A 287,502-nucleotide genomic window follows, 5' to 3' on the forward strand; every position below is an offset into this window, starting at 1 on the left:
TAATATCTTTGAGAATTTCCCTTAGTGAGAGAGAAAGTATACTAATGGTAAACTCTCTGTTTTCCTTTACTTGAAAATATTTTTATTTTATACTTTTATTGAAAGAGAACCTCACTGAGTAGAAATTCCAGGTTGGCAGGCTTTTCCCCCAGCACTGAGGATACTCTGTCCCTGTCTTCTGACATCCACTGAAGCTATTGAGAAGTCAGCTGTCAATCAAATACTTCTTTCTGTAGATGATCTGTCTTTGGGGCTTCCTTTCAAAAACCAAAAACCAACAACCCAAGTTTAATCATGAGAAAAACATCAGACAAATCCCTATGGAGAGACATTCTACAAAATAGCTGACCAGTTCTCAAAACTGTGAAGGTCATCAAAAATAAGGAAAGTCTAAGAAACTGTCAAGAGGCAGGGATCAAGAGGATCCCCAAGGAAAAGAAATGCAAAAAGGCAAAATGGTTGTCTGAGGAAGACTTACAAATAGCTGTGAGTAGAAGAGAAGTGAAAGACAGAGGAGAAAAGAAAAGATATACCCATTTGAATGCAGAGTTTCAAAGAATAGCAAGGAGAGATAAGAAAGCCTTCTTAATAAGTGATCAGTGCAAAGAAATAGAGGAAAATGACAGAATGGGAAACTCTAGAGATCTCTTCAAGAAAATTAGAGATACCAAGGGAATGTTTCATGCACAGATGAGCACAATAAAGGACAGAAATGGTATGGACCTGACAGAAGCAGACGATATTAAGAAGAGATGGCAAGAATGCAAAGAAGAACTATACAAAAAAGATCTTCACGACCCAGATAATCATGATGGGGTGATCACCAGCCTAGAGCCAGACATCTTGGAATGTGAAGTCAAGTGGGCCTTAGGAAGCATCACTATGAACAAACCTAATGAGGGTGATGGAATTCTGGTTGAGCTATTTCAAATCCTAAAAGATGATGCTGTGAAAGTGCTGCACTCAATATGCCAGCAAATTTAGAAAACTCAGCAGTGGCCACAGGACTGGAATAGGTCAGTTTTCATTCCAATCCCAAAGAAAGGCAATGCCAAAGAATGCTCAAACTACTGCACAATTGCACTCATCTCACACGCTAGTAAAGTAATGCTCAAAATTCTCCAAGCCAGGCAGTTCAACAGTTCAACAGTAGTAAACCATGAACTTTAAGATGTTCAAGCTGGATTTAGAAAAGGCAGAGGAACCAGAGATCAAATTTCCAACATCTGTTGGATTATAGAAAAACCAAGAGAGTTCCAGAAAAGCATCTACTTCTACTTTATTGACTATGCCAAAGCCTTTGATTGGGTGGATCACAACAAACTGTGGAAAATTCTTCAAGAGATGGGAATACCAGACCACCTGACCCACCTCTTGAGAAACCTATATCCAGGTCAGGAAGAAACAGTTAGAACTGGACATGCAACAACAGATTGGTTACAAATCGGGAAAGGAATACATCAAGGCTGGATATTGTCACCCTGCTTATTTAATTTATATGCAGAGTACATCATGAGAAATGCCGGGCTTGATGAAGCACAAGCTGGACTCAAGATTGCCGGGAGAAATATCAATAACCTCAGATATGCAGATGACACCACTCTTATAACAGACAGCCAAGAGGAACTAAAGAGCCTCTTGATGAAAGTGAAAGAGGAGAGTGAAAAAGTTGGCTTAAAACTCAACATTCAGAAACCTAAGATCATGGCATCTGGTCCCATCACTTCATGGCAAATAGATGGGGAAACAGTGGAAACAGTGACAGACTTTATTTTTTGGGGCTCCAAAATCACTGCAGATGGTGACTGCAGCCATGAAATTAAAAGATGCTTGCTCCTTGGAAGAAAAGTTATTACCAACCTAGACAGAATATTAAAAAGCAGAGACATTACTTTGCAACAAAAGTCCGTCTGGTCAAGGCTATGGTTTTTCCAGTAGTCATGTATGGATGTGAGAGTTGGACTATAAAGAAAGCTGAGAGCTGAAGAATTGATGCTTTTGAACAATGGTGTTGGAGAAGACTCTTGAGAGTCCCTTGGACTTCAAGGAGATCCAATCAGTCCATCCTAAAGGAAATCAGTCCTGAATATTCATTGGAAGGACTGATGCTAAAGCTGAAACTCCAATACTTTGGTCACCTGATGGGAAGAATTGACTCATTTGAAAAGACTCTGATGCTGGGAAAGATTAAAGGCAGGAGGAGAAGGGGATAACAGACGATGAGATGGTTGGATGGCATCACTGACTCAATGGACATGAGTTTGGGTAAACTCCGGGAGTTGGCGATGGACAGGGAGGCCTGGTGTGCTGCAGTCCATGGGGTCACAAAGAGTCGGACACAACTGAGTGACTGATCTGAACTGAACTGAGAAACTGTCAGAGCTAAGAGGAGCCTAAGGAGATAAGACATCTAAAGGGAAATGTGGCATCCTGGATGGGATCCTGGAACAGAAAAAGGACATTCGGCAATAAAAACAAAAAATTTTTTAATTAAAAAAAAAAACACATTTCCCTGGTGGTCCAGTGGTTAAGACTATGCTCCCAATGTAGGGGGCACAGGTTCAATCCCTGTTCAGGGAACTAAGATTCATGCCATGAGGCAGGGTTGGGAAAGAAAACAAATAGAAACAAGGGAACTTCCCTGGTGGCTCAGTGTTAAAGAATCCACCTCCCAATGCAGGAGACACGGGCTCGATCCCTGATCCAGATCCCACACACCTCAGAGCAACTAAGCCCATGTGCCACAACTATGGAGCCTGTGTGCTCTAGAGCCCAGGAGCCACAAGTACTGAGTCACCACACTGAAACTCCTGAAGCCCGCGGGCCCTAGAGACGGTACTCTGAAACAAGAGAAGCCACTACGATTGAAAAGCCCACACACTGTAACTAGAACCGCCCCTGCTTGCCTCAACTAAAGAAAGCCCAGGCACAGCAAAGATGACTCAGCACAGCCAAAAACAAGCAGATAAAATTATTAAAAAATAAAAATCAAGAAAACCTCTAGCCTATGTCAACATCAAACAAAACAGTCAAGGTATCCAACAAATAAATATGTGTGCAGGTCTACTCTTACTTGGTCAAGGAACTGCACCCTCAGATCACAAGACAGAAAAAGGTAAAACATATATTTTTTAAAAAATTAAGAGGTTGTTTAAGCAATAAATGCTGGAGAGGGTGTGGATAAAAGGGAACCCTCTTACACTGTTGGTGGGAATGCAAATTAGTACAGCCACTATGGAGAACAGAGTGGAGATTCCTTAAAAAACTGGAAATAGAACTGCCATATGACCTAGCAATCCCACTCCTGGGCATACACACCAAGTAAACTAGATCTGAAAGAGACACGTGCACCCCAATGTTCATCGCAGCACTGTTTACAATTGCCAGGACATGGAAGCAACCTAGATGTCCATCAGCAGACGAATGGATAAGGAAGCTATGGTACATATACACAATGGAATATTACTCAGCCATTAAAAAGAATTCATTTGAATCAGGTCTAATGAGATGGATGAAACTGGAGCCCATTATACAGAGTGAAGTAAGCCAGAAAGATAAAGACCAATACAATATACTAACGCATATATATGGAATTCAAAAAGATGGTAACAATAACCCTATATGCAAAACAGAAAAAGAGACACAGATGTACTGAACAGACTTTTAGACTCTGTGGGAGAAGGCAAGAGTGGGATGTTCTGAGAAAATAGCATTGAAAGAAGCATACTATCAAGGGTGAAACAGATCACCAGCCCAGGTTGGATGCATGAGACAAGTGCTCAGGGCTGGTGCACTGGGAAGACCCAGAGGGATGGGATGGGGAGGGAGGCGGGGGGTGGGGATCGGGATGGGGAACACATGCAAATCCATGGCTGATTCATGTCAATGTATGGCAAAAACCACTACAATATTGTAGAATAATTAGCCTCCAACTACTAAAAATAAATGAAAAAAAAAATTTACACCCATCATGACAGCATGGAGAAATAAAATCGGTAATTTTAAAATTAAAAAAAAAAAGAGGTTGTTTAACAAATTTCAGTGGTTAAGAGTATGCCTGCCAACGCAGGGAATGTGGGTTCGATCCCTCCAGAAAGATCCCACATGCCAAGAGGCAACTAAACCCGTGCACCATAACTACCACACGCTGCAACTACTGAAGCCCATGCAGCCGAGAGTCCATACTCTGCAACCAGAAAAGCCACTGCAGTGAGAAGCCCCCACACCACAGCTGGAGAGTGGTCCTTGCTCGCTGCAAAGAGAGAAAGCCCACTGGCAGCAACGAAGACCCAGTGCAGCCAAAAGTAAATTAAATAAATAAATATAAAAAAAGAATAACAATTTCAGTTTTAGAGTTAGGCAGTTCCTTAAATGTTATAAAGCATAGTTATCATAAGATCCAGCAATGCTGTTCTTAGGTATATGCCTGAGAGACATGAAACCAACTGATGAGTGGATAAACACTGTGATATATTCATATGGTAGATTGCTATCAAGCAATTAAAAAAAGAAGCACGAGGTGCTGATGCAGGCTACAACAAGAAAGAACCTCAAAAACATTGTACTAAGTGAAAGTCTCTCAGTTGTGTCCGACTCTTTGCGACCCCATGGACTATACAGTCCATGGAATTCTCCAGGCCAGAATACTGGAGTGGGTAGCCTTCCCCTTCTCCAGGGGATCTTCCCAACCCAGGGATCGAACCCAGGTTTCCCATATTGCAGGTGGTTTCTTTACAAGCTGCGTCATAAGGGAAGCCCAAGAATACTGGAGTGGATAGCCTTTCCCTTCTCCGGGGGATCTTTCTGACCCAGGAATCAAATCAAAGACCCTGTATTGCAAGGTCTCCTGCAATGCAGGTAAATTCTTTACCAACTGAGCTACCAGGGAAACCCAAGTGAAAGAAGCCAGTCACAAAAGACCACATACTGAATGATTCCATTTATGTGGAAGGAATAGGCAAATCTATATCACTAGGCAAATTTTTAGAGACTGAAAAATAGATGGGCAGCTGCTTAGGCTCGGATGGGGAGGATGAGGAGAGTCTATCAAGGGGTGAAAGGTTTCTTTCTCTCTTTAATTGGAGTACAGTTGCTTTGCAATGTTGTGTTAGACTCCGCTGTGCAATGAGGTGAATCAGCTATATGTACACATACAACCCCTCCCTCTTGGACCTCTCCCCCTCCCCACCCCTGCCCAATCCCACCCATCTAGCTCACCACTCAGCACTGAACTGAGCTCCCTGTGATATACAGCAGCTTCCCACTAGCTATTTTACACACGTCAGTGCACACACATCAATCAAATCCCCCAGTTCATCCCACCCACTCCCCATCCTTGTGTCCGTGTCTGTCCTCCAGTCTCTATTCCTGCTCTGCAAATTGGGTCATCTGTACTACATCAGTAGATTCCACGTATAATGTGTTAATATACGGTATCTGTTTTTCTCTTTCTGACTTACCTCACTTGGTATGACAGACTCTAGGTCCAACCAGGTCTCTACAAATCATCCAGCTTCATTCCTTTTTATAGCTAAGTAACACTGTAGGTGATAAAAATGTAATGAAAATCCATTTAGAGTATGGTGCTAGTCACACAACTCTGTAAATATAATAAAAATGATTGAGTTATACATGAGTGAACTTTATGGTAGATGAATTGTATCTTGGGCTTCCCAGGTGGTGCTAGTGGTAAAGAACCCACCTGTCAACACAGGAGATGTAAGAGACATAGATTTGATCCCTGAGTCGGGAAGATCCCCTGGAGAAGGGCATGGCAATCCACTCCTGTATTCTTGCCTGGAGAATCTCATGGACAGAGGAGCCTGGCGGGCTACAGTCCATGGGGTGCCAAAGAGTTGGACATGACTGAAGTGACTTAGCATGCATGCAAATTGCGCCTCAGTCAAACTATGTATCTATATAGTTTCAGTTTAAATACAATTAAAAATTTACAATTTTCAGAACCAAAGATTCCACTGTCATACTTGACTCATGTTCTCCAATATGATAGAAAAGGTCTAAAATGGATGATACAATAACTCTTTCTAAAAATGTTTGAGATTTACATGTAACAATCCTTCATGAGTTGATTTTCATGAGTTGATTTATTTTCATAAGTTGTATGACTCAGATGTTGCAGAAATACTTGTGTATGAAAATAGTTTTTGCTCTACCCCTTTCATTCTTAGCTGCTCATTGTGTATTTTTAGGTTTTACCCAGCACTTTTAGATTTTTTCTGAGCAAAAGAGTTGTTCAGAAAAAAAAAATAGAGTTGTTCAGAGTTATCTAATCCACTAAATTGCTGACTGATTTATGCTTTAAAAATAACTCTCTGGCCACCAAATAGAATATGGACAATATGGTGGGGGTGGATTCGAAACAAAAAGAGTATTTCAGGAGGGAAGCCCTAGAGAGCCTCACTAGCCCTGTTTCCAGAGCCCAGCATGGGTCACTCACAAAGAATTCTGTCAATAGACAGGAGACAGGCTGATGCTGGGGGTCTCACGGATTCCACAGCCTCGTGCCACATCCGTCAGGTGCCAGCAGAGAGCAGCAGAGAGCCAGCGCCGCAGAGTCCTGGGCAGGCTGGCCATCCAGCTCTGGCACCAGAAAGACAGAAATCTAGAAGAGGGTGGGAAGCAGGCATCCTTGAGATTGCCACTTCTGAAGCATTTTCTTCTCTTCCACAGATCAGAATTACAAATTCACTTCACAGATGGTGACAATTATTATTGTAACCATATTATATACCAGTCACCATTTGTTGAACCTAAACCATCTGCACACTCTCAACCCCCAGTCACAGACCCACCCCCACCCCCCCCAGTGGAAAGAGAACCCATTTGGGTGTCAGACTGACTTGGCCTCAACCCTGGCTCTTCCATTAACATCGAATGTGCATGCTAAGTCGCTTCAGTCATGTTCCACTCTTTGCGACCCTATGGACTGTAGGCTTCTCTGCCCATGGGATTCTCCAGGCAAGAATACTGGAGTGGGTTGCCATGCCCTCCTCCAGGGGATCTAACAGACCCAGGGATCAAACTTGCATCTCTTAACGTCTCCTGCATTGGCAGTCGAGTTCTTTACCACTGGTGCCAACTGGGAAGCCCCCACTAACATCATATGACCTCTAATAGCTTTCTCTTTGAGTCTACTTTCCTGTCTATAAAATGGAGATAATAAAACAAAAGGTTGGAGGGCTCTGAGAGAATTAAATGGGCCCTGTGTAAGGTGCCTAGCACACAGGAGGAACTCCATAAGTTTCAATCCCTTCTTCTGACTTCTATAGATTGTTTTATTTAGATGAATGTTATTGATGTCACTCAGTGGACATTCACTTGGTGCATACTCTGTGCCTAGATCTATCCTAGGTGCCTGGGGACACATGGGTGGGTCTCCCAGATTGGCAGAAGCCAGGAAAGCACCCACAAAGACTATCTGGATTAAAAGTCAGGGTTCCAAATACCTGTTGCCTTGCATTAAATTTATGTTGCACCCCTCAGTTTATGACCTTGGGCAGGTGATCCTGTCGCTCTGAGCCTCAGTTGTATCATCTATAAAATGAGGATAGTTGCAATACCTAGAGGATCAAGGTGATAATTAACTGTACAATGTACAGCAAATGCACAAAGTAAGTGTTCAGTAAATTTAAAAACAAAACAGTGTCAGGAATTCCCTGGTGATCCAGTGGTCAGGACTCAGTACCTTCACTTCTGGTGGCCTGGGTTTGATCTTTGGTTGGGGAACTAAGATCCCTCAAGCTGTGGGGAAAGAAGCAAAAACATAAGTTAAAAATCAGAGTTAGCCTCCCTTAAAGTTACCTCTCCTTTTACTGCTCACTTTAGCCACCAAACACCTCCTCAGATTTACCAAAGCAAGATGGCATATGAGAGGAAACAAAAACCCAGCCTCTGAAGATGCATTCTATCACATACCCACTGTGTGAACTTGCACATTCATTCAGCCTCTCTGTTCTTCAGTTTCCTATCCAAAAAATTGGGTTTATAATAGTAGATACCTGTTAGGGTTTTTGTGAGGGTTGAATGAAGATAACACTTAGAAATTGTTAACAGTGTCAGACAGGGTAAGTGCACAATACATGTTCAGTTGCTAGTATTATCAATGTTATTATTGTTACTACTACTATACTACCATACTATCTTCCACATCCACTCTGGCATCAATTCCTATGATTCAGCTTCCTCAAAGCCTCTCAAAGCAGTCTCCATCCTCAATTCCTAAGCCTAGCCCTGTCCATCATTTCAGGCCTCTATTAGGGGCTTGTTAAAACACCGATTGCTGAGCCCCATTCAGTCATTAATAAACCCAGAGTTTTGATTCAGTGGGTCTGCCATAGACTCATTTGCATTTTTAGCAAGTTCCCAGATGACAATGATGCTGTGGTCCAAGAATTATCCTTTGACAACTTTGACTTCTGAGCTCTTCTCAGCTTCTCTGATTCAGGAGTCTCCCACCTAACACTTCTCTGGCCGGTGGACCCAGAACTGGGGTGACTTGGGGGTGGAGATCATTCAGTGAGAGTCAGAGGTTACAGATGGGTATGAAAAGGGGATTGGCCTCTGGTTCCCCCGTTTGTTCTTTACCCAGCCCCCTCCCCAGCACACACACACACAGCTCTTCTCTGCCCCTCCTGAGAACATGTATACATACAGCTCTTCCTCACCCACTCCAGGAAGAGCCCCAAGCTGTGGAGGGAGCCCCGGCGGGCTCAGAGCTCACCCATCCTCGTGCTGTGTCCAGAATAACCCTTCCTTCCTCTCCTCACAGATGTTTCATTCACCCTCCTCTCTGGTCTGAAATTCCCTCAAAAGCACTCACTAGTAATTTTTCCAAATCACAGTAATTACCTCATTACTTTGATATTAATAGACTTCACTTGGCATCCAGGAGCCAGTTGAAACATGCCCAGACCCTGTGCGGGGAGATGGATTCCTGGAGGCAGGACTGCAGGAGGGCCGGCCTGACTGCAGCCCCGTGGCTCAGCTCTGCTCACCTCCCTCCCCACCGCCTTCTGCCTTCATGCTCTTGCCCACATCAGAGACTATTCTGGAACCACAGACTCCTGAGAAACAGCAGAGGCCAAACCATCCACTCCCCAGAGGCCTAGAGTCCAGCAAAATAGTGGTGCATCCAGAGGAAACCCAGGGCTCTTGACCATCCAGGGCAGCCTTGTTCCCTTCCTTCCCTCCAGCTACACCCAAGATCTGACTTGGAGACCCTCTGAAACCCAGCCTTGGTGAGGAGGTAGGGGTGGCTCCTAACCTCCTAGTAGTAATGAATACTTACTGAATATGGTTCATAAACCCTCCAGGTGATAGCTTATTTCATCCTCATAGCCTCCTAGGAGATAACAGTTCTCATTTAGCCCATTTTACAGAGAAAGAAACTGAGTCACAGCCAAGAAAAAGGTTGCACAATTATATTTGGGGGCATCCTTGGGGAGGACTCCAGGACTGAATCAATCACCTACAGATGCTCTGGCATCCTCCTCTCCCCACCCTGAGCCTTTCTTGTCTCTAGCAGCACCTTAAACCTCTTCCTTGTTTCCAGGGACAATAGTGAAATTTAGTTCATAAGTATTGAGGGCTAACCCTATACCAGATGCTTTCCTTGCCTTGTCTTCCCTCTCCCTCAGGACTATTCTCTATGATAAAGATTTAATTAGCCCCATTTCGGATGAGGAATGAGAGTTTAGGTAATCTGCCCAAGGACTCACTCTCAGTAATAGATCTGGATTAATTCAGGTGGGCCTGACTCCCAAGCTTAATCTTCTATCCATGAGACTCTCCTGCAAGCACCCTTCTCTGTAGGCTTCAGCTTCCCCATCTGCAGTATTCAGAGGGACCATCAGTGAGGGCTCCCTGAGGGCCAGGTGCTGGTTTGCCACAATCCCTACATGGCCCGTTGCACTTGATCTTCTTAGTGCATTTGAATTGGTGACCTGTTATAAAAACAGAGCCATATTCAGTCACATCTCCCCCCCCCCCCCCTCAGATGGATGGTAAGTGGGTTTCCAAGTTCAAGTCTCTCCAGGAACACTGCTTGGGAAACTTCCTCCACAAATAGCACAGGTGGAAGGGACAGTTTCAGCAGAAAAGCTATGCAGGGCAGGCAGGCCACGGCTGAGAATGACTGGGCAGCCAGAGACTAGACTAGCCAAGCTGGCCAGGGCAGGGGGGCTGGGGGGCAGTATAGAGGATCCTTTGTCAGACCAGAAGCTACAAGGCTGCCCCATCCCCACCATCTGGCTCCAGCTCCAACCCAGTGATGCATGATGGGGGAAATGGGGGTGGGGTGCTGGGGGCTGCCCACCTGCTCTGCCTCCTGGGATAAATCCAACCCAAGACCTCCCAGGCCCATCTGGCCAACATATCCCCGAGCCCTGACTACCCCTGGGGACTCCTTTCGACAGGCTGGAATTGGCCGGGAGTGTGGCCAGCCTGTCAGGGTCACAGGTCACTGTTAATCTGCTAGAACAAGGGAGGGCAGGCAGGCAGGTGGGCAGGCAGCCAGTGTGGGCAAAGCCCTGGCAGTTCTTGCCTTCTGTTCTGGTGGTCTCAGAGGGAGATTTTACTCTTCTGGAGTCAGGGAGGTGGGTTAGAAAGAACACAGACTCTAAAAAAGTTGCAAATGCTCATATCTGGCTACCTAGCAATTCCTCTTCTAGGTAAGGACTCCAGAGAAACTCTCACCCGTATGCTCAAGATGTCATTGCAACACCATATGTAATAGCTGAACACTGGCAATAACCCAAACACCCATCAATAGGTTCTGGTAAGTCCCCAACATATGAACCTTCAAGTTTCGAACTTTCAAAGATGCGAATGTGCATTCCATCAGCGTCAGGTGTGAGTGAAACTGCAGCTTGCCCTCTGTCTCCTACTGTTGATGACCCTTCAACCCTAACATCCCCATCTCCTCTCCATCCTCCAGTCACTCTTCTTGCCTGCTCAGTCAATGCCAGCCCCTATATGCCAGCTGTTGTTTTGTACTTCTGTACTTTTCAAGGTACTGTACTATAAGATTTAAAATGTTTATTTTTGTGTGTGTGTTGGGTTTGTTATGTATTGTTTGTGTAAAAAGTATTATAAACCTATTACAGAGTAGTACTGTATAACCAGTGGTGTTAGTTGGGTACCAGGCTAACTTTGTTGGACTAACAAATTGGACTCATGAATGTGCTTTCTTTTTTTTGAATGTGCTTTCTGAAAGGAACTTGTTCTTAGGTAGGAGACTTACTGTATAAGAACCTAGACCATTTCCTCGCTGTTACTCAGTTATTGGGTATGAGAACTGAGGTCCCCCTATGTCAACGGGACTTGACCATTTGTTCCAGGAAATTCTTGCCCAGAAAGATAAGACTGTAAACCAGTAAAAAACTGTTATTTGCCTCAGGAAATTCTTGCTAACCAGTTTGTCTGGGCAAACAGTTTGCTCACCTTGGCAAATACCTCTCTTATCAGACATCAGTTCATTTGTCAAAGTTTCAAGAACCTCTTCTCAGGTGTCCACCAACTCCAAACTGTTTTGTCCCAAACTTTGCGCAATCACAGTCAGTTTTCCGCTTTAAGAGACTTCTACTTGGGAATTCCCTGGTGGTCCAATGGTTAGGACTCCTTGCTGTCACTGCTGAGGACCAAGATTCAATCCCTGGTCAGGAAACTAAAATCCCACAAGCTATAAATAACCCTATAAGTATTCTTCCCTGATCACCCTTTTTTGAGGCACTGCTGAGACTCCCTGGAGATACTGCTCCCCCTTATTGTTGTTTAGTCACCAGGTCGTGTTCGGTTCTTTTGCAACCCCGTGGACTGTAGCCCGCCAGGCTCCTCTGTCCATGGGATTTTCCAGGCAAGAATACTGTGATGGGTTGCCATTTCCTTCTCCAGGAGATCTTCTGACCCAGGGATCGAACCTGAGTCTCCCGCGTTGGCAGGCATATTCTTTACTGCTGAGCCACAAGGGAAACCCACTGTTCGCCCTTGCTGCAACAGATTTCATTAACTCAGCTTTATCTAAGAGCAACAGATTTTCCTGGTGGTCTTTCTGGAGAAGTTGACAGTAGACAAATAAAATGTGGTCTGTTTACATGACAAAATTACAACAGGTAAAGAAAATGAACTAGAAATGGATGGATCTTGAAAAACGTAAGGTGAAAAATTCAGGTTGCAGCAAGATGTGGGGAACCATACGACAAATTATGTAACACTTTTAAAACACACAAATAATATTGTGTATGATTTTAGGACAACTCATAAAAAGAAGTACAAGTATAAACTATGCACAGTGCTCATGGGAACCCAAACTCAAGGCATTTATGAAAAGCAAACTCCCCTGTAGGGGACAGGAAGGGCAGTGGAATAGAGGCGTAGAGGAATGCAATGGAATGGAAGCTCTACTGTTTTATCACTTCTGTAAAAAACAAAAATAAAAAACAGTTTGAAAAAACTTTTTAAAAACGATAGTATTTGAGTATATGGGGAAATAGGTACCCATGTGATCTTTTCATTTCCAAAAACTGTTTCTTTTTTTTTTAACTGTCTACTGGTCAAAAACTTAGTCTTTTTTTTTTTTTTTCATTTATTTTTATTAGTTGGAGGCTAATTAGTTCACAACATTGCAGTGAGTTTTGTCATACATTGACATGAATCAGCCACGGAGTTACATGTATTCCCCATCCCGATCCCCTCTCCCACCTCCCTCTCTACCCAATTCCTGTGGGTCTTCCCACTGCACCAGGCCTGAGCACTTGTCTCATGCATCCAACCTGGGCTGGTGATCTCTTTCACTATAGATAATATACATGCTGTTCTCTAGAAACATCCCACCCTCGCCTTCTCCCACAGAGTCCAAAAGTCTGTTCTGTACATCTGAGTCTCTTTTTCTGTTTTGCATATAGGGTTATCATTGCCATCTTTCTAAATTCCATATATATGTGTTAGTATGCTGTAATGTTCTTTATCTTTCTGGCTTACTTCACTCTGTATAATGGGCTCCAGTTTCATCCATCTCATTAGAACTGATTCAAATGAATTCTTTTTAATGGCTGAGTAATATTCCATGGTGCATATGTACCACAGCTTCCTTATCCATTCATCTGCTGATGGACATCTAGGTTGCTTCCATGTCCTGGCTATTATAAACAGTGCTGCGATGAACATTGGGGTGCACGTGTCTCTTTCAGATCTGGTTTCCTCAGTGTGTATGCCCAGAAGTGGGATTGCTGGGTCATATGGCAGTTCTAGTTCCAGTTTTTTAAGAAATCTCCACACTGTTCTCCATAGTGGCTGTACTAGTCTGCATTCCCACCAACAGTGTAAGAGGGTTTCCTTTTCTCCACACCCTCTCCAGCATTTATTGCTTGTAGACTTTTGGATAGCAGCCATCCTGACTGGTGTGTAATGGTACCTCATTGTGGTTTTGATTTGCATTTCTCTGAGAATAAGTGATGTTGAGCATCTTTTCATGTGTTTGTTAGCCATCTGTATGTCTTCTTTGGAGAAATTTCTGTTTAGTTCTTTGGCCCATTTTTTGATTGGGTCATTTATTTTTCTGGAATTGAGCTTCAGGAGTTGCTTGTATATTTTTGAGATTAATCCTTTGTCTGTTGCTTCATTTAAAAAAAATTCTAGTAAAATATATAAAACATGACATTTACCAATTTAATCATTTTCAAGTGTAGAGGTGTGTGGCTTTTTTTTTCTTTTTTGAGAATAATTGCTTTACAATGTTGTGTTATTTTCTGCTGTACGATGAAGTGAATCCCTTGTATGTATACACATTTCCCTTCCCTCTTGGACCTTCCTCCCACTCCCCCCACCTCCCGTCCCACCCACCTACGTTATCACAGAGCACCAAGCTGAGCTTCCTGTGCTACACAGGGGCTTCCCACTAGTTACCTATTTTACGCATGGTGGTGTGTATGTGTCAGTCCTAATCTCTCAGTATGTCCCGGCCTCCCCTCCCCTGCTGTGTCCACAGGTCTGTACTGTAGGTCTGCTTCTCTATTCCAGTTCATTCACATTGTTATGCAATCAGCACCACTATCCATCTCCAGAACTTTTGCATCTTTCCAAACTGAAACTCCATACCTATTAAATAATAACTTCCCATTCTTCCCTCCCCCACCCCCTGGCAACCACCATTCCACTTTCCGTCTCTATGAATTTGACTACTCTAGGGACCTCACATAAGTGATATCATACCATATTCGTCCTTTTGTGGCTGGCTTATTTCACTTTGCATAATGTCTTCAAGATTCATCCATGCTGTGGCATGTGCTAGAATTTCCTTCCTTTCCAAGGCTGAATAATCAGTTCAGTTCAGTTGCTCAGTCGTGTCTGACTATTTATGACCCCATGGACTGCAGCATGCCAGGCTTCCCTGTCCATCACGTACTCCCGGAGCTTGTTCAAACTTATGTCCATTGAGTCAGTGATGCACTCCATTGTATGTATAGACCACATTGTGTTTATATATTCATCCATCAATGGACACTCAGCTTGCTTCCACTTTTTCACTATATTGAGTGACGCTGCTAAGAACATGGGTGTACAAATACTGTTTGAGATCTTGTTTTCAGTACTTTTAAGTATATACCCAGAAGTGAAATTGCTGTATCATTGGTAATTCTATGTTTGATTTTTCAAGAAATTACCATGCCATTTTCCATAGCAGCTGCACCATTTTCCATTCCCACAAGCAGTAAGTGCACAAAGGTTTGAGTTCCACATCCTCACCAGCCCTTGTTGTTTGCTGTTATTTAACAACAGCCATCTTAACGGGTATCCGGGGCTTCCCAGGTAGCTCAGTGAGTAAAGAATATGCCTGCAGTGCAGGAAACACAACAGACACAGATTCCATCCCTGGATCGAGAAGATCTCCTGGAGAAGAGTATGGCAGCTCACTCCAATATTCTTGCCTGGAGAATCCTGTGGACAGAGGCACCTGGTAGGCTGAGTCTATAGGGTTGCAAAGAGTTGAACACGACTGAAGCGACTGAGCACAGCACAATGGGTGTCTGAAGTGGGCTTTTTTTTTTTTTAAGTGCAAATCATTTTATATGTTTTTCTATATTGAAAAAAAGGAGGGTGGGAGGAAGGAAGTAAAAATGAAGTAAAAAAAAAAGAAAAAAAGAAAGAAAACATTTCCAAAGTTAAAGGAAGGAGGACAGGTTGGCTCAAATCCATAATTCAGTAGTTAGGTCTGTACATCAATGAACAAACACCACTTCACCTCTCTGAGCCCCAATTCTGTTACCCAGGCAAATGGAGGACTAGTAATCCCACTTCTAGAGTTAAGAAAGTAACAGTTGTGCAGATGTTCATGCAAAGAAAGGAATCTGGCCAGAGAACCAGTATATCTCCCTGCAAAAGTCAGGAACCAGGATTTGCGTGAAGGAAATGGAGCCTCACTAGCCTTTTACTGAGGGCCAGGCACTTCCAAACTTTAAAGTTATCCCCATTGTACAGAAAAGAAAGTGAAGGTGCAGAGGGTCCAGGGACCTGCCCATCGTCACATATGGCAGATCTGGGACCTGACCCCAGACTGAAACCCTCAGCCCCTGCTTTGTATGTGACCTGATCCTAATCCCAAGTGTTCACTGGAATAGGGCCCCATCGATCAGAAAGTTTGAGTACCTCCATAACAGTAACTAACATTTAAAGAGTACTAGTCCTGTGCTAGGGCTTCCTGGATAGCTCAGCTGGTAAAGAATCAGCTGGTAGCTGCAATGCAGGAGAGCCCGGTTCGATTCCTGGGTCAGGAAGATCCCCTGGAGAAGGGGTAGACAACCCATTCCAGTATTCTTGGTCTTTTTGGTGGCTCACATAGTAAATAAACTGCCTGCAAAGCAAGAGACCTGGGTTCGATCCCCTGAGAGGGGCATGGCAATCCACTCTAGTGTTCTTCCCTGGAGAATCCTCATGGACAGAGGAGCCTGGAGGGCTACAGTCCATGGGGTCACAAAGAGTCAGACACGACTGAGCAACTAAACACAGCACAGCACAGTCCAGTGCCAAGCACCACTCTAAGCTCTGAATCCTCACAATCACCTTGAGTAAGTATGCTTCCTGCTCACTTATTTGGAGATGAAGTTTCAGATAAGTCAGGAGATTTGCCCAAAGTCACACAGCTAATAAAAAATAGTGTCTGGTCTATACGGCTGTAAAGCCAACTGCCCCACTAGGTGGAAGACTCAGGATTCCAACTCAGAACACATCAGGACTCTAAGCCAGGGCACATTCTTGGTACCCTCTGTCTCCCACCCTTGTGGCCCACCCTTGCTCCCAGTCCTGGGTAGGATGCAGGGAGAGGCTTCTCCTTCAGCTTGGAGGCTGGACCTGCCGTAGGTGCTTGGGCATAACTCTCAGAGCCATAATTTCTAGGCCATCTCTGATCCTCAATGGCACCTTTCCAGGTTGCAGATACTTCTGTAGCTATGGAACCTTCGTCCTGGTCTTCTTGACCCCCAAAGCCTCTTCCCAGGCCCAGCGAGCCCTAAGCAAGGTAGGCTCCTGTTCAGCAACAGATACCCATCTGGGGCCCAGAAAGAGCCAGGACTGCCCCCCCACACACACACAGACACACAGGAAATGGCCCTGAGTCATTGCCACCTCCAGATTCCCAGCTTCTATGCCTGTCCCTTGCCCCCTTATCAGCTCCTCCTTCAGTAATCAGTTTAGACTGATTACTTAGTTTAGACTGGCCGTGGGGCCAGTTTATGTCTTAGACTTCGTGGCTCAGATGGTAAAGCAACACAAGTAGAGCTGAGTTCAATCACTGAGTCAGGAAGGTTCCCCTGGAGAAAGGAATGGTCACCCACTCCAGTATTCTTGCCTGGAGAATCCTCTGGCAGAGGAGCCTGCTGGACTACAGTCCATGATGTCACAAGGAGTTGAACACAACTGGGCAACTTTCACTTTTTAGGCCAGAAACCATTTTTTCTTTTATTGGCCACCCCATGTGACATGTGAGCTCTTACTCACAGAGATTGAACCCACCTCCTCTGCAGTGGGAGTGCAGAGTCTTAACCACCAGATCGCCAGGGAAGTCCCAAGAAACCATTCTTTGAAAGCAGGGGAAAGAGTGCTAGGCTAGAATAATTATGAATAACTATTAGTACAGTCTAAATAAGTAAATATTAAAATAGGGAGAATATAACAATAATAGCTGACCTTGAGAAGTTATCTATGTACTAAGCCCACGTTGTCTCACTTAATCATTTAATTCTCTCAAGAATGCTATTGAGAAAAGAAAAAAAAAAAGAATGCTATGAGGTAGGGTTGATCTGTTTCCATTTTGAAAAGTAAAAAGCAAGCTTAGAGAGGGTAGGCACCTTGCCTGAGATCACACAGATGTCAGGTGGTGAAGTCTAAAGAGGCCTGGTGACCTAAACCTTACCCTCCCTGATGCTTCTGGGGGACATTGGGAAAGTTAAACCCACTCAGAGCCTCAGTTTGCCCAGATGCAGAGAGGAAGGAAAGGCAGAGAGGACAGGACCAAAGAAGCATGGAGCCATGCAGTTGGTGGACTGGTGCAGAGGGAAGCAGTATGCTAAAGACTGTAAGTGGAATCTAATTAAGCCTAGAGATAGGAACTCTTCTTAGTCACATATTACAGATGAGGACTTAGAGGCACAGAGAGGTTAAATAAATGCCCAGTGCCAAAGCTGCTAGACATAGATTTGTCAGACTCAAAAGGCCTCACTTTGTGATTGCTGGACCAGAGGTCTGTCAGCAATTTCCTTATCTAAAACCGAAGGCCTTGAATGCTGTGTGAGGTTTGGACTTTTTCTCTCAAGATCTGCACTGTCCAGTACAGTAACCATTAGCTGCACATGAAAGTGAAAGTGCTTGTTGCTCAGTCGTGTCCAACTCTGTGCGACCCCATGGACTGTAGCCCACCAGGCTCCTTTGCCCATGGGATTTTCCAGGCACAAATATTGAAGTGCGTTGCTATTTCCTTCTCCAGGGGATCTTCCTGACCCAGGAATAGAATCCAGGTCTCCTGCTTTGTGGGTAGGCTCTTTACCATCTGAGCCACCAGGGAAGCCTGTATTAGCCACATGTACTTATTCATAATTAAATAAAACTAACAATTCAGTTTCAGGGTTGCATTAGCCATGTTTCAGGTGCACCATTGCCACATGTAGCTACTGACTATATAGACCATTCCTATCATCCCAGAGACCTCTGTCAGCAAGCCATGTTCTAGAAGTTCGGGAGGGAAGGCGTCAAATGGTAGCAGCAGGAATGTCACCAGAGCAGGTCTTTGTGCTGCAACCATCACGAAGGAGTCAGGGACGGAAACGGGTAGGTACCCAAGAGGTGACAGTGACCAGGTCATGGTGAAGAGCCTGAATCCAGATGGCAGCGGGGATAGAGAAGTGGAGACCAGGAGGGAGCAGGGAGATATTCCCAAGAGTTCAGCTCTCCTGGAATACCCTCCCTGCCACTGGCTGTGTGGCTTTGGGCACTGTGTGCCTGCCACTTCTCTGAGCCTCAGTTTCTTCAACTATAAAATGAAAATAATAAAAGTACAAACTGGGAATTCCCTGGCAATCCAGTGGTTAGGGGCTTCCCAGGTGGCTCAGTAGGAAAGAATCTGCCTGCCAATGCAAGAGACACATAAGACACAGGTTCAGTCCCTGGCTTGGGAAGATCCTCTGAAGGAGGAAATGGCAGCCCACTCCAGTATTCTTGCCTGGAGAATCCCATGGACAGAGGAGTCTGACAGGCTATAGTCCACGGGGTTGCAAAAGAGTCAGACATGACTGAAGGGCTGAGCACTCACGCACCAGTAGTTAGGATTCCACACATCCACTGCAGGGGGCACGGGTTTGATCCCTGTTCAGGAAACTAAGATCCCTATAAGGCATATGGCACAGCAAAAAAAAAAAAAAAAGTACCAGCTTCACAAGGGTTGTTGTGAGTTTTGAATGGCTAATATGAATAAAGCAGAGCTTTTCTTATCTGTGATAAGGGACCAGCTTTCTGTTTCCAATCCACCCGTGGACTGACATTTTATAAAATGCAATGAAAATGAATTATTTGAAAAATAATCACATGCTCAAATGTCAGAGCAATGTCAAATGCCATAAAATTTCTAAACATTCTTTTCTTACTCATTTTGCAGTAACAAACAGTTTAGGGACTTATAGTAGCAGTGATTATAGATCACTTGGTTTCAGGACTGGCACAGTTAATGGCAGCCAATGCTATTAATAATAATACTGATGGAGCAATGAATAATAAATGTGGGGATGGGGAGAAGAAGGGGTCTTGGAAGATACCCTATTGCGGCTAATACTCACAAGGGGGTGGGGCAGGACTGAAGCCCAAATACAAGTCACTCCAGAGTTCTCTCATCCAATGAAGTAGGGAGAAGGCTACAAAGGCCACAGGACTGATGGCAGGTGTTGTTGTCTTGTCATTCAGTCACTAAGTCATGTCTGACTCTTTGCAACCCCATGAACTGCAGCATGCCAGGCTTCCCTGTCCTTCACTATCTCCCGGAGTTTGCTCAAACTCATGTCCATTGAGTCGGTGATGCCATCCAACCATCTCATCCTCTGTCACCCCTTTCTCCTGCCCTCAATCTTTCCCAGTGTCAGTATCTTTTCTAATGGCTCTTCGTATCAGGTGACCAGAGTATCGGAGCTTCAGTTTCAGCATCAATCCTTATGGTGAATATTCAGGGTTGATTTCCTTTAAGATTGACTGGTCAGATCTCCTTGCTGTCCAAGGAACTCTTAAGAGTGTTCTCCAAAAAATTAAGAAAAAAAAAAGAGTCTTCTCCAGCACCACAGTTCAAAAGCATAAATTCTTTGGCGCTCAGCCTTCTTTATGGTCCAACTCTCACATCCATACATGACTCCTGGAAAAATCATAGCTTTGACTATAGGACTTTTGTTGGTAAAGTGATGTCCCTGCTTTTTAATACATTGTCTAGGTTTGTCAGAGCTATTCTTCCAAGGAGCAAGCATCTTTTAACTTCATGACTTCAGCCACTGTCTGCAGTGATTCTGGAGCCCAAGAAAATAAAGGTAGATGTGGAAATGGGGCCTGGCTCACCCAGAGGTGTACCTCTGGCCTTGTTATTTTTTACCAGCCTTGCTGCAGATAAAACTCAGGTGTTATGACTCAAAGGTGGAGAAATGGATCCTTTTGGAATAGAATGTCTTTTCAATTGAATGACTGGGTGAAGGGCAGGTTCCAGATCCCAGCTTTTCTACCTTCCTGGCACAGGACCTTGGTACATGCTGTGTGTCCCTCCCCCTGAGCATTCTTCCTCCCTTCACCTGGTTACTCCCACTGATCACTAAGGTTTTGCCATGCTCCCTCCGTAGCTGCTTTTGCAGGGAGGTTTTCCAATTGATAAGAATTTCACAGACTCAGAATTCTATGAGTTAGAATTTCACAACCAGAGAATTTTATTGACTGAAATTTTATGGCACCAGAAAAGTATTGATTAGCATTCCATGGTCCCAGAATTCTATTACTTAGAATTTCATGACTTGAGAATGCCATTGATTCAAATTTCATGCTTAGTGTTCCGGTAATGAATACTTCCCCCAGATACCGACACAGACTGCTCAGCCCTCTGCTCAAACTGTCACCTGTCACCTTCTCGGGAGGGGCCTTCCTTCACCTCCTTATTTCAGATTGTCTGTCTGCCACTTGCTCTGTTTTATTTTTCTGCATGGTGGTGATCACCACTTAACAGACCAAATTAATTACGTACTGCCCCCTGTAATAGAATGTGAGAAGATCCACTGGACAGGGATTTTGATCTGTCTGGTTCACTGCAGTATTCCCAGGGCCTAGAACAGTGCCTGATGCCCAGGAAATGCTCAATTAATATTTGTTGAAAGTTTATAAATGAATCAACTGCAGAATTAATAAACTATTTTAATTATTACACAGTTATCATACAATAATTTTTAAAAGAGTGACTGAAAAAAAAAAGAAAAAAAGAAAAGAGTGACTGCCCATTTCTCCACCTTCCTCCTCCAGCATGCTGCCTCTCACTCAATGCCTCAACTTACAATGGAGAGGAGAATGCCTCTCCTTTATCTGTGTCTCACTTCCTAAGACAAGGTTCTCATTTGAGTCAAGATCTATAGGCTTCAAGGAGAGGGTAAGGAATTGAAATGAAGGACAGACAGAGATGAGTCAAAAAGGAGATATCCTAACATCTGGAACCACTAATTCTTTAGGCCTCAAATGTTATCATCACCTCCTCCAGGAAGTTCTCTCTGATGGCCAGATTAACTGGGCTCACCTGTCAAATGCCCTTCAACTTTCATGCACCCTGTCCACAGCACTCTGTACTTTTGTATTTAGAGATGTGCTGGATGATTGATATCTGCAGATAAGGACCACATCTGTTTTGTACCTCATGTGAGGACCAGTGCATAGCACACAGAAGGTGCTTTGACCTACTTGTGAAATGAATGTATGAACACAGTATCACCCTCCTGCTGGCAGAATGGAAAGTGACATGCTAGGGTCAATAGCTGTCAAGGGTCAGGGGATGTCAGAGGAAGAAAAACCCTCAGGAGACACAACCTCCCTCCAGAGTTATCTCCAGGGTTAAGGGGAGGATAGGGTAAGCAAACTTTTTATGTCAGTGGACAGATAGTAAAAGGTAGCCTGCCTTCTGTTGCAGCAGTCAGCCATAAACAATATGTAAACAATAAGCATGGATGTGTTTCCAAAAACTTTACCTAGGGATGCTATTATATAATATACAATAGAATTTATAAACTTCATATAGTCTCGAGTGTCAAAGTAACATTCTGACTTTGGTCTGTTCAACAGTTAAAAGGTATAAACAGTATAATACAGCAAGCAGCTATAACCTGCAAAACTCCAAAAAAGTTTTAAGTGGAAAGGGTGGGAGATGGAAGTGAAGAAGGGGTGTTTTTGTTTACATTTGCAAGGTTGAGCAAGTCACTTAACCACTGGAAGTCTCCTGTTCCTCCTTTGGAAAAGGGTGATAATGAAGTCCTTGGTTCCCAATGCAGTTCTGAGGATTAACTGAGATAACGCCTTCAACCCAGCCAGGCGGGCTCAGCATGAGCCACTGGGCTGCTATTGTTAATAATAATCATTATTATTATTACCAGGGGGACTTTGGGAGAAGCCAACGGAAGGACATATGCAAATCCCACAGCACAAAGTCTGGCACCCAGGAGACCTCCATAGAAGATCCTAACCTCCCCTGGCCTCCACCCCTGCCTCCACCCAGCCTGGGTCACTGGATATAGACCTCCTCAGCATCCTCCATCAGCCTCCCAGGCTCTCCTGCTCCCCACAGGCCACTTTGGAGACAGAGAAGGTGCCCACAGCAGCTGGCAGGGTGCGGGGAGGAGGGTTCTGACTAGGCCCCCCGAGTATTGTCTGAGTCCGCCAGCCCGCCAGCCAGCTGATGTCCTGAGTCCCGACACCAGCTGGCCCGCCCCACCCCCATCCAGCACTCCTTCCTCCCAGGTCCCTTCTTATCACTCAGCCTCCATCCCCACCCACCCGCAGCCTAGAGTCAGGGTGTGACCAGAGGGTCTGAGCTTTTGTCCCCCAAACCATAGGCTAATTTGCATTCCTGTAGCAATTTGCACACCCCATTCATTTGTAGAGGCTAGACAACTGCAAAGCCAGCAGGGTCCTTGGGTTTATTTTATTTGTGAGGGGTTTTGAGATGTGACTTTGGGTGTTTCCTTTCAGCCTTTAACACTTTCTCATTCTGGGACCCTGGCCACTCAGATCCTTAGTTTCCTCATCTGTAAAATGGGTACAATAACGCCCTTCCTATAGATTGGTTGTGGGGAGTAAATAGGGGCTTACCAGGTGGCTCTGTGGTAAAGAATCCGCCTGCCATGCAGAAGAGGCAGGCTCAATCCCTGGGTCAGGAAGAGAAGGAAATGGCAGCACACCCCAGTATCCCATGACAGAGGAAACTGACAGGATATAGTCCATGGGGTTGCAAAAGAGTCAGACACAACAGAGCAACTAAACTGCAGAGGAGTAAATAAATAAGGGAACGCATGCAGTGTGCCTGGCATAAAGTACATGCTCAACAGATGACAGTTATTTTTTTTAATATTTATTTATTTGGCTGCATCGAGTTTTAGTTGCTGTGTGTTGTGTGTTATGGTTTTTCCAGTGGTCATGTTTGGATATGAGAGTTGGACTGTGAAGAAAGCTGAGTGCCGAAGAATTGATGCTTTTGAACTGTGGTGTTGGAGAACTCTTGAGAGTCCCTTGGACTTCAAGGAGATCCAACCAGTCCATCCTAAAGGAGATCAGTCCTGGGTGTTCATTGGAACGACTGATGCTGAAGCTGAAACTCCAATACTTTGGCCACCTCATGCGAAGAGTTGACTTAATGGAAAAGACCCTGATGCTGGGAGGGATTGGGGGCAGGAGGAGAAGGGGACAACAGAGGATGAGATGGCTGGATGGCATCACCGACTCGATGGATATGAGTCTGAGTAAACTCCGGGAGTTGGTGATGGACAGAGAGGCCTGGAGTGCTGCAATTCATGGGGTCGCAGAGTCGGACACAACTGAGCGACTGAACTGAACTGTGTTAGGATGGACACTCTAGTTGTGGCACATGGGATCCTGAGTGCACAGGCTCTGTGGCACATGGAATCTTAGTTCCCCAACCAGGGATCGAACCTACATCTCCTGCACTATAGGACAAGCGGTAAAGAATCTACCTGCAATGCAGGAGATGCTGGTTCAACTCCTGGGTCGGAAAGATCCCTTGGAGAAGGGAATGGCAACCCACTCCAGTACTCTTGCCTGGAGAATGCCATGGATAGAGGAGCCTGACGGGCTACAGTCCATGGGATCCCAAACAGTCAGACACGACTGAGCAACTAACACAATTAAATTACAATTACAGGTAAACTGAAGGCCAGAGGAGAAGGGAACAACAGAGGATGAGATGGTTGGAAGGCATCTCCGATTCAATGGCCATGACTTTGAACAAACTTTAGGAGATTGTAAAGGACAGGCAGGGAAGCCTGACATGCTGCAGTTCATGAGGTCGAAAGAGTTGGACACGACTGAGTGACTGAACAACAATCAAATTAAATTGGAACTTTAGTTCCTCAGTCTCAATAGCCTCGTGTTCTGGTGGCTGTCATCTTGAGCAGCACAGATATTAAACATCCTCACTAGCAAAGAAAGGTAGATTAGACTGTGCTGATTCAGGCCCTCTGGCTCCCCTGAGCGTTTCTCCCTTTCCCCAAGAGAGCTCTCTCTTCCGCAGTCTTTCTCCCTGCCCCCATCAAGGCAATGACCTTGGTGAGTGGGTGTTCTATTGTTCTCAGCACCTGGGATAGAGGGTGGAGAACAGGTGTGGAGCTGTGCCCTGGAGCACCGAGGGGGTGGGCGCAAATTGTCCTTGTGGTAAAGCAAACAGCTGCACCCAGCCCTGTGCCGGCCACCAGCAGGAGCCTCCACGAGCCCGGATGTCGATGAGGGAGGGGAGGTTCCGGGTCTCCATGCTCACCATCTCCCAGAGGTGGTTTAAGGTCACACAACAGATCAGAGCCTCGGATGAGCAGTTTCCAGCACAGCTGACACCTGAGGAAGGTGTGCCAGATGGGAGGCCTGGAGCGCAGGGGGAGGGGAAGATTTGCAACCTCTCCACGCACGGCTCAGCTGCACCTTACTGAAAGGCGTAAATAGGTCACATTCAGACTATTTCAAACTAGGCGCATCCGTTGTGGTCCCTGGGGTTTAACAGCCATAGTAAGAAATGTATTGGGTTGGCCCAAAAGTTCGTTCGGGTTTCCATCCCAGCTTACTGAAAAACCCGAACAAACTTCTGGGCCAGCCTGATAAATCTTGATGTGACTGTCAATTGTCATCTCCAAATCAACATCCCTAAAACTGAACTCACTTTTGTCTCCAGGACGTGTCTGCTCATTTTATAGCTGTCTCCAGCTTAGGCAATGGCTGCCCCATGCTTTCAGCTGTCCCAGCCCAAACCTTCAAATCAACCTTGATCTTTCTGCCACCCTACAAAGGAACCCTGGCTTCCCAGGTGGCGCAAGTGGTAAAGAATTGGCCTGTAATGCAGGAGACACCAGAGATGATCCCTGAGTTGGGAAAATCCCCTGAGAAGGAACTGGCAACCCACTCCAGTATTCTTGCCTGAGAAAACCTACGGACAGAGGAACCTAGCGGGCTACAGTCCATGGGGTTGCAAAACAGTTGAACACAATGACTGACTAATCACACCCACAAAGAAGCCATCAGCAAATACTGTTGGCTCTACCTTCAAAATATACCTTGAATCTGACTCCTTCTCACCTTCTCTGTCTTCTTCACTGCAGTAACCCCAGTGCTTAGGACAATGCTTGGCACCAAGTCAGTGTTCAGTGTATGAAAGAAGGAAATACACGCTCTGGGCTAGAAACCATGCTAATGCAGTGTGCATTTCTATAGGTATGATGCAGTTCCTAATAAAATGTCTAAAAAGAGACCAAAATAAATAAAGAAGTGATGAGAGGACTGTCCCGGTGGTCCAGTGGTTAAGAATCCACCCACCAGTGCAAGGAATGTGGGTTCAAGCCCTGGTCCAGGAAGATGCCATGTGCAGCAGGACAATTAAGCCCAGGCGGCACAACTGCTGAGCCCGACTGAGCTCTGGTGCCCCTAAGCCACAAGAGAAGCACAGCAATGAGAAGTCCATGCACAGCAATGAAGACCCAGCACAACCAAAAGTAAATAATAAAAACTTAAAGAAAAGAAAAGAAGTTTTCCACTGTCCACCCTGGACAGTGGAAGCAAGAATAAAGAGGAAGGCATGGACTCAGGGGCATTTACTGGTGATGTCAATGGAATGGGGATTGGTTGTGGACGTTGACAGCAGCAAGCCTTTCTCTCATTGCCTGCCGGGCAAGAGATGAACTGGTTTGGGGTAGCATCTACTTCTGTTGGGCACTTCTGAGTCTTAGAGATTTATTCACTCTTGGGAATGGATATTGGCCATTAGCAATCGACCACAGTTTCATCTACAAATTTGGAAATGCTGTAAAATTATTGTAATACCCATTGCTAGATGAGCATGTTCAAACCCTACTGGTGGAAAAAATGATTTGGTAAAATTGAAAATCCTGCTATTATTTTATCCAGTAATTCCACTCTGAAAAACCTACTTTAAGAATCAAAAAAGAGGAAAAGCTAATACACAGTGGTGTTCAATAGGCATAATTTGTTGTTGAAAAAATTAGATTCTACCACAAGAAGAATATTATGAGACCATCAAAGAATGTTGATGAGTAGTTTCTAGTGACATGAAAAAATGCTGATAGTGACATGAAAAAATACAAATAGAAAAAAAAAGATAATAGTGAAAAAAGGCTGGATGCAGAATGCATTAACAGCAGGTCTGAAAAGACTTACAGTGAAATGGTGAGAACAATTTAACTCTCAGTGTTGAGAATTGAGTGGTTTTCCTTTTCTTCCTAATCGTGTTATGTAGTATTCAAATTCCTCACCTTGAGTTTGCTCACTTCCTCCTCACTCATAAACAATAGTGAATTTTAATGATATAACTTGCCTTGTTCATCTCTCCCTCGGGGAGCTCTTAGGCTCTTCAGCCTCCAATGGAGAAAAAACTTTGCTTATTAGAAAACTCCCAGCCATGCTAGGTATTTCTGTGGTGTATAGATAGGCTTTCTAAAGCACCATGAGCATTTCAGACTCCTGTTTACCCAACAAGGATCATATACCTTTAAATTGCTTCCCCTCATTGACTGTCATCTGGCCAGGACTTGTGTTTATCCTGTGTTAGTGGAAGGGCATGGTCAGGGCAGATGGCAGGCAGCGAACACTTCTCTCTGCCACCCATCTTCATCTTCCTTGTCACCAATTAAAAAAGAATAATTCATTTGATTTGGACAAGAAACAGGGTCCCCAGCAATTCTTTGGGTCTACTGAGTCTATGATTCCCTTTGAAGGTTGTGAAAGTCAGAATTCAATTCTGTCACTTGAGACTTAGCTTCTGACTCAGGCAAATGTTATGGTAAGTCTCTTAACCTAAGTCTCAGTTCTCTTGACCGGAAAATGGAGCTCTTGCAAACTGAGCTGAAATTCAGTTTCTAAAGCACTTCTCTCAGCCTCTTAACACGTTAATGTTCTTGACCCTGTGTTAAATCACTTGAGTCGCGTCTAACGCTTTGTGACCCTTTGAACTGCAGCCCACCAGGCTCTCTGTCCATGGGATTCTCCAGGCAAGAATACTGGAGTGGGTTGCCATTCCATCCTCCTCCAGGGGATCTTCCCAACCCAAGGATTGAACCCCCATTTCTTACGTCCCTGTAGGCCTTAGGTAAGAGAAGGATGCCGATGTTTTGTGGCTCTGATCTGTTCAAAGAAGGCCTCTCTTCTCAACCTTCAACATACATACACACTAAACCCTGAACTAAGCAAGAATGATCTATAAAACCAAATAGACCTTAAGGAATCTATATGTTCAAAGCCAGAGCTGCCCAGGTCTTCAATAAGTTTTATTTTCAAAAATGGTAGATTGTAGTGTATCTCAAACAATGGAATAACTGGTTATAAAAAGGAAGGCAAATTACTGATAGATACAACACAGATGACTCTTATAATTATAATGTTGGGTGAAAGAAGCCAGACAGGAGAGTACATGCTGCTTGAGTCCATTCACATGCAATTCTAGAAAATGTAAACAAATGCATAGTGACAGAAAGCAGACAAATGGTTCCCTGGGCCTATGTGCAGATGGAAGGATGGATTGCAGAGAAACAGGAGGAACCATAGAGGGGTGATAAAAATGTTCTGTACCTTGATAGTACCAGTGATTTCACGGGTATGTACAACTGTCAAAATTCATTAAATTGGGCCCTTGAAATTGGTGTGGTTCATTGTACATAAATGAAAGGCAAAGGAGAAAAGGAAAGATATGCCTATCTGAATGCAGAGTTCCAAGGAACAGCAAGGAGAGATAAAAAAGCCTTCCTAATAAGTGATCAGTGCAAAGAAATAGAGGAAAACAATAGAATGGGAAAGACTAGAGATCTCTTCAAGAAAATTAGAGATACCAAGGGAATATTTCATGTAAAGATGAGCACAATAAAGGACAGAAATGGTATGGACCTAACAGAAACAGAAGATATAAAGGAGAGGTGGAAAGAATACAAAGAAAAACTATACAAAAAAGATCTTCATGACCCCCTTAACCACAATGGTGTGATCACTCACCTAGAGCCAGACATCCTGGAGTGCAAAGCAAGTGAGTTTTAGGAAACATCACTATGAACAAAGCTAGTGGAGGTGATGGAATTCCAGTAGAGCTATTTCAAATCCTAAAAGATGATGCTGTAAAAGTGCTGCACTCAACCTGCCAGCAAATTTAGAAAACTCAGCAGCGGCCACAGGACTGGAAAAGGTCAGTTTTCATTCCAATCCCAAAGAAAGGCAATGCCAAAGAATGTTCAAACTACCGCACAATTGCCCTGATCTCACATGCTAGCAAAGTAATGCTCAAAATTCTCCAAGCCAGGTTTCAATAGTACATGAACCGAGAACTTCCAGTTGTTCAAGCTAGATTTTGAAAAGGCAGAAGAACCAGAGATCGAATTACCAACATCCATTGGATTATAGAAAAAGCAAGAGAGTTCCAGAAAAACATCTACTTCTGCTTTATTGCCTATGCCAAAGCCTTTGACTGTGTGGATCACAATAAACTGGAAAACTCTTCAAAAGATGGAAATACCAGACCGCCTGACCTGCCTCCTGAGAAATCTGTAAGCAGGTCAAGAAGCAACAGTTAGAACTGGATATGGAACAACAGACTGGTTACAAATCAGGAAAGGAATACATCAAGGCAGTATATTTTCACCCTGCTTATTTAACTTATATGCAGAGTACATCATACAAAATGTACCAGTCTGGATGAAGCACAATCTGGAATCAAGATTTCTGGAAGAAATATCAATAACCTCAGATATGCAGATGATACCACCTTTATGGCCAAAAGCCAAGAGGAACTAAAGAGCTTCTAAATGAAAGTGAAAGAGGAGAGTGAAAAAGTTGGCTTAAAACTCAACATTCAGAAAACTAAGATCATGGCATCTGGTCCCATCACTTCATGGCAAATAGATGGGAAAAAAATGGAAACAGTGACAGACTTTATTTTCTTGGGTTCCAAAATCACTGCAGATGATGACTGCAGCCATGAAACTAAAAGATGCTTGCTTCTTGGAAGAAAACCTATGACCAACCTAGACAGAATATTAAAAAGCAGAGACATTACTTTTCCGGCGAAAGTCTGTCAAGTCAAAGTCATGGTTTTTTTCGGTAGTCATGTATGGATGTGAGAGTTGGACTATAAAGAAAGCTGAGCACCGAAGAATTGATGCTTTTGAACTGTGGTGTTGGAGAAGACTCTTGAGAGCCCCTTGGATTGCAAGGAGATTCAACCGCTCAGTTTTGTTCTCATGATCTTAGTTCCCTGGCCAGGGATTGGACTCCTGCACCCTAAAATGGAGGCAGAATCTTAACCACTGAACTGCCAGAGAAGTCCCAGAAAGTTGATTTTTTTTTTTTTTTAATTCATTTGGCTGTGGCAGGTCTTAGTTATGGGATCTTCATTTTCTTTTGTGTGATCTCTCCTTGATGCTCATGGGCTCTCTAGTTGCAGCTTGTGGGCTTAGTTGCTCAGCAGCATGTGGAATCTTAGCTCCTGATCAGTGATTGAACCTGTGTCCCCTGCATTGCAAGGCAGATTCTAGACACTGGACGACCAGGGAAGTCCCCCAGAAAGTTGATTTTTTAAAAGAGCAATCATAAGAGCTAGAGAGTGCAGGATGGGAAGTGATTGCTCTTAAGTATGGGGGCGTGTCTCTTTGAGGTGATGAAAACATTCAAAGCTAGGTTTTGATGATGGTAGTACAACTGTGAATATACTGAAACCATTGAATTATGCTCTTTAAATGGGTGACTGTATGGTATATGAATCATATCTCAATAAAGCTGTTAAAAAACAACCATATAGCTAAAGTGATAGAATAGTGATGACCTCTGGGTGGAGTATTCACTGAAAAGGGACATTACAGAGCCTTCTGCTACTGCTGCTGCTAAGTCACTTCAGTCGTGTCCGACTCTGTGCAACCCCGTAGACGGCAGCCCACCAGGCTCCACCGTCCCTGGGATTCTCCAGGCAAGAACACTGGAGTGGGTTGCCATTTCCTTCTCCAATGTGTGAAAGTGAAAAGTGAAAGTGAAGTCGCTCAGTCTTGTCCGACTCCTAGCAACCCCATGGACAGCAGCCCACCAGGCTCCTCTGTCCACAGGATTTTCCAGGCAAGAGTACTGGAGTGGGGTGCCATGGCCTTCTCCACAAAGCCTTCTAGGGTGGTAGAAATGAACTCTATCTTGATATAAGTGGTGGTTACAGGGTGTTAAGCCTGAAACAATTCATCAACGTGTATGCTTGAGATTTGTGCATTTTGCTGTGTATGTACCTTGCACTTCAATGGTTTCACTTTTATTTTTTAACATTTATTTATTTGGCTGTGCCAGGCCTTTGTTTCAGCACATGGAATCTCAGATCTTTGATCTTTTTTGCAGCATACAGGATCTAAGTTCCCCAACCAGGGATGGAATTCGAGACCCCTCCAAGCGGAAGCGTGGACCACCAGACCACCAGGGAAGTCCCTATACATTTTTTTAATATTCTTTTCCATTATGGTTTATCACAGAATATTGAATATAGTTCCCTGAACTATACAGTAGGACCTTGTTTATCCATTCTAAATATAACAGTTTGCATCTACTAACCCTGAACATTCAGTCCATCCCTCCACTACCCCCTCCCCTCATTCATGCTGTTGTGCCTACCAGAAATGTGTCCCTTTTTAATGCTGAATAATGTTTGCTTGAATGATGATTGTACCATAGTTTATCCATTCACTAGGTGAGGAACACTTAGATTTCCAGTTTTTAGTAATTTTTAATAGAGCTGCTATTGACAGCCATGCACAAGTTTTTGTGTAAACATAAGTTTTTAAATTAGCTTCGAATTTCCAGGATAATTCCAATTTGACCATGATATATTATCCTTTTTGTATATTGTAGAATAAAATTTGTTAATATTTTGTTGAGGATTTTTGCATCGTAAATACTTGCTAATTTTTCTGTGACTTCTTTGACCCACTGGTTATTCAGAAGTACTATATATTTTAGTTTTCAAGTGGTTGGGAATTTTCTAGATGTCTTCTCTTTTATAAATATTTATTTAGTGAATGCATTGATTCTCTCCTTTCCTGACAATGCTTTTATGACTCTCAAGGGCATGTGTTGGGGAAGGGTGTCAAGGAGGTTGATTAGAAAGACTCTTTGTACTCTCACAGATGCCTGTGCCTACCTCCACTTTAATATGTCCCTTATTTATTTAACAGGTATTTACAGAGGGCCATCTCTGTCCCAGACACTGGAGACATAGTGGTAAACAACAAAAAGGAAATTTTTATGGAGCTTGAGGTCTATAGAGGAAGATGGATAGTAATCCAAGAATGGGAAAAATAAATGCAAAATGACAAATGGATTCTGTGCTATGAAGAAGAGCTGCATAGTACTACAGGAGTGGACACTAGGAGGCCTGACAGGTCTGGAGAGTTTCTCTGAGGAAGTACAAGATGAGCTGATACCTAGCGGGTGTATAGGAGTAAAGTGGGGGTTGGTAGTGTGGAGGGAGGAAGGGGGCTCCCAGAGGTGAGGTGAGGCTGGAGACCTGGTATGCACTCACATTCTTTCTGACCAGCCTGAGAGCAATGGAGATGCTGTCATAGAAGTAAGCCAGACTTGACTTGGCAAGGACAGACAAGACTTTGGGAAGAAGTGAAAGTTGCTCAGTTGTGTTGTACAGTCCATGGAATTCTCCAGGCCAGAATACTGGAGTGGGTGACCTTTCCCTTCTTCAGGGGATCTTCTCAACCCAGGGATTGAACCCAGGTCTCCCGCATTGCAGGTGGATTCTTTACTGAGCTGAGCCACAAGGGAAGCCCAAGAATACTGGAGTGGGTGGCCTTGGAAAGAAGCAGAAGCCCCTTTCCTTTCCTTCTACCTCTGGAGGGGAGCTCTTGTGGTTCCAGACCTGGGGGCCTTCCTGATCAGCAGGGCCTATGAGTACGTGTTTCTAAATCAGTTTCTCATTTCCAAATGATTTTGACAGTAGCCTACCCTGAGAACCACTGAGTTATGGGCTAGTTTCTCACTACATGTTTAATAAATAAATTCATACTTCTCAGCTTGAATGTGATACTGTGGCAGAAAATTCTATATTTAGCCTCTTTGACCAGGCACCGGCTTCATAGTATGTGGTCTTAGGCAGGTTAATTATTGTCCCTACTTCGTTCCTTTTGCTGAATTTTTCTTTAATTCAGCAAAAATGTCTTAAATATCTACATCATAAAAATACTTCAAATGTTGCTCAATTATTATATTCCAAATAGCTAAGTGTCAAGAGAAGGCAAGGCAGTATATGGCAGGATTCAAATGGTAATAGAATGCATCAGCAAGACTTTTTTTGAGCACCTACTTTGTGTTAACAACTTCCAGGCATGAAGGGTAGAGGCTCGGTACTGGGAGGGAAAAGAGATTAACAACAACAACAAAAAAAGAAAAGTGCATACAATAATAAGTATAACATTTAAAAAATGTAACAGGCATTGTACTTTTCATGCAACCATCTTTCAAGCTAGGTACTATTGTGAACTACTTGCCTAGGCTTAGAAATGTAGGATGACTTGTCCAGGTCTGTATAGCTGGTAAGTATGGAGCTATAATTTATATCCACTTTGTCTGGCTCTGGCGTGTGGGCTTAGATTTAGCACAATTTTAGAGTGTACATAGTATGTAGGTGTTAAGAAAAATTATCCAATTATCCAAAACTTGGAAATAAAGCAAAAGAATAACTATATGGAACTTGAATTTGCTTTTTCAGTTAACAGGTATGTCTTGGCAACCTTTTATTACAAGTAGATCTACCTACTTTTTAAATGTTGCATGTTATTCTCCATAGTTTGTTTTACTAGTTTTCCACATTGGACATTTGAGTCAATTCCACTTTTTGCTGTCGTAAATAATTCTGGCATAACCTTCTTTCCTACACAACTTTTTGTGCACATGAGCTAGTATTTCTTTGGGATGGAGACCCACAGTGGAATTTATAATCTAATGCATGAAATATGGCAACTCATTGTTTGGTGTTGTCCTGATTATTAGAAAGACTGAGCATCTTTTAAAAATGTTTATTACTTTTTCAGATTTTCTTTTCTGTGCATTGTCTATTTATTCTTTGTCCATTTTTCTATTAAATTATCTTACTTTTCTTATTGGTTGTAAGGAGCTCTTTATTTTGAATATTGATTTTTTTGTTGAGTATGTTGCAACTATTTTATCTCAGTCTTTTGCTTGCAAAAGACAAGTATAGTTAAAAGAACTTTGCTTTTGGTATCTTTGTACATAGAGGAGTTTGGAAATTTTAATCTCTTGTTTTAATTTAGAGACTTTGGGAGGTAGAATACTTCAGAGTAGCTCAAAGTACTGAAATCACAAGTTCCTCGCTTCCAATCCCATCTCTGTTAACTGTACCTAGTGAGCAACCTGGTTGGTGGGTAAGCCATATCTGCATGTACAGAAAAGGGGAATAAATAATAATAGTTCTCTTGCTCATTGTAAGGATTAACGGGATGGAGTGTATAAAAATAGCTCGGTAACAGGTAACAGTTATTAACATTATGATCATGACATTTTAAATATTGGAACACTGTCGGAAGAAGTGAGTTGCCTAAAAACAGGCGCAAAGGCGAAAGGACCTTAACCTGGAGAACTCAGGTGAGGCACTGCGCCCTCCCCCCTAAGCTCCGCCCCCTAAGGCTCCGCCTCTGGGTTCTGGCAGTTGCCTTGGCCACAGCTGGAATCTCTAAGCCTGAAGAGTGGACCTTGCACGTGATGGGCGCGAGTGACGCAGGGGGGGCGGGACTGGGGAGCAGGGTGAGCCGGGATAGGGTAATAGTTCGCGCGGAAGGGGCGGAGCAGATTAGGAGGCGGGGTTTAGTGGGAGTCGGTCTAGGGGCCAGGCTTCCGCGTGCGTTGGTCTGGCGGGCGAGAACGCGCTGCGGGGGCGTGCCTGGCGGGCGGGGCGGGGCCAACTGGGGGGCGGGGCGGCGCGCGGCCTAACGGCGGCGGCGGCGGAGGCAGCAGCGACTCTGGGGTCGGCGAGCTTGGCGGCTACAGGTCCCTCAGCGGTGCCTGCGGGGGACCCGGGCCGCGAGTGGAGGCGAGGTGCGCGGCAGCGGCGCTGGGCGATGGTGGGCGTCCCTGGAGCGGCCCCCTTCCAGCGTAAGCGGGGCGGGAAAGCGGGCGGCTAAGGGGGGCGTGTGAAGGCCTGCGGCTCCACAGGCGCGAGCTCCCGGGAGGCCCCCGGCGCGAGGCCAGGCTGGTAAACTGAGGCCCCAAGAAGGGCGGCAGATCCAAGGTCACCCGGCGGGCCGGGCCTTCCCGGGATCCCAAGGCAGCCCAGGCGACTCCTGCACGGCTCGAGAGCTCGGAGCTCGTGGTGTGCGCGAGTCTCTGGGCACCGCGGCCTCGGAGCCCCGGCCGGGCCGGCGTCCATCTAACTTGCCGGCGGACAAGGATTGTTTTGTTCTCCTGGCGCCGGGGCCACTAAGTCCGGCCCTGGAGAAATATTACACACATCCAATTTCGAGGGGTGTGTGGCGGATGGTGGAAGAGGCGAGGATGGCCCCTCTGAGGGGCCTGTTGAGTGCAGGCTCGGGGGTCTGACTGCTGGGGTTCACATTGCGGCTTCTCCGCTTACAGGCGGTGACCTTGGGTCTCTGAACCTCAGTTCCCCCTTCTGCAAAATGAAGGCGAGAAGAACATCATCAGCTCTTCCCCACCCTGGTTCAGGGTTTTGTGAGGCCACATAGGAGGCTTGACATGGGCTCTGGCACACACAGGCGTGAAAACTGTCATTATTGTAATCGCTGTTAAACCTCATCAAGGGTGAACCTCACTCGGGAAAGCTCGAAATTCAGCTCTGATTGGTGTATTTATTTGAGATTTTAATTTTATTTTAGGTTAGTCCTACTTTATGATCCAGTTGTTTTTCTTAGCTCCATTTCTCCTTTTCAGCATTTATCTACTGTACCTCCTAGAAACGTGAGATCTTTCGAGGAGGTGTGGGTCTCTTAACAATAAAATTTTCATTGTTTCTTGTTAGCAGTAATAGCCGTAATAGCCAACATTTTTTGAGCAGCAGGCATTTTGCATTCTATTCATTTAGCATTTATTAAATCATTTATTAAATAAAAGATACCATTTTGGCCCTGGGAATATAGCAACAAACTAGATAAACCAAACTCAAGCTTTGAGTTTTAGTTGGGGGAAGGGAGAGAGACACGTTCAATGAGGAACAGATAAATCCATTTTGCATGTTTTCTCTCATTTAATCCTGGTAACATAGATAAGAGTTAAATGTTTGTGTATGCCCATTGTGCAGAGGATGAAGCTGAGGACCAGAGGAACCTTGTGGATTTAGCCTCAGAGGCTAGGTTCTTCCTCTCATAAAAGGGGGGCTTTACACAGCCTTTCTTCTTTGTTTGATTCCCATTAAATGTTGGATTGAAGAAATGCAGAGTAGGTAGGTGGACCCAGTTAATGCCTCTTCATAGTCAAGTCTGCAGTTGTTGCTTTGGAAAGTTTAATCTATTCCTCTTGGAGTTTAACTTGGGAGAAACCAACAGAGGTGACCTTTAGGTCTGGCAAAGTTACACTATCTCTGTATAGTGAAAGGACCTTTAATATAAACTTAGATTTTTTTTTTAATGCCCAGTTCTCTTTTATGCAGTTTTCTGTTTAAAATAAGCCCTAAAGTACAATTTTTTGGTTCTATTATGTAACTAAGGTTTGTTTTTTGTTTGTTTATAGTGTTCCTAGGAGAATTCTATATAACATTTTTAGGCAATGTGCTTAGTATGTTTTTTTTTTTAATCTGGAAGTATTTATAAGTTGCATTAAAATGTCGAGAGACTTTTTTTTTTTTTTCCTGAAGAGAATTTTTTAAAGTGAGGTTCTCGTGATGCAGTTAGGTTCAATATTGACCATCTGCTAAGCACCCGGTCCTTGTGCTGATGTAGGGCTTCCAAATATAAATAAGAGCAAACTCTTACCTCTCTGAAGTTCACCTATAGTCTTGATTGGCTAATGTTTTTTAACTGAAGTGCTAGGCAGAGAGAATGGGGAACTGAGTCCCTGGGGGAAATGGTCTAGAATAGTGGCCTCAAATGGTTTTAATGTTCTTTGTATCAGTAAATATGGTTGAGTATGCACACACATTATATGAATGTTTAAGTTACAATTACAGTGTTGACTGTACTGTCTATTATGTACATTTTATAACATGTGCAAAAATAGACATTTTACAAAAGGATGAAGTGAAATATAAGTAGAAGTGCCAGTATTTGGTTTTCCATACCCCAGTGTGAATAATAACTGTGCTCCCTGTGGTGGAGACCATTGATCTTGTAGTCCTACCTTCCCCTCAACCCATGATGTCTATTGAAATTCAGTTCTGAAGTTATGCCTAGATTGAAATCCTGGGGTCCAGTCCTTACTAGCTTTGAGACTTTCAGCACTACTTAACCTTTCTGTGCACTTAATTTTCCTCACTTGTAAAATTGTGAAGAGAGTTCCTGTCATCTTGTTTTCAGTTTTACTGTGATGACTTATTGTAATGTACATATTAGTAGAATGTAATGTTAATATATGTAGAATACTTACACTGGGCCTGACTTACTATTTTGAGTGCTGTTAATTAGTGGCTAAGGATACAGATGACTTGGAATCTCACAATCTAGTAGAAGTGAAGTGACGTGAAATTCGCTCAGTTGTGTCCAACTCTTTGTGACCCCATGGACTGTATAGTCCATGGAACTCTCCAGGCCAGAATACTGGAGTGGGTAGCCTTTCCCTTCTCCAGGGGATCTTCCCAACCCAGGGATTGAACCCAGGTCTCCCACATTGCAGGCGGATTCTTTACTCTCTGAGCCACCAGGGAAGCCCTAATCTAGTAGAGGTCCTGCACAAATACAAGGATAATGATAAAGTACTTTAAGTTCTTAAAGGCTTTTGGGAATGCAGAGTAGACACATTGTAATTGTTCTTTGAGGGTCCAAGTAAGGTTCAGGTAAGGAGGTGACATTTGGAAGGAGAGGGACTTTCCAGGAAGATGAGGCATGAACCTTATTGGCTGAGGGTATAGAGTGGAAACTGAGGGCTGTTGAGGGCTTGGTGAGTAGTTCTTCAGATCTGGACCTGTGGGAAACCTTGCTAATAGATAACAGTGAGTTCTGGCTGAAGTTATGCCTGCCAGGGGCTGGATGGCAAAGAAACCTGTCTTAGAACTTTTCACGGCCAACAGCTCTTTCCTCTCTGGTGGCACTCATTCTGTCTTCTGTCTTCTTAAGACATCTTAAGATGTGAGTGCAAACTCCTAAGTATTAAGTTTCTTGAGGGTTGTGATAGTATATGCATTATTGTGACTTAATTTGCCTAGTAGGTAAGCGCAAAATCCATACATGTGGAGAAAGATGGGTAAATTCTTGAATCTAAAAGATTTCTGAACAGTTACAAGTGGGATGATAAATGACCATACTCAATTAGTGAAAAACTCACCCATAAATATTTTATGGTGGATAAACATTACTCTTCAAAAGGGTGAGAACTGTCACATTCAGTAAATCTTTCCTTATCTGGCACTTAGCCATTACGATGGAAGAAGAGATGTGAAGGTTCAGCAGGAAGACTTCTCTGGGGGAATTAGGTCCCTTCTGTCGGCTCCTCTAGGTCCATGCGCCATCCTTTCCCACCCTGGGAAGCTGATGGACTTAGACTTCATCAGCTGGCTTTTTTCCCATCTGAGGATATGGAATTCAATTATCCTGCTCCCTTCCTATGAGTGTTGTCTCTGTCTAGCTGTGTCCCTTGTTACTCTTCTGAAGGTAATTCTCCCTACATGGATGACTCGCTCCTTCTGGTTTGGAAAGTTTGTATTTCCTTTGTTCTTCAGGCTTAGAGGTACTCTCACTAGTCTTAGGGTACTTATTTGAGCTCAGATCGTAGCAGATTTAAAAGCAGCAAACGCACTTGGAGAGGAGAGAGGCTACTACAGGTAAGGATACTGACAAGGAGAAACTGGGTCTCGTCTTTTCACCTGGTCATCACCTGCTGTGTGTTCAGTCAGTTTTCCTCCCAAACTATTAGGATGTGAAAAAGAAAAAATGGAATAAGATTAAAAACTCCCATAACCTGTGACCACACAATAAAGACTAGTTAAATTGCAGTTAGTAGCCTATTTAAAACGACAGGAATAGACATGAGATAGGGCTTCCCTGAGAGCTCAGTTGGTAAAGAATTCGCCTGCAATGCTGGAGACCCCGGTTCAATTCCTGGGTCAGGAAGATCCACTGGAGAAGGGATAGTCTACCCACTCCAGTATTCTGGGGCTTCCCTTGTGGCTCAGCTGGTAAAGAATCTGCCTGCAGTGTGGGAGACCTGGGTTCAATCCCTGGGTTGGGAAGATGCCCTAGAGAAGACTACCCAGTTCTCGGGCCTGGAGAATTCCATGGACTGTACAGGCCATAGAGTCCCAAAGAGTTGGACACAACTGAGAAACTTACACTTTCATACATGAGTTAGGTTGTTTGGCGTAATGGAAAAAGCAGAATTTGGAGGCAGATTTGGGTTTGAGGTTCCATTCTACTGGGAAGTTATTCCACCTCTGAGACTCAGTTGTTTGTTTATTTGATCTATAAATGAGGTTAACTCTTGCCTAATAATAATGATGACTAATATTGAATGTTTATTTTGGGCCACCTTTTGCCTTTTAATCCTTTACTTTTAGTTATATATCCTCTTTTATAAACTAGGAAATTGACTCAGATCTCATCTGTGCATGCTAAGTCTATTCAGTCATGCAGCTGTCCTATGCATAGGACTCTGTGCAGCCCTGTGAACTAGCCTACCAAGCTCCTCTGTCCATGGGATTCTCTAGGCAAGAATACTGGAGTGGGTTGCCCTTTCCTCCTAAAGGGGATCTTCCCTACCCAGAGATTGAACCCACGTCTCTTACATCTACCTGCATTGGCAGGTGGGTTCTTTACCACTAGTGCCACCTGGAAATACATAGAGCTAATAAATGAACAGTTTAAAATCTAAATCTTTTGTGACTACAGAGCCTGACTTCTTAACATTAAGGTAGCTGCTGAAAGCTTTTAGACCGGAAAGGTGGTTTAAATAAGAGTACAGTGGATGCATGTAGCACTTGGATAAAGATGAGTTAATTCCCTGAGTTCATACTTCCTCCAGGGTAAGGAAAACAGGAGGAAAGATGGGGAAGTAAGATTTCTTACCTGCTGGTTTTAGCCTCAATTCTTACTTTTAGAGTACTGTTTTGAACTTCATAGAAAGTGATCATTCAATTGTAAAGATTTACTTAAAATCCCTGAAAGTTTAAAGGCTGAGGGAGAATCTCTCCCCTAGTTATTGCTTCTGCTTTAGTAAAATTACAAAAGAGGAGAGGAGCCTTTCTGGTGCTGTATTGACTGGCCCCATGTGCAATATGAGCTAGTATATTTACATGTGACAGAGTCTGTCTCTGGGTTTTATTATGGCTGGTTAAGTAACTTTTGCCTCTGTCTCTGGTTTTTGTCTCAGGCCTCTCCAAGGCCTTGAGGCTATCTGAAATTATAGCAGTTGGGGTATCATAAATTAAACTTGTAAAATGAGTCTATAGCAGATATGTCAACTGAATCTGACTTTAAGTCCAGTTGAATTCTTTAAAAAAAAAAAAAGTCTTTGCTAGATTTTCTGCTGGGCACTTTTCATGTATGTTGTACTAAGTTGTGTCCAACTCTTTTTGAACCCATGGACGGTAGCCCACCAGACTCCTCTGTCCATGGAATTTTCTATGGCAAAAATACTAGAGCGGGTTGCCATTTCCTACTCCAAGTGATTTTCCCAACACAGGATCAAACCCAAGCCACCTAGGTCACCTGCATTGGCAGGCCAATCTTTACCACTACGCCACCTGGGAACCAACCCCCTTTCACATATGTTATCTCATGTAATTGCTAAAACATCCTTGAGAGAATGTTAATATCTCTGTACAGATGAGAAAATAAGTCTCAGAGAAGTTAGATAAATTCCCCTAGGTCACACAGTTAACCAGTAGCAGGCACACTATTCACACTTAGTTCAGTCCTGATACTGAATTCACTGAGATCTGAGTCCAAAACCCACATTTTTCACTCTCTACCATGTGGCTTCTTCTTTTCACTAGCTAAACTATAGGTTTTTTAGACATATGTTCCCAAGGATCCCAGTGTTCCCTGAAGATACTTGATTTCCCATCATTTTTCTTCAACACCTTTCTTTCCCTAACATCTTTTCTTATTTAAAAATATCCTGGGAATGGATATGGTTTAAAGAGTGCTGTATTAGATCTTGGTCTTGTTTAGAGGTATTCTGAATTGGCCTTAGCCATGAATTAAAAACAGAAAACAAAAAGGCAGCAGAAACTCTCAGCAGCCTTTACCAATTCATCCCATATGTTTCCTGATTTTAGCAGTGAAGCACATGATGGCAGTGAACATCAAAAGCCCAAGAAATGTCCATGCTAATTTTGCATGGCCCTGTGAGGAGCTGTCAAATATGGCTCGTCAAATATGGCTCATCAAATATAGTGTATAGCCTATGCAGTGAACCTTTACTTTGGAATGTGGCTCTTTAAAATATGGTTCTGCCCCTCTATTTTGTATTCCTGTAATTAAATGCAGAAATCAAAGTAAAACTCAGAGGTACTCGGAGCTAGGTATCCTTCTGTCTGAATTGATAGCTTTGGAGTTGGCTAGACCTTTCAATTAAATTAGTTGATGGCGACAAACATGTAATCTGACCTCTCCAGCAACTCAAGTGAAATGTTAATACCAGGCATAGCAGAGTTCCCTTGACACACTGCTTTGACCTTTTCCTCTCATACAGATGTTTCCCTTATTCCTTTGTTAACTTAGCCATCTCAATGCAGAGGTCCTGCCTGCTTTTAATTTTTGAAGCCACATGAGAACAGACATTCCAATAGCACAGATTTATTCATTGTTACCTTATATCCCTAGAGCTTCACCAATCAAAATCACCATTTCCTTTATTTCACATAGTTTTTAGCTGGTTTACTGTCTCTTTACCACTATCCTCTCCCTCTCCCATCCCCCATAGAAGTTAAAACACTAGTGATATTTTACTAGTGATTTTTTTTCCACCAAAAATATGGCAGTATTTCTTTGTCCTTAATATTGAGAAAGTGATTATGATTCATTTTGTTTCTCTCTTGAGAAGTCACAGCAACCTTACAGGGCAGAGGCTGGCAGAAAGCAAGTCTTAATGGCCTAAATTAAAAGTAGCAGTGGCTTAGAAGAGGCAGGTTCTGAGAGGTGGGGAAGAGATGATTGACTTAGCTCCTCTGGCCTTCATTCACTAGCTGCCTGGAGCCGCTAGGAGCTTAGGAGCTCAGGTTTTCACAAGCTCCTCCTTAAAGGGCGTCTCTTTAGTTGCGACCCATGGGCTCAGCAGCTGCGCCTTGGGGGCTTGGTGGCCCCAAAGCGTGCGGGATCTTAGTTCCCTTACCAAGCACTGAACCAGCATCCCTGTACTGGAAGGTGGGTTCTTAACCACTGGACCACCAGGGAGGTCCCTGTTTTTTTTTTTTTTTTTCAGTTCTACCACTTTATTGCTACCAACCCATCTCCCTCCACCCTCATGTACACATGCTTAGTCATGTAACTCCGTGGACTGCAGCCTGCCAGGCTCCTCTGTCCATGGACTTTTCCAGGCAAGAATCCTGGAGTGGGTTGCCATTTCCTTTTCCACCCTATATTCTTTTTATATATGCATATTAATTTTTGAAGCTAGAGTAAGTTACACATATGATACTTCTTTACCCTAAATATGATAATATGTATTTTCAGTAAACTAAGACATTCTCTTATGTAACCACAACAGTGTTCTTTCCAAAATCAGGAAATACAGATTGGTTATAATATTATTATCATCTAATATACTGACTTTATTCAAATTTTACCATTTGTTTCAGTGTTTTTTATAGGGAAAAACTTTTCTTATCTAGGATCCAATCCAGGATTTGCATAAAATATTTGTTTGATCTCCAGTTTGAAAGAACCCTTCAGCCTTATCTTTCATGATCCTGTCTTTTTTGAATGGTATAGGCCATTTATTTCATAGAGTGTCTCTCAATAATTTGAATTTGCCTTCCGTATGAATAGATTCAGGTTATGCATTTTGATGGGAATATTGCAGAGTAATGTTATATCCTTCTCATTGCATCATATCAGGAAGCATTTGATATCCATTTGTTCAGTACTGATGATGTTAACTTTGATCACTTATTTAAGATGATGTCTGTCAGGTTTTTCCACTATAGAGTTTAATGTTTTCCTTTTTAATTAGTAATACTATGGGAGATACTGACTCCGTGTAAATACCTTGTTTTCATCAAACTTTTATCCAGTAGTTGTAGCTTCTATTGATGATGTTTGCCTGAGTCAGTTATTACTATGATAGTTGTGCTTTCATATTACAGAACTGTGCTATCAGTTTTTATTTTTTGCTAATCAGTTTTATTATTTTCAGCTTATCAGTTTTATTCTTTGCTTATTGGTTAATATTCTGCTGGAGAGCATTTTCTTACCTTTATTTGTATGTATTAATATGGATTCTTATGCAGTAGGTCATAATCTGTTACTGTCATTATTTTTTGTGGTTTTCACATTGTCCCAGATTTGGCAGTGGGAACCCCTTCAAGCTAGCTTTTGCCAAGTTCCTCACATTCTTGAACCACTTCCTTTTTGGCACAAAAAAGATGTTCCAGGCTTATCTTCCTACCTGAACTTTGGAATCAGCTATTTCTCTAAGATGTTTCTCCTAATTTCTGTTAGTGGAGAAAATTATTTAGAAATCAAGATCTAGTTGCTATGTATGCTCAATGCTATGGGTTGTCATTGCTTTCAGATCCTTTCAATGGGCAGAGCTTAGAAATCTATGTGTATATACACATACATATATATACACACACATATATCTAAGTTTATTTCTGTTTTTATCTAAATATAATAAAAACTGAAACTGAACAAAGGGCTCCTGTGCCCACAGTACTGAAAGTGAAACTCTTGACAATGGGAGTTTGCAGCAAAGTAAGGATTTCAAACCCACCTGGTCTTTGAGTTAGGGTTATGTTTTACAGGAAGAAAAGAGGCTGGGACTTAATTGTCATGTGATGTTACTGTAACATTTCTTATTTGTAGTTTGGGAAGTCAGGATGTCTCTGGTTCACGATTCTGCATTCATAGTGGTCTATGGCTCTGGGACCACTCATCTTGTGCTGGAGAAGCAACCTGAGTTTGTATGTTAATGATCATGTCCTTAATAGCAATTTTAGTTGCTTAATGATGTTGTCAGCAATAGCAGTTTTAGTCATCTGACTCTTGTTGATTAGTGTTCAGTTAGCACAGGCTTGAGGCCAGAGTGTACAAGAGAGGGAATAAAGTTTTGGATAGAGAGATTGATCATAAACTTGATAAGGGAACTTGGTTTCAGAATTGTGTGTTCAGACTAACACCTCCAATACCACAGTTTATTTAGACTTTATCTTATTTTTTCCTGTATTTTTAAGCCCCTTCTCTTACCTAGGGATTGTAAACCCAACTCACATAATGCATAATATTATTTATTTGTCCAAACCTAGAATATACTGAAAATAGTTCCAAGATTGCTAACCCATGTTACTGTAAAATCAGTTTCAGTTCAGTTCAGTTTAGTCACTCAGTCGTGTCTGACTCTTTGTGACCGCATGAACCGCAGCATGCCAGGCCTCCCTGTCCATCACCAACTCCCGCAGTTACCCAAACCCATCTCCATTGAGTCGGTGATGCCATCCAACCATCTCATCCTCTGTCGTCCCCTTCTCCTCCTGCCCTCAATCTTTCCCAGCATCAGGGTCTTTTCAAATGAGTCAGGTGGCCATCAGGTGGCCAAAATATTGGAGTTTTATTTTCCACATCAATCCTTCCAATGAACACCCAGGACTGATCTCCTTTAGGATGGATTGGTTGGATCTCCTTGCAGTCCAAGGGACTCTCAAGAGTCTTCTCCAACACCATAGTTCAAAAGCATCAATTCTTCGGTGCTCAGCTTTCTTTTTTTTGTTTGTTTTAGTTCTACCACTTTATTGCTACCAACCCATATCCCTCCACTCTCGTGCACACATGCTCAGTCATGTAACCCCATGGACTGCAGGCCGCCAGGCTCCTCTGTTCATGGACTTTTCCAGGCAAGAATACTGGAGTGGGTTGCCATTTCCTTCTCCATCAGCTTTCTTTATAGTCCAACTCTCACATCCATACATGACCACTGAAAAAACCATAGCCTTGACTAGACGGACCTTTGTTGACAAAGTAATGTCTCTGCTTTTTAATATGCTGTCTAGGTTGGTCATAACTTTCCTTCTGAGGAGTCAGTGTCTTTTAATTTCATGGCTGCAATCACCATCTGCTGTGATACTGGAGCCCAGAAAAATAAAGTCAGCCACTGTTTCCACTGTTTCCCCATCTATTTGCCATGAAGTGATGGGACCGGATGCCATGATCTTAGTTTTCTGAATGTTGAGCTTCAAGCCAACTTTTTCCACTCTGCTCTTTCACTTTCATCAAGAGGCTCTTTAGTTCTTCTTCACTTTCTGCCATAAGGGTGGTGTCATCTGCATATCTGAGGTTATTGATATTTCTCCCAGCAATCTTGATTCCAGTTTGTGCTTCCTCCAGCCCAGTGTTTCTCATGATGTACTCTGCATATAAGTTAAACAAGCAGGGTGACAATATACAGCCTTGACATATTCCTTTTCCTAGTTGGAACCAGTCTGTTGTTCCATGTCCATTTCTAACTGTTGCTTCCTGACCTGCATACAGGTTTCTCAAGAGGCAGGTCAGGTAGTCTGGTATTCCCATCTCTTTCAGAATTTTCCAGTTTATTGTGATCCACACAGTCAAAGGCTTTGGCATAGTCAGTAAAGCAGAAATAGATGTTTTTCTGGAACTGTCTTGTTTTTTCAATGATCCAGCGGATGTTGGCAATTTGATCTCTGGTTCCTCTACCTTTTCTAAAACCAGCTTGAACATCTGGAAGTTCACGGTTCATGTATTGCTGAAGCCTGGCTTGGAGAATTTTGAGCATTACTTTACTAGCGTGTGAGATGAGTGCAATTGTGTGGTAGTTTGAGCATTCTTTGGGATTGCCTTTCTTTGGGATTGGAATGAAAACTGACCTTTTCCAGTCCTGTGGCCACTGCTGAGTTTTCCAAATTTGCTGGCATATTGAGTGCAGCACTTTCACAGCGTCATCTTTCAGGATTTGAAATAGCTCAACTGCTATTCCATCACCTCTACTAGCTTTGTTTGTAGTGATACTTCCTAAGGCCCACTTGACTTCACATTTGAGGATGTCTGGCTCTAGGTGAGTGATCACACCATCATGATTATCTGGGTCGTGAAGATCTTTTTTTGTACAGTTCTTCTGTGTATTCTTGCCACCTCTTTGTTTATAGTTTTTTTGTCTTTAGTCAGGGTTATGTGGCCAGTATATTGGACTCAAAAGTTACTTTGGGATAACTTCTCAGTGATTTAAGATGTAATTCAACTTACAGAAATTTGATGTATATGTGTGTGTATATATGTATATATGACTGGTTGGTTTTGAGACATAGTGAAATTTTAAATATTTTTTTCTTGTGAAAAAGGCAGAGTGATTTGCTACTGAGTGGTTTGCCTTTGAAATTCCAAATAAGGAATTTTAGTGTGCTCATTTTTCAGATATATTTGTAGGTGAGAACTGTAGGTTACCTTTCTTGGAGTTTTGGAATGGGGAGAGCATTGGAAGGAAGTAGGTGGTATTGAATGAAAGTCAAGTGGTAGTGACTACTGGAGTGAGCACTGTCAAAATAATTAAACTAATAATTAAAGAGAGAGAATGGTTTCTCTGAAAACAGGGTATACTTGTAAAACCTCCTCAGAGAGGTTTAACCCAGCCGATGTTAGGTGGTTTAGCTAAAATTTCTTAAGCAAATACTGAACCAAACTGAGCATAAATATTGTGATACTTAACTATTCCTTTTTCCCTCAGATGTGTAAATGGAGTAGTTTAGTTTTTCTTTCTCTTTTAGTCATGTTTTTTAGGTATAATTTACATATAGTAAACTTTATTCTTTTTTAAGGGTATAGTTCTGTGAGTTTTGACAAATATATGCAATTGTAATCATCACACCAATCAAAATATAGTTTATTTCCATCATCCCCAATAGTTACCTCATGCTCCTTTCTGTTCATTTAGCAGCCCCTGCTAAGTACCATACTAGTTTTTGCCCCTCTAGTGGTTTCTATCTTTCTTTCTAGTTTTTTGCCTTTTCCATGTCATATGAATGAGACTGTACCATATGTAGCCTTTGTATCTGATATCTTTCACTTACTATAATTGTTTTGAAAATCATCTGTGTTGTATATATCTGTAGTTCCCTTTTATTGCTGAGTAGCCTTCCACTGTATGGATGTACTATAATTTTTTAAATCAGTCTGTCTACCAGTTAATGGACATTTGGGTTGTTTCCTGTTTTGATGACATGAATGAAGCTCTAAACATTTATGTCTTTTGCGCATATATCTTCATTTCTCTTGGGTAAATAGTTAGGAGTGGGATCGCTGGGTTCTAGGTAATTTCATGTTTAACTTCTTAAGAAATGCCCAAAGTATTTTTTGAAGTGGCTACACTGTACCATTTTGCATTTTTACCAGTAATGTATGAGAGTTCCATTTGGTGTTTTACTTTGTTTTAGAATTAGTTGTTACTTTGTTTTAGAATTAGTTGTTAAGGAAACAGTGTATTTGGGTAAAATCAATTTTAGTTGTCTAGTTTCTACTTAAAGTCATATTCTTTTTTATAATATGGAGTGTCTTCTCTTGGAGTCAACACAGTCATTTCTTATTTACATGTTATTAACAGAAATAATAGCAACTACCACTGAAATGTCAGAACAGTTTTCACCCATCTGATTTTTACAGCAATCAGTGAGTAGTAGTATTCCCATCCTCTTATTTCATATAAAGTTCAGGAGTCAGGTGATTTGGTCACTATCACACAGGTAGAATGCAAGGGTGTAGGTTTTGGGAGTTGGATCTGTGAGGGGACATTCTTTTCTTTTTGGTTAGATGTGTAGTAAGTGAAAACATGGGTATCATCCTAGTGCTTCCTTTTACCTTCAGCTCACAAACAATGCAACCTTGGACAATTCATATTTGGATTTTGAGTGGCTTTTATCATCTGTAAAAAGGGGACAGCCATACCATCCCTATTTACCTGACAAGATGAGAATCAATTGAGGAATTGTAAAAGCATGTTCTAGATACTGTGTTATTACATCAGTGATTTTGTAATGTGTGAATATATTTTAGATATTTAAGTAGTACAGATAAAGTAAATCCCCTTTATAGTCTAAAGTGAAGATGTTCATTTAACAACTATATTGTGCAGCTGTTAGCTGAGGGGCTTCCTAGGTGCATAAAATTCAGTCTCTGTCCTCAAAGATCTTCCAGTTTGTCTTGCCCTCTATGTCCTAACATAGATTTTTGTTGATCGCTCTTGTAGTGAAAGCTTTGACAACTGGATTTTAATTAAGTTTGGACAGTGATTGTCCATCTCTTCCTCTTATAATTGGTGCTTTTGGGTAGAGTTGTATTGGGAAATAGTGAAGCAAAGATTCTGGCTCAGTTGATGGAGGTAGTGAACTTCTTGGGGAGAAGATGGGATGCCACACATGCCTCCAAGCCACTGAGCACATAACTGTAGTCGTGAATACCAACACTTGACTTGTTCTGAGCATCCTATAGGTCTCTAAATAGTCCATGCTAATTTTGTGACTATTGGACTGTGAGGAATGATTAGGTAAATAAGGAGAGTTTCCATTAAAGCCATGGTTTTTAAATAGTAATTTGAAATCCTAGAATCAATTGTTATCTTTTTCTTGAGTCTCTTTGTTCTCTTTGTTCTGCTAATTAAGTTCAATAAATCATTTATTTGAGAGGCCTAATATCTGTATTCTACTGTGACCCAAGCTAATTATACTAGAAGGTGAACTTTTTAAAAAAAGATACTTTGTTTATTTAGTGGTGGCATGTGGGATATAGTTCCCTGACCAGGGGAACATTTATTAAGCCCCTAGTACAGGATGCTGGCAGATATAAAGAGAATTCTAAGGTGAAGTTTAAAAGTTGTTCAATGGTGGAGGGAGGAACAGATTGATGTTTCATTATCAATGGTAAGCAGTATTAATAGCATGATAAGAACCACCACTGATGGGCATCTCACGTAACGTATGTGCATGTATGTATGGGTGTGTTTCAGAAAAGTCTTCTCCAACAACTGTTTAAAAAAATATCAGTTTTTGGACTGGTAGTATATTTACATAATTCAACAATTAAAAGGTACAAAGGTTATTTAGTGAACTGTCTCCCTCACCTCTGTACTCCAGCCAACACTTACCTTCCTTGGAGGCAGCCAGCATTACCAGTTTCTACTGTATTTTTGCAGTTATATTCCTGTAGGCCATATAATAACATAGATAAAAGAACTTCGTCATTCTGCATTGTATTTCATTGTATGGATGCATAATACTTTTTTTTTCTACAGTCCACTACTGATGAACATTTTACATGCCAATCTTTTGCTGTTAGAAATAGTGCTGCATAGCTTTGTAAAAAATGCCATTTCATAAATCTGCCAACTAGATTCCTAGAAGTAGAACTGCTTGGACAAAGGGTACAATTTGTATAATTTTGATAGATGTTGCCAAATTACTCTCCAGAGATGATGTATCAATTATTTTTTACTTCTAACAACAAAGTGTGTGACCCAAGTAAAGGAAGGGTAAGATGGGAAAGCTGAGTCTGGACCAGGTTTGGGGGGCAGGGATTGAAAGTAAATGTGTTAAAGTGTAATGTGCTGGGTGAGGAAGGGTAGGAGATGAGACTAGAGAACCAGGCAGGGAACGGGTTTATGCTTGGATTTTATTCCATAGCTAATGGAGAGCAACAGAAAGGATGAGGGAATGACATTGTTACGATTGTATTCTAATTAGAGCACCCTAGTGGCTCTGTGAAGATGGATTTGGAGGGCAAGACTGAAGCTGTAAAATAACTTTGGTTAATGCAATAGCTTTGTCAGGCCATGTGTTTCAGTTTTGGGTTTGGAAACTAGAAGGGATATAGTGTGCTAAGGGAGATAGAGGATATGGATTTAAAAGAGGAAGAATGTATCTCATTGAAAGTAGCAAGAAAGGCTTCACTGAATATTACTTAGTTGCATTTTGATGGGTGGGTCCATCTTGGATTGGTAAATACAGAGAGGGAGAAATCATGCCAGGGCCTGATACTGGAATAAGCCAGCAATAGGCAAACTTTCTCTGTAAAGAGCTTAATAATAGATATTTTATGCTTTATGGAACACATAATGGATTCTGTCACACATTCTTGTCCTCTTTTTTTTTTTAACAACTCTTTAAAAATATAGAAATTGCTAGCCATTCTATAGTAATGCCTATAGCCATTACTGAAATGGGCCGTGAGCAGGGTTTGTACAAGAGTGGGATGGGAAATGGCCATAGTTACCAACTCTTGGTCTGGAGGTACAGGATGCACTAGTAAAAGCAAGAGTCGAGGCAGGTTGAGGCAGAACTGTGGGACACTGGGTATCAGGCTAAAGAATTTGTTCCTAGGTTAGACTCACTGAGGAGTCATCTATCACATTGACTCTGAGATGGTGACATTTTGCCTAGTACTGTAAACTTACTGTATTATCAGCTATAAAAAGCCTGGCTTGGAGAACTGTCTTGTGTAGACATTTGTACTGCATGCATATACTGCTGATGGATTGCCCGATGTTAGCATGAAATCCTGGGTGAGGTCTTACCCACTCCCTGGGGCTTTCCTGGTGGCTCAGTGGCAAAGACTCTCTCTGCCAGTGAAGGAGACATGGGTTCAATTCCCGGGTCGGGAAGATCCCCCGAAGAAGGAAATGGTGACCCACTCTGGTCTTCTTGCCTGGGAAATCCCATGAACAGAGGACCCTGGTGGGCTACAGTCCATGGGGGTCACAAAGAGTTGGACATGACTCAGTGACTAAACAACAACTTCTCATTTTATGAAACTGCTTTTATCAGCACAAAGACCAAGAATAAGTACTCTGCTCTTTCTGCCTCTAAGTCCTTGAACTCATTTTGAGCACCTTATGTGTACACAAAGGGTGTGCAGGTTTTTGTTGAGGCAAAAGAATGCTCTAAATATAGAAAGTCAAAAGATAAAGGATCTCTGAGGTTCTTCTCATTCCACAATCTGCGTGTCCATGAATTAAAAGGCAATAAATCCTGAGGAAACCCTCAGGATAAAATCCTCAGACCATCCACCAGACATTGTATCTTACAACCTTTACCAACTGCTTCTTTATTCCTTTTGGTGGCCAAAGTGAATAGGATAACTATGCAGACTATTAGGACATGCAAAGTTTGGAGACGACAATTTATCAGTCATCTTTTTTTCCCCCTCTAGTTTCATTCACTTTATTTTTCTCATATAAAATTATGTGGTAGCTACAGCTGGAGCCTGGGTCCTCTGCACAGAGACTCTGATGTGGGTCTTTATAAGATGGTCAGTGAATTCTGATACAGAGACTTAGTGAATACTGTCTCTTTCCAGAGATCAGGGGTGAGATAACTGTGAGTCTTGGAAATGGTGTTGAAAATGGCCTTGGTGAAGTTAGTTGCCCAAGGTGACAGTGCAGCCCCTGGCAGAGGTGAAGCATCCTCAGGAGCTTCTTGGGCACTGGGGCTGAGATGATACCTGGGGGTAGGGGTGAGGTGCACCAGCAAAGAGCCACAGCGGCCATTCACCCTGCAAGGGACCGTGTGGGGCTCCATTCGCATTCCCCCAGTAGCCGTCTCATCACAAAGGGATGATGGAGAGCTTGGCCAGGATGATGGCCCCACGGATGTCAGTGGCTACCTCCGTAGATGTCCAAACTGACATGCCCCGTAGTAAGTCCCGATGGTGACAGATGCCTTGAACCTGGTCTGCTGGTCAACACAGGTCTGCTTAATTAAGGGATGCTCCCAGGAAAAAGTGAGTGATCTCAGATTCCTTGATAGCAGAGAGAAGAGATAGATCTCCTTGAGGGACTTGATTTTCATGTCTTTGACCAGGCAGCCCAGCTTGGTAATGGGGAGCCACTTGTCTTCTCGGTCTTGCCTCTTCGAGGTCCACGACCTCTGCCTTGGCCTCAACCCAGGCCCCAGATGCCACTGCCAAAGCCTCCGCAGAAGTACCATGGCCTCCCATTCCAGGGCCCCTGGGGGCCTCCTCTGGGCCCTCCCACAGCACCAGCATCATCTGCCATTTGGTGTTTTTACAGAGAAGTGCCATCTTTTCTAATTAAGGCTGTTATTTCCATTTTGAAGCAATTGAAATTTCCCAGTTTTTTAAAGCACATGTTGGTTGTGGCAGTGAAAGCTGTAAATGCAGTAATCAAAGCTTTTTTGATTGCAGCACATTTTCAGACACGCAGATTTGGAACTGAGTCTAACAGGATTAGCTGGATGGTTGATAAAGATTATAAACTTAGAGGGATCTATTAAGACTTCTTTCAGAAATAAGAAGTTGGGATCCCATTAGGGCTTAATTGGTTTCACTTCAGCTTTTTAGCTTGGAGGCTGCTGAAGAGTTAATTTATTGTGCAAGGGTTTGGCTGTGTGTGGAGCACAGATATATTTTAAGGAAAGGATCTCTTTGTATGTTTATGCATTTGTGAAATCAGTCCTGTTTACGTGTGAACCCGCTTCTCGATTATAGGGAAAACAGGCAGACAGTTGATGCCAGTTAAATATTAGAACATGACACTGATTTTGGTTCCACAGATGAAGGAAGAAAACAGGGCTAAAGGTTTTATTAAACTTACCCTGAATGCTGACATTGGAAAATAGAAACCACTGGGGAAAGGTCTGTCAGTAACAGATGAGTAAATTTTTCTCATTTGAATCGGTCCTTGTATCTAGTTAGATATTAACAGTATTGTGTAGTGAGAAAGGATCTTTAGGTTGATTTTCTTAACACTTGGATTCCAGTTTATAGGTGAATGAAGATGTGGCTTTAACTAATCACCTAATCTTGAGTTATGTTTTAAATGAAAATAAATTTGCTTTTGGCTATTAACAAAAAGATGTTTAAAAGATAAGTGGAGGGAATTCCCTGTAGGACTCTGTGCTTCCACTGCAGCAGACATGGGTTTGATCCCTGGTTGGGGAACTAAGATTCCCATAAGCCTCATGGTGCAACCAAACAAAGGAGGGGAAAAAAAAGATAAATGGAATAATTTTAACCATTTGGAAGATAGTTTAATAATGTTTCTTTTTTCCTGTAGCTTTCCCTTTTCTGGTAAACTTTTTATTAAAAAAAATTCACAAATCATAAATGTACAGCTCAATAAATTTTCATAAGGTGATCATACTTGTACTTTCCAGGTCAAAAAAATAGAATATTAAGAGCAGCTACTTCAGAAACCCACCTCTCACCTGCCAGATACTATCCCTCCGTCTCTCCCAGGGTAACCAGTATCCTGACCTCTTTCCATTCATCAGCTTTGTCTTCTTCTTCTTCTTTTTTTTTTTTTTTAAAAAAGGAACATTATATAAATAAGAGTCATATGTTGTATATTCTGTCTGGCTTCTTCTGTTCAACAGTAATGACCCATGTTCTTGTGTCAACAGTTTTTTCTTATTGCTGTATAGAATTCCACTATAAAAATATACTGCAATTTAACCACTCTGTTGTTGGTGGACATTTGATTATTTCCAGTTTTTGGCTATTAGGAATAATGCTCCAAAGAATATTCTTCTATGTCTTTGGGTATATGTGTGTATGACTTTTTGTTGGGTACATGCCTCGGAGTGGAATTGAAGGTCATTGAGTGTGAATACTGCCAAAAGGTTTTCCAGAGATGTTGCACCGTTTATACTCGTGTCAGCAATCTATGTGAATTTCTTTTTTTTTACATCCTCACCAGTCTTTAACATTTTGCTGAATCCTGCTTTGTACAGGTGTCAGGGATACAATAGTGAACAAAAGGAAGTCCTCTCAAAGAGTTTGATGAAAAATATATTTATACATGCGGGTAAAATTGTATATATTTAATTGGCCGTGCTAGGTCTTTTTTGCTACATGGGCTTCTCTCTGTTGTGGAGTGTGGGCTTCTCATTTCAGTGGCTTCTTCTGTTGCTGAGCACAAGCTCTTAGGGTGTGCAGGCTTCAGTAGTTGCTATTCCCGGACTCTAGAGCACAGGCTCAGTAGTTGGGGCACTCAGGCTTAGTTGCCCTGAGGCATGTGGGATCTTCCCGGACCAAGGATCAAACCTGTGTCTCCTGCATTGGCAGGTGGGTTCTTACCACTTGAGCCACCAGGTAAGCCCCAACACAATGCTTAATATATTCAGTTCAGTTCAGTTAAGTCGCTTAGTCATGTCTGACTCTTTGTGACCCCATAGACTGCAGCACTCCAGGCTTCCCTGTCCATCTCCCAACTCCTGGAGCTTACTCAAACTCGTGTCCATCGAGTCGGTAATGCCATCCAACCATCTCATCCTCTGTCATCCCCTTCTCCTCCTGCCTCTAATCTTTCCCAGCATCAGGGTCTTTTCAAATGAGTCATTCTTCGAATTAGGTGGCCAAAGTACTGGAGTTTCAGCTTCAACATCAGTCCTTCCAGTGAATATTCAGGACTGATTTCCTTTAGGATTGACTGGTTGAATCTCTTTGCAGTCCAAGGGACTCTCAAGAGTCATCTCCAACACTATAGTTAAAAAACATCAATTCTTCAGCACTCAGCTTTCCTCATAGTCCAACTTTCGCATCCGTACATGACTACTGGAAAAACCATAGATTTGACTAGACAGATCTTTGTTGGCAAGGTGTTGGCAAAGTAATGTCTCTGCTTTTTAATAGGCTGTCTAGGTTGATCACAGCTTTTCTTCCAAGGAGCAAGCATCTTTTAATTTCATGGCTGCAGCCATCCATCTACAGTGATTTTGGAGCCCCCCCGCCAAATAAAATCTGTCACCGTTTCCATTGTTTCCCCATCTGTTTGCCACAAAGGGATGGGACCAGATGCCATGATCTTAGTTTTCTGAATGTTGAGTTTTAAGCCAACTTTTTCACTCTGCTCTTTCACTTTCATCAAGAGGCTCTTTAGTTCTTCTTTGCTTTCTGCCATAGGGTGGTGTCTTCTGCATATCTGAGGTTATTGATATTTCTCCCAGCAATCTTGATTCCAGCTTGTGCTTCATCCAGCCTGGCATTTCTCATGATGTATTCTGCATAGAAGTTAAATAAGCAGGGTGACAGTATACAGCCTTGATGTACTCCTTTACTGATTTGGAACCAGATTGTTGTTCCATGTCCAATTCTAACTGTTGCTTCTTGACCCGCATACAGATTTCTCAGGAGGCAGGTCAGGTAGTCTGGTATTCCCATCTCTTGAAGAATTTTCCACAGTTTGTTGTGATCCACCCAATCAAAGGCTTTGGCATAGTCAATAAAACAGAAGTAGATGTTTTTCTGGAACTCTCTTGCTTTTTCTATAATACAACAGATGTTGGTAATTCGATCTCTGGTTCCTCTGCCTTTTCAAAATCCAGCTGGAACATCTGGAAGTTCACAGTTCATGTACTGTTGAAGCCTGGCTTGGAGAATTTTGAGCATTACTTTGCTAGCATGTGAGATGAGGGCAACTGTGTGGTAGTTTGAACATTCTCTGGCATTGCCTTTCTTGGGGATTGGAACAAAAATTGACTTTTTTCCTGTCCTGTGGCCACTGCTCAGTTTTCCAAATTTGCTGGCATATTGAGTGCAGCACTTTCACAGCATCATCTTTTAGGGTTTGAAATAGCTCAACTGGAATTCCATCACCTCTACTAGCTTTGTTTGTAGTGATGCTTCCTAAGGCCCACTTGACTTCGCATTCCAGAATGTCTGGCTCTAGGTGAGTGTTCACACCATAGTGGTTATCTGGGTCATGAAGATCTTTTTTGTATCGTTCTTCTGTGTATTCTTGCCACCTCTTCTTAATATCTTCTGCTTCTGTTAGGTCCATACCATTTCTGCCCTTTATTGTGCCCATCCTTGCATGAAATATTCCCTTAGTATCTCTAATTTTCTTGAAGAGATCTCTAGTCTTTCCCATTCTATTGTTTCCCTCTGTTTCTTTGCATTGATCACTGATTAATTGATTAATATATTCAGGTGGTGATAAAGTATTAACTAAGTGTGTTAGCTAGAGAGAGGAGGGTGGTGGGGAGTGCAGTTAGAAGCAATGGTTAGGAAAGACTTCTCTGATCAAATGCTATTTGAGCAAAGACCTGGAGAAAATAGGCTAGCCATGTGGATATCTGGAAGAGGAGCAGTCAGACAAAGGGAAGCAAGTGTCAAAGCTCTGAGGAGGGAGCATGGTCGATAAGTTCATGAAACAGCAAGGAGGCCAGTTTGCCCAACAAACCGAAAACGCAAGGGCAGTAGTGGTAGAATCTCAGAAGGTAAACAGGGACCAGAGTATGTGAGATCTTAAGAGTCAAAAGAAAGGGTTTTGGATTTTCTAAATGAGGTGAGACACTGTTGGAGGGTTTTGAGTAGGGGGAGACTTGATCCTTTATCTGTCTTTTAAAGAGTTCATTCTGCTCTTGGAGAAAATACTAATGGCAATGGTGGAAGCAGGAATGTAAATTCAGAAACTATTATAAATAAAAATAAGAACAAAAAAATTATTGCTATGGGCCACGAGAGGGAAGTTGATTTGGATCAGAATATTTATTAATGGGGGAGGTTAGGAGAAATAGTTGAATTCAGGATATTTTGAAGGTGCAGCTGATAGAATTTGCCCCAGTGGCTTGGCTAGAATTTGCCTCAGTGGGTGGTTGTGTGTCAAGGATGACTCCAAGATTATTGACTTAAACTGCATCTTTACTGATTTGAGAAAGACTGGGGAGATGGTAGAAGCCCCCAGGTAGGTTTAGGCTGGGATGGGGAGCCAAGAATTTGAAACGGGACATTATGTATACGGATAAGGCAATGGCAACCCACTCCAGTACTCTTGCCTGGAAAATCCCATGATGGAGGAGCCTGGTAGGCTGAAGTCCATGAAGTTGCTAAGAGTCGGACATGACTGAGCGACTTCACTTTCACTTTTCACTTTCATGCATTGGAGAAGGAAATGGCAACCCACTCCAATGTTCTTGCCTGGAGAATCCCAGGGACGGCAGAGCCTGGTGGACTGCTGTCTATGGGGTTGCACAGAGTTGGACACGACTGAAGCGACTTAGTAGCAGCAGCGGCAGCATTTTGTATATGAGGTCTCTTAAATATACAGCTGGAGATGTTGAGTAGATAGCAGGATATATGAATAAGATGGTGGGGAATTTCCTGGCAGTCTAGTGGATAGGACTCTGAGCTTTTACTGCCCAGGCCAGGTTCACTCCCTAGTTGGAGAACTAAGATCCTGCAAGCCACACAGCTCAGCTTGAAAAAAAAAAAAAAATGGTGAATGAAAAGAGAGACTGGACCTAACAAGACCTTTGTAGTGAACAGATGAATTCTCTTTATCATATGAATGCTTGTAAAGCTCATTATTTGGAATTTAGATTATGCAGACTTTTCTGGTGTTTTTGTGAGAGCTATTTGACAATGAAGTAATATATTAGGAATTTATTGAGAAAGTTTCTGGGTTCTTTGTGAAATATGTGGCCGAAATTTATTAGACTTTGTATAGATTTAATAGGCACTTCCCAGGTGGCATCAGTGGAAAAGAATCCATCTGCCAGTGCAGGAGACGCAAGAGATATGGGTTTGATCCCTAGGTCTGGAAGATCATCTGGAGGAGGAAATGGCAACCCATTCCAATATTCTTGCCTGGAAAATTCAATGGACAGAGGAGCCTGGCAGGCTACAGTTCATAGGATCACAAAGAGTTGGACACATCTGAGCATGGACTCATTGTAGATTTAATCTACTCTACCATAATTTATATTGTCTGTTATTCTGTGTAAAATGATCATAGTGACCTTAGAAGATATGTATGACTATTAAGTACATTGTGGATTATTTGAAGAAAGAAAGCTTGAACCAGTATTTTTTGTTTTATCACATATTTGTAATTTGTACCTACATTGAAAAATAGTGGTATACATGAGGATTTCATATAGATTATTTTATTCACTGCTCACAACAGGCTGTGATTTGTGCTATTGCCATATCCCACTTTACAGTTGAGAAAATAGAGGCCGCATGGATAATGAACTGACACTCAGGGCATGTCTGTCTGTTTAGGTAGTAGAGACAGGACCTGAGCTCCTCAGAATTATATAAACTAACTCTGTTAGCTACCATGTTCCATTTCTCTGCTATGCTGAATCTGTGATTATTTATTATAATAAATTATAATTTATTATAATTATATAATTTTTGAAAGATAGTTTACAAAGGTAACTTGACATTCTCTTAAAAATTTTATAGAAAATTGCAGTCAAAAGTAAAAATGCCGTTTCACCTCATCATTGAAAGTTTGTATTTCCAGACTTTTTAGAATACCTTTACAGACATCTGTAATGCATACTAATGTATAATTTTTTTTATAAATGGAATCATAATATTTTGCAGAGTCTTTCTAATTTCCAGTCAGATGAGCAGTTCACAAAACCATTCTGTCAGACCTTTGCTTTAAACAAGAGCAAAGACATTTATCTCTTCTGCTATCTTAAGTACCTTGGAACATATTTTTATGAACGACTGCAGCTTTCAGTATTGATTTGTTCAGTGTTAGTAGTGAGATGCCTTTAAAGTGATCACACCTTTCATCTTAGAGAACTTTCCAAATGCTCTGTAGAAAAGGCAAATATACGATCAATTGCTTCTTGAGGTTGCCAAGAACCATTCAGATCCTTTTCCCTTTCTTAGGAAGTTCAGGCTTGTCCATTTTGGAGCAGTTGGCTCTTGCAGATGCACCTGTTACCTGTAGTTGTAGGAGATGATGTCTCTGCATGTATCTGGTAGTAGAAAAAGGAATTAATGAACCTGTAACTAAATAGAACAGTGCTGGAAGTGAAAATAGGTCCTTTCTGCTATTGATGATGTAGAGAAGGAAAGCTTCAGGTGGATCAAACTCTCCAGGCCTGTCATAGGAATCTTGCCATTTTTAGCTCATTAATACCATAAAGGTATTTTGGTGATTATTTTCACCAGTGTAAACTAATACATATGACAGATTATGCATTTTGCTTTTTATTTATTTATTTATTTTTTAATTGAAATATAATTTATTTATAATGTTGTGTTAGTTTCTTACGTAAAGTGATTCAGCTATATATATGTTCTTTTTCATTATAATTTTTTACAAGATATTGAATATAGTTTCCTATGCTGACAGTAGGACCTTGTTGTTTATTTATTTTATATTTAGTTGTTTGTATCTGCTGATCCCAAACTCCTGATTTATCCTACTGCCACCCCCAACCCCTTTAAGGCTTCCCATGTGGAACTAATGGTGAAGAACGCAACTGCCAATACAGGAGACAAAAGAGACGGGGGTTCGATCCCTGGGTTGGGAAGATCCCCTAGAGGGAGGGCATAGCAACCCACTCCAGTATTCTTGCCTGGAGAATCCCATGGATAGAGGAGCCTGGCGGGCTACAATCCATAGGGCTGCAAAGAGTTGGACACGACTGAAACGACTTAGCACTCACATGTGAGATCTGAGTCAATTTCCTAGTTTGTAAAAGAGGCTATATATTTAACTTAAAAGGGAAGGATTAAAAGCAAAAGGTGGATATTAATTTTGGCAATAAGATGAACATGCTGACCTGGGCTTGCCTGATTGGTGACTAGGGTTGTTTTAGCAAGCTGCGTGGAACGGGTGTGCAGAACCAGGAGTTTCACTTTAGCTGCAGCTGTGCCGTCTGTGGGAGCAGGTGGACAGATTCTGTGTCATCAGGAAAACACAGCTGGTGAGACTTGTGAGAAGAGGTAATTGACTGCTTTTCCTCAGCTATAGCTCTCTCCAGTCACATACATTTAAGCACAACTTTTACCTGTGCACAGGTGTTACCTTTGGTCAGGAAGACAGCAACAACCAAAGTGAACAAAAAAGTGTACATTTGGCTGCTTGCATATTTTGGGGATTGGCACTGAGAAAGATAATGTAAGGTTTTATTTTTTTAGTTTTTATTTTTATTTTTACTTACTTGAGGATATTTCCAGTTCATCATATTAACTTTTCTGAGAGTGTCTTGTAAGGATAGTTAAATATAGTAATGTCTATATATAGTTTATGCAGGCTTCTTTCTCTGGAGAACTGGGAAGTAAGCAAAATAAAGCAAAATGTCATAGATCTCAAGCACTAAAGATTGGAAGGGAAATAAAAAACTCTGTAGAGTCATAGATTCTTAGAATAGACGTACAAGGTATTATTTCTGTTTCACAGATAACAGAACTATGATTTAGAGAAAATAATTCCTCAGTACCAGAGCCTGATTCCTTGGAGAACTGGATTAAAATTCAAAGTAACTTGTAATTTTGAAAAAGTGGATCAAATCCAGTGGTATTTTACAAAGAAATAGCAAAGTGAATGAACCAACTGAATATAGGGAGCAACTAGTTATATACATAATTTCAGTTCATCTGAGTCTAAAATGAGTCTAAAAATGAGCCTGTATTGGTGGTGTTTCAGGAAGAATCATGCCACTGGGTTGCATGAAGGGAGCCAGGAGTTTGCTCCTTCCTACCTGTGGTTTAACTTAATATTTATGTACCTCAGTTTAAGAGATCTATGTGAACAGTATTTAAGAGATTCAAAGAAGATCCCTAAATGTGATTAAGAAAAAGAAACTCCAATTGATGAAGAGCATGCATGGTGGATTGATAGGCCTTTTGGAAAAGCTGGCTGTTTGTATGCCCCTTCACTTTAGACAAGAGTGGTCAGGCAACATCAACTTTACCTTAGCCATAAGAAAAGTAAACACACATTGTCTGTGCTGAGGCTAGCAGCATCATTGTCACCTGGGAGCTTTTGAAAAATGTAGAATCTCAGGTTGTGTCGCAGATCTAGTGAATTTGCATTTTAATAAGATTTCCTCAGGTGATTCATATGTACTTAAATATTTGAGATGTACTGGGTTAAACCAGTGTGGAATCTAGGTAGACAAGGTGACTTTTAGATGACTTTTTAAAATGTTCTTTCTTTTGTTCTCCTTTTCATAATACTGTGACTTGTTGGAATTCAGAATCAGGGTTTGAACAGAGAAGTGAGTTACTCACTCTATTGCTTATGTTAACCGTCTACATGGATTGGCTTTGGAATATCTAAGAGGTTTTCAGACTGAATTCTTGAGTAATCGGTAACATTTGTCTCCCTTTGTTGTTTCTTTTGGAACTTGTTTTAGATGGATGTGCTACAAACATGCAAATATTCTCATTTTCAAATAAAAAACTTTTGTTGCAAACTCATTGTTAGGTTTTTTTTTTTTTCCCTCATCCACAGGCAATGGCCAAAAAAAAAAAAAAAGAAAAGAGAACAAACAAAAATACCCCAGGCTCTATCTTAATAGGGAAGAAGTGTGTGCTTAGAAAATGGCCCGTTTTAGGCTTGCTTTGCTAGAAGTGAACTGGTTAAGTTATACCCAAGTAACTATATGATAAGGCACAATTTTTCTTTTGGTATTAATTTGAAAAACAAGTCATAAGCATATTGCTATGCATAAGTCAGAAAATAATGTAGGAAATAGTGTTTTTTCATTAACAGCTTTATAATAGATATAATTCACATACTATTTTAAAGTGTACAATTTAATGAATTTTAGTATATATACAAGGTTGTGCAGCTGTTGCCATTGCATGCCGGGACATTTTCATAATCCCCAGAAGAAACTCCATACCCATTAACAATCACTCTGCATTTTCCCCCTTTCCCATCCCTTAATCTATTTTCTGTCTCTGGATTTGCCTGTGTGAACATTGTATATAAAGTGTTAGAAACATTCTTTGGCTTATGTTATAACTCTTTTCTGAATTACTTGTCAATATTTAAGATTGGGAAAAATACAGTATTTTGTGACTTTGTCAGTTTTTTGTGACTGACTTCTTTCACTTGGCATGATGTTTTTTGTTTTTCCATGTTGTAGTGCGTATTAGCACATCATTCCTTTTTATGGCTGAATAATATTCATTGTATGATACACAGTCCTCATCAATCACAGATTCTCTATGTGTGAAACTGTATACTTACTAAAATGTTTGTATCCAAAAGTCAATATAAGGTGGTCATTTTTGGACATAAACAGTGAAAATTTTTGAGTTGCCCAGCACTCACGTTTCCAGTTGAGCATGCATGATAACACTCTGCCTTCTTTCTTACTTTAGTTCTCATACTGCAAACAAGTGTTTTTTTTTTTTTCAAACGAGTTCTTTTTGTGGTCTGTTTAGTGCCACATTTTTCACATTTTTCTGCTGTTGGTAATTTTTCTGTTTAAAATGGCCCCCAAGTGTAGCACTGAAGTGCTGTCTAGTGTTCCTAAGGAAGAGAAGACTGTGATACGCCTTAAGGGAAATACATATATGTTAAATAAGCTTTGTTCAGGCATGAGTTATATTGCTCTTGGGAATGAGTTCAATGTTAGTGAATCAACAATGTATTAAATCAGATGGCTTTGAATGGAAACACATAAAACAAGGCTATATATTGATCTATTGATGGAAATGTTTTGACCAGAGGCTGGAAGGAACCTAACTCTGTGTTTATTTCCCCAGGAGCGGTGGTTTGGTATTTACTAATTCAGTGTTTGCAGTAGCTTTAAAGAACACAACTACTGTGAATAATGAGTATATGCTGTGCCTCATTTTTACTGAAATGTTTATCAGTTGATGGAATTTGGCTTGTTTCAACTTTCTGGCTAATAAGAATTGAGTTGCTATAAACATTTGTATATGAGTTTTTTATGTGGACACACATTCTCTGTTCTTTTGGGTATATACCTAGGAGTGAAATTACTGGGTTATATGGTAATTCTGTGTTTAACTTTTTGAGGAACTGCCAGGTCCCTTTGGAAGAGCAGCCAACTATTTTACATTCCCTTTAGCAGTATATTTGGATTCCAATTTCTCCACATCCTCCCCAATACTTGTTATTATCTGTCTTTTTCTTTATTATAGCCATCTAGTGGGTTGGAAGTGGTGTCACATTGTCATTTTGACTTGCATTTCCCTAATGGCTAACAATGTTGAGCATCCTTTCATGTGTTTATTGTCCATTCATATATCTTCTTTGATGAAATTTCTAGTCTTTGCCCCAAAGATAGCTTTTTTTGAGGGGGAGGAATATCCAGGATTCTTGCCTGGAGAATTCTATGGATAGAGAAGCCTGGCGGGCTACAGTTCATGGGGTTGTAAAGAGTTGGACACGACTAACACACACACAAAATATATTTATATATTTGGTTATGCCGACACAGCTTGCAGGATCTCAGTTCCCCAACCAGGGATCAGACCCAGGCCGTGGCAGTGACAGTGCTGAATCCTAACCACTAGGCTACCTGGGACTCCCAAAGATAGCTTTTTAATGAAATCAAAACATCTACTTGATGAATAAATTTATTTTACATCAAAACTGAAAGTTTTAAATTGTCAACAACCCAAATTCAGAGTTATACATTAGCTTCTTGGAGGATACTGATAGATTATTGATTAAAAATTTCAAATTGATTGTAATATAGGAAGTATACCTCTTAAAGCCATATTTCCATGTGAAAGAAGACTGTTTTCAGTACTGTTTTGAGAGGAATGTAGCCCAGTCTGCTGCTTTGTGGTTGGAAGACTTAGAAAGTTCTCCATTTTGCTCATCTAGCTTGCATTGCAGTATTTAGGGTTAGAGTTGGGCCACAGAGCCATATACTCAAGTGAGTACAGGTGTGCATTTATAGTACACAACTCCACACTTGAATAAGGCAGATTTCCACACTTGCCATTATCTGAGTGTGTGATCATCCCAGCGTTTCCTAATTTTATAGGATCAGTTGGTAGTAAGCTGCTTTCTTGTTCAAGTCTTCAGCTCTGTTATTATTACAAGACTTATGGGACCTTGTTGAGCCACTACCTCTTTGTATGTATATCTGGTAAAGTTTGCTAATCCGGGAGCCTTTTGAACATGTTCTCCTTTATCTCCTACCTACAGTTATTATAGATCATTTACTTTGTATATGTTTTATAAGTGTGTGTTTACTGGTTATTTAAATTTTATTCCTGAGTTGGGATATTTGTGATTTGTCCAGATTTTAAAAAGCAAGCAAAATATATTGAGCATAGTTTTCATGAAAGACAGAGAGCTAGGAGTTCTTCAGAAGACAAGTTTTTCAGGTCTTAAGAAACTTGATACCTTGTGAGAGGTATATGGCCTGTGCACTTAAAGTAAATAAGTGAGACAGGTTCAGATGAGGACACGTGAATGGAATAAAAGAGATAATCAGTAAAAGTTGCATGTGGAAGATGTCATCTGAATCAGGTCTTGAAGGATAGCTTTCAAAGAGCAGATCATGAGTGATCCAGGCTTTTAGATTGGCTTGATTTATTCAGTTGGCTGCTTTTCCTTCTGCTCTGAATCAGAGGATTCCCAGATGAGGCCTTTATCAACCTTTGACGCAAGTGTAAGTTTTATTTTTGCCCCCAACACTTGTGTGTAGAATTTGGACTTTATAACTTACAAGTTGCTTCTTAAGTGGTTTTTAACACCTTTTTGCCAGAATTTTGTATATAACTAAGTTCAGTCTTCCATAACATGTCCACTCTTGAGGAATTTGCTCAAGAATCAAACTTAATTAGCCTGTTCCATCCAATACCAAGGTATTATCCATATCTAGGCTCATGACGCCACCAGTTGACTGGTGTGAGGAAGTGTTTTAATCTTTCTCCCTCACCCCCCGCCTGCCCCCTCCCCCCCCCCACTGACTTGCACTGCCCACGGCCTAGTTATTTTCACATTATGACATTTCTCTCACTTTCATGTTCTTTTTAGTAATCTTCCATTCCTCTGGAAACTCTATAGTTTTATTACTGTAGGACATCTTCCCATCTCCCCTGTTTTCTTTGTCCTCGTTGTGAGTTAAGAAAAAGTAAAAGAAAAAAACTAGGCATAAGATTACTCCCACTATCTTTGTATCAAGAAAGAAGAAAGCAGTCATATTAAGGGAGAATGTTAGCAAAGGCTCAGAGGTGGGAAAGCACAAGATATGCATACAGAATGACAGAAGCTCTAATTTAGGCCAACATGTATCTCATATACTGCATATATTGTTATTGTATAGCCTCCTGATCTTGTGTCTGAGGATTTTGAAATGCATTTTTGTTGGATTATTGCCCCACTAGGAAAAAAATTTCAGTCTGTTGCAGTTCCACATTTGAACTGCTTCATTCTGGATTCCTCATCCTTGGACCTTTCTAATAATTTCTGTGGTCACACTGGATCTGATCTGTTCCTGTGCTAAGTGAAAGCACACAAACTGTGTAGGCATAAATGAGAGGCATATGGGAGTGGTGTAAAAGGAACTCTAGAAGTCTTCATATGCCTGGGTGGGCAGGCTAAACTAATAGCTCCCAGCAGTTCTTCTGAATCAGACATTGTGGAGCCAAGAGTCTAGCATTTGGAATTCCACTGCCTGTGCAAAGGGTCTGTCTTTTATCCTCCAAACCAACATTTGTTAAATGGCTAATGACCCAGTGGACCTGTTGACAACAGAGGAAGGAGGCTGGCAAAGATCATATTTAAAGGAAAAAAGAAAGGAAAGTTCAAAGGTAAGAAAGTAAGAACAAAAAAACATTTGATCCTATCTTCAGCTACTCTTTATTATTATTTTTTAACAATTTATTGTGCATAATTTTGAACATACATAGAGTGACAGAATAGTGTAATGAACCTCCATGTACATTTCCCCTCAGCCCCAGTAAGGTGCAATTACCACACTTAATGAAGGGAAACCAGAAAGAACTCTGCTGAGCCTTGGGTTTGGTTTTCAGGCCTTTTTAGGTCTTGTCACCTTTAGCCTTAAGCCATCAAACTCCTCTTTTCTCTGTTTTAGCACCTACTCTGTATAGAACACTGAGGAGTAGGGCAGTACTTAATCTCTAATAGCTCAAGGAATTAAATACTGTTGTTTAAGTAGAGTTATGAGGGCAGAAAAGTGTAATTAATTGTCAAGGGAGGACACTGTGGAGAGGGCTTAGAAAGGCTTTATTGAGAAGGTGGCATTTTGAATTTACTGTAGAAGGTTGGGGCATGGGAGTATGGACTGGATTCCTGATCCAGATAGCAGTGTAAGCAGTCTATTAGTTCTTTTCACTGGACTGTTTAGAACGTGACATTTTTGTTACATTTCTAACACAAGATATATTTTAGATGAGCTTTTCCTCCTGCTTTAAGCAATTTAGAAATATAAGTCAATTTCAGATATTTTTTGTTAAACTGTCTGTCTCCTTGAATGCATATTAAGATGAATTATTTAAGGTATGTTAGATTCTTTTGAGAAATACCATTCAAAGCAAGCTGAGCCAAGTTGATTGTCTGGACAGGACTTGTGAGAGGATGTGGGGTTTGTCGGGATCTCTTGTTTCAGTTGTATTTATCAGTGAAATAAGCCAGGAGAGCAGTCTGACTTTTGCATTTTGAAAAAGCTGACAGGCCAAGGGGAATGCACCGTAAATAGCGTGTTATAGATTAATGAGGTATTGAGCTAGCCCAGCACCTTCTAAGCCTTGTGCTCTGTCTTCTGTTGTTTCTCAAGGAATGATTCCTCTTTGTGTTTCATATCCATGTTTCTCTCTGCCTGTAGAAGATGTTTGGCTTGTTTCACTGCCTTCTCATATCCAGCTGTTTCTAACTGCATGGAATCCTCAGGGATCTACTCACTCCCTCCTGAACAAACAGCGCTTCTTCCTGACTCTTCTTAAAACTTTTTATCGCTTTTTTCCTTCAGTTCAGTCCAGTCACTCAGTCGTGTCCAACTCTTTGCGACACCATGGACTTTTTTTTCTTAAGTATACCTTGTTTTGTTCTTTTATTTTTTAAGAAGTGGAGGTATAATGGACATACAATCAACTATACATGTTTAAAGTGTACAGTTTGAGTTTTCTTATGGTTATACCTGTGAAACCATCACCACAGTCAAGATAGTGAACATATCAATCACTGTCAGAAGTTTTCTTGTGCCTCTTTGTAGAAGAGTACCTCTCCCTCCAGGCAAATCTGCTTATAGATTTTGCATTTTCTAGAATTTTACATATATATTTATATTTTATATAAGTGAAATAATACTGAGTTTATTCTCTCTCTCCCTCCTTTTCCTTTCTTTCTTCCTTGTCTGGCTTCATTCATTCAGCATAGCTATCTTAATATATTGTATGTATCAGTAATTTATTTCTTTTTATTGTTACAGTATTCACCTGTATGGATATATCATTTGTTTATTTATTCACCTCTTAATAGATGCTTGAATTGTTTCCAGTAAGGCTACCTTTATAAATACATAGGAGTGGCATGGCTGGATCATATGATAGTTGTGTTAACTATTCAAGAAATTGCCAAACTGTTTTTTCAAAATATTTTCATGTACGTTTACCATCCATATTTTTCCCATGGTGAGATGTCTGTTTAAATCTTTTACTCATTTTAACAAATTGAGCTGTTTATTTTCTTATTGAGTTTTGAGAGTTCTTATTTATGCTGGGTGTAAGTCCTTTATCAGATATGTGGTTTGCAGATACTTTCTCCCAGTCTGTAGCTTGTCTTTTTGGTGGTAGTATTTAGTTGCTAAGTAGTGGTCAACTCTTTGCAACCCCGTAGACTGTAGCCCTCCAGGCTTCTCTGTCCATGGGATTTCCCAGGGAAGATGACTGGAGTGGGTTGCCATTCCCTTCCCTAAATTTCTGGGGATCTTCCTGACCCAGGGATTGAACCCAAGTCTGTGCTTTGGCACACCAATTCTTTACCACTGAGCCATCAGGGAAGCCCTTTGTTTGCTTAGTGATTTTTTTTTTTTTTTTTTTTTTAAGAGTAGAAGCTTAGAAGTTTTTTTGAAGTGCAGTTTGTCCATTTTTTCTTTTATGGACTGGGCAGTGCTTTTGTTGTCATATTTAAGAAATATTTGCCTAACCCAAGATTGCAAAGATTTTCTTTTATGCTTTCTCCTAGCAGTTGTGTAGTTTTGGTTTTACATTTGGGTCTGTTAATCCTTTTTTAGCTCATTTTTCATGTGGTGTGAGGTATACATCACAGTTCAGTTTTTCGCAGTGAATGTGAAGTTTCAGCGGCAGTTTTGTGAACAGGCTGAACTTGCTCTGCTGGATTGCTCTTACACTTTTGTCAAAAATTAGTTGTCCGGGGACTTCCCTGGTGGTCCAGTGGCTAAGACTCCATGCTCCCAGTGTCAGTTGTCCATGCATGTGTGGGTCTGTTTATGGACTCTAGTCTATTTATTTATTTATGGCTGCCCTGAGTCTTTGTTGTGTGCATGGGCTTCTTCTGGTTGCAGAGTGCAGGACTTATTGTGGCGGCTTCTCTTGTTGCAGAGCACAGGCGATAGGGCACGTGGGCTTCAGTAGTTGAAGCTCTCGGGCTCTAGAGTGCTTGCGGTCCAGGGGTTTAGTTGCTCTGCAGCATGTGGAATCTTCCTGGACCAGGGATGGAACCCATGTCCCCCTGCTGTGTAGGCAAATTCTTAACCACTGGATCCTCCAAGGAAGTCCTCTGTTCTGTTCTATTGGTATGCTTGTCTTTATGCCTCTACCACGGGATTTGATTTACCATAATTTAAAATCAGGTAGTGTTAGTCCTCCAACTGAATTTTTCTTTTTCAAAATTGTTTTGGCTGTTCTAGGTCCTTTGCATTTACAAATAAGTTTTAGGACCAATGTGTCAATTTCTACCAAAAAAAAAAAAAGCATGCTGGGATTTTGCTTGGGACTACATTGAATTTTTGGGTGGGGAGGGAGGAGAATTGACATCTTAACAATATTGAATCTTCTCATCTGTGAACATAGTATTTAGGTTCTTTTATTTAGGTCTTTGTTAATTTTTCTTAGCAATGTTTTGAAAGTTTGAAGTATAGGTCTTACACATCTTTGTCATTTATTATTTTGCAATTTTTGAGACTATTTTTTTAATATCCACTTTTGATTGCTCATTGCTACCATGCAGAAATAATTGATTTTTGTATATTGATCTTACATCCTACAACTTAAATAAATTCACTTACTATAATAGCTTTTTTGTAGATTTCATTGGCTTGTCTATACCATCTGCAGCTAAAGAGTTTTGTCTCTAAGTATCATTTATATTGCTTATTACCAATATTTTCTGTTGTCACTGTCTCAGAGTCTGTTGTAAGCTCTCTTGTTACCTTTTTCCTTCTAGCCATTATCATACATTTTTTTTTTTAATCACTTCATAGCAGGTTGCTCTAACACCAGAAATTGATCTCTCAACATCTATCTTGCTTTTGGCTATGAAAACTTACCCTCAGGAAACACTGGTTTCATTCTGTTCAAGGCCATATGTATCACTTACATGAAGTCCTAAAACTTATCTCTCCACATTGAAATCGTTCCCTTACTGATAATAATTGACATCATTGTTCACCAGTCTGACTTATTCTAGTCCATTTCCCACCTAAAATAGTAGATGAGGGGAGTGAGCATCAGAGTTGAGACTGAGAGGTTTGGTTTGAATCCTTGTGTTGCCGCTTACTATCCATGTAATCTTGGGCATGTTTCCTTGTATACTGTGTGCTCATCTTGGAAGAGAATTAACACAAGAAGGCCCTAACTGTGTTATGAGGACTGAAAGAGCAGAGTAATCCTAACTGTGTGCCTGGAACGCAGTGTGGGTAGTCCATAAATATTAAGGCTGGCACTAATGTGAGCACAGGGCTTCCCTGGTGGCTCAGAGGTTAAAGTGTCTGCCTGCAATGCGGGAGACCTGGGTTCGATTCCTGGTTTGGGAAGATCCCCTAGAGAAGGAAATGGCAACCCACTCCAGTATTCTTGCCTGGAGAATCTCATGGACGGAGGAGCCTGGTGGGCTACAGTCCACGGGGTCACGAAGAGTCGGACACACTGAGCGACTTCACTTTCACTTTCAGCGCGAGCACGGCGTGAATGATTGCTTTACCGCTTGCTTTATTGTCCTATTCTGTACTGTTGTTAATGCTGTTCTCCCATGTCAGGGTACCCCTATGGGTTTTCAGGTCCTTTGAATCCTTCTTCATTTTTCAGAGGCAGTTAAGTGCTTTACTCATTTCCCTCTGTTCTTTATATCCCTGTTAAGTTGACTTCTTCCTGAACTTAAGGACTGGGACTCTTTTTGAACATCTTTGTATTCCTCAAAATGCCTTGCTCAGATGTATCATAGGTGCTAAAATAACTAGTTGATTATATGGTTAATTCAAGAGCAGTGCAACAAAATACTTTGTAAAGTTTGTTGATTTGGAAGGCAGGTATGAGGTTCAAGTTTCAGGGGGAAATAAATTGAATTTTATATGATATATTGGAAATGGTAGAAATACTTTTATCTCATTAAAGGTAGCTTTCAAAGAATAGTAATTGACTTTTTTCTTTTTAATTTTGACTTTGTCCATCAAATAGAGTCATTCCTGTAACAGAGTGGAAGTTTGGATAGCTAAACCATTTTTCTCTCTGTGCTTCTTTATAAATATTTTTAAAAATCACATTGATGAGCTGAAGTTAACTGTTTAGTACTTCTTCAAGGGTGGAGGGTGTGTGTGTGTGTATACAAATTAAAAATGATAATTGTTTAGTATGCATAGGGAAACTACCCTTATACACTATTTGAAAAATAGCTTAATACTTGAATATTTCATTTAGAAGTTCTGTGGTAAGATTATACTTATCAGAAAAAGATTTCTTGGGCTATTTAACATTTTAATTTTAAAATAAGGGGTTTCAAAACCAGGAGACACTATTTTTTCATGCTAAATATCCGCAGTAGTCATTCTAAGCCATTAGACCTTTCCTTAGTGCTTTGTGTGTTAATAAGTCTTGGTGTGCAGAGTACTTGTTGAAACATGTAACTGGAATATTGCCGGCCAGTAACTCCTGATCATTATTCATCTTGTATCCTGGAGTTGTGCTCTAGGGGGTGCTATTCACATGGAATATAATGTAAAAAGAAACCCCTTAGAGTTGTGCACATAGGAGGTATTATCTTAATGCCTTTGGCTCTATTAAGTGAATAAAGTGATTTGAACATTGCTGTGAGGTAGAGTTTAAGATGCACTGTGGGACACTGGAAAGAGTAATTTGCTGGCAGCCAGGAGATCTGGGCTCTGGACCTGGTCACCAATTGACACCTAGCCTTCCCTATGGTACCACAAAGAACTTTGATTAGGTATCTCTTTAGTGGCAAATATTTAGGATTTCGGTGATAGGTTGAACTCGGGAATGAGGTCTAGCACTGAGATTACTAAAGGTAGCAGAGACATGTGATTGTTGAGAAGTGATGAGAAACAGTTTAGGGCAAAGTTAGGCTCATGATTTTGGTGTAGAATGTGAATGGAAATCCATACATCTGCTCCAGGTTCATTGACTGGAGATAGGTCATCATCATTCTTACATTGTACTGCAGGTACATGAAAGGAAAAAAGAGAAGCAGGGCTCAGTTACCTTAGGTTTAGGCCTTCCTAAGACTGATGATGAGTTTCTGCTCCTGCCGTTGCTCAAGCAGTGATTTGACTGGTAGACAGTATGGCCTGTACATTCTAGTGTAGGCTTATGCCCAACCATTTTGATATTCACTGCATGAAACCCCTGGTTTTCCCTTTGCCTTAGTTTTTCCTGCTCCGCTTAGTAGGGATGCATTTCTCCCTACTCATCTGAACTTAGGACCCATTTTATATCTCCATGAAGCATTTCTTGTTTTCCGTTTAGTTGGAAACTTTTCTTGTCATTTTTGGTAATTTTTATTTTATATCTCAGATTATTATATTTGGTGCTATATGTATATTTATTCCCTACTATCTTACAGGGATAAGATAGGGACTTGGTCTTAACTATTTTTGCATCTCTTAGTGCCATAATTTTCTCAAATTTTAGTATATAGAAGAATCGTCTTGAGAACTTACTAAAGTTTGGATTGTTGACCTCTTCCCCATTCTGATTCATTGGATTTAATATGGGCCTGGGGACATGCATTTAATAATAATAATAATAATGTGGGCCTGGGAACATGGATTTAATGTGGGCCTGGGAATAGGCTCCTTGAGATAGTTTAGTTAGGCAGGTGGGTTAGGGTCCCATATGGTTTACAGCATCTTATCTAGCTCAGTACCCTGTCTTGTTCTTCAGAGCATATAATATGATCTGTTGATTGAGTAACTAAATCAGTGGTCAGTCAAAACCAATAATCTGCTCATTGGTATGTCTACTAGAAGTGATCTTAAAATTTGTCAAGATTTATTTTATTCCTGGCTACCTAATATTCTATAGATTTTTGTGAATCGTATGAACTCTTTGGACCCTCAGTTTAAAGTGCCCTTTGACTTATTTTTATAAAAATTTCTTATTAGTCACTCAATTATCCTATTCAGAAAGCTAATTGTAGACATATATGTATGTATATATATATATATACACACACATTTGAGTTTTGTTTTTAATCTTTGTCTTCTAAAAATAAGCTGTCTATAGCATAGCTTTCTTACAGAAAGCAATACTTTCAGACTTTGTAAGAACTAACAGAAGTCTTTCTAATTCTTGCCCAATTAAATAATTAATTTCATGTCTTTATCTATACTTATTCTCTTCATGAACTCATGGCTTTAAATACTACGCTGACAATTCCCAGATTTATATCTTGAACCCAGATCCCTTCCCAGAACTCTTGATTGGTTTGTCCACTTGTCTTCATGACATCTCTACTTGGATACCTTTATAGCTATCTCAAACTAAAAAATGTCTAAATCTGAACTTCTGACCTTCCTCCTCAAATCACATCTTCCTTCCATCTTCCCTGGCCTTTAATCAGAAACCTTGGAGTTATCCCTGACTTTTAGTGTATGTATTAAAATACATTTAACATAAAATTTATCATCTTAAACATTTTTTAAAATTGGAGTATCAAAGAAGGCTGGGCACTGAAGAATTGATGCTTTCGAATTGTGGTGCTGGAGAAAACTCTTGAGAGTCCCTTGGACAGCAAGGAGATCAAACCAGTCAATCCTAAAGGAAATCAGTCCCGTATGTTCATTGGAAGGACTGCTGCTGAAGCTGATGCTCCAATACTTTGCCCTCTTGATGTGAAGAGCTCACTCATTGGAAAAGACCCTGATGCTGGGAAAAGATTGAAGGCAAAAGAAGGGGGCAGTAGAGGATGATATGGTCATATACCATCACCAACTCAATGGGCATGAATTTGAGCCAACTCTGGAAGATAGTAGATGACAGAGGAGCCTGGCATTCTGCAGTCCATGGGGTTGCAGACTTAGTGACTAAACAGCAACATCAATTGTTTACAATGATGTGTTAGTTTCTGCTGTTTAACAACATGAATCAGCTATAAGTATACATATATCCCCTCCCTCCCCCTCATCCCACTATCTTAAGCATTTTTAAGTTCGATGTGTTAAACACATTCACATTGTTGGGCTGCAGTCACCACCATCCAGCCACATAACACTTTTCATCTTGGAAGCTGAAATTCTGTACCTTTTAAGCAGTAACTTCCCATTCTTTGCATCCCCTAACTCCTGGCAACTACAATTACACTTTTTGTCTCTAATGTTAACTACTGCTAAGTATTCCATATAAGTGAAATGCATAGTATTTGTCTTTTTGTGAGCTCCTTATTTCTCTTGGCGTGAAGTCCTTAAGGCTCTTCACGTTACAGCATATCACAGAATTTTCTTCCATTTAAAGGCTGAATGGTATTCTGTTGCATGGGTATACCACATTTTGCTTATCCATTCATTTGTTGATGGACATTTGGATTGCTTCTGTGTTTTTTAGCTATTGTGAATAATGCTATTATAAACATAGGATATACATATCTTTTTAAGACTCTGCCTTCAATTCTTTTGGGTATATACTCCAAAGTGGAATTAATTGTGGTATCAAATGATAATTCTCTTTAATTTTTTAGGAACCTTTACTGTTTCCACAGTACCATTTTACATTCCCATCAACAGTATATCCTCTTTGGAGAAATGTCAGTTCAAGTCCTTTGCCCATTTTTCAATTGGGTCATTTGTTTTGTTGTTGTTCAGTGTTAGGAGTCCTCTATATTAATCTGGATATTAATCTCTTTATCACATGTATAATTTGCATTCTCCCATGCTGTGGGTTGCCTTTTTACTCTGTAGATAGTGTATTATGTACAAAATTTTAAATTTTTTTATGAAGTCACTTTGTTTTTTATTTTGTCACCTAGCTTTTAAACAAAAACCGTTCTATTTCCTTTTTTTCTTTTTATGCCATAAGTTTATTTACAAACATATCTAGGATGCTGAATTCAAGGGTTTGATCCTTTTAAGAGATTGCACCTCTTAATATGTTCCTCTTCTTATCTGTCTCATGGATTACTTTTTAAGCAGTTGGTGTCTTACTATAAAGAACGGTGCAGCAAATCCTGACCCAAAGAACAAAGTCATCATAGCTAGTAACCTCCACTTGTTTTCCACTGAAAATGGTACATTCTTCCCTGGACTCTCCTCGTAGTGGCTCCGACGAACCACAGAGGTTGTAAACCTCTGGATGCTCTGTCCCAACATAGCGCTGTTGGAAGCGCTACAAAAGATCCAGAGACTGAAGGCGGAAGAAATGGCGGCTGCAAACTGTGCATTGCTTCCTCACGACCTTGTTCCCCTCAACCCAATTTTCTGTAACTTTTATTTTCGTTACCCACATTGACTCAGGAGATCATGTTTGATTCACCTTGAGAATATATGCAGAATTTAAACAACTTCAGTCCTTCCATTCTGGTCCAAACCACAAACACATCTGACTTGGCTTAGTAGAGTTGCATGCTAGTTGTTTTCCCTGCTTCCATTCTTGCCCCTCAATGTGTTTTGAACATGGCAGCCAGAGTGATTCAGTTTAGTCAGGTCTTATAAATTCTCTGCTTAGACCCCTGTTAATGACTCCCATTTACTCAAAATATAACACGAGTTTGAAAAAAGACTTTCAAGGACTTCCCTGGCGGTCCAGTGGTTACCACTCAGTGCATCTACTCCAGGGGACATGGGTTCAATCTGTGCTTGAGAAACTAAGATCCCACAGGCTGTGTGGTGTGGCCAGAAATAGAGACTTTCAAGTTTTCTGTGTTCTACGCCCATATGTTACTCCCCCTTAATCTCTGGACTCCTATCCTACTATTGATACTTTTCTAGCTCCAGCCACAGATCTTCTTGCAGTTCCTTGTGACTACTCTAGTCCTTGTCTTGTGTCAGGACCTTTACCTAGACTGCGTTTTGTTCACCTGTCCTGTGGTTCGTTTCTTCACTTCCATTCTCAATGAGGCCGACCAGGCTACCCTATTTTAAATGCCCTTCCCCATTGCCAGCTTATCATCTTCTAACATACTGTGTATTTTACTTATTTTGTTTATTGTCTGTTTCCCCTTTCTAGAATGTAAGTTCCAAAGGGGACAGGGATTTTTGTCTGTTTTATTTATTGAAGTATTTCCATTGCCTAGAACATTGTCAGGCACATGGTAGATGTTCAGTAAATATTTGTTGAATGAATAAATGGAAGAGGAAGCAAAGTAACCACGTGATCCTTGCTCTCATGCAGTTTTCAGTTTGTGGTTTGCTTTCTCTAAATGAGGTTGACTACATTTTCCTTATTTTTTTGTTTGGCTTAAGTATGTGTAATTCAGAATCTTTGTGAAATTATAGGCATTTAAGCTTTGGGAAGCAGTGTATGTTTAAAAAAAATGCTATCTTGAGTTATGTTTTGAATGAAAGGAAAACTATAAAATATTAAAGTCATGTGCATGCCTGTGCCAGGAAAGGTGATGATATGACCAGGTTTTGAAAAATACTGTTAGGTCACTTTGGGTCTTAATTCATTGCTATGGAACTCTTAATTACCTAATGTTTCATTTCCTTGCAATAAAAAGCAAATTCTTTGGCTTATAAAGTGGACTCACAAACCAAATTATTTTAGCTCTCGTTAAGATTATTTATCTTTTTGTAATCTACCATAAAAAATCTTAAATTTCATTGAAACCCAAAATTCTGTGGTAGAAATAACATATGGAAGACTTTTGAACAAATATCCAGTGTTGAAGCAAACGTAAATAGTAGATATCATATTGATGCCAACTGAGGAAATATGATTAGACTTAGTCAATAAATAAATCTGTTAACATAATCTGCCATGTGCCAAATGAAATAATGAAAGTATTACTGTGGGAGGATGTTTTGTTAAATGTCCTACAAAGGCCTGTGTCTTCTCTGCAAGCCTACCATGTGGTAAACACTTAATAATAATTAAGGAAATAGTAATAAGACCAAATTTTCTATCACTTAAATTGTTTATCTGAGGGAGGAGGTATTTACTTGTGCATAAAACTTTAATAAGACGGCTAATATATCTTGTCTGTTAGTGGCTGACACTTTTTCTTTTCCTTTTTCCTGAATATTTGCAGTGATTCCATAATAGGACATTTATACTTTGATGGTTTTTTTACTTAAAAATTTAGAAGCAGCAGCCATACGCTAAAGGGAAAGGAATTTTCAGTTGATATGAATTTTGCATTTCTGTTGGTTTACTCTAGAAAACTAGCTCATTGCTGTGTTTTCTTTGCAATTAAAAGTTTACCACTTGTAATAGCAGAGGAAAATAAGTTTACATTATCTCTCTTTAGTTTCATTTCAGAGCCAGAATGTGTTAAAGATATGAAATACCAGGCCTTATTAAGAGAGTTTTCAGGAAATGTGATAAAAGTAAAATTTTCTATGAAAATGCAAGAGAAAAATAGGATGAACTGGAGAATTTGTAAGGTTTTCCAGCAGGATGTATGAATTATATGTTTATCTGTAGATTCTGTAGTTACTTTATAAAAGTAGAAAGCTATCATTAACCTCAGTATTTTGTGTCTCCAACTGAAATATTGTGTGCTTGAAATATTGAATGATTTAAGTTTTCTTATGTTTCATGCTTCCTAAGTTATCAAAAGATAGAAAATAAAAAAGACTACCCGGCAGGAATTCAACTTATATATGTGAAAATCTGTTATGGTCACTCCCACATTTGAGTGAAAGAATTTGAACTGAACTAGTTGTAAAAACTTTCTCTGAAGTGAATATTTTCTGACTAACTTTTGAAATAAAACCAGAAACACTTTTCTGAAGAGTAAAAAGAAAAAATTCCAATGTATCAAGTGGGAAATCATAAGGAAAGTAGCATCTTTGTATTATTCCAGTTGTTGTATAAGTGCTAGGCCAGTTGTGAGTTTTAATCTTTACCTTATGTTCGCTTTTACCTGGAGAGCTGGGAATTTAGATCTCTTTAACTGCTTGTGTGGTTTTTGGACTTTAGTTTCCTCTAGGTAATAATAGGGGCTTCCCTGGTGATGGTAGTTGTAAAGAACCCATCTACCAGTGTAGGAGACATAGAGATACGGGTTCAATCCCTGGGTTGGAAGATCCCCTGGAGGAGGGCATGGCAACCCACTCCAGTATTCTTCCCTGGAGAATCCCAGGGACAGAGGAGCCTGACGGGCTATAGTCCATAGGGTTGCAAAGAGTCAGACATGACTAAAGCAGCTTATTACATGTACAGGTAATAATAGACAGGCTTCAGCAATAGGTACTTGTCTTAATACTAATAAAACTCATATTTTAGGCTTTTCAACCTCAAATTTGAGTACCTGAAGAATATATAGATGTATTTATTAAAATCTTTCTAAGTGAAGTGAAAATCACTCAGTCATGTCCAATCTTTGTGACCTCAGTGGACTCTACAATTACAAAGAGTGATTCCATGTACAGTCCATGAAATTCTCCAGGCCAGAATATTGGGGTGGGTAGCCTTTCCCTTCTCCAGGGGATCTTACCAACCCAGGACTTGAACCCAAGTCTCCCACATTAAACAAGACATCAAAATCAGGCAAACTTCTTATAAGAGCATAATCACCTCAAAATAATCAAGAGAAATTACCATTATATATTTTAAAAAACTTGTTTAGGGTGAAACTTCCTGAATGGTGGAGTAAGGGGCTTGGCAAATTCCTTCCTCTCAATTTTTTTGCAGTTAAAACTGGGCAGAATTGTTCAAAGCAACCGTTCTTGTACTGACTTGTTCCCAGCAGCGTTACTCAACAACCAAAAGCTGAAAATAGTCCAAATATCTGTCAGCTAGTAAGTATAAAGAATGTGGTACATCCACCAATAGAATACTACTCTGCAGAAAAAGGAATGAATATTGATACTTGGATGAACCTCAGAAGCATTGTACTTGAGTTACAGTAGTCAGATATGAAAGACAACATATTATGATTTCATTTATTTTTATGATTTCATTTATTTATTAATGAATGGTTAATTTATAGGAGCAGAGTAAACAGGTTAGTGGTTTCCTAGAACTGTGGATATAAATGGGATTTAATGTAAAGGACCATAAAGGATCTCTGGGGAGCAATTGAAATGTTCTAAAATGAGATTGTGGTGATGGTTATACAGCTCTATAAATTTACTAAAAATCATTGAATTATACATTTAAAACAGGTAAATTTTATGGTATGTATGCTAAGCCTTGGACTTGCAGGATGGTGCAGTGGTAAAGAATTCACCTGTCAGGCAGGAGACTTGGGTTTGATCCCTGGGTCGGGAAGATCCTCTGGAGAAAGAAATGGCAATCCACTCTAGTATTCTTGCTTAGGAAATCCCATGGACAAAGGAGCCTGGTGGGCTACAGTCCACGGGATAGCAGTGTCAGACTCAACTTAGCAACTCAGCAGCAGCAGCAGCATGCTATGCCTCAATAAAACTCTTATGTTGGGTTCCCCCCACCTCCACCGTTCTAAAGGAGTGGCCCAAGTAGAGTACATTTCTGCAGATGGGTTTACTTAAATGGCTTTTTTCAGCCTATTTAATTCAGGTATTCTGAGAGCTTGAGGCCAGCAGGAGATGGAACACTGGCTTTGTTTGATCTTAGGCATGTTAATGACACTAACCTTGTAAGTTTTTAAATTTATAAAATAGGATTCAATAAATACCCAACTTTAAAAAACCTGACAAGAATTTGGACGTTGAGTTTTGTCATTCACATAAAGTCTTCTGAAAGATAGTGAGAGCTGTAGATCATAGTAACTTGACAACTCTTCCACCTTCTTGCAAATAGGTATCCACCCCTGGGGTGAATGATACCTTATCTGGGACAAGGCAGGGGTAGCAAAAATGGTCAAAATGTTTGGGGAAACCAGTTCTAGGCTAGTAGTTTTTCATGGTTATTGGCAAAATAGTCTTGAAGTTATTAAAAGTTTTTGCCATTTCAAAACAGTAGCTTTCCCATAAAAATTCTTGGAGAGAACATAACTTGATTTGACCACAGCATATTTAATAGGAATTTAATCCAACTTCAGAACTTATCCTCTCCTTGCTCTATTTTTTAAAACTTTTTTTTAAAATTAATTTTTGGCTGTGCTGGTCTTCATTGCTACACGGGCTTTGTCTAGTTGCAGTAAGTGAGGCTACTCTTTGTTACAGTGGACAGGCTTCTCCTCTTGTTAGGGAGCACATGCTCTAAGCATGCAGGCTTCAGTAGTGTGGCACACAGGCTCAGTAGTTTTGGCTCTCGGGAACCCGTGTCCCCTCCGTTGACATGTGGTTTCTTATCCACTGCACCACCAGGGAGTCACCCTTGCTCTATTTTAGTTAAATGAACAAGTTGCATTTTTGTTTTGTTCTGCTGTTTCTTTTTGGCCACATCATGCAGCTTGTGGGATCTTAGTTCCCAGGATTGAACCTAGGCCCACAGCAGTGAAAGCACCACGTCCTTACCACCAGACCACGCAGGGACGCCCAAAGTGGGAGTTGGATTAGATTCTTTCGAAAGTTGATATTCTGTGGTTCAATCCTGTTAAATTATTTTTCAAGCAATTAGGAAATTTCAGTTTATCTAACAAGTAAACATTGAGTATGTTGATCAAAACATACCAGTTGTCCTCAGAGAATAGTAATAGATAGACTCAGGTCAACAAAAAACTGAAAATCTTAAGTACTAGTGTGGTATTATGTCAGGCTTCTTGGACAGCACTGTGAGGGGCCGATTGTCAACTCTGCTTGCTTTGAGAATCATCTCTCCTTAAGGGAAAGTCTCCAAGATAAGTCTTAAAAAGATGAATCCTTTCCCAGGTGTGTAGAGAAGAGCTTATTTGAAGTGCTCATAGTGAAGGAAAATGGTTGGTACTCTGATTTGAGTAGAATACCTGCATATCATCCCTCGTGCCTTAAAATATAGGGTAATGTGTTGGTTTATTCTAGCAAATGAAAATTCCTGTTTCATTTATTTTCTGTTCCTCTGACCCATCAACTTTAAAAAATCTGCTATCACAATCAAATTGAATTCTTGATTTTAAATAATGATCCACAGCTGTTGCAGTCTGACTTGGTCCCATAAGGGTCGATGACTCAAACATCAAGAGAATTGTTTCAGCTTTGTTTTCAAGATCACTTGTGAATTTGATTCCTTCTCTGCTTTTTCTTTTTGACACAAAATTCTTACAAGCTTTGTAATGGTAACTATGTAAAGCAAATAATCAGGAAATTATGAAGTTTTTAATAATAGTAAAACAGGAACCTATATGTAGTCACATAAACTGGAAAGTTAAAATATCTTGTTTCTGGAAAGCCTCCAAACATCTCTTTCATTTTCAGGCTATTTTCAGGTTACTAGACTACATGGAAGATAAATTTAAATAAGACATAGAAACAAAAAAGTTTAAGCAAGAAGCAAAGCTATAAGAGACTCCTAACACCTAGTTTGACATCCGATTTGACAGATGGAGAGGGTTAATGATTTAGATAATATACTTAGTAGCTGAATTGGCACAGGTACTCCAGGCTATTTTATAGAATTGTGAGAGAAAATTAGTATCTCTTAAAATGGTTGCTGTAAATAACCTAAAAAAGAGGACACTCCATAGTCAGATCAGCTGTATACTTTAGACTTTAAACATCTGTTGTCACGCCTCATGGAACTGAAGATGAGTGCGAGAGCTTTTGTCCACTGAGGTTTTTGCAAGATTGTTTGACATGGAGAAGCTGAGACAAACTGGCCTATGTTATTTTCTTACTACTCCCAATAAAGTTCTGTGTGGTCTAATCCCTTGCTTGTCACATAACTTCAGCCTCTTCCTGCAGGCTTAATGCTGTCTAGTCATGCCAACCTCCTTCCACTTCTTCAATCTAGCCATGCATCAGGTTCAGTTCAGTTGCTCAGTTGTGTCTGACTCTTTGCGACCCCATGGACTGCAACACACCAGGCTTCCCTGTCCATCACCAACTCCTGGAGCTTATTCAAACTCATGTCCATCGCGTCGGTAATGCCATCCAACCGTCTCATCCTCTGTCATCCCCTTCTTCTCCTTCCTTGAATCTTGCCCAGCATCAGGGTCTTTTCAAATGAGTCAGTTCTTCACATCAGGTGACCCAAGTATTGGAGTTTCAGCTTCAGCATCAGTTCCTTCCAATGAATATTCAGAGTTGATTTCCTTTAGGATTGACTGGTTTTATCTCCTTGCAGTCCAAGGGACTCTCAAGAGTCTTCTCCAAGACCACAGTTCAAAACCATCAATTCTTCAGTGCTCAGCTTTCTTTGTAGTCCAACTCTCACATCCATACATGACTACTGAAAAAACTATAGCTTTGACTAGATGGATCTTTGTTGGCAAAGTAATATCTCTGCTTTTTAAGATGCTTTCAAGGAGCAAGCATCTTTTAATTTCATGACTATAGTCACCATCTGCAGTGATTTTGGAGCCCCTCAAAATTAAGTCTGTCATTGTTTCCATTGTTTCCCCATCTATTTGCCACAAAGGGATGGGACCAGATGCCATGATCTTCATTTTCTGAATGTTGAGTTTTAAGCCACCTTTTTCACTCTCCTCTTTGACTTTCATCAAGAGGCTCTTTAGTTCTTTGCTTTCTGCCATAAGGGTGGTGTCATCTGCATACCTGAGGTTATTGATATTTCTTCCGGCAATCTTGATTCCACTTTGTGCTTCATCCAGCCTGGCATTTCACACGATGTACTCTGCATAAAAATTAAATAAGCTGGGTGACAGTATACAGCCTTGATGTACTCCTTTCCCAATTTGTTGTTCCATATCCAGTTCTAACTGTTGCTTCTTGACCTGCATACAGATTTCTCGGGAGGCAGGTCAGGTGGTCTGGTATTCCCATCTCTTGAGGAATTTTCCATGGTTTGTTGTGATCCACCCAGTCAAAGGCTTTGGTGTAGTCAATAAAGCAGAAGTAGATGCTTTTTTGGAACTCTGCTCTTTCATCCAACGGCTGTTGGCAATTTGATCTCTGGTTCCTCTGCCTTTTCTAAATCCAGCCTGAACATCTGGAAGTTCATGTACTGTTGAAGCCTGGCTTGGAGAATTTTGAGCATTACTTTGCTAGTGTGTGAGATGAGGGCAATTGTGTGGTAGTTTGAACATTCTTTGGCCTTGCCTTTCTTTGGGGTTGGAATGGAAACTGACCTTTCTTGGTCCTGGGGCCACTGCTGAGTTTTCCAAATTTGCTGGCATACTGAGTGCAGCACTTTCACCGCATCATCTTTTAGGATTTGAAATAGCTCAACTGGAATTCCATCACCTCCACTAGCTTTGTTCCTAGTGATGCTTCCTAAGGCCCATTTGACTTCACACTCCAGGATGCCTGGCTCTAGGTGAGTGATCACACCATTGTGATTATCTGGGTCGTGAAGATCTTTTTTGTACAGTTCTTCTGTGTATTCTTGCCACCTCTTCTTAATATCTTCTGCTTCTGTTAGTTCATACCATTTCTGTCCTTTATTGTGCTCATCTTTGCATGAAATGTTCCCTTGGTATCTCTTAATTTTCTCGAAGAGATCTCTAGTCTTTCCCATTCTGTTTTCCTCTATTTCTTTGCATTGATCATTGAGAAAGGCTTTCTTATCTCTCCTTGCTATTTGGAACTCTGCATTCAAATGGGTATATCTTTCCTTTTCTCCTTTGCCTTTCGCTTCTGTTCTTTTCTCAGCTGTTTGTAAGGTCTCCTCAGACAACCATTTTGCCTTTTTGCATTTCTTTTTCTTGGGAATGGTCTTGATCACTGCCTCCTGTACAGTGTCACGAACCTCTCTCTGTAGTTCTTGAGGCACTCTATCAGATCTAATCCCTTGAATCTATTTGTCATGCCATGCATGCCTCTTCGCATATATCCCGTCCCCTCTGCCTGCAATACTTGAAATACTCTTCATCTCCTTTTGAAAAAGAAGCCTAGTTCACTTCTTATCTTTTAATTATTCACTTTTTCAGAGAATTCTCACTTCCCTCACTAACTCTCACTTCACCCTCTGATGGGAGGTCCGTAGTTCTTCTAATCTTTTTCTAATTTTTTTTCCCTTTATTTTAATAACAGTGGTTCCCAACCTTTTTTTGCACCAGGGACGGGTTTTATGAAAAACAGTTTGTCCGTGAGTCAGAGTTGGGGGATGCTTTCAGGATGATTCAGGTATATTACATTTGCTGATCCACACTGCATCAGCTCCACCTCAGATCATCAGGCATTAGATTCTCGTAAGGACCATGGTATCTATATCCCAATGCCTCTGCTGATATGAGAGGAGGGGGAGCTCAGGCAGTAATGAGAGCAATGGCTGTAAAGACAGAAGCTTCCCTTGTTCACCGCTCATCTCCTGCTCTGTGGCCTGGTACCTATAGGCCATGGACTGGTCCTGATCCATGGCCCAGGGGTTGGGGACTCCTGCTTTATTTACTGTTTATTATATATTTATGCATATGATAATTATAATACTTTTCCCTCCAACAGACTGCAAGCTCTGTGTGGACAGAGACTATATTTTGTTCACTGTTGTATCTCCAACATATAGCATAATGCCTGGCCCAAGTAGGTGTATGAGTCTTTCTAAATCTATTCTGTTGCAATGAAACCATAGAAGCATAGTTTCATATATAGAGCCGGATAGTAAACATTTTTGGCTTTATGGGCTAATATAATCTCTGTTTCAACTCTGTCGTTGTCATGGAAAACCAGTTATAGATCGACAATATATGGACAAATGGGCTATATAAGTTTTAGTAAAACTTTATTTACCAAAAGAGTAAAGAATTTAGCAAAACTACAGCCTGCTGATCCCCGCTTTGAATAATCATCTCCTAAAAGGTCCATCTAGTCAAGCCTATGGTTTTTCCAGTAGTCATGTATGGATATGAGAGTCGGACGGTGAAGAAAGCTGAACACTGAAGAATTGATGCTTTTAAACTGTGGTGTTGGAGAAGACTCTTGAGAGTCCCTTGGACTGCAAGAAGATCCAGCCAGTCTATCCTAAAGGAGATCAGTCCTGGGTGTTCATTGGAAGGACTGATACTGAAGCTGAAACTCCAGTACTTTGGCCACCTCATGCAAAGAGTTGACTCATTGGAAAAGACCCTAATGCTGGGAAGGATAGGGGGCAGGAGGAGAAGGGGATGACAGAGGATGAGATGGCTGGATGGCATCACCGACTCGATGGACATGGGTTTGGGTAGACTCCGGGAGTTGGTGATGGACAGGGAGGCCTGGTATGTCGCAATTCATGGATCGCAAAGAGTTGGACGCAACTGAACTGAAATCATTTTTGTGGACCTGAAAGTTCTCTCATTATGCAGTCTTGCAAACTTTCCCTAAAGGTTTTTTAGATGATTTCATTTTTGTATAGTAGATGTTAAAGCATTAATTTTTTAAAAGACTGGTGTTAAAATATTTTTTCTTTCAAAATATGATCTTTAAGATTTTTATTTTCTTATTATTGTATTATATGTTTTTGCTTTCCCCAAGTTAGCAAGTATACTTGTACATTTAATTTTACATTTCTGTTTAAGGAAAACATTATTCTTTATATTAATTTAAAAATAAAACACTGAGGGACTGCCTTGACAATTCAGTGGTTAAGACTTTGTTCTTGTGCTTCAGGGGCACAGGTGTGAACCCTGGTCAGGAGCTAAGATCTCACATGCTGTGCAGCAAAGTAAAATAGAATGAAATATTTGGTTTTGGGGTAAAGCGTAGTTTTAAGTTTTATAATGTGTTAAATTTTAAAAAATATAATTCTGATGTTTGAGATGAAATATAATATTGTTTTTAAATGACAAGATTCCAAATATGCAAGTAAATATGATCCACAGTGGAGAATTCCCTGGCAGTCTAGTGGATAGGACTCTGTGCTCTCACTGCTAATCCCTGCTCAGGGAAGTAAAATCCCACAAACTTCATGGTGTGGCCCCGAAAAAAAGAAGACCATCCACAATGAAAATGTAGTTGACTGTAAGCATCAGTATTTATTGTTATTTTTTGACACCGTTGTTTGAGGATCTAGAGTCGTCTTTATGTGCTGGATGAGAGATAGTTTTAATCTAATGAATCCAACTCAAAGGTCTGGATTACAAGCATATTTGTAGTATTATTTTTAGGCTTCTCAATTTTATGTTATGTATTTTTTAAAAATAATTTTTAAAGTTGTTTATTTTTGCTGTGCTGGCTCTTCACTGTTGTGCGGGCTGTCTCTAGTTGTGGCCTGTTGACTGCTCATTGCAGTGGCTTCTCTTGTTGCAGAGCAGGGGCTCCAGAGCATGATTTCAGGAGTTGTCACAGGGACTTCATTGCCCCCCAGCACGCAGGACCCTCCCAGACTAGGGATTGAACCCATGTCCCCTGCATTAGCAGGCAGACTCCTAACCACTGGACCACTTGGGAAATCCCTACTTTGTCTTTCAGCAGTGGGCCATTATAGGTATGAAATGAACATTATTACTGATACATCAGTGAAAATAACAATTTAAAATAAGTTACTCTTCAGTACTGCCACCATGGCAGTAGTTGTGATCATTAGAGTAAGAAACCAAAGGAGAGACTGTCTTGAGCACCTTCATTAGAACCCCATGGACTGCTGCACACATTCACTTAATACCCCAGAGTTTTCAAACTGTTTTGTTGTGAGTGGGGACTTTTTTCCTTTTTGACAAGTGCTTATTTGATGTTATGGTAAGTTGCAAGAATCATAAAACAGACCCTTGTTCACCCCGTGTTAACATTTTGTCCCATTTGCTTTATCATCATTGTGTGTGTATTAGGTATATATAATTTTTAAACCACTCTGAGAATACGTGAAACAGTGTCCCTCTTGCCTCCAAATACTTAAATGAGACAATGTCTAGATAATCCTGTTTTTCTATTCACTCATCTATCATGGTGATTTTCTGCTTCCATCATCCTTTCTGTTTTTATAGGTTGACATCTGCTAGAAGGGATAGCTTGCTTTTCTTCCTTATAGACTGATAGATTTTTAAAATTCAATTTTTGTTTCACGTTATGCTTTAATCTATTATTACCATTTATTTTGATGCTCAGATTGTCTCACAGTTGACCACAGTAGCCTTTTCTAACTGGCATCAGTATCTTTTTGACATGCCCTCAACATTTCTGAATTTATTTTCAAAATATTCAAAATATTTTCAACATTTATTTTCTTATATAAGATGTTGTCTGCTTATTTTGCATTTTCCTGCCCTATCCTGGATCAGCCATTTCTCCAGGGAGCTCTGGTTTTACTAGAAAATGTGGTTTAGATATCAGGATCTGGATATAAGATGTGTTCACTGCTACAAGGTGTCATTGCTTCTAGACTCTGAGGAAACAGGTAGGAAGTATATGTATGAATGTGTTCGTGTGTGTATTCCTATGTCTATATGTTTTTATTATAAAAATTTATAATACAGTATCATGTATAATATTATAGCCATGTGTTCATACAGATACCTCCAATTCAAATCTAATATCCAGGGGCATATTCTAATTTTCCTATAGGAGGACATTAAAAAAAATGTTTGTTCCTCCCCAAGTTTTTGGCTGCCTGCGTGGCATTCAGGATCTTAGTTTCCACCACCCACCAGGGATTGAACCCATGTACCCAGCAGTGGAAGCACAGAGTGTTAACCACTGGACAGCCAGAGAAGTCTTGGGAGGACATTTAAAAACAAAAATCCCTTACAAATTTCACTGTAAAGCAACCAACTAGCACCTGTGTTCACTATTCCTGATAGATTGCACTGTCATCCTTTATTTTTAAAAGTTGATGATATATCAACTCATGATGTAGTCAGTGAAATAAATGAATATGTTGGCACGATGTTAAACCTCACGTCAGACTTCAATTTGTTTTGTCTGAATTGCTTTAAAAAACTGTCTCTAGACATGGATACCACGGGGGAAAGTCGGGGGAAAGTGGGATAGGATGAATTGGGAGATGGGGATTGGCATGCATACACTGTTGATACTAAGTATAAAATAGCTCACTCATGAGCACCTACTGTGTAGTACAGAGAACTCTACCCAGTGCTCTGTGGCGACCTAAATGGGAAGGAATTTTTAAAAAACGGGGATGTCTGTATACATATAGCTGACTCACTTTGCCATACAGTAGAAAGTAACACAACATTGTAAAGCAAGTATACTCCAGTATAACTGTTCAAATCAGCCTGCCAATTTCACCCATAATTTGGCACACTTAAAAAAAAATGCTGTCTTTATTTTTTACTTTGTGTTATGGAAAATACCAAACAGACCTAAAAATGGACCCTTATGTAAGTAAACACCATGCTGCAGTAGTCACCAACTCAGCTTCTCTTGAAGGAAATCTTGGATAGCATATAAGTTTATCAATAACAGTTTCTGTGTATCTCTTAAGAAATAAAGAGTTTTCTTAAAAATGTAAATATTAAAAATTTCAAAACAATTCCTTAATATAATTAAATGTCAAGTGAGTCTTAAAAATTTCCAAGTCATAGGTTATTTTTTATGGTTCGTTCAAGTCAGAATCCACATAAAGTCCACATACTGTGTTTAAAGTCTTTTATTTCTCTTTATAGGTTCTCCTCCAGTTCCCTTCCTCTATCTCCCTTTTTTCTATAAATCTAGGTTGTTTGCACTATAGGTTTCTTCACATTCTGGACTTTGCTAATTGGACTTCCATGCTATCACTAAGACATTCCTATATTTTCTCACTGTCCAGTAAATCTGATGTTAGATCCAAAGGCTTAATTGGATTCAGAGTTACTTTTTTTCTCTTGGCTGCACTGGGTCTTCGTTGATGGCATGCAAGCTTTCTTTAGTTGTGGCGAGTGGGGGCTGCTCTAGTTGTGGTGCGTTGTCTTCTCATTCCAGTGGCTTTTCTTGTTGTGGAGCACAGGCTCTAGGCTGGGTGGGCTTCAGTAGTTGTGATGCACAGGCTTCTTTGCTCCATGGCATGTGGAATCTTCTCAGACCATCTACCAATCAAATCCATGTCCCTGGCATTGGCAGGTGGGTTCTTAACCACTGAACCACTAGGGAAGTCCCCATATTTACTTTTTTATTTTAAATCATGACCGCTTCACAGGTGATGGTATTACTTCCTCTGGGAAGCTCATTAATGTCCGTATGTCTCTCATCTCATATAGTGGCAATTGATTTATTACCTAGATTAATTTTTTTCATCAGGCATTTGCAAAATGATTGTATTGTAAGTACATATTTACCTCAGAGATAATTTCGGGTTCAGTTCCAGACCACTGCCATAAAGTGAGTATCACAGTAAAGTGAGTCACATGAATTTTTTAGTTCCTCAGTGTATATTAATATTATGTTTACACTAAACAGTAGTGAGTAGCAGGCCTAAAAAATGTACATACCTTAATTAAAAAATACTTTATTGCTAAAAAATGTTAATCATCACCTGACAATGCAAGATTGCCAGTCATTCAGTTTGTTTAAAAAAAAAGAGAAAAAAGAAGAAAAAAAAAAAGAGTAGTATATGTAAAGTGCAATAAAATGAGTTATGCCTGTATATAATTTTTTCATTTTAGTTGGACTATTTCAGTAGGGATCTGTTTTCACCAAGTATTTGTTTTCCTAGAGGTACAGCTCATATAGGAAAGCAGGTAAAATGCTTGGTATATACTGGTTTCAGAATAATGAATTGGTTCCCTAGTATCCTTGAAAAGGTGAAAAATCAGTTAAGTTCCATTCTAAAGTCATGAATGTAAGTATTTTGTTGTGTTTCAATCCATTGCAGTTATTATTACTATTTTACTGATGCCCAAATTACCACATTTTAGTTAGTGGGAGTCTCTTCAGGTTGGCTTCTTTTTTTTTTCCATTTATTTTTATTCATTGGAGGCTAATTACAATATTGTAGTGGTTTTTGCCTTACATTGACATGAATCAGCCATGGATTTACATGTGTTCCCCATCCCTATCCCCCCTTCAGGTTGGCTTCTAAGTCCCTAGAACCTAACTCCAAAAGACTTGGATAGCTTAAAAAAAAAAAAAATTAAAAAAAGACTTGGATAGCTTAATTGATTTCTGATATGACAAGTTTTGTACATTTCCTGCCCTATACCTGGAGTCAACTGCAACTGTTTTTCTAAAGAGCTCTGCTTCATTTTAGTGGGAAATGGTATTTAGGAACTATAGTCTGGGTGCCAGAAGTGAAAGAACCATCTTTTTTTTCCTTTTTAAAATAATGCTAAAAAAATTAAAATAATACTAGATTTATTTATTCTCTCCTGCACTTCCTATAGGTTAAAATTCCAAGCTATTTTAATTGGGTGATTGTGGTTAGTTACGTGAACAAGTTAATGCTGTCACTGGCAAGAGATTTCAGTTCTTTACCATATAGACATCTTAGGGCTGCTGAAGTTTTTATGACATGGTGGCTGGCTTCTCCCAGAGCTAGTGATCCAGGACAACCAGTGGCATCTTTTGATTCATTTTTCTACTAGGCAATAGGCTATAGTTTTCTGGCTGTGAGTCCAGCTACTTAGTGCTGACACTCACTTTGTGGGTTAAATAGCCAAGTTATGTAACTCTTTGTGCCTCATTTTCCTTAGCTATAACTTTGCAATAATGATAATATTTAGAAACTTTATAATATAGGGTCTTTGTGAAGATTCAGACAATTAAAACTGTCTCTGGCATTTAATACGCATGGTAAGCACTCAGCCGGCTGCTGTTGCTTCTGTTACCGCCCCCACTGGGATGGAACTACAGACACGAAACCTAGTCAGTAAGTTGCCCTTGACAGAAATAGTCTTTCTTCTTATTTGCCCAAAATTGCCATGAATGAAAATTTGTTTACAGATTCCAGATATTCCAAGTATGATAGAAAAGGGTTAGAGAGTCGTAGCCACACCTGTTTTAATTATGTACATGGAGGATCTTTAATTCTTAATCTGTGTTCATGGAGACTTTGGTGCAGATATGTGTTGATGTAATGTGACCAGGAAGCAGCCAAACACTCCCCCTGGCAATTTTTTGTTTTATGTGTCAAGTACAATGACAGTTTTTGATGATCAATTTTCATTTAGCAAAAATTGACTGAGCAGCTGTTACATGCTAAGTATTTGGAGGTATAAGTGATTAAACTCTGACCTTGAGCAGCTCAGTTCTTGTCTTTGGGTTCTCATTGTTAATATTTCTAAATGTATATTTTGTCTCTTCATTGTTAAAGCTTGCATTAGCAGCTCCTTAATGTTAAGCATTATGTTATTTCTCACATTCATATTTGCCTTGTTTTAAAACAATTTTTTGAATTCTGTCTTCATCTTTCATTTATAATCTTTACAGCATCAGAACCATGTTGCCTGCATTGTCTTATTTTAATCACATGCCAGTTTTGCAGTGCTACCAAGTCTGGATCTGAGAGGTAGCTTGTGTGATTCATTTACATATATTTCTGTTAATATAGCTCCCCAAATTAATTTTCAACTTTGCATTTTTCATCCAATTACATGTTCATTTTTAATCATTCATTTTAAGAAGGAATTTTTCATATGTAGAATTTTGAAACTGATTCAAAGAGCAGAAGCTATTAAACAATAGCAGAAACCAGACAATATGTAGGACTTTAAATAGTAATTGTTACACATTTGAATGGTCCCCAAAATATGAGTCTCTGTGTCAGTGTGTGTTTCTACATGTTATTCCACTAGGGACTCGCACAGATAGGTTTTGCATAATATCCTTGCTGTTATTGTCAGCCATAAACAAATTACACGTATTTAACAAGTTAATGTCAGATTGGCCAGGAGCCACCGGGAGGTGTGTACTTAGTGACATCAGCTGGCGGAGAGCCCTGGTAACAGGGAGGGCTGGAAGGGTAGTGCAGGCAGAGGAGGCAGGAGGGAGGGGAAGAGGAGAGAGACAGAGAGACTGACTGTATCTGGGGATTCTGGCAAGGTGAAGAGCTGGTCTGTTTGGCAGGACCTTCCCATCTGGGATCCATCTGTGTTTCCCTGGAATGGGACAGGCAGCTCTAGTCAGTGAGAAATCGCAGATGTGAGAGAGCTGACACATGTCCAGCTAATGAAAGAAGGAAGAAGGCTGGTCTCACATTGGGCTTTCAAGATTAGGAGGAGAAAAAGAGGAGCTATTCTGTATCTATCTCAAATAAATTTGGTATATTTTAAGACTCTGGATTGTTGTAACCTGGGCATTTGGGGTAAGTACACTTTAGTTTGGGGCTAACATGGCAATTATTTATTTCAGATTATGATGATATGACTCTTTTGACATTTGATGAGAGTTTAGCCTTTAGCAGTGTTATTTTGATGCTTCATTTAGTTCATATTTTTACTGTATCATTTTTCATTTCCACCTTTATATTTGAATGCCATGCTTTTTTTTTTTTTTGCCATGCTTTCTTGAATGGAAACTTTAATCAGCTGTTACATATGAATTCTATGACTAGGAAAATAGTCCCACAAGTATTTCTTTAAGGTATTCTACGTTGAGTCTTTCTGGGATATTTTGAGGAATATTTTTTCTCCTTTAGTATGCATAATACGAATAGTGTTAAAAAAGATGACTCATAAAATACTCTTTCTTATTGTCACATTTTATTTCAACATATTTGGGTGAATTACAGCTAAAAGATAATTTTAATGTATTTAGCTCTTTTTTTTCTCTCTTATAATTTCTTCCTATCTTGTTTTCTTCTGCTTACTTCCTACATGCAAAATAAATAACATTGACAAACCTGATTTGAATTGTAAGTTTGGAGTAGTTTTGTGATGCAGTAAATTCAAGTGTAGTTAGCTACTGTGTTCTATAGTCCTTTTTAGTTTGTGATCCATAATTTAATTTTTTTTTGTTTTTTGGCTATTTCTGTACATTGTATTCATGTTTTTCCAGGCCCCCTAATTTGGACAACTATGAGAAGAGCATGGGTTTGGAAATTAGACATATACTGTACAGCTCTTCTTTGCTAGTTCTCTAATCTCAAGCAAGCTACTTATTCTCTTTGAGTCTCTGTTTTCTGAAATTACTGCCTTATGTCATTATTGGTGAAATTTGTCTGGCACATAGAAGGCATACAAGTTAATTTCAGAACTTTCTAGATGTTCATTATTTTGCTGTGTTTGTCTCCTAAATCTTCTGCATTTTTAACTTCAGACTCTTAGATTAAGAATGGATCTTATCTATGTAGTTTTCAAGGTACTTTCCTCTCACTGTACCTACCTCCCAGATCATTTGTTTCTGTTATAAATGTTGTATGTCATCTTTTTGTCTCACTGTGATTATAAATGATTTGGAAAGTATTCTAAATATTGTAATGCAAATGAACCTGTTTTATTATATCAGAACAGAACTTTAAATTGTATTTCTTTTCTTTCAAAATGCAAATAGGAACTTTAAAATGTACTTTATTCCTTAAAAATTCTTCAGTTTTCACTTAGGTCAGTTGGGTACTTATTTTAAGAAGATAGTATTATCATTATCATTTTCTTCTTTTCAGTTTTGCAGTCAGATTTCTTTAGCTGGGGGGAGACTTTGTAAATGAACTTTTAAAATGTATATTTATTCTCTTACACCCAGTTGATTAAATGATACAAATTTAGAGTTTATTTTTTTGATAGGTTCCAGTGCCCAGAATCTTTGGAGACTTGTTTGAATATTGGAGAGGGTATAGGATTTATATTGAATTTAATTGACTCTTTCAGTGAGCAAGCTCTTTTCATTGTACTCTAAATGACGTGCTCCTAGGTTGAGTAGAGAGAAAAAGACTTAATGCTGAAGTGTAGTACAGGTTAGAGTCTACTGTGAAGTCATTCTCATACTGCTGCATGTCCTTACCAGGAATACTTTTGATGCTAGAGTTTCAAGAAGCATATGAAATGATAAATAATATGCATTTTAATATGTGGAGTTACCCTGACTGCAAATAAAGGTGGCTTATTAAATGTCCTGCTAGGGCCAACACTGTTCAGGAGGATAGCTGCTTATTACTAAGTCAATAACCAATATTTTTGACTTGAATATTAGAGAAAATTGTAGTATTGGGTTGGCCAAAAACCTCATTTGGGTTTTTCAGTAACATCTTATGGAAGATGTTCATCTTTCTAAAGACTGTGAAAGCTTTCAAGAAACTTTCCTACTGTAAAAAGAGGAAACCTCCTAAATTGGCTTCCAGGAATGACCCAACCAAGGCTTATTTCATAACAAGGGACCATGTTGGGTTGAAGGTATTTACTACAATAATGTCAGTAAACTAGAGAAGAACATAATGACATTTAAATTGCATCTTTGGAACATAAAGGAAGAGTGCTTTTAAGTTTGAATGAACATACTTTATACATAACTGGAAAAATTCAAGTTGATCTGAAAGACTAGTTGGATCATGCATTGAAGGTTTTTTAAGGCCACTAGTGTTCATAAGTCCCCAGTGATAACCTATTGAAAATGTTAGGATTGAAAATGATCTTAAGGATAATCTAGTCAGTTGCATTATTTTATAGATAAAGTTGAGGAAGGGTGGTAGAGTGGTAAAAAGTCAGCCTGGCCCAGCATTTATTACCCTAGTTGGTAACTGAGCTTGGACTGGAATCATATCTTGAGTTTCCAGGACATTGATTTTATAGTTTTTCATTGCCCATTGTGTGTGATAAGATGGTAAGGGATAAAAAGTCTTCTAGAGGAAGTAAAATGAACTCAAATGTGTAAGTCTTGGAAATTACTGCCAACTCAGGCAATCAGGAGAATCTTCAAGAAGAGTTAGCATTTGATTAGAATTTAGAAGGACAGGAAGAATTTGGACTCTTCATTTTTTTTTTGGAAGAAGCACAGTGGATAGATGAAAAAGTTCACCTTTCATTAACTCCCAGTGCGTTAACTCAGACTTTGTCAGAAACATAACTACACAGTATTAATTTCTACTATGTTTTCAACTTGCCTAGCTGTTGTTGCTGCCTTTCCAAATCCAAGAGTAATTGTTTGTTTCTTATCTATATACATGATACCCCCTACCCCCTTTTTAAACTTACGATTTATACCAGGAACTCTATAATTTAAAAGGTTTCTACTTAGATGGACTGTGTGAGTTGTTTAATTTTCCCTCCAAGTTCAAGTCAATAAATACAGGAATTAGGAGTGGCTGTGTCTTGCAGAAAAACAACCCACTACAACTGGGTTTTTGTATTCTCACTGGTTGATGGACTTTCCAAACCGTGTTTAACTTTTAAGATCTATGTGGCGTCATATTTATGCTGGGAAACTTAAAATGCATATGGATTTACTTTTCTCAAGCATGCCAAAACTTGCAAAAGCCACTCTTTGTGCTTGTTTAAAGCAACGGCTAGCAGAAATCCTATTATCATTCAGTCCTGAGCAGCTTGTTAAAGATGCCTGGCAAGGTGGAGTGCAGTTCTGTATGGAATATATATGTGCATATGTCTGCAGTTGCTTCTTATGGCTGAAGTTCTGGAGTAATTAGGATATGTATTTTCATTTGGTTATGCTAGTTAGGACAGGTGGGGGAAAGTCAGTGAAAAGATTATATGTAGGCTTTGGCATTAGACTGTGTAACCATGAGCAAATTTAAGCATCACTACTAACCCCCAGTTTTTTCACCTGTAAAATGGGAATAAAGATAGCTATTATTGTGGGTTGTGAGAATTAAGTTAGAAAGTAGCAAGCATGATACTAGCAGCATAAATACTCAATAAGATTTACCTTACCGTGTGATTTTTCTCAGTCCCCCTGACATTGAAGTCACAGTTAAAATGTGTTTCTTGCATTTTTAATAAGCCTCGCTTCAAGCTGACAGGGAGCCAACCCTGCTTCCTTAACTAATTCTTAGTCATGGGAGAAGGGTGTGTAGAGAGAATGCATCAGCCTTAACTCAAACCTGTTGCTGTGTGGCAAGCTGTTAGTGTTTAGGGACCTTGGTTACTTGGCCTGCTGGAAGAGCTGGGGGATGGGCCTCTTTGAGGGTGACAGATGTGCCCTCTGCTGCCGGCGGGCGCGTGCCGGCTCTGTCCCTCTGCTCCCAGCACCAGGTGCAGCCATTGTTCTGGCTGGTCTCTCTTCATCCGGCCTCGTCTGTTACTCTGCTCTTTCTAGCTCATTGTTTCTGTAGGAAATTAGCATTAAAAACCCATCTGAAACCCCCATGTCCCTCAACTGCAGGTGACTGTTATTGGCCCCAGCTGCCACCCTTGCGCTTGATTACTTCCATATGGGTCTGTGCAAAGAAGTAGTAGCCATTTATTGATTTCCACCACAACCCCCACCTCTATTACTCAAAGTGTAATACCCTGAAATCTATTAGACCCCCAATAGGCTATATAGCTCAGTTGGCACTACAACTGTGATGAACGTTTTACAAGCAAAACTAATTATGCCCTCTTTCTCCCCCTTTACCTCCTCCTACCTAAATATTAAATGTAAAAAACCAGAGTGTCATAGTGGAATAGTAAATCTTTTAAATGTCTGGAGATGAGTCTTTCTGAGTAAGAAAGCTTTTAGATTTTGGATGGGCTTTTATGGAAAATTTTAGTCATTGCTTTAAATATTTCATACCACACCCATAACATTCAAGCAAACCATGGCCCAGTAGGCCCCTAGGGTGGGGGTGGGGGGACACAAACATTTTGGTCATCTGCTCTTTGGTTTATTAAATTTAGTCAGGGCAGGCAGAATGTTAGTAAAGGGACCTAGTTTTAAATGATAACATATTTTGTGGAAAACTGCACACATTTAGAACTAGCTGAGTCCTCTAATTTTGTATTATTTTGTTGTTTGCCCCACCATATTTGCACAAATGGTTATTCCAGTTTATTTATTCCAATAAATATCACAGAGGGGAGATTGGCTTCCTAGACTTTTCTTCCTTCATCAGTAAATTAAGTGTTCTATTTTGGTTATTGGACTAAATCGAGATTATAATGTATAACAAGTTACCAGACTTAAAACCCTAAATCAAAATTGTTATGTAGACAAAGTCACTACCCTTATCAGCAAAGAGAATCTGGTTCTGGTGGCCTTTACAAGTAGACAACTCAGAAAAATCAAGGTGGGGATAATTGACTAAGGTATTTTGACTGCTGATTATTTAGATGTGTCAACTCAGTCTTAAACTCTTGAGTTTATAATATTTCCAATTAAGTTATTTAATAATTCTGATACATAAAGTAACAATTTCAGTGTTTCAAATTTAGCTTTGTGGTGCTTATAACATAAATAATTACAGAACATAAGGCCATTTCTGTTGGAGAAGTGTCCTTTTGCATTTTTCCTTTTTTCCTTTTCCTTTCTCTTCGGAAATTTGGAGTTTGAAAAGTTCTAGAGGCCCTGGCAGCCAACATTTTACCAGATAGCTCCTTTGGAGGCAGGTCTCCAAGTAAAGCTGTATGATTATGTTTAGAATAGTTTACAATTAATTTGTCATTTTTGAAGAGTCTCTGGAGCGCTTTTAGATTTGTCCCTCAGTTAAGTAATGAAGCAATGGAAGGTAAGAGAGCTCAAGAAAGGAGAGAATTGAGATTTGAAACTGAATCTTCTGACTCCAAATTAAGTGTGGGGCTAGTAAAAATTAGGGCTGATTGTAAGCATGGCAGATGTTACTGTCTTGAAGTGTGTGCATGCATTCTTAGTTTTTCTTCCGGTTTTTTTTTTTTTTTTTTTTTAGTTTTTCTTCTTGATGCTTTGGAAGAACAGAATTTTTCTTTAGTGGCCTTTCTGAAGAGAGAAATATGATTCTTCTTTTACTCTGTCTTAGAGAAAGAAATTTGCAGCCATATGCCAACTGGAATTTGCTATATTGCTCAGGAAACTCAAACAGGAGCTCTGTATCAACCTAGAGGGGTGGGATGGGGAGGGAGATGGGTGGCAGGTTCAAAAGTGAAGGGCTATGTGTATACCTATGGCTGATTCATGTTGAGGTTTGACAGAAAACAACAAAATTCTGTAAAGCAATTATCATTCAATTAAAAATAAATTAAAAAAAAGATTTGCAATCTAGAATGAGGTAAATTTTCTGTTCATCCCTTTTAATGATGTAAATTGTCCTATACCATTCACGGGTCCAATGCCATGATTAAGCTGGCACTGGCTTTGTTTTTGAATGAAAACTGTGATTTCAAAAGCAGTGTTCTTGAGTTGCCCAAAGTAGAAAAGCATGGCAAATGACCATGTATGCTTTTGTTGCTCAGATCACATTTGTGATAGAGACTCTTCAACAGGACTGAGATTGGGGTAAGGCAACTGAGATGCCTAGGTGAAAAATAGGAGGCACTCTAAGGGAGGCACTCAGCTAAGGGAACAGTCTCTTAAACCTAATATTTAAAAAATGTATCAGGGACTTCCCTGGTGGTACAGTGGATAGGAATACACCTGCCAGTGCAGGAGGCATGGGTTCGATCCCTAGTCCAAGAAGATTCCACATGCCACGGAACAACTAGACCCATGTGCCACAACTCCTGAGCCCAAGTTCTGCAACTACTGAAGCCTGTGCTGCCTAGAGCCTGTGCTCTGCAACAAGAGAAGCCACTGCAATGAGAAGCCTGTGCACCAGAGTGAAGAGTAGCCCCTGCTTGCCACAGCTAAAGAAAGCCCAGCACACAGCAACGAAAATCAGTGCAACCAAAATCTTAAAAAAAAAAAAAAAAAAAAAGGTGTATCTGGAAGAGGGGCAAGAGAACCTGTGACTGGCCTTGGGGACTTTAGTTTGGGGAGTCTGTTTTCAATACTTTAGTACACATTTTTGAAAGTCGTTCAGCTTTCTTGGTTTGTTACTTTTTAATGTACCACTTAATTTTTTTCCCTCATATTTTGCACACAAAAATCAATATATACACTTAATAGATAACTGAAATTAGTGGGCAGTGTGAGGACACACATTAGAGAATATTCCACACTGCATATTTTTTGCCTTTTTAAGGGTGATTGTTTAATATCCTTTAACTACATCCTTCTATGTCATCTTCCTGTAGCTTTACTCATATCTATATGCTCATGACTCCTAAATTTATACTGTAAGTCATATTTGTTTTTTGAATTCCAGAATTATCTCATCTCACTGCCTAATGAATGTTTCCACATGTCAGACTTGTTGATTGTGTTGTTCAAGTATATTGCAGCTATAGTAATTTCCCAATTTTATTAGTTTTTAGAAAAGATGTGTTAAAACTTTCCACTGTGTTTTCAATTTCTCTTTGCAATTCTATCATTTTGTTTTTGAACCTGTGTTGTTGGGTACATACTTTGTCCAGGATTATTATATTTTCCTAAGGAATCATTTCTTTATCATTTAGATAATGATCTTTTTTGTCCCCAATAGTACTTTTTTTTAATTAAAACCTGTTTTCTCCAGTGTTAATATTGCTAATTCATTTGTCTTTTTTTTAATGATTTTTTCTTAATCTTTCAGTATTATTATGGTTTTAACATGACTCCTATGAATATCAAATATGCAGATTTTGTTTGAATTCAATCTTAAAATATTCTTTTACTTGGTAACATTGTTGTTGTTCAGTTGCTTAGTTGTGTCTGACTCTTTGGGACCCCATGGGCTGCAACACACCAGGCTTCCTTGTCCTTCACTATCTCCTGAAGTTTGCTCAAAGTGATGTCCATTGAATTGGTGATGTCATCCAACCATCTCATCTTCTGACATCCCCTTCTCCTCCTGCCTTCAATCTTTCCCAGCATTAGGGTGTTTTCCAGTGAGTTAACTCTTAGTGAATGAGTTTGATACTTTTCAAAGAGTAGAAAAGTGGCCAGTGTAGTTAAAATGGAGTAAATGATAAGAAGGGCTTCCCTAGATGGCTCAGCAATAAAGAATCTGCCTACAATGCAAGAGACACATGAGACATGGGTTCGGTTTCCGAATTGGGAAGATCCCCTGGAGAAGAAAATGGCAACCTACTCTGGCATTCTTGCCTGAAAAATCCCATGGACAGAGGAGCCCAGTGGGCTGTAGACCATAGGGCTGCAAAGAGTCAGACACAACTGAGCTACTTACTGAGCATGCACGCACAGATGAAGAGAAAAGGATAAAGAAGTTAGAGAAATGGGGAGACAGCTCTTGTAGAACTTTGTAAATGAGGGTAAGGAATTTGGATTTCGTTCTTAATAGTGAAAGGGCTATCAGTGGGGTTGTAATGTGATCTGATTTATACTTTATGAGGATTACTCTTCCTGTGATAAGGAGAAGGAGTTATATGGGGGAGATGACTGAAAGCAACAAGGCCAGAAGTAAAAAATAAGTTTGGATTATGTTCATGACTTGGGAGATAGACAGGAGATGATTTGATTATGATTTGGATGTAGATTGAGTTTTTTGAATTTGTCAATGGATTGAATATTGAGAGGAGTGCTTTCAAATAATTGTCACATTTGTTCTCATTGTTATTCATCCATTTATTTAAATATTTATTAAGTATCCATCGTGTGCCCAAGGACTCTTCTAGGCATTAAAGTTATATCAGTGAATAAAGCAAAGACCCTGCCCTTGTGGAGATTAAATTCTACTGGGAGAGACAAATGGTAAAGTTGCTTAATTAATATATGTGACCTCAATTATATATGTTGTATATATTTAAAATGTATGTTACAAAAATGGGAAGTGCTAAGGAATAAGGGAAAGAGTCCAAGAAGATCTAGGCTAAGTTGAGGCAAGTGTGTGTGCGTGCGTGCGTGCGTGCGTGCGTGTGTGTGTGTGTGTGTGTGTGTGTGTGTAGTTACGGAAGGTCCCTACTGAAAAGGTAACGGTTTTGAGACTGCAAAGGTAATAAATATAGAAGTTCAGCATTTTTTTTGCAGCACATTGTGCCTCTCACTTTTTGAGTACTTATTTTATGAAGATTGAAGATGATAGTTGTTTATGGGGTAGTCTTGACTCTGTGAAGTTGTGTTCATCTTTTTGAGCATAGACAAGGACTCACCAAATGAGAGCCTAAAGTATTTGGAGTGAAGCTTTATACACCAAGTATAGGTCTTGGTGTGTGTGAAACATTCATAAATAGTTGGGGAGTAATTTAATAACAAAAATGTACTCTTCTTTAGAAACAACTTGCAAGGTCTTTTTGCTTTGACATTCATGTGTGTCCAAACGGGGTTTGAGGTGGCATACAATAAAAGATTAAAAAGAAGGCAGATTAAGAGCCAAGGATTTTGGACAAGTATCCTAAGTGGAATTAAGTTCTTGCCACTCAGCCCTGCATTAAACTTTTAGCTAAAACTAAAAGGAAAACCACTAGGTGTTTACCTTGTTCTCATCATCTGGATAGAGGATACATACTTAGGAGAGCCTTTTATCCTAGCTTAGTGAATCTGGGAAGGTGTGTCTTGAAAAGATGATAGCCAGGTCAGTTCTTTTGGAAAAGGTGAAGAGTCCCAGTAAACTTTGAGGTCAGAAGTATAATAAGACTGATGTCTAGATTATACAACATAATCTGTAGAAAATAAGATTCAGTTCAGTTCAGTCGCTCAGTTGTGTCCGACTCTGCGACCCCATGAATCGCAGCACACCAGGCCTCCCGGTTCATCACCAACTCCCGGAGTTTACTCAAACTCAGGTCCATTGAGTCTGTGATGCTCTCCAGCCATCTCATCCTCTGTCGTCCCTTTCTCCTGCCCCCAATCCCTCCCAGCATCAGGGTCTTTTCTGATGAGTCAACTCTTCACACAAGGTGGCCAAAGTATTGGAGTTTCAGCTTCAGCATCAGTCCTTCCAATGAACACCCAGGACTGATCTCTTTTAGGATGGATTGGTTGGATCTCCTTGCAGTCCAAGGGACTCTCAAGAGTCTTCTCCAACACCACAGTTCAAAAGCATCAATTCTTCGGCACTCAGCTTTCTTCACAGTCCAACTCTCACATCCATACATGACCACTGGAAAAACCATAGCCTTGACTAGATGGACCTTTGTTGGCAAAGTAATGTCTCTGCTTTTTAATATGCTCCTTTAAAAAAATTTTAAAGCAGGAAAGTATAACTTGTTTGTCATTTTTGATGTCACTTTTGGGCAAAAGGTGAATTTCAAGAGGGTAGTCTTAGGGTTAAGAAGATCCTTTTGAGATGATGGGTGTAGTCTAGGCAAGAGATGATGAAGGTCTGTATTTTGTTGGTTGTAGATGAAGTAGAGAGGGCCAGAGGATTTGAACTTGGCAGGGAGTGGGTGGAGAATGCAAAGTAATGATTGGTTTTAAAATGTAAATGAAAAGACTGATCCGATCAGTTTTTGTTTTAAATGCAGCCTATGAAGGGTTTTGTGGAAAAGGGAGGTGAATAAAGCTTCAGTACTGTATGTATTTTGTTAGATATTTGGGGGTGGCAAAATAATTTCTAAATATTTCTAGCAACTTTATTTTCATTTTTTCCAGCAAGATGAAAAAGTAAATCCTAGGGTTCTTTTTGATTGAATTAGCACACCATATGGTGTTTACATAGACTGACTGCTACATGAGGTAGCTGTGTTATTTTTCTTTCAGAATATAATACTTCACCTGATGCCAGTGTTCTGAAACATTTATTTTCTAGTGAACAGTATGTGAAGCAGTTATTCTAGTTATTGTATTTTTTCTTGATGTCTCAGTTGATGTTACTCTTTATGTAGTGTTTAACCCTACTTGTTTATTTAATCTTTTTAAAAATTAAATCTTTAATACAGGTCTGTATAGTGCTTTCTAACCTTTTCACATCATAGCACCAGAGAAACTGATAAATTCTGATTGGCCATCCCAGGCTGAGTAAATCATATCTCAGTACACTCATAACCATTCACACCTCTCCAGTGTGTCTTGCCACACAGCTGGGGAAAGTCTGCCTTATAGAAAGATTCTTATACTGCTTTTCTTTCTTTCTTTCTTTTTTGGCTGCTCTGTGTGGCTTGCAGGATCTCAGCTCCCCAACCAGGCATTAAACCCAGGCCATGCCATGGCAGTGAAAACCCAGGATCCTAGGCACTAGCCCACCAGGGAATCTCCCTACGCTGCATTTTAGTTAACTGAAATTAGAAAAGAGTTATGGTCTATAGCGTGTATCAGATATGCTAGGTGGGTGCTGTGGTTATGACCATGAAGAGCTCAAAGAACTCACATGGGCTAGTGGAGAGAGATGGGCACAGAAAAAAAAGTTAGGTGGTACAGTATGACAGATGACATCCTCTCAGTGTTTATAAGGGGTCGTGAGAGTGCAGCTGTGGGAGAGTTTAATTCTGTCAAGTTGCAGTTGAGGAGTATCGGAGGGGACAAAGTTCCTGAGAACAGGGAAGGCAGGGCAGTTTAGGGAGAGGGGACAGCCTTTTTGCAGGCTTTGTGCATCTTTAATTTCTGTCAGAGATCTTGCTCCTCTTACTGTATAAGAAGATATTGAAGTTTGCTCTAATGGCAAATACAGTTATCTGCCCTGCCAAAATGCCCATTTACTTTCCATTTATGTTGTTTGGATTCAGTCCCCACTCTAATCCAGACTTATATTTGTGTTGCGCTTTTAATTTTCAAAGCTTTTTATCCCCATAACAGCTCCCCAAGGGCAGGAAATAAAAAACAGGTGGTAGTTTTTTTATTTTTATGGAGGAGAAAACGGAGACATCATCATCATATCAGCATTTTTGTTTTCCAGGTCATTAAGAAGCAGGAATAGAATCTTGAAGAGAAATCCCTCTGTGATGACTGTCAGTTCCTAGATACAGTGTTTGTTCTTTGCTTAATTATAGAGGGTGCTGTCCAAGAGGAAGAACCTCTGGGCACAGCCGGAGTGCTGACTGCTAGGGCAGTGACCAGGAGGGAGTCAGCAAAGCAGACAGCATGGTTGCCAATCCCAGAGCTAACAGTCCTACGTCTGCAAGCTGCAGCTGTAGTCATTGGTCACAGCGTATTTATATACCTGCTCACACTTGGTGAGGAATCACTGAGTCTGGAGGAGAAATGGGACTATATAAGAATATACAAGAATATGTCACTAGGACTTATATTTGTATTGGGTAGAGTTGTCCATGAGATTCCATAGTTGGTAGTTGTCCCAGTTCATTTATTGCTATGTTTATTCCATCTTCCTTGTACCAATTTTAGTTTAATGCCAGAATAAGATTGAGCTGTTTTAACAGATGAATTGAGTAGGTGCTAATTGCGTCACTGTGATACTTGCCAAAGAGATTTTGTTTTCTACTTGGTTTTGATCTGTTCTATCCATCAGCCTCTCTTAGAAAACACAGAATACCTGGTTACATTTTAGGGTATCATTGTTAAAAGAGTCATTTCAATGAGCGGTAATGGCTGTTGACCCTTTATATTTGTATCTGAATGTTGTATTTATCCATTTTTGTAAAGGTACTTGAAACTTGGGCTTTCCTAGTAGTTCAGACGGTAAGAGCACCCGCCTGCAATGCAGGAGACCCAGGTTCAATCCCTGGGATGGGAAGATCCCCTGGAGATGGCATGGCAACCCACTTCAGTATCCTTGCCTGGAAAATCCCATGGACAAAGGAGCCTGGCAGGCTACAGTCCATGGGTTGCAAAGAGTTGCATAAGACTGAGAGATTAAGACATGCGCGCACACACACACACACACACACACACTTGAATTTTTAGAAGATAGTGAAGGAAAGGGCTTATTGGATTGTTAGTTTTGAGGAGTTGTATTGGGAGGAAAAGGATGATCTTGGTGTGGAGTTAACAGTTTCAAAATCCTGAAAAAAATTTTTTTTAATGAGCTAATCAGTGCATATGTTTTAATCTGCTAAATTTGTGGTAATTTGTTACATGGATATAAAAAACAAATTCAATTTCTTTCCTGTTTTGTCATGTTGAGTAGATGTCCGGTAGCGCATGAGGGTTTAGGACATTTATTTTTTCTTAATTCTTCAAGCTCTTTTTTTTTTGGTCTTCTTATATTAGAAGCCTCTTTGATTTTGGATGAAGACATAAATGTGTTCCTACATAATAACTTTTTCTTTTCAGTCTCACTTCCCCAGGACCCCCTTCAGCTACAGATGCTTTACTGTTACCATCACGTAATTGTGAGGAAGTCAAGTGCTGTAGAAGAATGTGTAGTCTGTGTGCTGTGAGGAGTGTTTATTTATTGTATTCAGTTCTTTGTTACAGTGTGCAGAATTCATTGAGTCTTTTCCTAATTCATTCTTCCGGCATCTTTCAATTTAGATTTCTTTTGTTGTAGTTATGGTCTCTGGAGTCCAGCAGAGCTGTGGTTTCTTTTGGGGTAGGGAGGGGGTAGAGTTCTTGCCACATGGCTTATAGGACCTCAGTTCCCCAACCAGGGATTGAACCCAGGCCACAGTCGTGAAAGCCCAGAATCCTAACCGCTAGGCCAGCAGGGAACTCCCAAGCTGTCACTTCCTAACTACTGTATATGGCATTGAGCATAGTGTAACCTCCCCAGACCCTTAGTTTCTGTTGAGTAATGTGGTAATGATGATGGTTTTTCCTGTCATTTTGGTGGTGTTGCATAAATAAAATATTTATAGAGTGCTCAGTACCATTCTTTGCACATAATAAATAAATATTATGTTATCATTTACAAGTGAAATAGAAGGTAATGGGAGATATTATTGTTGCCAAAAGTTGCTTCCTGAACTTCTCTTTTGTAGCAAGAAAGTCTTGCTGAACTCAATATATTGGATAAATTGGAAACCTGATTCCTTATCAGTATGAATTAAGAAAAAGTGTACAGTGTTCATGGGCATCTGAAGAAAGGATTTTAAATCAGTTTTCCTTTGTTATCAGTTGGTTACATTTATAGTCATTGGTAAAATGGATGGCTGCATGATACTAATAACATCAAAATATCACAAGTTAATGTGAATAATGCAAACTGTTACAGAAAAAACAAGGTAAGATCAGAAGTACATGACCTCTCTCCTGCCGTACTCCTTTCCTTTATAGCTGACTACTTTGGTGTTTGTACACCTAATTTAGGTTTTTCCACACCTCTAAAACTAATGTTTTCAAAGCAGTTTATGTGATTGAATTTACCTAAGAGTATTACTTTCCTTGGAAATATTAATTTTTAAAAATAGATCCCAGAAAAATAGTAAAGAATTGAGAAGTCACATCTAAGGATAAAGAACTGGGGCCTAAGTTGAATATGGAAATGAGATTATCAGCAACTACTTATTTGTTAAAAGAACCATAATCGGGAATTTTATTAAATGAACTTTTGCATGCACCCATTTGCTAGTTTCCCTTTGAGCTTTCAGCACTTTCTTCATATTGCAAGGTTGTGGAGTTGCTATATTCTGCAGCATCACAAGGTTTGCACAAGAACTCTCTGCTTGCATTGCCTACAGCTATCATCCAAAGGGACCAAACACTTGGCATTGTAGTGTTATTTCCAGATGTCATTTGCTCTATTTGGATGATTTGGAGCTTAAAGAAAGGTATTTGCTCTTGAATGGGAGAAAAAATTGTTACTTTGGCATAAGGTCTACCTTGGCACCGTTCCCACATCTGTTATTGATTAGGAGTGAATGCTGGTCAGTCAGAATGCAAGAGTGGCAGCCGATTATCAGGCTCACACTTCAGGGTGACATACTTAAGGAAATCGCAAGGATGACATAAGCTGGCTGAGCAAAAGATGTGAAAGACCCTCTGATAGATGTATAGAGACTTGATGTACAGAGACAGTCTGAGTGGTTTCCACATGCCAAGAAGGTATCATGACATCTGCATGTAGAACCTGTCCTTAGAGGGGACAGTGGAAGAGGTAGTGGGATCCTTTCTTGCTGATTTTAAAATAGATTTAATTAACATAAAATGTGCAGATATACTATATTCAGTCCATTGAGTTTTTAATAGTTGTGTGCTGCTGTTGCTGCTAAGTCGCTTTAGTCGTGTCTGACTCTGTGCGACCCCATAGATGGCAGTGCACCAGGCTCCTCTGTCCCTGGTATTCTCCAGGCAAGAATATTGGAGTGGGTTGCCATTTCCTTCTCCAATGTATTCATACATGCTAAGTTGCTTCAGTCGTGTCCAACTCTGTGTGACCCAACAGACAGCAGCCCACCAGGCTTCTCTGATCACGAGATTCTCTAGACAAGAATACTGGAGTGGGTTGCCATTTCCTTCTCCATTGTGTAACTATAGTCTTCAATTTTAGGACATTTTAATGTATCAGAAAATGTCTATGTATCTCCTATAACCAGCATCTCATTTCTTCTCTTGTATTTCCATTTCATGTAAATGGAGTCATGCAGCGTGTATTCTTCTGTGTCTAATTTTTCTGGTTTTGAGTTTCATACATGTAATTGCATAAATCAGTGGATCATTTGTTTTTTAATGTTGTAGTATTCCATTGGGTATATTTCAGTTAGTTACCCTTGATGGACATTTGAGTTGTCTCCAGTTCTGGCTACTATAAATGTCTATATAATTTTGTAAATATACTCTTGGGCTGGAATTTTTCAGTCATTGAGTAGATGTATGTATGTTTGTTTGTTGTTGTTTAGTCACTCAGCCCTGTCTGACTCTTGTGACCTTGTGGACTGTAGCCCACAAGGCTCCTCTGTCCATGGAGTTTCCCAGGTGAGAATACTGGAATGGGTTGCCATTTCCTTTTCCAGGGTATCTTCCCTACTCAGGGAGCGAACCTGCATTGCAGGCAGATTCTTTACCACTGAGCCATCAGGGAAGCCCATCTAACATTATAGGAAACTGTTGAATAGTTCTCTAGTTGTCCAAAGTGGTTGTACCATTTACACTTCTATCAGCAATTTGTGAGAGTTTCATATGCTTCATATTTTTAACATTTCATCTCTTATTTTGGCAATTTTAGTGAGTTTATGTTGGAGAAGGCAATGGCAACCCACTCCAGTACTCTTGCCTGGAAAATCCCATGGACAGAGAAGCCTGGTAGGCTGTAGTCCATGGAGTCGCAAAGAGTCAGATACGATTGAGTGACTTCACTTTCACTTTCATGCGTTGGAGAAGGAAATGGCAGCCCACTCCAGTGTTCTTGCCTGGAGAATCCCAGGGACGGCGGATACTGGTGGGCTGCCATCTATGGGGTCGCACAGAGTCAGACACGACTGAAGCGACTTAGCAGCAGCAGCAGCACTGAGTTTATGTTGGTAGCTCCTTGTGATTTTAATGTGCTTTTCCTTGATGATTAATGATGTTGGCCACATGTATATACTGGACATTGCTACATCTTCCTTTGTGAAGATATATTAATCTATTCCATTTGCACAATCTATGTTAAAATCTCATTGTCAAAATGTAAATTATTTGTGTCTTTATTGTTAATTTGTCAGAGTTCTGTGTACATTCTAGGTGTGAGTCCCTTGTTAGATATGTGAGCTTTAAATAATTTGTGTTATGCATGGCCCATCTGTCCATTATCTTAATGATTTGATGTCTTTTAAAAAATTCCCTGTTTTTGGTGGTGCTCGGTCTTTGTTACTGCACATGGGCTTTCTCTAGTTGCAGAGAACAGAGGCTATTCTCTAGTTGCGGTGCATGGGCTTTGGTAGTTGTGGCGTACAGGCATAGTTGTCCCTCGGCATGTGGCATCTTCCTGGACCAGGGATTGAGTTGGTGTCCCCTGCATTGCAAGGCAAATTCTTAGCCACTGGACCACCAGCGAAACCCTTAGTGATATCTTTTGATGAATAGAAACCTTGATTTCATAAAGTGTAGTTTATCAATTAAAGATTTTTTAAATAGTTTTTCATAGTTTGTGCTTTTTTTCTTTTGTGACCTGCCCAGGGATTCTTTGCTTACCATATGGTCACAGAGATACTCTCCTGTTCTTTTTCTAGGAACTTTGTGATCCTGGGTGTTAGTCTGAGCTCCATGTTGCACTTAGGTTTGTAAATGGACTGACATAAAATTGAGATTTTATTTTTTCCTACTTGGGTGTCCCCCACTGAATTTATTTGGTACCTTTTCTAACAGCCACTTGCCTTTGAGTAATTTGTCCTCTAACCTTTTTTATTTTTATTTTTTTGAGGTTGTTTTGACCATTCTATATGCTTAACGTATCATGTAAATAAGTTCTTAGTGTCTATCCCTCTTATCTTTCTGTTTTTTAATGCAGAGATATTCTTGAATTTTTAAAACTTATAAAATTGAGAATATACTTCTTGTGTGCTTGTAATGAAAAGTTGTAGAGTAATGAATGCTGTTGCACAGTATAATCTCTTTTGTGCTTAAAATATAAAGGCATATGACAAATTATTTTAAAATAAAAGAGTGTTTTGAGTTATCTCCCATTATAAGCAATGCTAACATTTACCTTGTTTTTATTTGGATTTAAATTCAAGTTGAAAAGTTTGGGTTCTAATTTCCCATCCTGATTTTTTTTAACCTAATTGTTTCATTATTAGGAAAATTCAATAATTCTGTAACCCACTAACAAATGCCTAAGAGTTGACTTAAGCAGGTCTTTAAAAGTTAAATAATGGAGAAGGAAATGGCAACCCACTCCAGTATTCTTGCCTGGAAAAATCCGTGGGCAGAGGAGTCTGGCGGGCTGAAGTCCATGGGATTACATGACTGAGCATGTGTGCACTAGGGTGGAGGGAGATGGGTTGGTAGCAATAAACTGGTAGAACTAAAAAAAAAAAAAAAAAAGTTAAATAAGCAAGTGTGTACTGGACTTGGCATTGGGAATATAGCAGTAATTGAGACAGTCATGGGCCCCAATTTTCAAGGGGCTTACTGTACAAGAGACAGAAGCTGGCCTCTTCTAGGGGAAAAAAAAAGACAAATTATGCGTTTGGGGACCGTGTGACTGTGAACAGAAGTTTTTTGATGTTCTTTATTTTAAGCAGCTGATAGAAGCATCAAAACCATCACCTAAGGAAGTGATTTTTTATTTTTTCTTTTTTGCCATTTGGGTAGAACAGTATTCAACATAGATAACATTGCAGTGTTTTTGTTTTGTTTTTTAATGAAAATAAGGCCTGAAGCCATGGTTTACAGCATAAACATTGGAATGAGTGGGTATGTATGACTACAATTTTCTTTGTCTATTATGTAGTTACTTAGTGTTTTTCACCTTCTAAATTCTCTTTACAAAGACTTGTTTTATACTGTGATTGGTATTGTATTTCAGGTTCTTTGTTTTTTTTTTAATTTTGGTTTTGTTTTGTTTTAATCCAGAGGAACCAGAGGTGTTAGCCTATGTTTTAAAACTCACATTTGATAGTGATACAAACAGCTGTCACACTGAATAATTGTCAAGTCATTATGAGGGTTTCTTTTGCTCACTAATCTGTAGGTATAAATTTGGGTTTTAACCACATGTGATTGGTAAAAATTAGTTCTTGGGAGAGTTTATGCTGTGTGAGCCATCTGTTCCCTGTTCTCAAACACTGAATGAAGTTAGCCTTAAAATTTTCAAACCATTGAACTAAGATGTATATTAGGAAGGTAGGCTGAATGAAATCTCTAGAAGAGACACTTGTAATTTGGGGTCTATATGTGGACACCACTGGATTTGGTTGTAGAAGCATTAGTATATGTGAATATACTCTTTGGTGGACAGAAGTCTTCATTTTTAGCTGATTCTCAGTGGTGACCATGAGCCAAAACAGGATCTTAAGCTGATAGTACAATATGATTTGTTTTTATAAGATTCAGCTAAATCTTCCTTTTTGTGTGCATCCCCACTCCCTCTTGGACTTCCCTGGTAGCTCAGTTGGTAAAGAATCTGCCTGCAGTGCAGGAGACCCAGGTTTGATCCCTAGGTCAGGACAATCCCCTGGAGAAGGAAATGGCAACCCATTCAGTATTCTTGCCTGGAAAATCCTTTGGACAGAGGAGCCTGGTGGGCTATAGTCCAAAGGGTCGCAAAGAGTCTGACTCGACTTGGCAACTAAACCACCACTCACTCTCTTTCTACTTGAGGTTCCTTCCTTTGATTCTTGTCATCCATGAACACCATGGACTCTTTCTGAGTTAGAACTGCAGCTTAATTTTTGTATTCTGAGCACTTAGTACAGTACTTGGGTCATGTTAGCCGGAGAAGGTAATGACACCCCACTCCAGTACTCTTGCCTGGAAAATCCCATGGACCGAGGAGCCTGGTAAGCTGCAGTCCATAGGGTCACTAAGAGTCGGACACGACTGAGCGACTTCACTTTCATTTTTCACTTTCATGCATTGGAGAAGGAAATGGCAACCCACTCCAGTATTCTTGCCTGGAGAATCCCAGGGACGGGGGAGCCTGGTGGGCTGCTGTCTATGGGGTCGCACAGAGTCGGACACGACTAAAGTGACTTAGCAGCAGCAGCACCCTTTAGCAGTGATGGATAAGATGAATCATTATCGTAATCTCTTGCTTTAAAAATGGCAGTACTGCCTTACCTTTTATTAAAAACAAGTTCTGTTCTTTCCATATTTTCTTCCAGTTTTTGCCTACAATTGTATTTACGTTTTATATGTTATTTCCATAAATACATTATATATTCTCTTTTCCTTTACCTTAAGTCCTTACTACATTGTCATTATTTCAGTAGAAAAGTATACTCATAATGTGCATTGTTTTTATCACATATCATTATTTCCATGAAATCTTGTTGCCGTTTACCAGTCCTTTATACAAGAACACGATTGTACTAATTTGAGAACTCGTTTGTTTCAGTTTAGTCATTAGCATAAAGTTGTCCTAGCCACAAGGTAATGGGTTTTTCCCAGGGTCAGAGCCACAAGCTCCAAAATCTTGCCTGGGTCTGATTTTCTTTGTCTGGACAGCCTGCCTATATGGCTTTTTAACTTAAAGTTCTTTAATTTTGTAAACCTTATCTTGGGAGAGGTAACTATTTTGTTGTTGTTGTTTTAGTTGCTAAGTCTTGTCCCCCACCATGGACTGTAGCCCACCAGGCTTCTCTGTCTATGGGATTGCCAAGCTAAGAATACTGAGTGGATAACCACTTCCTTCTCCCCGGGATCTTCCCAACCCAGGGATCAAACCCATGGCTTCTGCATTGCAGGCGAATTCTTTACTGCTAAGCCAAGTCAAGTATAAAAACTATTTTTACTAATCAATAATTTGAATATAATATTTGATAAGGTTTTAGGATGTTTCTTTTTGAGTTGAGTATGTTTATACAATGTCTTCATATTTTATGTTTCATAAAGCATAGTAAATATTTTAAAATCACCTTGTTTCTAAAAAAAGATAAAATTACATATAATTAAGATTGAATTATTTGTTGAATGTAAATAATGAATCATAGAGAGATGTTGATTGGATATATTTAAAGCCCTTAGTCACCTTCTTTGGATTTAGGTGGTGACCAGGTCTCTACCAGCAATGCATTTTGAAACCATTTCATCAGATGTGTTCTTTCTGCAGGGAGTTCTGCTATAGTATGCATTTATTTCCACCCACAGAGGACAACTGTGAAAAATGCTATAAGCACTTTGCTGCACCCCCTTACACCAACCATACCATGCATTTAGTTATGAACTTTCTATTTCCCCTTCTTGATTATGTACTCTGGTCTTAGGGTTTGTTTTTTTTTAGGGGACAGTGTGTAAGTATCATTTTTGGACTAGAAGATTTCTTTTCAACCCATTAGGTAAACTGTAGCCAGCTTCTTCAGCTGGCTTCTTGGTAGGAACAGTAGAGTTAGTAACAGCAGTAATAGTGAATGATATTGATGACGATGTTGGTGTTTTTGTAAAATGGTTTATAATTTAGAACAGGACTACTAACTTCGTTTCCTGATGACAAAACAGGTTGGAGAGAGGGGCAGACTTCATTGTCTGTTTTATATAGATAGTGAACCACTCTTTTAGGTGTGGTTATTTGTTGAAGCAGTTACATGTATGGAAAAGTGATACCCTGTAAACTCACAGTGAAGTTTTGACAGGTTAACTGGCATGCCTTTGGTCATACAACCAAATTACTGGGACTATAACCTAGGGCAGTTGGTCTGAATTAAGAACCTATCTTTACCCATCTATGCTGCTCATATGGAGAAGGACTGGGATCTAGGGCTTCTGACTTTGAAGTCTTGGTTTTCCTGTCATGCTTCCTATTTCAGGTAATCTGTCCCATTGTTCCCTGACCCTAAGTATTTGTCAAAATTTTGGTTTCAGTAATTAGGTCACTGTAACTAGATCATACTGCTTGTGTGTAAAGGAAGACTTAATATGTTAGGAATGCTTGGCGACTCAGTGGGTATCTTATGATTCCTCTGTAAAAAAGAAAATCTAGTGAGGAGAGTAAATGAAAATATTTCATAAGCAGTATTCTAAAAGAATTCAAGAAATTGGTCTTTACTTGCTATGCCCACTATATCCTCTATTTCATTTTCATGCTCCTTTACATACTCTGTGTCCATGTATCAATTTTTAAAATAAATAATTGTAATCATACCACATATATAAGTTTATAGGAGGCTTCCCCCTCCATAGTTTTGTTTTGTACGCATGTTCCAAGTGTTGAATGATCTTTATAATTTGTGATGCCTTCATAATTCACATTGACATGCAATTCCACCATTTAATTAACCATTCCTCTGTGACATAGATTGTTTTATCCCTTGAGTTTTTTTCTTAAGAACAAATTCCCAGGAGTGAGGTCACACAGTCAAATGGTATGAACATTTTTCTGGCAAAGAAATCATTTTTTAACCCCAGTAGCTGAAATGGTACTTGGAAATATGTTTATTTCTGTGTTTTTTCTTTCTAGTACTTTACTAATCAGATACTGGAACTAATGGAAGATAACAAGCATATAGATAGTCCAGAAAGCCTTATAGTTTGAGCTGGAAATACGTCAGAATTTTCTCCCAGAATTCACTATCCATTTTCTTATACTTTGGCAGAGTGATGGAGGACTGACTGACTGATGAAATGTGGAAAATTGATATTAAAACCTTGCCCATGGCAAATTGAAAGTTAACTTTAGAAGAAAAACTTAACAATAGAAGAAAAGCATGATTACTCTTCATGGTTAATTATGAAATATAGATTTAATTCTTTTGTTCTTCATTGCATGTAAGACTCTTATTTAACTATTTGCCATTTCCCTAAAAAGGTAGATATTAATGGGTATTTTACTTCACCATGTGCAGACAGACTGCAGGTATATGCTCATGTAATCCTATCAACACTGCAATTAATTATTATTATTTTAATCCATATTTTTAGAGTAAACTGTGGTTCCTATTGGTATTGGTTCTTTGCCCAAAACAATGAAAAATGCTCATCATATCTTTCTCTGAAGGTTTTAAGTAGACACTGGACTCATGAAAGTCATTCATATCTTACAGCAGATCCTTGCATAGGGCATGGATTCAAAATTGATAAAATCTTAAGATTCTTCATAGTCAAGAGTTTCTAAAATCAAAAGTCCTTTGCCATAAGGACTGATATAGAGAAGAAGAAATAGAAAAGATGCTCTGAGTCAGGAAAAAGTCCCCACAGAGTCCTGTCCTGTCCCCACAATGGTATGTATTTTGACTCTTTAAAGTTTTCTTTTCCTTAGAATATTCACAATTAGAGCACAGAAATTTAGGACTATCTCAGTTTGAAAGGTGTGTACTTAATTGCTAGCTTCCTAAAAGTATATGGGATAGTCTCATAGAATTGTCTCTACCTAAGTCTAAACTTCCGGAGAAGGCAATGGCACCCCACTCCAGCACTCTTTCGCCTGGAAAATCCCATGGACGAAGGAGCCTGGCAGGCTTCAGTCCATGGAGTAGCTAAGAGTTGGACATGACTAAGCGACTCCACTTTCACTTTTCACTTTCGTGCATTGGAGAAGGAAATGGCAACCCACTCCAGTGTTCTTGCCTGGAGAATCCCCAGGGACGGGGGAGCCTGGTGTGCTGCCGTCTGTGGGGTTGCACAGAGTCGGACACGACTGTAACGACTTAGCAGCAGCAGTATCAAGTCTAAACTTCACTACTAAACTGTGATTAATACTGTTTGCCTTTGTTGACTGGAATTAGTTTTAATTACGTTCTCTTAAGTGGAACTTGTATGGAAGACATCATAGATGTTTCCAAGACCTAGAGTTGAATTGTTTTACATGTATTTCATTTTAACTTGTTATGTCTGGGCTGTTTTGGCATTAAAAACCATTAATTTTAACATTTGTATCCCAAGGCAAATGAGAGGCAGATGCTCACATCTGGACCATTTGTTCCAAACATTGTTCCATTCATGTAGGTTAAATTACACTAGAAGTTTTTATAGTGATGAAGTTAGGAATTTAGAGTGAACCATTTTTTCCCATTGAAAGGGAGTGTTGTCTGTAATTTCAATAGAAATCTCGGTGTGAATAAACAGATATACACATATTTTTAGAAAATTACCATTGTCATTCAGCTCATATTTCTTTATTGTTCCTTTTTTTCTGGCCTGTTTGAAAGGCTTATACTGCATGATCTTTTTCTTTATTCCTCGGTTTATTATAAAGAACAACACTGTATTTAAGAGTAATAACAGTACACCCTAATCAAGCAACATGATTCCATCATGTAGGGATGGTTTGACATTAAGGCCTTCAAGGAGAAAAAAAAAATTCTATAAATAGATCCCTTCCCCGCATTAAAAAAAGTGTTTGATTAAACTGAAGACCTATTTCTAATAGAAACAAATAAAAAGCAAGTTTGTTGTTGATAGAAACTTAAAGAGTGTAAATGCATAATGTATGGCTTTAATTAGAGCTGAAACTTAATGATGGTGAAGACAAACAGAGGACAGTTTGGGTCTGTGGGAAACACACAAGTGAATAAATCTGATATAGAACTTCTGGGATAGAAGTCAAATGCCCAGACACAAAGATCACGAGGAGGCTGAGGAAACACCCCGTTTAGTCTTTATCCATTGTGGGGCTATTAGTCTTGATTTTGTTTCTGCCAGATGCGTTATAATAAAACATCTTGTTTACATATATATCTTGCTACATTTTAAAAATTTAGGCCCAAAAATTATCAGTTAGTGTAAATTCTCTTTATTTTGAGCTTAAAGGAACTAAAAGGGAACAATAAATCAAAACTATCCCCCTGCCTTCTTTTTTTTTTTTTGGCCATGATGTATGGCTTGTGGGCCGAAATTGTAGTTCTCCAACCAGGGATTGAACCAGGGAATTCCCAAAACTATCCTGACCTTAATTGATCAGCCCAAACAGTGCTAGGTCATTATTGTCCAGATTTCTCTTTAATTGAGTTTCTTTTTGTGGCATGGGGTTTGTGCTAGATTTTTCTATTTTTATTTCATTCGCTTGTCAACAGCAGCCCCAGCAGCTGGACAGTATTGACAGCATTTTATAAACAAAGAAACTGAGACTTTTCAGGAAGAACTATTCCTACCATTAAAGAGTTAGAAAAGTAGCAGAACCTCAGTTTGAATATGAATCTGTTTGAATCCAGAGACCATGTTTTTTTTTTTTTCTTGCTGTGTCATATTTCTACATCAGAGCTGTCCAGTTGAAATATAATGCACACCATGTAGGCTTATAATAGAGGGCACATAATGTAAAATTTTCTAGTAACTTCATTGAAAAAAAATTAAATTTCTTTTTTTATTTTCATTGTTTCTTCTTTAAATTATGAGAGTATGGTAACACATTTACAGGAGACTTACAAAGTACAGAACAATGTTACATGTAGTTCCACTCTATATTACAATTATTTTTTTAAGTAGATAAATTAAGATTTTTAGTTGGAGCTTCACTATCAAACTCTCAAAAATGAGAGTATACAGAGAAGTAGAAAGATATAGTAGACCTGAAGAGCACTATGAACCAATTTAGCATATTTAAGATTTATACAATTTTCATGCAACAGTAGGATACAAGTTCTTCTCAAGTTCTCATAGACTATAAACTCAGAGACACTGTGTACCCAGGGACACAAAACAAGGTGCAAAAATTTCATGTTCTAAAGGTATTAAAATCATTCAGTGTCTGTTCTCATATCACTGAGGGATTGTGTTAGAAATTAATATCAAAATATATTTGAACATAACCCATATACTTGCAAGTGCAATGTGACATTTACCAAGAGAGACCTTTGACTTAGCCAATTCGAAAGCATCATTTCCTCAGCACTTGGCTTTCTTTATGGTCCAACTCTCACATCCGTACATGATTACTGGAAAAACCAGAGCTTTGATTAGATGGACCTTTGTTGGCAAAGTGATGTCTCTGCTTTTTAATATGCTGTCTAGATTTGTCATAGCTTTTCTTCCAAGGAGAGAGTGTCTTTTAATTTCATGGCTGCAGTCACTGTCCATAGTGATTTTGGAGCCCAGAAAAGTAAAGTCTGTCACTTTGTCCATTTTTTCCCCATCTGTTTGCCATGAAGTGATGGGACTGGATGCCATGATCTTAGTTTTTTTGAATATTGAGTTTTAAGCCAGCCTTTTCACCGTCCTCTTTCACCTCCATCAAAATGCTCTTTAGTTCCTCTTTGCTTTCTTCCATTAGGGTAGTGTCATCTGCATATCTGAGGTTATTAAAATTTCTCCCAAGCAATCTTGATTCCAACTTGAGAGGTTGAGGTTTAGATTGTATATAATAGAGGTAACATTCACCTCAAGGCACAATGCTGATCAAATGTAATTTAAGTCATTCTGTTCATGTGAAAAATATTAACTTGGTGGAGACTTGAAACAGATGGTGTGCCATTGGAATAGATAACTTTATTATTCCAAATAAACATTTGTTGAAGCTGAGAAGCAACAATCCATATTTCACTTTTCCCTATTTACATTATCAAGTCAGCTGTGTTGCTGCTACTTTTAACTTGCATTAAGGTTATCAACACAGTTTTGATGTTGGCAGGCAGTTACAACATATCCCTAAATTTTTTAAATCATTGGCATTGGAAGAGACCTTTCAGTTACTTTCAACATGCAGTGGTATAATGATTGTTAATGCATTCCTGATGGATAGCTGTCTAATGATGTCTTATACATGAGTCATGTGACAGCACTTTCTTAGTTATTACCTCTTTGGCTTTTCAACACCTCCCTCCTATGTTACAGATGAGGAAAACGACTCTGGAGTGAACTGTACAAGGTCCCACAGTTGATAAACTGGCAGAATAATTGGGATTCAAAGTCACATCTTGCAGTTTCTTTTTTTTTTTTCACATCTTGTAGTTTCATGCCCAGTCTTCTTTCAGCTACAGTAGCCTGCTTTTGATTCTATAAAGACTTAAATCTCCAGCTGGTTTGGAATTTGATCCGTTTGTCAGACTGTCCTTTTCTTCTTACCTTTGCTGCAAACTAGCCGTTTTGTCTTTGTTATATATTCTGATTCAACTAAGAGTCTTAATTTTGGAGAGGAAGGACAGTTATATATACTTTTTGATCTGGCCTAAAGCACTAGCCATTGTGCTTGACTTGTTCCAGTTAAGTTTTGAAATGAGATTTGTGTACAGTCTCTTAAATGCCTTTGTATCCTTTGCTACAAATAATATATTTGTTCTAGGCTTCTTTGTAATTTTTTCTTGTTTGTTGATGGTTTGACAAAAGGCAAAGTTTTATTTTTTTTTTCCATTGATTTTTATTAGTTGGAGGCTAATTACTTTACAACATTGCAGTGTTTTTTGTCATACATTGAAATGAATTAGCCAAAGGCAAAGTTTTAAAATACTTGGTTTTGAAAGGTATTTTCTTTTTTAAATTTATTTTGTATTTAAGTATATTTGAATTATAATGTATTACTGCTCTACAGCCAAGTTGCATGTTGATATACATTCTTCTTCATATTCTTTCCCATTATGATTTATCACAGGATATTGGCTGTAACTTCCTGTGCCATAATAGTAGGACCTGATTGTTTACCTATTCTATACCAGTTTGCATCTGCTAATCCCAAACTCCTGATCCAAACCTCTCTCACACCCCTCTCTCTTGGCAACCACCAGTCTATTCGTTATGTCTGCATTTCTGTTTCTTAGATTCCACATTTAAGTGATCTTGTATAGTACTTGTCTTTCTCTTTCTCACTTACTTCACTTTAGTGTGATAGTCTCTAGTTGCATCCATGTTGCTGCGAATGGCATTATTTGGTTCTTTTTTATGGCTGAGTAGTATTCCGTTGTATATGTATACCACATCTTCTTTATCCATTCATCTGTCAGTGAACGTTTAGGTTGTTTCCTTGTCTTGGCTATTGTGAACAGTGCTTCAGTGGACATAGAGATGCATGAATCTTTTTGAATTATAGTTTTGTTTGGATATATTCCCAGGAATGGGATTGCTGTATCATATGGTAATTCTGCTTTTAGTTTTCTGAGGAAGCTTCATGCTGTTTTTCCACCAGCAGCTTACATTTGAACTTATATTCCCACTAACAATGTAGGATTCCCTTTTCTGTACACCCTCTCCAGCATTTGTTATTTGTAGACTTTCTTAATGAGGGCTCTCTGACTGGAGTGAGGTGGTGCCTCATTGTAGTTGTGACTTGCATTTCTCTAATAATTAGTTGAGCATCTTTTCATGTGCCTATTGGCTATCTGTATTTCTTCTTTGGAGAAATGTCTCTGTAGGTCTTCTGCCCATTTTTCAATTAGGTTGTTCTTTTGTTGTCAGATTGTATGAACTGTCTGTATATTTTTGAAATTAATCCCTTATCAGTTGCATTGTTTGCAAATATTTTCTCCCATTCTTTGGTTGTCTTTTCAGTTTGCTTAAGTTTTCCTTTGCTATTCAAGAGTTTTTAAGTTTGGTTAGGTCCCTTTTGTTTATTAAAAGAATGTATTCCTACATGAGTATTTGTATATTTAATTTTGAAACTCACAGTGTCTACAGTTTGGAAGATTATAGTCTTTACTTGTCTTCTGTTTTTTTCCCCTTTTCCCTGGCTGCCCATTTTCTCTCTCTTTTTTTTTCTTAATTTTTTTTTCATTTTCATTGACATATAATCAACATGCAGCTCTGTGTAAGTTGAAGGTGTTCTGCAAAATGACAACCCAGTGCTGCTCATTTTCTGTCCCCTTTTTTAGTTTCTTCTCATCTGGCATGATCTCCCAAATTAGAATACCTAAAAGTCAGTCCTTGAACCTTTGTTCTTTACTCACTCACTCTATCATTTCAAGCTTTAAATAGAATGATCTGTGTATCATCAATTGACAACATTTAATCACGAGCTCAAACTTTCCCACCTCATCTTCAGACTTTTATATCCACCTGCCTATCCAGCATCCCCATCTAAATATCTACTAGGCATGTCTAAGTTAGTTATGATCTCAAACTATACCTTCCACCCCATCTTCTTTTCACATTTTCCCCCTTCTCAGAAAATAGCAACTCCATTCTTCCAGTTGCACAGGCTAAAAATATCAAAATCGTTCCTTGAGCTCTGTCCTCAGCGGTAGGATACTTTGTGGATGGATACTCCACAAAGTGGATGGATATTTTCAAATGAATGAATGAGAGAACACTAAAAGTCAGTTCAGGAAAAGTTGCTCAACCTCCTCCACTTTTAAAGGGCTGAACTGTAAAAATGTATTTGTTGGAGTCCAGACCCCGAGTACTTCAGAATGTGACTGAACTTGGAGGTAGGGTCTTTAAGGAGGTAATTGAGTTAAAATGAGACTATTAAGTTTGACCCTAATCCAATATGACTGCTCTCCTTTTCTAAGGGAATTCGGAAGCACAGATGTCTTCAGAAATGCCATGTGAAGACACATGGAGAAGAGAGATACGAAGGAGGGAGGCTTCAGGAAAAAAAACCCTGACAAAACCTCAAACTTCTGGCTTCCTGAATTGTGAGGAAAAAAAAAGTCTCTGTTGTTAAAGCTACCCAGTCTGTGATACTTTGTTATGACACCCAAACTAACATGCCAGAAAGAACAGTTCCATAAAAATCAGCTATACACTCTTTTTAGGGTCGCAAAGAGCCAGACACAACTGAAGTGGCTTAACACGCATGCATACACTTTTTTTTTAAATATTCCAATGTAGGGAAGTAACACCTTTCTTACCAGTCCTTTTTTCTGCCCTCCTTTGTTGTCTTATTCATATTTTCCCTGAGAATGGATTTGCCCTAAAAAGGTTTTGGTAAATAGAAGATGAACATGGGTGAATGATCCTGGCTGTCCAGAACTGGGAGTTGAAAATATCACCAGAGAAATGCAAAGTAGAATGTTCTATGAAACAGTGTGGACAAATTGCAGAACGTGGAAAATGGTGAGAGTGAGGAGTTTGTAAACATGCTATAAATGTTTGACTTTATGACTAATCCAAAGAACCTGATTAGTAACTTGAAGAAGAGGATGTGAGTAAACTATTAAAGTATGAACGAGTATTTAGTGTATAAATAGTCACTATCCTGTTTTTTTTTTTTTTTTTTTTACTATCCTGTTTTTAAATTTATTTTTCATTGAAGTATAGGTGATTTATAGTGTTGTGTTAGTTTCTGGTATATAACAGAATGATTCAGTTTTACACATACATATTTTTTCATATTCTTTTCCATCATGGCTTATTACAGGATATTGAATATAGTTCCCTGTGCTATACAGTAGGACCTTGTTGTTTATCCATTCTCTGTACAATAGTTTGCCAAACTCCCAGTCCATCCTTCCCCCTTATTTCCTCCCTCTTAGCCACCACAAGTCTGTTCTCTGTGTCTGTGAGTCTGTTTCTGTTTCATAAATAAGTTCATTTGTGTCATATTTTAGATTCCACATATAAGTGCTATCACATATATTTGTCTAAACAATCAACAAATCTTATTTATTGTAACTCTAAATATTTTTGAAATCTGTCCCCATTTTTCCATTCCTACTGCTACTCCTATCCAAGGCCACAATCGTCTCCCACTATAATAACCTTGAAAGTTAGTCTCTTTCTGTATTATGATCTCATCATTTCCCCAACTGTAGCTAGTGATCTTTCTTTTCTTAGGACATATTTCAAGTTTACAAAATAGGAAAAAAACACACTATAACAAATACCCATGTACCCACTGTTTGTCAGATTTTAATGTTTTGTCTTATAATTTGCTTCAGATCTTTTAAAGCAGTGAAATGTTAGAACTACAGTTTGTGACCGTACCTGATTCCATTCCTTTCCTCCCTTTGCAGTAGTCATCTTGAATTTTATGTTTATTATTCCCTTGCTTAAAAAATTACTTTACTAAAAAAAAATAGTACTTTACCACATATACATATATAAATGTAAATCAGTCTCTTATCACACATTAATTTTAAATGGTTTTTATAGAAGTATCCTACTGTCCCTATTTTTCATGCAACATACTCTTTAGCAAGTATGGCTACACTGTTTGGGGATTTAGCTTTTCAATACACAGAGCTTTAATTAGTTCACTTATTTTAACAGTCTTCACTGTTTTTTATGAATAAGCCACAATTGTCTATTCTCTGTTGCTGGACATTTAATGTATGTAAATTTTGTAAATTTTAGTAATTGCTCATCAAGTTATACCAAAAGTCTTGCTGGCATGTAATAAGATTTATGTTGAACTTATTCATTAAAATGAAGAGAGAATATTAGTGAGTTTTTCATCCATAAGCATGACAGATTTTTCCAATTATTTGTCTCCTTTCATGTCTTTCAGTCTACTTATATTCTTTATAAAGATTTTATGTATCTTGACTTATGTTTATTTCTAGGTGGCTTATAATTTTTGTTGTGTGTTCTTATCTTTCTGAAATTACTGTTTATTTGCTGGTGTATAGGAATGTAATTTTTAATGCTGTTTATTTATTTTTGGCTATTCTGGGTCATCCTTGCTGCACAGAGTTTTCTCTAGTTGGAGTGAGCAGGGGCTACTCTTAGTTGCAGTGCAAAGGCTTCTCTTATTGCAGACTACAGATTCTAGGGCATACTGGCTTTTGGTAGTTGCAGCATGTGGGCGCAGTGGTTGGGATTCCCGGCCTCCAGAGCACGGGCTCAACGGTTGTGGCATACGGACTTGGTTGGTCTGATTCTTTACCACTGAGCCACCAGGGAAGCCCAGGAATGCAATTAATTTTTAAAATATTAGGCTTTTATCTAGCACCCTTGCTAAACCTGCATGTTTTTTTCTAATACTGGGTGGTAGAGTCTCTTGGGTCGACATAGAAAGTTATCCTGTGTGTGCAAAAGGATCATTTTATTTCTTTCTTTCCAATCCTTATACCCGTTATGGTTGGCTAACAGTCCTGCGCCGTGACTTGTGGTGGTGGTGTTTTAGTCACTAAGTCATGTATGACTCTTGCAACCCCATGGACTGTAGGCTGCCAGGCTCCTCTATCCATGGGATTTCCCAGGCAAGAATGCTAGAGTGGGTTACCATTTCCTTTTCCAAGGGATCTTCCTGACCCAGGAATCGAACCCACTTCTCTTGCATGGCAGGTGGCCTCCTGCATTGCAAGTGGATTCTTTACTGCTGAGCCACTGGGGATTCCTACTATGGCTTAACTCTTGAGTAACTATTGAAAAGAAGCATTGATAATGGGCATCTTTTTCTTTCAGAGTTGAAAGGCGATGCTTATATTTCACCAATAAGTATATGGGTTTTTAGAGGAGACCCTGTATCAAGTTAAGGAACTGATCGTCTATTTCTAGTTTTATTCATATTTGTAAATGGAACTGGGTTTTATTGAGTGCTTTTCTGTAATTATAGAGTGATCTTAAGGTGGGTTTAGGGGGATTTTTTAAAATGAATTTTTATTGGAGTATAGTTGATGTACACAGTTGTGTTAGTTTCTGCTGTAACTGATTCAGAGTGAATCAGTTACATTTCTACATCCACTCTTCTTTAGATTCTTTTCCCATATAGGTTATTACGGAGTATTGAGTAGAGTTCACTGTGCTATACTGTAGGTTCTATTAGCCATCTGTCTTATGTTTAGTAGTGTGTATATGTCAATTCCAATATCCCAGTTTATCCCATCCCCCCTTGGATACCATAAGTTTGTTTTATACATCAGTGACTATTTCTATTTTGTAAATAAGATCATTTGTGTCATTTTTTAGATTCCGCATATAAGTGATATCATGATATTTGTCTTTGATTTCAGTACTGTGGCAATCTCTAGGTCTATCCATGTCACTGAAAATTGTATTATTTCATTCTTTCTAAGGTGTTTCTAAAAAATCTGTTAATGTGGTGAATTATTGGACTTTCTAATATTAAATTATCCTTACATTCTTAGATAAACTCAGCTTGATTGTAATTTTAAAAAAATACATTACTGGATTTGGTTTGCTAATTTTCTTAGCTTTATTGTGAGATAATTTATACTTATTAAATACACCCATTTGATGTAAAAAATTTGTGTTTTAGCTGTTGTATGTAGTTATTTTAACATTGTTATAATCAAGATATGGAATATTTCCATCACCATAGAAAGATTGATCATGCCTCCTAATGTGCCCCTCTGTGGTCAGTTTCTTCCCATCAGTACCAGGCACTGATCTGTTTTTTGTCACTAATTCTGTCTTGTCTGAAGTTTCATATAAATAGGAGACTACAGTATATAGTTTCGTTGTGTGTCTGGCATCTTTCACTTAGCCTAATGCTTCTGGTATTCGTCCATGTTGTTGGATGGTAGTACATTCCTTTTTGTTGATATGTTACAATTTGTCTTTCTTTAATGGCTAGTATATCTTACACCTTTTTATGTCCTCACCAGCCATTTATATATCTTCTTTGAGAATTGTTCCTTCAAATCTTTTTTGTGCATTCTTAAAATTGGGTTGTTTGTTATCATCAAGTTGTTAGAGTTATTTATATGTTCTGGGTTATCTTTGTTTCTGGTGTCAGATGGCACTAGTTGAAGACAGAAAGGAGAGGTGACTAAGAAGGAAATAAGCATAGTCATGAAGGAAGTGGTCCTTCATAGGTATGCTGGTCATCTTTGAGGTTCTCCATTTAGGTCTGTCTGAATTTTGGAAGAACATCAGATAACTAGCCTCCTTTTTGTGGTTCTTCAGCTTCATGTTGTTAGTGTTCTGTCTTTAATTTTTTTTCTGTTTTAAAGTAATTTTTATATGTTACTTTCTTTCATTGTCAATACTAGAAGTCTCTTTACATCCAGGCTTTAGAAAATAAAACATTATTCAGATGAACCACTGTGGTTGATGTGGTTTTTTACAGAAAGGTTTACAGGCATAGAAATAAAAAATAAACTAAGAATTAGGCATGTGAATTTTTCCAGTTTTTAATCAACCGTAGTAGAGATCAGTAAACTGTGGCCCACTGCCTGGTTTTGCAAATAAAGTTTTATTGGAACACAGCCCAGTTCTTTGTATATTGTCTACTGTGCCACCACAGCAGAGTTGAATAGTTGTGACAGAGACCATATGGCCCAAAATGCCAAAAATATTTACTGTCTTGCCCTTTACAGAAAGTTTGCTGATCCCTGACTGTAGAAAATGTATTAAATTAAATTTTCAATGTATTTATGAATGTGGAATGGAAACATCTGTTTTTTTCAATCCCTATCATTAGTATATGGTAAAGCATTTATTTTGTTTCAGTTGGGTTCTGTTTTCAAAGACCCTTGTAAAATACTTTCTGGTAGTTTCTTTACCTGAATACTTATGCCTCTGTTTTTGTTGAATAATAAATTATCTCTCATTGTAAATAATTATTTCTGGCTATCGCTGCACATGAAGCCTGCATGTTGTTAGAAAGTTGAATGCATTGTCAGGTTTGTGGCAGAGCTACAAGAATGGGAAATGCTTATCCTTAAGCCTTATAAGCCTATAAGTGCAACAGTAATTTTGATGTTCTTTCCATGATCTTTAAAAGATTAAAATACTCAGTTTTGGAAATGCTTCTTACCTGATAGTTACACATTTAGAACATTTACCTATGTTTGACGATTGTTAAAGAGAAATGGTGGTCAAGAAAATCTTTTTCCTGATTTTTTCCTTGGTCTGATACTGACTTTTGGGGCAGCATTCAGACTGTACACGTCATGCTTTTTGTCCAGATGTGCTGCCTGGACAGCCCATGTAGCCTTCCCAGTAAACTTGTAAAGACTTCCCTGGCCATCATGAATTAAGTAATGCTTCTACTCCTTTATTTTCTTAGTATTTTGTACACATTTAAATATATTTGTCTTTCCTGTAACTCAGGGTCCTGTCTTCTTTTTCTGTTTCCCAGAGTCTTACAAATACAGGGCAGTTGGTATTACAGAAACTAGAGCACCTCAAAATTCAGCTACAAATGATTGCAAATAGTTCAGTTATATATCAGTAGAGAATTGTTTGAGAATTGTGGTATGCTCCCACAATGAACTGTCATGAATTGATTATTTTTTAATTTTTATTACAGTATAGTTGACTTACAGTGTTGTGTTTCTGTTGTACAGGAAAGTGAATCAGTTATACCTATACTTATATACAGTCTTTTTTAGATTCTCTTCCCACATAGGTTATTACAGAGTATTGGGTAGAGTTCCTTGTGCTATATATAGTAGGTTCTTATTAGTTATACAGTATATATTTATACTAGGCTATATGCTATAAGTATTTAAATATACTATATGTATTTATATATAGTAGTGTGTATATGTCAATCCCAATTTCCTAGTTTATTCCTCCCCCACCCATCATTCATTTGTTTATTAAAAAAAAAGTTGTGGAATTAGAACTTTCAGGACATACTGTTAAATTATAAAATGAAACAAAAAAACAAGGAGCAATACAATTTGTATGTGATAAAGATCAGTTGCCTATTGGTTTATTGCTACAACAAACCATGCTAAAACTTAGTGGCTTATAAATCTATGAGACAGGAGGTTCTGTTCTTGCATGTGCTCATGTGTTCATGTCTGCAAGCAGTTAACTACAGATCATATTCATTAGGTTAGGCTCTTACATGTTTGGGGATTATCTCATTTGTAGAGAGAGAGAGAATGGGTGGATATACAAGAAACAGATTTAAGTAGTTTTGGATGAGGTGTGGGGTATATACGGACAGGAGCAGGGAGTATTTCTTTTTATATCATATATTAATTTTTGAACCATATAAATTTATGCTTATACATACAAAAAAGAAAATTATCTATCTAACCTCTGCCCACCCCCCGCCCTCCCCCAAATAGTTCTTTTTAAACTATGACAGTTGTTTCTTAGTTAGGAATCTGATTTGTTTTAAAGAACTGGTAATGACTTCCTTGGTTCACCCTGTTTGGAATGATCAGTATTCCTGTGCTATTCATCTGAAAGATCTATCAGTTCAGGTTAGTTCAGTTCAGTCACTCAGTTGTGTCCAACTCTTTGCGACTCCGTGGACTACAGCATGCCAGGCCTCCCTGTCCATCACCAACATCATGAGTTTACTCAAACTCATATCCATTGAGTCGGTGATGGCATCCAACCATCTCATCCTCTGTCGTCCCCTTCTCCCGCCTTCAACCATTCCTAGCATCAGGGTCTTTTCAAATGAGTCACCTCTTCGCACGAGGTGGCCAAAGTATTGGAGTTTTCAGCTTCAGCATCAGTCCTTCCAGTGAACACCCAGGACTGATCTCCTTTAGGATGAACTGGTTGGATCTGCTTGCAGTCCAAGGGACTCTGAAGAGTTTTCTCCAACACCACAGTTCAAAAGCATTAATTCTTTGGCGCTCAGCTTTCTTTATAGTAAGAAAGTATAACTATAGTATAGTAAGATCTATATTCAGCTTATTTTTCTCAGAGATGATAATCAGAAGCACTTGACCATATCTTCTACTCTCCAGAACTTAGCATAGGGAAACATCTCAGTGGCCAAGTAAGATCATTAACAAGGTTATTGGGAGGGGATATGTCACAGAAACCATAGTCACACAGCAAATAAGTGATAGAGCCTCCTTCGCATCAAGCTCACCTTCTTTCACTTAAATTTCATTCCTCTTTGCAGCTCTGGGATTTCCACCTCTTTGCAGTTGTTTGTGGACACTCCTTCCCCTCACATAGTTGCATTTGTCTTCTCTCTTATATATACTTCTTGTATTTATTGCTCCTTCATCAACCTCAAAGTAATTTTTTAAAAACTGTAATTTGAAAAAAAAACACTAATGGAAAAGCGGTTTATAATGACTTGTAAATGCCCTCATTTATGGGCAGTTTATCATACAAGATTCTTCCCAAGTAGGACTTAGTTACACAGGATGTTTACATTTGTGTTTAGCATTACTTTCTCTTAAAGCTACAGAATAATTCTGCCCTTTAGTTTCATGTTTGATTCTTCAACTCCTTATGTGGGGGGGGAGGGGAATATCACAGTACCTGCACACAGAGAACTGTTTATTATTTGTTCTCTTTTGTCATTTTTCTGTTTTTGTAGCATCTTTCACAATGGAGGGGTAAAATCATTACCCAGACATATTTTCCCGTCCTTCTTCTTTAGCTCAAGTTGTTTGGCTTTATATTGTTAGGTGGTGAAGCATCAGTGATTTTGCAAATTCATGCAATCACATTTCCAATATATTCAGATATTTTCAAAGCACAAACTCATAGAGTGACTGAATAATTACATTGAACTTTAGAATCTGTGTTTAAGATCTAGTTGAACCTTTCTGATAAAACTAAGGGTTAATTTAATTTTCTAGGACTGAATACTTTGTCTCTTTAATGGTTCAGGCAGTGGTGTTTATGGACTCAAGACAGTTTAAAAAATAGAATTTCTTCTGTTTGAACTTTTAAGTTTCTCTGGAATTGAAAAGAGCTCAAAATATGGTTGGTTCTTTCAAGGGATCTAGCTAGATGTTTTATAAAACATCAGTTTAAAAAAGATTCAGAAATGATGTCACTCTAAAAGTGATTGGCCACCATGCAGAGTGTTTAAATGCCTACTTTGGAATATACTCCTTATCCACCATCTGAACAACTGCTGGATTTATCAGATTATGAACCAGGATAGAGCTCTCATGTTATTAAGTGCAGTCTTGCTGCCCAGCTTTCAACACAACATCATCTTACATTATACTTGGTACTTTTGCAACTGTTAATTCTTAGATTTTTTTCCATACAATATCACTGAGGTCGCATGGACTGTTGATCGTATACTCATTTTCTGTGAGAACAAATGTCAATATTGACTTGGTCATAGTCACAAGGCAAGTTAAGTGATAAAATCAGCACTAGTCTTCATGTTTTCTAATCGTCATTAGTATTCTTTCTTAAAGTACCCTCTTTATATCCAACACTAGCATTATCTCTAATCTTTACAACAGAATGAGGCCCAGAAAAGTGAAGTGATTTAATAAAATTCATGCAGGCTGTTAGAATGACGGTTCACACCAAACCTTTCCATTTCTGTACCCATACTCTTCCTACTAGACAGTGTTGTTGCCTGAAACCTGAGGCATATCACTAGTGTTGCAGGTTTGTGAGTAGTGATGTGAATAAAGGATAGGTAGTTTTAACCTATAAATGACACTCTGGAGTTTGGGTTTTTCCCATTTTCTAAGCTTTCAGTTGGTATATAATTCAGTGTTCTTTAGTTGGGCTGCCCTGAGTTTTTTCATTCTGCCGAGTGCTTAAGTGCTAAAACACATCTCACTGCTAAGCCCTCCTCGGGCCTTTGGCGCCCTTGCTGTAAAGGCAGGTGGTCTGAAGAAAGGCTCCCTCTAGGTTGTTGCACATTGTACACAACATATAACAGTGCGAGACAACTGTCAGCTCCTTCCTTCTTTTCTCCCCTCACCCTCCAGAAAGTTGAGCCCAGATGGAAGAGCTGGAAGCGTGTCAGCTGTGCTCTGAAGGGCATTGAGAAAACACTGTCAAGAAGAAAAAGGCGAACGTGATAGCTAATTAGTCCACTAATCAGACAGGACGACCATCAATTTTATAGTGAAAATGTCCCGGACAGAGAGATGGAAGGGCTGGCAGAGTATTGCCCACATGGCTCTCAGAGAGCTGCACATTTTTGTCAGGGGATTTGTGACTTGGGATTGCTACCCTGATTGGCTTTACGTATTCATTTTCTCTCTCCCCAAAATGTGGCCACTGCAAACTAAAGTAGAAAAATTCTTTTGGGGGATATTTTCTTCATGAGAAAGTGCCCTTCAGTGTACAAAGATTTGCCTTTTTGCCAGTGTCATGAATGCTTTTAGATGTATTGTGCTTATAGCTATGATCTCAGTGAAGGAAAACTTTGATGTAACATTCTCATTTCTCTATTTCTTGTATTTTGAATTTAGCAGTTATTAGAGAATAAGTGCATGGTACTTAAGTGAAAAACTTGGAATTGCTGAGAGGAACATAGCTCAACTTAAAGATTATTATGGTAGCCCTAACCCTATTTTTAACCAAGTAGTTAACAAGCTTCCTTTAATGGGAAAAATAACTCTCTGAAGATATTAGAACATTACTCTTCAAGTCCTATTCATATTAGCTCAGACCTAATTCTAATGTCAGGTTTAATCTACCCAATCTGATTTTCTGGGATTTGTTGCCATCTAGTATTATCAAACAGCTATAATTTGTCCTTGTGGATGAAGTAGCCTGTGTTTAGGGTCACCTCTACTTTTATTTTATTTTTTGGACACTCAGCATAAATGACATGCCTGGTATCAGAGATGTTGTCTCCACTCTTTTTTCTTACTTAGAGTAGTTATATATAAACATGTATTTCATCATCCATAGTAATTTATATACAGCCAGCTGTGATTCTGTTTCCATGCCATGCAGTTGATGTTCACTTGTCTGGTTAGTCCCGTATTAGCTACCCACCCCCCACTACTTTGATTAATTTATAAGAAGTCAGGAAAGAATGCAGTTGAGATAAGCTGAATTCTTAACCTGGTTTCTTTCTTTCCCAGCCACTGTTCTCACTGTTAACCTTTGTGTCACATAATCCCTTGACCTTGCTGCCTTGCCTTAGATTCCTAGGATTGCCATAGCAAAGTCCCACAAACTGAGTGACTTAAAACAATACTATTCTCTCACAGTTCAAGAGGCCAGATGTCCAAAATCAAGGTATCAGCAGAATTGATTCGTTCTTGGCCTCGGAGAAAGAATCTTTTTTTTCCTTGTCTTCTAATTTCAGGTAGTTACGGACAATTCTTGGCATTCTTTAGCTTGCAGATGGCACTGTTCCAATCTCTGCCTCCATTGTCACATGGTGTTCTCTCTGTGGACCTAGGTCTGTCTTCAGGTAGACTTCCCTCTATCTGTGTTTTCCCTCCTCTTACATCATCCTCTTATAAGGACATCATATTGGATTTAGAAACTACTCAGATAATCCAGGATAATCTCCTTCCCTCAAGATCCTTAATTACATCTTCAAGGACCTTCTTTTTCCAAATAAGGAAGCATTCACAGTTCAAGGAATTAAGAGGTGGACATATTTTGGGCAACCACCATTCAGCCTATTATACTCAGTAATCATTTTCATAACTTCTCAGTCCTCTAGGTAGATATGTTGGTATTAGGTTGGTACAAAAGTAATTACAGATTCAGAACATGAATTTTAAATTATTGTAACCGGGCTCAAACACATGTTTATTAATCAAAATAGGAACCATTACAGTCAACACATATTTGCCTAAGAGGAAGAAGTTTGTTTACTCCTGTAGCATAAAAATCGGTGCTTCAGGATTCGAGCAACTCTTGGAAAGCATTTTCTGCCTCCTGCTGATTGTGAAAGCATTTTCCCTGCAAAAAGTTGTCGATGCTTGAAGTGGTAATTGTATGGCCAGAGGATGAGGCAAAGCTTTATATCCCAATTCATTCAACTTTTGAAACATTGGTTGTGCAACATGCAGTCAGAATTTGTGGAGAAGAATTGTGCCCTTTCTGTTGACCAATGTCAGCTGCAGGCATTGCAGTTTTCAGTGCATCTCTTTGATTTGCTAAGCATACTTCTTAGGTGTAATGGTTTGCCTGGGATTCAGGAAGCTGTAGTGGATCAGACGGGCAGCAGACCACCAAACAGTGACCATAACATTTTTTGGTGCAAGTTTGGCTTTGAGAAGTGCTTTGGAGCTTTTTGTCCAACCACTGAGCTGCTTATCACCAGCTGTCATATAAAATCCACTTTTCGTCACATGTCGTAATCCAGTCAAGAAATTGTTCATTGTTGTTGTGTGGAGTAAGAGAAGACAACACTTCAAAAAATGACAGTTTTTTTGGACTTGTAGTCAGGTCATGTGGAACCTGCTTATCAAGCTTTTTCACCTTTCCAATTTGCTTCAAATGCCAAATGACCATAGAATGGTCGACGTTGAGTTCTTGGGCAACTTCCCATGTAGCCGTAAGAGGATCAGCTTCGCTGATTGCTCTCAGTTGTCAATTTCTGATGGCTGGCCACTGCACTCCTCATCTTCAAGGCTCTCATCTCCTTTGCAAAACTTGATCCACTCTTGCACTGTGTTCATTAGTAGTTCCTGGGTGAAATGAATTGTTGATGTTATGAGTTGTCTCTGCTGCTTTATGACCCATTTTGAACTCAAATAAGAAAATCACTTTTTGTCTAACATCATTTTCCTATTCTAAAGTAAGTATAAAATAAATGGCAAGTGATGTCCTTAGCAAAAAAAAAAAAGAGATATGTGCATATAACATAACCACAATTATTTAAGAATGTATCAAACAGCAAATTTCAACAGTGCAAAAATGCCAATTACATTTGTACCAATATAATATTTCAGATTGTTGTCACTATTTTTATTATCTTACAGGAAATTCTGACTTCATTCCTTTTATTCTTTACAGTTGGTGCTGACAAAAGGGTGCCAGCGATGCCTGGATCTCCTGTGGAAGTGAAGATACAGTCAAGATCCTCACCTCCCACCATGCCACCCCTTCCACCAATAAATCCCGGAGGACCCAGGCCCGTGTCATTCACTCCTACAGCATGTGAGACCTCTTAGTTACTTGGGTTTGTGGTTCACAGTGATGTTTGGATCTAAATGAATGTCATTAAGTCTTCTATGTATACTACTCAACATTTTCTTAATGGCTATTAACATACACACATATATTTGGTTGTTTCTTTTTCCCTCAGAGAATAGCACATAACTCTTTCAGGTACTTGGAAATTTAGTAGTATAAATATTTTGTTTTCATATTTTTTACTTAAAAGTATCTATTTTAATTTCTTTGACTCTAAAAGGATGAATCTTCAATTATTATACTGATTCATAGGATTCAAGGTAAATTTTATAAAATTATTGAACTACTCCACGAGTGTCATGGTAAGGTATTTTTTACAAAAGAAAATAATTGTTTTATTAGTTTAGTAGGGTTGCTTTAACAAAATTCCAAAGACTGGGTGATTTAAACGACAGAAACTTATTTTTTCACAGGTCAGGAGATTAGAAGCCTAAGATCAAGATGTCAGCAGATTGGTTTCTTCAGAGGCTGTCTCTCTGTCTTGAAGAGAGCTGCCTTCTTGCTCTGTCCTCTCATAGCCTTTCCTTGTGCATGTGCATCCTTGATGCTTCTTCCTCTTCTTAGAAGTACAATAGTCATATTGGATTACCGCCTAGGTCATGACCTCACTTAACCTTTAAGGGCCCTGTCTCCAAATACAGTCACGTTCTAAGGTACTCTGGGGGTCAGAACTTCAACATAGGAATTTGAGAGGGGGATATAATCTGGTCCATAACAATCATGTTAGACAATAAATACATAATAAGTTGCTCAGCCTTATTAGTCAAAAAGGAACTAAAACCAATGTAGTACTGTGTACACCCACAAGAATGTTATGAATGAAATAAGAGCATCAGGTCTTGGTGAGAGTATGTGGAGCAACTTGAACAATAAATTGTTTATAAGAACATTTTTTGGGGGAAAAAAAAGAACGTTTTTTGGTACTAATTATTTATGGTCCGAAAACATTTGAAGTTAAGTAACTGGCAACTGGAATAATTTGAGCAAGAATTTATGATATGAAGTTTGGTATATTTTTCCCTTAATTTCTGAAATTTTATCTCACAGTTAAACAGCCTTAGATAAAGGTACTGTCTTTGAAGTGTAGCAGATTTAAATCTAGACTATCATTCAGATTTCAAGATACACACTGTAGAATTTTATGTGTATCTGTATGTGTAACTAAATTGAGCCCTTTTAACCTCCATACTTGACTGTTTAGGGGTGAATGTGTTATTTCAGAAAATGTGACCACATACTTTCATTGAAGAAACTGTAAAACAGCCCGAGGGAGTATCAGAGTGGCCAAAAGCATGATAATGTATTATATTTATGGGTTGCTTCAAAAGAGGGCAGCTCTCCAGCGGCAATGGTCCTTTCTATGAACAAAGAGAAATGGTATACCTTTGCACCTAATTTTCTGAATTGCTGAGGTTGAGTGTTGAACCTTCCTTTCCAGTAGTAGCTCTAATGTCCTTTCTTGGAAGACAGTAGAAAGATTGCCATCTTTTTTCTCAGCCTGTTAACCTTTTATGCAGTGAGCCTTTTAGCAACATTTTAATGGACACTTTGATAGCTAATTATGATATACACAGATGTATATTTATCAAGAAGTGGACAGTCTTTCAAGTGGTGCAAATATAGAAAAAACTAAGTATAATTTGGTAAGTAAAATAAGGGGCACATGTACATAGCACAGAGAAAAGTTATGAAATCTATTAGGAGCAACATGCTTGCATACTGAGTCGCTTCTGTTTTGTCCAACTCTTTGCAACCTCATGGACTGTAGCGTGCCAGGCTCCTCTGTCACACTGTCTGTCAAATAATGCTTCTTAATACAGGTGATATGTTTTTAGACCTTGTTTTATTTTGCTAAATTTTCAGGCTTGGAAATGATTAAATAAAAATCTATTGACACTTAGGCATATTTATTTCATTCATCAGGGAAGAAGGGACTTTGCCTCCAAAACCATAGCTCTAGAGTTGTGTTCCAGATTAAAACTACAAGAAATCAGTGTTCAGAACAATGGGCAAATAGGAAAACTGTAATTAATCACATATATTATCATTAGATTAGAAATATAGAATGAAAGTGTCCCATATGGTATCTAGAAAACGCTTAGCACTATCAAGGCAGAGGAAAACAGATTTTGATGAATGTGAATATTCTGAATGGTCAAAGAGATACATATCTCATTGTAGGAATACGTCAATAAGCCTATGGAGTAGAAAAAAAAATTCTCATATTAATGCAACTCTCTGCTTTCTGATAATCTTGTTCAAATGCTATATATTTAATTGACCGCTTTGCTTCAGGAGTCTGAAGTTGGGATCGATGATACCATGTTGAAAATACATATTCTACCAGATTCCACTCATGCCACCCATTGCAAGAAGTCTTAAAAGCTACCCTTCCTTCCCACCCCCCACACCTGTGGAAGTTAGATGTCCCTTCTCTTTGCTCTTCTCTCTTAACACGTCTGTGTTACTCTGTTACCGTTTTTTACCTGGCCATCTGTCTCACTGAAAGCAGTGTTGTTGAGGGCTGACTCAGTGTCTTCTATACACTTTTATCATGTGGTTTACAAAATTCAAATCAATGAATGAGAGAGAATGCAAAAAAGAAAAAATAATAGAGATCGTTGTGATTTACACTTAAACCAAGTTTTTCTTTTAGTGAGCAATGGCATCAACCATTCTCCTCCTACCCTTAACGGCGCCCCATCACCACCACAAAGATTCAGCAATGGTCCTGCCTCTTCCACATCATCTGCGCTCACTAACCAACAGTTGCCAGCCACTTGCGGTGCTCGGCAGCTCAGCAAGTTGAAACGCTTCCTCACCACTCTGCAGCAATTTGGCAATGACATCTCACCTGAGATTGGGGAGAAGGTGCGGACTCTTGTTCTAGCACTGGTGGTAAGTATGGCATCACTGTCAACCACTGCTTTGAGTATGAGGCTCAGAACTGAAGCCAGCAGAGAAATTGTGCACACTTTTCATTGCAAAACTTGTAGCAGTGTGGTAAATTCTACAGTCTAGATTAGTTTAATTTGTACAATATTGTTGAATCATGGGTTTCAGTTGTGGATAATGTTTATCAGTTTAATTCCTTTAAGCAACTTTGAATTTGTCTTAAAACTGAGTTTCAACAGATCCACTGAGGTTCCACCAAGTTTTGTTACTTAATAATATATTCAGTGCCTGGTGCGTTGTTTCCTCATACAAATACAGTATCTTTAGGATTTTAAAGGTACACATAATTTTTTTTTTCTATACCGAGGGGCAAATCCATGCTATATGTTAGAGATTTTCTTCCATTGACACCTGGGAGGGTTCAACTCTCAGTATATGTAAGAGAAGAGCTACCAGTTCTTAATGTTTGTAAATTGAATTCCTCAAGATTTACCTCAACTAAAAGCACACTGTGCTCCTGCATATTAGCCTCTTATGTGATAAAGATGATTCACACAACTTGGCATTTCTCAAAGTGTATTTAGTGACCCCTTGGATTTCTCAAGACCCTTTCAGGAAGCCTAGGAGGTGAAAAGCGTTTTCATAATAATATTAGAATATTACTTATGTTTTGACTCTTAATTCTCACATGATTGTTCAGTGAAATTTTCTAGAGATTATATGATGAGGATATTGCAACACATTAAATTCAGAAGAGTCCAGCTTTCTTTTCTTTTATTAAGTTATATAGCAGAGACAGTTGCAAAAGAGGGGCTTCCCTGGTGGCTCAGACAGTAAAGAATCTGCCTGCAATGTGGGAGACCTGGGTTGGGAAGATCCCCTGGAGAAAGGAATGGCAAACCACTCCAGTATTCTTGCCTGGAGAATTGCATGGACAGAGGAGCCTGGCGGGCTACAGCCCATGGGGTCACAAACAGTCAGACAGGACTGAGGGACTAACACTTTGACTTAAAGTTACAATGTTGTGTTAGTTTCAGGTGTACAGCAGAGTGCTTCAGTTATGTTCTTTTTCAGATTTTTTTCTATTATAGGTTATTACAAAGTATGAATATAGTTCCCTGTGCTATGCAGCAGGTCCTTTTTGTATATCTGTATTATACATGGTACTGTGTATCTGTAAACCCCAAATTCTTAATCTGTGCCCCTCCCACTTTCCCCTTTGGTAGACATAGTTTTTATCATAAACAGATATTGAATTTTATCAGAAGCTTTTTATGTGTCTATTGAGATGATAATATGGTTTTTATTCTCCAGTTAATGTCATGTATTACATTGATTGGTTTATGATATTCACAGTGTATAATCCTTTTAAAGTATTGTTGGAGTTGGTTTGCTAGTATTGTTGAGGATTTTCCCATCTGTGTTCATCAGTGGTATTAACCTGCAGTTTTCATTTTTTGGTAATATCTTTATCAGGGTGATTGTCACCTAATAGAATGAGTTGGAAGTGTTCGCCCCTCTGCAAGTTTTTTGAATAATTATAGGAGGATATGTGTTAACTCTTTTCTAAATGTTTGGTGTAATTCACCTGTGAAGCCACCCCTGGTCCTGGACTTTTATTTGTTGGGAGTTTTTTAATTGCTTATTTAATTTCATTACTGGTAATTGGCCCACTCATATTTTCTATTTCCTCATAGTTCAGTCTTGGCAGATTGTATGTTCTTAAGAGTTAGTCCGTTTCTTCTAGGTTGTCCCTTTTGTTGGCATATAGTTGCTCCTAATAGTCTCTTACAGTTCTTTTGTTTTTCTGTGGTATTGGTTGTAACTTCTGCTTTTTCATTTCTTACTTTATTGATTTGGGCCGTCTCTCTTTTTTTATTAGTCTGACTAAAGGTTTATCAGTTTTGTTTATCCTTTCTAAGAACCAGTTTTTAGTTTCATTTTGATCATTTTTTTAAATCTCCATTTATTTCTGCTCTGATCTTTATGCTTTTTTTCTTTTTGCTAACTTTGGGATTTGTTTTCTCTTCATTCTCTAGCTGCTTTAGGTGTAAGCTTAGGTTGTTTATTTGAGATTTTTCATATTACCTGAGGTAAAGTAGTATCACTGTAAACTTCCCTCTTAGAACTGCTTTTGCTGCAACCCATAGGTTTTGGGGTGTTATATTTTTATTTGTCTCTAGGTATTATTTTTTAATTTCCTCTTCAATTTCTTCAGTGATCCCATTGGTTGTTTAGTAGCATATTGTTTAACCTCTCTTGTGTTTGTGTTTTAAAAGATGCTTGATATGATTTCAGTTTTCTTGTATTTACCAAGGCTTGCTTTATTGCCCAGCATGTGATCTGTCCTGAAGAATGTTCCATTAGCACTTGAAAAGAGTGAGTATCCTGCTGCTTTCAGATAGAATGCCCTATAAATATCAATTAAGTCCATCTGGTATAATTTGTTACTTAAGACCTGTATTTCCTTATTGATTTTCTGTCTGGGTGATGTGTTCATTGATTAAGTAGAGTATTAAGGTTCTTTGTATATGTTAACATTTGCCTTGTATATTGCTCCTGTGTTGGGTGCATATATATATATTTATAATTGTTCTATCTTCTTGGTTGATCCTTTGATCATTATATTTGGTGGGTTTGGTGTTTTTTGTTTTGAGTGGGCGGGGAGGTTTGGCCACACCACTCAGCTTGTGGGATCTTAGTTCCCTGACCAGAAATTGAACCTGGGCCCTTGACAGTGAGAGCATGGTGTCCCAGCCACTGGAGCACTAGGGAATTCCCAGTCACAGTCTTTAAAGTCTTATTTTGTCTGATACGAGTATTGCCACTCTGACTTTCTTTTGATTTTTATTTGCTTGGAATACCTTTTCCCATATCCTCTCTTTCAGTCTGTGTGTGTCTCGAGATCTGACATATGCCTTGTGCTCAGTCACTTAGTCCTATCTGACTGTACGTAGCCCTTTGGACTGTAGCCCGCCAGGCTTCGGCAGCATATACATGGTTCCTGTTTTTGTGTCCATTCAGCCAGTCTGTCTTTTGGTTGGAGCATTTAGTTTATTTACATTTAAAGTAATTACCAGTAAATATGCTCATATTGCCATTTTGTTCATTGTTTTTGGATATGTTGTTTAGGTCCTTTTTTGCCTTTCTTCTTTTGTTCTCTTCTGTGATTTGATGACTATCTTTGGTGTTGTGTTTTAATTCCTTTTTTGTGTGTGAATATATTATAGATTTTTGTTCTACAGTTACCATTAGGTTTTTGTATAGTGGTCTCTCTCTATACATACACACATGCTTGTTTTAAGTTGCTGATTTCTTTCAGATAAGTTTTCGATACCCTGCATTTTATACTCTGCTCCCCTCATGATTACTGTTTTTGGTTTTATATCTTACATCTAATTGTTTTATGGGTCCCTTAACTGCTTATTGTGGATACAGAAATGTTGCTACTTTTGTCTACCCCACCCTCCAGTAGCTTTGTGTATGGATGATTTCCTGCCTTTATTTTATATTTGCCTTTACCAGTAAGCTTTTCCATTTCCTAATTTTTTCATCACTTTAAGTATATTGTGCCACTCCTTTTTTTTAGCAATTATCTGCTAAAAAATCAGCTGATAGCCTTATAGGAATTCCTTTTTATGTTGTTTGTTACTTTTCCCTTATTGCTTTTAATATTCTGTTTATCTTTAATTTTTGTCATTTCTGCCTGGGCTTGGGTGACTGTTTCCTTTCCCAGTTTAAGGAAGTGTTCAGCTATCATCTCTTAATATATTTTCTCAGACCCTTTCTCTTTCTTCTTCTGTGTCCCCTATAATACAAACATTAGTGCATTTGATGTTGTTCTAGAGGTTTCTTACACTGTCTTCATTCATTTCTGTTCATTCTTTTTTCTGCTTGGTGGCAGTGATTTCCATACTTTGTCATTCAGCTCATTTATCAATAATACTATCTCATTTAGTCTACTGTTGATTCCTTTTAGTGAATTTTTCATCTCAGTTGTATTCTTCACCTCTTTTTGGTTGTTTTTTTATTACTTTCTAATTATTTCTTGAAAAATTCTGGTTTATTGCTCTGTGTATCCATTTTCCTCCCAAATTCTTTGATCATATTTACAATCATTACTCTGAACTCTTTCTTGGGTGGATTGCCTATCTCTATCTACCTCACCTGTTCTCCTGGGGTTTTGTTTTGTTCCTTTGTCTGAAACATTCTGCTGTTGCCTCATTTTGTCTACATTTCTCTTTGTATTTTTATGTATGTGGTAGGTTAGTTACATTTCCCGATTCTGGAGAAGTAGCTCTGTAGGAGATATCCTATGCATCCCAGGAATGCACTCCCATCTCGTCATCCAAGGAACAGGGGCCAACTGTTCTATGGTAGTGTCTGGCATGAATTTGCAGACTTGGTTTTTATTTCCTTACAAAAGTTTGTATCCATCACAAGTGTTTTTAATTCTCAGTTTTATTTTCAGATATAGTGATTATTGATAGATGTAACCCACAATAATTGAGGGATTACAAGACAAAAGTTTATTAACTGCTGCTTTAAAACATTACTCAGTATTGTGCAGAAGAAACCACTTTCATACAAGGCAAAATGTAATAAATGACTTCTTTATCATGTGAGATTCTATCCCTGTTGTTTTGTATAACTGTAGGTGGTTCATTACCATTGCTGTATAATATTTCATTATAGAAATATACCACAATTTATACTGTTTAAAAATATTTATTTTTGGCTGTGTCGGGTTGTCGTTACTGCACAAGAACTTTCTTTAGTTTCAGCAGGTGGAGACTACTCTCTATCTGCGATTCATGTATTTATTGAAGGGTTTTCTAAATTTATATCATTTCTCACTAATTAATCTTTAGACCATTTTCATAGAAAACAAGTAGTTCCACACAGTTAGGATTTTCAGCCATATTACATGATGACACTTGGTAACAATATTTTTTAATATCATTTTATCTATACAGTACTTTACTGTTTAACAGAATACTGAAAATATAGTCCAACATCCCAGTTTTAAGTGCAGTCATCAGAACCACCATTGTATTTAGGAAGTGAAAGTGAAAAGTCGCTCAGTCGTGTCCAACTCTCTGTGACCCCACCAGGCTACTCCATCCATGGAATTTTCTAGGCAAGAGTACTGGAGTAGGTTGCCATTTCCTTCTCCCAGAGCTGAGATTTAATACAGAAGTATAATAAGGATACAGAGCTGGATCAGAAAGGTGAGACACAGTCAGGATCTGGAGGAATCCATATGTAGGCTTCCTTTTTCCCTGTATGAATGGTCAGAGAGAGTTCACTCTTCCCCCATCTGTGAAGATAACAGCAGCATATGTGTGATGTCTCTACCCAAGGAACCCCATTAAACACTCAATGCCCGGGCAAGTAGGCGCTCTGTGCAGCATGTATGAAATTCCAGACTCCTAGAAGGAAGATTAGTGTTTAGCATAAATCAGAGCTTGTAAAAATAGTACCGTCATCCATTGAGGGAAGGTGTTTTTGTTTTTTGTTTGGGGTGAGGGGGGTCTGTTTATTGGTCAGATTTTAGAGTACCATGGAAAAGTCTTTCTGTCTCTAGACTAATAAAATTTACCTTAAATGTCAAAACGAGTTTGAACATAATTGGAAGCAAAGTAGACATCAGAATTCGCCTGATGCCATTTCCAGCAGCAAATTACTTTAAGTAGGATCTGCTTAATTTCAAGAGTAAAAGGAAAAAATGACAGCTCATTTGCACGTGCATGCATACACAAAACGAATTTTTTTCTAGCTATGAGCTATGAAAATACACTTTTTTTTTTGTTTGGAGTCTCCATCTCAAGGAAAGCAGACAAGACTTCAAGAGAAAACATCTTGAGAATGCAGTGGAGTGGTTTGCTAGTCCTTGACAGTGAAAGTGTTAGTTGCTCAGTCATGTCTGAATTTGCCAATCTATGAACTGTAGTCTGCCAGCTCCTCTGTCCATGGGATTCTCCAGGCAAGAATACTGGAGTAGGTTGCCGTTCTTTTCTCTAGGGGATCTTCCTGACCCAGGGATCAAAACTAGGTCTCCTGAATTGTGGGTAGATTCTTTACCATCTGAGCCAAATGTAGATATAGTCAATTGTCTCTTTTAAATGACTGTGCTTGGGTTAAGGTTTTGTCTTTTTTCTCTTTCAATTTTTTTAATTGTTTGATCATGAAGAGGTGGTAAGATACACATAAGCACAAAATTTACTACCTTAACTATTTTTTCATCGTAACGATTTTTAAGTGTATAGTTCACTGGTATTAAATATACTCATTGTTGTACAACATCAACCACCATCTACCTTCAGAATTTTTTTTTATCTTTTGGAACTGTAACTTGTGCCCTTAAGCAATGATTCCCCATTTCCTTCTTTTCTCAGCTCTGCCAGCCATCATTCTACTTGACTACTCTAGGTACCTCATATTAGTGAAATCACAGCATTTATCTTCTTGTGGCTGGCTTATTTCACTTATATAATATTGTCAAGGTTCACCCTATTAGTCTAGAGTCATGTTGTAGCATGTCTTACAATTTTCTCCCTTTTTAAAGATGAGTTAATACTTCATTACACACACACATACACACTATGTTTTGCTTATGCATTCATCCATTAATGAATACTTGAGATGCTTTCACTTTTTCAGTTATGAAAAGTTTTGTATCAGTGTAGGAAATTATAAGTGCCTCGACACCAATCAGTGCCCCAACCTTGCAAGCAGGCTTTCCTACGGTTAGCAGTTGTTGACCAACTATATTGTCTGTTCTGTACAAAGGCCATTGTAAATAATGAGCATTTTTATGTATAGTACATGTATGCAAACATTGCACTGAACAGTGGAATTGTGATTTCATAGGGTATACATGTATATAAATTTAGTATATAAAGCCAAATTATTTTTCCAAGTTTATGCCAGTTTATATTCTCACATATTGAGATTTTCATTGAGATCAGCATCTTGGGGCTTCCCTGGTGGCTCAGGGGTAAAGAATCCGCCTGCTCAGTGCAGGATAGTCAGGTTCAATGCCTGATCTGGGAAGATCCCACATACTACAGAGCAACTAAGCCTATGTGTCACAACTGTGCACATATGCATTGGAGCCTGGGAGCCACAACTGCTGAGCCCACGTGCCACAGCAGCTGAAGCTGGTGCATCCTAGAGCCTGTGCTCCACAAGAGAAGCCACTGCAATAAGAAGCCTGTGTACTGCAACTAGAGAATAGCCCCCACTCGCTGCAACCAGAGAAAAGCCCTCACAGCAACGAAGACCCAGAACAGCCAAAACTAGACAGATAGATAAATAAAAATAAATAAGCTTATTAAAAAAAAAAGATCAACATTTTATGCAGACATAGATGAATCTGTGGACACAACGGTGGAAGAAGAGGGTAGGACAAATTTAGTAGCATCAAAACACATACATTCCCATGTGTAAAATAGATAGCTAGTGGGAAATTGCTGTGTAACACAGGGTGCTCAGCCGGGTGCTCTGTGTAAACCTAGAGGGATCGGATGGTGGGTGGGGAGAGAGCCTCAAGGGGTAAAGGATATATATCTACTTATGGCTGATTCACACTGTCATACATTAGAAACCAACACAACATTGTAACGCAGTTATCCTCTAATTAAAGTAGATTTTAAAAAAAGATAAGTGTCTTAGTCCTCTTAGGTTCTTAGAATAGAATATTGAAGAGTAGGTGGCTTATAAACAACAAATATTCATTTCTCACAGCTCTCAAGGTTGGTAAGTTCAAGATCAAAGGTCAGCATATTACATGTCTGGTGAGAGCCCACTTCCTGGTTCATAGATGTGTGTCCTCACAGGGCGGAAGGGGCAAGAGAGCTTTCTGGGATCTTTTTTGTAAGAGCTCTAACGCCATTCATTAGGGTTCTGTCCTCCTGACCTAGTCATCTCCCAAAGACTATGTTTCCAAATATTGGAAATGAAGTTTAAATGTAGAAATTTTGAGGGCTTACAGAAACATGGAATCTATAGTAATTGGTATTGAAACTATATTTGGAGACAAGTGTTTGTTAAATTTAATATCTATTTGTTGTTATAAAATGCACACTTAGTAGGAATTTCCTTAATCTGATGACAGTTGTATATATAAACAGAAAACCTTCAACAGACCTCTGCTTAATGGTGAAATTTCTTTTTTTTTTAGATTTTAAAATATTTAAATTTTTTAATTTGTTTCAAAGTTAAACCTAAGACATACTGACTTAATAGGAAATCCAACGAGCAACATTTTCCTAGGCTGAATACCTGTTTTCCCTTAGTCTGCCCCAAGACAGCATGTACATGTTAATTTATTTTACAATCTGCTAAACAAGCATTTTAACACAGTAATAAGTCAATAAGGGAACTGAACCAGATTCAGGGATGAAATAATGCAGTCTTCCATGAAGATATCAAAGCCATGTTTTTCACCTCAACCTCCAACATTTCATGCTGGTTTAAGGACAGTCCTCAAGCATCTATAAGCCCTCCTTCCTCCAGCTTCTAACTCATGGCTTTCTGCATGGCGCCCTGCGCAGGACCACCAATGCTTATACGCAGTGGACTCTCAAAATGATGATGATAGTAAGAAAAATAACAATATTACTAATACGTCCAAACCTCACCAACTTCAGGAAAGGCTGGGGGAAGACATTTTTGTGGGGGAAACACAAGTAGGGCCAGAGTCAGGGCGCAGACCAAAGCTGCAGGCAGGGGCTCCGCAGTCTGCTTTGCGAACCTCCCAAAACGCTTCTGTCCTGCATTCTCATGAGGCCTGCCTGGGCCTGCTGAGGCTGATGGCAGCCCACCCTGTGCTGTCTGGTCCTGGAGGAAGCCACTTGCTGCTTCCCAGACTCCTGCTCCTCGCGGTGGGGCCGGCGGCCCGGCCAATGGTGAAATTTCAAAAGCTTTCCCTCAGATAATAGGAACTGGCTAGAAAGCCTATTCTCTGTAAACCTGAACATTATAGCCTAGTAAATAAGATATAAGGATTGGAAAAAGATAAATCTGTCATTATTTGTAGATAAAATGATTGTCTTAATGCGTATTGCATTTGAGCTTACCAGTCTGTTCTTTTTCCTGTCTTTTTTTTCCTTTTTCCCTTTCCTTTTTCTTTTTTAAACTTTGTCTAATTTGGAAGAAAATTAACACCTTTAGATTATTATATTTCCCCTATCCATGAAAGCTTTATTTGATCTTCTATTCACATAAGGAATGGTTAAGACTTTGGGAAGCATATATAAATGCACAGTTATTCCATGTGGAGAAAGCTTGCGTAGCAAAATCGGAAAAGGTCACATAGCTACCATAGCCAGAGTTTAGTTCACCTGTGTCCTTTTGGTGTTTCTGTTGTGTCAGAGCTATACCAGGAGGCAAGGGTGGCAATTTCCACTGCAAGGTAAAGATAAATGTTTCCTACTCTGGCTGCTTATCTGGAAAATACACATTCTGAAAGGTAGTTTATGCCTTAAACTAGACAGTTCCTTTGACTTTCCAGTATTTCTCCTTGACGTTCATCCTAAGAAAATGATAACCAATGTGCACTAACAGTATTTATAAGGCCCCCCCAAAAATTTGAACCAGCTAAATGTTCTATAAATGCCTGAGTAAATGACAGTACCTCAGTTTAATGGAATATGATATGGTCATGTCCAGTCTGATTCAGAGATGTAACAAAAAGATGTGTGTAAGTCACTCTAGTCGAGTCCGACTCTGTGAGTCGGACCTGGCTGCTCTGTCCATGGAATTCTCCAGGCAAGAACAGTGGAGTAGGTTGTCATTCCCTTCTCCACGGGATCTTCCCAACCCAGGGGTCGAACCCAGGTCTCCCACATTGCAGGCAGATTCTTTACCATCTGAGCCACCAGGGAATCTCCAACAGAAAGGTATACTTCTTCCTATTCCTCCTGACAAATACAGCCAAAAAAAAAAAAAGAACAGTTACATAAAGTAAAATTAAGACTCTTGAAAGAAGAAAGCAGATTGACTAGTGACCTTGAGACCCAAGGAAGTACATAGCAGTGAGTTCCCTTGGTTTTGTGCTTTCATCATGTATCCTGGACTGTGGTCTGGAGAAGCCAGTAACAAGGAAATGCTAATGAGCACAGACAAAAGCAAACCAAAAACCACAAGAACAATAAACCCACCTCTTTCTGTCAAACGACTAGGAGAGTAGCGTCCAATAAGGTAGAAAACTTTTAGACAAAAATCAACTCTTATTGTAGTCGACCAGCTCAGGGAAAAAATTATAATGGACAACCTTCCCTCTCCCATAAGAGACCTAGTGGGGAGTCTGAGCTCCCACCACTGCCCATCAGTAAGGAACCCCTCCTTCTCTTCAGATCAGCAGAGGTTGAGTGGGAAGCTTGGGATTATACCGCAGCTGACAGCTTCAAAGATTCTCCTGTTCTCAATGGCACACTGATGGATGATGCCTCAAAAATAGAATATGTAGATAAAATCTGGAGTCTTAGAACCCAACACATCCAGTTTACCGCAGAAAGTCACTTATACCTAGACATGACCATCTTTGAGTGTAAAGAGAAAATGTAACCAAGAGATATCAGTCAGGATGACCCAGATATTTGAAATATGTGATAGGAGTTTTGAGTCAGCCATCATAAAAATGCTTCAGTGAGCAATTACACAAATGAAGAAATACAAAGTCTCAGTAGGGACATAGAAGGTATAAAGTAGAACTAAATGCAAATTGGAGAACTGACAAATATAATAATGAAATTATAAAAACTCAGTGATGGACTCAACAATAGACAGGAAAGAATCAGTAAACTTGAAGCTAGAGCACTTGAAAAAACTACCCAGTCTATACAACATAAAGAAGTTAAAAAAAAACATGAACAGAACCTTGGGGATTTGGAAGAGATCTTAGTCATAGTAGGAGGAAAGAAAGAATGTGGGGCTAAAATAAAGGCTGAAAATATAACAAAAGACCTGTGTCTTGTCAAACAAGACATCACATCTGAGGAATTCCCTGGTGGTCCAGTGGTTAGGACTCCATGCTGTCACTGCTGAGCACCCTGGTTCAGTTCCTGGTTGGGGAACTGGAATACCCCACAAGCTGCATGTCCTATTCTTTGTGCCCCATGGATTGTAACCTGCCAGGCTGCTCTGTCCATGGAATTCTCCAGGCAAGAATACTGGAGTGGGTTGCCAGTTCCTTCCCCAGGGGATCTTCCTGACCCAGGGATTGAACATGGGTCTCACATATTGCAAGCAGATTCTTTACTGTCTGAGCCACCGGGGAAGCCCCTTCTCTTATACTTAATTTTTATTCCCTGATTGTCAGTAGATTTGGTTGCATTATATACCTGTCATTTACTAAATCAGGCACTCAGGTTTTAAAAGGAATTTTTTGATATGAATGGGATAAGCTGGTCACACATTTTCATTTAACATGGTTTAATTTGATACATTCTTTTTTCCTAAAGCAATATTTTAGCTTTTACTCAATGTTGTATGCTGTATTTGGAAAATCAACATAATTTCACATCTCGAAATAACTACTGTTGTGATTTTCCTTCCAGATACTTAAAATATTATATAAATGTATGTGTGTTATTTTCAAAAATGTATTATTGGAATATACGTCTATGTTTCTGGTTTTTCACTTAGTATATTATATGTATCTTTCTTCATTTATGCATACAAATCTACCACCCTGAGTGTTCTAATGTATTATGCATTATAAGAATGCATTATTAATAATAATAACACATTATAGCAATAATAAATGCATTATAATTTTTAATCCAGTTTTGTGTTGGTGGACCTATATATTTTCCATTTCTTCTTATTAAGAAGTAATACTTTGCTGATGAATAATTTGTGCAGTACATGTTACATCTTTGAACACTTGATGATTTTATAAAAGTAAATCCTAGCAGTCCTCATTGTTCTTTTAGGCAAGCAAGAATTCAGATTAATGTTTTGTTTTTAACTTACTATGCTGTGTTTTAAGGAATTGAAGTAAAAATAAAAATAGTTTGTGAACTTTGAAGAAAATATTTGTATTGTTATATTCCTCTTAGAGAAGCTGAGAGTCCTAGTTTAAAGAAAGACTTGAAAAAATACTGGGGAAATGCTGAAAACTTTCCTGGGAATACATAACTAGTGAAAGTCTGCTTACTTGGAGGTACTCTGATTTGTAAACAGACCATTTGAAGAGCACCTATTTTTGTTTTAACTTTCAGCTTAGAAGATTTAGGGAACTGATGCTAGGAGGTAGGCAGAACCAGTGAAGAAATGAACTGAAGAAATGAGGCTCCGAGTCATTAAGTTGATATCCTGTACTAATTTGGGAAATGTTCAACTGGACACCTGGATACACTGTACTCTTGGTTACTTGTACCTAAGGTGACTTGTGGTGAATCCCTCAAGACAGGGGACCTCAGTGCCACTCTTCATGGGAGGAATGCAGTGCCCTGTTTTGCCCAGGCTGCTGAGCATTATGGGGAACTTACCAGATTTGGGACAGTTGAGAAGTAAATCAAAGAGGCTGGATTTCTTTCATAAAGGAAACAGAATCTGGTTAACTTTTGAGAGGGATCTGGGTTCACAATAGTGCTCTTGGAATTATCCTCATTATTTCAAAGGGCTCAGCACTGTCAGATTTATGTTAGGAGAACACTGTCCAGTTTTTGAAGTTGAACAGTGTTATTTTATCTTTTCAGAACTCAACAGTAACAATTGAAGAATTCCATTGCAAGCTCCAAGAGGCTACAAACTTTCCTCTTCGTCCTTTTGTTATTCCATTCCTCAAGGTAATTTTTATAACTACTGATTGTAAATTATCTTCAGCATTTCTTCAGAATTGCTACTGGTCCCTCTTCTATGATCTGCATCAGGGCAGCTTGCCACATTTTCATATCTTTATTTTATTTGAGGCTGCTAGAGAAAATGTGAGTGCAGTTTTCAAATAAGGTTTGCTTGGTAAGATGAGAGTTGCAAAAGCCTTGAGTTGTGGTCTATATGCAGACACTGCTGATGACGCACAGAAGGAGCAGGTGGGAGGTGGGGAACAGGAGTGGGGATGGGCTAGAGGTGTGTGCCTGACATGATGGTTGGGCTCTTAGCAGAAGTAACTGGACACTCTTTTGGTTGTGGCCAGCGGGTAAGGAGTGTGTGTTATCAGTGGAGGCCGTGCAGTTAGGACTGACCCTGAGGGTAGAAGAGCGTGTGGGAAGCCATGGTTTGCTTCCCTCCTCCCCATTTAGTCTAGTTTCTAATTACGGCCTCTGGAATTAATTGCCCTCTGCAACATAACTTTGGGGGCATTGTTTAAAATTATTGTGCTTCCCTGATATGTGAGTCAGAGTTAAATTTACATATAAAAGAAGACAATTTTATTTTGAATTAATTTCATGCTCACAAAAAAGTTTTAAGATGGTACGGTAAAATTCAGATTCTCTGAATGTTAATATTTTATCACATCTGAATTATTATTCTCTTCCTATTTTTTCCACAGAAATGTCTTAGAATAAGCTGCAGGCATGATACATATGAATACTTTAGTATAATTATCAAATCTAGAAATTAACATTGATACAGTATTATCTATAGATCTTATTCATATTTACCAGGTGTCCCACAAATGTCCTTTTTAACAAAATATCCTGATTTTTGGTCCTGCATCTAATTTAGGATCACATGTTGGATTACACTGTCATGTCTCCCTTCAGTTCATTTTAATCAGGAACAGCTTCTCAGTCTCTTATGATCTGTATTTTAAAGTGTGTGGTAGTTATTTTATAGCATATACTTCAGTTTGGATTTTTCTGATGCTGCTTTATGATTACAGTGAGGTTATGCATTTATCACTGCATGCTGTTAGGAGACATAGATGTTAATTTGTCTCGTAATTGGTAGTGTTGACTTCGATTAGTTGGTAAAGGTGGTGTGCCTCTGGTGCTATTAAACAGTAATTTTTAAAAACAAGAGACATTAACGCATAGATGTGTATTGATGAACCTGTTTGTAGGATAGGAAAGGAGGTGCACACATAGAGAACAGACTTGTGGACACAGTTGGATAGGGAGAGTGGAACAAATGGAAAGAGCAGCGTTGACATATATGCACTATCATGTTCAAAACAGATAGATGGTGAGGGGTTGCTGTTTAACACAGGGCACCAAGCCTGTGCTCTGTGATGACCTGGGATTACAGCTGATTTGAGTGGTTACATAGCAGAAACCAGCACAACATGGCAAAGCAGTTTTCTTACAATTAAATAATAAATTTTTTAAAAATGTGATATTATAACTCATAAAGATTTTTAAAAACTGAACCTGTGTCTGTGACACAATTTGAATTGTATTTAATTCAATTCATTATTAATGAGGGAATCTATAAAGTGTTATAACCTGTTCAGGAGAGAAGCCAAAAAATATACATTATAGATCAGGATTGTTGCTAAGAATATGCAAACAGGGAATTCCCTGGCAGTCCAATGGTTAGAGCTCTGCGCTTCCACACTGCAGGGGGACACAGTTTCGATCCCTGGTCCAGAAATTATGTTCTGCATGCCACAAGGTGTAGCCAAAATGAAAATATGCAAACAAAAGTGAAATTGGATGCTTCTACAGTGGGGCAAGGAAAAAGTCTCTAGAACCTTTGCTGCATGTCATTTTATGCACGTTCACAGATAGGAAGTTTTTTGCATTGCCATCAAAAGGTTAAATTGCAGTGTTATAAAATAGGTCAAAGGCAATGAAAGGCTATGGTCAGACATCATTGTATTCTAGACCAAGCACAGTTTGGAAACTTATGACCCGTATCCAGAGTACTACATGGTTTTACCAAGGGCTAGAGAGAAGAATGATTTTTACAGATGAACATTGGGATCGATTTGGTGATAGGAAATACTTTTTCAATCCCAAATAAGCTGAAAATGTTATCCTCAGTCCATCCCTAGCAAATGAATTTCATTCTTTTCATTAATAGTAGACTATTACCAAAAAAAAAAAAAACCTGAACTCAAATTTTTTATATTTTGACTTTTGTCAATACAATATTTGTGGAACTTTATTTTCTCTCCTTTATCACAATGTGAGTACTCACATAATATCATCAGTTTTTGTCTTGACAAAATAAATATGCCTCTGTACCTTTTTTTCCTAAGAAAATGTAATAGCATCAAAAGGTTGAGTCAACTTACTGAAGTACTGATTCTGGTGTTTGGGTTTTTTTTTTAAATGAGAGCATCAGAGACACGCAAGGAAATGCACAGGTCTCCATGCACAGCCTGTGTTGGGCTCTTTTCTGACGGCATTGACACCTTGGCCTCTCAGAGCCGTCTGGGATGCCTTTTTCAGTCTTGAAACAGCTGTGTGAGTTCTATCTTGGTCTCTCTTCTGTATATCAGAGTCAGTAGATAATTATTTCCCCCAAGACTCCAGAATCAGAGAGATTTGGGAAATTTGCTTTAATAGGAAACAATTAGCATTTTTAAAAATTCATCAAAGGGCACATGTCACAAGCGTAGAGATCTAACATTGTATTTTTTCCAATTAAGTTTTTACAGTTGCTGCAAGATTGAAGTTATAAAATAGCAAACTTTAGAAGTTGTTTTATATCATCAAATTCTCTATTCTTAACTCTTGTTATTTGGGAAAACAGCATGAGGTAGGTTGTTCTGGCAGCTTTTTGGCTAACATTTGGGTTTTTGTCAATTTATTTCTGCTTTAAAACAGTCACTAATTATGGTGCTTGCTAAATTAACTGTTGGTAAAGGGATGAGTACTTGCATATATTAAACTCTTCTTTCACTTGCTCATCTGTTTCCCTTAGGATAAAGACTTATGAGCTCAGTCTGAGTTGTTTTCAAATTTGAGGGAAAATATAATTTTTTTAATAAAATAAATATGGGGAAAGTATATTTTAAATATGAAGAAGTTTAAAGGTGCACGGGGTTTTTTGGTATGATTTGTCTCATTAGAGGTTTAAGTTTGAGGGGAAGGAAAAATAATCAGTACATAAATAATTATCCTTTTACAAAATAAGGGAATGTGCTCAATGGAGCACCACAGTAAGAAATAGATTCTGCCTGTGGGATAACTGTGCATACCCAGATACTAAACTAGCCTAAGGCTTGTTGCCCCATTCCTATCACTCCTACTACATTTATCAAGACCCCATGTTCCAACTAAGCCAGAATAATTGCTGTTTCCAGAATTCCATGGCAGCTCTTAAGAGAGAACAGGAAGGCAAGGTTTTTATGCTATCCTAATGTCCTAGGATTCAGAAGGGAGAACTAGGACTTAAAATGAGAAAAGAAAGAATGAGTGCCTCCTACTCCCATGTAGGCATTACTAATTCTCTAACTGATCAAAGTCTTCAGAAATGTTTAAGTTTTGAAACTATTATGTTCAACAAACCTTTACCGAGCTTTGACTCTGTACTCGGGCCACAGAGGTAAATATAATTTCTTGCTTAAAGGAATTTAGATCTTGTGGGGACAGTAAACAAGTTAACAATAATTAAGCTCAGTATAATGGATGTCATGTGAAAACTGGACTGACAAGGAGAGGGCTTTTGTTTTGTGTCGCCCTGTTTGTGAACGCCTTGGGCGGTGCTGAGCATTGTGTGTAGGGCCCAACACCGGGAAAACTGCCTTCCAGCCCCTGCCTCTTCTTTTCAAGGCCAACCTGCCTCTGCTGCAGCGAGAACTGCTGCACTGTGCTCGGGCGGCCAAGCAGACCCCATCCCAGTACCTGGCTCAGCATGAACACCTTCTGCTCAACACAAGTATTGCGTCCCCTGCCGACTCTTCGGAGCTGCTCATGGAAGTGCATGGAAATGGAAAAAGGCCCAGCCCAGAGAGGTGAGCCGAGAAGAGCTTCTTTGTCCTTGATTTTCTGGAACCGCTCTGAGCTTTCCCTTTCTTGTGAAAGAAAACGAACTGGATGACTGTGGTTATATATAGGTATGGACTCAGAATTTCTAAGGCTAGTTTTGCTTTGTCACAGCATCAGGCAGCAGAATGCTTTTCAACTCTTGAAATGACTGTACACCCCTGCTGATAAATTCTGCTGTCTAGTATTCTGTGGGTCCACTGCTCCAAAACCACAGAAAATATAATCTGTTTAAGGCATTTTTTTCTGATGTGAAGTCTTATAAATGTGTAATCACTTTACTTTGAAAATTGAAATTAATTTAATTTACCCTGGAAATTTATGTATGAGTATCCAACACTATTTTCTATGGTTTGTTGAGGAAGCAACATTTTAATAACAGTGGAAAATTTGCTACAATTAAAGCAAATGACTAAAAGTTCTTCCAAACCACAAGTATATTAATTATGTGAGCCTTTTTCCTCCTATGTGGTGAATTGGCTCTTTCTGATACTGACCTCCGTAGTAGCAAATTTGACCTTGAACAGCATTTCTAAATATAGTTGAACCCATAATCTTCCATAGTCCTGTCAAGTAAGAAAATGTGTCATCGTCTTAATTTCTCCTTTGCTTCATCATATTGAGATGCGTCTGCTTGTTGTGGATGGGTTTGACCTCTCCTCTTGTACTGGGATAAATCAGTGGTTTCCTTTATCTGCCCGGCTCCTGAAGACATTTCAGTTCATGCCTCATCTCAAACCGTTTCTTAACATCTTCCTGTTTGTGAAAATGTACGATACATAGCACACAGTAGGTGCCTGGGAAATGTTTGTACCAACACTTACTGACAGGTTCAGACATGTACTTGCCCCATCCTTCTACAGGCGGGAAGAGAGCAGTTTTGAAAGAGACGCAATTGCTCCTGAGCCCCCTGCCAAGAGAGTGTGTACCATTAGCCCTGCTCCCCGGCACAGTCCTGCCCTCACTGTACCCCTCATGAATCCTGGGGGCCAGTTCCATCCTACTCCTCCGCCTCTTCAGCACTACACCTTAGAAGATATTGCAACTTCCCACCTATATCGTGAGCCCAGCAAGATGATAGAACATCGAGAAGTTCGTGATAGACACCACAATCTTAGTAAGTGGCATAAACAGCACGGTAATGATTTAAATTCAGATTGAATTTGTGGTTTTCTTTCCTTCTTAGTGATAAAGCAAAATACTATCATCATTGCTTTTTTCCCCACAGATAGAACAATATTATACATGAAAAGAATGTTAGAATTATAGTATTCTCATTTGAAATTGATCTCAATTCATACTTTGTTTCTGTTATCACAGAGTGGAAGTGGGCTAAACATTTTAGGAAATACACAGTGAAAAGCATTTAAAAATAAAGGGGTATTACTTATTCTGATATGGTTCAGAAGAGAAATGGAAAATGGCAAAGTGAGATAAAATTACTCACAGTTAGGAAATCTGGGTGAAGGGTATATGAGAATTCTTTATTCTTGCAACATTTCTGTAAGTCTGAGTTTATTTCAGAATGAAATATTTTAGAAGTTAAGCAACAAAGATGTAAAACATGTGGTAAAAGGTGCAGAGACATTTAGGTCAGAGGTGAGGCATACCTGAAATTAAATCTTGATTGTGCATTATAAAGTCCCCTAGCAAACCTCACCTGAGATCATTTTTTTAATTAATTTTTTTTTCAATTATGAAGGTATGATAACACATTTACAAGAGACTCAGAAAGTGCAGAGTTAGATCAAAGTGCAGAGTTTTGAACAAAGCTCTTTGTCAGGTACTCATGTAACTTTACCTCAGAAGCTTCTTTGCAGTTGTTCTGCTGAGATATGTCAGAGCAGAGAACCAAAGGGCTACTAGCTTCCAGGATTGCCCATACATTTCCATTTGTGGGTTGCCCTGTGGAGTAAAAAGTTGCAAAACATTTGCCTGTACCCTTTCTGACTTAGACTCACTGTCATCTTTCATAGACTTGAACCACAGTAGGACTCTGGCTTCATGCAGTGGTAGTTGAATGGTGAGGGCCGTGACAGCAGTGATGTTCTCAGCCGCCAACATTTACTGAGTCTTAAGTACTTAGATTGTGGTGTGTGTCGGTTGTCTCATTTAATCCTCACACATGGGGCTCCATGGAGTTTACATCTTTTTATACATGAAAATAGACAGAACTGTGGCCAGAATCACATAGCTAGAAAGTGGCAAAAACAAGATTCTGACCCCAGTTGTCTGATGCTGAGAACTTGGCTATATTCCCAGTATGCTATGATGCCTCCCTTAGCAGCTGTTCTGTATGTTTCATTTTATGTTAAAAATGAGACTTCCTATTGATTTCATCTATATTCATACAAGTTTTTTTGCCAGTTGAATCCATTAGAGAGAAGTATGCCACAAACTAGCTATAATTGCATCTTGGTCAGGTTTTCCTTGTATTTCTATCAGTTTTAGAGAGAGGTTTTTTTTCATCTTGAAGTGTTCTGCTTGAAAGATCTTTAATCCTCTACCTTGATGGTTCTATTTTAAAATCAACCATTTGTCTTCCAGTCTGGATATAGATTCTATAATTTTCTCCAGTCCTCTTTTGAAAACATATGCCTTAATAAAATAGTTCTTCATTTCCCACCCCTCATTTTTAAACAAATAAACTGTAACACTCCCCTAATTTATTCACCAAAAATGAAATTTATGGATACTATCCTATGGACAGAGGAGCCTAGCAGGCTACATACAGTCCATGGGATAGCAAGAGTCAGACACAACTGTACCACTACTACTGCAAAGCCTGCCTTAGTGCCATAATTTTAGGATCAATATTCTAAAGTAGGATATTAATATGTAACAAAGTATTTTATAATATGTTAGTGCTCAGGCATGACTACACAAAAAGATATGATGAAGTGTAAGCAGATGGTTGGACAAATACAGATTCACTATGAACACAATGCCTATAAATTCAGACTGATGGCAGATCACAAAGACTTGGGCACAGCTGAAGTGACTTAGCATGCACACAGTTGTGTTACATTGATGATTCAGGTACCAGGAGTAGTGGTGACATATATGACATGATTTTTCAAAATAGTGGATAATTCAGTATACCCTTGATTCACACAGTCATTGCATTCTTGCAAATTTCAATAATATGTATCAAAACCATGCAACAAATAATACTTTGGGACTACTAAATTATTTACAAGTGCTTGTATGGCACCAACTGTGTTTATGGTGATTAAGTCTTTGTATTGTGCTACAGCCTTGCCAACACTTAGTATGAATGACAGTTTACTTTTTTCCAATATATAGATGTCAAATTATCTTCATGAACATTTTATTTACACTGTGTGATTACTTATAAGTTCGAATATCTTTTCATATGTTTATAAATCATCTCTGCTTTTTTTGTCTGGGATGTAACCATTTATTTCTTTTACCTACTTTTGGCCTATTTATCCTTCATAATTGATTTGTAGGAGTTTTTAATACATTCTGTGTAGTGATCTCTTGTTGGTTTTATGTCATTTTGTGGTTTTAAGTCACTGTGAATAATTGGCCTTAACGATGTGCTTATAGCTACTATGAATGAATGTATATTTACTTGGTAAAATTCTGTTTACTGTATTCTTCCCTTTATCTTCAAATTTAATTTCTAATAGGTCTAAATGGAGGCTATCAAGATGAGTTGGTAGACCACCGTTTGACAGAAAGGGAATGGGCTGATGAATGGAAACATCTTGATCATGTAAGAATTTTACAGTGTATAATTTTCCTAACTACTTATTACTTGTCATCCTAAATATTACTGAGAGTAAGAGTGCATATGCTTGAAGTGAACTTAACCAGAGCTACAGTGTCTTTGCAATAATAGCTGACTTATCTCCTACTCCCCAAGCTAGAGTATGAAGAGTAAGTCCCAAATCTTTGTGGTAGGGTTTTCATTTTAGGTCATAACCAAGTGAAACTCTGTAGTATAATGGTTAAAAACATAGGTTTATGAGTTTTAGGTCCCAACTTTGCCACATCCTACCTTTGCAATGGCAGGAAGATAGAAAAATCAAGTCTAAAAATGTTGAAGGAACTTGCCCATTACCATTTTTAGGCTTAATTTTTATGTATTAAAAAAAACTAATGCTACATTTGAATTTACAGGGGGAGTTAGAATGATATACAAGGTGCTTGTCACAGGGCCTGGTATAATAAAAGGAGCTTCTCTAAATACAAATGAGAATTAGTACACTGGCACAGAATGTAAACTTAAGTCCTCTGCCCCACTGGAAAAGAGAGTTTCCCCTCTCACTTAAAAGTGAAGACAAGATGTAATACCTCCTTATAATGAGACTGTCTGCTTCAACCGTGAAGAATCCAAAAAATATTAGTTTGAAATCTTAAAGAAAAGTATGTGTATATATTTAAAGAGAAACAATAAGGTAGGCTTTCAAGTGTAAACTCTGTTGCTAAATCCGTAAGGTTCTTAAGCCTTTATTCTGTGTATTTTGTTTACCTTTCCTCGATGTTCGATGTTGATTGTCTGAATATCCTTATCCTGTGGCTCTGCCTGACCTCCTGCCTGGCTCAGGCCCTCAACTGCATTATGGAAATGGTAGAGAAAACAAGGCGCTCCATGGCCGTCCTGCGGCGCTGCCAAGAATCAGACCGTGAAGAACTCAACTACTGGAAAAGACGATTCAACGAAAACACAGAGATGAGGAAAACGGGGAGTGAGTTGGTCTCCAGGCAGCACAGTCCTGGAAGCGCAGATTCTCTCAGCAATGGTAAGGGGAGAGTCTGGTTTGCAAGGGAGGTTTTTTATATATCTTTGGTTCTTGTTGTTATTTTTTATGTTTGAGGCTTTTTATCTTTTCCTTTAAAAGGAAGATGGTACTTGATTGTGGAATTATAAAGAGCTTGGGAATTATGAACAGTAAATCACAAAATATGTCAAGAACTTGGTCAGTATCTGGTATGTTCAAGAAATGTTGTCTTCCCCACGTAGAATGAGAGTGTTTGTCATTTTGTTCTCTTTTCAACTCTATACTGTATATAAGTAGGGGGTGCTGTTCAGAGAGTGTTTGAATGTTAAATTAAGCCTGGCTGAATGTACTTGGGACATCTCATGTACATCACATTCATTCATTCCTTATAGTAACCCTCAAAATATTCACCTCATGGAGAAGGAAATGGCAACCCACTCCAGTGTTCTTGCCTGGAGAATCCCAGGGATGGCAGAGCCTGGTGGGCTGCCTTCTGTGGGGTCACACAGAGTCAGAAATGACTGAAGCGACTTAGCAGCAGCAGCAGCACACCCTGGGGCCCGTACTCCGCCACCAGAGAAGCCTACACACCACAACTTGAGAGTGGTCTCCACTTGCTGCAACTAGAGAAAACCCACAGGCAGCAACAAATACCCGATGCAGCCAAAAACAACAACAAAAGAAACAAACAGCACAGTAAAGTTTTGTTTCTTTAAAAAAAAAAAATCACCTCAGCTTCCCTCCAGTTTTCCCCACTCCCTGTCTAGAAAAATACCATTTATCAACCTCTGCCTGGAAAAAAAAAAACCAAATAGTTTTACTGTACCAAGCTGGGTCGTCCCTTCCTGCCTTTTTTCATCCTGAAGCAGTAGAGATGAAAATTGTTGAGCTCTCAATCCAGGATATATCCAGGACACCACCTGAAACTATTCCTCCAAAAATGTTGCCTTGCATTCATCTAGTAGTTGAAAAAGTGCCCTGTCCAAAGGCATGGTTAAATGAGGGGCCACCTGTGATCAGACTGTTTCGCCTAGAATTCTAACAAAACAATTGTTAGATTAATAACCCACAATTTAGGGGGGAAAATCACCTCCAATCAGCCTTCATTGTGGTATCTACTACATTTGGGTAGGATGTGCCCTGACACAGGAAATAAACCATAAAGTGGAAAGACATGGAGGAAGGGAATCCCTGGGATACTTGGGAGGATCCCAAACAACAGTGGGACTTTCCAGGCTGAAATAGTCTGGAAAGTAGACAGTTCAGACTAGAATAGCCCAGAAGCTGGCTGGAGATTTCTTCAAGAAAAGGAAATTTATAATATATTGACACCACAGGAAGAGTTTGAGATTGAATTTGAAGTAATTACAAATTCAATTGTAATTATTGATGTAACAGAATTTGAGTATATTTATTTGGGGGAAGAGAAGAAGGAAATGTTTATTATGTCTGGTGAGCTGAAAAAAAGAAAATGAAATTCTTTCCCGCTGAAAAGCCTAATCATAATCAATCAATAATGCCTGCAACTGAAAGATCAAGGTGTACCAATATTGAAAGAATCAGCTGGAAAGCATATATATATGTCCATATATGACCGACAGAGAGGTGATGCTCCTAGTGTGGTTTGGCAGACCTTAACTCTGAACAGTGGGTTCTAAGCGAGGTACTTTTCTTCAGTCATTAATCCTGGATGCTCCTCAGAACCCATCTAAGGACTTTTGGAAAACTCCTGGTGCCATGGCCCCAGCTCCAGAGGTTCTGATTTAATTTGTCTGATATGGTACCTGGTCTCCCACAGTAGAGAACCATTCCTTTTTGTTTGGAACAACCTCATGAAGTGTAGGTATCTTTTTCTTTCTTTCTTTTTTTTTTTTAATAGTCAAACTGTATGGCCCATTGTAGAAAATACAGAAACATATAAAGAATTTACTAGTTCATAATCCCACGGTGAAGAGCTTTGTAATGTATCTGAGATTTCTGTATTACAACTTCCTGTTGATTTCTTTGAAAACATAACTTCATATTAAACATGTTTCTCACATTATTGAATATTTTATAAACATGATTTTAATGACTGTACTACAGTATTCCACCGTGTAAATACACTATTATTTTTTTAAGCCATTCTTATTGTTGAACTAAAGGTTTTTTGCTAATTTTTTGTTTTATGGTAAGTAATATATAAAATCTTTATAGGTAGGGATTTTTCCTTTAGGATACCCTTAGCAAATTAATGAATTACGGATACAGGCATTTTTGTTCACTTGATCTTGTTTTGTTTTAATGGATGAGATAGTTAATATGGGGTCAAATCTAACATTTTATTTGTAGTTTTTCCTTGACCTTGATCCCTTCCCAGGGCACAATAAATTTCATCTATATTCAAGTTTTATGTGTTTGCATATTAGCTATCCAACTTTAAATTCTCCAAATAGTTTAAATTTTCCTACCATCAATTGATACCCATCCTTTACCTGTTAAAATGAAATGATTATCATATGCTGATTTTGTTAATACTTAAATATTATAGTCTTAAGTATTATAGTCTTTCTGACTATATTAGTTATCACTTTTGGTAATAATAGCTGTATGGGCTCTTACTGTGTTCCTGCCAGTGCTGATAAGTCTTTTTTCAAGCCTGCCTATGGAAATAATAGGAACCACCATTAGATTCATCTAAGATGGCAAAACTGAGGCTTAAATAAGTTATAAACTTGGCATAAGTAGTCCTACAGCTTATTAAGTTTATTCCAGAACCAGCATACATGCTTAGCAATTAGGATAGCTTCACAATGTAATATCAAACTTAGTTATTATAGCTTCAGAATGTGTTTTAATATCTGGATAACAAAGGTGCGTCTAGTCAAGGCTATGGTTTTTCCAGTGGTTATGTATGGATGTGAGAGTTGGACTGTGAAGAAAGCTGAGCGCCAAAAATTGGATGCTTTTGAACTGTGGTGTTGGAGAAGACTCTTTGAGAGTCCCTTGGACTGCAAGGAGATCCAACCAGTCCATCCTAAAGGAGATCAGTCCTGAGTTTTCATTGGAAGGACTGATGCTGAAGCTGAAACTCCAATACTCTGGCCACCTCGTGCAAAGAGTTGACTCATTGGAAAAGACCCTGATGTTGGGAGGGATTGGGGACAAGAGGAGAAGGAGACAACAGAGGATGAGATGGCTGGATGGCATCACCAACTCGATGGACATGAGCTTGAGTAAACTCCAGGAGTTGGTGATGAACAAGGAGGCCTGGCGTGCTGCGGTTCATGGGGTCGCAAAGAGTCGGACACGACTAAGCGACTGAACTGAACTGAATATTAGATCCCCTTCATTTTCTTGGGTATTTCATTTCCTTTTTTTCTTTTTTTAATGGAATTTTTAAAAAATGAACTGCATTGCAAAAATGTCAAGCAGTACAGAAACATATAAATTGTGAACATCTTCCCTATCCCACTTTTTACCTCCTCTACTCCTGGGCTTACTTGTTTGCAAATTAGTGTTCCTAAGAAATTTTGTATGCCTATACTTAAAGCAATTTTTTTCTCAGTTTTTTGTTTTGAAGTTTTTTAAACACACAGAAGTAATAAAAGAGCAGCAGCACAGTGACCAGTCATGTGCCCTGTGCCTCAATTCACCCTTTTTTCACGTTTGCCACATTCGCTTTCTCAAGTGCTTCATTCTATTTCTCCTAAGAACTAGAGCATCCTCTTATAGGACCACAGTTCTTTTTAACCCCCACTTCTGATCCAAATACTTGCATTCTCTGTCTGACCTTTGATTAATAGCCTCTGAAACTCTAGTTTTCTTAGTAAATGAGCTGAAAATTTTGACTTCTGGAAATACCATGAAGATAACCACATCTTTATCCATTCATATGTTGATGGACACTTAGGTTGCTTCCATATATTGGCTATTGTAAATAACGCTGCTATGAACGTTGGGGTGCTTGTATCTTTTTGAATTACTATATTCATTTTCTTCAGATATATACCCAGGCATGGAGTAGCTGTATCATATGGTACTTTTTAGTTTTTTGAGGAACTGCCATACTGTTTCCTATAATGTCTGTACCAATTTATATTCCCCCCAGCAGTGTACAAGGATTCCCTTTTCCCCACACCTTCACCAACATTTGTTATTTGTGGTCTAAGTGGTGAATGAGAGATCGGATAAGTTTTTCACAAAAGTAAAACATGCCAATTATAGACAGTTCTGACGCTATGCTGTTTCTCTCTCTCTCTGTAGATTCTCAGCGGGAATTCAACAGTAGGCCGGGAACAGGATATGTACCTGTGGAGTTTTGGAAAAAAACTGGTATGTCTTGTCTGCTTAGGGGTCACATGTACTCACTGATTTGACTGTAGAGTACATGTTTGTGAAAAGGTGATTTTCTCATAACTTCCCCTTCAAAAAGCTCTAGGCCCCTGCTTCTCCCCCTTAAGCTGTCCCCGCTTCTGGACTGCCTATTGTGTTCCTTGCTGGTTGAGAATTTGTAGTGACTCTGTACACTCCATCCAAGTCCTTTTCACCCACTTCTACTGGGAGGCATTAAGTAACTGACTCTTCTCTATTTATATGCCCCGTTTCTGGAAGTATAGCTTAATGCATTTCTGCCTGTCCTCATTACTGTATTCTCACACTCCCACATTTGGTTCAGTCTGCTCTTCCTTTCACCTTCACTGTCTCTAGCTTCATAAAGACTGTTCTTTCTAGGTGTCATTTTCTACAAGAATAAGGGAGGGTAGGAACTGCTTGTTGTGGTAAGACAGGGATTATGCCAACCTCATATTACCTCATCCAAATACTAGTCTTTTTTTCCTTCTTGCCTCCCTTTCTCAGTGGAATTAATAGTTTTGGGGTTTCTCCCTAACAAAAAATTTATTTCTACAAAAAGATTAATACCCACTTAATTTCAAGACCATAATATAAACAAATGGACAGACACATCATGTTATGAGAAATACAGATAACCCTATTGCAAAATGTTTATTTTCACTGACAGGAAAGTATAAGATAATGCAAACCGCCCCCCACCACCACCACCAATTAGCCCCCAAAGTCTTTAACACCTAATTATTGACAAAATTTTAGAGGACCCTATTAATGTCACTAAATAATTCTTAATGGGTTAATAAGATTAATAATGAATAATAATACTTAATGAATTGTTAAGTATTACCACCTGTGAACACATGGGTATTTTGAAATCATTTCTCACTTGCATGCTTTTGAATCTTTCTTTTTAAAAGGGAATGATCCAGGGACTTCCCTGGTGGTCCAGTGGTTAAGACTCTGAGCTTCCAGTGCAGGGAGAACAGGTTTGATACCTGGTTGGGGAACTAAGATTGTACATGCTTCATGGCACAGCCAAAAGAATTAAAATGAATTTTAAAATTATAGTAAAAAGTAGACTGACTTGGTGGTTTAGCAGTTGAGAATCTGCCTACCAATGCAAGAGACATGGATTTGATCCCTGGTCTAGGAAGGTTCCACATATGGTGGGGGCAGCTAAGTCCACAGATGGCCACTACTGAGCCCACGCACCCCTGAGCCCATGCTCTACAACAAGAGAAGTCACTGCAGCCAGAAGCCCACCCACCACAACTGGAGAAAGCCCATGCACAGCAACAAAGACCTAGTCCAACCAGAGATGAATAAATAAATTTTTAAATAACAGTAACGATTTGGAATGACTCCCTACAATCCATGATTGTAAGGAATGATCCAGATTTAGACTCACAAATTGTTAAAGAAGCAGCGATATAAAAAAGGACTACACCAACGCCTTTGACTGTGTAGGTCACAACAAACTGGGTAATTCTTTTTTTAAATTTTTTTATCTTTTTATTAGTTGGAGGCTAATTACTTCACAATATTGTAGTGGTTTTTGTCATACATTGACATGAATCAGCCATGGATATACATGTATTCCCCATCCCGATCCCCCCTCCCACCTCCCTCTCCACCCGATCCCTCTGGGTCTTCCCAGTGCACCAGGTCCGAGCACTTGTCTCATGCATCCAACCTGGGCTGGTGATCTGTTTCACCCTAGATAATATACATGTTTCGATGCTGTTCTCTTGAAACATCCCACCCTCGCCTTCTCCCACAGAGCCCAATAGTCTGTTCTATACATCTGTGTCTCTTTTTCTGTTTTGCATATAGGGTTATTGTTACCATCATTCTATATTCCATATATATGTGTTAGTATACTGTAATGGTCTTGATCTTTCTGGCTTACTTCACTCTGTATAATGGGCTCCAGTTTCATCCATCTCATTAGAACTGATTCAAATGAATTCTTTTTAATGGCTGAGTAATATTCCATGGTGTATATGTACCACAGCTTCCTTATCCATTCGTCTGCGGATGGGCATCTAGGTTGCTTCCATGTCCTGGCTATGATAAACAGTGCTGAGATGAACATTGGGGTGCATGTGTCTCTTTCAGATCTGGTTTCCTTGGTGTGTATGCCCAGAAGTGGTATTGCTGGGTCATATGGCAGTTCTATTTCCAGCTTTTTAAGAAATCTCCACACTGTTCTCCATAGTGGCTATACTAGTTTGCATTCCCACCAACAGTGTAAGAGGGTTCCCTTTTCTCCACACCCTCTCCAGCATTTATTGCTTGTAGACTTGGATAGCAGCCATCCTGACTGGTGTGTAATGGTACCTCATTGTGGTTTTGATTTGCATTTCTCTGAGAATGAGTGCTGTTGAGCATCTTTTCATGTGTTTTTTAGCCATATGTATGTCTTCCTTGGAGAAATGTCTGTTTAGTTCTTTGGCCCATTTTTTGATTGGGTCGTTTATTTTTCTGGAGTTGAGCTGGAGGAGTTGCTTGTATATTTTTGAGATTAATCCTTTGTCTGTTGCTTCGTTTGCTATTATTTTCTCCCAATCTGAGGGCTGTCTTTTCACCTTGCTTATAGTTTCCTTTGTTGTGCAAAAGCTTTTAAGTTTCATTAGGTCCCATTTGTTTATTTTTGCTTTTGTTTCTAATATTCTGGGATGTGGGTCATAGAGGATCCTGCTGTGATTTATGTCGCAGAGTGTTTTGCCTATGTTCTCCTCTAGGAGTTTTATAGTTTCTGGTCTTACGTTTAGATCTTTAATCCATTTTGAGTTTATTTTTGTGTATGGTGTTAGAAAGTGTTCTAGTTTCATTCTTTTACAGGTGGTTGACCAGTTTTCCCAGCACCACTTGTTGAAGAGGTTGTCTTTTTTTCCATTGTATATCCTTGCCTCCTTTGTCCAAGATAAGGTGACCATAGGTTCGTGGATTTATCTCTGGGCTTCTATTCTGTTCCATTGATCTATACTTCTGTCTTTGTGCCAGTACCATACTGTCTTGATGACTGTGGCTTTGTAGTATAGTCTGAAGTCAGGCAGGTTGATTCCTCCAAACTGGGAAATTCTTAAAGAGATGGGAATACCAGACTACCTCACCTGCCTCCTGTGAAATCTTTATGCAGGTCGAGAAGCAACAGTTAGAACTGGATATGGAACAACAGACTGGTTCCAAATAGGAAAAAGAGTACATCAGGGCTGTATATTGTCACCCTGCTTATTTAACTTATATGCAGATTACATCATTCGAAATGCTGGGCTGAATGAAGCACAGCTGGAATCAAGATTGCTGGGAGAAATATCAATAACCTCAGATATGCAGATAAGCGAGGGAGAACTTCATGAAAGTTGAAAGAGGAGAGTGAAAAAGTTGGCTTAAAACTCAACATTCAGAAAACGAAGATCAGGGCGTCTGATCCCATCACTTCATGGCAATTAGATGGGGAAACAATGGAAACAGTGAGAGACTTTTTTGGGCTCCAAAATCACTGCCGATGGTGACTACAGCCATGAAATTAAAAGATGCTTCCTCCTTGGAAGAGAAGCTATGACCAACCTATACAGCATATTAAAAAGCAGAGACAAAAAAAAATAAAAATAAAAATAAAAAAAAAATAAAAAAATAAAAAGCAGAGACATTACTTTTCCAACAAAGGTCCATCTAGTCAAAGCTATGGTTTTTCCAGTAGTCACATATGGATCTGAGAGTGGGACTATAAAGAAAGCTGAGCACCAAAGAATTCATGCTTTTGAACTATGGTGTTGGAGAAGACTCTTGAGAGTCCCTTGGACTGCAAGGAGATCCAACTAGTCCATCCTACAGGAAATCAGTCCTGAATAGTCATTGGAAGGACTGATGCTAAAGCTGAAACTCCTATACTTTGGTCACCTGATGGGACTGCAAGGAGATCCAACTAGTCCATCCTACAGGAAATCAGTCCTGAATAGTCATTGGAAGGACTGATGCTAAAGCTGAAACTCCTATACTTTGGTCACCTGATGGGAAGAACCGATTCATTGAAAAAGACCCTGATGTTAGGAAAGGTTGAAGGCAAGAGGAGAAGGGAACCACAGAGGATAAGATGGTTGGATGGCATCACCGACGTGATGGAAATGAGTTTGAGTAGGCTCCAGGAGTTGGTAACGGACAGGGAAACCTGGCGTGCTGCAATCCATGGGGTCACAGAGTTGGACATGACTGAGCGACTGGACTGAACTGGAGCAAGGGAAAAGCAACCCAGGAAATGCCCACATATCGATGAATGGTTATGTGAATTTACAGTGTGGCACCACAGAATATTATCTTACCATTAAAACTAATTTGGAAAACTACATAACACTTCAGAAAAATCTTTGCAGTTGGCGATGGGGAGGTGTATATTATATTACCAAGAGGTAAAGTAGAATTATGGGAAATGAAAATAGTTATCAGTATTACCTTTGACATTTGGGGTGAAAACTTTTCTTGGCTGGAGCAATGTGATGGAAAGTTCTAGGTTGGCAGCCTAGAATACTGTGTGTGAACCCCCTTTGAGACTCAGCCATGTGCAAGAACCAAGCAGTCAAGGAGTTTCCTTAGGCTTCAGGGTTGTCCAGTCTTGTGGACTTAGAAGGAACGTCATTCATGCTGGGACCTAGGACTGAGGCTCAGGTGCATAGCGTGTGTGTCACCGGGAGTATACATCCTGTGGAAACTAAGCAGGGTTTGATGGGAAGAACTGATCAGGATCCAAGTGGGGTAATGGCAGCTGGGGTTTTTGTAGCCCAGAGCACCTAGCAACCTTCCCAGAGCTATATCTTCAGGCAACATTTCTCCACTGAGTTCAGTCTTCTGTACCTAACTGCCTTCTGGTGATTTGTACCTGGATGCACCTCAGCCTTCTTGCTTACCTCCACACCAGCATTTTGCTCATTATCTGTTTCAATGCACAGCACTTCCGTTTTTCACCTTTACCTCCACCTCCAGTCCCTTAGGTGCACCAGCCTCATTCTGTCTCATCCCCTCCTCTGTGTTGCTTGCTCCTACCTACATTCAGAATCTGTTTATCAGCCAGATTACTGACCAGCCTCTCATTTGGTGTCTCTGCCCTCACTCTTTTCATTATGCATAGACCCCTTTAGGGTTTCACATTTTCTTTAGAAGAAGAGCCAAATTCCTTAGCGTGGAATGCAAGACTAGAAGATTCCTTTCCACCTACCATCTCAACCAAGACACATTTTCCTGATCCTGCTCTGCCACTTACAGACCTGACCAGCTTTCCCCTTGGGATTCTTGTCCCTGATAATGACAAGTATCATGTCCCCTCAGCCATGCTTATATGCTTTCACGTTTGTGAAAATATGTTACATCTTAGTCGCTGAGGTCTCCTCAGCACCTTGCACAGTGCCAACAAGTGATTCGGTCTGCAGACCCAACAAATGATTGCATTAATAGACAAGTGGAGATAAGAATAAAAGGGAATACCATTGTCATAAGTATTTTTAGAAGAAAAATCATGTTTCACCTCTGTCCCTTCTTTGAAATGATGTCTAGTAGGAGGGGAGAGATTTCTCGGCCAGTTGATTTTATTGTCACTTTCTTCCAGAAGAAGCTGTGAATAAGGTGAAAATTCAGGCCATGTCAGAAGTACAGAAAGCTGTTGCTGAGGCAGAGCAAAAAGCCTTTGAAGTGATTGCAACCGAGAGAGCTCGAATGGAGCAGACAATAGCGGACGTCAAACGGCAGGCTGCAGAGGATGCCTTTCTCGTCATAAACGAGCAGGAAGAGTCAACGGAGGTCAGAGCACTGGGGGCTGGGGCTGGGGCAGCGGGACCAAGCCCACCGCCTTCCTCTCAGGTGCTGGGCAGTAAGAGCCAACAGTCCTCTCTCGAACTAGATGATTATAATTTTTATTCAGTTCCGGAGAGGTTTGTTTCTCAGTTCTTATATTCTTACATATTGGCTCATTATATTGGTTTAAGTTATGAAAAGTCTCCCTGAAGTTTGTGGAACTACATTACAGCAATGACCACCACTGCCTGAGTGGGCTTACTGGGTGCCACATACAGAACTCAATGTGTTTGTGGTCTCTGTGATCCTCACAGTGGGATGTGGGTGTTGTTGGAATCCAACTTTACCAGTGAGGAAACTGTGATTTCGGGAATTTAATTGACCTAATCCCACATCACTGAAGCCAGAGAGTAGGAGAAAGGCAATGCAGGGTCCTGCAGTATCCAGTCCGTTTACAAAGAGGCTAGTTATTTCATGGATTGAGGGGATAGATCTGGCAGGCCTGCCTGACTGCCCTGGGACATGGTGGTGCTTCTGTACCGCTACGAGGAAAACAATAATTAAAAGGCACATAACAGAAACATCCTAACAGCCCTTTCAAATGTAATGAAATTTTTCTGTAACTTTGATTTCAGTTACTTTTCAGGTTTAAGACAAACTTTTAAGTCCTGAAACAAGCCTGTTTCTGTAAGTAGGTAAATCCCATGTACTCTGGGATATTCTTAAGGTTATAAAGAACTGAGCTTTTTTGTTGTTGTTGGTTTGTTTTTTAAATGACAGAAATTTTATTTTCTCACCCTCCTTAAATCTTTTTCAAAGAACGGTATTAAGCATGGTGATGTGAAGATGAACATGCCTAACTATCATGTGGGCAAGTCCTGTTGTAGCCTCTCCAGCTGAATTGGAAGAAAATAGTTCCTCTGACTCTCCCCTTTTCCTTCTCCTCTCCTATTTGTTTCTGTTGGTATTGGATTCATTATAGCCACCCATATCAATATCTATATTCAAGGCACAAAGTGACTTGCAGGTGAGGCACACACTAGCATCCATCCCTGCAAACTTTCCGTCCAAAACAAGGCAGGATAGCAGGGCATATGTTATAAGTGAGTTTGTGTTGGACCAAGAGGGCTGGTTTCCTCCAGTCCACTCAGAAAGTTCTGCTTGATATCTAGTGGTACCCCCTGGAGTTTTCGTTCATCCTGCAAGAGGTAGTTCAGTAGAGCGGAAGCAACCCAGGAGCGCTGACCACTCGTCCCAGTTCCCCTCACTCTGGCAGAGTCCCCTTCAGGGGTCAGCTCCTTCTCTGTATAGTGGGTGAGTAGCAGCCCCTGTCCTGCTGGTCTCATACTTTTTAAGGAAGATACAATTAGATCACAGTTGTGGAAGTGATTTAAACTGCAGTGCACTGTTCAGACAGAAAGGACTTTCTTACATTGTTAACAACATAGGTGTGGCAGCTCCTACTCTTGCAGAGCAGCTGCCTCCTCTGAGGCCAGACCCAAGCATCTCCCTTGGAATGATGCCTCAGGTAGAGATCCCCTTCTGTCCCCAGCCTAGATTTCCTGGCAAATGTGATGGGCTAGCAGTTGAGTATAAGATAGGAATCATTTCTCCTTTGAGCCAGGTTTGAAATAAGGTCAGGAAACTTCGGGATGGGCTCTGGGTCATTCTGATACAGGTGTTCCCCAGGCCACACCTGGAGTAGTAAACTGACATAAACTGATGGCCCTTGCTTGTCAAAGGATATTCTGGAATACCATCTCTGACTTCCGTGGCCAGTAACTCAGAAGAGTTAATAACCTTCCCCATAAATTACAAGGCCTGTTTGGCCATGTGCTTTGCTCCATCTTTGAGGAATGCTGATTTGAAGGGTGATGACCACAGTAAACCTTTCATCATGTTTCTTGGCAAAAAGCCTTTTGGTAAAGTCAGGGCAAAGCCAGAGAGACAGAGAATGCAAATTGTCCTTTTCACCCTGGCTTCTCAGTAGTGATTAAGGTGAAAGCACCGTTGCTTTAATCCTCTGGCCCAGTTTGGGATGTTCTTGCAGACTTGGACAGAGGAAGTAGAAGCCTGTGTTTCCACAGCAGCTCCATGAAGCACATGCCCCACAAGCAATACTGTCTGACCAAAGCGTTGTCTGGAGTCAGCCTACCAGAGTGTGAAATTTTCTGGAATACATCTTGCTTGAAGATCCTAAGAATGACTTCTGTCCCTGATTCTGGTTCTCCAGTGTTGGTGCTGGCAAGGTTGGGGCAGTCCCTGGAGTATTATTTCCTAAGAAGCCTCTAGTGTTGGACGGGATCTTTAGTCCTTTCTGATGCTCTTTGAAACTAAATGTGTCCCTTCAGAATAGTAGACAGGAGGCCCAGGTTCCAGGCTTTGCATAGCCACGTGATCATTTTATAAGCTCAGACAAGTCCTGCCTACTGGCCCTCAGTGTCCCATCTATCTATGCAGTGCAAGAGGTGGGTGAGGGGGCCTCGGGGTCCTTTGTTGCTCTTATCAGTTGTTTGTTGTTGTTTTTTATTAGTTGTTTTTACACTTGAGCAAGAGACAGCATCTTTCTTCCTTGATCATCAGGCCAGGCCTCATAATTGGCTTTTGCTATTCTGCAGAACCTGCAGGGGAGGGCATAGCTGGCTGATCAAATCCATAAGTGAGTCGTGGAGACCTTAGGTGTAAAACACTCGTGTGTCAGGGAGGGGAGTACCAAGGGGCAGGTGTGGGAGCAAAAAATAGGAAGAAAACTCCCTGACATAGACCTTGGGGCCTTAGGATCTGAGGTATTACAGGGGCTCCTGTAAACAGACCGGAAGTAGTCCCATGATCCCCAGCCCACCTCTGATGGGATGTATCACTGAATGGAGAATGAGCACAGAGTGAGTAGCACAGCTTCCCACACTCACAGTCACCCAGCCTTGTACCCTCGCAGGTGACTTTTTTTTAAAAAGATTTCAGATGTTGTCAGTGAACACAGTCAAGATCATTTCTGCATTGCAAAGGGTAAGAAAGAAAACTGTCTAAGCACATTTGTGGTCTTGGATGTGGAAGCCTGGTTTGGTTTGGTTTGGTCATTGAGGATTAAAATATGAGTCAAAACGAGGAGTTGTTGCCTTCAGCAGGCCTTGTTCCTGCCCTACAGTGATGTGTGGATATGTCTTCACATTCCTTCATGTCGCTGTCCCCATAGCCCAGGGTAGGCAGTTTTTCTGTAACACGGAAGAAGTAAACAGAAAGCAGCAGCAGGGCAGGCAGTAACAGGCACAGGTATGTGCAGCTCCAGAGCCCACACTCTCCCCACACAGCCCCGCTGCCTCTTCTGCAGAGCAGCTGGCACGTGATGACAAGCGTGCCCCCCAGGATCCCGCCAGCTGACCAATGCCTGTGTCTTGCAGAACTGCTGGAACTGTGGCCGAAAAGCCAGTGAAACCTGCAGTGGCTGCAACATCGCACGATACTGTGGCTCTTTCTGCCAGCATAAGGATTGGGAGCGGCACCACCGCCTCTGTGGCCAGAACCTGCACGGCCAGAGTCCCCACAGCCAGAGCCGGCCCCTGCTTCCTGGAGGGCGGGGCTCCTCAGCCCGGTCCGCCGACTGCAGTGTCCCCAGTCCAGCCCTGGATAAGACCTCGGCAACCACCTCACGCTCCTCCACACCGGCCTCTGTGACAGCCATCGACACCAACGGACTCTGAGCCCCAGACTTACTTCCCCTGGCAACCTCACAGCACGACAGAACTCTACACGGGAGGCTGGCTATGTGAAGCAGTGCAAGTTGCTGTTGGGTCATCATCCAGAAGAGAAGTGGAGGCAGGAAGAGTTCAAGCCCCAGCCTGTTCACACACTTGTCCATTTCCCACCTGTGTGCATATGGCCGCTGGCTGGAGCTGACTCCTCCATGGCTTCTAGGTTTGTTCTTCTCCCAGCTAAAGCTGGCATGGCCAGCCACTCTTCCATGTAGACCACCAGCTCCTCCCTGCCTTGTGAGAGAGCCGACTGTCAAGTGTGCCCAGCCAGGCTGGAAGCAGCTCGCCCCTTCACTGTCTCCTGCTCCAGCGTCCTCCCGCAGCAGAGGCCTGGACACTGATAGCGAGCCGGGAAGGAGGCCTCTCTCTCACAGGGAGCAGCTCCTCTTGCCCCTGAACAGTTCCCTGCGCCCATTTCCACCCTCAGCAGGTGCCACTGATTAGTCCCGGGGGACTGGGGCAGGCAAAAAGCAGCACTCAGGACACCCTCGTTGGCCCTGCCATTCAGGCGTAAGATTTTCAGAAACCACAGGAAGAAGTCACCATTTCAGTAAAAGCACCCATAATGAAAAATAAAACTTCCACCAAGCATCACAGATCATGTTGGACAAGATTTTCCAGCCTGGCTGGCTATTTTAGTTTGGGACCCATTTTTTTTCTTCTCTTTTTTGATTTTACTTATGCAGAAAATAGTTTTCAGCGCATGGATTGGTCTGAGGGAGAATGAGACTCAATTATGGATTGTCTGTTCTCTCTGAGCATGTTAGCCAAACTAGTATCATCACATTATTGAATGGATCATCTGTTGGAAATGCAGAAACTTTTGTCACCACTTGGCTCTTTGCACAGTTGTCTTGTCTGTGTCCTTTTATCTCAGACCACGCATGTCCAGATCACTGGGTGGATCTTCTTCCCATGGTCTCTGTTTGGCACCTCTGAAGCCATAGTTGACCCATAGGATGTGATGTGGTATGGCTATGACTTGCCTCACCAGTCAAGGCCTGGTCACTTTTGAGCGACCCTTTTGGACCTGAAAGAATTCTTCAGACTTTGTCGTTAAGTGTCCTATGTCAATTTATTATTGGGCATACAATCCTGTTTCCCTTCTCTAATTTTGTTGATACATACCCTCTTTGAGCTAAGAAAAGTTCCCTGAAATGTGACAACCATTTGTGAGAGCCTGACCAATTTTTCTCCTGTCTTCAGGGAGTTTTTCCAACTGCTTACCTGATTCTCCAAACATGACATCACCTATACTCCCTTTAAAATGTTAGGAATTGCCACACACGTTCTTCCTTGCCATTCAAGTTTTATTGGGAGCTCAAGGACCCTGACCCTCCCCCTCTCCAACTCCCAAGCCTCTAGCACCCTCTTGCACCAAGGAATGAGTTGGTTGGCCCTGCTCCTGCTGACCCTTGAAAGCTCAGCTTTAGACGGCCATTTTCTGCACATTGACCAGAGTGAATTGAAAGCTCCCAGTAAGGTATCAGCATAGGTAGTGTTATCCTTACGTATAGGTATATCTTACTTTAAAAACTAAGTCCCAGGACCTCCCTAATAGTCCAGTGGCTGTTTCTGTGCTCCCAATGCAGAGGGCCAGGGTTCGATCCCTGGTCAGGGAACTAGGTCCCACAAGCTACAACTAAGACCCGGAGCAGCCAAGTACATAAATAAATAAAAACTGTAAGTCCCTAATTTACCTTACTCAAGGATTTTCTGTCTTAAACTCAGTACAAGGCACCATTAAAATACCCAGACTTCTGCTGTGTAAAATGAGGTAGACCCAGAGAAAGAATAACGAAATAGTTGCTTCGTTGTGCAGCTTTCCTTTAGTTGCAGCAGTTGAGGTATCCTGCCTAACAGAGATGAAATCAGAACCCCAGATAAAAGTTGCCTGCGTTTCCCTGAGAAGAGATGTCCCATGAGAGGCAGTCACTGAGCCTATAAATCTGGTGGCAGCAAAAGGGTGTCTCTTGGTGTCCACTGGGTCTCACCTCAGCTCCTTTTTTCCTTGGCAAGTTGGATGAACACCTAGGTGTGTCCTGTAAGTCTTCAGTGGCCGAGCCAGGGTAGCTCAGGTTTTTTCGGGTTGGAATAAAGAGCCAAAGCCAACTGAATACTGTTCATCAGGCTTGGTGTCAGTCTCCACAGCTAAGGTTTAGGTTTAGTGTGCAGGTAGGTCCTAGCTGACTTTTGTGGACTGTGAGTCCAGTGACAGCTTAATCTGCAGAATTTGTGTAATGCTGTTCTAAACTGCTTTGCTCACATGCCACCCAGAGGCCAAGCTAAAGATTTCAGCAGTGTTCCACACTGCGGTTCAGATCTCAAGCCTGTTGCTGTATTAATTTTGGTCAGTTTCACGCATCGGTTGCTAGGGCATCTGTCCAGAACTTCCTATTTACGTGTAAAGAATCCCTTTCTCCAGCTCCCTCTCTTCTGAAAGTCTCAGCTCTCTGGTTGGAGTTGGGAGGAGAAGGGATACTGTCTTGGAATGGGGTGATGGGACTGGAGGGGCAGGGGTGAGTCCAGGTTCCCCATTTGGTTTCCCATGTCTGCTGATAACCAGATTGATGGTGCAAATTCAGGCTCCCCCTTTCATCTAGTTAGATTTTAAGTATCTTAATATAGTCAGACTGCTTAGAGGACCAACCTTTATAGTTTAAGGGGACAAAGAAAAGACATAGTGGTGGTACTGAAGGTATTGTCAGAGCAGTCATGGGCTCTTCAGTGTTATCCTAGGAATCAAAAGCAAGTGTGACAAGCAATGGCACATCATTGTCCTCTGCCCTGTGAGGAATGGTGGCAGGAGCCAGAGAAGACCGGAAGTAGCCAGCATGGGAACTGTTTTAAATGTTCTGAGGGAAGCTTTAGGGCTGGATCCTCAGAGCTTCAATCATCCTCTGGGGTCCTACTGCCTGCTCCACCCAGGGGTGAAAACAGACTCAGGTTCGGTCCACCTGCTTGGAAATGAGCAGCCCTCCTCCTGAGTGTGAGAGCTTCACCTGGGGGTGTCCTTGCAGCTCTCAGGATGGGGCTTAGACAGATCTGCTCAGGCACAGTCATGCAACCCTGAAGTCACAGAGCAAATGCACCTTCTCTTGGACAGTACTGAGTCCTGTGTGTGTCTCAGTGGATTTTAGTCTGGAAACAAGACCCGTCACCCTGGCAAAGGTCCATGCCTGGCGCTGGCTGCAGCGGGCCCTCTGCCATGTGGATGACTTTTGCACATCTGGGCCAGTGGCTCCACCTGGAGCTCCTCACTTCTTGGTGTCAACGTGAGCATCTTCAGCTTCTAGACGGGAAGTCTACACTTCACGTTGTACAGCCTTGTCCCAAAGTCAGCTGGATCCCCAGTGATGTCACCTGCTTGCAAAGGGCAGACCTTGTGGGCAGTTCCAGCAGAGATCACAGCAAGTGGGCTTGAAGTTGCAGCAACACAATTGAAATTGTGTGCTCATGAGTTCTTCGGGATGAAAGTATGAATAATGACCACCTGGCTGTTTGTCCTGGAAACTGTAGATGAGATTATGGATTGAGTAAATCATTTAAAATAGAACTCATCTTCGAGGCTTTCTTCAGAACTGGTTTCCAGGCTCCCGGGACAATAGACCAAGCCAGCTTTCTTAGATTTTTTTTTTTTTCTTAAGCTATTTACAGAGAACTGGGTGGTAGCAGTAAGAAAAACCAAATGTAAGAAAAACCAGAGGGAAATGGACTGTTCCAGCATGGGCCAAGCAGCCAGCTGCTGGGACTCCGTCCTGGGGTTGGGGTGGGTGTGGGTACTAGGCAAGCTGTTGGATAGGGCCCTTGCCAACTCTGAGTGTCTGTAGTTCTTGTGAAACCAAAATGTTGACCACCTGCCTCTTCGCCCACGTGCATTGACATGCTCAATTCCAAAGATGATGGTGCAGGCAACCTTTTCCATCATGAGCCAGGAGAAGGTTGAGGCCTGAGGGCAGCCTTTGCCTCCCCTCTTTGCCTCCACAGTCCCAGAGATGGCGCTTCCCCTGCTACCCCATCTGGTCAGACCCACAGCTGCCCAGTGTACACTCATTGATGCTTATACCAAATAGGGCATGTGCGGCTGGCGGCTGGCAGGGACAGCCCCGGACCTGCGTTGGAGTTGGCAGAGAGAAGCGGCAATAAGCATTAGGCGGATGGCTGAAAGTGCTGTTTGGCTCAGAGGCCTTCAGTCCACTTTCACAGCTTTCCAAGTTCCTGATGAGGCTACAAAAGCTCCATCCACAGAGAAAGCCAATAATGTAAATAAATCCAAAACTGAGCTTCCAAGCGTGGTTTTTTTTAAGGGGGATGATGAATGTGAAACCACCCACAGGATGCAGTAGAGTTGATTTTTTTCTGTGCTTTGTCATTTTACTCTGATAGGAACTTTTGTTACTTAACTCTGTGCATAACTTATTTAATGTACTGTATAAATGAACCAAAACTGTTAAATATGTATTTAGTTTGTTCTACTTCAAGTAGTCAATAAAAAGGCTATATTCCTTTTCTGACTCAAGCTGGAATGGGACTAGCAGGGAAGGTGGTGTGTAGACTTGTGTGAGACATCCTGCCGGCAGGTTTCTACATCCCGTCTGCCTTGTTCCTCGATCTCCTAGGAGGTGGTTCTGGCTGCTGAACTCGGAAGCCAAGTGCCAACAACAGCATACAGATGCTCCCAGCTCTGTGTTAACTCTTTACCATTAAGTGATCTTCTAACGAGGAAAATAACCACAGAAAGTTTGAAGAACAGGGTAGTAGCTCTTTAGGTCCTTTTTCTTTTCCAATAACTTATTTATTTCCTTAAACATTTTTTAACATACCTGGATTTGGGAATATTCGTTCATTTCCTTTTTACACTGATGTTAAATCATAAATAAGTTCACTGTTGCCTTCATGTTTATTTGCTTACTACTTGTATGACCTAATCAAGGCCGGGTTTTTGTTTGTCTGATTTGGCCACAGCACAGGGCTCGCGGGGGATCTGAGTTCTACCCAGGACTGAATCCCAGCACTCATCAGTGAGCATGGAGTCCTAACCCCTAGACTGCCAGAGAGTTCCCTCAAGGCCATGATTTTCCTTAACTCCTCACCTGCTGTTGGGCAGTTGGATTGCTTTCTGGTTTTCCCTCACGTACTAAAATGGACGTCTTCCTAAGCATGGTTTCTTTCTTTGGGGTAATTTTCCAGTGGGACTTCTGGAACTAGACACTTCTCGGGTCCTTTACCCTGTGTCCAGACTGCTTCCTCTGAAAGCCCACCAGCTTGCTGCGCCTCCAGCAGGATCCGCGTGGTACTTCCCTTGGCTCTGAGCTGGCCTGACCAGCTGAGCCGTGACAGGTTGCTGCAGGCACACCTGTGCATGTGAGGTCTTGGGCTGTCCGGTTTCCTGACCAGAGACCATTTTCCATGGGCCCCACTGGCCGCAGCCTCACTCCTGTCACCCAGATGTCCATTTCTGGAAAATAGCCCTAGAACTACTACTGAGCAGCCTTGCCCTAGAGGCTTGTTGGTACCATCAGCTTCACAGACCCCCGAAATGCAAAGGGAGGAGTTGGTTACCAGATCTCAGGGTTGGGAAAAGGGTGGCCTTGGCCCTAGAAGGCAAGATGGGTGCTTAACTGTATGATCTTTCATGCAGATGGTGCCAACTGCCAATCTCTCAACAGCTGCCCAGCACTCCACTCCACCACCCAGGGGATCTCAAGCCTGTGACTATAAATTAAAACCACAGTAGTAATTCAGTACAGTAGAGGAAAACTGCTCCTTGAGGGCAAAAGAAATTCCAAGAAGTCGAAAAACTTTTTAAGGGACTGTGGCACTTGGCTTTGAGTACAAAATTACACAAAACCACCGGGACCTCTCCATGAAGCCAGGGCACTGGCTTTGGCCTTAGGAGAAGGCAAGTAGGGGAAACTGACCAGAGCCTCTAATGTCTCCTCTCTCCTGGGGCTAAAGTCAGATTCTCCTTACTCCAGAGGTCAAAGAATACCTGGACTGAGGAATTAAGGTGATTCCAGGTTTGTATTTCCTGGGATCTGGCAGAAGCAAAAATGCAAATCCTCTAGAGAAAAATACTAAAACAGCAATCATATTATTACATATCAACCAAGTGTAAGTTGTCCATGAACTAAAGTTCATATCAAAGCAAATGAGCCGTTATGAGTAACAGCAGCATGAACAATAAACTGATTTAGCACTCACCCCAGGTGGTGCTAGTGGTAGAGAAACCACCTGCCAATGTAGGAGATGGAGATGTGGGTTTGATCTCTGGGTGGGGAAGATCCCCTGGAGGAGGGCATGGCAACCCACTCCAGTATTCCTGCCTGGAGAATCCCATGGACAGAGGAGCCTGGTGGGCTACAGCCCATGGGGTCGCAAAGAGTCGACAAGACTAAAGCGACTTAGGACGCACGCACACAACTTGGGTTTGGCCCAGAGGTGCCCAGGAGAGGACTGCCACCCCAGCAGTGTCTGGACTCTCCTCACAGGTGTGATGCTTCAGGACATCTATGCTGAGGCCATTTATCAAGCTTGTGAAGCCACCTGTGGTCAGATACATGGTATTGAAGGTCACTATGCCACTGCTCTTTATTCTGCTGCATCTAAACAATGAATTGGAGTGAGTAGCAAAAGAATTGTTGAGATGGTCACAAATCTTGAAGGAACCTGAAAAGTCTGCTTCTATTATGAATCCTTATGTAAAGCATTACATTAAGGTGAAAAGCCTAAGTGACGCCACCGCAAAAATGGTTTTCTCCCCTCTCAACCAGTTGGATCAACTTGTTTGCAGTTGGCTTGAACAATCCTCCCTGGAGCCATTGATACTATGATGAGTGCCCACTGCGGAGAAGGACCTTGTACAGTTTCCACTGCACCTCCTTTAGATGAAGCTACTCTTACTGGATTAAAACCTGTCCTAGGGACTTCCTAGTGGTCCTGTGTCTAGGAATTTACCTGCCAATGCAGGGGACATGGGTTCCATCCCTGGTTCGGGAAGATCCCTCAAGCCTTGACACAACTAGGCCGGTGAATCACAACTCCTGAGCCCGAGTGCTGCAACCCCTGAAGGCTGCGCAACACCCTCTGCAACGAGAGAAGCCACCGCAGTGAGAAGCCTGCACCCCACAACTGGAGAGTAGCCCCTGCTCTCTGCAAATAGAGAAAGCCCGCGTACAGCAGTGAAGACCCAACACAGCCTAAATTTAAAAAAAAAAAAAGAAGGAAAGGTCCTGAAGAGCTTTCTAAGTGAAGGCCAAGTATTGAAACTGGAAGTTAAGACTGATCCATCAATCATGGGTGGAATGATTGGAGAGAAATATGTCTGCAAAAATCAACATTCAGAAGTTGAGCAAAGCAATGCAGATTTTCTGTCAGTGGAATTTTTTTTTTCAATTCTTAATCTTGGAGAAACAAAGTGCTTCCTGAACAGAAAAAAAAATTTTTTTATTTAGACCCCCCCCTCCGGGACTTCAGGTACTGTTATTATCAGATACAGTATATAAAATACCTATGGAACCTCTTAAGATAGTGCTAGAAAAAAATAGCAGAAAGTAAGAGACTGACTAGGTAGATTTGAAGATAGGGGAATACAGTCATTGAAATAAATACTCTGTGCACTATTGAACAGCAGATTAAATGAATCAAAATGAGTGAAGCATTGCTGTACAGGTCCTTGACATAGACAAGGAGATGGAAAAGAGCTGTCCCCTTTAGGAAGGTAGGTTTCAAGGAAAGAGCCCTTCCACATTTTACAAAGAATGCAGTCAAGAACCCTACTAACTCAGTATAAAGAGAAATAACTGGCCTGAGATGATACAATCTCAGAATGAGCATACATGCATTGATCTAAACCATCGTGCCCGACTGTGCTTGTTCATGGTGCTGGAATTTCATGGTAGTGAGTTGAGTGTATCCCCTCCTCCACATCCTCCCTCCCAAGACCGTTGGGGAACCAGCAACAAACCACCCACACCGCCGGAGCGGCTTCATTGCCTGGTGCCAGGCGCCCTCTTGTGGCCAGAGTCAGACCTGCTGCCTCCCTTCACAAGCCAGCTTCCTGTCCAGGGGGCGGACCCCTGAACCCTTCCCCTTCCCGTTCACACCAGCCTTTTCTGAGGCTGCCTATCTGCCCCATGAATTCAGCTGACTTTCTCTGGGCGGCGCCCAGAGAGCATTCCAGAAATGATCAGGACTCGGCACCCCCACCTTGCAAGGGCTGAGCTCTGAAAAACCCACATCAGATCCCCCCTCCACCTCGCGATATGCTTCCGTGGATCTTCTTGCCGTGTCCTCTGCTATCCCGCAACCCCAGGGCTTGGCCTCGCTCCCTCGTCAAAGCTGCCACTGTCCTCCAGCCCTATCCTGGTTTCCGTTACCAGAGATGGTGGGAGATTTTGCTCAGCTCAGCTTTGTTCACGTTTGACAGCAAGTAGCTCTCAGTGCCAGGAGGCAGACCCAGTTGTGTGACTCAGAGCAGGCACTTGCTTGCTGAGCTTCTGGTTCTTCCCGTGTGAACTGGGGATGCTAAGGGTGCCTTCGCCACCAGGCTGTTGTGAGGTTAAATGTGATCACATGGGAGTCACCCTCAGGTCTCTCGTAGCTCAGTCAGTAAAGAATCTGCAATGCAGGAGACCCGGGTTCTATTTCCAGGTCAGGAGATCCCCTGGAGAAGGAAATGGCAACCCACTCCCGCATTCTTGCCTGGAGAATTGCACGGACAGAGTCCACCAGGCTACAGTCACAAGTCAGACACAACTTAGCGACTAAACCACCGCCACCACCACCCAGCACAAGGCCTACCACCCAGGAAGCCCCTGTAAACGCTGGCTGCCATCACAACCTGCTTCTCTCTGCCAATATGTGACATCCTTGAGGATTCACCTTTGTCCCAGCATCCCTCATGAAGCCTGATGTCTTCCTCGGATAGTATTCGTTTCAAGGATAGCATTTTTTGGCCACGCCTCGAAGCATGTGAAGAAATCTTAGTTCCTTGACCAGGGACGGAACCCATGCCCCCTGCAGTGGAAGCACAGAGTCCTAAGCACTGGACAGCCAGGGAAATCCTTCTTGAAGGCCTTTTGTTGTGAGTCTGTGTTAAGGGGACTTGGTGTGTGTGCGTGTTTCTCTCTGAGAGCTGGAGGGGAATGGAAGCCACCCAGACTGCTGCTGTCTCGCCAAGCACCTGGCCTGGCACCGAGCCAGGCCGCAGGTTTTGCTGTATGCAGGTGAGTCACCAGCACAGGTGGGAGGATGGCGAGGAGGCAGGTGCAGGCAGTGGGGGAAGTGTGGGTGCGGTGCTGGCAGCGCCCAGCTTCACTACTCTGCCTGCTCTTGACGGGTGCTGTCACTAGCCTCAGACATTTCACCATCCCCAAAGCCGGGGCCGAGTGGTTGTTGAAATGAGCTGAGGAAAGTGGGGCACTGAGGCCCCGGAGTGGGAAAGCGGGTCAGACCCGATGGCTTCGACCTGCTGCTTGAAGGCTAAGGAGGCAGTGGACGGGGTGGGGAGCGGGAGGCAACAAAGGCCTCGAGGGCAGTGACCGAGGTTGTAGAGAGCCCAGCTCAGCTGGAGTGTTTTAGGGAGAGGAGGCTGCACGTAGTAGGACTGGGTATTGATAGCTGCTAAGAGCCCTGAATGCCAAGTCGAGACATCAGACTTGATCTTGATGCTAAAAGCATTGAAAGGTCTTAGCCAGAAGGGTGTGGTCACCATGGCAAAGTCTGAAGACAGCCCCCCACCCCCACCCCTGTCTGTTCCTTTCTGGGGAACGGACTGCAGAAGGGAAACCCAGCAAAAAAGCTGCCGCAGTCAACTCAACCAGAGATGAAGGTGGCCGAGACCTGGGAGCCTAGAGGGATGGCAGGATGGAAATGAATGTGGCCTTTTAAGAGTTCAGTAGACACACGAGGCGGCCTGGGGCCCTCCGTGCCCCCAGAGCCCCAGCTCAGAACTTCGTTCTCCCTGTAGCTGGAATTCCAGGCTCCTCCTGTCCAGCTCCACACCTGCGCACAGCACTCCCCTGTCTGGTGACGCCCAGCTCCCCGTTCCCTGAGAGGCTGATCATTCCGAGTCCCCCTGACCTGGTCTCCCTGCCCCCCCTCCCATCCCTTGCACTCCACTGTTCCTCCTCCTGCTCCCTTTGTCTGGAACATTCTCCCTGCCTGTCTACCCCTCACCTCTGGAGACCCTCACTCTTCTTTCACAGCTCCCACCCAACATTACCATTTCCAAGCGGCCTTCTCAGACCCTGCAGGACTGACCCTCCCCCTTCCGAACGTTCAGCCAGGGAGGAAGGATGCAGCCCATCTTTTTTTTTTTTTAAATTAAAGTGTTAACTTCAGAACTCCATCACAGGATGAAGCAGGCACCCACTTGAGAGATGTCAGCCTGAGCTGAAGAATTTCAGCATCTTTGTTCAGAGGCAACGGGAAGTTTTTTAGTGTTGAGAGTTTGCTGTTGGTGCTGTTTTCATAGAGGAGACGGAAGGAATCAGGACCAGGCAGACAGCCGGATTACTTCCTCCTAGATGGGCTTCTCTAACAAGAAGACCCTGACCCTCCTCCAGCCACCCAAACCTGAGTGACTCAGGTGCTGGCAGCACTTTCTAGAACTGCCAGGAGTCCAGGAAGTGTGATAGCCTGCTGGCCAGGGGCCCCCAGAGACCCCTGTGCTGGTTCCTGGCCTGGGCAGCTAGGCCAGTGGGAGCAGCTGCCTGTCCCTGCAAGTCTGAACTCCTACAGGGATCCCCGGGGAGAAACCTCCCACCCTAGGAGGTCTCTATCCTGAGCTGACACCGTCCGAGCTGCCTTCCTGGCTGTGCCCCAGAGCCCAGCCATGACTGGCACCAGCAGCGCAGCCAGGTGCCTTGGTGAAATGGCACTCAGCCCACCGGCCAGCCACTCCTTAAAGCCTACCGCAGCTTCTGCAAGATGCAGTGCTTTCGAGGCCCTGATGCCACCTTGCCTTGACTTTGACCTCAGCCCACCTCTGGGCTCCCTTCTGTCCAGTGAAGCAAGCTCTCCCCACTCTCAGAGCCTCAACTTGTCCATTTCTTCTGCCTAAATGCTCCTGACCCCACACCTTCCAGACCAGGTCAAGAGGCCAGCCTGTGCTCTTGTGAGGCCGCGTGCCTCCCCGCTAGAGCCCACGACCTGGGGCGCCCTCTCCCACCCGCCTTCTTGTCAGTCAGCTCCCTCCATGCCCCCAGTCCCTTCACTCAGGACGGCAAGAAGGAGGTCCAGTATCCTCCCGGAACTGCCCTCTGGCACCATCAGGCAGCAGGGCTGGTGACAAGTCCAGCTGGGAAGGGCAGGGGAGGTTCTATCTGGGGACAAGTCTTCTCACAGGGGTCAGCAATGCTCTTTGCGTCTTGAGAGGGCTCTGTGGTCTGCCCTCACCTTCATACCACACCTTGCTGGTAAAGGAAGGTGGTGAAGCTAGAACCCCCAGGATTTTAGGGGAGTTTTGGCAGAACCCATGTCCACTCTCCTTTCCCAGGAAAAGACTTCAGAACCAGGCTTTGTGGAGTGAGAAGGTCCTGAATTGAGGGAACCTGGATTAGCCATGATTAAGTTCCCACATCCACAGGCACGCGGACCAGGCCTTCTTGCTGAGAGAGAGAGAATGGAAGCGATGCCAGAGGTGACCACTGCCTTTATTGCCTCTGGGCTGGGGTTCAGAGGTATCTGGGGGCAGCAGGTGACTCTGGGCCCAAATTATTGCTACCTAGCAAGGTCACCCTGGGGCTTCCCATAGTGCCCTGACTATGGGTGGGAATGAGCATGCAAATAATATGCAAATAACATGCAAACCAATCCAGGATCCTCCGGAGGGCTCTGGTGCAGCCACAGGTGCTGAAATCGTCAGGAGCCTGCCGGCCCAGGAAGGGGGTGGGGACCCCCAAGTCCTTTGCCCACACGGCAGACTGATCCAGCCCAGTCTTGGGGATGGAGGTCAGGGGCAGGGTGTGGAGGACAGTTCCTGAGCATCAGCCCTGGCTCTGCTGCTGGCTGGGGAAGAGCAGAAGCCTGGTCCCAAGACAGCAAGAAGAAAGCAGGCACCCACTAGGTAGCCAGACAGCCCAAGGCCAACTCAGAGAGGGAAGGGACCTGCCCTGGTCACACAGCAAGGCAGGACAGAGGGGACCAGAATCCAGGCCTCCTGAGGCCAGACAAATACCAGAGTATCTCAGAGGCCGAAGCTATAAGCAATAAAACACACTGTTAAAGAAAGAAAGAGGAAGCAAGCAGCCCAGTCTCTGATCCCTGGGCTGTGAGACTCTCCACCAGCTGGCTCTGGGAGGCTGAGAGCCGGGCCCCAGTTACGGAGGTGGCAGCATCCTGGTCTTGAGCTGAGTGGAGCTGACCAGTCCGGACGCTCCAGGAGGAGGCAGGCAGGGCTCTGGAGTCCTTGGCTTGTGCAAATTGGGCTCAGTTATTATTCATAATCCACCAGGAGGCTGCGGGTCAGAGGTTGGGAGTCAGAGGCCATCCAAGTGCCCACTGCCCTTCCCCAGAGGGTTGGCGGCCACCGCCCACCTGGGAAGAACACAGTGGTGAGGGTGTCTGGAGCCCGCAGATGGTCAATGAGGATGCGCTGGAAGGCCTTACTGCAGGCGGACTGCTGGTGCCTGGGGAGGGCCGCAGAGTGGACCGAGGCCGGAGCTGGTCCCCAGTGACCAGGACCACATGGTTAAAAGCTCCCCACTCCCGCCCAGTCCTGCTGCCTGGTTTCAGATCTCTGTCCTTCCTCATAGTGGCTCTGCGCCTCAGTTTTCTCCGTGAAATGGGGATGCAGTGTCCACATCACTGATACCATGAGGATTACATGCAGGCACACACAAGGCACGTGGCATGGGGTGTGGCACGGTGGGAACTGTGTGTGTTCACTGTGCACCTACCTGGTACCTGGCACTGTGTTCAGTTCTTTACATGGTGACAAGAGAATGGACTTAGCATCGCTCCCATTTTGAGAAGGAGGCCACTGGGGCTCAGAGGGGTTAGGTAACTCTCCTGACGTCACAGCCAGTGACTAGGAGATGATTTGAACCCAGATTTGGTTCACTCGAGGTCCCATAATAAACGTCAGACCACCGCTCCTACCTTCTCCAGGAGGCCTCGTCCTGCCAGAACTCATACAGGGTGAAGGAAGCCTTGTCCAGCATCTTCTGGGCAGACACACTGCAGGGCCAAAGAGACGGCCAGGCCAGGCCAGGCCTGGGCTGCCACCACCCCTGCCCACCTCACCAAGGGTGTCTGAGGAGAGCCCTGGCCCAGGTCACCCAGCCCAGCCTTCCTCCTTGCCTGTCCACCCCCCCACCTTGGCTGGCCAGCACCCAGCTGAGGACTCACTGCAGGCAGTGGCTCTGGGACCCCGTGAAGTCCACGTAGCAGCACAGGGCGTGGCGGAAGTCCTGCAGGGCTTCCTCAGCCACCTGCACCTGCCTCTGGGCCACGAGGATGTGCTGGCAAGAGAAGCAGCCTGGTCAGCTGGGGCAGGGCAGGGCAGCGGGTGAGGGCCTGCTGTGGCCTTCAGGAGGGCCCTGCCCTTTTTGGCTTGCACCAGACCCAGCCAGCCCTGAGGTCAGGCTCCTGCCCCCAGGCGGCCCCCAGCATTCCTGGCTCCATCCTCCTCCTCCTGTTGCCAAGGTTACTGCCTCACTCCAGCCACTGGCCGGTTCTCCTGCAGCACCACACGGCTTCTGACCGCCCCCTTCAGCTTCTGTCTACACTGCTGCACACACCCAGCTTTCAGAACTGTAGGCAAGGGATGCTGATGCCCATGGAGAGACAGAAGCAGAGTCACGAAGCAATGACCAGAACCCCACACCTGCCCGCCAGGCCTGGGGAACAAAGGCTGGGCCAAGCCTGGAGAAGGGCGTGTATCAACAAGACACAGTAGCTATGTGAACCTCCTCCCGGCCCCATGCCAGCTGTCTGCCCCTCTCCCAGACTCACCGAGCTGGGCCCCTTGGTCAGCTCCTCTTCGTGCAGGGGTTCCAGCCGGGGGGCCTGTGAGGGATGCAGTGCATGGGTCAGGCCCCCAGTGTGGGCCTGGCTTGCGCGGGTTCCAGACAGTTCCCCCGGCACAGGGCAGTGGCCGCACCGCGCTCACCTTGCACTCCAGCTGGTCAATGAGCTCTTGAAGGCGGTTGATCTGGAGTCGCCACTGCATCTCGGCCTCGGAGCTCTGCCCTGGGGGTCGGGCATGGGCCCCTCAGGCTGGGGGCTTCTCAGGATGAGTTGAGGGCGAGTGGAGGAGCAAATGCTGGGGCCCCCGGTGGATTCCATGCCCTCCCACCCCGCCGCAGACACACCTGTGTTGGAGGAGCCAGGAGACCAGGTGGATGATCGACTGACGCTCCGCAGGGCCCTGCGCCCTGCCCGCCGGCTGCCTCGGGGCCGGCTCGGCACCTCCACCCTCTCTTCATCTGACCTGAGGGGAGTGGGGGGTCAGTCCACTGCTCCCAGACCCATGGGGCCAAGCACTGGGGCCCCAGAACAGGCCTGGCCCCAAACTTCAGGACATTGAGGTCCAGCTGCAAAGCCAGCCACGCTGTCTCGCCCTCTCCTGACCTCCTTGCCTAAGAACAAGAATTTGGGCTCCGGGATGCCAGAACTGTAGAATGCGATGGAAGCTGAGGGACCTGACATGCGGAGATAACAGACATTCATGAACTGGACCCGCAGATGGCCGAGCGCCTCACGTACCGCGGGCCATGGGCCTGGGCCTCCAAAGTGTCTGACGCCCCCTCCAGCGAGCTCTGCAGGGCCTGGAGCTGGCTCACCGTCTCCCGCAGTAGAAAGCGTGTCACAAACTGGTCCACCTTGGAGGCCCGCTCATACTCCTGGGGAAAAGGGGGGCATGGTTGGCATTTCCTGGCTCCAAGTATATTTCTGAATGGGGAGCTGCCCCGTGCCCCACCCCCTGCCCATCAGAGCACCAGTGGCAGCGCAAAGAGCAGAGGGCCTGCAGACCTGGCATAAACAGGAGGACACCGAGGCTCCGGGGGCCGGGCAAGCCCCAGACCCCGTCCTTGTCTGGGCCCAGCCTCTCACTGGGAGGGATGAGGCCAACAGCAAGAAGCGTGTCCCATTCTCTGGGCCTCAAGGCCCCTTCCCTGTTGGGGCCACCACTTTCAGCCAGTAAGGCCCCGGGCATAGCTAGACTGTGTGTGGGTGGGGACTGGGGCAGGGCAATTTTGACACATGAGGCAAAATGATGGTGTGATATGGCCCCATACTCACCAGCTGGCCCCAGACTCACAATCTTGGCATTCATCCATTCATTCAATCACTCATCCACGCACCCCACATTTACTGAGCACTTCTTACTAGAAGCTTAGAGGACAGCGGGTCACGTACCCCAGCGCTAAGCCCTGTCTACACTGCCATCTCCCCCAGCCTTTGCCGAGAGAGGCAGAGAAAAGGAGGCCGGCCGTTGCCAGGCCCTGTGCTGCCCACTCAGAATGCCCAGACTCCCCAACTACCTTCATCTCCTTGTGCCTCAGTTTCCTCGCCTATAAAACAGGGCTGGTAACACCCGTCTCACTGAGCTGCTGAGAAGCTCCAATGAGTTATTTCCTACATAGGGCTCAGCCTATCTGGTACCTACGTTCTCAATAAAGACCCGCTGTCACGGGACTTCCCTGGTGGTCCAGAGATTAAGACTCCGTGCTCCCAGTGCAGGGGGCCCAGGTTCAATTCCTGGTCAGTCAGGGAACTAAGATTCCATATGCCACACTGCCATTGTTTCTGGTCAAACATAATACAAGAAACCTGCCCACCTGTACATCTAACAGTCATAGATTTCCTGAGGATTTCCTCACCAACACCTCCTTCAGCCCCATACACATACCCGGTCCAGGGTGGGAATCCCAGACAGCTGAGGTGCCCCCACCCCAAGGGGCCTCAGAGGCATCACATGTCGAGGGCTTTGTCTCCTGCCCATGACCCGCCTCAGTTCAGCCATCAGACGGGCAGAGACAGAGTGGCTGCTGCTGAGACCGCTCATTCTCACACAGGTCAGTGGTTTCTCCAAGCCACTGGACTTCCTGGCCATTTTTTGAGCTTCCTGAAATCCGTCCAATATATTCCCTTTCTAGTGCTTAAGGTGACTGATCAGTTTCTGTTGCTTACAAAGAACCTGGCTGACACTAGCACCCATTATGTGCCAGGCCCTGTTTCCAAGCAATTTCCTTTTAATCCTCATAGTAATTTACAGGAACCATCACTGACACCATTTTGCATATGAGAAGACTGAGGCCTACAGAAGTGGATTATCTTGGCCAAGGTCACACAACGAGTATCAGAGGAAGAACGCAAACCCAGGTCACAGAAATTCCTCTCTCCTCACTGAAAGCCTTTTCATACCGTTCACGGGGTTCCCAAAGTGAGAATTCTAGAGCGGTTTGCCCTTCTTTTCTCCAATGGACCATGTTTTGTCACAGTTTTATTGAGTTACGCAAGCCCCTTTGCCACGGAAAGGCTGTGATCCATGTGATCATTTTAGTTAGCTTTCTGTGATTTTTTTCTGTGGTTTTTGTCCTGGAGGCTGTGGGACTGTAGCTCCTGCTCCTTCTGTCTGCCCTCTTATGGATGAGGATAAGAAGCTTGTGCAAGCTTCCTGCTGGGAGGGACTGGCTGTGGGGAAAACTGGGTCTTGCTCTGCAGGGCAGAGCCAAGCTCAGTAAATCTTGACTCCAGTTGTCTGCTGATGGGTGGGGCTCTGCTCCCTTCCTGTTGTTTCTCCTGAGGCGACCCAGTCCTGGAGTCTGTGGGCTCTATGGTGGAGCTATTGGCAACCTCCAAGATGAATTATGCCAACACGCGCCTCCCAGGACTGTTGCTGCCAGTGCCCCTGTCCAGGTGGCAGGCTACTGTCAACCCACATCTCCGAAGGAGACCCTCAAACATTTGCAAGCAAATCTGGCTCAATCTCCGGTGGGGTCACTGCTCCTTTCCTCTGGGTCCTGGTGTACATGGTTTTGGTTGGCCCTCCAAGAGTCTTTGTTTCCCCCAGGCCTGTGGAAGTTCTGTAATCAAATCCCACTGGCCTTCAAAGTCAGATTCCCTAGGGATTCTCAGTCCCTTTCCCAGATCTCCAGGTTGGGAAGTCTGATGTGGGGCCTAGAACCTTCGCAGCAGTGCAAGAACTTCTTGGTATTATTGTTCTCCAATTTGTGGGTCACCCCCCAGGCAGTATGGGATTTGATTTTAACATGATTGTGCCCCTCCTACTGTCTCGTTTCATCTTCTCCTTTGTCCCTCGACGTGGGGTATCCTTTTCTCGGTGGGTTCCAGAATCTTCCTGTCGATGACTGTTCAACAGCTAGTTGTGATTTTGCTATTTTCACAGAAAATGAGCACATGTCCACCATCTTATTTTTTGCCCAAGTTTTGGGTTGTAGATTTTTTTTAAGCCCACAGTCCCCTCACGTAGAGACTGCCATACCACCAGTCTGCCGCCACGTCTGCCTTCAGCACCCGTGTGCCCCTTCCTCAGCTGCAGGATGAAGCAGGGGTTGGCTCTCTCAGTGATCCGCAGCATGCTGGTCAGCAGCACCTCTTCTGGGTTAACCCACATGGTCCCTGGCGCCGCGATGGAGGTACAAACAGGGTGGCAGTTTGGGTCCAGCACACACCCTCAGACACTCACCAGCACACGCGAGATTGCCCACCTGCCAGCCTGCGAGGTGTGGCGAGGGGAGAGTGACTTCACCAGGGGGCAGCCCACAGGGCCCTAGCCACAACAAAGCCCCTGCAGGCAGCCAGGGAGGATGCCGGGGCCTCAAGTAGCATCTTCACCATGGCACCACCGCCTCCCGAGTGCCCGCGGCCACAGACTCCCCAGCCCTTCACCCTGCAATGGGCAGAAGTGAAAGACAAAGGAAAAAGGGAAAGATAAACCCAACTGAATGCAGAGTTCCAGAGAATATCAAGCAGAGATAAGAAAGCCTTCTTAAATGAAAAACGCAAAGAAAGAGGAAAACAATAGAATGGTAAAGACTAGAGATCTCTTCAAGAAAACTGGAGATACCAAGGGAACATTTCATGCAAAGATGGGCACAATAAAGGATAGAAATGGCAAAGACCTAACAAGATATTAAGAAGTGGCAAGAATACACAGAAGAACTATCCATAAAGGGTCTCAATGACCTGGATAGCCACGATAGTGGGGCCACTCACCTAGAGCCAGACATCCTGGAGTCTGAAGTCAAGTGGGCCTTAGAAAGCATTAATACAAACAGAGCTTGTGGAGGTGATGGAATTCCAGCTGAGCTATTTCAAATCCTAAAAGATGATGCTGTTAAAGAGCTGCTGCACTCAACATGCCAGCAAATTTGTAAAACTCGGCAGTGGTCACAGGACTGGAAGAGGTCCAGTTTTCATTCCAATCCCAAAGAAAGGCAATGCCAAAGAATGTTCAGACTACCATACAGTTGCACTCATTTCACGAGCTAGCAAAGTAATGCTCAAAATCCTTCAAGCTAGGCTTCAACAGTACATGAGCCGAGAACTTCCAGATGCTGGATTTAGAAAAGGCAGAGGAACCAGAGATCAAATTGCCAACATCCGTTGGGTCATAGAAAAACTAAGAGAATTCCAGAAAAAGTTCTGCTTCATTGACGATGCTAAAGCCTTTGACTGTGTGGATCACAACAAACTGGAAAATTCTTAAAGAGACAGGAATCCAGACCACCTTACCTATCTCTTGAGAAACCTGTATGCAGGTCAAGAAGCAACAGTTAGAATCAAACATGGAATAACAGACTGGTTCAAAACCGGAAAAGGAATACAAGGCTGTATATTATCATCCTGCTTATTTAACTTATATACATAATATGTCACGTGAAATGCTGGACTGGATGACTCACAAGCTGGAATCAAGATTGCCAGGAGAAATATCAATAACCTCAGATATGCAGATGATACCAATCTAATGGCAGAAAGTGAAGAAGAATTAAAGAGCCTCTTGATGAGGGTGAAAGAGGAGTGTGAAAAAGCTGCCTTAAAACTCAACATTCAAAAAACTAAGATCATGGCATCTGGTCCCATCACTTCATGGCAAATAGTTGGGAAAACAGTGGAAACAGTGACAGATTTTATTTTCTTGGGTTCCAAAATCACTCTGGACAGTGACCGCAGCCATGAAATTAAAAGATGCTTACCCCTTGGAAGAAAAGCTATGACCACATAGAGAGCACATTAAAATGAGAGACATCACTTTGCTGACAAAGGTCTGTATAGTCAAAGCTATGGTTTTTTCCACTACTCATGTATAGATGTGAGTTGGACCATAAAGAAGGCTGAGCACCAAATAATTAATATAATTAATGCTTAGAACTGTGGTGCTGGAGAAGACTCTTGAGAGTCCCTTGGACAGCAAGATCAAACCAGTCGATCCTAAAGAAAATCAACCCTGAATATTCATCGGAACAACAGATGCTGAAGCTCCAAAACTTTGGCCACCTGATTCAAAGAACTTACTCATTGGAAAAGACCCTAATGCTGGGAAAGACTGAAGGCAGGAGGAGAAGGTGGCGACAGAGGATGAGATGGTTGGATGGCATCACCGACTCGATGGACGTGAGTTTGAGCAAGCTCTGGGAGACAGACAGGGAAGCCTGGTGCGCTGCAGTCCATGGAGCCGCAAAGAGTCGGACACAACTGAGCGACTGAACACCACCACCACTAACCACCTTACAAGTCATCACCTCACTAATCTTTAGCCCAGTTTTACACTGAGAAACCAAAGCCAGAAGTCACAGACAGAGTAAATGGACTCAAGATTCACCTGTGGGTTCTGGCAGGAGCAGCTCGGAGCCTGGAGCTGATGAGGTCAACCCATGAGGTCACAATGTGGTCCCTGGGACAGAGCCAGGGCAGGGGGGCCCCCAGCCAGAGGGCAGGGCAGAGGAAGCATGGGCTGGGGTCCCCAGTGGTGACCAGCCCTGCCATGGGAAACAACAGTTCCCACAAGAGAACCAAAGTGCCCAAGCAGGCCCGCAAGGAGAAGCCACCTGACATGGACAAGGCCCAGCGCAAACGGCAGTTCTTCAACCACCTCAAGTGGAAGAAGCCCAGCCTGAGTCCAGGGAACAAGGGGCAGGTGGGGTTTGGTGGACCTGGACAGGTGGGCAGGAGCGGATGCTGGGGGTCTAGGCCACGTAGGGCATGGAAGGGGTTGCGTGTGTGTGCTAAGCAGCTTCAATTGTGTCCGACTGGTTGCAACCCCATGGACTGTAGCCCACTGGGCTCCTTTGACCATGGGATTTCTTTCCAACCCAGGGATGGAACCCACATCTCATCTGTCTCCTTCATTGGCAGGCAGATTCTTTACCATTAACGCCACCAGGGAAGCCCCTATGGAAGGCACTAGAGAACCCCTGTTGTGGCTGAGGGTCTCAGGAACCCACGTGGGTGTGGATGGAGTCCTAATAACCCAGAAGAAACCAGGAGGTGGATGAGACTTGGGAGCCTAGGAGGGTGTGCAGGAGACAGTTCTCCCAACCTGGGACAGATGGGTGGAAGTCCCGGCATGGTGAATCAGCCCTAGCAGCTGCCACTGGGGCTATGGGCACAGGGAGCTCCCTTATCCCCCTCCTCCTTTCCATTCCCCCAGCTTCAAAACGTTGAAGCTCTCTCTTCAACTAGGCATGAGGCCCTGGGCCGGGACCGGGGTGGGTGAAGGGTCCCAGCATCAAGGCTGGAAGGACAGACAGGGGAATCTCATAAACTTGATCGGAGTCAGGTCTCAGGAAGGCAGCCTGGGGTGGGTGAGGGTTTCCAGAGGGGGAGGCAGGGGTCTTGGGAGATGGAGCAGGGTGCCTGCCTCCCCCCACCTCCCCCTATCCAGGCTGGGAGGACAGCGGGCACCCCGGAAACAATAGAGGGCGGGCTTCTGGGAGACAGGACCCGGGTGGGTGAGGGTCCTCGGGAGGCAGGCGGGCGGAGCTCGTTCCCCTCACGCCCCTGCCCCACCCCCAGACCAAGATCGTGCTGCTCTTCCCCCTGGACAAGCGGCAGCAACTAGCCAAGGCAACTGCGGGGCCCGGAGCGCGGCCCGAGCGGGCGAGCGAGGCTGCGGCGGACACCCCCGCGGGGCGCCCGGGGGCGGCACCCATGTTGCGGGGAGCTGGAGACGGCGGTGAGCGGCGCGAGAGCGCGCGCGAGAGAGAGATGAAGAAGATCCTTGTCCTGCTGCTGCTGCTGGACGCGCGGCTGCAGGAGGAACGCCGCGCGGCGGGCGGCCCCGAGGGCGGGGCCGGCGCGGGGGGCGGAGCCAAGGCGGTGCAGGGCTGGCAGCGGCTCTACGCGCGCCTGCTGACCCAGAGCGAGACCGACTGCGAGGCCGAGGCCGCCGAGGAGCAGCCGCGCAAGCGGCGCCGCTGTCCCCGCCCGCGGCCCTGAGTGCCTGGCCCGGACCCCCCGGACTCTGGTCCGGTCCAATAAAGAGCGCATAGCAACGCTGGCGTCTGTATCCCGGTCTGAGGCGTCGGGGCTTGGAGACGGGGTGGGAGAAACTGAGGCTCAGAGCAAGACAGGGAAGGGGGCGGGGGGATAGAGCCATGGCTGTGGCCTGGGGCCAAGGCTGGTTTTGCTTTCTCCTTTCTTCTGACCCAAGTGTCAGAACCCCTGGAGACGGGGGCGCACTACCACAGTGGAGGGAGGGTTCTCCTCTCCCTGCGACTCCTGGCCGGGGTCAGATCCCGCCACCAGGGCTGCAGATCCGACGGAAGAGAGCTTGGGCAAAGTCAGGCTTGGCCACGCTAGGAGGAGGGGGGACCTGCTTCCGGCAGAGGCTAGGCAAGTCCAAGAGTCTCCACACTCAACAAGTCTTTCCTAACCGAGGGAAAGTCCCGGGCAAAAAGCCACCGCCGTGGGGAAGAACTGAGAAAGGCCGAGGTCAGCACAGTTTGAGCCTTAGACTCACATCCTGCCTGTGAGAGCACCCAGGAGGAAAGACTGGGGCCCCTGGTCCTCTGACCCCTCAATCCTACCCCACTGTGCTTGATGACCCCCAAGGCACCTCAGTCACCGTCTCCCCACCTACCCCACCCCATCCTCTTCCCCACACTGCAGCCAAAGAGGCTTCTTCCAAAGCACTTATCTGTAGGGCAGTTCACACTTCCACTCATAAGCTCACACTGGCTCTCCAATGCCCAAACTTATGATTGGAATGTACAGGCCCAGATGCCCAGCCTCCGTCTTCCCCTCTGGGGCGTCTCAGTGACTTCCACTCTCAATCCTGCTCTGGCCATACTGCCACTTGTGGTCTTCGATTCAAGGTTCACCTCCCTAGTTCATCCACTAGAGGCCTGGCACACTTTCTGTGGGCAGGACCCGGCTGCTTCTCACACTCCTGGGTCCCAAACCCAGCGCCAGACCCTAGTCATTCTTGTCCGCTCCAGCCCTGCCGAACCTGCAGCCTACTTTCCACTGGTGACCAATCTCAAAATGCCCCTTTGCGATGCAGAGGGGTGAAGGTCCCAGCTCACTAAAACCACAGGTACGACTAACTTCTCCTGAAGGTACACTTTTGTCAGTGTCAACACCACATTGCCTGCATCAGGCTGGAGGTTGCAGTACCCGTCACACCTCCCCCGCTGCCTTGTGAGAACTGACCCTTTCCTACCATCCACATGGCTGCAGTCAAGGTAACCACCTTCTTCAATGCGGCCACATCTCCTGGCATAAGCAACTGGCCCAAGCCCAGTCCTCTCAGTTCCTTCCCTGGGTCTGTAATTCAGGAACTGCTGTTCAATTGCTCAGCCATGTCTGACTCTTTGCAACCCCACGGACTGCAGCACGCCAGGCTTCCCTGTCCTTCACTATCTCCTGGAGTTTGCTCAAACTCACGTCCATTGAGCAAAGGATGCCATCCAACCATCTCACCCTTTGTTGTCCCCTCCTCCACCTCAGGAACTGTAGGAGACAATGTTTTCTTTGGGAACATGCACAGGCTGAAGCCAGTCTTGAGAAGAATATAAACACAATGCAGAGCCCAATGCACCTCTTGGGTCCCCCACAGCCCGGCAGCCAGACCCTGCTTCCAGTATTTTCCTAAAGCCTGTTTTTACTCTTGCCTTTAGTATATATAAAACATACAAGGCTCTTGTGATAAAATCCGTATTTTAGCTTAAACTCTCCTGAATAGGTCTTCAACTTGCAACCATAATGGTCCTAAAGAGTTCCTGTGTGGGGGGGATGACTGCCTTTTGAAAGAAGTAACTGAGCCCACGGTGAGATTCGGACTCACTCAGTACACAGTGAAGGCAGCCTCAGAATTGAGTCACACACTCAGGCCCACGTTTGTAAGCCCCTGAAGGTAGGATCCCTTTGTGGGCTACCTGGGCCCTTGAAAGCTAAGCTCACAGAGATCTTCAGGGTGGCTGGAGATCCGTGATTAAGAGCTTTCTCTTCAGCGTTGAGAGGAGAGAGGCTGCACGTTTGTCCAGAGCTCATCAAAGTGGTTTGGGGGAAGCAATTAAATTGGCTGTGCTGGCCCCAGGTGGCTCAGTGGTAAAGTATCCGCCTGAGAACGCTGGAGACGTAAGAGATGCAGGTTCGATCCCTGGGTTGGGAAGATCCCCTGGATAAGGAAATGACAACCCACTCCAGTATTCTTCCACGGAAAATTCCATGGACACAAGGGCTTGGCAGGCTACAGTCCATGAGGTCGCAAAGAGCCGGACACGACTGAGCATAAAGGCTGAGCACAGCTGGGTGGCTGAGGCCACATCCCTGGGTGTGAAAATCATTACCAATGGCCCTGTCCCCGGAGACAGGCTGGGTCTGGGCGTTTTCATCTGGGTAGAGGCTATGGAAGCACAACAGATGCTGAGAACTGAGGTCACAATGGATCCAAGTTCTTTTCCTTGTTTCTTTGACCACCCCCTCCCACCTCCACTAGGAGCCACAGTACTTTGGTCATGACCAGTCGAGAAGTGCCAGGAGACCACTGGAGGCTCAAGGGTCGGGCTGGACTCCTGGGTCCCGAAGGGGACAGATGTCTGGATAATATTGCCACAAAGGCCTTTTGTTCCCAGAGCTGCTCCTGAAGGCTTCTCAATCTCTTCAAGGATTTGGCCCGCCCCTCTCATCATCCATCCAAGCAAGAGCTTAGGGGGGCGGAGACGCACCGCTGAGGAGAGTCCTCAGAGAGAGGGTGGGGCCTTGAGCCGGAAGAGGGGGAAGACTGCCCGAGGCCGCCAGGGCCCGGCGAGGGAGGAACCTGACTCTTGAACCAGAAGGCCGGGGCTCAGGCCCAGGGGCGGAGCCAAGTCAAGGGCCGAAGAGACCTCTACTCAGGCCAGAAGAGTGGGACCTCGAGACCAGAGGGCGCGGCCCAAGAACTGAGCCCAGAAAGGCGGGGGACGTGGGCCCAGGAGGTAGAGCAGCGAGCTGAAAGGCGGGCCTCCATCGAGGCCAGCTGAGACGCGGTTCTCAGGCCGAGGGCGGGTCCGAGCCTTCGGGGGCTGAGGTTTTGACTGCAGGGCTTGCCGGCTCGAAGATGGCTTCTCTGGCCAATAGTCGCCGGGTCCGCCGGCTGTCCTCGTTGGGCCACGTCGCGGTGGTGGTGGACCAGGGTTCCGGCTTCACCAAGGCGGGCTTCGCGGGAGAGGAGCAGCCACGCCTGGTACTCAAGAGCTCCAGCCTGGTGCCCAGCTGGGACCGGCCGGTGCTGCCCGGGGCGCCGGGCTGCGAGCTGGCGGGCGGCGTGGCGCGGGCACATCCCATCAAGCACGGCGTGGTGGTGGACTGGGAAGCGCTGGAGGGGCTGTGGGAGCGCCTGCTGGTGGGCGGCCTGCGGGTGTGCCCGGAGGAGTGGCCCGTGCTTGTCAGCAACTCCCCATCGGCGCCGCCCGTGGGCCGCGAAAGGGTGGCCGAGCTGCTGTTCGAGGCCCTGGCAGTGCCCGCGTGCCACCTGGCCAGCACCGCCTTGTTGGCGCTCTGCTCCGTGGGCGCGTTCAGCGGGCTGGCCTTGGAGGCGGGCGCGGGCGTGTGCCACGCCACGCCCGTCTATGCGGGCCACTCGTGGCACAAGGCCACCTTCCGGCTAGATGTGGCTGGCAGCGCCCTGTCGCGCTACCTGCGGGACCTGCTGGTGGCAGCAGGCCCTGATCACCGACTGCAGGCCCTGCCCCACAAGGTCATCACACAGCTCAAGAAGCGCTGCTGCTACGTGTCGCTAGACTTCGAGGGTGACTTCTGTAATCCCGCCCGCCAGCACCCAGTCAGTTTCTACTTAGGCAGTGGGTGCTCTATCTGCCTTGGCAGAGAGCGCTTCTGCTGCCCAGAACCCCTCTTCCAGCCAGCTCTGCTAGGCCAGGCTGAGCCGGGACTGCCCATCCTGGCCTCCCGGGCACTGCAGAGGGTGCCCGCGACACTACGGACACGGCTGGCCAACACCGTGGTGTTGGCCGGTGGCTCCACGCTTTTCCCTGGCTTCCCTGAGCGCCTGGAGCTGGAGCTGGAGGCCCAATGCCGTGGGGCACTGCAGCCGCGCCTGGTGGCCAAGCCTGGGCGCGGGACAGCGGTGTGGACGGGCGGCTCCATGGTCGCCTCGCTGCGCACCTTCCAGTGCCGCTGGATGACCCGGGCCATGTACCAGGAATGTGGCTCCAGGCTGGTGCACGAAGTGTTCCACTGAGTCCTGCTGGACTGGAAGGGGCGGTGCCACAAGGGGGCGCTGCAGAGGCAGACGCGCGGCAGGCTGAGCGGCAGCTGTCAGAGGCATTGAGTGCCAGATAAAAACCTCAGTGATTACAGCCGACAGAGTCGTGTGGTGATGGGTCACCTTCTACCCCTTTTTGGGCCAGGAGGGAGTGGTCAGGAACCCTGGGGCTCTTACTTTGAGCTGCGGTGTGAATCCCCGCTAACCAGTGCCAGTTCAGAGAATGTCAGTATAGCTGCCCACCCCCAGGCCCTGTTTCCATGGCAACAAGGAAGGTGCTGCCCCTACTGGTGTCCAGGCCACAGATATGGAAGTCATCATAGCATACCAACCTCTCATCATGTAGCATTCAGATCCCCATCCCGTGCCAGGCCCCAAAGGGTAACCCTTGGAGCAGCTGCTAGACCCTATGTGAAAGCAACCAGAAGGGGAAGCCCTGTCCTCAGCTGACTGTTAACTCACAGAGAGCCTCAGTTTCCCCTTCTGTAAAAATGAGGTCAGGCACAATCCCAAGCCTGCTCACTGCTCCCTCCTCGCCCCCTCATTCAGAGCTATGGGACAAAGAGAGGTGGAGACATCTCTTACAAGGAACACAGAAAGGGAAGGGTAGCTTTCAGTGTTTTTAAAAATACCATCCAAGGGCCTGGAGCCCTGGCTGTGAGCACTGTTTCTGCTGTGCGCACATGTCTATAATATACACAAACACATGGGTGCACACATGCCTGTCTACTCACGCATGTCCTCGGGCTGTCCCCCACCCCCCACCCCACCAAGCTCTACACACCAGCGTGGGCCTGTGGATGTGTGTGAGCATGCCCTACCCCCAACCCATCCCTGCTGGGAGTTGGGCTTGATACACCAAAACAATCAGGTCTGGTCAGTAATAAAAGCAGCAGCAGCTCCAGATATGAAGTGGCTATTGTGAGCCAGGCAGAGAGCAAGACAAACAAAACTCCCTGCCTTCATTCTCCTTTAATTGTCACAATGAATGTCTGGAGGTAGGTTCTATTAATATGTCCAGTTTACAGATGAGGAAACTGAGACCCAGAGAGGTAAAGATGCACAACCAGAAAGTGGAAGCCAGGCCTCTAGCCCCACAGCCCCGAGTCTGATGATGGAGGCTCCCACAGCACAGCAGACACCCCCAGCAACCTGCCACCCCCCTGCAACCATCAGCCCCTCCACTCACCAGCTTGGTGGTGTCCATGGCAGTGAGCACAGCACAGTTGAGCGACTCCAGCGCCGCCAGCACAGGCCGGTAGACACCCAGGTGTTCAGAGAAGTAGTCTGAGGGCAGAGGAGATACTCAAAGGTTCCTGGGGTACATCCCCCCATTTACAACCTAGAATTCTCCAGCAGCCAACGAGGCCTTATACCCTGAGCCCAGCCCAGCCTGCTCCATCAGAACACCAGCGACACCCACCTGCCCGGGAGACAAGCATCCCCATGGGCCTACTCACCACACAGTTTCTCCGTTTCCAAATTGCTGCAGGGAAAAGAGAAGGTGTCCTTCAGACCCTCCTGGTAAACGAGGACTGACTTTGAAGCCAGCGGTCCTTTCCTCTCCCTGCGCAGCTCAGCCTGACACAGAGGCAGCTTCTGACTCCACCCCACATTAAGCTGCTCAGTGGACAGAGATGGGGTACTACCAGCCCACCAAAGTGTCTAAGGAGAAAAATTCAGTCCCTCTCTCAACCTCCACGGGGATTTCAGGCTGGGGGAGACAGATGTGAACACAGGCCAGAGAGGAGTGGTTAGAGCTGGGAAGGAGAAGTCAGGTCTGTGGAAGCGCAGAAAAGGCATGGAGTATCTGTAGGTCAAGGAGGGCTTCCTGGAAGAGAGGCTCCCTAAGCTAGGCTTTGAAGGACAAGGAATTTGACTGGTGTATCTGGTGGTGGTGAGGTAGCAGCAGTGCAGACAAAGGTCTGGCCCAAGCCTCAGAAAATGGGAGGGCATGGGAGCCTAGAATTTCTTCTAAGGAGGGGGGAGTAGGGGGAAGTGAGAGGGAGGGGTAGCTGTGCACACATGTGCACCCATGTGAGGAAGCAGGAGAAGGCAAGCAAATTTGTACGAAGGCCTGGAGATGTGGGAGCACCTGCATCCATGGGTGGGAGCAGGCAGGGCCCAGCTGTCCCCAGGCATCCGCTGGTCGCTCAGCGGGAAGCAGGAATGGGGGGGGGGGGGCACCTGTGGGCTGAACCATAGGTGGTGACTCAGCTCAGGCCTGGCTATTTTGGGGTCCCAGCTGGAAGCAGTGTGATGGGCAGGGCTGGAGCCAGGGAAGGGGTAGGTAGGCGGGTAAAGCTGGCACTTAGCCCTGGCACTCCTTTCCCCGTGCCCTCCCCCACATCCTCCATAAGGAACCCAAGCAAGCAGGGGACACAGTGGGGTAGGGACAACCTGGGCTCACATCTACACGCAGCGTGTGCACCCCAACCCCCATACTCACTCAGCGGGATGCCCATCAACACCACTGAACAGCTCTCGCAGCTCCCCGGGACTGAGAACCCCATCAGCAAAGTAATTCTGGAATTCTTCAAATGAGAGCTTCCCATCATCTGGGGGGTGGGGGTGGGCACAGGGCACAGAGTCAGTATCTCTGAGCCCTGGCTGCACCCCTGCCACCCGATGGAGGCCCCCTGAAGGCTTTGCAGCATCTCATAACCACCCAGCCAAGTGAGATGGGATTCTGGACTGGAAGGGAGGCCTGGCCATTGGGGACCAAAGGGTTGGGCCCCCCAGAGGTGCCCACTTCAAGCAACAGGGCCCACTCTGCAGGCGCCCAAGGGACAAAGCAGTGCATACGTGGCACTCAGCAGGGACTCAATGTTTGCCAAATGGAGAAATAAATGAACAACAGCCTGGGGCACAGTCAGATCATGGCAGGGCCTAGATGTCACTTGGAGGAACTGGGGCTGGGTCTCTGCCCACGTGGCTCCCGGGTGGAGAGGACCTCCGTGCTCTGGACCCAGGCCCTTCACAGAGAAGCGGCAGGGAGTCAGATGTGATCTTCCTAAGAGTAGGGCCCCAGTAAGAAGCAGCAGACTGGCTCGGGAGGGAAAGACCTCCCCATCACAGAGGCTGACTCCCCATCACAGAGGCTGAGAGCATAAGAGCACTGGCCAGAGGCACTGGGTATTTGGCCTGTGAGGTCTCTAAGCAGATGGGGTGGGAGAGTGGAGCTGGGGAGGGCCTGAGCCTCCCTCCCCAGACGGAATGCTGTGATCCAAATGAGACCACGTGCCCTGATCAACTGGCTGAAACAAATTTGAGGAGACCCAGGGAGAAGAGGTAAGGGGTGGGGACCCATCCTCTCTCGAGGAGGCCAGGTGAAGGTGAGGTCAAAGCTGACGGGTGGTCTCAACTCAGACCCTCCACTGGCCCATCAGGGCACCGTGGGCTGTTCTGAGTCATCTGTGGGCAGCAGCCTGCCTGCAAGGTCCCCTGATGGCTCCTGCTTTAGCTTTCCAGATTTTGCCAGGCCAGCATCTGAGACTGCCCAGGATTCAGGGCATCGGGGGAGCTGACTCCCTGGACCTAGCTCTGTCCTGCCCACGCCCTCCCTGCATCCAGCTGGTTGGTAATATGGAAAGTTACTGAGCTCTCTAAGAATCTATGATAAAATCCCCCACGGCGCTGGCTCTGTGACCACACCCTTCTAAGCCCCTCACAGAGGGAGCCTGGAACCAGGCATCGCATAGACCCAGGTTCAAGGCCCAGCACCTCCGGCAGCCTGCTGTACCTCTCTGGGCCTCGGCTGCTTTGTCTGTGAAATGGGGTGAAGACTTCGGCGGTGGTGAGGAAAACAGGAGGTCATCAACAGGAAGAACCCTCCCCACCGGGCCAGGACACTGCGTGAAAGTCAGCCCCCACCTCCAGCCTCTGGCTAAACCACATTTCCTCCACTCTCCCTCCTGCCAAACTGGATTCAAAACAAAAACTTCCTCCAAGAAGGACACCTGGGTTCATTCTTCTGATTCGGATCCTCTCAAGATTTCTCTCCATTCTCAACTGTGCTCCAAACCCTCCCCGGAGCCTCTCTGATGCCCCTTAACCCCCAGCATGGGACTCAGGGGAAGCCACACTCACCATTCTTGTCTGCTCGGCGGAAAACCTAGAGGACAAAAGGGCAGGGGTGGGAGCTGGGTGCTGGGAGGCCAGAGCCCCACCCCCCCAAACCCACAGAGCCCCAGCTGGCCGGCCTGCCCCCTGCATCTCCCTTCCTCCTGCCCAGCTCGGCCCTCCAGGGCCTTTTCCAACAAGGGGAAGAGCGCACAGCAGGCCCCATGGATTGCTCCCTTCTCCCGCAAGGCCTGGCCTTGTGGGGGGTGCTCCAAGCTGGCTCTCTGCACCTTCACCTCCCACACCCCCAAGTCAATCCGGAGTTCTCTCTGATGCATCAGCCCTTGGAACGGTCCCAGCTTGAGGCAGGTGGAGAGATGGGCCAAGATGCGGCTGGAAGATCCCAGGCACCCATCCCAGACCTGAACCCCAACTCTGCTGTGTGGCTATGGTTCGTCCCAGACTCTGCCCACTCCTGGCTGTTTCTCTGTCAGCTTCTTGAGACCCTGCCATGCAGGCGGTGGCTAGCCCTTCCTTTGTGGGTGCCTGTTTACTCAGTAGCATACTGGGGAACAGCCCAGGGTTAACCCTTCCAGGGCCAACTCAGTACGATGGTCTTGGGCAGGCCCGTATGTGTATGTATGTGTTGTATGTGCAGGGGGAGTAAGAGGCACAGAAAGCAAGGGTGGACAGATGGTATTTATGGAGAAACAGAGAGGAAGGACAACAGAGGTAGCAAAAGTGGAGTCCAGACATGGTCCCTGTCTCCCCTAGGGACCAGAGACTCCCTGGTCACCCAAAACAACCCAGCAAAGAGGGCACCAGGTCTGGCAAGGAGGGGCAGGCCAAAGCCTGGACAGAGAGCCCTGGCAGCTCCAGATTCTGAGTGCCCCTCCCCTCAGGCTGCCTTCTCAGGGATGAATGCACTCCCTGGCCTGAAGCCTGACTCACAGAAGGCTGCCACCGGCTCACTCGGGGTCACAGAGCCACCCAGGGTGCCTGGCCAGGACAGACAGACATGCTGGAGGAGGGGGAGGGGTTGTAAGCAGTGAACACTGAGGACACGTTGGGCCACACCCTAGGGCGCCCCTGCCTCCGTGTGTGAGCCGGAACATATCCCTACCCCTCCAGGCCTCGGTTTTTCCATCTGGGAAATGGAAGGGTCAGGTCCCTTCCAGCTGAGAGGGCTCTGGCCAAGGTGCTGAGTCACTAGGGGCAGTGGGGAGGGGGCAGGAGAGCAGCCTTTCCCACCCCAAAGGGGCCTCTGGGAGTGGGGACGCAAGAGGAACAGGACAGGCTGCGCACAGGGGTGAAAGGTGGGGAAGGGGTGCAGGTGAGCGACCCCGGCCGGGCCAGGGTGCTCCAGGTAGGTGTTCATAGGGGCTGCAGGGCCACCTGCCAGGCAAGGGGAGGGTGTGCAAACCACAGAGGGTGAGTGTGGGCAGCGCCGACCAACTCTGGGATCCCACAGCCCTTGGATGGGATCTGAGGGGGTCGGGGGTCAGCACAGGTCAGGAGTCAGGGGTGGGGGGCGGGGAGCGGCTGCTTCCTCTCCCAGGCCCCCTTGCCTGGGTCAGCCCAGCCTGGGGCTGCCAGAGAGGAGCACCGTGGCCGCTCCTGTGACCAAGAGTTGACAGCCCCCGCCCGGCCAGACACATACATGGGGTGGTTTGGGGTGGGGGTGGGGGGCCGCGGGGGCAGCGACACTGAACCAGAGGCAAGGAGAGAGAAGCGGAGAAAGAGTGAGAGGCAGAACATGGGACACAAAGGCAGCGAGATAAAGATAAGGGAGACACACGGAAACAGAGGACAAGAGAGAAATCATGAGAGAGAGAGACCCAGAGGCCGAGGCAGAGCCCCCAGCAAACCTGGAGGGAGACACATGGACATAGGGACGGGGAAAATCAGAATGAGCGAGGGCATGGAGAGACAGTGCGACAGTCCACAGAGACCGGGAGCGACCCCGCGAGACTGACCACCCCCAGGGCCACAGCGCCGGCACCCCCGGCCCGCTCCCCACTCACGTCCTGGAAGAGCGCGTGTCCGGCGGGCCCGGCGGCGGGCGCGGGCGCGGGGGGTCGCGGGGGCTCGGGCGCGGGCGGCCGGATCAGGCACACGGTGAGCAGCCCCGCGCACGCCATGGCGCCGCCACCCGCTTGGCTCCGGCTCGGCTGCGGCTCCGGGCTCTGGACGCCGCCGCTGCCGCCGCCGCGGTCTTGGGGGGACGCGCAGGGGGGGCGCCCGCCCATCGGCGCCGGCGCGGAGGCTGAGGGCCCCGCCCCCCGCAGCTCCGCCCCCGCCGGGCGGGCCCCCGAGGCCCCCCTCCCTGCCCAGCCCCGGCCAGCGCCAGAGCGCGGCCCTCCGCCCGCCCGCCTCCAAGGGCCTCAGCTTCACCGTCTGGCAAAGGGGAGCAAACTCCAGCCTTTAAGGCGGCAAGAGCCACACAATGCAGAGCCCCAATACAATGCACCTGTGCGACTCCCCATTCCCCGGGGGTGGCGGCCAATGGGGAGAAGTCACCCAAGGGGTCAGTCCCTCCTGAGGACCGGCTAAGCGAATGACGGCCGGTGTGGAATATTACACAGCCAGGAACAGGACGGGAGGGGCTGCGCGTGCCCACTGAGGGCGGGTCCCCACATCTTTACGGCGTCGGGTAAACTGCGGGAGCACAGGCGCGCCACCTGGTGGGCAAAACCCGCAAGCACCTGCACCTGTGAGTGTACCTTCTACAAAATGGGAGTAAGGGAAGATCGGATTGTTTCGGGGAATGGCAGTGAGGGCTTTAAATAGAGGTCGGCTCTGAGAAAGCCCACCTAAGGGTGTGCTAAACAGATCGTGTGGACCGCCTGCCAGTCACCCTCCACGCTCAAGCTCAACTCAGACTTCCTGCCCCTACCACGGGTCCCCCTCTTCAATCTATCATCCCCCGCTGCAGCCAGAGGAAGCTTTTAAAACATGAAAAGGGAGCATTACTCCTCTCTGGCTCACCAGTTCTCTCCCCCGGAATAAAGCCCAAGACTGAATGTCTCTCCACTCTGGCCCTCACCTCAGGGCTCCAGCCACCCTGGTTTCTCTCAGGTCCTGGGCCCATATTGCCTTCTCCTGCTTGCTGTATTCTTCCTCTTCCTTCTCAGTTAATTTCTACTATCCTACAGCTTTAGGTCGGGCACCACCTTTTCCAGGAAGCCCTCCCTGATTCTCTCATTTATTTGAGTTTCCTCCAGCAGATTCTGAGAGCTCCACAAAGGGAAGGAACACGTGTCCCCAGAACCTGACACAGAATCAGCTGGTTGTAATTATCTGTTGCCTGTTTACAAATGTCCAGAAACATCTGGAAGGAGCATAGCCAACTGATCAGGGTGGCCTCTCTGTGGCTGGAAAAAAAGGGAATTCATTGCTTACTTTACTGGACCAGTTTTTTAATTAGGATTTTAAAAAAGGTGATGAAGCCGATCATTCTTGGGGCTGTGAGGCTCAAATAAGATGAAACCAGGCAGGGACAGGGAAACGGAAAGTAGGGGACGGTCATCATGCCAGCAACATTGACCTCTCCCACCCACAGACCTGCTCCCAATACACAGTCCCCAAACCGGGCCCAAACACCATCAATATATTTATTAAAACCAAAGCAGAGGGAACAGAGCTGTTAGGAAGGCAAATCAAAGTGCAGATTGGAGGGTGGGGCAGAGCAAGAAGTGGGGTGGAGGGGGCACTTCAAATGCCACAGGAAGGGCCCCTGTGGTCTGGGCTGAGGGGGGGAGGCCCTTCGCCCCACCCCTCCCGCCCACCCTGTCAGTGAAGGTCCCCCACTCACCTCTCCCATCTCACATCCATCCTGGGGGCAGCTGGGGCCCTGCAGTGACCCCATGGGGAAGGACCACCCCCTTGATCCACCCATGGCTGTCAGTCAGTCAGTCTGTATCTCCCTCCCTCGCTTTCTGAATAAATAAACCACTCAGGCCTCAGCTCCTTCGGAGTGGGGCAAAGAACAGCTCAGGGACCCCTGCCCTCGCTCAGAGGGTAAGGGAATTGCGGCACCAGTCCCACATCCCTCCTACCCTTTGCTGATGCCCCAAGCTTGCCAAAAAGGCCTTGATAAATAAATAACGCTCCATTAAAGCTTCAATCAGAAAAACCTTTAAGACGATAGAAGTGCTCTCGCTGTCCTGCCAACAAGCAGGCCAAGGCCTCTCCACCTGGCCTGGTCAGCACACAGGATTCTGGGGGCAGGTGGCCACCCTGGGCCTTGTGGGGCCCCTGGAGCAAGAAGACCAAAAGTGCAGTTAGAGCCCCCACCACGCGCACACATGGACTCATGCACACACACGTGGACACACTGGGGCGTGTTTTCAGTGCACGCACAGATGTGTTCACCTTCATTCCCCGGGACATGCACACACACATGCTCACACACCACTCACCCCGTGGACACACACGTCGGGGGTTGGGTGCATGCACAAACACACCACAAACAGAATTCTTCCCTTCCTGGCTTGCTCAGCCTCCTGGCAGAAGCCAGACTCCAGAGCTAGAAGCCTCTGGAGGTAGGAGAGAGGGGCATAAATTAAACGTTTCCAATTAGGCTAGGACGGCCAGGGGCGGGGGGCTCCAGGGCTGCAGAGATGGGGTGGGCATCTCAGGAGGCCCTGGTCCCCCTGAGCCCTGTCAGAAATCCAGGGGAGTGAGGTCCCCAAAGTCACAGTCGAAGAGGTCTCTGATGCCCTCACCCTCCTCGAGGCCAAAGTGGTAGTCGAGGGCCTCGTTGGGGGGAGACAGGCTGATGAACTCCTCGGGGAGGAGGCCGGAAAAGTCCTCCCTCACGTGCTCCAGGAGTGAATCGGCCGCCACCAGCGGGGACAGGCGGTCCTCGTCCACGGGGGCCCGCAGGCCGCCCATCCGGGAAAGCAGAGGTTCTGGGGAGACGGGGGAGCATCACAGGCTGGGGACACCCCAGCGGGGAGGGGCTGACACACCTGCCCACCCGCCTGCGAGGGGCCCGGCCCACCCCGCCCACCCCGCCTTCACCGACCTTGCTCCAGGCTGAGCAGGGACTGGCTGGGATCCGTGGCAGGCGATGTGGACGGCGGTGATGGTGGCGGCGGCACTGCAGTGGCAAGGTCAGCTGCCCTGTCCTCCTCCCCCGAGGCTGCCCCCTGGGACGGGGTCTTTCCAGGGCTGGTCCCGCCCACACTCTCCTCGGGGCACAGGAACACGTCGATGGGGCCTTGTTTGCTCTTGAGAGAGATCTGAAAGGTCTGGGCGGAGGCAGCGGGCAGGGTAAACCAAGGCTCGGCTGGACCACCAGCCCAGCCCAGCCCGTCCTGGTCTGGGCTAGACTCCCAGGCCTCACCTCCGAGGAGTCCACGGCTTGGAGCTGGGTCTCAGGGGGGGCCTTGATCACCATGACCATCTGCTCTGCAGGGTCTGCGATGCTACGAAGGTCCTGGCAGGTCACATAGGCCAGGGTTGGTGGAGTCAAGGACCACATGACCTCTGGCCTTTGGGGGCCACCCACCCGGACAGCTCAGAAGGCAGAGCCCATCCCTGCCTAGTCACTCCTGTCCTCTACATTGCCCACTCCAGGGGCTGGCACATGGTTGGTGCTCTAGCAGATCTCATGCCCTTGAGCCTGCTTCTACGTCTGCAAAATGAAATCACTCTACCTATTAAATCTCAAGGTAATGACGGCTGCCTATAATCCTTTCATAAAAATTACTTAAATCCAGGCATAGTCCTAAGAATTTATTCTGACCCATGACCTTGATGTCAATTAGTGCGTGTGTGTGAGAGTGTTAAGTTGCTCAGTCATGTCCAACTCTGTAACCCCATGGACTGCAGCCCACCAGGCTCCTCTCTCCATGGGATTCTCCAGGCAAGAACACTGGAATAGGTTGCCATTCTCTTCTCCAGGGGATCCTCCTGACCCAGGGATTGAACCGAGGTCTCCCACACTGCAGGCAGATTCTTTACCGTCTGAGCCGTTATCTCCAAAATGTATAAACTTCTTTCAAAATAAAGTTTCTATTTTTGTAAATAAAAGCAACTCTAACCTCGAAGCTACAACCAGGTGTTGAATCCCTGTATTAAATAAATGTGTTATTGCTGATACTAGCTTTTCTGGTGTTAATCTGTATAGCTTTGAAACAGGATTGTTTTTCCCCTTTTCCAGAGGAAGCTGAGACTCAGAGAGGTTAACTAACTTGTCCAGTGTCACACCGTGAGCGAATGCTGAGCCAGGACCAGTATCCAAAGCCAGAACCCTCTCCTGAATCCAGGGCCCAGGGTAAGCCCCTCCATTCCCACTTGGATGAGGCCCTGGTCCCCCTCCAGGCAGTTCAAGGATATCGCTGGCTGTCAGCATCCTCGGAGAGCAGACGCAGCTGCGTGGTGCAGACGTGGAGCAGGTGATCCAGCTGCCGCTCGCTCTCCTGCAGTTGCTGGAGGTCCTGGGTCAATCCTTCAAGCCGCCCACCGATCCCCACCGTGGCATGGCTGCCTCTGCCGGGAGGCAACAAGTGGGGTCAGCAGCTCCCAGCCCTCTTCCCTGGAGCTGTGACCCTCAGCAACCAGTCTGCTGCTGCCCCCTGCCCCTGGCTCCTCAGCCGGGCTTCCAAGGCAGACTGGCTGGATTCAGAGTCGGGTCTGAATGTCTGGGAACACCCATGTGGCCCTTGTAGGGGCCTGGATAAGTACACGAGGGCAGACATGCCATGGAACACTCTGTAGTTGTGTAAAAAGACATGAATACATTAGATGCAAAAATGGAAGCATTTGTAAGACATATCAAGTGAAAAGAAAATAAATAAATCGGTGTAGAATGGAATATCTACCCAAAACTGAAAACACAAATGTGTCAGAGTGGAATAAGATCCAGGGAAAGAGGCGAAAACAGGAAAAAAACCTAAGAATTAACCAGAATAAAACAGTTGTGTTAGCCAAGCTCATCAACAGCAACAGAAGCCAGAACAGCGGTCAACTGGGTGGTATGAGGAAGGGACAGTGTCTGGGAAGGGGCACACAGGAAGTTTCTGGGGTGCTGGAAATGTTCCTTATCCTTATCCAGATGGTGGTTACCCAGGTGAAGAAATGGAAAGTTGCGCTGAGCTAGATGTGTAAGATTTGTGTTGTTTCCTGCATCCATCACCTCACGGAAGCCAGGTTTCCTCTCTAAACCTTGGTTTGCCCAGCCATAAGATGGGGACGCGGGCAGCCACAAGCAGGTATGGCTCTCAGCGCCTCTGGCCCAGCCCGCCCGGGGTGTCTCCGCCTACCCTCCTGTCCGCTGGTACCTACAGCCACTGGATGTGGTTCTTGGACTTCTTGGCGATGAGCTGGATGCCCTCCAGGACGTTGGTGATGTCGTAGATGCGCCGTTTCTGCACCTTCAGCACCTCGGCCGCCCAGTTCAGGTCGACCACCCCGTCGGCCGACCGGCTCAGTAACTCCAAGAAGCGTTTGGTGGTCAGGTTCAACGATGTTTCATAGCGTGACTTCTCCCCTGGGGACTTCACACCTGGGGGCCAGGCAGGACAAAGTGCCTCAGCACCATCCCCAGCCATACTGGGGCCCCTGGCAACAGCAGGGCAGGAGAATGGCAGGGTGGGGGTGGGAGGGGGCAGATGGTTCCTTCCCCTGGGTAAGGCCAAGCAGGGAGGCCCCATGGCTGCTGCCTGCCAACCACAGCATTCCTCTTCCCGCTGGGGAACTTCCCACCCCCTAGGGCTTGGGGAAGCCATGCCAGGCGGCCACTCCAACTGCCCCTTGGGGCCCCCCGAGGCCTGGATCAGACCCAGGCCTGACAGACCAGAGCTTACTCTGCAAGCATGCCTGTCTGTACACGCCCCCTCAATGTGGGTCCGGCCAGGGGGCCTGCCTGAGCCCAAGCCCTGGGGGTACCTTTTCCTGGGTGGCGGCCTCTGCCCCGAGCTGGCCCGCTGCTCTCGGCCAGGTATTGATGGTCAGTTTCCAGGTCTAACCTCCGCTTCACCTATGGCAAAAACAATGGAAGGATGCCCAGTAACCAGGAGAGTGGGGCCACAAGAGACCTGGCTGAGGACCAGGTACTCCTGGGCCGCCCCCTGCCCCAGTCACTCTACCAGGATGCCCAAGACTGTGAATGAGGGGGAGGTGCCAGGCAGCATGATCCTTCCCCACAGGACAGAACACTCAACCGGAAGGCACAAGTTTAAGCCCCAGTTCCACCACTACCTCCCTGGGGGATCTGTGGTAGTTTGCAAATTTTTTTTGCTTCTCCTCTTTTCAACAGATGGAGCCTGATGTTCCTCCCCTTAAGTACGGGCCCGATCCGGTAACTCGCTTCTAATGAACAGAATGTGGTGGAAGTGACGGTGTGTCACTTCTGAGACAGGGTCACACAGGCACTGAAGCGTCCTCCTGGCCCTTTACTGGATCCCTCCCTCGTGGTTGGAGCTAGTGGCTGTGTCACGTAGGCACTCAATAGCCCTAAGGAGGCCCACCTAAAGCCCCACCCCCAACGGCAACACGGGCAGGATCAGAAGCACATCCTCCAACCCCGGTCATGCCTTCTGATGACTGCAGCCGGGCCAGCATTTTGGCATTAACCTCAGAAGAGGTCCTCAGCCAGAAGCACCCAGCCAAGTCACCGCTGAATTTCCCACCCTCAGAAACTGTAGGATAACAAATGTCTGATGTTTTAAGCCGTTGGGATACAGATCCCCTGAATGAGTCACTCCCTCTCTGGTTTGTGATTTGTCTGTGAATACAGCAGCACAATCATGGCCCCATTTTACAGGTAGGACAACCCAAGCCCAGAAAGACTCAAGGTGATGCAGGAAGTGCCAGAGCCAGGATTCCTGCATGAGGATGGAGACTACCCTGGGGACTTCACAGGCATCTCCCTCATATCCTGACCTGAACCAGCTGTACCTGCCCCTCTGCCACCCACAGAGTTTCCTGAGCTGGAACCTGGTTCAGGCCCACCCACTGCCCTCATCGCATCTAGCTGCTAAAAATCCCGTCACCACAGCCACTGGCACCTCCTATCTGGACCATCCAGCTATCTTCCCACTGGCCTCCCTGCCTCCGTCGGTCGCCTCTACCTTAGTATCCTCACCTGCCACCACTTCTCCACAGGAACGTCTGCTGAGCTTCTGAATTTCTGCACAGACCTGCGCCTCCAAGCCTTAGCCCATGCTGGTTCCTCCCTGGCTGGCCCTCGCCTCCCTCCCTCCCTCCCAGTTCACACCAACGCTTCCCCCTCCATAGAGAGGCACCTAACCCATCACCTCAGTCTTTCCAGTCAATCGCGCAATAGAAATGGAGCCTCTTCTCCCTCAGGACTGCCACAAACCCAACCCTTCCCCACACGGTCGCTTGCCACAAATTTCTGCAGGTGTGTAGTCTCACCCAGAGGCTAGGGAGCCCCTTGGAGGCGGGCACTGGGTCTGAAAAATCTCTGGACGCAGGGTCTGGGCATCAGCATGTGCTTGCTGAATGAACCACCCCACATGCTGCCAGACTCAGACACTCCCCTCTCACGCAGGCACTCGTGATTTCCTCAGGCGTCTGCCAGTATCAGAGCTAATGCAAGCTGAGTGCTTCCTGTGTCCTGAGCACCGCTAGGTAACTGCTTCACCTGCATGTGATCACCCACAACCTCCAGCCGCCTCGCAGCAGGGGTTCTGATGACTTCCACTTCCGGAGGAGTCTGCACCTCGCAGAGGTCACACAATGAGAGGTGGAGTCAGGATTCGAACCTTAGTGGGCTGGGCAGAGGCTCATCCGGAAGCCAGGCTCCCGCAGGCCAAACCACAATGTACTCACTCTCCAGCCTAACCCCAAAGCCCTGAATCCTAGCATGCTCCAGCCAACCGCACCCTTTGCCTCCTTCCTGCCCCCTCAAAAGGGTGCCCGAGCTGAAGGTGGATCCATGCCACACTCAGGCAGACAGATGCCCATCTCTGCTGCTGTTCTCCAAAGATGCAGGCACAGGGACCCAAAAAAGCAGGGATGAAAGAAATCCGGATGACTCAAATACCTATCCATGGGAGAGGCCACAAAAACTGGTTCATCCAGCCCTTGGAATACCACACTGCTGTCAAGAAGGATGGGGGCAGGTTGATACAAAACTCTCCCAAAGACATAGTGACAAGAAAAACATGGTTACGAAGCAATGCATTTATGTGATCCCTTTTGGGGATTAAAAAGCTCATGAAACCATTTTCTCTGCTTCAGTTTGTATTATTATAGAATCCATTTCAGGAGTAACCTTGCTATCAGGGCGAGGACCATGAGGAATTGCTGCCTTGTCTCTAAAGTGGGGATGATGTGCTATTGTAACACAGAAGTAAGTGAAAAACTTCAATTTCTAAAACTTTAGAAAGATGTCATAACCACCTTAAAAAAAGAAAAAAGCAGACTCTGGAAGAGAAAAAAGGAAAAATGGATGGGGCTGGGGATCTTGTCCCCCTCAACTTTCTCATCTCTTCTTCTATAGGAAATATGTATTATATTCAGTTTGTTTTTTAAGAGCCATGACAACAGGGGAGATGTGGACAGGAAGAGCCAGAAGGAATGGCTGAATTGCAGAGCCTTGTAGGCAGGAGGCCCTCAATGAATGCGCACTTGTGCAGAAGCTGAGCCTGTAGCTTGTTTCAAGGACTGTCCCCAAACAAATGCTAGTGCAGAGGGTGAGTGGAAGTCACAGCTCAGATAGCCGGTGGCTACTCACAGGTACGATGTTAGGGGGTGTTGGACGGCAAAAGCTGGGCCCGTGTTTCTGGACTACAGCAGCAAGGTGGTACCGGGCCCTACCCCTGCTCACAGCAGAAAACACCTACTGGCCCTTAAGTACTGTGACGGCAGAGGCTCTTTACTTGCCTCTGTGCCTAGAACCTCAGAGACACTCACTAACAACTGCTGAATGAATGGAACGCTCAGATCCAATGACGCTGCCCCTGACACCCCGGGAGCAGAGGGCAAACCTCCTGATCCCAGTCCCTGGCTGGCCCTCTAAGCCTGAAGCTCCATTGGCCAAGGGCAGGACAGCCCTAGGCCTAAGCACCTGTCAATCAGCTAAATGGAGGCTACTTGTTCAGGCTCCAAGCTGGAACCTGCAGGGACAGGTTGCTGGGGTACAGGAGACCAATCGGGGGACCCACTCTATGCAACTTCCCTCCCTCTCACTCATTAGGAGGAAGGGACCCTGGGCTTCCTTCAGTCTCTATTAGCATCTCCAGGAAGTAAGGCTTGCCAGCAGTTAACCACTCAGGAAATCTGGACTGGTCCCACCACTCATGAGCTGACTCACCAGGGAAGGTTCTAACATCTCTAAGCCTCAGCTTCCCTATCTGTAAAACGGGAAAGTTGTTGATAGGGTTAAACGAGTTAATTGGGTAAAGTGCTTGGCACATGGCCTAACTCACAAAACAGTCTCAAAACAATGGTGCCTCCTATTGTTATTATTAGCATTTCAGTGATTCCGGAAGGAAGGATGTACTGGGCAGGGGGCCAAAGGGGTCGGGGGAACCTTGTTGGGATGCCTCAGGGACCAGCTGCTACCCAGGCCTCCTGTCAGCAGTTGCGCTTCCACCTCCTTGCCCTGGGCCCTGCCTCCCTGCCTCAACTTGCTCAGCCAACTGTGCTGAGACCCCATCCTGCCTGCCCATCCATGCCCTAACTTTACCCAGAGGCTACACTAGTCAAACTGGTCTCCACGCACTGTCCTGCAGCCCACAGGACCAAGCTCTAGGCCTCCGCCCCTCCTTCCCCCCACCCCCTAATTCAGACACCTCTCTGGGCCCCCTAGTCTCAACTGTCTTTAGCCTCTTGCTGTGCAGGGAGCACTTTATCAAGGGATCTCCCTGGGGCATTTACTCTCTCCTGGCACTGGGGGCCTCCTCTCCAGCTTCCAGAGGCCTAGCCCACCCAGGACTTCCACTGGGGCCCCGGGGTCTGCCTGCCTGATTAATGAGGTTCCATGGCAACCAGGGCCTGGGAGGGTGGAGGGTGGCAGATGGAAGGACAGGCAGAGGGAGGGGATCAGCAGCTGGCCCAGTCACCCCCGCCCCTGCAGAGAAGGCCTCCCAGCCAGGCAGCCTGTCCCCAGAGGCCCGGAGGGCCAGGCCTGCACCTGGCAGTCCCAGAGGCAGGAAGGAGGGTCTCCTCAATGGCTCTTCTACGGTCTGGTTCCAGAACACCCCTCTTTGACCTCCCCAAGCAGCCATGCCCACCACCCAGCCACAAGTTCTGGTCTGAAGCCAGCAGGCCTCAGTTTAAATCCCACTTGCAGCCTTGTGACCAGGGGGCAAGCCACTTCCCCTCTCTGGGCACAGTTCAGATGGGCACAGTGACAACGCCGAGCTCACAGCATGGATGTGAGTTTTAGCTGCCTTGAAGTCAGCCAGAGGCCTGGCATGCAGTCAGCGACAGCTGAATACACGTGGACCATTATTATCATTGAGTCTGCTCTGGCGAGGAAGCTGAGGCCCAGAGCACAGAGCAGCAAACAAGGACTGGCCCGAGGTCACCCCGCACCCCAGGGCGGAGCCCCGAGGCCCAACCCAGGCTCGGCACCGCCCAGCCTGGGCGCCTCAGCCCACCCTCCCCCGCCCCCGCTGCCGCCGGGCCAAACATAGCGCCCCGCCCGGGTCTGCGCGGGGGTCCAAGGCAGCGCACTCGGCCCAGTGTCCCTGGTGTCCGTACCGGCGGGCGGCCGAGCGCGGGGCGCGGCGCGCTGGGTGTGGGCCGGGGCGCCTGCGGAGTGGCGAAGAGCAGCAGGTCAGGGTCCCGGGGGCCGGCGGCGGGTGCGGCGGGGCCGGCGGGAGCCGGCGGGGCGCTGGCGTCCTGCGCCGTGGAGATGATGACGATCTGCGAGGAGTCGAGCAGCCGCAGCGCGCCGGCCCCGAGCAGGGCCTCCAGCGCCGGCGCGCAAGGGCCGCCCGCGGGGGCCCCGGCCACGGCCATGGCGCTCACGGCCCGCGCGGCCCGGGTGGCAGTCGGCGGCGGCGGCGCGGGCCCATGGCTGCAGGCAGAGGCGAGGGCTAGATCCCGCTCCGGATCCCGCTCCGCCCCCGGCCGCCGCTGCCTGCAAAGTCCCGGCCACTTTTACGCGCCAAATCCTTTTTGCCGCGAAAGAGCCACGAGCCGCCGAGCGCTACCACCATTGGCTGCCCGTACTGTGACGGAGGCGACGGCGACGGCGTCCATTGGCTGCAGCGCGCCGGGCCGGCGGCGGAGGGCGGGACGGGGCGGCGGCGCGAGGCGGCAAGGCCAATCGCGGGTCGGGGCGCGCGCAGGCTTTGTCGGGGCGGTGCCAGGCGCGTTCGCACTCCCCGCCCTCAGAGGGGACGGCCCCTGTCCGAGGAGTGGTGGCCCCACCCCCTCCCCGACGCACCCCCGTCTGGCCGATGCCATCTGAGTGGAGACATTGAGGACAGAATGTCCATTAAACATATCTCAACGTCAGCAGACCCCACGTGACCCCGAGAACTCTCACCTGTGGCCCCAACACCCTCGGCCAGATCTCTAGAAACTGCCTCTCTTCTTTTCTGGCTTCTTAGGCCCACCTCCAAGCTCCAGCCACATCTCCCTCAACTTCCCTCACCAAAGCCGTTCACTTTCAAATCGTGTGCCCACCCTATTCCTCTCACCCAGAGCCCAAGAAGAAGGGAGCTGTCGGAAAATGGGGAGGGATGTCTGGCCCAATACAGCTCTGGGCTTTTCTACAAGCCCTCCTATAGCTGGAAACTCTTCAGTACCCAATGCACAACTTCTGCTTGAATTGATTCACTCATTCAACAAACGTTTTGAGAGCCGGCTCTAAGCCCCATTCTTGACTTCTGGCGCTAAGGAACTCACAGTTTAGTGAAAAAGGGAAGAGGGAAATAGGTAACAAGCATTTACAACATGATGTGGAATTTTCACTATTAATTCCATGTTAGATCTCACAAAGGGAGGAGGTGAGTATGCTGAGCATGAAAATGCATTTAATCCAGAGGCCCTGGGACCTCTCCATCAGCCATTTCTCATTGCTCAGATCAGCTGATTTGAGCAATACTGTCCTCTCCTCTATGCCAGGCTCTGTGCCAGCACTGAGGGCAGAGATGTAAAAGGCTTGATGATTTCTATGAACTTGCCTGCCATCTGGTGGGGACTGACCCATCAGGGGAAAAAAAAAAAAGCTAAGACGCAATCAAGATTGAGATCCCTAGGCCCCGTATAAATATCACATCTTCCAGGAAGCACTCAGGTATTGAAGTTATCCGCTTCCTCCATTGTCCACCCCCACCTCTGTCCCAGCACTGAGGAGTGCACACTGGATTTCTTTATCTGCCTTCCTTATCAGACTGGGCTCCAACAGGGCCTCTTCAGACACTGGTCTGATCCACAGTAGGTGCTGAGAAGGGCTGTAAAAAGATCAGGCTCACACTGGAGGCTACCTGGAATGTCCCAGGTTTCAGAATCACCTGGGTGCTTGTTAACTATGGGCCCACCCCATCCCTGCCAATTTAGAATCTAAGTGCCCAGGAATCACTTTCACAAACAAACCCCTACCCTCATGCCAGCTGACTTTTATGTATGTTCACATTGGAGAACAAATCGGTGTACTTGTATAACCAAAATGTGTGGGGCAGCCTCAAATTACCGTACCTTGCAGTCACTTCATAGCCTGTTTCCTCATCTGTAAAATGGGTTCACTGCCATTCCCCCACCTCACCTTCCAGGGTTGCCATGTGTATGAAAAGTATAAGGGATCTGAAAGTGTTTCAAAAACTATTAAGATGAGGTGGTTTAGGAACACACCAGGAGTTTCCTAAGCAGTTTGTGAAATTACCCATCGCAAATCCCAGACTATATGAGCACTAGAAGGGACCAGAGAGACTAAATAAGCTTCTTACAGTACAGAAGGGAAAACTGAAGCCCATTCAGGAGTGAAGCCAGCCAGTGACACAATCTGGCAGGCAATGGATTCCCAGCCCCGGGGCTGGCCTGTCCTCCTCCTCCCTCCCCAGTTCAAGAAGCCCCCACTAGAATGGTAGGTCTCATTCTAAATAGCCAAGCCAGATCCTGACAAGAGGGTGAGAGAAGCCAGCAACATTCCCACTCCAGAGGGAATTTCCTTCCTTCACACATTCCCAAAGGGGCTCAACAACACTAGCATTCATTCTGTGAAGCCCTCTCATGCCCAACAGTCATTCAGCAAACATTTATCAGGCACCTGTTATATACTAAGCACTGTACTGGTTGCTGGTGAAGGAAGACAGATACCATTATCACTGCCCCATTTTAGGATGGGGAAACTGAGACCTAAAGGGCATGAGCTGACCTAGCCAATGAAAAAGCTTATTATTCAGACTTGGTAAGCCTGGGGATTTTCAACGCCCTGCCTTCCCTAAAGTATTCCAGTACACAATCTCCTAGGTCAAAGCAGGTGCCCTCCGTCCCACAAGCTCTCCTGTCCTATAGCAAAAAGGAGTGAAGAGCAGAATTTCCAGTGTGAACTCAGAGATAAGGGACTTCTGCATCTATTAATACCCACTTGAAAGCAGCAAAGGCTTTCTAAGATAGAGCCTCTTAGCCCCAAGTCAGACATATCCTGATAAGCCTGTTCTCAACAGTTCTCAGACTTCAAAAAAAATCCACAATTACTGGGTAGCCATTTCCACTGATGATCTCCTTTCGACCTGATAAATAAGTGAAGCTCGTTTACCTACATGGCGCAGAAAGGAGGCTCAGAGAGGGGCACTCGCCGTTCAAGGTCACACAGCAGAATAGAAGTCTTCCACTGTGAAACCCAGGGCCTGCCCTTCCCGTACGACCCCTCTGTAAATACCCCAGGGTCAGCCTCAGGGCTGTTAAGAGTACAATGTGTGGTTTCCAAAAGGTATTATGTGGATAGTAGCTTAATTAACAGGGGCTCTCTGTCCATCTCCACCTTCCTCAAGTCCTAACTCTAGAGGAGTCCAAAGGGGTGGAAGCTCCTGGAGCCATGATCCTTTGCCTGAAGACCTCTTTCCAAGAGGCAGGCTGGTGGAGGAGTGACGGAGTGGGCTTCTAAATCAGGTGGATGTAAACGAGAATCCAAGTCTGTGACCTTGGACAAGTCAGTTCACTTCTTCTGAGCCTTACTCATTCAAGCCACTCCCCAGTCTCCATTCAATATTTACTGAGCTCCTGCTATGTATCCGACATTGTGCCAGGTGCTTGGGGGGACAGCTGAAAGCAAAACACTCATCTCTGACTCCTGGAGCTCACCCTCCAATGGGACAGTCAGAATTACTTCTATGTATCTGCACAATATGCTCATTAAGAAGTTTGACAAGCGACACAAATGGTTCAAAGCTATTTATTCCGCATACACCAACTCCCCTAAACTTACATTCATAGCTTAAAAAAAAATCTCCAAACATGAGTATCCCATTATTATAAGGAATACATAATTGGGAGAAATGATTCTGTGGGGACTTCATTTTATTAAGAGGCACAGAGATATCCATTGTTGAGTTCTGGCAGAAGGAGGTGGGGAGTTTTACGTCTGCAACATTACATTCATCTCAAATGATCCCTTGTCACTACACTGAATGGTTTGACTGACGGTTTACTGTCTCTCGAGACGTTCTGTCACGGTGCCAGTCCTGGCTGTGTCTGAACACAGGCCTCTCACCCATTCGGGAGGCTGTCTCACATAGGAGCAAGCCTTGGGAGTCGGGCAGACCCCCACTGTGTGGCTTGGCCAGATGGGTAAGTGATTTACCCCCCTGAAGAGCTCTGCTTGCCTCCTTCATAGAACAAGGGGCAGGGGCTCCTCAACAGAATGGGTGTCAGGGTTCAATGAGAAAACAAGACAAGCAGAGTTTGCAAACTGGCCCGCAGGCTGGATTTAATTTGCTCAAAGTATTCTTTCCCTGAATTATGAATTAGTTTTTAAAACAAATTTTAAATTGGGACATGCTATAGAAAAATTTAAGTATCTGGATTTTTAAAATTTTTTGGCCATGTTGCATGGCTTGCAGGATCTTAATTCCCTGACATGTGGAATTCTAACCATCCGATTACAAGGGAACGCCCAAATGTTTGGCTTTTAAAAAAAAGTAATATCTGGCAATGCCAGGTAGGCCATCAGGGTACTGAGCAGGTGCTGTCCCCCATTTAGTCAGTCTTGACCCTCCAGGCAACCAGCATCCCTGCCTGGCTTGCCTCACATGATGACCTTACTTGCCCTGCCACTCTGAGTTTGCAGTCCCTAATGCCTGCGCCAGGCACTGAGTAAGCATCCAATAAATGTTAACTACTCTTAGTGACATTACTAGAGCACCAGCATGGCTCCTCTTTGCGGAAGACGTGGATGTGGAAGGGAAGGGAAGTGGTGTTCATGGGATTTAGGGCCAGCCAGCAGTTGCCTAACTGTGTGGCCTTGGCTAAGTCTTTGGTCATCAGCCAGTCCAAATGTCCAGCCGGAGGGTCCAAGGTCAGTGGAAGTGGATAGGCCTCTGGTCCATAAGTAAGCCTCCCTTCCCTTGTGCCCCATTATTCCATGAGCTCAAGTTCTGGGGACCCCCTCTCCTCTCCAAGGCTCACCCAGTGCCTCTTCCTTTCTCTGTATCACTCCAGCCTCTGCAGTGGGATTATGCTTTTCCAAGCCAAAGGTAGAAAACCTGACACAGTGGCCATGCCTGCCCTGACCAGGGCTGCAGTGAGGGGGTGGGGAGCCCTTAAAGCAGAAGGGCTCTGTTTTCTCACCTGTAAAATGGGGATGGTAATAATAATGATCACAGTGTTCACCTTAAAGGCCTGCAGGGACATTAACTGAGTTATGAAAGTGCTTAGGGCAGTAGTTGGCGCGTAGAGAGCCCTCAATAAATGTCAGCAGTTACTAAGAATGAAGGCTGAATTACTGGAGCAGCTTGCCTACATCTCCTCCCAATTTTTCCAAATGAGAAAAGAAAAAAACTTGTGAGGCTGCAGAACGAGGTTTCAAGCAGCAATCCGTGCACCACTTCCCAAACTTTATTAGGCTCAGAGACAAGGAGAAAAACCCATTTGGACGGCAATGAAGTGTGTAGATGAGACAATCCTATATTCCACTGATTGAGACCATTTTGTAAAAATTGATTAATTTTTTTTGGCTGCACCAGGGGGCAGGTGAGAATCTTAGTTCCCTGACCAGGGATTGAACCCGTGCCTCCTGCAGTGGAAGTACAGAGTCTTAACCACTGGACCACCAGGGAAGTCCTCTATCAAACTTTCTTTTTTCGTATTTAACAGCTCTGAAAGTGAGGTGCATGATACAATCAATGGCATGCCCATTTTTCATCAGCAGCTCTTCTCTTTCCTAGGGGCTCAAGATAAAACGTTGTGCCTCATTTTGGAGGGTGTCTTGGAAGTCGTAGATAAGGTGACTGAAAAGCACGGGGCCCCTGGGCTTGCCCCCTCAGAGGGCTCATTCTTCTCATCACCTCCAGCCTCACCAGCACGTTTGAGGCTCGCCACGGTGGAGCGAGTTGCTTTTCTTTCATTTTGCTCATTTTCTTTCTGACACCTGCTGACCTGCATTTGGTCCCGGGGTTGACAGGCACATGGCAAATGCGGTCAGGGAGGGGAGTAGAGAGAGCTCAGGAAGAGAAAAGCTTTTCATAATATATTAAGATATTCAGAGAGGAGGAGCCTGAGATATTCTCCCTCCCTCTCCTCCTGTTTTTTTGAACAACAAAAAAATCCCTGCTGGAAGCCAGAGTTATATATATGCCAAACAGGCCAGGAAACCCAGCAGGCCTCCTGGAGCTGGCAATGAACCGAAACAGGGGCATTGTGTCCAGGCCACTGGCTGGCTGAGGGGCATTGTTAGGGCCTGGCCCTGTCTGGGAAGAGGGGGGCGCAGGGGGCAGGGGGAGTGTGTTCCCATGACTCCCTGGGGAGTGACAACAATCAAGGCCAGCTGGGAAGCTGGCATGCCAGGGGCCCGTGGGCGGGTGGCTGGCCCCAGAGGGGCCGTGGAGGGCTGCAGGGGGCTGAAGAGGCGAGGGGAGGGGGCAAGGTCCAGGTCTGCTTCTCAGCTGGGCAGGGGTGAGGGGGTTCATTTGCTATGCCCGTCTCTCTCATCCCCACCTCCGAAAAGTCCTGGGCCACTGAGCCGCTTTGCAAATGATACCCCAGATCTGCCCACTGCTCTCCACCCCGGGGCCCCACCCTGGTCCAGGCTGCCATGGTCTCTCACTGGGACCCCTGCCTGGCCTCCTCACTGGATCCTGCTGCCAGCCTGGCTCTCTCCGTTCTGTTCCCCACACACAGCTAGAAGGATCTTTCCAAAATGTAAATCACATCACAGCCACATCATTCTCCTGCTTAAACCTGCCAAAGGCTGCCTGTCAAACTGAGAAGAGAACCCAAACCCCTCACTCTGGCCCACAAAGCCTGCCTGATGGGCCCAGCCAGCCTCTGGGGCTCTAGCTCTGACACTATGGGAAGCCCCCACCTGCCATTCTGTCCCAGTCTCAGACCTCCGGCAGGCCCTGGAATGCTGTCAGCTGTTCCCCTCTTAGGGCCTGTGCACTTTGCAGCTCCTATGCTGGGAACACCCTTCCTCTACCTCTCGGCATGGCTCGCTCCTCATCATTTGGGTCTCAGAGGGAACAGCACCTCCTCAGAGAGGCTTCCCTGGAAAACAGACCCTGCTGTTCTCTACTGCACTGCCTTCCTGGCACCTGCCACTCTGAACTGTATATTCGTTAGTCTTCCCTCCCTGGGTGGTAAACCGCAGGTGAGCAGGAACTGGTTTTTTCATTGCTAAACCCTAGTCTCCCATATCACCAGGTACCTAGTACCTAGCAAGAACTCAGCCAATATTGATTGTTGTTGTTCAGTTGCTAAGCTGTATCCAAGTCTTTGTGATCCCATGGACTGCAGCATGCCAGGCTTTCCTGTTCTTCACTATCTCCCAGAGTTTGCTCAGATTCATGTCCATTGAGTCAGTGATGCTATCCAACCATCTCATCCTCTGTCACCCCCTTCTCTTGCCCTCAATCTTTCCCAGCCTCAGGGTCTTTTCCAATGAGTCAGCTTTTTACATCAGGTGGCAAAGTATTGAAGCTTCAGCATCAGTCCTTCCAGTGAATATTCAGAGTTGATTCCCTTTAGGATTGACTGGTTTGATCTCCTTGCAGTCTAAGGAAGTCTCAAGAGTCTTCTCCAGCACTACAGTTAGAAAGCATCCATTTTTCAGCGATCAAGCTTTCTTTATGGTCCAGTTCTCACACCCGTACATGACTACTGGAAAAACTATAGCTTTGTCTATACAGACCTTTGTCGGCAAAGTGATGTCTCTGCTATTTAGTACGTTGTCTAGGTTTGTCATAGCTTTTCGGCCACCCTCAAGCAGTTCTGAAACTGTGATTCATGAACCCAAGTTCCATGAACTTGGACAGGAAAAAAAATTACACCTATATTTTCACCAGTCTCTAACTCAAATGTAACATTTCCTTCCATTTTAAATGTAGGCAACAATTCAGAGGCCAATTAGCAGCAACTTGGGACTTTATCACCAAGAGAAATCACAGGTACTTCCTTATCACAGCTGCCCCAGGGATCCTAAGATACTGTTCATGCTTATGACACCTGTGACATCCTGGTAGTTTTGGACCAGCCACTCGATCTTTTTATCTGATGTGTTTAAAAAAGAACACACAGGGCTTCCCTGGTGCCCTGTACTCTTTCAGCAGTAAAGATTCCACCCGCCAATGCAGGAGACACAAGCTGGATCCCTGACCTGGGAAGATGCCACATGCCTCAGAGCAACTAAGCTCGTGTGCCACAGTTACTGAGCCTGTGCTCTAGAGTCTGGGAGCTGCAACTATGGAGCCCATGAGCTGCAACTACTGAAGCCCACGCACCCTACAGCCCATGCTCTGCAACAAGAGAAGCCACCGCAATGCAAAGCCTGCACACCACAACTAGAGAGCAGCCCCCGCTTGCCACAGCTAGAGAAAAGCCCGAGCAGCAATGAAGACCCAGCACAGCCATAAAAAATATTACTAAGTCACATATAAAAAATAATGATTATTATTTCAATGTTCAATAATTGTTGTCTTTTGTAATTCTATTTATGGTTTAAAAAACCACATTCTTTTTTAAAAAAAAGCAGAGTTCTTGAGAAGGGTCTATAGGCTTCCCCACACATAAAAAAGACACCCTGAAAAGGAGTGTCCTGAAAGAGCTGATGTAGGGAGTTCCTTGGCAGTCCAGTGGTTAAGACTCTAAGCTTCCGCTGCAGGGGTCCCAGGTTCAATTCCTTGTCGGGCAACTAAGATCCCACAAACTGGGGAGCATGAGCAAAAAAAAAAAAGAGCTGATGTGGTATGACTTTGATCTCTCTCAGCTGACATCCAGCCCATGAGAGGCTCTCTCTCAGAAAAGCAGGAGAGTAAGGCTTCCAACAGGAACCTCATGACCTGCATTTCACTGCTGCCTGGTCCTGTCTTGTTTATGAAATCATGAGCACACAGGCCTATAACAGAGAGCAGGGAGCCCTCTCGAAAATCAGCACTCAGAGGGGAGCCCAGCTTTCCCTCTGTCCTCGAGCTGGGCCCCTGTGCCCTCCAGTCCCAAGAGTGAGTCCTGCAGGAGGCCTCTGGCTAAACTTAACACACTCTCATCCAAAATGTGGACTTTCCCCATGGCTCAGTGGTAAAAAATTCACCTGCAATGCAGGAGCCGAGGGTTCAATCCCTGGGTCAGGAAGATTCCCTGGAGGAGGGAATGGCAAACCACTCCAGTATTCTTGCCTAGAGAATCCCGTGGAGAGAGAAGCCTGGCGGGCTACAGCCCATAGGGTCACTCAGAGTTGGACATGACTCAGCACGCATGCACCCAAAATGCTTTTCAAGGCTGAAAGAAGATCCTCTCTATCCCTATGAATCTGCAACAAGATAAGGGAAAGGAAAAAAAAACATTTCTTTTTATAAATACCCTTATAGAAAGCAACCCACCTGCAGTCACAGATAGACTATTGGTTCCAAGAGGTAGACACAGCATGATGTGCTGGTTTAGGAGGGGGTCAGGTTAAAGCCTGATTCTCACAAACCCAACACGCACCCATGGGAGTGGGAGGAGCGAACAGTGTGGACAGAAACACCATCTCCAGGATCCTTTCTGGAGCTTGCTGAGAGGAAGGCGGCAGTCGTGAGAAGCCGAGGAGGCAGCTTCTTGGAGCCTGGGTTTGTGAATCATCACTCTCACGTGGGTTCCCCAAACAACCTCTAATTTGGGAGAGAAGCAGTAGAAGGGCCCCAAATTCACTTCAACTTTGTCCTTCCCCTTTCAGTTGGAGTTCCGTGGGCATTCATCTTGGGTGTCATCTACGACAAGGCTCAGGACATCGAGGATGATTCATCTTCATGCTGATCTGCCCGAGATATTTGGGGACTTGAGGGTGGGGTTGAAGGGGACAGGAACTGGCTCAAAGAAAGGTCTCCTTTTTTTTAAAAAAAAAAATACTAACACTGACTTTTTTATTTTTTGGTCACACCCCACGGCTTGCAGGATCTTAGGTTTCTGACTAGGGATTGAACCCGTGCCCTTAGCAATGAAAGCGCCAAGCCCTAACTACTGGACTGCCAGGGAATTCCAGGACTCACTTTTATATCAGATTATTGATCAAAGAGAAACCAAACATGCAGAGAACAAGGAAGGAGTGTCCAAGAGTTCTTGAGATGACAGTGCAATGTAAAAGCTTCTTAGAGGACAAAGATGGGTGGTTGTTCAGAGAATTTCTCATGAAAGGTGCACTAAAATGTATGGATGGGGCGACCCTGGCTGGGGCGGTGGCGGGTAGGTGGAGCTGAGGTTCAGGGGGAACTTGACTCTTCCTTATTATACACTTTTTGTACCCATTTACGTTTTGTGCTATTGTGTATGCATTATTGCTTAAAAATTTTTGTTTACAGCTTTGCAAGTCAGAGACCTCATAGGAAAGTAGCAGGTGCTTAATTGACACATGTTAAAACACTGCTATTTCAGGAACTAGCATTTATGGAGCGCTTACCGCGGGCCAAGGGCCCTCTGGCAATCCCGGTTTTCCAGGTCTTACAGACGGGGAGGCTGGGCCAGGAGGGAGCTGAGTGGGAACTCCTCCCAGGAGCCGGGGCTCTAGTCCTGCATGAGGACCACACCGCCTCCCTCCCTGGAGTGAGCAGTTGGAGGCACCAGATGCTTTGGCAGGATCCAGAGAGATGCCATCTGTGAGGGGAACCTATTCTTAGAGAGCAGAGACAGTGGGTGGGGGAGCCGGCCAGCCCCCAGCGGCAGTGGGGGGACGTCGGGAGGAATGGGCCAAGGCTTTTACCTTCAGCTGAGGGGCGGGGCAGGCCAGGTTGAAAGCACAGTATCCATAGTCCTTGGGGCCAAGCTTCCTTTTACATTTGGACGATACATTGGAAACAGCAGCAGGCATTTATCGAGTGCTTACTTTATATGCTGTCGTATCATTTAATCCTCCACACCACCCTCCAAGGCATGTGCCATGAGAATGGCTGTTTAACAGATGACAAGACGGAGGCCCTGAACGGTTAAGTCACTTACAAGGAAACAGCGGGGCCAGAACTGAGCCCAGACACTCTGGCTTCCAAAGCTGATAGCCTTAACCACCACGCTCTGCTGCCCCTCAGCTCACTGCACCGGGGGCCAGTTTGAGTTTGGGTTCCCCCAAGAGCAGATCCCGAGATGAGGATGTTGAGTGCCAGCAGTTTCTGTGGGAAGTGGTCCCGGGAAGCAGTGGTAGGGGCACGAGGAAGGGAGACAAGGGAGGAGGTGTTATCACACGAGTGACTGCTGTGGGTGGCCGGAGCTCAGTCCTGCTGGGTGCTCTGGGAGCCAGTGTGGAGCAGGCACCTGGGAGTTATCCCACCCAGTGGCAATCGGAGTGCAGGAGTGGGGGTCGTCACCAGTCCCTGGTTGACAGCTGCTCCCAGGATGTGTTACTCTCCAGCACTGCAGGTCTGCCGCAGGCTGACAGAGCAGGTGCCAAGGGCAAGGGAGGAGCCCTCAGGCTGAAAGACTCAGGGTGGCAGTGGGGTGGCCGATGTGCACTGAAGTGGTAAGTTAGACAGGATATGGGTGGGGCACTCCAGCATCTGCTTTAAAACCCACTTGCTGGTGGCTACCCCCTCCCCTCCCCATGACCTCAGGACCTCATTCAGCCTCCACAGAGTGAACTAAGGGAAGTTCAAGACCACCTTCTCTAAGCTGGCAGTACAACACCGTGCCTGAGAACACACCGTTTAGACTCAGACCCAGTCCCACCTTCATGACCTAACAGCTCTGTGACACAGCTTCCTCGTTCATCACATGGGCTACTGGCTGGCCCCCTGTCATTCCCTACCACCTTGTTACTCAAGCTCAGAACAGCAGCAGCCATCACCCAGGAGCCATGAGAAACCTAGAATCTCAGGCCCCACCCCAAACCCACTGAATCAGAATCTGCATTTTAATAAGATTTCTAGTGATTCATGTGGATATTTCTACTAGTAATTTTCAAAATATAAAAAGAGACTTAAGTATGCCTACTCCAATTGATGGCCCATGAACCAAATCTCCTGGAGCTGTGCTTGATTTGTTCAGCTTGGTGGTTTAAAAAAAAATTTGTTTGGCACACACACAAGTCTCCAGTTCACCAGGTCCCCGTCCCTCCCGACTGCATAGCACCCAGAACATCATCATTTATGCCACTTCCCAGGCCGCTATAGGCATTTGAGTGTGCACACCAATAACTAGCTAATTTTGCATAGCATAGTTTAGGTTCCTAAATTTAAGGCACTGAAAAAAAAAAAAAGAACTTTGAAATTGCATAGATCTGGGTTTAAACCCTGGTCTGGCTGTCACACTAGTTGTATTATTGCCTTTGGCAAGTTACTTCTCCGATCCTCAGTTTCCACATCTATGAAATGGAGATCAAAATATGTACCTGCAAGGTCATTGTACGGGTTAAAAAGAATAACATGCAAAGCACCCAGGAAGGAGGAAGGAGGAGTTCACTAAGCGGATGTCATTAGTAGTTGAAGCAGCTGTCATAATTACATAAGTCCAACGTAGACACCAGGTATTGCTATGATTATCCTCATTTCAGTAGAAACTGAGCCTCTGAGAAGAACCTCCCCCAAGGTTACACAGCGGTCCAGCAGGGACTCAAACCCAGGTCCTCCAGCTCTGTATCTGCACTGTCCACTAGAATTTTCTTCAAGGATAGAACATTCTAATCTGTGCTGTCCAATACAGCAGCCACTGGCCACATGTAGCTGCTGAGCACTTGAAATGTGACTGGTCCAGACTGAAAAATGCTGAAAGTGTAAAATACACACCTGATTCTGATGACTTAGTAAAAGAAAATAAATAAAAATAAATAAATTTAAAAAAAAGTAAAATATCTTATTTTTATATTTAGCACACATTAAAATGATAACATTTGAGAAACATTGGGTTCAAAGATATAATTAAGGTTAATCATCTCTGCTTCTTTCTCTCCCCACATTTTTTTTTTGGGGGGGCCCATACCTCGTGGCATGTGGGATCTGCGCTCCCCAGCCAAGGATAGAAGCCCTGCCCTTGGCAGCAGAGTCCTAACCACTGGACCACCAGGAATTCCCTCCACTTTTTAAAAACTGTGTCTGCTAAAAAAAGCTCAGTCACATATGTCTCACACTGTGTTTCTGTTGGACAGTGGAAACGCTGGAGCTTCTACAATAGAACACCCAAGGCAAGGAAAAGAGTGTTGTCTAAAAATGCATTTTTGCAACCCACTGCCCCCCAGCCAGAAGCCCTCTGCTATAGAAGAATGGTCAGAGAACATACCCACCAGAAAGAGACTTCGGGGCCCTCCTCTGGCCTGGATGATCCCTGAGGCCCAGGGTGGGGTGTGACCTTCCCTGGTCTCTCAAGATTCAGCAGCCATCACCGTGCCCAAGGCTCCTCAGCCTGATTCGGTGGCTCGTTCCACTATTCAAGAGTACCTAACGAGAACTGATAATCAGTGCTTCCATTTCGCCAAATGGAACCCTGGGCTAATAAAAGTTAGAGTCTGAGACTCCAGATCTTGAAGGCGTAGGATCCTCCGGGATGGTTAGCAGATGGAGCCAATCTCGAGCCGCGGCTGGACACCTCCGTCACCTGACTGGGGTGCAGGAGCCTTCCTGAGCACCTGGGGTGCTGTTACTTGGAGGGTTGGCTCTTGTTGTAGATAAGGAAGTCCGAGAGGTCATGCCACACGTTGCTGTCCTCGTACAGGTAGGTCATGGACGACTGCAGTGAGGGCTGCAGGGTGGGCCGGTGGTACTCGAAGAGCCACAGGACCAGCCCCCACACCAGCGCTGTGAACCACGGAAACAGGTCCGACCTGGGTTCGGGGATGAAGCCCTTCTCCACACCCAGGCGGCACAGGGCAAACAGGGTGCGGGATAGCAGATACATGCTGATCTGTGGGAGGGAAGGACGGGGTTACAAGTGGGCCCAGCCACTGGGAACCTTCTACCTACCCCAGCCCACCCAATCTCATCCCTCCCCCATTTCCCCCCCATTCCCCTCCCCCACCCCGCCCCACCCTGGAGCATTGCCTATGTACTGGATCGGGGTTTTGCAAAGTGTGGGCAAGGTGATTTGAAGTGGTTTGCAGCAGGCATTTGACTATTACTGTTTATGTCTTTTTTTGTTAGCAGCATTGCATGGCAAATGGGATCTCAGTTCTTCAACCAGGGATTCAACGCTGCAATGAAAGCACCCAGTTTAAACCTCTGGACCGCCAGGGAAGTCCCACTATTTATGTCTTTTAATTTATTATTCTTTTTATTAAAAATTTTGAAAATGAATATATTTACATGGCTCAAAACTAAAAGGTAGCTTGATGACAAAAAACACAGTCCACAAATGAAAAAAAAATTAATAAACTGGATTTCATCAAAATGCAAAATTCTTCAGTTGTGAAAGTCCATGTGAAGAGGTTGAAAAGAAAAGCTACAGACTGAGAGAAAATATTTACAAACACATATCTGACAAAGACTCATGTCTCGAAAATATTTTTAGAAACTCTCAAAACACAACAGTGAAAAAAAGAGGCAATCCAGTTAGAAAACAGGCAAAAGACAGATATTTCACTGAAGAGGTTACACAGAAAGAAAACAGACACATGTAAAAAGGTTTAGCTTCATTAGCCATTAGGGAAATGCAAATTAAAACCACAATGAGAGGGACGTCCCTGGCAGCCAGTGGTTAAGACTCTAACCGTCCAATACAGAAGGCCCAGGTTCCATCCCTGGTTGGCAAACAAGATCCTGCATGGCACAGCTAAGACCTGGTACAGTCAAGTAAATAAATAACTTTTTAAAAACCATAATAAGCACTATACACCTATCAAAATGTCAAAAATCTGAAATGTAACAAACCACATGCCAGCTTGGAGGTGAAGAAACTGGATCACACATATATTCCTGATAAGAATGTAAAATAGGAGAATCACTCTGGAAAACACTTTGTCAGTCTCCTCTAAAACTAAGTATATATGTACCATGTATATGTGCTCAGAAACTGAGTTGTGTCTAACCCTTTACAACCCATTGGACTGTGGCCTGCCAGGCTCCTCTGTCCATGAGATTTTCCAGGCAAGAATACTGGCGAGGGTAGCCATTTCCTCCTCCAGGGGATCTTCCCAACCCAGGGATCAAACCCTTACCTCCTGCATTGCAGGCAGATTCTTTATCACTGAGACATCTGGAAAACCCTTTTGTACCATATGACCCAAGAATTGCACTTCAGGTATTTATCACAGAAGTGAAAAATATATTCACCAAATACATGTACAAGAATGTTCTGAGCAGTTGCATGACTAATAGCCAAAAGCTAGAAATAACCCGGATGTCCTTCAATAGGTACATACATACCATGGAACACTACTCAACAGTGAAAGGGAATGAACAGCTGATACAATAACTTGGAAGAATTGCCAGGAAATTATGCCGAGTGAAAAAAGCCAACCCTCAAAGATTACATACTATGATGACTCCATTTATATAATAATTTTTAAAATTGAAGTATAGTTGATTTACAATGTTGTGTTTCAGGTGTACAGCAAAGTGATTAAGCTATACATATACATATATGTATGTATATTCTTTTTCAGATTCTTTTCCATTAAAGGTTATTATAAAATATTGACTATACTTCCCTGTACTAATTGTTGTTTATCTATTTTATATATAGCAGTATGTGTTAATTCCAAACTCCTAATTTATGCCCCCCCACTTTGGTAACCATAAGTTACCAAAGTTTATGTCTGTGAGTCTGTTTTTGTTTCCTAAATAAGTTCATTTGTATCATCTTTTTTAGATTCCACATGTAAGTGATATATTTGCCTTTTTCTGTCTGATTTCACTAAGTATGATAATCTCTAGGTTCATCCATGTTGCTACAAATGGCATTATTTCATTCTTTTTTATGGTTGAATAATATTCCTTTCTCTGCGCGCGCGCGTGTGTGTATACACCACATCATTTCCATGCTTGTAAATAGTGCTGCTATGAACATTGGGGTATATGTATCTTTTTGAATTAAGAGTTTTCATCTTTTCCATAGATATGCCCAGGACTGGGATTACTGGATCGTATGATGACTCTAGTTTTATTTTTTTAAGGAATCTCGATACTATTCTCCACAGTGACTGCATCGATTTACATTCCCACCAACAGTACATGAGTGTTCCATTTTCTCCACACCCTCTCCAGCATTTATTATTTGTAGACTTTTTGATGATGGCCATTCTGGCTGGTATGAGGTGATATTTCACTATAGTTTTGATTTGCATTTCTCTAACAATTAGTGAAATCGACCATCTTTTCATGTTCCTTTCCCTCTGCCTGTTGGCCATCTGTATGTCCATCACGTAACATTTTTGAATGGAGGTCAGAGCAGCTGTTGCCAGCAGTCAGGTCAGGGAAAGGAGGGAAGGGGGAAGGAAATGGGTGTATCCAGGATTCCTAGAATTTGAAATTTCATAGACAAATTCATTGAAATTTCTATCAAAAAAAAACTGGGGAAACTTTCCCAAAATACAAAATGCTTATATCCATAGACTTTACAACTCCATATATAGGAACTTACAAATAGACTGACACAAGTGTAGGAAGATGTCTTAACAAAGATGTAGACTACAGTGTATGTGTGAGGTCAAACGCTAAAGAACCCCTAAATGTCCATCCACTGGAGACTGTGAAATCAAGGCTGGTCCATCCCATCAGCAGAGAGCTCTGCTCATGTTATAAAGGATGAGGGACTAACAAGAGAGGCCTCCAAGACACACTGTTACATGAAAAAAAAAAGTACTATGATCTTGTTGGTGGAAAACTCCTGCTATGAACACTGATACAAGTACAGACAAGTTCTGAAAAGCTAAACAAGACACAGTTAAAATGACCGTCTATATACATGTATAACTGATTCACTTTGCTGCTTAGCAGAAACTAACACAACATTGTAAATCAACTATACTCCAATTATGTATATGTGTGTGCGTGCTCAGTCATGTCCAACTCTTTTCAACGCTACGGACTGTAGCCCTCCAGGCTCCTCTGTCCATGGGATTTCCAGGCAAGAATACTGGAGTGGGTTGCCATGCTATCCTTCTCCAGGGGATCTTCCTGACCCAGGGATCAAACCCATATCTCCTGCATCTTCTTGAATTGGCAGGCAGATTCTTTACCACTGAGCCACCTGGGAAGCCCAATACTCCAAGAAAAATTATTAAAAAAAAAAAAAAAGTGTTTCTGGACAGTGGCTGGACAGTTAGAGGGGGAGAGAGACTTTCTTTTCAATTTATTTTCTAATTTCATCATGATGTATCCTAAGCATCCAGGAATGTGCCAGGCACATAATGGGTGCTTAGTTTGTATTACTTAAAATGTGAAAATAAAACAATTATTTTTATAATTTAAGAATATTAAAAAAAAAAAAGAATAAGAAATTTGAGGGAGGCAAATTAGAAAGACTGCCAACTTTTCATATAGCCCAAGAAGGATGCTAAAATAGCAGCAGCAGCAGCAGTTAGCATTTTGTTTTATCATTATCTCATTAAAAAATAGAATTAAAAAAAATAGAATTTTAACCAAGAAAAAGGGCAAAATGCAGAGTAAGAGAAAAATTCCTCAAATGTAGTTTCATTTTATGAAAATCTTGCTCTTTTTTTTTTTCTCACTTCACTGCAGAGTAGTGTTTGGGGGCGTGTTTTGTTTTTTTTAATCTTTGCCCCAGAGAGCTGCATGGAACTCCAACAAGGTACCTGGTTAGCAGAGGGGGAAGCTGAGGGGGAAGTGACCTTCTCAAGGTCACACAGGGATTGGTGAACTCCAGACCCTCAGACATGGCAGGGAGCCAAGAGCTCGTCTTCTTTGACTCTCATCCCCAACTCTATACCTGAATCCTGCCCCACCCCCCCATTCTGGCAGGACCTTTACCTGGCTGTTGATGTTACTGTTGTTTCCAAACACCAGCAAGCCCCCGATGAAGGCAGACACGAATGAGTGTGCCTGGTAGGTCTTGCCCTGGACGTGGGACAGCAGGGCACAGAGTCCCTTGTAGAAGAACACAAACCTGGCCAGGTTCCAGGAGTGGGTGTACGTGGCCTGCAGGATGGCGCGCAGCTTCTCCCGGAGGCTGCATAGACACAGGGAGCCACTGTGAGTGCAGGCCCAGCCGCTCCAGGGGCATGCACCCACCTGGCATGCAAAACCAGCCCAGGCAAGGAGCCCATGGACCAGCGCTCATTCAATCCCGGGCCTCTGCCTTCCATGCCCTTAGGGCCGCTCCCTCCCTGGATACGGGCTTTGACTTCACGCCATCTCCTCCAAGAGGTCTTCCCTGACTACCCCACTGCCTTCTTCAAGAGGTCTTCCCTGACTACCCCACGTATAAGAATGCCCATTGTATTCTGTTCTCTTATCCAACTTTTCTTTTCCTTCAGAGCTTGTATCACCACCTGACATTTACATACTTGTTTATTATCTCCCCCTACTCCCACCCCATCCCAGTGGAAGCTACAAGAGAGTGGTGTCTATACCTCACTCATTCATCCTCAGTGCCCAGAGCAGGGCCTGGCACATAGCAGATGCTTAATACATTTGTTTCTGTGAAGAAATGAATGAGTGAGTACCTACTATGTGCTGGATCTGAGGATATGATTCTGAGAAAAAATAGATCTGCTTGCTGCCCTCACAAGGTTTATGACCTAGTGGGAGAGGGAATTATGAAAGAAATAATCACAAAACAAAGGTCAAATTTTGATCCTGACAAGCAATGATGCCAGGACGTGAAGGATGAGGAGTCCATGAGGTCAAGAGGAGAGAGGAGTTGTACTGGGATCAACACCCGAGCAGAGGTCACGAGGAGGGACAGAGAGCGGGGAGGAAAGGAATAAAGAGAGGCCATCAAGCCTGAGCAGAAAATGTGTGAGGCAAAGGTTGTGAGCGAGGGGTGGGGCCATGGTAAGATGGGTCTTTAAAAAAAAAGATTTATTTTTGGCTGGACTAGGTCATCCTTGCCGCTCAAGGGCTTTCTCTAGGTGCAGAGCCAGAGCGGCCCTCTAGTTGCAGTGGCTTCACTTGCTGGGGGGCACGCGCTCTAAGTGTGGGGGCTCAGTAGTCCCTACACACGGGCTTAGTTGCTCCAAGGCATGTGGAGTCTTCCCAGAGCAGGGACTGAACCCATGTCCCCTGCACTGGCAGGCAGATTCTCAAACACTGGGCCGCCAGGGAAGTTGTAAGCTTTGTCTCAGTCAACCTTTACGAAAGGCACGTGGTTTGACTTATCTTTCCACACTCGCTAGGGGGCAGTGAGGAGAACCAAGGAGAGGAGCAGCATGTCCTCTGGGAGATCAATTCAGAGCAGCAACCGCAAGCGCCCTCGAGGCTGGAGGAGGGCCTTGAAGTGTGTGTCGGCTGGGACCTATGAAGTCTGCCAGGTGAGGGGGGACAGCTAGGAGTCAGCAAACTCTCACCCCACAGGAACATGGGCCTACCACTGCCGGTTCTAAGGCAAGCTGCATTTCCCACTTTCCGAGCGTAGGCACTAATACTGCCTTGAAAATGTAGAAATTTCTAGAATCTGAACACTTCTCACCTCTATGCCACCATCAAGGTCTGGGCCACCAGAGTTGCTCAGCTGGATTATTGCCGCTGCCTCCTACTTTACACCTAATTCTGCCCTTGACCCCTAGCAGCAAACACTTCATTTTCTCACTATTAAATTTAAGTCAAATAGTGGCATGTCCCTATTCAGATTCTTACAACAATTTCCTGTTCCATTTAGATGAAAAGCCATGTGGGTGGGAGGAAAATTCAAGAGGGAGGGGAGATATATATATACACACACATACACACACATATATATAGTAGATGCTCAATAAATCTAAGTAAACATACATATATATATACACTTATGGCTAATTAGCATTGTTGTGTGGCAGAAACCCACATAACATGGTAAAGCAATTGTCTTCCAATTAAAAGTTTAGAAAATTAATCAAAAAGAAGAGGAAAAGCCAAACTCTTCTCTTTGACCTAACGCTGAACAGGATAGTCCCCAGTTACCCCCATAATATTCCTCTCTTTGCTCTCTCCCCTGCAATCCTTCTGCTCCAGCCTCCTCAAACTCACCAGGTATGATCACCCCTCAGGGCCTTTGCACGGGCTGTTCCCTTGGTATGAAACACTCTTTCCCTTGTTACCCACGTGGCCAACTCTTCCATCTCCTTCAAGTCTCTACTTAGAATGTCACTTTCTCAATGAGCCCTTCCCTATTTAGCTCTGCAGCCTGCCCTTCCCCAGCACTCTGGATCCACTTTCCCTGCTCTACATTTTCTTTCCTACAGCCCATACAATCTTCTAACATACCACATACTTTTTAAATTTACTATGTTTATTTTCTGCTATGCCTTGCTAGAATGTCAGCTGTATGAGGGAAGGGATCATTCTCTCTTTTATTCACTGCTGTATCCCCAGCACCTAAAGACAGTGTCTGGCACATATTAGATGCTCAATAAATATTTACTGAAGGAATGAATGAGTTTAATTAAAAAAAATAATTTGGAGGGCAAAAACTAAAACAAAAATAAATTTAAAAAAGAAAAATACATAAAGAAAGAGATCTTCACAACCTGGATTTGAACAGCAGGCGGTCCATGTATGATTCTTATAAACTCCAGGTGATGCTAAATACATTAAAAACTAAAACACAAGGTGATTTCTGAGAAGCACCTTGAAGGAAGTTATGAAAGATCAGAGAAAGGCCAAGAAGTTTGAACAAGGAAAGAAAGTAGGTCATGGAGAGTTTTCCTGAGAAAGTGACCCTCAGAGAACTGGTATGGATTGCTAGGAAGGAATAAAGGTGGGGTAGAGGAGGAAAGGGGATTCCTGGTGTGTATGTGTGGTGGGTACTGCATGAGAAATGTAAAGAGGTGGAACCACCTGTTGCACATGAATGAATGGCAGTGAGTCTTGGTGCCAAGGGCTCCCCATGGTGGGCACTGGAGAGAAGGGGGAATGTCCCTGAGGTCAGACTACAGGGGGCCTTGAATGCTACACCTGGAAGCTGGCTTCTCTGGAGGACAGCAAGGAGCCAGGAGCTGGCGAATTTTCAAGATGGGATAATAGAATCGGACTTGTACTCTAGGAGATGCTGGTGAGAACAGGCTGGACCCAACCTGGAGGCTACTGCACCAGGAGTCCTGGCACGACCTTGCCCAGTTTGAGGGGTGTGCAGAGGGGTCAGGTACCTGCCACTCCGGAAAAGAAAGGTCATGACCAACGCGTGGGGGGCCCGGATTTTGGCTCCATAGCTGTAGAAACAAAAGAAAATGGTTATTAAGGCTCCACCACACCACTGTTTCTTTCTGAGCTCTCTCCTTGACTCCCTGTGCCCCCTCCTCCCCCTCCCTAATCCTAATATAATTTTGGGAGGGAAACTAACCCTGGCTTTCGAGTTAGATCTGAGTTCCAAGTAGGTCATACAAAGTAAACAGTATCTGGTACCAAAGCCTTGCCCTGTTTTGCTCTATGCTGCTGCTGCTGCTGCTGCTAAGTCACTTCAGTAGAATCCGACTCTGTGCGACCCCATAGATGGCAGCCCACCAGGCTCCCCCATCCCTGGGATTCTCCAGGCAAGAACACTGGAGTGGGTTGCCATTTCTTTCTCCAATGCATGAAAGTGAAAAGGGAAAGTGAACTCGCCCAGTCGTGTCCAACTCTCAGCGACCCCATGGACTGCAGCCCACCAGGCTCCTCCATCCATAGTATTTTCCAGGCAAGAGCACTGGAGTGGGTGCCATTGTCTTCTCCGGTTTTGCTCTATAAACTTGGGTAAATCACTGAATGTCTCTGAGTCTCCCTTCTCCCTTCAGTGAAAGGTATTGCCTGTTTCACAGTTGTTTCTGGCAGTCAAGGACCTAGCACAGGTAAAAGTTCCTTATTCAACCAGTACTAATGTCGCTACCTTTCTTTTTCTTCTTTATTGGACTTGCCCTCGCTCCACCAAGTTCTCCAGCTGTCTGGCCCTGACCTTTCCAGGCTACAAGTCTAACAATCTCTGACAGTCTCCCTCAGACAATGGTCATGAGCCCCGTATTGTTGTCATATGAGTATCTGTGAGGCTTGTTTGTTTTTTTCCAAAATATTTATTTATGTATGTATTCATTTTGGCTGCACTGGGTTGGAGTTGCGGCATGTGGAGTCTAGTTCCCAGACCAGGGGTCAAACCCAGGCCGCCTGCATTGGGAGTATGCCGTCTCAGCCACTGGACTGCTAGGCAGGTCCTTGTGAGGCTTGTTTGAAGCAGCAAAAGACTGGGAACAAACCTGTGTCCATCCACAAGGGGCTACTAGGTAAACATACAATGGACCCATGGCAACCAGTGGGATACACTGGTTGCTGTACATGAAACAGCTGTCCATGAACCAGGCAGCTCTAGATATGCTATAGGCTTGGTTAGAGCAAGATGTGTAAACTTCTAAAAAGCTCTCACTTTTTATGCCTTTTGTGAATATGGTACCTAATTTAAAAAAAAATCAAATAAAAAGCGTGATGAACTGACAGCAGTGTTACTGTATGTGGTGGCCAGGCTGAATGGCTTATTCTCTCGCTGCCTAGCAGTGGGTGGGCAGGACCCTCATCTGGCCCCCAGCAAGCTCTCTGCCCCACCTCCTCCAAAGGCATGTCTTCTTACCCTGAATAAAGAGGCCGTTGGCCTCCTCCAGCTGGCCAAGGTGAACAAGACCCTGCCTTATACCTCAGACACAAATGGAACAATGCCCCCAACTGCCTCCATGTGCCTGGCCTCCTTCCCAAACTATTCAGACTCTGGTGGGAGCCAGTTACTGCCACTCACAAGAGCTCTCTGTGTCCTGAAACACGGAATGCTCTGGATTAAAAAGGACTGAAAGGACATGACAGGGATGTCCTCAGCGGTCCAGTGGTCAAGACTCTGTGCTTCCACTCCTGGAGGTGAGGGTTCAACCCCTGGTTGGAGAACTAAGATCACATGTGCCACGTGGTGTGGCAAAAACAAAACAAAACAAAATCATCATGACCAAGGAAACTTCAGAGTAGCTCTGAATACAGACCTTCAGTCCTCTTCCATATAAGAGAGAAATTAAATAAATAAAGGACCATGACAGATGCAGTATGATATCCTGGAAGATCCTTATTTAGACTATCTTGCTATAGAGGACATTTAGGGGACAACTGGGACAATCTGTTTATTGACTAGACAGCAGTCAACATTATAGGATTATGATTAATTTCTTTTTTAATTAAAAAAATTTTATACACCTACATTTTTGTTCTTTTTTAAAAAATTTTTTTAAATTTATTTTTGCCTGTGCTGGGTCTTTGTTGCCGCATGGGCTTCTCATTGCAGTGGCTTCTCCTGTTGCAGAGCACGGGCTTTTGGGCATGTGGACTCAATAGTTGCATTTCCTGGCTCTAGAGCACAGGCTCAATGGTTTGGCTCACAGGCTTAGTTACTCCACAACATGTGGGATCTTCCCGGACCAGGAATCGAACCTGTGTCTGCTGCATTGGCAGGTGGATTCGTTACCAATGAGCTATGAATTTTCCTCTCTGAGCCACAGTCTTCTCACCCAGAAAATGGGTACAATGGCAACTCCTCCCTTATACACTTATTCATTCAGTTAATATTTAAGAGCCTACTATGTATCAGGTACTAGGAATATACTAAGGAACAAAACAGATAAAATTTTCTGTCCCCATGAAGCTCATTTGCTAGTGAGAGACAGAGTAGAAAAAAGGGACGCTAAGTGAATACTTAAGTGTCAGGTGGTGATAAGGTCTATGCAGGAAAAGTCAGTAGGGAAGGAGGTTAAAGTTCAGAGATAGCCTCATTGAGGAGGTAACAATCGGAAGCCTGAGGAAGGTGAAGGAGTGAGCCAGGCAGACATTCATGCAACTACAACAATGATCACAGCAGCTAACAGTTATATACATATCAGGCGCTGTGCTGAGCATTTCACACATACTGACTCAATTCTCTCGACAGCATGATGAAAGTCAAAGTGTTTGTTGTTCAGTCTGTTCAATTCTGTGTCCCCATAGACTGTAGCCCTCCAGGCTCCTCTGTCCATGGTATTATCCAGGCAACAATGAAGTGGGTTGCCATTTCCTTCTCCAGGGGATATTCCCAACCCAGGGATCGCACCTGGGTCTCCTGCATTGCAGGCAGATTCTTTACCTTCTGAGCCATTAGGAAAGCCCTGAGAGGGTAACAAGCAGGAAGGCCAGGGGTCTCCAGACGGAGGAAACAGACTACAAGTGTCAGACTACGCGGCAGGAGGAAACAAGTGTTAGATTTTTTCCCCTTCTCTAAACAAATTTAAAAAGAGGTTTCTTTTAAAATTCTGAGTTGCCACCGACCACACCTGGTTCCACCATTGCTTAACTTTTCTCAAACCTTGATCTAACCAATGCTTTTCTTATGGAAATGTTTGCCTTAAGCTATGTTAATGAACTGTGTATTTACCCTAGGCTCTGTCTTCCTTGGAGAAGGAAATGGCAACCCACTCCAGTGTTCTTGCCTGGGAAATCCCAGGGACAGAGGAGCCTGGCGGGCTGCCGTCTATGGGGTCATACAGTTGGACACGACTGAAGCGACTTAGCAGCAGCAGCAGCAGCAGCAGTTTCTAGGTTCAGCAGCAGTCTTCCTAGGTTCTGAGTCTTAGATGGAACCGACTTGACAAATCAGTATGTTTTACTCATGCAAATGTTCTCATAAGCTATGTTAACGATACTGTATTTGCTTAGAAACCTGCCTTTCTTCAAGATCCACGTGAACCATTTTATGGCCCGGAACAACTCACCTTGTGCCAAAATGCATGTTGTGGGTGATGGGCCTGGTGCCAGTCTCTGAGTTTTGAGACATTTCTTTTCTCTAATTAGCAGAATGCTAGTAGCTACATAACATCCAACTAAAGACTAGCAGAGGGGCACTCTTTCTGCTGATGTCTATGTCAGAAGCTTTCTCTAATTCTTTCACACTTTAATAAAACTTTATTACACAAAAGCTCTGATCACTTAAGTGATCAAGTCTTGTCACTGGCACGGGATTGAATTCCTCTCCTTCGGAGGCCAAGAATCCTGGAGTCTTTCATGGCTCAGCAACAATATAAGTACTATTATCAACCCCATTTTATAAAAATTGAGGCTTAGAGAGCCTAAATGAGTTGCACAAGATCATATAGGTAAGGGGCACCACTACTCAAATTGAGGTGATCACATCCACACCACCATCCCATGCAGCCACTAAATGCCAACTCCAAGAACATGCAGATTTTTGTTCTCTTTGTTCTTTGATGCTTCCCCAGTTCCTGGCACTGTAGGCTCTCAATAAATCATAGCGCTTATGCATAAAGTTTAAAGGAAACTGAGCTCCCGTCCTGGCGCTAGCCAGAGGAGATGACCTTCTCTTCTGCAGGTCAGATGGCCAAATTGTAATCAGTTTGCTTGGCAAATATTTGCAGCTTCAGTTACACTGGTCACGCCTTCCGCTTATCAAAAGAGGACTTAGCAGTAGAATCATACAAAAGAATGAGAAGCAGGATGAAAAGTCCGGGGCAGCTTAATGCGAGGAGCATAGAGAGGCAGGGCCGCAGGCTTGCTAGAAGACAGAGTCCAGCTTCCCACTGTGCAGATGGAGCCACGGAAGCCAGATAGGCCCAAGGGCACACAGCAGCAGGAGGGGTAAAACTGGACCCAAATGAAGGGATACAGGGGCTGGCATGGGAAATATTCAAGGCAATAAGGCCAGGCTGCAAAGCACTGAGTACCTAGAAAACAGCGTAGTCAGAGCCCCGGCTCAGAAGGCGCACGGACCCCAAAATCCAGAGCCCACTGCACCGACAGTGGACACCAAGACCTACAGAGACACTAGAGCTGCTCAAGGGCGCACAGCGCAGCGGCGCCGGTCCCAGAACCCGCTTCTCCAACCCCACCAGACCGATCCTTCAGCCCCTGCCCAGCCCGATGACCCCACTCACACGGCCCCGTTCCGGAAGCCCTTCAGCATGGCCAGGACTGCGTGGTAGCGGCGCTTGCGCAACAGTGCGTTGACCGCAAAGAGCAGAGTCCGCAGCTGCGGTGGGGCGGCCATAATGCAGGCGTCGCTGGGGGTGGTGGGCACGGAGCGGGACTCACGCCTTGACAGCCGGGGCTGCTATTGCACAACCCTCAGTAGGGCTAGAGGTGCCGGAAAGTGCCGGACATTGCAGTCGCGTCTTTGAGCCCATAGGATGTGTCTGCTGTCATTCATACGAAGAGGGCCGATCACAGAGCTCACTCAACTCACCAGGGGAATGGGACGCAAGCACTCTCGCGAAGAGCGGTCTGATTGGAAGAGAGGGAAAGCTCGTAGCCAATTACAATGAGCTCCGTCCAATTCGACCGCAAAAAGGTTAGAAACGTATTCCTGGATCTGTCCAATCCGAAAGCAGTTTCGCTGGGACTTAGAAGAGGTGTGTCACCTGTGAGCTTGGAAGTTTTTTGAAAGAGGACCGCCCTCCGGAGAGTAGATCTTCTCTGACCGTAAATGACTTGGCACTTTTACCTTTTTGGTTTCCATATGTTCTTAAAAGCCAAACTTTTTCTCATGGTCCGCAGAAGACTGTTTGATCTGGCCCCTGTTTTCCTCTCTAACCTTACATCTCCACTCCCCCGTAGTTCCTCTCAGTCACTTCTCTTCAGCGAAACTAGCCTCCTTGCTGTTCCTTGAGCCTGACGCTCCTGCCTGAGTGCCTTTGCCTTTCTTTATCTCCCTGTTTCTTATGCATCGCCCCAAGTTCTTCCCATAGCTAACTCCTTCTCAAACTTCAGGCTTCAGCTCAAATGCCATCTCCTCAGAGAGGTCTTCCTAGGTATCTCAGAACATTGAGGGGTGACATTTATGTATGATGTCACTGTGTGGAGATGTCATTGGATGGCGGGTACACACGGAGTGGTAGCTGTGACTTGCGAGGGTGTCCCCTGGTACATGGGCCATCTGGTATTTATCTGTGACATTATTGCCTAGGTCAGCGTCAGAGGATGATGTCAGAGGTCAGTGAGAAAGAACTATGCTGGCCCTATTTTACCATTGGGGTTTCTCCTGTGGCTCAGCAGTAAAAAGTACCCCTGTAAAGGAAACACAGGCGATGCAGGTTCGATCAGGGAATGGCAACCCTCTCCAGTATTCTTGCTGGAAAAATCCCATGGACAGAGGAGCCTGGCAGGCTACAGTACATAGGGATGCAAAGAGTGAGACATGACTGAGCATGCATGCGTGCATATTTTATCACTATGACTGGGGGGAGGGGGGAATGGTGGGCTAATTTATTCAATTAATTTTCCTTCTGAAAATAGAAACATTGGATAAAATATAAAAAATATGCTCTGAGAAACACCGAATCTTAAAAACCTGGGGGAACTCCTAGGCCAATTATTATGTGAAAGCTGGTAACCAGATATTTAACAGGAAGATTGGAATATTGGAGCACCAAAGCTATTATGACTTGAGGGTTTTTGCCAATGTTGAACCTGAGGATTTCAGTTCATTAGCCACATAGGGCAAGAGGGACAAAAATAAAAGTCCAGGGCCTATCCGAAGTGGGGAGCCTAACAGAAGGATCTCCTCATATTAGGCTTAAAGGTTTCACCCTTGTGTTTAATGTGATATGAACCTGCTGCACATCCTACACCACCAACCCGAAGGGAGTTAAGAAAAGGTTTCCTTGATACTGAGCAGAACAGGCTTAATTTTTAGTATTAATCATTTTCATTTATTTTGGCTGTGCCAGGCTTACTTGCAGCACACAGGATCGTCAGTCTTCATTGCAGCATGTGGAATCTTTTAGTTGTGACTTGCTGGATCTTTAGCAATTGTAGCATGCAAACTCTTAGTCGAGGCATGTGGGAACTAGTTCCCCAAAGACTGGGCCCCCTACAACAGGAGTGCAGAGTCTTAGCCACCAGACCGCCAGGGAAGTTCCTGAGCAGAACAGTTGAAGGAAAAGGAGCAGGGAATATTTTAAAAATCATTCTTTAGGGAGTTGAAAACATTGACGAGTACTTTTGTGTCCCAGGGAATAGAGTCTGGTAGCCCAAGAATTCTCAAGCCATGAACTGGGAACCCAATTTGAAATGATAACTAGATTGCCCCTAATTATCACTGGAAGTGATTGGTAATGCCCCCAAACATTGGACGAAAGCAAATGGGAAGTCTTTCTGAAGAGGGCACATTTATCTTTGCCTTCAGGGAAACACTACAAATAATTTTTCAAGGTGACACCAGCACACAGTCAGAGATAACCAGGAACCCAAGACTTCATGAAGAAAAAACAAATACAACATATGGGACGAATAGATCAACACAGACTTCAGGTATTATAATTCACAGACAGGTTTTAAAAACTTTTGCACACAAGATTTAAAGTTAGATAATAGCTACAGGAAGCATAAAATTAATTTTTTAAAAAACAGAAAATTTGGAAAGGAACCAAACAGGACTTCTATAAATATCACCTGCTACTCCCATGAAGAATCAGCCACTGATCTCTGACACATGGCCCAGCAACAGGAGATGACGTTTGGCTGGCTAACTATTTTGTCCAGCAAGTTCTTCGTGAGTGCTCTCTTTTGCTATGCCCTTTCTCACAGAGATTAGTAAGTTTCTGCCATCAGGGAGCCTGGGGCAAAGAGTTGCCAAATGAGGACACTTATCATTGCCTGGTGACAATTTTTTGGCACGTAACTCTGAGTTCCTCAGGGCTTGACCTATTTCTGCACCTTTGGCCTGTGAAATTGAACTTATTTATTTAATGAGCACCTACAGATTATTTGCTGTATGTCACGAGTTGTTTCCTAAGGACTTTATTAACCAATTCTCATCTAATTATGGGAACTGAAACAGAGAAACACAGTAACTTGCTTAAAATGATTTAGCTAATACATTATTGGAATCCAGCCCCTTACTCCATTTTTTGATCTTACCTGCTGTATTAGTTTGCTAGGGCTTCCATAACAAAATACCATGAACTGGGTGACTTCAACAAGAGACATTTGTTTTATCACAAATTTGGAGGCTACAAGTCCAAGATCAAGGTGACTGTAGATTTCCTTTCTTTTGAGGCCTCTTTCCTTGACTGAGTTCAGTATGCCAGCAAATTTGGAAAATTCAGCAGTGGCCACAGGACTTGAAAAGGTCAGTTTTCATTCCAGTCCCAAAGAAAGGCAATGCCAAAGAATGTTCAAACTACTGCACAATTGCACTCATCTCACACGATAGCAAAGTAATGCTCAAAATTCTTGTTGAAGCCAGGCTTCAACAGTATGTGAACCATGCACTTCCAGATGTTCAAGCTGGATTTAGAAAAGGTAGAGGAACCAGAGATCAAATTGCTAACATCCATTGGATCATCAAAAAAGCAAGAGAATTCCAGAAAAACATCTACTTCTGCTTTATTGATTATGCCAACGCCTTTAACTGTGTAGATCACAACAAACTGTGGAAAATTCTTCAAGAGATGGGAATACCAGACCACCTTACCTGTCTCTTGAGAAACCTGTATGCATGTCAAGAAGCAACAGTTAGAACCAGACATAGAACAACAGACTGATTCCAAATCAGCAAGGGAGTACATCACAGCTGCATATTGTCACCCTGCTTATTTAACATCTATGCAGAGTATATCATGCAAAATGATGGGCTGGATGAAACACAAGCTGGAATCAAGATTGTCAGGAGAAATATCAATAACCTCAGAAAGGCAGATGACACCATCCTTATGGAAGAAAGCAAAGAACTAAAGAGCCTCTTGATGAAAGTGAAAGAGGAAAGTGAAAAACCTGGGTTAAAATGCAACATTCAAAAAACTAAGATCATGGCATCCAGTCCCATCATTTCATGGCAAATAGATGGGGAAACAATGGAAACAGTGAGAGACTTTATTTTTTGGACTCCAAAATCACTGCAGATGGTGACTGCAGCCATGAAATTAAAAGATACTTGCTCCTTGGAAGAAAAACTATGACAACCTAGACAGCATATTAAAAAGCATAAACATTACATTGCCGACAAAGGTCCGTCTAGTCAAAGCTATGGTTTTTCCAGTAGTCACATATGGATGTGAGAGGTGGACTACAAAGAGAGCTGAGCACCAAAGAATTGATGCTTTTGAACTGTGGTGTTGGAGAAGACTCTTGAGAGTCCCTGGGACTTCAAGGAGATCAAACCAGTCAATCCTAAAGGAAATCAGTCCTGAATATTCATTGGAAGGATTGATGCTGAAGCTAAAACTCCAATACTTTGGCCATCTGATGTAAAGAACCAACTCATTGGAAAAGACCCTGATGCTGGGAAAGATTGAAGGCAGGAGGAGAAGGCAACGACAGAGGATGAGATGGTTGGATGACATCACCAACTTGATGGACATGAGTTTGAACAAGCTTCAGGAGTTGGTGATGCACAGGCAAGCCTGGCGAGCTGCAGTCCATGGGGTTGCAGAGAGTCAGACTGAGCGACTGAACTGAACTGAACTGCTTGGCTTACAGATGGTTGCCTTCTACTGTTGTCACTTCTCAGTCTTTGTATGCTGAGACACACGAATCTCCTCTTCTTTTAAGGACATCAGTCATATTGGATTAGGGTTCACCTATATGACCTGTGCAGGCTCAGTTGCTAAATCGTGTTCTCACTTAACCTTAATTACCTCTTCAAAGGCCCTGTATTCAAACGGATTTTGTAGTAGGGATTAAGATATCAACATTTGAATGGGGTGGGGAAACACAGTTCATGCCATAAAACCACCATGCTTAGCTGCCTCTTACCTATACCAGAGAACCTAACATAATGTCAGTGTCAAGCTTTGCTTTGTGTGTCCTTAGTTTCTTCCCCTTATGTCTGGGAGTCTGGTTTAAGCTGCTCGTGATTTCTCCCCTCACTGTGAAGAAGTTATCTTTTCTGGAGCCGCTGGTACACTTAGTGTGGAAGGGAATACTGGACGTTTTCCAGACTTTTCTTCCTCCCTGCTTCGCTCCATCCCTGGAATAGCTATGTTACTTAGCTCAGGAGTCTCTGAACTGTGACTGGATTCAGTTCAGTGGTAACCTGCTGGCCCTAAGGGAAGGTGACATAGGATTGATAGATTTTGGTGGAGGAAGAGATAGAGGTGTGTGAGAAGTTTGAAGCAGGGGAAGCCTGCCTGGAGAGCCTACTGGAGGTAGGGTTCTATATCCCTGAAAGCTCATTCAGTTGTTCCATCAGTCAAGTAATCAGTCAACAAGCATTTCCCAGGTTGCCTCTGTCCCAAGCTTTGATGTTTGCCTCCATCCACCCAGAAGGATGAAGCATTCTCCTGCTCAGAGAGCTCTCTATTGAGGAGATACAGAAAAGGGGAACTTCCAATGGCTGAAGAATATCACATGATGGGGTATCGGTAGAGAATAGCATTTTAGTAAGAGAGACCCGCATGTGCAAAGACCTGAAGAGCAGATAAAAATGTGTATATGCACCTAGATGTATCGAAATACAGTCCTTCCTTGACTTGCAATGGGGTTGTTGTTGTTCAGTCACTCTGTCGTGTCCAACTCTTTGCGACCCTGTGGACTACAGCACACCAGGTTTTCCTGTCCTTCACCATCTCCCAGAGTTTGCTCAAACTCATGTCCATTGTGTTGGTGATACCATCCAACCTTCTCCTCCTCTGTCGTCCCCTCTCCTCCTGCCTTCAGTGTTTTGCAGCATCGGGATCTTTTCCAGTGGGTCGGCTCTACAATGGGGTTATGTCCAGATAAACCCACTGATGGTTGAAAATATCATTAAGTTGAAATACACCTAACCTAATGAATAGGTAAGTGTAGCCTACCTTAAACATTCTCAGACACTTATATGGAATGTTTGTAAGTGTATTAACTGTTCAGACTTTTGACTGCACAGTTGACTGGGACCTGTGGCTCGCTACTGCTGCCCAGCATCATAACAGATCGCTAGCCTGGGGAAAGATAAAAATTCAAAGTTTTTCTACTGAGTGAATATCACTTTCACACCATTATAAAGTTGAAAAATTGTAAGTTGAACCACTATATAGTTGAACCACAGGTCAGGGACTGCCTGTATATGAGAAATATCCAAGGTCTATCTTAGGGGAATAATTTAATCCATCACCACACCCTCTGAATAAAACCCAAACCCTCTGAAACAGTGTCTGATACAGAGTAAGGGATGAATAAATACCTAATAATAGACATCATTATTGAAAAGGAGGGGGAAAATACTTAGAGAATTTCCTGGATGGAGGACATTTGATGCAGAACAGCTCAGTATCCTATATGGAGACCAGAGCTCTTCATGGTTATATTTCTGCAAGACCAATGATGTACTATGTAAAGTAAAAGCAGTAAACAATGTAAAAAAAGTAGCACAAATTATTTTCTCTTTCTACCCAAGAAACTTTTTTTTTCACTCAAGAAACTTTAATCAAAGCCCACATCTCTATACTTAATGTGAATATATCTGGATGTGAATATATATAGGCCTTTAGCGGTTGCAAAGTTTTCATAAGTAACCTAATGTAATTCTAAGACACGTCATTTTGACTTATAATTGAATTAGTGAGAGCATTACAGCCAGAGAAATAAATTATAGTTTAGCCCTTAAAAATAAAAAAAAAAACCCACAACCTCACAGCGACCCTCTCCATCTTGTCAACCTCATCCTCCAGTATCCATGTATCATTTATCATCCTCAATCCTCCCTTTATAGTCCTTGTCTTTCATTTTGGCGTCAGAGCCTTTGCACTTGCCCAAGATGCTGAAGTTAATAAGCTCTGCTGTTTTGTTCCCTTTTCTCCATCTGACTCCATCTCATTTCTCAGATTCACCTCCCCAGGGAGGCCTTCCCTGACCATTCTGTCTAACGTTGCTTCCTCTCTTCCCAGAAAAAAAATTTTTCTGGGAGACAGACAGACATGTCTCTGTCTCTTTTTTTCTTCCTTGGTTATAGCCCATTTCGCCTACTGGACTGGACTACGACTCCATGAATGCTGGGGTCCAGCCTCGGCAGGATCCAGGGGATACCCTCAGGATGAACAGCGTCGGCGAGAGAGACAGAGAGAGAGAGACAGAGAGAGAGAGAGGGGGGACACGTGAGACCAGCCTTGATAGGGCCAAGTCTGCGAGGGAGAGAGAGAGAATGACCAGACGGGGGTGTTTGCAGGGTCTGGCAGAGTCTGGCAATGGTTTATTTTTTACCGTGGCTTTTATACCCTAAATTAGTACATTTCTAAGGGGAAGATAGTTTAACATTACATCAGCTTGTTCTTCACGAAACCAGGGTGTTTTCTGCATACTTCTTTGTTTATGAGGGTCTTGTACATTATCTTCTGGCCTTGGGGCCTATTAACATTTTATGCAAGTCAGGTGAATGTAAACCTATTTTCTGTTTCTATGGTGACCTTAACTGAAAGGTAGCAGTCTCACAAGGCAACAGTACAGAGTAGAAGTATAACCTTGTTAATACAAAAATTAATCCCTCTGCAGAAGTTGTCAGTTGCGTTTATCTAAGAAGTTTACCCCACACTGACTCTGCGACTTTGGTGAGGCAGCTTCTGCCTATCTCTCCTGGCTGACAGTTAACAACCATTTCATTGTTACCACACTAGGGCTAAGTTCTTATTTCTCTAGATCTTTAACTATATTAACAATGGTTTCTATAACACAACCTTAGCACATTAAAAGCCAAAACAGCAAGCAAAACACAGCAAGCAAACGTCAACCCAATAACCACCTTTAGAATAATTTTTCTTGTGTTTTCTAATAGGACTTCCACACCCCCTGAAGGGCTCTATGTCTATTAGGGCCTTTATATGATCAGGTTCTTTATGTTATTTTATCATTAGGGTATTATAAGCAATCATGCATATTAGTACCAAGGGCATAAATGCATTTGCCAAACAAACTAAAATACCAGCAAAGGAGTTTAAATTAAAACACTCCTTTCACCCTGGATAATCTCATAAAATACCACCACCTGGGAAACTTATTGATTAAAGTTCTAAATTGATTCTTATTTGGAAAGAGATCGGGGAAGGCCTTCTGCTTGTGTCACAGAAATTAGGGAGTAGTCTATTGAGGCAGGCGTCAGAAAGACAGATATCATCTTTAAGGTGAGCGCTGGGGGCAGCTTTTCGAAATCCTTGAAAACCTGATCTGCCTTGCCTGTCAGGCTTTCTCCTCGTGACCTTGTCATGGGTGGGATCTCATGTGCCGGCTCCCAGCACATGAAGGCAAGGATTTTGGTCTTTTCATTTATGGTTGTGTCCCTAGCATCTAGAACAGTGTCTGGTCTACAATAGGTCCCCAACGCTATTTTTTTTTTTTTTTTTTTTTTTGGCCTTGTGGCACGTGGGATCTTAGTTCCTAGACCAGGGATTGAACCCAAGCCCCCTGCATTGGAAACATGGAGTTTCCACCACTGGACCATCAGGGAAGTCCCTCAATACATATTTTTGAGCTAATTACATGAATGTGAATGTATTAATTCATTACTTGAATAATTTAAAAAGAAAAAACAAACAGTTATATTGAGAAACTCATTGAGGATCTGTGGCCATTGGATCAAGGGGGATGTTAAAAGAAGACAGGGAGGAGGGAAACCTGGCCTTACTTTTGCCAGAGAGGCAATGAGAACGGGGGTTTAGGGCTTAAGGTGGGCCGTGGTCTCTAAGGTTCCCAAGAAAAGAGGAGGGGCAAGGAGTCTCTGTGGGGACAGTTGCTCAGAGCCAGCTGTACAAGGAGGAAATAGGATGGGGAAGGGTGTTGGTGGTGGTGGGTGGGGAGCAGCATTCAGAACGGGATGGGAAGTGCATGGTAGACGTGGGCCTTTAGACAGAGGATCTTTGAGATAATTTATCAGGAACAGTAAAACAATGTCCTATGACAGTGGTGCTTTGAACAGATTGTTTATTTTTAATTTTAGGAGTTATATACTTAGTAATGAAGGTGAAAGAGATGAGTGAAAAAAGCTGGCTTAAAACTCAACATTCATAAAACTAAGATCATGGCATCCAGTCCCATCACTGTGCATGGTGACTGCAGCCATGAAATTAAAAGACACTTGCTCTTTGGAAGGAAAGCTATGACAAACCTAGACAGCATATTAAAAAGCAGAGGCTACTTTGCTGACAAAGGTCCATCTAGTCAAAGCTATGGTTTTTCCAATAGTCATGTATAGATGTGAGAGTTGGACCATAAAGAAGGCTGAGTGCCGAAGAAGTAATGCTCTTGAACTGTGGTGTTGGAGAAAGCTCTTGAGAGTCCCTTGAACTGCAAGGAGATCAAACCAATCCTAAAGGAAATCAACCCTGAATAGTCATTGTAAGGATTGATACTGAAGCTGAAGCTTCTATACTTTGGCCAGCCAAAGCGAAGAGCTGACACATTGGAAAAGACCCTGAACCTGGTAAAGACTGAGGGCAGGAGAAGAAGGGGGCAACAGAGGATGAGATGGTTGGATAGCATCATCGACTTAATGGACATGAGTTGAGCAAACTCCAGGAGATAGTGAAGGACAGGGAAGTCTGGCATGCTGCAGTCCATGGGGTTGCAAAGAATCAGACATGACTTAATGATTGAACAACAACAATATAAGAAAATGAAACCTGTAATTTTTGTGATCATTACTTTGGATGAGGCTAACATAGGTATTTAAGAAAAAACAAGGAGAATGTTTAGAGTCAAATCTATGGTAGTCCACTTGTAGGAACATATGACTATGTTCATGGGAGGGATCGTTTTTTAAATTAATTTTTGGCCGCTCTGGGGCTTCGTCGCTGTGTGCGGGCTTTCTGCAGTTGGCGGTGAGCGGGGATTACTCTCTACTTGTCCTGCGAGGGCTTCTCATTGTGGTGTCTTGTGCAGCACAGGCTCTAGGGCGACGGGGCTCAATAGCTGTGGCTCACAGGCTCCAGAGCACAGACTTAGCAGTTGTGGTGCAGGGTCTTTGTTGCTCCTTGATATGTAGAATCTTCCTAAACCAGGGATTGAACCTGTGTTCCCCTCATTGGTAGGTGGATTCTTAACCTCTAGACCACCAGGGAAAGCCCATGGGAGAGAGATCATGATTCTTGGCCACTTCCGTGGTTCCCCCCTCCCTCCCAAGCACACCCCAGCTTTTCCTTGTGACCCAAGTATACTTCTTTGAAACGACATCACATCTTGTAATTAAATAATCTTTTAAAAGATTTAATCTCTGTTTGTACCCCTCCACCAACTTCAAAGGAAAGGACCACTGTATTCCCAGAGCTATTATAGAACTTCAGTTCAGTTGCTCAGTCCTGTCTGACTCTTTTCGACCCCGTGGATTGCAGCATGCCAGGCCTCCCTATCCATCACCAACTCCGGGAGTTTACTCAAACTCATGTCCATTGAGTCGGTGATGGCATCCAACCACCTCATCCTCTGTTGTCCCCTTCTCCTCCCGCCTTCAATCTTTCCCCAGCATCAGGGTCTTTTCCAATGAGTCAGTTCTTCACATCAGGTGGCCAAAGTATTGGAGAACTTGGTACATACTAAGTCCCCAAGAAGGGGCTGATGGAACATAAAGGAAGATGAGAGAGAGAGGTCTGTGTGTGATGGGGGATCCAAAGGAGGCAGGAGGATCCGTGGGAGACCAGGATGGGTTTCCTGTGAGGTTGGGCTGGGAGGGTTGCTGAGGTGGGTATTGGGGGTTTATATAACAGAAATGGGGTCCTCCAGAGGCAGGGATGGAGGCCCATGTGAAGAGGAAATGGAGGTTCCCAAAAAGTGGAAGTGAGGGGTTATGTATCAGTCAAGAGGAATCTCTGAGGTGATGGGGGATTAAGACCAGGTAGAGAGGAGATTAATGTGGGGAGAGGCCAGTGGCTCCCAATATGTAGAGAGAGTGGTTAGTGTGGGAGGGGGAATTGAGAAGTCTATGACAAGGGACGGGACTCCATGTTGCACAGTTGGGCAGTAGTCCTGTATTAGGTGGAGATGGGGGTCCTTGTGTTAGGTAGTTAGGGAAAGAGTCCAGAATGGCGGTGGCTAAAAGACCTGGAAGGGAAAGCCTGCGAAAATAGAACAAAGGAAGGTCCGAGAACCTCAGGTAAAACAAACAACACTCCTGGCTGGCCCAATTTGCATAAGACAGGCTCAGGGACAAAGAAACACAAAAAGAGGAGCCAAAGCTCTCTCTCTTGCTCTCCCGCGCGATGGGGCGCTCTTCTCTTCGCGTCTTTGGGTCGACGTGCCCTCAAGCCTCAAAGATGGATTTTCCTGCTATTATCTAAATAAATAGAGCTGTAACACTGAGCTGTAACAGTGATTTATTTAAGAGCTGTAACAGGTCTGTCCTCTGAGAGCTGTGACCCGCCAAGGGGCTTTAATGTCCGTCACTCCAAATCTTTGTTGTGACGAGACAAAGAACCGAGGAGTGTACACTCGCGTGACTCTTGCAACCAAGTTGGGTGGTCCAGATGGGATAGGAATAGGGGTTGGTGTTGCAAAGGTGGGGATACCGTGTAGTATGGAAGTGTTCGGTTCATGTTGCAGACTTGTGAGGTGTCCCACGCAGTGGGACAGAGGTCTGTGTCACGAGAGCTGGGAGACAGTCCGGTGGGGGGGGCGGGGGGAGGGTTCCAGAAAACAAGGTTTGGTGCTGCCTCTCTGCGGCAGAGATGGGATTGGAGGGATCAAGTGAGGCCGGGATAAGAGTCCATGTGCGCCGCTGACAGGGTCATCAAGGCGGGGCTGGGAGAGTCCTGGTATCCTGGGGGGTCCCACGGGTCATTCCCTGCTTTCCGGGATGGTGAGGGGGCTCGGCGGCGGCTCCCGGGCGCCCCCTGGCGGATCCGATGCCGCCGCCGCCGCCGCTCCCACAATGCTTGCGTAGCCCGGCTTCGGGCTTCAGCAGCAGCAGCGGCTCCAAAATGGCGCAGACTATCTTCGAGGCCCTGGAGGGTGAGCGGCGGCGGGGCCGGGGGAGGCGGCTGTTCCGCACTGTGCCCCCTCCCGCCGCGAACCCGCCGCGCCGGGCCCAGAGCGCGTGGCGGCCGCGGGGCGGAGGGCACCGGGACCGGAACAGCCGCGGAGCGGGAGGGGCACGGACGGGAACAGCCTGGGGAGCCGAGGCCTGGCGGGGGTGGGGGACCGAGGGGCCTGAACAGCCGCGGAGTTGAGGCTCAGTGGTGGTGGTGGTGGGGTCTCGGGAATGGAACAGCCGCGGGAGCCGAGGCCCAGCGGGGTGGGGGGCCACGGGACAAGAACAGCGGGAGAGGGAAGGCCCCCCCCGGGGGGGGGGGAGCACCGAGACCGGAACAGCCGGGGAGGGCTGGCGCCGCAGGGAGGGCGTCCCGGACCGGAACAGCTGCAGCCGCCAGGGCCCAGGGCCCAGGGCCCAGGGCTCGCTGGAGGGAACAGCCGGGGGTGGGGTGCAACCCGGTCTGTAACTGTGGGGTGAGCTAGGGTGCCCCGCGGATGCGAGGCCTGGGAAGGGTTGCACCCAGTGGGAACGGGGTGGGGATTCTCCTGGCAAGAATACTGGAGTGCGTTGCTAATACCCTTCTCCAGGGGATCTTCCCCACCCAGCTAGCTAATCTGGGTCGCCCACACTGTGGGCATTCTTTACCGACTGAGCCAGTAGGAAGCCCCTGAAGTTGCTTTGAGCACCAACTGCGCGCTTTGTGCTTTGGCATAGTGTCTCTAATTCGGACCAGGAAAGGATTGATGCCACCCAAAACCAGCAAACACTGCGTGCCTACTTTGTGTACCGTTCTAGGGTGCAGGGTCTTAAAAACCCAGATCAAGAAAGGATGGGTGCCAACGGTGTGGTTGGCCGGGCTACCGAGTTCCCAGACCCAAACCAGCAAACACTGGGCACCTGCTGGTTATCCTGTACGTAAATGGCCCTCAGGCTCTGGGAATTGTGAGCTTTGGAGCCAGGCAAAGGCAGAGGTCTCAGATAGTAAAGAATCTACTTGGAATGCGGGAGACCTGGGTTCAATCCCTAGGCTGGGAAGATCCCCTGGAGGAAGACATGGCAACGCACTCCGGTATTCTTGCCTGGAGACTCCCCATGGACAGAGGAACCTGGCGGGCTACAGTCCATGGGGTTGCAAAGAATCAGCCACGGCTGAGCGACTCCACACAGCACAAGGGTAGAGAACTTCCATGTGCACTTGCTGGGAGCTGGAAAGGAAGTCTTAGAGAACACAGAGCTGGGGCACAGAGTTGATGCAGGGGCGATACAGACCCAAGAATGCTCTTAGAGGAATCCGATGAGCACACACATAATCAGAGTGCAGACTGAAAGTAGGCTGGACTCGTGGTGTGTGGCTGAGGCTTTGAGCCCTACAACTCCTCAGGAAGTCTCAGTCGCGTGTCTTTTAACTTTTGGAGGATCAGGCCCAGAAACCTCCCTAAAGGTTAAGTTTTAGGAATACTCGTTGGTGAGGGACCCAGAAATTATATACTTATAGAAAAGCAGTAAAAGAGGACAACCTCAGCTGGCCTTCAGTGTTGTGATGGGAGGGCCAAGTCAGTGGATGAGAGGCCAATAGGATAAGGTGAAGTCTACTTCCTCTCTAGGTTCATGGACTCCCTCAGTGTTTGAATTTTCACTACAAGAATGTGTGTATTTTTGTGGGTTTTTTTGAAAAATAATTTTGCTTTTGCCTTTGTTATTTATTCCTTTACTTTTGCGCTGGGTCTTTGTTGCTGCATAGGCTTTCTCCTGGTGCAGCAAGCAGGGGCTACTCTAGGGGTGCACAAGCTTCTCATTGCCATGGTTCCTCTTGTTGCAGAGCACAGGCTCTAGGGTGTTCAGGCTTCAGTAGGTGCAGCCCTAGGGCTCAGTGGCTGTGGCTTACCAACTTAGCTGCTCCAAGGCATATGGAATCTTCCCAGACGAGAGGTTGAACCTGTGTCCCCTGCATTGGCAGGTGGATTCTTAACCACTGGACCACCAGGGAAGTCCTGTTTGTGTCTGTGTACTGAATAATGAAGAAAGTAAAGAAAAAGTCAGTTCCTCGGACTGTGTGATTGTGCTGGGGTTGGAGAAGGGCAGCAGAACTGTGGGGATCCAGAGGTGACCCAGGCAGTGGGAACTGCATTTCCAAAACACCTTGGGGTAAGAGAGGTCTGGGGTTCACAGAAGTTCATGTGAGCATCTAGAGATGATGCTTCTGAACTTTATCTTGGCATCAGTGTGGAGCTAAGAAGGGGTTTTCAGCAGGGGGCTGCACAAGCTAATGTATGTTTTATAAAGTTCACCCTGGCTGTGCTGAGAACAGACAGGAGGGGCCGGAGCGGCAGCAGGGAGTTGAGGCCACTGCCGCTGTCCTGCTGAGAACTGATGGTGGCCTGGGTCCCGAGGACGGATGTGGGGATGGAGAGAAAGTGGATCTGAGAAATCTTTAGGAGACAGACGAGGCTAGACTTCCTGAAGGGCTAGAAATCAAGGTGGGAAGGGAGATTGGTTAAGGAAAGAATCAGGGGTTGTCCCAGGGGCTTTGATAGGGTGTGCAGTGGTACCCTATTCTTACTGATGAGGATTACTAGGAGAAGAACAGACTTAGGGGTGAGGAACCACACATTTAGTTTGAGTTTTAGATTTGTTATTCTTCAGTTGCTAAGTTGTGTCTGACTCTTTGCAACCCCATGGACTGCAGCACACCAGGCTTCCGTTTCCTTCAGTATCTTCTGAAGTTTGTTTAAACTCATGTCCATTAAGTCAGTAGTGCCATCCAACCAGCTCGTCCTCTGTTGCCCTCTTCCTCTCCTGCCCTCAGTCTTTCCCAGCATCAGGGTCTTTTCTAATGAGTCGGCTCTTCGCATCAAGTGGCCATAGTATTGAAGCTTTAGCTTCAGCATCAATCCTTCCAATGCATATTCAGGGTTGATTTCCTTTAGGATTGACTCATTTGATCTCCTTGCTGTCCAAGGGACTCTCAAGAGTCTTCTCCAGCACCACACTCTAAAGCATGAGTTATAGAGTCATAGATAGGCAGCATTTTTATCAAGCAGTTTATTTTTTTTAGGGCACTTTTAGGTTTACACAGTTGAAAGGAAGATGCAGAGACTTCCTTTGATCTTACACATTCATAACCTCCCCTTTAATCAACATAACTCACCAGAGTGGTACAGTTGTTACCAAGAGTGAACCTGCACTGATGCATCATAAGCACTCATAGTCCATCATTTATATATTTTTAAAAAATTATTTATTTATTTATTTATTTTTGGTTCTGCTGGGTCTTCATTGCTGCAGGTGGGCTTTCTCTAGTTGTGGCGAGTGGGGGCTAGTCTTTGTTGTGGAGCAGTCTTCTTATCGTGTTGGCTTCTCTTGTTGCCAGCGCAGGCTCTAAGTGCTCTGGCTTCAGTAGTTGTGGCTCATGGCCTCTAGAGCTCAGGCTCAGTTGTGGCCCACAGGCTTAGTTTCCCCTTGGCATGTGGAATCTTCCCAGACCAGGGATTGAACCCGTGTCCCCTACATTGGCAAGCAGATTCTTATCCACTGGGCCACCAGGGAAGTCCCCATCATTTATCTTAAGTTTCATTTTTCGTGTTGTACATTCTACTGCACAACTGTATAATGACATATATCCACCCTTATTATATTAGCGTATAGAATATTTTCACTGTGCTAAAAATTCTCTGTGTTCTGCCTTTTCATCCCTCCCCGCCACCCCCTGGCAACCACTGATCTTTTTATTGTCTCCACAGTTTTGACAGGCAGTATTTTTCATTTCATTTATTTAATTTTGGCTACATGGATCTTCATTGCAATGTGTGGACTTCTCTAGTTGCAGCCTGTAGGATGTTAGTTCCCCAACCTGGGATTGAACCCACACACCCTGTATTAGAAGGCGGATTCTTAACCTCTGGTCCACCAGAGAAGTCGCAGACAGTATTTTTTTTAATTAAACTTTTTATTTTGAAATCCTTTTGTTTCTGTAGCTTCACGTGCAGATGTAGAAATAATACCGGGAGATTCTGTTTATCCTTTACCTTGTTTCCCCCAATGTAACATCCTGTAAAGCTGTTCTATAATATTACAACCAGTGACTCTACAGAACCATCCTTTCACTGCAAGATGTTGCTCTTTTTATAGCCACATCCACCTCTTCCCCTGCTCCTCATCCCCATGTCTGGCACCCTGATCTGTTGTTCTTTGTTCTCCATTTCTTTCTTTTTTAAATTGGGGGGAAACTGCTTTATAATGTTGTGTTGGTTTCTGCCATGTGACAACACAGATCAGCCATGATTATACATATGTCTCCATTTCTAAAATACTGTCATTTCAAGAATGTTATGTAATTAAAATCATAAAGTATATAACCTCCGAGAATGGCTTTTTTCACACATTGTAATTGCCTGGGATTCATCCAAGTTGTTGCTTATATCAATAGTTTGCCCCTTTTTATTACAGAGCAGTGCTCTGTGGTGTGGATGAACTGCAGTTTGTTTAACTATTCACCCACTGAAGGACATCTAACTTGTTTCCAGTCTTTTACTGTGGTGAATAAAACCGCTATAAATGTTCAGGTACAGGTTTGCACACAGATGCTGACGTGCAATTTTGCATCATGATAGAAGATTTACTGAACCTCATTCTGGGAAGGATGGACCCCAGAATGGTTTGACACTCAAGATAATAGGGAGAACTAGATGAGGGTGAGTGAGGATTCTCAGGGAGAGTGGATGAGTGAGAGGCGAGAGAGAGCCAGACAGAAGGAACCCTTCAAAACAGAAATATTTAGGAGACAGACAGGAAGAAGAAAATGAAGGAGGTAGGGAAGTAGCAAGTGGAAAGATGGGAGAAGACCCAGGAAGCTGGCGCCCTGGAGCCTTAGAAGGGGGTGTTTCAAGAAGGAACGTCCAATGCTGCCGGGTACTCTTTGGTGATTCTGGTGGAATGATGGGGGCTTAAGCCCCACTGGAGTGGGTGGAAGAGGATTGCAAAAGGGCCAGGGGAGATGGAGGGTGTAGACAACTCTCACTGGATGCTTGATGTTGAAGGAAAGAGAGATGAGAACATGGGTTCGAAGGACGCTATCTAGAGAGACCTGAATGTGTGTAGCCGCTGATGAGAAGGAGAGGTTGTGGGCATAGTGTGAGAGGGGCCAGTTGGTAGAGAGTGGCTTCTGAAGGAGCTGGAGAGGATGGAGAGAAGGCTGACCTCAGGAGGTGCACAGCTCATACCGTCACAGGGATAAGGATGGATTCAGTCTGACCACAGGATCAAATGGTTTTCAGTTAGGGGCTGGGTTGGTGTCCAGGTCAGAGCTGAGAGGTTGACCGTGAGGACGGAAAGAAAGAGGCGGCCCTCTGGGTTATTTGGAAGGGAGGCAGTGTGCCTTGGGGGCCACTTAGGTGTGAGGAGGCCTGTCCTTCAGCTGGTGACATGCTGGACAGTGTACTACTGAGAACCGCAACAGTGACAGCTGATTGGAAAACGTAAATGTAGTCAGCTTCTCAAGAACCGCCCCCAACCCCCACCCAAATCCAGATTACGCTGTTTATTGAGGATCTGAAAAAATAAGCACACATTAGAAAACAGGAGAAGCCCAAGTACAAAGAGATTTGTGGCATTTGTGGGGTGTGGTTGGGGAAGACTCAGTAACGTGATTTCCAGAGGGGTTATTGCACTTTGGATTAGATTCATCCATGAGTAAGAGAGAAGCCCAAACTAGCAGTGGCTTAAACAGGCTAGAAGTTTATTTCTCTTGTGTGAGAGTCCAGAAAAAGGCACCCTACAGCTGTGACAGTGGCTGTCTTCTTCCAGGTCTCCAGAGGCCCAGGATCTAGCCAGTTTTTTGCCCTGCAGTGCCTAGGGCCTGGCCCTTGTCCTCATGATCTGGGATGGCAGCTGAACTTCCCACCATCACCTTCTTGTTCTAGGAAGCAGGATGGACAAAGAAGGCGGTCTCATACTGGACAGCTTTTAAGAAAACTTCCCCAAAACTCCTATGGGCCAGAACTTAGACATTCTCTAGCTGCAAGTGTGGCTGGGAAATGTAATCTTTCTTCTGGGGCCATGATTCTAGTCCCAAGTCTTGGGTTCTGTTACAGTAGAAGCAGGAGAGAATGTATATCAGGGCATGGCCAACCACTTTTACCACTGGGGCCTTGCAGCAGGTTTGGCTTTTTAAGGGTGAAGTCACAGCAGGATGCTGGATTCACCTTCCAAAAAGACTGCTTTTCTTTCTTCAGGAATGGACAATCAGACTGTCTTGGCCGTCCAGTCGTTGTTGGATGGCCAAGGAGCAGTTCCTGATCCAACAGGCCAGAGTGTCAATGCACCCCCTGCTATCCAGCCACTGGGTGAGTATCTGCTCAGGTTCATCAGCAGGAAGGGTAAGGGGCTTCCTGTGAAAAACAGGTGGGGCTGATGAGAGGGTGTGGGAGTGAACTGCCCACTGTGGTCCCCTGGTTTTCCTCCAGTGTCTGAACCCTCTCCCCTTCCTCCCAGCCTGTATCTTCAGGATCAGACCCTTCGCCGCTTAGCTCTGAGGCCACTGGTCCTCAATCCCTTAGTAAGTGTGGGGATCATGACAGAGAATGGCTGGGAGCCCTGATGTTTGTGCCTTTGACCCAAAGTAGTTCCTCACCCTCCTCTCTATGAGACTAAACTTGAGTCTCTCCAATTTACAACTCAGGCTCTTGAGACAAGAAGAGGGCTTTCTTCAGAGCCCTATGTGAGTCTGTGTGTTCATCTGTTCATGCTACAAAGATTTTTGAGTGCTTGGGAACCATGCTGGGGACAGAGAGATATGTGCCTAGTTTGAATCCTTGCTCCTGAAGTTTGGCTCTGTGACCTTGGGGAAATGAGTTAACCTCTCTGTGCCTCAGTTTCTACGTGTGTACAATGAGAACAATAGTCCACCTCATAGTAATCTTGTGAGGGTACTTGGGATTTAGTTTTAGCTGTTGTAAATAAGAAATGCAAGTTTCTTGTAATTTGTACAAGATTAAAGTTTCTCTGTGGTATGACGTCCCAGTGACTCAGACCCCTTCTTTTGTATGGCTCTGCTGCTCTCAGCATGGGTCCAGGATGGCTGCTCCAACCTCCTACTTTCATTTCCACACTCCAGCCAATAGGAAGGGAAGAAGGAAGGAAGTGGAAGTCATGCCCCTTCCTTTTAAGAGAAAGTTGTATAGACAGAATACTTCTTCTTTTATCCTATTGGTTGGAATTTAGTCACGTGACTTGTCTAGCTGCAGAGAAGTCTAGGAAGTATGTTCTTTAACTAGATGGCCATATTTCTCACTAAAATTTGTATTGTTTCCAAAGGAAGAGTGAATATTGAAAACTTTGGCATGGTACATAGCCTGTAGTGGGCCTTCAGTTATGGGTGGTGTTAACTATAGCTAATCTTTCATTTAGTTTTACATGCATTCAACAGATAGCCACTGAAGGCCTCCTATGTGCCCAGAAAATATTGTAGTTATGGTGATGAATAAGACATATTTCCTTCCCTTACAAAATGTGGTGGTGGTGGGGAAAATGTGATGAGAGGCTTGCTCAGAGGAAGGAACTGTGAACATTGCTTTAGGAGGGCTTCCTGGAGGAGGTGACATCTAGGCTGAGCCTTGCAGAATGAGTCATTCTGGGAGAGGCAGCTTGGCAGGGGGAGCAGGGGATGGAGAGGTGCCCAGGAGTGTGATCATGCAGCCCATTTGGGGACTGGTGAATAAATAAATGCAGGCAGGATAAAGATTCTGACTGTCTCAACCTTGAAGCGAAGCCACCTTACTAGTTCCTGATTTCTGATTTTTTTGATACCTGTGTGAACTTGGCTGGATATTCCTGAAGGTGCTAATGTGATTTGAAAGCTCATGGGAAGCACAGAGTTGATGCTTGACCCTCAAGCACTGAGTGATGGAATGCCATTAGTTTGCCTTTCTCATGGTCCAGCCATGGGCCTCCATTTCTCACTGTGATGCCCTCTCCTTTTCTCTTGCTTTTTTTCGTTATTTCTCTCCTTCTGCTACTCTGCGGGTGTGACCCTTAGATGATGAGGATGTCTTTCTCTGCGGGAAGTGTAAGAAGCAGTTCAACTCGCTTCCAGCGTTTATGACCCACAAGCGGGAACAGTGCCAAGGGAGTGCCCCACCCCTGGCCACCGTCTCACTGGCCACCAACAGCATCTACACACCTTCTGCAGCACCCTCAGCCGTCCAGCAGGCCCCGCCTCCTCCCAATCGCCAGGTATTCATTCATTTGTTTTGTTCATTCATCTATTCAAGTCTTTTTTGAGCACCCACTGTGTGTCACGCTTTGTGTGGGCACCAGGGGTACAGGAGTGAACAAACAGACCAGGTCACTGCCACCATGGCATAAGGTAAGATAGACACCACCCAAAAGACGTGTTGAGATGGACTTCTCCCAGGACAAGTGCGGAGAGGGGATACCAGGGCAGGGCTGGGAGGTTTTGCCCATTTGCATGTGATACACAATAGGATGAGCTCAGAGAAAAGGTGACATTTGTGCAGAGATCTTGGGAGAAATAGTCATGCAACTCCTTGGGGAAAGGGTATTCTGGGGGCAGATCAGCAAGTGCAAAGGCCCTGAGGCAGGAGTGTGCTGGGTTTATTCCAGGAACAGCAAGGAGGTGAGAGTGGCTGGAGCTGAGTGAGTGAGGAGGAGGGTAAGAAGTGATAAGGTCAGAGACGCAATAGGGAGACCTTGGCAAATTGTGTGGCTTTTACTCTGCATGAGATGGGAGCCATGGGAGGGTTTTGAGCAGGAGAGGGATATAGTCTGATTTATGGAGAAGGCAATGGCAACCCTCTCCAGTATTCTTGCCTGGAGAATCCCATGGACAGAGGAACCTGGTGGACTGCAGTCCATGGGGTCACAAAGAGTCGGACACGACTGAGTGACTAACAACAACAGCAACAAATACTTTAATTAGATCACTGCAGCTGCTGTAGGGAACAGATTATTTTTTTTGTTCAGGAGATAACTTTTTATTTTATATTGGAGTACAGTTGATTAACAACATTGTGTTACTTTCAATACAGCAAAGTGATTCAGTTTTACATATACATTTATCTATTGTTTTTCAAATTCTTTCCCCATTTAGGTTGTTACATAATACTGAGCAGAGTTCCCTGTGCTGTAGGATAGGTCCTTGTTGGTTGTCCATTTTAAATATAGCAATGTGTACATGCCAATCCCAAACTCCTTAACTGTCCTTTCCCCAACCCTTACCCCAACAGATTTTGATGGGAGTCAAGAGAAAAGTCCAGAGACCCATTAGGAGACTACTGTACAAATCTAGCAGTGGGTGGTGGTGGGTGGCTTGACCAGGATAGTAGCAGTGGAGTAGAGAGAAGGGATGAGACTTTAGAAATATTTTGAAAGTGGAACTGGCCGAGGTAGTGGCTGGATTGGATGTAGGGTGTGAGATTAAGAGGAGGCAAGTGTGCCCAGAGTTGGAGTTGCCATTCATTGAAGTGGGGAGAACATGGAGGAGATTTGGAGTTAGCTGCTCATGTTGAATTTGAGATGCCCACTGGACCCTTAAGTAGAAGCGATGAAAATGCAGACAGATAGACAAGTCTGGAGGTCAGGGGATGCCCCATGCTGGGTGTATCTGGAGAAGCTTCCAGAGTCCTCAGTCAGGAACACAGTTCTAAAGCAAAGACACCATGGATGGGAGCTCAGAAGGATTAAAGAATCCCCATAAAGGGGACGGGCTTGTCCCAGGATGCCACGTCATGGGGTTAGATTTCCCTTTGACTTCCTCTTGTCTCTTTCTTCCTCTAAAATGAGGGGCCTCCAACTTTCAGGATCTAATGCCTGATGATCTGATGTAATAATCATAGAAATAAAGTGCACAATAAATTTAAGGCTCTTGAATCATCCGAAACCACCCCCCTGCTCCATACCTAGTCCGGGGAAAAATTGTCTTCCATGAAACTGGTCCCTGGTGCCAAAAAGGTTGGGGACTGCTGCTCTAAAACATTAATCTTCTGCCGTTGTATACACATAATTCCTGCCATCAAAATAAACACATCCACCCCCAGATCCCTAGGACACTGTGCACTGAAACTTTTCAGGTTACCACAGACGTCTTCTAACACAGAACATAGTTGTTTTTCTCACTCCTTGATTATGAGTTTATTTAGTAGAAGATGTTCTTCCTCTCCTGACTCCCTTTTTTATTTTCAGTAGGGGAGAGGGAAATTCTTCCAGTCCTGGCCAAGGAGAAAACCTTAGCACACAATCAACTGGTTAGGGGCAAACCGAAATCCCTCTGTCTAAGTGAGCTGGATGGACATGGAAATGATTTTCCTTTTTTTTTGCCTCAGGCTAATGCATGTGACATTGTAAAAATACAGGTCACTGCCTTTCCTGGCGGTGACATGGGGTGCGTCCCTAACCTGCCCAGGCTGTCCTTGCTTGGTTGAGGGCAAGGACTTCTGTTGGAATTGGGGGCTCATTTACTGCTGTCCCCTGGGGTCCTATAGACAGGTGACTTAAGATGCCAGAAAAGAAAGGCAACAAATAAACAAAACACCCTTTGCATTTACAACGGGAAAGTCACTGCATGTTTGACACCCTTTTATAAGGTCTGCCATTCATCTTTGCTGTTAACCTGAGAGCATATTATTATATTTTCACATACTTACTGAAGTACCCGCAGGAATTACATAGTAGTATTGTCTTGGATTTTTTTGTTTGTTTGTTTTGGATTTTTAAAGATGAGAATATATAATGTACATATTGTTATAAAATTTAATTTTCCATTCAGTACCTCTTACTTGCCGTCTATAGTATTCTATCCATGAATATATTACATGTTTTTAAATCTAGCCTCCTATTGATGGACATCGAGGTTTTTTCCAGTTTTTCACTATTAGAAACAAGGCTGTGCAGAGTCCTCTTTTTTGTGGACTCCTGTGGACAAGTGTGAATATTTCTCTAGGACAGAGGTCAGGAAGGATTGTTGCTAGATCATAGGTTATAGGCATTGCAGGGACGTGTGACTTATTCTCCTTATTTGATATGAGGAAATGCAGGTTGAGAGAGGTGGAGTGACTTTCCCGGGGTCATGTGACAGGGAGCAGTAGCAAAGGTGGAGATGGAATCTAGGTCTGTGGGACTCCAGAACCCAGATCTTTTCTACCATGCTTTCTGCTTCCTTCCAGAATGTCACACATGTTCTTTCCATCTCTTTCTCTCTCACTGTCCAGATCTCCACGTACATCACAGTGCCCCCATCCCCGCTGATCCAGACCCTGGTGCAGGGGAACATCTTGGTAAGCGATGATGTGCTCATGTCTGCCATGTCAGCCTTCACGTCCCTGGACCAGCCCATGCCCCAAGGCCCCCCACCTGTGCAGGTAAGGAGGTGGCCAGTTTCTCACAGGATCTTGATTTTTGGTCTGCAAGTTGATTCCTGCAGATTCAGAATCTTGTAGAAAGAAGGGGGCTTGACCCCAGCTCTTTTTCAAGCTGAGGAGGACTGTCGGCTCCCTGCTTGGCCAGCCCTGCTGTGGATGGGGAAGCTGATGTGTTCAGCTGGGCCCCACAGCATGACTCTGGGGTTTCATAGCCATAGTCCGGTTCTTTTGACTCGTAGTTCTATTCTTTTTTTAAAAACTACTATTTTTTAAAAATTTTGGCTGTGTTGGGTCTTCATTGCTGCGTGCACAGGCTTTTCCCCGGTTTTGGAGATTGGGGGCTGCTCTTTAGTTGTGGTGTACAGGCTTCTCATTGCAGTGTCTTCTCTTGGCGCAGAGCACAGGCTCTAGGGTGAGCGGGTTTCAGTAGGTTCGGCTCGAGGACTCAGTAGTCAGGGTTCCTGGGCTCTAGAGCACAGGCTCAATAATTGTGGCACATGGGTTTAGTTGCTAAGCGGTGTGTAAGATCTCCCTGGATAAGGGGTCAAACCCGTGTCCCCTGCACTGGCAGGTGGATTCTTTACCACTGAGCTACTAGGGAAGCCCTTCTATTTTTATTCTTTGCGGAAGTGTTCCATGTCCACTAGAAAAACACTAGAAAGTACACAAAAGAAAAGTTTTTTTTTTTAAGTTTAATTATTCTTAATATTGAAAGAGACAGGGCAACCAACTGAATTTTCAATTCTTGGTTAGATTCTAGATAGGGTGTGGGGGTTTGGGGTGAGGGAAGCCTTAAAGGCCTTATTGGGATACTTAGGGAGATTAGAATATGGAGGAATTTGAATATTTTAGATAATAGTATTATATCTGTTCAATTTCCTGTGTGTGTTCATCAAATTGTTACATAGGAGGATGTCCTTGTTCTTAGGAGATGCATCTGAGTAGTTTTAAGGAATCAAGTGTCATGATGTTTGTAGCTAACTTTCAAGGGGCTTGACAAAACGCAGGTATGTATGTGTGTATATGTACACACACACACGTGCACTGCAGATGCAGCAAGATGGTAACAACTGGTAAATTAAATGAGGTAGAAAGAGCATTCATTGTATTCTGTTTGCAACCTTTCTGTAGGTTTGAAATTCTACAGAATAAAAATTGGAAAGTCAAACAAGCACTCTTACTCCCTCCACCGAGAGAAAACACTACCAAAATTTTGATGTCTGGATTTCCTGACCTTCGAATGCAAATAGAGATAGAAATAGCTTTTTATATAAATATGTGTAAAGTATACACATGTATATAAATGGATCTTACCTGCACTGTTCTGGAACTTGCTTTTCTTACTTTGTTTGTGCACTCAGTCATATCCGACTCTTTGTCATCCCAATGGACTGTAGCCCACCAGGCACCTCTGTCCATGGAATTTTTCCAGGCAAGAATACTGGAGCCAGTTGCTGTTTTCTACTCCAGGGGGTCTTCCTGGCCCAGTGATTGAACCTGAGTCTCTTCTGTATCTTGCGTTAACAGGCGGATTCTTTACTACTGCACCACCTGGGAAGCCCTTTCTTTCTTGGCCTTTTGTTTAACATCATTTTCTATCTATGCCTACAACCCTACATCATTATTTACTGAAGTGTTCCTCGGAACAGTGGCTTCTTGGGATTTTCCAATAGAAAAAGGATCATTGGTCCAAGCAGCCTGAGGTGGAAGCATTGTACTTCTTCCCTTGCTCTGTCCCTGGGTTTTTCCTGCAGTAAATACTGCAGAAATACTTTTGATTTTGTCAACTCAGATTTTTCCCCCAATATATTTGACCATGGAACCCAAGGAACAGCAATTAAGAGAAGCACCCTTTATTGAATACTGATCAGCACCATCACTGTAACAGCCACAAAGGATTCTGTTCCATTCCAAGTGGATGGACCATCCTGTTTAGCCAGACTTCCAGTGGGAGGACATGTAGTCATTGCCAATTTTTGCTATTATAAAAATGACGAGTGACATCTATGTATGATTATCTTTGCCTACCTGGTTGAATTTTTTGTAGAATCAATTGCTAGAAGTCAGTGGCTGTGTTTCAAGGATCCATAGCCACCCACACATTTCGTGACTCTCTAGAAAGACTCCCAGGGCTCAGGATGCTTGTGCTGTTGGCTGGTTTAAAGTAGAAGGATACACAGCAGGACCAGCAAGGAAGAAAGACCCAGCAACTGGAGTCTGCAGGAAATCAGCGTTCTTCCAAGTCTCCAGCGTTCTTTGCCTCGGGAAAGTGGGGAGAGGCTGCTCAGGGCACATGGTGTCCTCCAGCAGTCAAGAGTGCCCAGAGTTTCTGCCAGGAAAGAACACCTTTGACTCTAAGGCCAGGGCTTCTGTTGTGGATTGGTCATGTAGGCTTCCAGCCACACAGCACAATTCCAGATACCCTGGTCAGAAGGAGTTGTTCACCATAAATCACATTGTTGTGCAAACTGTCTAGGTAGTTGGTACACTAGGGCCAGTGCCCCAGGTAGGCAAAATAGCCTCATCAACATAGGGAACCTGCAGGACTTAACTGACTGTCCAGTGATTAAGACTCCGAGCTTTCAAGAACAGGGGGCATGGGTTTAATCCCTGGTCCACATGACGCACAGTGCAGCCAAAACAAACAAAAAATCAGGGAATCTTCTACAAGGCAGGTTCTCAGATGCCAGTTCAGAGCCAGTCCTACAAGCAAGCCCTTCTAAAGACAGCAACATTAGGCCTGCTCTATGAGTTCATTTCAGCACAGGCTGGGCCATTTTTGCTGACTTTCATAGAGAAAAAGACACCAATACCAGTCTGATGGCTCCTTGGAATTCTCCCATGATCTGGTCTCCATGCCTGCTCTCTGCCTTGTCCTCTCTTCTTCCCACAAGCCTGGCTAAGGCAAGTGTCCTTCCCTGCTGATAAATCAGACAGCTGGTCTCAAGAGGCTATGACAATTTAATTTTCTCTTGTGATTTCAGAGTAACCTGAATATGCATCCTGCACCGAACTACCTGGCCCAGCCTCCACCTCCTCCCCCGCCCCCTCCCCCGCTGCCCCCACCCCCACCCCCCCAACCCCCCCCACCCCAACCCCAGAGTCTGGGCCCCCCCGGGCGTCCCAACCCTGGCGGGAATGGCGTGGTGGAGGTGTACAGTGCCACAGCACCCCTCACTGGGAGTGGAACGGTAGAGATCCAAGCACTAGGAATGCAGCCCTACCCACCCCTGGAGGTGAGCAGACGCTGGGGCTTGGGGTGAAGAGGGAAAAGCTGGTCATGGTTGTCCCGGGTAACCCGAGCCTTTTCTGATGCCAGAGATACTGTGGGGGCAAAACCAGCTCAAGCTATCATACGTGTAAAGGTAAAACGCACCCCATGAGAAGGTGGAATGAAGCAGGGGTTGTAGCAGAAATACAAGCTGTCCTCAGGGAGTACTCGGGACAGTCAAGAGAATACCTGTCTTTGGGGAAGGGATTCCAAAAAAATTATATATGTGAGTGTCTCATATGTTTTAACAAGCTAGGTGTATCAGTTAGCTATGGCTGTGTAAGAAATACAGTATATGGGGAAAGATGTGTATTGTTCTCACGTCTGTGGTGGTCAGCTTGGCAACTGCTGATCTTGGCTGGGTGCTCCCACATGTCTGGAGGTTGGCTGACTGGCTGCTGCTCTAAAGTGGCCTCGGGTGGAATAATCAGGTTGGGTGACCCAACTCTGCTCCAGGCAGCTTTCCTTCTCAAGCAGGCTGCCCAGGCATGGTCTCACCGCAGTGGTGGACGTGCAGTAATGCAAGCAGAAATGCTCAAGACTTCTTGAGGCTTAGGCTTGTAAGTGACACAGTGTCACTTCTGCTGGTGAAAGCAGGTCACAAGGCCAGCTTAGGTTGAAGGAGTATGGAAATAGATGCCACCTCTCGATGGGAAAAACTCCAAGTCACACTGGGAAAGGGCCTGGGTACCAGAAGAGGTAGTATCGAGGACATTCAGGCAGTGTACAGGCATACCCTGGTTCATTGCATTTTGCAAATATTGTGTTTTTTGTTGAGCAAGTCTATCAGTGCCATTTTTCCAACAGCATTTGTTCCCTTTGTGTCTCTGTGTCAAAGTTTTGGTAATCTTTACAACATTTCAACCTTTTTCATTGTTATTGTATTTGTCGTGATGATCTGTGATCTTTGATGTTATTACTGTTACTTGCTGAAGGTTCAGATGTGGTTGGCATTTTTTTTAGCAATAAAGTCAAAAAAATTTTTTTAATGGAAAAAAAAAGTTTTTTTAAATTTAGATACATACTTTTTTTAGGATATAATGCTATTGCATACTTAGATTATAAGATAGAGTAAACATAACTTTTTTCATAACACAACTTTTTTTCATAAACATGACTTTTATATGCACTGGAAAAAAAAAATTGTGTGACTTGCTTTATTGTGGTATTTGCTTTATTGCAGTGGTCTGTAACTGAACCCACAATATCTTCAAGGTGTGCCTGTGTCATATGTACTATATTAATTCCCAGCTGAAGAGTTTCAAACTACAGGCAGTGTACTCTCAAGGCACTGAGAGTTCAGAACCATGCCAGGCACAAGTGCTAGGGGGCATGGTTATGACAGAAGGAGCCTGCCTGCACTTGAGGTCACATTATCTCAGACTCACTCTAGAATCCAGCCATACAGACATTCTATGTCAGATGGTCTCTCTGGAAATAGAACTAGACTGGAGGAAAATTCCATCACCAGCCATGTAATGTTCTAAGACCCTGCAGGGGGATTTTCCCTACCCTGGGGGAATAAAGCAAGGACTTGGCTGAATTTTTTAAAAATTAATACATGTGTATGTACGGCTGAGTCCCTTTGCTATTCACCCGAAACTCTCACAGCGTTGTTTGTCAATCAGCTATACCCCAATACAAAATAAAAAGTTAAGAATCTGAGTCACCAGTTGATCAGTAAAAATGACTTGGAAATTTTGTATTTAAATGTTTAAATAAATAAATAATATTTAAAATTTTTAAAATAATTAAGCTAGTGAGATGCTGAGAGGATGGTGGTGGCCTCATAGATAGAGGGGCCAGCATAGGGATAGCTGCTGTTGTTTATTTTTCATGTAGACAAAGAGTGCTCTCTGAAAACAGAGCCTGAGTCGTCTTTGATTTGCATCCTTGGCACCTAGCAGAGACCTGGCCTGTGGGACACCTGCAGTTGGTGTCTGAAATAGGGTGCTTTGACCTCGGTTTCAGAGGAGAGACTCTAGAACGGGAACTCCCCTTGTAGAGCCGTGAGGATAATGAGAACTAACCCAGTGGCAGTCGTATCATTGCTCAGGAGTGACTTGGATGATGGGTGAATTCATTCGCCGTGACAAATATTGAGTGTTGGATTGGTCAGGAAAATTGAAATCACTCTAGGTATTTATAACAGAGGGATTTAATACAGGAACTTAAATCTGTAGGGCTGATGGAAGGGCTGGAGGAGTAAAAGTCAGGGTTGGCAAGAACCGCTCGTTTTCAGGGTCACTGTTGTGGCTTGGCCCTTGTAACTAGGACACTGTACTTGGTGAGAAAACTGTAGGATTCTGTTGCTGAGGTTTCAGCTGCCCTGCCGTCCTCAGGGCTGGTAATCAGGAGGGGAATGTAGGGTACAGCTTGCCACTCCAAAATTCATGACTGCTAACCTGCCTGTCTCGCAGCTTGGCTGCCAAGGAGAACAGTTTCTACCTCCCTTCTGCCTTCAAATCTCATGCAGATGCTTCTCATGGGCAGAACTCAATTTGTGTTCAGAACTGTGCTGGCAGGGGTACTTGAGAATGTGGTTTCAAGCCAGCCACCTCTGCATTTCAGGGAAGAGCATGGGCGGGTGTAGGAAGGTGCCAAGGGCCGACAGGCAAGACCTGGCAGAAGCACCTAGTGGTGCTGTATAAGATGCCTGAGACCTCCATAAGTGAATTCATTCATTCAGCAAATGTTTATTGAGTGCCCACTCTGTGCCAGGCATTCCTCTAGGCCTGGGAATAGAGGAAGAAACAAAAGCAGAGCAGAAGTCCCTGCCTGCATGAAACTAGGCAGATAATAGACAAGGTAAGTAAGTAAAATGCATAATTTATTAGATAATGATGCATTTAAGGAGGAAAATGAAGCAGAGGAGAGGAAGTGGAATTTTGGGTAGGGCAACCCAGGAAGACCAATGAATGATAGGTAGATGAAGGAATAAATGAATTCTTTACAATACCCCAGTTGTCATGATGTGAGTTTAGTGGTCACTGAGTTTGGGTGGCTCAGAATTCCTTTGGTAATTTCTCGTGGCTTCAGTGTCAATTCCTAGTCAAAGGATGCCTACTGGTGTGGCATCAGGCAGAGTTGGTTAGGAAGTGGAGTTGCTGGTGATGGCATAGACCCTTCTGACTTCCTAGTTCTCCTGTGCAAGAGGTCTGTTACTAACAACAACAATAATGGCCATCACAACAGCTGATGTTGATTGGGTGCTTACTACTTGCCAGGCTCTCTTCTAAGCTCTATTCTCATATGGGGTTGCTATAATTAGTCCCATTTTACAGATGCAGAAACTGAAACAGAAGTTAAAAGACTTGCCCAAGGTCACTTAAATGATAAGTGGCAGAATCAGGATTTGAACCCAAGCAGCCTGGTTCCAAAGCTGCTTCTAGCTTGCTGGCTTCATGGAGTTCTATTCAAAGGGGTCTTGGGAGTGACTGGGGGGACTTAGTGAGGTGGAGGTGTTAGGGTGGTGATGTAGCTGTGGGTGGCTGAGATCAGCCAGGGCCACAGTGAAGGTCCCACTACCTGGGGCAGCTTTTCCCCTCCCTTCCCAGGACACTCTCCCTGACTTTGCTGTCCTTCTAGGTGCCAAACCAGTGTGTGGAGGCTCCTGTATACCCCACACCCCAGGTGTATAGCCCTGGCAAACAAGGATTCAAACCAAAAGGACCAAATCCTGCTGCCCCTATGACCAGTGCCACTGGGGGCACAGTGGCCACCTTTGACTCCCCCCCATCACTGAAGACCCGACGGACCAAAGGTTCCAGTGGACTCCCAGAAGGTGGGCACACAGCCTGTCGTGGCATCTCTCCTCAGCAGGGATGTACCTGTCCACAGGCTGCTTAGTTCCAGTCTTCCCTTTTGTGATAGTTAGGATTAAGTTTGGTTGCATGTAGTGGAAAATCCAAAATAAGAGTGACTCCAAAGTGGTAAAATATTGTTGTTCTGTGCAAAACAAGTCCAGAGACAGGCAATCTGGAGTTTGTACACCTAAATAATCACCAGGCACCCACATTTCTTCTGTCTTTCTGCTTCATCATTCCTAGAACATGACTTTTGTTCTTAGGTGCTTCATTGTGTAAGATGGCTGCTGAAGCTCCAGTCATCAAATTTCATATTCCAAGCGTCTGGAAGAAGGATAAAAGAAGCATCTCCCAGCTCACAGAAGTTCTAAACATGATGCTTTTGCTTACATTTCATTGGTTACTAAGTCATATGACCATATCTGTCTCCAACGGAAGCTGGGAAATGTCTCTTTTAGCCAGAAACATTGATGCTCCTATTATGTAGGGGATTTGTGAAGAAAGAAGAAGAGAAGAGTGGGTATTAGGCAGGCAAGCAGCAATGTCTGCCACCCTGATAGAGATGCTAAGTATGTGGTTGGGGACAGTGTCAGAAAGTAGTGGTAGTAGAGAAAGGCAGAAGAACTGAGAGTTTTCAGGGGCTTCCAGCCCCTTCCTTCCTTTCACAAATGTGTTGAGCATCTGTGTGCCAGGCTTGGTGTCAGAACTGGAAATACAGCATCTTGGGTCATGATTTCCTTACCCTTAATTACTCACAGTTTAATGGGAGAGACTGACTGGGAATAAATAAATGTTTATGGGTCACTCTAGAAAGAAGATTAACAGTACTGTGATTGAGAATACTGGAGAGAGACTGGAAAATGCTGCTGCCTATCTGTCTAGGGGTGAGGAGGAAACAGTCTTGTGACTGTCTGAGGGACAAGCATTTTGGGCAAGGGGGAACAGCAGGTGCAAAGGCCCTGAGGTGGGACCATGTATACGGTCTTCCGAGGTTAGCCAGGAGTCCACTGCAACTCGATTGTAAGAATAATCGGGTTGGTAGGAAGTACAGGATGCAGAGCCCCATAGGCCACGGCAGAGAGGATGGATTTTATCCTCCAGCAGCAGGGAGTCTTTGAGGGGTTTGCTCTACTTTCCCAGTCAGAGCGTGTCCTGGAATTTCTTCTCCCAGGCCCTATGAGAGACTTAGCTCTGCTTCTTCCCCAACCTGTCCATGGATGTAGACCTCCTAGGATCTGGGCTGTCTGGCCCTGGGTCTAGGGGTAAAGTGGCTGGAAGCTGCCCTTCAGTTGTGTTGCCAGCCTTACCATCCCCTTCTTTGTCTTTTTCTGTGTGTGTCTTTTTTTATTTTTCATCAGCTGCAGGGAAGCCAAAGGCTCAGAAACTCAAGTGCTCATATTGTGACAAGTCATTCACCAAAAACTTTGACCTGCAGCAGCACATCCGAAGGTAACCGGGCGTGGTGGGGCAGGTGGCCCCTGGGCAGCCCTGGCGGGGAGGCAGGATGGGGAATCCACAGTGGAAGCAGTGCTCATTTCCCCACCCCCTTCGCCTGGTGGTGACCAAGGCCCCAACTGGTCTGTCATGGTTCTCAGGCCTTCCATCCAGCTCAGGATGATTTTGCCCTTTTCTTCCTCAGTGGGAAGGATCTGTGGAGCCTGCCTGCCATGATGAGGAAGGTCCAAGGTGGGAATGGAGGAGGCGGAATTGACTTGAATGGCTAGAGGCTTTGCAGGTGGGAGGCGTGCCTCAGCCCTCACTTCTGTAGAAAGGCTTGACCTCGGGGTTAGCGATGCTCTGTGAACGTGCCTCTGCAAGCTCTCTGCTCGCTCAGGACTAACCATGACACCGCTTGTCTCAAGAACATGCAAGGAGCCCCTCTGGACCTCAGGTTTTCCATTGTGAAGTGGAGGGGTGATCTTGTTCGATGTTTCTCATAGAGTGAAACACTGGGATGTGAGATGACTTTAGGTGGTTTGTGGATATGGGTGTTGAAAATTTCTAAAAGATATAGTGAGAAAAACTTTTTCCATTTCTTTCAGAGGAGAAAGCCTCAGTTAGGTGTGGTCTGTCTTTAACACCTCGTACAGTTTTGCTCATTATAACAGAGAGAGAAGGGGGAAGGGAGGGAGAGAGAGTGCCCAAGATTCCAGCCATGGTGGGCAATAGCTTCTCTGTAGACCAGGGTCTACCAGCCTATTGAGATGTCTTAGATCACATCATTCCTTCTGTGGGGGCTGCCCTGTGCCTTGAAGAATGTTCAACATTCCTGACCTCTAACCACTAGATGCCAATAGCCCCCCCTCATTCCTCAGCTGTAACAACCCAAAACATCTTCAAACATTTCCAGATGTCCCAGGAGGGAAAATCGATTTCTGTTGAAAACCACTGGTCTACAACCAGTGCTTGTCAGTAGAACTTTCTGCAGAGATGGAGAGACCCCAATAGGCCACAGGGCGGTGGACATATGGCTGTTGAGTACTTGAAATGTGACTGGTATGACTGAGAAACTGAATTTTTGTAACTTTATTTTTGGCCATGCTGGGTTTTTGTTGCTGCGCAGGCTTTTCTCTAGTTGTGGTGCACTGGCTTCTCCTTGCAGTGATTTCTCTTGTTGCAGAGCACAGGCTCTCTGGGGCACTGGGGCTTCAGTAGTTGCAGCTCCCCGGCTCTAGAGCCCAGGCTCAACAGCTATGGTACCTGGGCTTAGTTGTTCCGCTGCATGTGGGATCCTCCTAGATCGGGGATCAAACCCGTGTCTCTTGCATTGGCAGGCAATTCTTTACTACCGAGCCACCAGGGAAGCCTGAGAAACTGAGTTTTTAACTTGATTTTATTTTAATGAATTTAAATTTAAATAGTCCCATGTGGTTTATGTCTGCCATAAGGATGATGCATCTATAGCTCTTAAGATTGTTTTATGAATAATTGCATTTTTTGTTACTTGTGTTTATGACAAGCGGTTTTGCATATATAGTAACAACAGGAAGCTTCATTTTTAATTATTTTAAGTTCTTAAAAAGTGCATTGATTTGAAGGAAAGTTTTAAAAAGTTGTACAAGTGCTGTGTGGTGACGGCTAGGATGTTTTCTCCTTCAAATAACAGAAAATTCTCTATTTAAACAATTGTTGTTCAGCCACTCAGTTGTGTCCAACTCTTTGCAACCCCATGGACTGCAGAACGGCAGGCTTCCCTGTCCTTCACCATCTCCCATAGTTTGCTCAAATTCATGTCCACTGAATCAATGATGCCATCCAACTGTCTCAGCATCTATCGTCCCCTTCTCCTCTTGCCTTCAGTCTTTCCCAGCATCAGGGTCTTTTTGCATCAGGTGGCCAAAGTATTGGAGATTCAGCTTCAGCATCAGTCCTTCCAATGCATATTCAGAGTTGATTTCCTTTAGGATTGACCTGTTTGGTCTCCTTGCTGTCCAAGGGACTCTCAAGAGTCTAGCACCACAGTTCGAAAACATCAATTCTTTGGAACTGTTTTATCTCACAGCTTGAGATGGCCACAGAAAAGGTCCACTCCAAGGCTGGCTAATTCAGCTATTCAGTCTTGTCACCAGGAGCCTGGGATGTGTCGGTGCTTGCCTGCCTCAGTAAGAGGGCTCGTCCTCATGGTCTCAGGATGGTGACCCACAGCCTCCAGATGCTCTGCCTGGGCCTTCCTGGTGGTTCTGAGCTCCTGGACTGAGGTCACAGTCCCTACACACGGGTGCTGACAAGCCTTGTTTTCCGCAGCCACACTGGTGAGAAGCCCTTCCAGTGCATAGCATGTGGCCGCGCCTTTGCCCAGAAGTCTAACGTCAAGAAACACATGCAGACCCACAAGGTGTGGCCTCCAGGACGCAGCGGTGGCACCGTCTCTCGCAACTCTGTGACGGTACAGGTCATGGCTCTGAACCCCAGCAGGCAGGAGGACGAGGATAACACAGGTGGGTAGGAGTGACCACTGTACTGGGCAGTGTCTGGCTGGAGCCTCCTTGTGCAGCCCTGGGGATGAGCAGAGCCAGCCATGGGCAGCTCACAGAGGAGGTGTTCTGTACAAGCAATATGTGCCCACTTTTCTCTGGCCTGCCAGTGGGAACTGGCCCTACTGTGTTGAGCCATTCTGTGCATGCCTTCTGAATTCTTGTGAGCTCTGGAGAAGAACCCATTTCTTTCAAAACTCTTATAGTGCGTAGCACCTAGGGTTCAACCATTGAGCAAACATGTATGGAGGCTTACTGTGGGCCAGGGTTCTTCCCAGGTGGCTGAATGGTAAAGAATCTGCCTGCCAAGCAGGGAACTCAGGTTTGATCGCTGGGTTGGGAAGATCCCCTGGAGAAGGAAATGGCAACACACTCCAGTATTCTTGCCTGAGAAATCCCATGAACAGAGGAGCCTGGTGGGCTATAGTCTGTGGGATTGCAAAGAGTTGGATACATCTTAGCAACTAAACCACCACCACCACTGTGTGCCAGGCCCTGGGCCTACAAACGTGAGGTCAGAAGCCCCTGTCCTCAGGGAGAGTGAGAGGGGAACAGCTAAACGCATGATTGTACGAGGAGCTGGGAGGCATCGTGAGTTCAGCTGGGGGTGGCAGTCAGGGTCGTTAACAACCACAGAGCGGTCTAGAGTGTCTGAGGGGAAGGCCTGCAAGGGGAGACTTGAGGCGGTGGCTCTTCATCCCTCAGAATGTAAGTGTTCAGTAGTTTGGCCCCTGGGGTGGCTGTGTCTCTGCACACCAGCTGAGCGTGAGTGCAGGGCCTCGGTCCTTCGTCCCACACTGAGCCCATGGTTGGTGGGAGGTGAACGCAGTGGAGTGCAGGGAAGGCGTCCTGGGAGTCCTTCCCGGGGGGCATGGCCCTCTGCCCTGACCCTTGCTCTGCCTTTCTCAGTGACTTGCCTCCCTGGCTTTCTCCACAGGGTTGGGCCAGACACTGTCGAGCGCCCCGCAGCCCCAGGCCTTGCCCACAGCCGGCGAGGGGGAGGCAGACAAGCTGGAGGCCAAGCAGGTGGTCCTCATCGATAGCTCCTACCTGTGCCAGTTCTGCCCCAGCAAGTTCAGTACCTACTTCCAGCTCAAGTCCCACATGACCCAGCACAAGAATGAGCAGGTAGGTGAGTGGGCGGGAGCAGGGGTGGGGCACAGCCACCCAAGTCATGAGCCTTGGCAGATGCTGGGGTCTTGAACACGGCCTCGAAAGGGACAGGAGTGGGCCCCGGCTGCTCTGAGCTGCCGTGTAATAATGGGCTAAGCTTCCCCATCCTCCCTGGGTGGTGCCAGCTTTTTTTTTTTTAAATAATATTTTATTTATTTATTTGGCTGCACTAAGTCTTATTTGGAGCACAGGGGATCTTTTGTTGCAGCATATGGGATCTAGTTCCCTGACCAGGGAATGAACCTGGGTCTCCTGCATTGGGAGCACGGAGTCTTAGCCACCGGACCACCAGGGAAGTCCCTGGTGCCAGCTTTTTGAGCCACTATGGTGCTTGCCTGAGGGAGGAAGTCCACCTCTCAAGGGTCATATAATGAAGGAATCAGACACAGGAAGAATTCTTAACACTTTGAGAAGATCTAGTATGTAAAAACCCACCTTTGGGGATTTGAGACTACAGCCTATTTTTTTTTTTTCCAATTGACATGTGATTTACATACCATAAAATTCACCCATTTTAAAGTGTAAACACTTCAGTAGTTTTTGATCTATTCATAATGTTATACAGCCATCACGCCTCTATTTCTAGAACATTTTTTTTTCCAGAACATTTTTATCACCCCAGAAACTTTATACCCATTAGTGTTCACTCGCCTCTACTCCCAGACTCAGGCAACCACTAACCCATTTTCTGTCTCTATCGATTTGCCTATTCTGGACATTTAATATTGGAATCATCTAGTATGTGACCTTTTGCATTCATGTTGTAACATGTATCAGTACTTTATTCCTTTTTATTTTTGAATAATTCTTCATTGTGTGAATATAGCACATTTTGAATATTCTTTTATCAGTTGATAGACATTTAGGTTCTTTCTACTTTTTAACTATTATGAATAATACTTTAGTGATCACTTGTGTACAAGTTTTTGTATGAATGTGTGTTTTCAGTTCTCTTGGGTATAAACCTAGGAGTGGAATTGCTAGGTTATATGGTAACTCTATTCCAGTGTTTATTTTTTAAAAATAATTTTTGTTAGTTATTTTTTCTCCCTGTTAAAGTATTATATACCCAATATAGAATTGGGAAATTCAGAAAAACCTGAAAAATATATAGATTCACATTTACTATTTATTATATGCTAAGCACCCTGCAAGAGGGCTTCCCTGGTGGCTCAATAGTACAGAATTTGCCTGCAGTACAGAGACACAGGTTGTATTCCTGGGTCAGGAAGATCCCTGGAAAAGGAATTGGCAACACACTGAAGTCTTCTTGCTGGGGAAATCCCATGGACAGAGGGGCCTGGTGGGCTACAGTCTATGGGGTGGCAAAGAGTCAGGCACAACTTAGGACTGAATAACAACCCTGCTAAGGTTCCTTACATTCAGTACTTTTCTTACTTCTCATAGCAACCTTAGAGATAGGCATTTTCAGTGTATCCAGATGAAGAAACTGAGGCTCAGCGAGATGAGTGATCCATCCAGAGTCACACTGCCAGCAAGTAACTGAGGCAGGATTCAAAGCCACTTTGTTTGACTCCAAACCCCTTGTCATAACCAGCTTACAATATGTCCTCCCCGGAATCCAGCACTCAATGCAGTACGTTTTGTAGATTCCTTTCTTTCTTTCTTTTTTTTGACTGTGCTACATGGCTTGTGTGATGTTAGTTCTCTGACCAGGGATCAAACTCGTGCCCCTTGCAGTGAAAGTATAGAGTCCCATCACTGAACCACCAGAGAAGTCCCAATGGCTGCATTCTTTAAATCCCTTATTATTGGACGTTTAGGTTATTTCCTGAGTTTTGCTATTATAAACAAAACCGTGATGAATATTGTTGTAATCAAATCTTTGTCCACATCTCTGACTTTTTCCTTATTATAGATTCTTAGCAGAGAGATTGATGGAGTTAAGTTAGGCTATCCTTGGGGGGAAAATCACCAAAAACTTCTACTCAAACTTGCTTAAACAATTAGGAAGTTTGTTATCTCACATAATAAGAAAACCCAAGACAGGGCAACTCAGGCCTGGGACAGTCAGTTGACTCAACCCCGCATCAAGCGCCCTGTGTCTTTCTGACTCTTGTCTCCACTGTCTTAGGGCATGGCCCTGTCCTCTGCTGGTGGTTCACCTGTGGTCCTGTGATAGTGGTCACTTTTTCTAGGCAGAAGATCAGACACAGTATTATCCATGAACATAAAGAAGTTATATTAATAATATCTTCTGTATCTTCTTTAGGAGCAAGGAAACCTTGACCAGAAGCCTTCTGTAGCCCTCTCATTGGTCAGAGCCCATGCACCTGCTTTATCATTTAGAAATGCATTGTTAGGCTGCAAGTAATAGACAACTGGCTTACTGGTTAGGATTTTTTTTCTCTCTCACATCATAAGAGGCCCATAAGTAGGTAGTATTGGGTTTGTCTAGTAGGATTCTCCTGGCTTTATGCTCTGCTATCTTTAGCATGTGGCTTTCATCCTCAAGATTGCGGAATGGCTGTCATACCTTCAGTCATCACATCACATCACAGTTAGGATAAATGCAAAAACAAAAGGGAACTTCTCCTAGGAAGCTTTTGCCTTTGTGTCCAGGGAGTGATGCCTTCCCCCAAATTACTGCCTACATACCACTGGCAAGAAACGGTCGCATGACTGACAATCGATGTAAGGGAGCCAGGGGATCAAGTGTTTTAGCTGGGCATCTTGCCACTCTGAGCAAATCAGGGTTCACTTTGTTAGGAAGAAGGGTTGGAATTGTATAGGCAACCCTGAGTGTGTCATACAACTGTGACTGTCTCACAAACCTATGAGGAAGAGTGTGTGCGTGCATATGTGCTATGTCACTTCAGTCATGTCCAGCTCTTTGCGACCCTGTGAACTGTAGCCTGCCAAGCTCCTCTGTCCATGGGATTCTTCAGGTAAGAATATTGGAGTGGGTCACAATGCCCTCCTCCAAGGGGATCTTCCCAACCCAGGGATCAAACCTGTGTCTCTTACATCTCCTGCTTTGGCAGACGGGTTCTTTACCACTAGTACCACCTGGGAAGCCCCATGAGGAGTGTGTCCTACTTACTAATGTATACCTTTTAAAATGTTAAAAGCATATCTTTCATACAAATAACATAGTGAACTTGAATCAGAATTTTGCTTAATTCATTAATGGGGGAACTGGAAAAATGACAAAGCCGGTCAAAAGATGATACGGAACACTAATACCTATATCTCTGTGTAACTGTGTCAGTGAAAAAAAGGAATCCTGAAATAAGATTACTAAGTTAGATACAAATCTGGTTTATGTCCTTCAGGGCAATAAAACCTCTGGAGTTAAAAAAAAAACACAAAACCCACTGGAGTTATCTTTTCTACACAACAAAAATAATTTACATTGGATCAGTTTTCTACAAGTTAACATTTAACTTTAGAGAGTCTAGGTTCTGATCAGTAATAAACAGTCAAAATGAGTGACATCACCCAGAGAGTGAGGTGACCCTTAGCAGCTTAACTGTCTTCACCTAACTGCTTGCCAGATAGCACTTCTCAAAGTGAGGTCCCCAGCCCAGTAGCTTCAGCATCACCTGGGTGCTTGGCAGGAATGCACATGTTCAGGCCCACCCAGACCTGCTGCGTCAGATTCCCTGGAAGTGGCCACTCTGTTACTGTGATGCAGGCTCGAGTTGGAGAGCCACCATTCTCGCATAATGTTGAAAGGATAGGATGCCATCTTTTCATATCTTTTCAAGATGTTATCATTGCAGGTTTTGGATAATTTTTCTCAAGTGTACCCAGTACATACAGTACAAGACGGTTCCCTTTTCTCCACACCTTTTCCAGAATTTATTGTTTGTGTATTTTTTTGATGATGGCCATTCTGACCAATGTGAAGTGGTACCTCATTGTGGTTTTAATTTACATTTCTTGGAATCTAGAAAAATGGTGCAGATGAACTTATTTGCAGGGCAGAATATAGACACAAACGTAGAGAACGGGCTTGTAGACACAGCAGGGGAAGAGGAGGGTAGGACAAATGGAGAGAGTAGCCCTGACATGTATACACTGCCATGTGTGAGATAGATAGCTCGTGGGAAGCTGTCTACAGCGAGGGAGCTCAGCTCGCTGCTCTGTGACGACCTAGGGTATGGTATGGGGTGGGGTGGGAGGGAGGCTTAAGAAGGAGGGAATACACATATACATGTTGACTTAAAAAGAAATGCACAGCCTGAGAGTTGAGTTTTATTAGGGGCAAAATGAGGCCAGTGCGGGAGGCAGCATCTCACATAGCTTTGAGAAACTGCTCCAAAGAGGCAGGGAGGGAAAGGTCAGTATCTATGAGATTTTGGTGAAGAGAGAGTACAATCAAGCACATATTTTTTTCCAGAAGGTTTCCTCTAGGCTTGTGAAGCTTTTGCTAGTCACGAGGAACCGTCATCACCATGAAGGATTTTAGTGCTTTTCCAAATATAGGGAGATACAAGAATTAGGCTCATAAAATCAGCTCCTAAAGATACCTAAAGACCTGTGCTACTAGTTTTTCCTCAAGCACAGAGTGCTTCATTTCTGCTGTCCACCCTGAACTCCTTTCAGGGGGTGGGTCAGCTGTAGCAGCACATGATTTAATCCTTGTAGAGGTAGATGGCAAGTGCCAATTTGTGATTGACATACACATAGCCGATTCACATTGTTGTATAGCAGAAACGAACACAGCATTGTAGCGATTATGCTCCAGTTAAACAATAAATAAATTTTTAAAAAATAATATGTATGGCAGAAGCCAGCACAATATTGTAATTATCCTTCAATTAAAAATAATGAGTGAAGAAAAAATAATAATAAATCCAGGGCTCCCGCAGCAGGGGAGCAGGGGAACAGCAGCTGGGTCTTCTATGAGCAGTGCTGGAGGTGGACATCACAGGACCGGGGACCACAGTGGAGGCGGCTCTCCAGCCTGCCCTCACCTGCCCTGCCTCTTCCCCCAAGGTATACAAATGTGTGGTCAAGAGCTGTGCGCGGACCTTCCCGAAGCTGGACACGTTCCTGGAGCACATCAAGAGCCACCAGGAGGAGCTCAGCTACCGCTGCCACCTCTGTGGCAAGGACTTCCCCTCGCTGTACGACCTGGGCGTGCATCAGTACTCACACAGCCTCCTGCCACAGCACAGCCCCAAGAAGGACAGCGCCGTCTACAAGTACGTGATCCCCCTTCCCACTCCGCGCAGGAAGCCCAGGGGTCTGTGCCCTTGGTGGTTCCGACTGCTCAGGTCCAGTGGGACATCTCAGAGGGGAATCTGAGGCTTCAGGGTCCAGCCTGGGGGAGTGGGTTGTGTGACTTGGCAGTGAGGGGACAGAAAATGTGGGCCCTCCTTGTATCATTCTTCAACTTGGCAGACATGCAACCTAAAAAAAAAGAAAAATCTTAAAAAAGGGAAGCTGATTTTTCCTTGTTCATAGTGGAAAAAAGATTTGTTTTTCCCTAAAGTAAAATATTATGAAAATAGTATTTTGTCTGATAATCTACACAATTTAGATTACACTTAGAATGGTACATTGATTTTTTTTTAACTTTTTTTTTTTTGGCTGCACCGGGTCTTGGTTGCTGAGCACAGGATTTCTCTAGTTGTGGCAAGTGGGGGCTACTCTCTAGTTGCGGTGTTCAAGCTTCTCATTGTGGTGGTTTTTCTTGTTGCAGAGCATGGGCTCTGGGGTTCGGGCTTCAATAGTTGTGGCTCATGGGCTTGGTTGTCCCATGGCATGTGGGATCTTCCTGGACCAGGAACTGAACCTGAGTCCTGCATTCATCGGCAGATGGATTCTTTTTTTTTTTTTTTTCCATTTATTTTTATTAGTTGGAGGCTAATTACTTTACATCATTGCAGTGGTTTTTGTCATACATTGAAATGAATTAGCCATGGATTTACATGTATTCCCCATCCCGGTCCCCCCTCCCACCTCCCTCTCCACCCGATCCCTCTGGGTCTTTCCAGTGCACCAGGCCCGAGCACTTGTCTCATGCACCCAACCTGGGCTGGTGATCTGTTTCACCCTAGATAGTATGCATGTTTCGATGCTGTTCTCTTGAAACATTCCCACCCTCGCCTTCTCCCAGAGTCCACAAGTCTGTTCTATACATCTGAGTCTCTTTTTCTGTTTTGCATATAGGGTTAAGCAGATGGATTCTTAACCACAACACTGTCAGGGAAATCCTACAATGATTCTTAAATGAAAAAATACACAAGCGTGTACTTGAAAGCAAAAATCATAAAAGTAAGATTGGTATGTATAATTATAAAGTTTAGGTTAAAGTTGGAGCTATATGCTGATTCTTAGAATGGGACAAGGAATGAATTAAATGCATATTTTATTGGGGGTAATTTTTCTGACAACCCTTTACATGGCTGTAGTCTTCTGTTTCAGTCATAAAGAAGGTCCCTTTAGCAGAAATGATGAAGGGCTCCCTCTGTTTTGCCATATGCTTTTAGTCCTTAGAACTTCCGATTATTCTCTTTGGATCCATTGATCTTGTGATTGTCCCCGTCATTCTCGTTGGAGCTACTGAGCCTGTGTTCATCCTTTTAGAGTTTCCCTTCCGTCCATTGTGTAAAACATAGTTTATCTTTGGATTCAATGTTTGTCTTTGGTTTTACAAAGTAGCTTGTATTTTCAGTATTTTCTACATAATGAGTATGTAAAATAATCATTTTAACAAAAAAAAATAGATATTTAAAATTTAATAGAGTTTCCCTTCCTCAAGAGCTTTCTGGCTCCTCCTCCAGAGTCCCATTTGCTAATGGTATTGTCCAGCATCACTTCCATGACTTGGAGGAACCCTTCACTGTTGCTCTCCATTCATTTTGCTGTGCATTAGCCTTATGTCATTTGGGAGCAGCTGCCTCACAAAACCCAGAATGTAGTACATGGGGATAGGTATTAGTGGGGGAAAAAAAATAGGAGTTTTTGCCCAGGGGCTTCTTCTAGTTCATTAGTGAATATTTTCATGTTAGAATGGTTTTGCTTCTCTGTGCAGACTTGTATCTGCAGGGAACTGGCTGATGACCTCTGTTAATGCACCCCCCACCCCAACCCTGGCCCACCTCTGGCTATTGGGTGAGGCTTCTGGGGTTCAGAAATAAGTAAATACAGACTTTGAGTCTAGAATGCATGGACTGCTTAGGGAGACAGGAGTGTATGTATTCTTACTATTTGCTGTGATAAAATGCTGTCATAGACATATATACTCATGGTGAGAGGTAGGGCAAGGGAAAGTATCCCAGGAGCAGTGATATCTGAACTGGGTTTTGAAGGATGAGTAGGAGTTTGCCAGGTAGACAGTGGATGGCCAGGAGTACCTTCCTAGCAGGAGGAACAGCAAGTATAAAGATAGGAAATAAAATAGCACGTGGTTTAGAATGACTGTTCTGTAGAATGGAAGTGGGAGGAGATGTTTAGATGAGGCCTGGGAGAGAAAGTGGGGTCCAGGGCCTGAGGATCTTGTAGAAATCACAGAAGCTTTGAGAAGCTGGCAGGGGGACTGGGGCTCAAGAAATAGGGTAGAGGGCATCTGACCCTGGGGGAGATTGGGAAATAGGGCCCAAGAGGCAGGAAAGCCAGGTGAACTCTGACCAGCTAAGGGGTGATTTCTGGATAACGATGAGTAATTCCCATTTGTAGAGAGCACTTGCTTTTGCCCTTCCAATCTGTGGAATTTCTAGGAGTCCCTGTAGCTGTGTGGCTCTCTGGAGTGAGATGCCAACTAAAAGGAAGGGAGTACTTGCAAGGTGCCTTGACCTGACTTAGGGACATTGAGCCCTGCCTTCCTGGGAGGTAGGTTGTATCCGTCAGTTCAGGTGGCTATAACAAAATATTAAAGACACACGAGAGAGAGGGTGCCCTTTCTCTCTGGTCTTCTGTTTTCTTTCTTTCCTTCTGTAGCTGCGTTGGGCCCTGGTTGTGGCATCAGGTTCTTTTGTTGCAGCCTGAGGGTTCCTCACTGTGCCATTTCTCTCTAGTAGTGCTGTGGGCTTCTCTCTGGTTGTGGCATACGGGCCCCAGAGCACGTGGCTCAGTAGTAGCAGCGCGTGGGCTTAGTTGCCCCTCAGCATGTGGGATCTGAGTTCCCTGACCAGGGATTGAACCCACGTTCCCCATGTTGGAAGGCAGATTCTTAACCACTGGACCACCAAGGAAGTCCCTGCTCTTTTCTTATAAGGCACTAATCTCGTCTGGAGGCTCCCACACTCATGATCTCACCTAGACCTAAGCACCTCCCAGAGGCCCCATCTGCAAATACCATTACACTAGGGCTCAGGATTTCACCATATGGACTTTGGAGGAAGCTAGTTCTGCCCATAGCTGTGGTGTTCTCCCCATTGCAAAGATGAGGACATTGAGGCTCAGAGAGGAGACGTTCGCATTCCATTATACATGGATAGGCTGCAATCTATTTAACCTGTCCCATACTACGGGTTAATTGGGTTATTTCCAGTTAGTCATTATTATAAACAACATTACAGGGGACAACTTTGGACCTATATCTTTGCTCATTTGTAAATAAGTTCCTAGAAGTAATTTTTCAGGTCAAAGAGGGGTTTGCAAAAGATTAATTACTACCTGAAAAACTAAATTTATGTGCATACAATGCAGTATTTTAAAACTACAGAAGCGCATAGAATGAAAAGGAATTCCCTGTCCATCCTGACCCACTTCTGCATCCCACAGGCAATCGCTTTCAAGAAGTGTTTCTTTTAAACTTACTTTGAGGGTCTTCCCTGGTGTTCCAGTGGCTAAAAGTCTGAGCTCCCGATGCAGGGGCTTCAATCCTTGGTCAGGGAACTAGATTCTATATGCCATAACTAGAGATCCCGCATGCTGCAACTAAGACCCATTGCAGCCAAATAAATAAATAAATATTTTTAAGAAAACTTATTTTGACATAACCTCAGGCTTCTAAAAAAGTTATACAAATAGTACAAAGAATTCCCATACACATCCTTCACCCACATTTCCCAGGTATTACAATACTAACCACACTGGCTGCATCACATTCTAAGCTTTTTGAGAATAATTTTCAGACACGATGCTCCTTTACCTTTTCTCTTTCATGTTTATTTTCTAAAAACAAGGATAGCCTCTTCCATAAAAGCATGGTGTAGTTATCAAAATCAGGAAGTTAAATCAATATAATTCTGTTATCTCATCTATAGGCCTTATGCAAAAATTTCCAGTTGTTCCAATAAGATCCTTTATAGATGAAGAAAAAACTTTTTTCTGGTCCCAGGGTCCAACCCAGGATCACACACTGCATTTGGTTGTCCTTGTCTCTTCAGTCCCCTTTTTGCTGAAACAGTTCTTTCTGTCTTTGTCTTTCATGACCTTAGTATTTTGGGAGAGTAGAAGCCAGGTATTTTGTAGAATGCGCTCAGTTTGGATTTGTCTGATTTGACCTCAAGGTTGGTCCAGGATCGACACTTTTGGCAGGAGCATCACAAAGTGATGCTGTGCCTTTCTCAGCACGTTGTATCAGGAGACACATGACATGGGTTTGCGCTATTGCTGGGCATGTTACCTTGCATGACTTAGTTAGGGTAGCATGTCTGGCAGGGAGTTTTCATTTTAATGGTCTTGCGAAACTGCCTCCCCTGCAAACCTATGCCTCCTGCCACCAGAGCCTGAGCCATTCCTATCTTCCTCCCACCAGCTCACAAAGCCTCTGCCCTCCTGGTAGCACGGTTCCCACCCCACCCCCTCCTTCTTTCTTGCCATCTGCAGGCATTTAGCTTGTGGTTTTCAGGGTGTGCCCCGAGGGGGAGTCCACTGGTCCCACCGCAGGTGCAGCCTGGCTGTGGGTTTCCCACCGTGGCCCTGGTGTACAGATGGCAGGGCCCACAGTTCTGTTTTTAGCATGAATTGCCCACCTGCCTCTAGCCTTCCTCATTGGTACTGCTTTGTAAATGGGCCCATTTGCTGGCCACTGTTTTCGTGGTGGGAAGACTGTGGGGTCTTTTCTTTAGTGTGGCTTGTGGCCTGAAACTGCTGTTTTGCGGGTTTGTTAACCAGTGATGGTGGAGGAGGGGTGTGACTGGTTGCCTCCAGCCCAGTGCATGCTCTCTCACCTCTCTGCTCCTCCCCATTTAGGTGTGTCAAATGTGTCAACAAGTACTCCACACCTGAGGCGCTGGAGCATCACCTGCAGACCGCCACTCACAACTTCCCCTGCCCGCACTGCCAAAAGGTGGGGACCCCTGCCCTTTCTGGCGAGGCGGAAGTAGGGGGCGATAGGTGGTGGAGCAAAGACCCCACCGTCTCCTCCCCTCCTGCCTCAGCATGTGCAGGCCAAGCTTGGGGTTGTCTCTGTAGACAGCACTTCTTGAGGAGTGAGAGCTCTGCCTGGCCCGTCTTACCAATTGGTCACCCACCCTGGCTGGCCCGGGGCTGCTACTGGGGCCAGGCGGGCCGGGCAGGCTGTGGAGAGAGGTCTCTCCTGGGCCCAGGCCCAGCATGCAAACAGCAGCCTCCAACTTCCTGATGCCTTATTATCCTGGTTATTATCAGTTCTTTTTTTCAGTGGATCTGGAAGGTCTCACTAAAGCCTGGCCCTTCACACCCATCAAAAATACAGTCAGGGTTCCATTTTTTACTTTTCCCCAAAACATAAGTTTTGTAAAGTTTGTTTGAATCAGATCCATATGTTGTGATTGGCTGATCCGACCACAGTTTCTATTAATCCACAGATTCCCCCATCAATGCTCTTTTTTTTTTCTTTTAATGAATTTGTTGAAGAAGCTGGGCCTTCAGGCCTGTGGTGTTTCCTGAAGTCTGGATTTTGCTGATTGCACCCCCTGGTGTGTCTAACTGGTTTCTTTGTTCTTCTCATTTTCTTACCACCTTACATGGCAGATTTCCCAGGACAGACAGTCCTGGTTTCACTTCGGCCTCATTGTAGATGTTTCTAATTTTACAGCCTTAATTTGGGAGTTTGGAATTTGTGGTCTGAATAAAAGGTATCATGAATTAGCAAGAACCCTGTGCCAGATGCAGTTCTGAGCCTTCTATTTGAGACTGACTCATTTAACCCTAGGAGGCTGGCATACTATTATTTGACAGACAGGGAAACCAAGGCACGGAAAGATCATCCAGCTAGGAGATGATGGAGTGAGTAAGTAGTTAGGTCTGTGTCCTTGACCATGTATCTGTATCAGATGAATGAAAAAAATGAATGAGTGTACTTCCTATGCCTGGGGAGGAAGGAGATTTTGGTTTCCGGGTTTTCTGACTTTTTATTACCTTTCCATTTATTTCTTCAGTTATATGTTCATTTCTTCATTCATTCCCCTGCTTGTCAGTCATTTAACTCAGGCCCTGTGCTGGGAAATGAGAGCCCCTCTCTGCCCTCTGGGAGATCTCGTGTGAGCAAAGGGCTGTTATTCAAATAGGTTAGATGCTAACTTTAAAAGTATGGGTGGACTTTCGAGGCATTGAATGTGTGGCATTGAGAAGTCACGGAGGGCTTCACGGAAGCAGTGACCTGAGTTGGGTCTTAAAGGAGGAGTAGGAGTTTGTTTCCTGCTAAGAGAAAAAGTCTCTCTGGGTAGAAACAACAGCCTGGGCAAAAGCTCAGAGCAGGCCTGTCTTGACTGGTCTTATGGGTGAGTAGTGGGAGCCATGAGGTTCTAATGACTGAGCTGGACACTGTGAGCCTTGACCCCTGGTGGGAAGAAAGGAATGTGTTTCCATAAGGGCTGGTAATGAGGCCCCCCTTGAGCTCCTAATGTGGTGAGGGGGGTGAGTCAGACCTGACGCCGACTTCTCTGTCCTGCCAGGTATTTCCTTGTGAACGGTACCTGCGGCGTCATCTGCCCACCCATGGCAGCGGAGGCAGGTTCAAGTGCCAGGTGTGCAAGAAGTTCTTCCGACGGGAGCACTACCTCAAACTGCATGCTCACATCCACTCAGGTGGGTACCCACCCCCCAGCAACTTCTGCTCAGTCCCCTTTGCCCTCTCCCAGACACCCTTTCTGTTCCCCTTCCCATCCCCCTCTGGCCTTCCTTCCCAGCTCCTTCAGCCTTCTTCCTCAGCACCTTCCTGGCCATCCCCTCCCTTCTCTTCATCCCCATCTCCTTCCTGGCCCCCTACCTACCTGCCATCTCAAGGGAACAAGAGGTTCCACCAACACTGGAGTGGAGATAAGCCTCTGGAGGCTGGTGGAGGGACTCCTGGCTCTGCCTCTAGGAATCATCCCCTTGAGACCATTCTGAGCCCCTGGGACCGGGCCCACTCTTCTTGATACAGAATTCCTTCCCACACCTTAACCTTTTTAATGACTACAGACCGTTCCATTGTAATGATCAGAATTACCTCAGTCATTGGATTGGCATTTTTCAAAAGTACTTATTCATCTTAGAGAGGAGGACAGAGAGGAAATAATGGCAGGAAATAAAACGGCCCAGTCATAGACCTTTTCCAAAGGGCAGGTTGTGACCCCCGACCCCTGTCAGACGAGAGCTGCTCCCCATGCCCCACCCCCACCAGCCCCACCCATGGAATCTGCAGCAGACGATTTGGGGCGACTCAAGTGGGCTCCGGGCCATAGTGCTGAGCTATGGAATCTTAGTTCTCCCAAACACTAAGTATACACCATGAACCTCAGTTTTCTCATTGAGGACTTTGTATGGTTTGTTGTAAGGATTCAATCAGATAAGATGTAATACCCCGGTCCCATGGGCTTCCCTTGTGACTCAGCTGGTAAAGAATCCACCTGCAATGCGGGAGACCTGTGTTCAATCCCTGGGTTGGGAAGATCCCCTGGAGAAGGGAACGGCTACCCACTCTAGTATTGTGGCCTGGAGAATTCCATGGACTATATATAGTCCATGGGGTTGCAAAGAGGTGGACACGACTGAGAGACTTTCACTTTCAGTTTTCACTTTCCCTCTTCCCGTATAGTGGACCCCATTTCAGTAAACGTCATGACCGTCCACCCTGTCACTCACATGTCACCCATGCCTCAGGCTCGTCCTTGACTCTCTTCCTCTCCCTCCCCACAGCCAGTCCATTGGCAAGGGCTGCCGGTTCTGCTTTCAGCATCACCAGTACTTGGCCACTTCCCATTTCTTGTTCCTGCCTCCTTCCTGCCTGAGCCCGCACCGCCCTCAGTCTGCTCTCCTCACGCAGTCAGGCCCTGGCCCTCCTCCGCTCAGCCCCGCTGTGGCTTCTCGTTCGGCTCAGAGTAGAAACCTTGGCTTTCCAGGCCCTCCCTGTTGTGGCTGCCTTGCCCACTTCCTCTTCTGCCTCGTGCTCTGTTCCCTGCTTTTTCCGCCCACACGGGCCTCCACTTTGTTCCTCAGACACACCCAGCACCCCGCCTCTCCTCCTGCCTGGATTCACTCCCAGATGTCTGCCTGGCTCGCTCCCTCACCCACTCAGGGCTCACCTCAGGTGTTGCCCCATCGGAGAGGCCTTTCCTGCCCCTCCTAACTGCAGCAGCCCCCAAAGTCCTGAGGAAGGAGAGAGAGGTCTTCCCCAGGCCACCTCTCTAAAGGAGTTGCTGCTGTCTGGTGGGGACCCCTGTGCCCAGATTCAGACTCCCTCTCAGGGCACCCTGGATCCCCCCAATGGGGTTTCCTCCTGCAGGTGAGAAGCCCTAC

The 287,502-nt window shown here is 43.8% G+C and overlaps 7 protein-coding genes, 1 non-coding gene and 3 pseudogenes across 15 annotated transcripts in view; 5 read left to right on the forward strand and 6 right to left on the reverse strand.

Annotated features, from left to right (window-relative positions):
• The first annotated feature begins 34,230 nt into the window (after positions 1–34,230).
• Positions 34,231–174,516, forward strand: CBFA2T2 (CBFA2/RUNX1 partner transcriptional co-repressor 2). 3 transcript variants are annotated; one of them, XM_020902527.2, is made up of 11 exons: positions 34,231–34,413; positions 131,420–131,563; positions 134,256–134,497; positions 147,205–147,294; positions 151,171–151,352; positions 152,247–152,500; positions 155,040–155,125; positions 155,960–156,155; positions 160,380–160,448; positions 166,069–166,259; positions 169,652–174,516. In XM_020902527.2, the coding sequence occupies exons 1-11, from the start codon at positions 34,380–34,382 to the stop codon at positions 169,949–169,951; spliced, it is 1,788 nt and encodes a 595-aa protein (XP_020758186.1). In that variant the 5' UTR covers positions 34,231–34,379; the 3' UTR covers positions 169,952–174,516. The 3 variants fall into 3 exon arrangements, with proteins under 3 accessions (XP_020758186.1, XP_070328645.1, XP_020758188.1); XM_070472544.1 differs by having other exon boundaries at positions 166,072–166,259; XM_020902529.2 differs by having other exon boundaries at positions 34,231–34,356.
• On the reverse strand, positions 50,817–51,630 carry LOC110143025 (small ribosomal subunit protein uS5 pseudogene; annotated as a pseudogene).
• Positions 73,864–74,084, reverse strand: LOC110143026 (cytochrome c oxidase subunit 7C, mitochondrial pseudogene; annotated as a pseudogene).
• Positions 174,517–176,251: 1,735 nt separating the features above from the next.
• Positions 176,252–178,084, forward strand: LOC110143041 (ATP synthase subunit O, mitochondrial-like; annotated as a pseudogene).
• A 3,557-nt stretch (positions 178,085–181,641) lies between these two features.
• Positions 181,642–202,048, reverse strand: NECAB3 (N-terminal EF-hand calcium binding protein 3). 2 transcript variants are annotated; one of them, XM_020902533.2, is made up of 13 exons: positions 201,770–202,046; positions 199,773–199,797; positions 198,133–198,241; positions 197,144–197,169; positions 196,873–196,970; positions 184,715–184,851; positions 184,321–184,439; positions 184,119–184,198; positions 183,962–184,015; positions 183,356–183,468; positions 183,107–183,184; positions 182,543–182,634; positions 181,642–182,463 (listed from the first exon to the last, which is right to left on the reverse strand). In XM_020902533.2, exons 1-13 carry the CDS (start codon positions 201,992–201,994, stop codon positions 182,435–182,437), a joined length of 1,185 nt encoding a protein of 394 aa, XP_020758192.2. In that variant the 5' UTR covers positions 201,995–202,046; the 3' UTR covers positions 181,642–182,434. The 2 variants fall into 2 exon arrangements, with proteins under 2 accessions (XP_020758192.2, XP_070328648.1); XM_070472547.1 differs by lacking the exon at positions 182,543–182,634 and having other exon boundaries at positions 201,770–202,048.
• Positions 189,854–191,416, forward strand: C9H20orf144 (chromosome 9 C20orf144 homolog). The gene is made up of 2 exons (XM_070471858.1): positions 189,854–190,115; positions 190,994–191,416. Exons 1-2 carry the CDS (start codon positions 189,864–189,866, stop codon positions 191,414–191,416), a joined length of 675 nt encoding a protein of 224 aa, XP_070327959.1. The 5' UTR covers positions 189,854–189,863.
• Positions 193,719–195,782, forward strand: ACTL10 (actin like 10). Its single transcript, XM_020902508.2, has one exon. The coding sequence runs from the start codon at positions 194,520–194,522 to the stop codon at positions 195,657–195,659; it is 1,140 nt and encodes a 379-aa protein (XP_020758167.1). The 5' UTR covers positions 193,719–194,519; the 3' UTR covers positions 195,660–195,782.
• A 1,297-nt stretch (positions 202,049–203,345) lies between the features above and the next one.
• E2F1 (E2F transcription factor 1) lies at positions 203,346–212,819 on the reverse strand. Its single transcript, XM_020902507.2, has 7 exons — positions 212,430–212,819; positions 207,642–207,732; positions 207,039–207,258; positions 206,091–206,243; positions 205,096–205,210; positions 204,775–205,000; positions 203,346–204,658 (listed from the first exon to the last, which is right to left on the reverse strand). The coding sequence occupies exons 1-7, from the start codon at positions 212,688–212,690 to the stop codon at positions 204,411–204,413; spliced, it is 1,314 nt and encodes a 437-aa protein (XP_020758166.2). The 5' UTR covers positions 212,691–212,819; the 3' UTR covers positions 203,346–204,410.
• On the reverse strand, positions 207,647–238,524 carry PXMP4 (peroxisomal membrane protein 4). Of its 3 annotated transcripts, none has more exons than XR_011489606.1 (5): positions 238,291–238,524; positions 233,521–233,583; positions 230,207–230,405; positions 225,568–226,184; positions 207,647–207,732 (listed from the first exon to the last, which is right to left on the reverse strand). XR_011489606.1 is itself a non-coding variant. In XM_020902538.2 (4 exons), exons 1-4 carry the CDS (start codon positions 238,401–238,403, stop codon positions 225,921–225,923), a joined length of 639 nt encoding a protein of 212 aa, XP_020758197.1. In that variant the 5' UTR covers positions 238,404–238,524; the 3' UTR covers positions 225,116–225,920. The 3 variants fall into 3 exon arrangements, 1 of the variants encoding a protein (XP_020758197.1); XR_011489607.1 differs by lacking the exon at positions 207,647–207,732 and adding an exon at positions 216,057–219,917; XM_020902538.2 differs by lacking the exon at positions 207,647–207,732 and having other exon boundaries at positions 225,116–226,184.
• TRNAG-UCC (transfer RNA glycine (anticodon UCC)) lies at positions 217,882–217,954 on the reverse strand. The gene has a single exon. It is a non-coding gene; the product is annotated as a tRNA-Gly (tRNA).
• A 105-nt stretch (positions 238,525–238,629) lies between the features above and the next one.
• ZNF341 (zinc finger protein 341) overlaps positions 238,630–287,502 on the forward strand; it is a 52,238-nt gene continuing 3,365 nt past the window's right edge. For 2 of the 3 annotated variants that reach the window (XM_020902537.2, XM_070472546.1), the window contains exons 1-13: positions 250,145–250,258; positions 256,511–256,621; positions 258,313–258,509; positions 261,503–261,652; positions 264,637–264,888; positions 268,512–268,707; positions 270,088–270,178; positions 272,474–272,667; positions 273,641–273,831; positions 278,842–279,050; positions 283,993–284,089; positions 285,678–285,810; positions 287,489–287,502. The exon at positions 287,489–287,502 is cut by the window's right edge and continues 98 nt beyond it. In XM_020902537.2, the coding sequence (XP_020758196.2) occupies positions 250,153–250,258; positions 256,511–256,621; positions 258,313–258,509; positions 261,503–261,652; positions 264,637–264,888; positions 268,512–268,707; positions 270,088–270,178; positions 272,474–272,667; positions 273,641–273,831; positions 278,842–279,050; positions 283,993–284,089; positions 285,678–285,810; positions 287,489–287,502 (1,941 nt within the window). In that variant the 5' untranslated portion in view covers positions 250,145–250,152. Of the gene's footprint in view, positions 238,704–250,144; positions 250,259–256,510; positions 256,622–258,312; positions 258,510–261,502; positions 261,653–264,636; positions 264,889–268,511; positions 268,708–270,087; positions 270,179–272,473; positions 272,668–273,640; positions 273,832–278,841; positions 279,051–283,992; positions 284,090–285,677; positions 285,811–287,488 lie in introns of those variants that run through there. The other variant, XM_070472545.1, reaches the window with a different exon arrangement.

The sequence above is a fragment of the Odocoileus virginianus genome, chromosome 9 (genome assembly GCF_023699985.2).
Source record: "Odocoileus virginianus isolate 20LAN1187 ecotype Illinois chromosome 9, Ovbor_1.2, whole genome shotgun sequence".
In the NCBI taxonomy this organism is placed as follows: Eukaryota; Metazoa; Chordata; class Mammalia; order Artiodactyla; family Cervidae; genus Odocoileus; species Odocoileus virginianus.

Coding starts and splice junctions, on each gene's coding strand:
- PXMP4 (XM_020902538.2), bottom strand. CDS start 238,403: ATGGCCGCCCCACCGCAGCTGCGGACTCTGCTCTTTGCGGTCAACGCA. Junction 230,406..233,520: donor TTTCTTTTCCGGAGTGGCAG/GTACCTGACCCC, acceptor GTGTCTATGCAG/CCTCCGGGAGAAGCTGCGCG. Junction 226,185..230,206: donor ACAGTAACATCAACAGCCAG/GTAAAGGTCCTG, acceptor TCCCTCCCACAG/ATCAGCATGTATCTGCTATC.
- CBFA2T2 (XM_020902527.2), top strand. CDS start 34,380: ATGGTGGGCGTCCCTGGAGCGGCCCCCTTCCAGC. Junction 134,498..147,204: donor CTCTTGTTCTAGCACTGGTG/GTAAGTATGGCA, acceptor TTATCTTTTCAG/AACTCAACAGTAACAATTGA. Junction 152,501..155,039: donor TGATAGACACCACAATCTTA/GTAAGTGGCATA, acceptor AATTTCTAATAG/GTCTAAATGGAGGCTATCAA.
- NECAB3 (XM_020902533.2), bottom strand. CDS start 201,994: ATGGGCGGGCGCCCCCCCTGCGCGTCCCCCCAAGACCGCGGCGGCGGC. Junction 184,199..184,320: donor TCCTGGCTCCTCCAACACAG/GTGTGTCTGCGG, acceptor CCCGACCCCCAG/GGCAGAGCTCCGAGGCCGAG. Junction 184,016..184,118: donor TTGACCAGCTGGAGTGCAAG/GTGAGCGCGGTG, acceptor CATCCCTCACAG/GCCCCCCGGCTGGAACCCCT.
- ACTL10 (XM_020902508.2), top strand. CDS start 194,520: ATGGCTTCTCTGGCCAATAGTCGCCGGGTCCGCCGGCTGTCCTCGTTG.
- C9H20orf144 (XM_070471858.1), top strand. CDS start 189,864: ATGTGGTCCCTGGGACAGAGCCAGGGCAGGGGGGCCCCCAGCCAGAGG. Junction 190,116..190,993: donor GTCCAGGGAACAAGGGGCAG/GTGGGGTTTGGT, acceptor CCCCACCCCCAG/ACCAAGATCGTGCTGCTCTT.
- E2F1 (XM_020902507.2), bottom strand. CDS start 212,690: ATGGCCGTGGCCGGGGCCCCCGCGGGCGGCCCTTGCGCGCCGGCGCTG. Junction 207,733..212,429: donor CCGCGCTCGGCCGCCCGCCG/GTACGGACACCA, acceptor TTTTTGCCATAG/GTGAAGCGGAGGTTAGACCT. Junction 207,259..207,641: donor AGGCCGCCACCCAGGAAAAG/GTACCCCCAGGG, acceptor CCTGGCCCCCAG/GTGTGAAGTCCCCAGGGGAG.